The 260,208-nt window shown below is 46.0% G+C and overlaps 8 protein-coding genes across 24 annotated transcripts; 4 read left to right on the top strand and 4 right to left on the bottom strand.

Moving 5' to 3' along the window:
• Nucleotides 1–10,228: 10,228 nt before the first annotated feature.
• DNAJC14 (DnaJ heat shock protein family (Hsp40) member C14) lies at nt 10,229–20,709 on the bottom strand. The gene is made up of 7 exons (XM_083427489.1): nt 20,425–20,709; nt 18,637–20,137; nt 16,470–16,576; nt 14,203–14,322; nt 13,555–13,715; nt 12,994–13,090; nt 10,229–11,737 (listed from the first exon to the last, which is right to left on the bottom strand). The coding sequence occupies exons 2-7, from the start codon at nt 20,065–20,067 to the stop codon at nt 11,500–11,502; spliced, it is 2,154 nt and encodes a 717-aa protein (XP_083283615.1). The 5' UTR covers nt 20,068–20,137; nt 20,425–20,709; the 3' UTR covers nt 10,229–11,499.
• A 9,800-nt stretch (nt 20,710–30,509) lies between these two features.
• Nucleotides 30,510–45,782, top strand: LOC310671586 (transmembrane protein 198-like). Its single transcript, XM_083427890.1, has 5 exons — nt 30,510–30,736; nt 37,085–37,322; nt 40,335–40,913; nt 42,995–43,143; nt 44,203–45,782. Exons 2-5 carry the CDS (start codon nt 37,142–37,144, stop codon nt 44,347–44,349), a joined length of 1,056 nt encoding a protein of 351 aa, XP_083284016.1. The 5' UTR covers nt 30,510–30,736; nt 37,085–37,141; the 3' UTR covers nt 44,350–45,782.
• Nucleotides 45,783–47,705: 1,923 nt separating this feature from the next.
• MMP19 (matrix metallopeptidase 19) lies at nt 47,706–67,267 on the bottom strand. Its single transcript, XM_083427721.1, has 9 exons — nt 66,900–67,267; nt 63,623–63,711; nt 62,962–63,092; nt 57,750–57,965; nt 56,142–56,387; nt 53,741–53,869; nt 51,065–51,229; nt 50,044–50,171; nt 47,706–48,714 (listed from the first exon to the last, which is right to left on the bottom strand). The coding sequence occupies exons 1-9, from the start codon at nt 67,185–67,187 to the stop codon at nt 48,487–48,489; spliced, it is 1,620 nt and encodes a 539-aa protein (XP_083283847.1). The 5' UTR covers nt 67,188–67,267; the 3' UTR covers nt 47,706–48,486.
• A 25,617-nt stretch (nt 67,268–92,884) lies between these two features.
• Nucleotides 92,885–101,187, bottom strand: PYM1 (PYM homolog 1, exon junction complex associated factor). Of its 3 annotated transcripts, none has more exons than XM_083428025.1 (4): nt 101,132–101,187; nt 100,267–100,330; nt 95,558–95,651; nt 92,885–93,858 (listed from the first exon to the last, which is right to left on the bottom strand). In XM_083428025.1, the coding sequence occupies exons 2-4, from the start codon at nt 100,304–100,306 to the stop codon at nt 93,345–93,347; spliced, it is 648 nt and encodes a 215-aa protein (XP_083284151.1). In that variant the 5' UTR covers nt 100,307–100,330; nt 101,132–101,187; the 3' UTR covers nt 92,885–93,344. The 3 variants fall into 3 exon arrangements, with proteins under 3 accessions (XP_083284151.1, XP_083284150.1, XP_083284152.1); XM_083428024.1 differs by lacking the exons at nt 100,267–100,330; nt 101,132–101,187 and adding exons at nt 96,825–96,935; nt 97,942–98,064; XM_083428026.1 differs by lacking the exons at nt 100,267–100,330; nt 101,132–101,187 and adding an exon at nt 97,942–98,064.
• DGKA (diacylglycerol kinase alpha) lies at nt 100,100–176,056 on the top strand. Of its 5 annotated transcripts, XM_083427454.1 has the most exons (28): nt 100,100–100,236; nt 102,395–102,462; nt 107,508–107,659; nt 133,121–133,234; nt 140,082–140,170; nt 154,490–154,585; nt 155,297–155,373; nt 157,302–157,443; nt 157,935–158,015; nt 158,283–158,332; nt 159,388–159,462; nt 160,246–160,365; nt 161,127–161,244; nt 162,275–162,363; nt 163,104–163,223; nt 164,244–164,342; nt 165,389–165,481; nt 166,866–166,939; nt 167,786–167,860; nt 168,132–168,217; nt 168,439–168,528; nt 169,469–169,629; nt 170,021–170,085; nt 170,688–170,778; nt 171,951–172,149; nt 173,207–173,327; nt 174,606–174,666; nt 175,380–176,056. In XM_083427454.1, the coding sequence occupies exons 4-28, from the start codon at nt 133,224–133,226 to the stop codon at nt 175,476–175,478; spliced, it is 2,382 nt and encodes a 793-aa protein (XP_083283580.1). In that variant the 5' UTR covers nt 100,100–100,236; nt 102,395–102,462; nt 107,508–107,659; nt 133,121–133,223; the 3' UTR covers nt 175,479–176,056. The 5 variants fall into 5 exon arrangements, with proteins under 5 accessions (XP_083283580.1, XP_083283578.1, XP_083283579.1 ...); XM_083427452.1 differs by lacking the exons at nt 107,508–107,659; nt 133,121–133,234; XM_083427453.1 differs by lacking the exons at nt 100,100–100,236; nt 102,395–102,462; nt 133,121–133,234 and having other exon boundaries at nt 107,628–107,659.
• A 1,558-nt stretch (nt 176,057–177,614) lies between these two features.
• PMEL (premelanosome protein) lies at nt 177,615–202,336 on the bottom strand. 2 transcript variants are annotated; one of them, XM_083427475.1, is made up of 14 exons: nt 202,283–202,306; nt 199,868–200,032; nt 198,426–198,555; nt 189,810–189,944; nt 189,521–189,667; nt 188,405–188,545; nt 187,430–187,591; nt 185,680–186,102; nt 182,728–183,162; nt 181,874–182,035; nt 180,734–180,827; nt 179,787–179,989; nt 179,347–179,437; nt 177,615–177,962 (listed from the first exon to the last, which is right to left on the bottom strand). In XM_083427475.1, exons 3-14 carry the CDS (start codon nt 198,490–198,492, stop codon nt 177,803–177,805), a joined length of 2,220 nt encoding a protein of 739 aa, XP_083283601.1. In that variant the 5' UTR covers nt 198,493–198,555; nt 199,868–200,032; nt 202,283–202,306; the 3' UTR covers nt 177,615–177,802. The 2 variants fall into 2 exon arrangements, with proteins under 2 accessions (XP_083283601.1, XP_083283600.1); XM_083427474.1 differs by lacking the exon at nt 199,868–200,032 and having other exon boundaries at nt 202,266–202,336.
• An 81-nt stretch (nt 202,337–202,417) lies between these two features.
• CDK2 (cyclin dependent kinase 2) lies at nt 202,418–224,767 on the top strand. Of its 2 annotated transcripts, XR_014508077.1 has the most exons (8): nt 202,429–202,876; nt 208,190–208,267; nt 209,712–209,835; nt 212,988–213,158; nt 216,351–216,452; nt 220,755–220,958; nt 222,185–223,258; nt 223,307–224,767. XR_014508077.1 is itself a non-coding variant. In XM_083427978.1 (7 exons), the coding sequence occupies exons 1-7, from the start codon at nt 202,761–202,763 to the stop codon at nt 222,287–222,289; spliced, it is 900 nt and encodes a 299-aa protein (XP_083284104.1). In that variant the 5' UTR covers nt 202,418–202,760; the 3' UTR covers nt 222,290–224,767. The 2 variants fall into 2 exon arrangements, 1 of the variants encoding a protein (XP_083284104.1); XM_083427978.1 differs by having other exon boundaries at nt 202,418–202,876; nt 222,185–224,767.
• A 1,668-nt stretch (nt 224,768–226,435) lies between these two features.
• On the top strand, nt 226,436–254,706 carry RAB5B (RAB5B, member RAS oncogene family). 9 transcript variants are annotated; one of them, XM_083428062.1, is made up of 7 exons: nt 226,447–226,546; nt 236,525–236,639; nt 242,976–243,274; nt 246,011–246,162; nt 247,914–248,036; nt 249,094–249,187; nt 251,542–254,706. In XM_083428062.1, exons 3-7 carry the CDS (start codon nt 243,112–243,114, stop codon nt 251,655–251,657), a joined length of 648 nt encoding a protein of 215 aa, XP_083284188.1. In that variant the 5' UTR covers nt 226,447–226,546; nt 236,525–236,639; nt 242,976–243,111; the 3' UTR covers nt 251,658–254,706. The 9 variants fall into 9 exon arrangements, with proteins under 9 accessions (XP_083284186.1, XP_083284194.1, XP_083284187.1 ...); XM_083428065.1 differs by having other exon boundaries at nt 226,451–226,546; nt 242,979–243,274; XM_083428064.1 differs by having other exon boundaries at nt 226,543–226,658.
• The last annotated feature ends 5,502 nt before the right edge of the window (nt 254,707–260,208 follow it).

The raw sequence follows: 260,208 nt of genomic DNA, 5'->3' as shown, positions 1-260,208 counted from the left end.
GGAATATTTTATGATATCTTTTGATAAGGGGAAGAAAAAACTTAAAATGGTTTGATGGGAAGCTGCTGCCCTATAGATATTTCCTTGTGTTACAAATAATATGTAGGCACAGTGGTACCTCTGGTTAAGAACTTAATTCGTTCTGGAGGTCCGTTCCCAACCTGAAACTGTTCTTAACCTGAGGTACCACTTTCGCTAATGGGGCCTCCCGCTGCCGCCGCATGATTTCTGTTCTCATCCTGAGGTAAAGTTCTCAACCTGAGGTACTACTTCCTAGTTAGCGGAGTCTGTAACCTGAAGTGTTTGTAACCCAAGGTACCACTGTACACTGTTAGTAATGGAAAGAGTCTGGCCCATCACAAAGAACACAGCATAATATGCAACCAAGGGCTAGCTGATATACATGCTAAATTGGCCTAATCCTGAAAGGCATCTTAATAGATGAGCATCACATACACACAAGGAGGGAATGTGAGCTACGTGTCATGGAGAGGAGAGAACAAGCCTATAGTGATGACAGAGGGAAGGTTAACAGGACAGATAATCTGAATTAGTACGTACCCCAAAAGGCTAGCACCAGATTCCTGGCTGAAGCTCATTAAATGAAATGTTTACCAAAGGTAATAGATAGTAGTAGCCTGAATTGGTAGGGAGAATTCCAGAAGAAGAAAACAGCAGAGTATTGATTTGGGACCGGAGGGAATAGGAATTCCTTGATTGACTCACCTAGACAATGACAAGCCCTAAGGCTCCTGCCCCTGTGGCTTAACAATCCAGCTTTGAAGGGCAAAACTCCCAGGTTGAAAGCCAGAGGCACAAAACCGCCATTGCGGCACCAGTTTATAGGGATATTGGTCGAGTTTACAGTTCTGCAGTGATGGTGAGAAGCCAGGCTTCTGGGTCCTGACCTTGGTTATACCTCAAGCAACACTGTGGTCAGATATTTTTCTGGGTGTAAGAAAAGGAAAATCTGGATTGTGGGGTAACACCACAAAAAATACCTCAACTATTTTTAGATCACTCTGAAAAGTGAAGGGCATGGGGTTGTCGGACATAGAGCTCTTGGTATGGAGAGTAAAAAAGGTAAAGGGACCCCTGACCATTAGGTCCAGTCATGACCAACTCTGGGGTTGCGGCGCTTATCTCGCTTTATTGGCCAAGGGAGCCGGCGTACAGCTTCCGGGTCATGTGGCCAGCATGACTAAGCCGTTTCTGGCGAACCAGAGCAGTGCACGGAAACGCTGTTTACCTTCCCGCCGGAGTGGTACCTATTTATTTACTTGCACTTTGAGGTGCTTTTGAACTGCTAGGTTGGCAGGAGCAGGGACCGAGCAACGGGAGCTCACCCCGTCGCGGGGATTCGAACCACCAACCTTCTAATTGGCAAGCCCAAGGCTCAGTGGTTTAGACCACAGCGTCACCCGCGTCCCTGTGGTATGGAGAGTAGATTTAGATAAAAATAATGGGGCCAGGCATGCTCTCTGCATAGTGTTGCCCTGGATGGATCTGGGATCTGTAATGGGAACTGGGATTTCTGATTGCTTTCACGTATGAAGAGGGCGAGGGAGCAGCAGGGCAAAGAGAGATAGGAGAATGCAGCAAACACAGCTATTTCCCAAGGAGCTGGGGGTCAGTACCACAATAGGTAGAAGTCAATACGGATGCAGTGACTCTGGCATGGAAATAAATGATCAAAGACGGTCATAGAGCTGGTGAGAAGAAATATGGTTAAACACCCCAAAAATGCTTTGGTTTTTAAAAAAGACACACACATTCACACAAATGCATCAATTGAATAATGCCTGCCTACATGTTTGATAAGGGACGCGGGTGGCGCTGTGAGTTAAACCACAGAGCCTAGGACTTGCCGATCAGAAGGTTGGCGGTTCGAATCCCCGTGACGGGGTGAGCTCCCGTTGCTCGGTCCCTGCTCCTGCCAACCTAGCAGTTCGAAAGCACATCAAAGTGCAAGTAGATAAATAGGTACCGCTCCGGCGGGAAGGTAAACGGCGTTACCGTGTGCTGCTCTGGTTTGCCAGAAGCGGCTTAGTCATGCTGGCCACATGACCGGGAAGCTGTACGCCGGCTCCCTCGGCCAATAAAGCGAGATGAGCGCTGCAACCCCAGAGTTGGCCACGACTGGACCTAATGGCCAGGGGTCCCTTTACCTTTACCTTACATATTTGATAACCATTTATTGTCATTATCTAAGAGCGTTAAGGCATAAGCTCTCTAAGAAGTTCCATTTATTGTTTGACAGCATAACATGTTCATTTGCACCAATTCTTTTTTTAATGAATATTTATTGAATTTTATAACAAATAATACAAATCTCATTCATCATGTTATATACAATTATTCTCCCTCCCCTCCTCTGGACTTCCCTCAACTCCCCCTCTGCCGAGTTACTTGGTTTTATTTATTGTATCCTGCTTTTCCTACACAAAAATAAAATCCCTATCATTTCTCTAAAATATCTGTTACTCAAATGAAATTGTGATAACCATTTACCATCATTATCTGAGAGTGGTAAGGCATAAGCTCTGCAAGTAGTCACATTTATTGTTCGCCAACATCACGTTACCAATTCTAGTCTTCATTTTTTACAATTTTATTTTACCAGTTTACCTGGGAAACAAAACACGGTGAAAGGCCAACCGTGTACAGTAAGCCTGCAACTTGCACACATTTAACTTGCGCACATTCAGCTTTATGCACTTGGCAAAAAAGAAAAAAAAGTAGAAAAGGAAAAAAGACTTTTGCAATCCCCCCCCCCCCCGCCAGATTGCACCAAATGAGTTTTGACTATGCGCGATTTTGGCTTTAGGCTTGATCTCCGGAACGTAACCCCCATGTAAATTGTGGGCTTGCTGTACCGGACTCTATCCATTTCAGGATCTCCATGTGAAAAATCAATGTTACATTGGCCACATCAGGTATGAAGGCTAATTTGAATAAGCAATTCGTTTTTGCGTCTTAGCACTGCAATTTCCCATTCCCAGTGCCTTCAAGAATGACATTTCTCTGATTCACTTTTTATTCCAGAAATACATGGATTGCACCAACGATGAGGTGTTGGGGACAGATAGGAGGAATAGATATTGTCATTGTTCCTTGCTTGTGAACTGCCCTGTGGCATCTGACTGGCGACTGGTGGGAGACAAAATGCGAAACTATCATAACCGTTGGTCAGAGCCAGTATGGTCACCCTGCTATTCTTGTTTCTGTGCCAACCACAAGGGCTTCTGGGGAAACCCTTTGCAGCAGCAGTTCTAGAGAACTTCCTTTAACTCATAAGGCCTCCCTGCCCCACCCCCATCTTTTTTAAAAAAATATTATTTCTGCTTCATCTAACTTATTCTAGTTGAGCTGTAGTGCAGCTTTAGGACTGCCACTTTAAAGCTTCAACGGAAATCTTAATATAGCCCTAAAAGGATAAAAGGAAATGGTACTGGGGGGGGGGGGGAAGCATGATGTATAGGGGGGGGGGAGAGAATACTATAAAGAAAGATGTCCTGTGAGGTGTGTAGCCATTTGGTGCCACACCAGCAGACAGTGGCAACGGAATGGAGTAGCCTGATAAAAGGTCACGGCTAGCTGGAACCCTGAATCAGAGAACTTTGCACTGCAGCTTTTGGTTGCAGGTCCTGCTTGGATTTTATATTCTCTGCACATCCTAGGTCCATAGGATATGATATGCGTTAACTTGTTTACTGAATAAAGGTAAAGGTAAAGGGACCCCTGACCACGAGGTCCAGTCGTAACCGACTCTGGGGTTGCGGCGCTCATCTCACTTTATTGGCCGAGGGAGCCGGCGTACAGCTTCCGGGTCATGTGGCCAGCATGACTAAGCCGCTTCTGGCGAACCAGAACAGTGCACGGAAACGCCATTTACCTTCCCGCCAGAGTGGTACCTATTTATCTACTTGCACTTTGACATGCTTTCGAACTTCTAGGTTGGCAGGAGCAGGGACCGAGCAACGGGAGCTCACCCCGTCGTGGGGATTCAAACTGCTGACCTTCTGATCGGCAAGTCCTAGGCTCTGAGGTTTAACCCACAGCGCCACCCGCGTCGCTACTGGTATCTTTTACAAGTATGTCTCATATCTCCGTAAATCTGTCTGTCCAGTTTTCCTCCTAAGCCAATTTGTCAGCATGTGGGTGGGAAAAGTACCGTTGCTGGAAAGCAGGCGGGGAACGGAACCTGCAACATTTCACTCCCACCTACACAAATGCCTCTTCCTCTAAGGAATGACGCAAGGGGACAATCACCACTTTCTCCTGCGTTTTAGGAAGGCGCTCGGGTCTTTTGACGCCGGCAGCAATTGCCTTGATCCCAACCCCCTATCCCAACTCTGTTTGCATACCTACAAATCAAATATTTGCATGCCTGGTGTTATTTCACACTAAGGAAAGGGAAAGAAGACTATCATCTGCAGGTCTGGAAGCAAGGGTCTGGATCGTGCGTAAATCAAAGTGTTGGTGCTGACCTTTAAAGCCCTAAACGGCCTCAGTCCTGTATACCTGAAGGAGTGCCTCCACCCCCATCGTTCAGCTTGGACGCTGAGGTCCAGCACCGAGGACCGTCTGGCGGTTCCTTCATTGCAAGAAGCAAAGCTACAGGGAAGCAGACAGAGGGCCTTCTCGGTAGTGGCACCCGCCCTGTGGAACGCCCTCCCATCAGATGTCAAGGCAATAAGCAACTATCTGATGTTTAGAAGACATCCCTGTTTAGGGAAGTTTGTAACGTCTAATGCTGGATTGCGTTATTAATATTCGGTTGGGAGCCGCCCAGAGTGCCGGGGGAAACCCAGCCAGATGAGTGGGGTATAAATAAAAAAATACTATTATTATTATAAATGCAGATTGGAAGGTGAACAATAACTGGCGCATGTACTCTCTGCATGTTCTCTCTGTTGCGAAGGCTTTTTGCCAGCTGTATACAATATCCACCAAAAGAGGCCAGCTGTTAGCATGAGGAGGCTCGGGCCCACACTGGTTTGTGAACAGATCTGCCACTTCCACACTTCAGCTCTCACAGAAAGGGTGGTAGCTAAGGCTTCCTTGGGGCAGCCTTGGGCTGGGAGCTCTTACATTGCTTGCCTGCCCAGTGAAGTTTTAGCAACAGCCAAGGCCCTCCTACTGTATCCAACAGGCCAAATGGGTCATAGTAGTAGCAGGTATTTGGGAATATATGAGACACCGATAGGCAGCCTACTTACCTTAGAATGGTACTTACTTTGAACAAGGGGGTAAGGAGCCTAAAAACCTACTTGTAACACCTGCCTCCTAATCCCAGCAAGAGAGAAAATTAAAGGTATTCAGTGGTTCATGCTATACATTATACCAGGCTTCCTCAAACTCGGCCCTTCAGATGTTTTGAGACTACAATTCCCAACATCTCTGACCACTGGTCCTGCTAGCTAAGGATCATGGAAGTTGTAGGCCAAAAACATCTGGAGGGCCGAGTTTGAGGAAGCATGCATTATACAGTATACATTCAACCAGCCTACATACATGTAAGAAATAAGATTCCATTGGCATGTAATTTACAATATGATAAGCCTGAGCGGCAGGTCCCAGCATAATTATTGGAGCAACTCTATGGAGAAAGTAGGCCATAGAATCATAGATTGGAAGAGACCACAAGGGCCATCGAGTCCAACCCCCTGCCAAGCAGGAAACACCATCAGAGCACACCTGACATATGGTTGTCAAGCCTCTGCTTAAAGACCTCCAAAGAAGGAGACTCCACCACACTCCATGGCAGCAAATTCCACTGTCGAACAGCTCTTACTGTCAGGAAGTTCTTCCTAATGTTTAGCTGGAATCTTCTTTCTTGTAGTTTGGATCCATTGCTCCGTGTCCGCTTCTCTGGAGCAGCAGAAAACAACCTTTCTCCCTCCTCTATGTGACATCCTTTTATATATTTGAACATGGCTATCATATCACCCCTTAACCTCCTCTTCTCCAGGCTAAACATGCCCAGCTCCCTTAGCCGTTCCTCATAGGTCAGCTGGCTTTAAAAGTGCTAGCAGGAGTTGGGAGAGACCCTCATACAACTACAGCAACAGTCTATCTCCTCGTGCGCTGCAAAGAAATTTAAGCAACGAAAGTGGGTGAAGTGACAGAATTCAGCCCTGGTGGGTCAAATCCAGCTGCACCCTAGAATTAAGCAAGTGTTTCAATCGTGGCTTTATGTACTACATCCCCCAGAATGTCTTTGAACACGCTTGTTTCCATCACCATCTTTTCCAAATCTTTTGTGATTAAGAGCGAAACCGTTATTAGGAAGAACGGAAAGAACCTTCTTCTTAGCGAAGTATAAATATGCCATTTGATCTCTGCCTTGATGAAACTGGTAGGAACACTGATCTCTTCTTCTTCTGCTGGTTTCTGTCACTGCTCTTCAGCCTTGACTCTCAAGGTGTTACTGGACTAAAACTTCTATCCTCCCCAGTCAGTTTAGCCGGTTATAGGGGTGATGGAAGATGTAGTCCAGAGTTTCCCAAACTTGGGTCTCCAGCTGTTTTTGGACTATGACTCCCATCATCCCTAGCTAGCAGGACCAATGGTCAGGGATGATGGGAATTGTAGTCCAAAAACAGCTGGAGACCCAAGTTTGGGAAACCCTGATGTACAGTGGTACCTCGGGTTAAGTACTTAATTCGTTCCAGAGGTCCGTTCTTAACCTGAACCTGTTCTTAACCTGAAGCACCACTTTAGCTAATGGGGCCTCCCGCTGCCGGAGCGAGATTTATGTTCTCATCCTGAAGCAAAGTTCTTAACCTGAAGTACTATTTCTGGGTTAGCAGAGTCTGTAACCTGAAGCGTATGTAACCTGAAGCATATGTAACCCAAGGTACCACGGTAGTCCAACATCTGAGGACCCAAGGACTGATGAACACAGTTCTATATGCTGCCTGCACCCTGGCTTTGCTGGAACAGACAAAATCCACTTCTAATTATCTTCACCCAGTCTAATTTTTCCTCAGCACTTAGAGCTCAGCTGAATTTATTAAAAGAGAAGCTAAGAAATGTTCAAGTCTTTAGGGCAAATATCTAGAACCTGGTATCCTCCAGATACTTTGAACGACAGCTCCAATCAAACCTAGTCAGCACGGCCAACGGTCAAGGATGATGGGCAGTGTAGTCCATCCAGCAACACCTGGGGGGGGGGCACAGGTTCCCACTCCCCTGCTGAAAATCACAATCTAAAACTACCCGGTTGTATGCGTATGTCAATAATACATTGGCTGTCACTTATTGGGCCTGAAGCAAGAAAAAGGTGAAGTCCAGAAAACTTTATTTGCTCACCCCATACCACTGAATATAGGCTCATTCCAAACAATAAAAACCTTGAAGGAATATTTCTTGTTTCTTCCTGCACCACTCCGCTGTGACTATCAACTACTTTTAAATTTTTTTTAAGCGGAGTCTTGGTCTATCTCAAACCTCCCGTTAAGGGTGGCCAAATTCTGTGCGATTGCCATAAAACTTAGGGAACAAGCTGTGCTATCATAACGATTAAGGTTTTAAATGATAATTTTAGGTTATATGTTAGTGACATATATATTTTTAACTGTTGCTATATCTGTATTGTCCCTGTCATACCTAATTGCAAATTCAAATATATCCCTATCGTGTTTTATGACTTCCTTGATATTGTATGTGGGCTGGAACTGGTCTGTGACCGAAATAATAAAATTCAATTCTATCTCGAACCTGCTAATTATAATTTCACTGCACTTCTCAACCTATGTTTCTGGCTCTTGGTTGTCACCTCCACACCCACGATGGCAGACCTAAATAGAAACAAATAGCTCCACAGATGTGTCCACTGCAAAATGTTTCTGAAGTCTAATAGCACATGCACTTGCTGCAGAGCCAGTTCAGCGCATTACACACTCCGACAAGGTCCTTTTGAATGCAGGAAATTCTCCATTGATGCTGCCACATTGATGCCATTGGTCTGTTTTAGTTCTGCTTAGCTTCCATGTGTGTCTTGGTAAGTTTTGTTGGGGACTTCATAAAAGGGGGTCCGTGATGAGGCAAGATATTCTCTAAAACCTTTATACAAATAAAGGAGTCTCTTGCAGGACGTACCGTTTGATTCAGGGGACAGCTTTGAGATACCTTTGTGTAGTTTCGTTTTCCTATAATAGGTTTTAGAGCACCACCTTCTGGAGAATGTCAGTGGTTGCATGCTGCAACCACCTGTTTACAGAGCTACCAACTGACAAAACAAGAAGTGCTGAAATGCAGAATCTCAGTTCAATTTTCTCTTTCGAAAATCCAAAACAGGTTGGACTCAACCAAGAGAAAGCAACATCAAAAGCCAGCCACTAAGCTGATGCAATCAGCATCCAGAAACTGCATTTTTTTAAAGACTTACAATGTAAACCTATGCATCTCTGCCCAGAGGTTAAGTTCACTATCTCCAATTCAACTCACTTACAGGTAAGTACTATAGAACTGCAGCCTTAGTCTGCACTGGACTGGGTTGCTTCCAGTTTAAGATAATGTATGGCTTGTACAAAAAAAAGAAACCAAGCCAAGATGAAAAGATAATCCAAAAGGGAAAAAGATCAGGCAGGGAAATATTAGCTCAGGTGAGGCCTTGACAAACACACAAGTCCTGTTTTGGAGGCCTAGGATAGCAATTGAGTCCCTTTAGACCAAGGAAAAGAATAGCAGGAAGACAAGGCCACCCTGACATACGGGCCAAGCCTTCTCCAAAAAGTTGCAGAATGTGACCTGGTATTTTAGCATAAACAAACAGCTTGCATTAGAGATCATCCTGTTTTTTCTTCTCCCTTGGGCCTTGCAAGAATTCACCCCACGCATTTTCGTTTGAATGCCGTGAGTCCAGTCAAACAGAAACGAGGATGAAATGAGCAAAGGCTGCAGGTCAGTTGGCAGAGACATGTAGACGAGAGAGACTTGCAGAGAAGTGGCAAAGGTAATGAGACACAGCAATAGCAGGGTGTGGTGAAGATATTGGGCTTAACGTTAAAGCACATGCTAGCGCTAGCACTTTCTCTCCTTTGCTGGTAAGTCAACAGGCTGCTAAAAAGCTCTGTCGTGGGGAGTAAAATTAGCTGCCCATTCTATCAGCGAGATGCAATGATTCGGTTACAGAAATATTGTAAAATTAATGAATGTTAAAAGATTTTTGGAATGAAGTTATATGGCTTTAGTAGAAATGTTATAAGGATTTAAGTATAAATAGATTAATGGAATTTTAAAAGGTAAAATAAGGTTAGAATGTGCTAGGATAATTATAGGACAGATAACAAAGGAAGATGGAAAGGAATTGCTGAAACATTTGACAGAAGTGGAATACAAAAAGGGAGGTGTGAGGAGGTCGGTGAAATAGGTGAATGAAAGATATGATACTGAAATTGTTTGAGTGTTTTAAATTGTTTTTGTTTGGTTTTGTTAGTTTAATGTGTCTAGTGATATGTAGTGTTTTTATATTGTATTGTATTGTATTGTTCTTTTCTTTTCTTTTCTTTCTTTTTTCTGTTTTTATTTGGTTTTGTAGTGTGTAAATTGTTCAAAAAGCAATAAATATTATTTAAAAAAAAGAGAGATGCAATGATTCGGGGACTTTCTTGCACTTTTCCCTCAGGTGCTTGGAGCTCAACCCACAAGCCCTAAGGAGTAGGAGAGAATCACGGGATAACTGCTTCTCTACTACTTATCAAAGTAGTAGTGGATTTGCTGTACTCCTCCCCTGCAAGCAAGGACAAAAGGTAGCAAAATACCACTACTTAATCATTATTTAATGGAAGAGTGGGGTGTAACTCTCGCTCTCAGGTGTTACTCTTTTCAGCCTCCTTAATTTGGCCTACAGAACTGTACTGAAGTTATTATTATTCTTTATTAAATTTATATACCGCCCTTCACAAACTTTCTAACAATTCCTGGATTTACACGTAAGTCCTTAGACACATATTGCAATTAGTCCATCGGCAGTGTGTGTAACTGCGTATATGCCTCCTAAATTTTAATAAACTGGATCTAGAGCTTATAAGTACGGCTATTTGCACAGCTTCATCTGCCAGTTAATGTCATTAGTTTCCACCATAAGACAAATCCAGGGATAACATTAATCCTCTCCTTTAAATGATGGGGGGGAGGGGGAGCAAAGCAAGAAATTCCGAAAATGTGTAGCTGCATTGTGAAAGGAAAGGAAAAGGTAATAATGACTCTCCAAGGCCAAGACTCTCCAAGGCATTTATATTTATAGAAAGGGGAATACACATGGTATTAAATATATGTATGTACATACAAATCTGAACTTTTTTAAAAAAGTAACCTTCAATAAAACAAGTTATGGACAGTTAAGAGCAAACTGTCCATGCTAAATCTTGGGGGTTTAATCCACCAGTTTCTTAACTGATTTGATCACAGTCCTTGGACAGCAGAGGCAAACAGCTTGTATTTCCCAGGATCAGGGAAGAGCAAACCAAGCACTTTAGAAAGACAGGAACCTGGTTCTCTCCAAGAGTCACTTTGCATCCAAACCCAGATGTGACCATTTGCTTTATGGGGTGGTGCAGAACACCTCCTTTCAGTAGTCTTGCAACAGAACTGCGGAGCATTTTTTGACTCAACGTAGAAGCAAAAAGACCATTTGGTATAATCCTGAGTATCTGCATCATATTTGGGCAGCTCCTGGAAAAACTAAAGTCTATCTTCATCTTCTCCTAACTTTGGGGCCTAGATAAATCTTTTGCATGGTAAGCACTGAATTAATATTTTCTAGCAAGGATGTTTACCGGAGGAGGGGGGGCGATTCCCTTGACCCTCTTCTTGTATAGTTTGTAGGACACCCAGCATGGGGGTAAGAATTTAATTCCCAATCTTGCACAGCAATAAGATATATGCTTCTTTTCTACATGTTGCCTTAATATTACCATCAGCCAAGCCAAGTCTTTCCTGGGCAACTAGGGATCCTCTAAGGCTCACCTTTTCTCCAAGTCTCAGGTGACTTAGGAGGGGTCTGATAGTGTGACAATTGGAGTAAAGCAGAGGTTACAGTCCAAGCGTCCTTGTGGACCAAAAGTGAAGAATCAGCTAACGTTATTGGTGGTAGTCATACTCCTGCTGAAGGGGGAAACGCCGAACAATTACAGAAGCATCTCATTGAGAAAGTCACCTTAAAGGAGATCCCATGGCTCGAGGCAGGCTGCTCCATCCCCACACCTGTCCATGCCACATCTTCATGATGACACTTCCAGGAAGCCATCTGTTGGAGCTCTTTGGTATCACGGGATCAGTGTCGACAATTGCAGTGGAAAGACGAGGGTCTTTTTCCAGCTGGAAGTTACCGGGTTATGGATTAGTCCAGAGGAGCCTGAATCTTCTGGATTTTTGACACTAACCAGAACACACTTTTTCCCTTTTGAAACAGCCCTTTTGCTACCTGATGTAGAAAGCCTGGCATCCAAGCAGGCCTGGGAGATTTCACTCCCAACTCTCGTGGAGTCCTCAGCGCTGAAAAGGGCGCCGCACTTTCTTCCGCCGTTTCTGCTTCGAATCTCCTTTCTGGGAGGTACTGTCCACCTTGGATGGAGGGGCAGGAGGGGTTGGCACGCTCCCCGGGGACGGCGGTTGGGGCGTGCTGAAAAAGTTCCCATTCGGCATTTGTCCATGGTTCCCTTGGAAGATGCGGTTGAAGAAATCCTGCAGTTCTGCAGCTGAAGCAGGGCTGCCGTCTGAAGCAGCTCTTTCGAAGGGGATGGGGAGAGCAGAGGAAAGGGAAGAAGAAATGATACCATCAGATCCAGCACTGACTGCCACAGACCAAGATGCTCGGCTTAACAGTAAAAGCAGAAGGTGGAAGGTACGCTTTGGAGCTTTCAACTGTGTCAGAACCCTCTTCACCACATGCAAAAGGTGCCCAATTTCTATATGGATTCAATGGGACCAGTTTCAGCACAGGTTATGAGGACTCTAGGGTCAAGAATCTGGTCTCTGGGTATTAAATACTCTACACTCAAGTTGCTGTACTAAAGTGTATCAACCTATTGAAAAAGGCCAGAACTAGCACTGCTCATGCACAGGAGTTGGAGGCAAGTTATCTGGAACACTTTATGACTGTGACTAACCCATAAAGGTAAAGGGACCCCTGACCATTAGGTCCAGTCGTGACCGATTCTGGGGTTGCAGCGCTCATGTTGCTTTATTGGCCGAGGGAGCCGGTGTACAGCTTCTGGGTCATGTGGCCAGCATGACTAAGCCGCTTCTGGCGAACCAAAGCAGCGCACGGAAACGCCGTTTACCTTCCCGCCGCAGCTGTACCTATTTATCTACTTGCACTTTGACGTGCTTTCAAACTGCTAGGTTGGCAGGAGCAGGGACTTAGCAACGGGAGCTCACCCTATCGCGGGGATTCGAACCGCCGACCTTCTGATCGGCAAGTCCTAGGCTCTGTGGTTTAACCCACAGCGACACCCGCGTCCTGCGTGACTAACCCATAGAAGCTGGCAACTGCAATGAAAAATGTGTTCCAAATTTCCAATGAATGGGAGGGGGGCAGGGAAGTGGTCCTAGACTCACGAGCTGCAGACAGAAAGAAAACTGAACACCTGTTAGCTAAATACTTAGAACTAAGATGAGTTGTTCCCTACCTGTGCATACAGGCCATTTTAACACAACCACCACTGGCAAGCCATGTTGTGTACAGGACATCAGAACCCAGATCATCTCCATGGAGAAGAGCTCTGATTGTGCCCAGCACTCCCCCATGTATTTATATAGGAGCTGGACCACTTGTACCCTCTTGTATGTACGGAGCAGATCCACTCCCCACATTGTACTGAATGGGAATCCTCACTCACAGAATATAGTACACAGGTCTTTGGACGGGGTTCCCAGAGCCTGGTATCACTTTAAAAGTTAAGGAAGGACTCATCCGTGTGCAGGCTAGGGGACAGAACGTTTTTTAAGGGGAACGAATAAACAACATCATTCATCACTGACCTCTGCCGTCCTCCTGAGCCCCTTGATCCAAAAGATATGTGATATGGAACACGGTGTGTGTCTGGGGAGATTCCTACTCGCTGACAGCCAGCCCATTCTGCACATTAAAAAGGAAAGAAGCAAACTATGAAATGGTGAGAGGTATTTGCCTCTCAGAGAAAGCAGGAATGCCATTAGAATCCGAGCTCCTGCCTTTGAACAGTAACCGCAATCTCAGCGGCAGCAAGATTTATAATTCACAGGGCACCCCATCCAACTATTTAAAAATCCTTCTCAAGGGGTCCTTCTTTGGGGGGTCAAAGTTGTCACTGTGTTTTGAATGAGAGGTGTGTTTGCTTGCAATAAGCATGCTCGCTGCACAAAACGCAGAGCTGCCCAGATTTAACAAGGTTCAAAATCTACCACGCTGAACAGAATAGAAGGTGCCTATAAAGACCTTATCATCTATTCCATGAATGGCAAGTATACAATGGGAGGAAAGGGGAATATAGTTCTAAAACCCCATTTAACCACCTTCCTTTCACTTCCATTCCCACTTGTCCAGAAGTGTGGAGCCGTTACCTGTGATGTCGTAAACCTTTCCATCCATCATGGCAAAATAGGTGATCTTCAGCCCCAGCATACTGGATTCGGCCCAAAAGTCTCCCTCCTCGGCCGCATGAAGCTTGCTACATTCTGCACAGTAGCGAGCATTCAGTGGGTCACGATCCATCTCAAACCGCCTGCAGCAACAAAGAGTTTATCAGAGACCAGAGAGTACAGTTGTGTGTGCCTGATTTTCTAGAGTTTGGAACCTTTAACTCTCTCCTCTCCATCCAGTGTTTCTTCGTTTCAGAGAGGACTGACAGATTCTGCATCCAAAAATGGTTAGACGGATCAGTAGCCCTAAGAAGAGGGAATGGTAGCTAAGCCATGAATGAGAGCATCACCTCTCCAAGCTGTTGGAAACCTTCCCTGCTGTTTTTCTTATGCTTTAACTTCTCCAGCTACTGTCCACATTCCCAAGCTTTCCAATGGATGCTTAGAACCATTTTTCTTATCAAATAAAGATAGTATACAGTCCCTCTGCCACATGGCTTTGCTGAAGCAATGCCCAGCAAGAACTGAGATACTGCACACTCTGGAAAGCAGACATGCTCTCGCTATTATTGCACCCAGCCTGAAATAATGGTGGGACCATTAAGGAGATAACAGCAGCTGACCACTTACCTGTGTTTCCCCTGACACTTGTTACACATCATTGTATTCATGGCTTCTTTTAGGTCATCCTGAAGCTTAGAAAGGAACTCGTTCATTGATTTGGTCAGCTCTGTCTCTGCCATGCGCTTGCTTGAAAAGAGCAACAAGGGAAGTCAGAAGCCAATGGCGGGAGCATCAGTACAAGAAAGATACCTGGACAATGCCAGACTAAGGCTGTGATACTGAGCACTTTAAAGCAAAAGAACTTTCTTCTAGGTGACGACAGTTAGGACCAGGCAGTAAGAAATAAGTGCTATATGCTGAAGCAATATTAGCTCCCCCCTCCCAGCCACTTGTCTAACTTATATGCCACTCTGTCGCTGCATTTACACTGGTGACTTCAAAGCTAGGTACTCCTAAATATAACTGATGCAGATACATTCTGCTTCTCATATTGGGAAACCTTCCAGTGTTTTAAACAAGCAGGAACACTTTCATAAAATGTCAAAGCATTGTGGGATATACAGGGAACTTGAAAGGAGTTCACTATAGTGTGCTCAGTAAACAAAATGTTACCCAACGTATTCCCAGATACTCCCTGGCAGTTAGATCACACAGCAAACACATGATTGTTATTTCAGCCTTGCATTTGACACAACTCCGCCTAAGTCCAAATATGTGTGTATCCTTTGCTGTATCCAGTTTCTCATGAGGTGACAGAAATGGCTAGGAGTTTTATTTAAATCATGCTGCTATTCCTGAGAGTGTGTCTGCATCCTCCAACAGAACATACTCGACTCTGGAGGACTCTGTGCCAGACCAAGATGCAAGGACAATAATGTAAGTCAGGCTTACTCAACCTCAGTCCTCCAGATGTTTTTGGCCTACAACTCCCATGATCCCTAGCTAGCAGGACCAGTGGTCAGGGATGATGGGAATTGTAGTCTCAAAACATTTGGAGGGCCGAGGTTGAGGAAGCCTGATATAAATAGACCTGAGACCGTTCCTTGCTAGGTAGCAGGTAACTTCAGATCTTAACAGTTAAAAAAAACCCTTACTAATTAATCTACTCACATCTGAATGATTAGCCTGCTAAACAATTGATTACGTCTACATACAGGGAAAACAGTTGTAAAAAAAGCACACTTCATGTTTTGATGATGCACCTGTATATCACGGCATGCAACATTTTAGAGGCAGAATCCCCTTTCTGCCTCATATAGTGCAGAGGTGGAAAATGCCTCTTCTAAGACAGTGCCCACCATCCTCATTTTTTAGGAAGCCTTATTGTTGCTGCTGTTGTTACTTTTAAAAGATATCTTGCCCAATTAACTGGAAGTAACTTTTTTTTTTTTTTTTGCTGATTACACCTTCCATTTGGGTCAACTAAATGAAATCTAGACCTTCCACACCCTTCCCACTGGAGCTATGTTGCAAATCTAAATCTAAGCCTACTTACTAAGAAGCCAGTCTCACAAAACAGTAGCTCTTTCAAGCCAGCATGCTGAAGCCTGGTTTTTAGAGGGCCAAACTTTTCTACAAGAGCTGGGAGTCAAAGCAGTGCAGCAGCTGCTTGGCCTCAGTCAGTACCTCAAACTCCTCTGGGTCTTCTCCTCAGGAGGCCTTTAGGCCAAGAGCACACTCTGCACACTTATCTCCAGCACTCTTATCTAGTTACAGATAATGCCCTTGCACAATTGCCAGGTGGAGAGAAGTTCGATTTCTTCTTTCTACTAATTTGGATACATTAATTTACTACAATCCACAGAGGATGGGGGTGTCTAGTGATAATACACTTCTTTCAATTAGATAAAGGATAAGGTGCCATCACAGTATTGACCTTTACCTCTAAAGAGGGCAGAAGCAGAGGTCAACACAAGTAGCAGTTAGAGGTACAAGCTCATTTTCAAAACCATTTATCCCGAGCATCTGTATCCAGCTGTGAATACTTGTGCTCCTATGCATATCAATAGTGTGTTAGAGATGCACTTACTCCTAAACAACCCCATGATGGGCACCCAGGAGGGCTTGATGGGCTATTTGTAGGAGAGTTAATAATTTAAGAGAATCATACCCCACCTTTCCATTTTCTTTACAGGGCAGCATTTTGCATACATCTGGAACATTTAAATAACTCTAGGTTACAAGAGGAGGCCAATGACCAGGGCCTCATTTGCAATGGCTCTTCCTGCCCATTCAATATGGCCTTACTTTGAGAGCAGCACCCTCCCAGTCCACAGGTAATGGGGACTCTTGATTCCAAAACATTGTGGCCAAATGGATTTCAGTCCACTCACATTTCATATTCCTTCCTCCTCTCTGGATTGCTGACAATATCCCAGGCTGCCCGCAGTACCTTGAAGGCCTCTTCTGCTCGCGGATGCTTATTCTTGTCTGGGTGAACCTGTGCAACACCCCACCCCAAAAAACAACAGAAAGTCAGAAAAATGCCTATATTGTGGCATCAATAGAATTGTTTTTTCAGCACATGGGAAAAGCACATCATATACAAGAACACAGTAATCCATATATATATATATATATATATATGCTTTCGTAGATTTTCACGGGTACAGGAATGCAGGTTTTGGTGTCCTCGGGTGTCTTCCCGTGTAAAAGTTGGGGTGTCTAGGCGACGTTTCGACGAAGGAGGCTATACACCACACCTCCTCAACAGTATTTATAGGAACTCAAACACTGAGATCCTGCTCTGTTCCAGTAACAAGAAGCCGAAAGCACCAGCCTGAAGATGACGAGTGAGACCTCGTCGAAACGTCGCCTAGACACCCCAACTTTTACACGGGAAGACACCCGAGGACACCAAAACCTGCATATATATATATATATATATATATATATAATTTGTATTTTCCCAAAGTTTCAGTATATACATGCATATTCCACATATTTTTATCCATCTATTCCCTTTAGACTGCCCACCTCACCGTGGCTTCCTGTTTTTCCTTTTTATGCTGCATATCCTTAGCCAGGAAATTACCACCCATTATTGTTCTGTTTGTTAACCTAGTTTGTAATTACTGCTCCATAATAATAATAATAATAATAATAATAATAATTGTAATTTATTACTTATACCCCCCCCCCCCATTTGGCTGGGTTTTCCCAGCTACTCTGGGCGGCTTCCAACAGGATATTAAGAACACAATAAAACATCAAACATTAAAAACTTCCCTAAACAGGGCTGCCTTCAGATGTCTTCTGAAAGTCAGATAGTTGTTTATTTCCTTGACATCTGCTTATATGTCTATTCCTACATGCAGATTTATTTGGTTGTTGTCCCTCTTTAGATAATCTATACATAACTCCCATTCCTCCCTCAGCTGTGTTTCTCCCTGACCTCTAATTTTAGTTGTCATGCTGGCCAATTCTATATACTCTGCCAATTTCTTTATTCATTAACTCAGTAATTCTAATAGGCACCTTGTAATGTAGACCGGCATTATCATCCACATATCCCATACAGATCGACAGAATAAGAGTGGCAGAAACTTGAACCAGGACTTTCGATTAATACAGGCATGTTTTCTTAATACCGGCATGTTTTCTGTTCAAAAGCTCAGACTGGAGAGACATGCTTCCTCCACTGTAGCCATACCCAATCATAAGAAGGAATGAACGAGATACAACTGCTTTTGATTAAAACCAATCCTTGTCACAAATGAGGCCAGCCCCTGTGGTCAGTGAGACAGATTAGCAGTTCCCAGTGAACACAGGGCCTGAAGTCTGAGTCCACTCCATGTCTGCCCATGGCCCCACATCAACATTGCACTACTGCAGTTCAGTTGCCCTTTTAACTCATTTTGGGATGGGCGAAAGGAAGCAGATTTGCATCCTTAAAGCTTCAGGCTGGTAATTTTCCAGCCCTAGGAACTAGGCGAAAAGTTTACCACCTGAAGGCATTAAGTCAAGACAGGTTTAACCTGGCTTCCCAGCATACTGCTGTTTGATACCTGAAGCAGAAAAACTAGCAGAGTGATTACTCATCACAATGGCCTGGACAAGCAAGCTGCTGACAGTGATCATGCCAGCCTGATAAAAGAAAGGATTAGCAAAACTTTGTCCCTCCAAGTAGCACAGTAATCTTGAAGGCCCTAGAGTGTGCAGCAGAGCATGGCAGATGAGGCAAGAGGAAGCAAAAGGACTGCTAAACCTACAAGCGAGACACACTGTTGAACAAAACTGGTTGGATGATATCATCTGAACCTCCCCCTCCACACAAACCCACATTAAACTGCTAACTGTGCCAACCAGATGCAGAGAGGGCCCCTGCCTGCACCGCTGCACCTTGAAGAAAACCAGCAGTAGCTTTGCAAATCCACGTAGTGAACACAGCGGTGTTCGTGAATTGCAAGCACATGCCAGCCCAAGGCAGCAGAGAAATGTGATGGCACCTTTCTCAAGACACCCAATCGTCTTCCTCCAGCTCAAAAGGAATGTGCTCACCAGTACTGCCAAGTGCCGATAGGCTCTCTTCAGCTCAGCATCCGATGCAGTTGCCTCCAAGCGCAAGACCTGAAAAGGGTTAAGCTCTTCTTCGGGGGTATGTGCCATAGCCAGCAAGCGTGCCACCTCTTCACCAGGCTGGTATGGCTCAGATCCTCCAGGAGACCCGTTATAAGCAGTGTCCCCTGGCTGGCTGGTCCTTAATCCTTTGGGCATCCAAAGGAGGGTTTGCCACTTAAGCAGCAGGCCGGCTGCCCACTTGCAAGTCCTGCTTTCTTTAAAGAGGGCCCAAACTTGGGGCAGGTCAACGGCTGAGACAATCCAGGCTCCGTGACTGGTGTGGGCCAATCTACCCAAGACACTGAAGAGGGCTGATTTAGAGACCCGCCAGCAGAGTCTCAGGCTACCCAGGAGAAGCATGAGCACCAGAAAGAGTATAGCACATAGCATCTTAAGCAGGCGGTAAGCCACACTAAGCCACGAGCCCAGCCACCACGTCACTTTCCTGCAGCCCAGCCTTGCATGCTGGATCCAAGTCCGCATGCTGGTTCGGATGGTATCCAGATCATGAGCGCTTAAGGAACAGCACGAGTACAGGAGCTTCCCACCAGCTTCCACACCCTCACCACACCTGTGGGTGACCTGCACAATCAGGCTGATAAAGAGTTTGAAGCAGGAGACGCAGAAGGAAGCTAAGCCCTCCAGATGTTTGAGCAGTTGTACTTGGACGTCGTGGTGCCGCCCACCGTCACTCCTCTTCCTGGCCTGCCTGTGCTTTCCCCCAGATAGTGCAAAACGCCCTTCGCTCTTGGCTGCAGAATGGTGCTTTTGCTGCCGGGCCAACTTCCTTCCACCGGGAGCCCGAGGACAGTCTGGGACCTCCTCCTTGGCCTTGGATGTCGCATCATCTTCAACGTCTTCCTCCTGACCTTGTGGTAACTTGGACGGGCCTTTCTCCTTGGAGGCCGAACGCCAGTGCTGGCAAGTGAAACCACACAAGCCATTCCCCTTCTCTGAATAAGTTTCGGAGAGACTGGGAATATCTCCTTGACAATTACAAGAGCCAGCAAAGTGCAAGTTGCCGTTATCTTGATCGCTCCTTTTCTTCCAAGTGGTTTCAGTTCCTCTAGCACCCTCCTCCTCCTCCTCCTCCTCCTCGCCCCAAATTCCAGCTTCTCCAGCAGCCTGCTCACAAGCCTCTGCCGCTTCCAAAACCAGCCCCTCTTTGCCGGGGCAACCTTCGCCACTGCAGCCCTTTTGGGAGACCTGGCCGGCGGCTAGCAGGTCGCTTCCTGCATCAGCACCGCCTGAGACGGAGCTGCTCTCCTTCGCCATACAAGGGCTGCCAGTACCCGGAACAGTCCTGCCCAAATCAGGGCAAGCTGGCTTGCGTCCAGACAGGTCTCCAGTCTCACACCCAGCGTCCTCCATGGCGTTGGGCTTCCAGGGTTACTCTGGCCTCGACGAGTGGTTAAGTTACAGCCATCGTCGATCCCTCCGCCTGCAAAAAAGAATAATAATAGTAACAGGAGAGATTCAAAATCCAGGCGATACTTCTAAAAACCGCAGCACCAACCCGCCCCCCAACGCCCCCCACCCCAATAATGGTTAACAGGAAGCTAGATCCCTACCACCCACTTCTAGGACTAGGGTGGGGGCAGAGAAAAGTGGGGGCCGCTCCATGCTTGGGGGGCGCGGGAAAGGACTCAAAACGTGTCCCCCCCAAACGAAGGGGGGCAGGAGACACGAAAGAAAGCGGGGAGGGCGGAATGGGGGGGGGAAGCTTACCTGGTCCTGTTACCCTGGCAACGAGAGGGGGCGCTACTTCCCCCTCCTCCTGCCCCCTCACTCCCTCTCTCCGCGAGCCTCCACTTCCGCCCGCCTAGGTGTGACATCTCGTTCCCCGCCTTCTGCGTCCGGGTCAAGTGCGTGGGTGGGTGGGTAGGGGGGCGGGGCGCGCGGTAGCGTCATCGCCCGTCCCGGCCGCCGCGTTCGTTTTCTTAAAGGGCCCGAGCGCAAAATTCCGCTCAGCGCCGTCTTGCGGCAGCGCCTCCCTCCGACTCTTCCCTCCTGAGCCCGGATCAGAGTGGGGCGAGTTCGCCTGGCGCTTGTTGCCTCGGACCGATCACAGGGCGGGAGGTGCTTGGGCCGCCGGTCGGCTACCTGGCTTCTCTAATGGCAAAGGTGATTCAGCCTTATCCAGGACGCGCAAACTTCGTGCTCGTCGGATCGGCTCTATTTTATTTTCTAGGAGCCACCAGATCCCTGCCAGCCACGCCCAGATCCAGAAAAGATCCAGTTAAGAGTTAAAGAACAACTGTGCCTCTGAGCACATTATGAGTCTAGGAATTCGTTTCACGCGAAAAAGTCCACGCCTGGCTAGGTTTCTTCGCTCTACATGCCAAATTTAGGGGGGGGGGGTATTCTTCTTGTTGCTGTTTAAGCAGCTGGGTGTCAGAAACCATTCCCAATCTTTTAACAAGTCACCCCAGGCATCAACCAGTCGATCTAGCTTCTGCCCACCCCTAATTATTTTTTTTGTCTTGTTGGCATCCGTCTGCCTCGAGAGACACGCCTAGGCAGTGTGTATGGAGGTTCTGGGCTAGCCAGACTTTTTAAATATTTATATTTTACTAAGGTGACTTCAGTTAAAAGAAATAAAGTGATACAGGGGGAAGAAAAGAAGGAAGTGACAGGGAGAAAAACAACAGCAGCAAAGATGCGTATAAAATTTATATGCCAAAAAAAGCAATATACAATATTCCTGTACATTCTTGTATAAATTGGTATAGTGTTCTTGTCCTGGTGCTTATGTAAATGTTAATAGCCTACTACATTTTGTATACTCATTCCAAGTGTTATCATATTTTTTCCTTACAGAATCAGTGGCTGTAAGCAGTCCGTTCATAAATTGCCAGTGATGTTATATCATCAGCCCATTGACTGAAGGGTATCATATCTTTAATTTTCCAATTCCTCAATATCAATCTCTTGGCCGCCATTAGAACACGGAAAATCCATTTCCGTTGTCCCATTGATAATTTCCATACTGCGGGTATCTAGTTCAATAAAATATTCTCCGCTGAAATATTTAACTTTTTTCTTCACAGTCAGCCCTTTCTCCCAAAACTTGTTAAGTAAAGAACATTGTACAGTACAAACATGTGTTTCAGAGGGGCATTGTTCTGGGCTACCCAGATGACAAGACCCCTCTCCCCTTCTCAGCCTTGCTGATGTGGTCTGAAGGAAAGCGGAACCACCTTGAATTTATCTGCCATCTCCAATACAGTACAGCAAGAAATCAATAGTGCTTGCTTCTGAACAAGCTACATACACTGGATCTAGCTGCAAGTTTTATTTCAGTCTGGCCAGTGCTGAATCAGTTAAAAGTAGAGGTGACCAAGACTCAACTGTCAGAACCATGCAGTTAATCCTAGGAGGACAGTAGTGAGGGCAAAACACTGCAAAGAGTAGAGGCATTTTTTCGACAGAGAAACCTACAGATAATACTAAAGCAAGAATAGGTCACTGGGTCAGCATTTAAAGTACTGCTGAATGAGCTGACCTTGCTTGCCAAATACAGTGGTTCCATGACAAATGGATCGATGCGGAAAGAGTTCCCTGAGGGTAGAAGTTTGAATGCCACTGTGATCAATCAAAGCAAAGCATTTTTAAAATTAAGACCTGAAAAGCCTGAGGTATTGGATCAAAACCTGAGTTACTAAATCAATGTTCCCTGCAAGACATAGCTCCATTGTTAGCAAGATAATTTCATTTTGTGGATTGAAACAAGTGGGCTTCAGTCTGCAAAAGCTTGTGCTGCAATAAATCTGTTTGTCTTTAGGGTGCCGCAAGACTCCTTTTCGATTTCATGATAAGAAAGGCATTCACTGATAGTGATCAGAAGTTTAAAATGGAGCAGACAAAGTCCCTGAAGCAAAGCAATAGGAAGCATTGCAATGTTTTTTGCTTTTTTAGCACACCATTTGAAATACGATTTGAGTGGCACTGTGGTCTAAACCACTGAGCTCCTGTTGCTTGGTCCCAGCTCCTGCCAACCTAGCAGTTCGAAACCACGTCAAAGTGCAAGTAGATAAATAGGTACCACTCCAGCGGTAAGGTAAATGGTGTTTCCGTGCGCTGCTCTGGTTTTGTCAGAAGCAGCTTAGTCATGCTGGCCACATGACCCAGAAAGCTGTCTGCGGGCAAACACCGGCTCCCTCGGCCAGTAAAGCGAGATGAGCGCCGCAACCCCAGAGTCGTTCGCGACTGGACTTAACTGTCAGGGGTCCTTTATACATCTATAGCTACCCCCGTTTTCATGATTGGACTTTACAATGGATGAAGAAATGGAGACTCCCAAGATTAAAATAAAGAACTAGGCAGGGCAATTCTATAGCCTCAATACTAGAGTGGTACTTTTGCTAACTGAAGATCAGCACAACTTATAGTACAGCACAATCCTAACCATGTCTATTCAAGAAGTTCTCCTGAATTTAATAGGGCCAACTCTTAGGTAAATGGAGTTAGGATTGCAGTATGCTGTACTTGCCCAGCAGAAAAGTTGAGAAGGAAAACACTACAAAAAGCAGAGAATGGGAACATGCTTCCGCAGGCTTCCAAAACTCATGCAAAGGCCTGGGCTGCAAGAGTTCTCTCCTGACTATATACTGAGGTCATCTAACAAAGCCATGCAAAGATTGGTTATGGAACTCCCTTCCCCTGGATATGTGCCCAGAACCTGAATATCAACTGGAAGCACTTGAGAATATTTTCATTTGGGCTGGCTTTTACCCAAGCCTGAGTCCTAAAAGACCATGCAGTCTTCCGAGGGAAATCGGTGCTTCAGGAAAAACATTATCTCATTCAAAGCTGCAAATGCTAATAATGTACTATAAAGGGTTTTCAAATCAAGTTCCAGTTTTCACCAGCAGAGGACAATTCATCCCCTTTAAACTCCCTTCTCTCACAAGAGGCAACAGCTGGTAGATATGCATTGTTGCAAAGGAAATTGGCGTGGGCATGTCCTGGCTGGCATTGTGGCATCTGGGGAATGAGTTGGACCTTCGAAGCCAGGGCTATATCCTGTAACTTGAGGAAGCACAAACTCACTGAGAATGCAGATCCAGTGATTTGGGAGTCTGTGGGAGCAGCTTGGAAATTTGGCTGCCTTTGTAGAGCAAGGAACAATATTTTCCGCTCTTTTGGACACAAAATCTTCCCTACTACATTTCTGCTTGGGGTTTCATTAGATTCAGCCAGGTGTGTTTCCTCAATCCCCCAGACAACCCGCTTCCTTCCACGTGTTGGAGTTTCACAGCAGAATCTAGGACATAGCTGGACTGGAATAAGCTGTAGAATTGGGCCCCTACTGCAACTAAAATATCTAAGGATACTTGGACATAGCAGGTGGGTAGCATAAGACTACACTTCCCAAGAAGAAGGTACTGTACATGCAAAGTGTTTAACAGTATGCTCAGTATAGTAAAAAAGGTAAAAGTAAAGGACCCCTGGACAGTTAAGTCCAGTCAAAAGCGACTATCGGGCTGCAGCGCTCATCTTGCTTTCGGGCCAAGGAAGCCGGTGTTTGTCCACAGACAGCTTTGGACAGCATGACTAAACCACTTCTGGTGCAACGCAACACTGACAGAAAGCAGAGCACACGGAAACGCTGATTACCTTCCCCCCACAGTGGTACCTATTTATCTACTTGCATTGGCATGCTTTCAGACTGCTAGGTTGGCAGAAGCTGGGACAGAGCAATGGGAGCTCATCCCGTCGCAGGCATTTGAACCACTGACCTTCTGATTGGCAAGCCCAAGAGTCTCAGTGGTTTAGACCACAGTGCCACCCACATCCCTTAGTCAGCATAGTAAACACATGCAGTATAGTCATACACATGCCTATTCAGAAGCCCTATTCAGTTCAATTGGACTTCTAGTTAAGATTGTAAGATTGCAGCCTAAAACATTGCAAATCTTTTGATTTAACAGAGTAACCCTAGCTATGTCTACTCAGAAGTAAATCTGATTGAATTTAATGAGGCCTTCTCTCAGGTAAGTGGGATTAGGTTTGCAGCCTAAGCCTGAAATCAGAATGGCAGAGACGGCTGGTTGGAAAATTATTTTGGAGGAAGCGGACTTGCTTATGAAAACATAAGATGGATGAATTTCTGGCCAGTTACTGATTTGGGAATGGCAGTGAAATGTACCAAGAACTTGGGTTGCAGAAGGACATCTCAGGTTCGTAACTATCATAGAATCATAGAGTTGGAAGAGACCACAAGGGCCATCGAGTCCAACCCCCTGCCAAGCAGGAAACACCATCAGAGCACTCCTGACATATGGTTGTCAAGCCTCTGCTTAAAGACCTCCAAAGAAGGAGACTCCACCACACTCCTTGGCAGCAAATTCCTCTGTCAAACAGCTCTTACTGTCTATAAATGTGTACTTTCCACATTTTGGAAGAGGAACACACCACAAGTCCAGATTCTGAAGTAATGGTAAACCAGTCTTACTGTGCCTATGTGTATTTCTGCAAGGTGGCTGGAAAATCGGGAGGCGTGAAGAGGCAGTGAGTTTTTCTCTGAATACCTGCTTGCTCATTCACGCTAAACTATGGTTTGGCTTAGCACAGGGGTGTCAAACTCAAATTCATCGGGGGCCGCATCAGCAGTTTGATCACCCTCAAAGGGCCGGTTGTATCTGTAGGACTATGTGTCCACTCTTTATTATCATAAATTATTGTCACTGCATTCAATTATTGATAATAATAAACAGCATCATGAAGCAAAAATATTTCCTGTTTGAAAACAAATATATTTACATCACTAAATTCTGAGCACATTAATTCTACATGATATATTGTCAAATTATTATAATGGCCACAGATCTTCAAATTCTAAAAACAAAACTTTGATCCCATGCAAGAAAACAAGGTTAGGGCAACTTTAAAACAATTTTAATGTCCAGTCGTTAAAAATATAGCAAAACAGGAAGGGGATGCACAAAACTAATAATTAAAATGGGGGGAGGGAATGGAAAACCTTAGCATCATGGGTGTAGCCAAGGGGGGCAGAGGGGTAGCTGCCCGTCTCTAAATCAATAAAAATCATTCCCTCACTTTCCTCCGCCATGAATACGGAGAACTTCGTGGCCAGCGAGAGGCTCGTGACGCGGCCTACGTGCGGCAGGGGTCGCAGGGGCGCCGCGCGCATGAGCTCCGCTTGCGGGCCTTACTGGAGCAGATAAAAAGCTGGGCTCGTCATTTCTTTCCCCGCTGAGGGAAAGCGGGAGTGGGGGCGTTGCTTCGTCTCCAGAGGCTCCGCCCACCCGCCTGCCTGCTTTTCAGGCCGCGCATGTGCTGAAGAGGCGGCTTTCTTGTGTAAAAAAAAAAGAAGTGAAAATAAAAGGTGAAGGCTGGCGGCCGGCGGCGGCTACACGGGCCACATGACGAGGTCTGGCGGGCCGGATTTGGCCCGCGGGCCTTGTGTTTGACACCCGTGGCTTAGCACTACATGGGAACTGGGCCATTGAGAAACTAAGCCTTTGGGGGGAAACTAGAGGATGGCAAATCATGACCAGATCTCTCTTTACATTTTTTGTAAAAAGATGCCACAATTTGGTCTGTTGACAGCAGTGCTGGGGCTGGGGAGATTGAAGCTCGCAGCCTGTATTTCTGATGAAAAATGAACACACACAAACCAGATTTAGCGAATACTTCAACTGGGTCACACACACAGCCGCCAAGAAACAACTTGATCATCATCCAAGCCTGGCTCCCTTGTTTAATATGTCATGGCGGTCCATTTCCCCTTTGCAGATTTTGGATGGTGTGCAGAATCCCTTTTACATGTGGTTCCGAAGCTGAGCTACAGTTATGAAGACTTGTAAGAACCTAGAAGTAAGGAAGTTTCTACCAAAAAGTATAATGGTGATGGCTTTCTAACCAAGTGAAATGCTCAAGGCTATACATGAAGTTAGCAGCCAAGTCCCACCAAATGCCAGCCTTTGCCCAGATCCAACAGCCGTAGAATCCACATGCCTTTATAGACAGGGGGGGAAAGACAGCCCACGGTGATTGCTTCTAAACCCACTCCCCTGCCCTGACCCACTAAACCCCATTCTCTCTGATCTGCGGATTAAAAAGAAAAGAAAAAAGGTTATCCCTGCTCCTATTCTCCCTTCTTTGTGATGACTCAATAGACTCCTCTTTCTTCTCCCCCAGAGCGCTGGCAAGAACTCAAAGCCTTCTGGCTCCCAGCCTGCTCTCCATTCTAACCCACCAGCAGCAAACAGAACAGCAGCAGGGAGCTGGTCATGGGTGACCCAGCCACTGTGGGACAACCCCTCCTCCCAGGATCATGCGCCTAGTATTACGAGCACCGGGCCCTATGGGCCTTGGGTGCTGAGAGTTGCCTCCGACACAAAGCCCCCTCTGTTTGCTCCAGCCAGGGCCTGAGAGAATCCAGTGTGCCTCCGAGGAAGGCGGGGGCAGAGGGCACATTGTTTGGAGACTTGCAGGAGATCGCAACATTTGGACATTATTACCCATCTCCCAAGGTGGGGGGGGGGGAGCAATGCCCTGCAAGTGAAAAATCAGCACCGAGGAGGGCCCGATTCTGTCTGCGGTGAGAAACTTGGGGCACCTTAAAGATCAACACATTTATTACGTCCTCGAATCCGCAAGAAGCTCATGCCCTATGTTAATCTTTCAGATGCCGATCAGAAGATTCTTTGTCGGTTTTGCTGCAAAAGATTAATATGGCTGCTGTCCCTTGTGGAAATTAAAGGAATGAGGCCGCGGTGGTCTAGGGGAGACTCTGTAAGAGTCTGGAGCGTCTAAAGGGAATGAGGGACTAGTGGATCAGTGTGACTGGAAGCTAATAAGGAAAGCAGCAGAGATTAGTGATTGGAGGTGGTGTCATGGTACACAAAGTGGTTCAGATTCTACCTTTTATTGGGAGAAAGCTGTGCAACTCAGAAGCATCCTACTCTCACCAGAGCAATTCCATTCTGAAAGGCATCCTTTACTTTTTTGGGTTCTTTGCTCTAAGGCTTCCTCTTCCCTTTGCCTTCACCATGAGACCAACTTGGGAGACACTCTTGAAAAGTTTCCTGGGCATGGCTTTGAAAGGAGAACAGAGAAAACAGGAGACTGGTACAGGGGTGAATCAAATTTATATACTATGGGAGCTCTGGCTTGGAATAAATGAACTTTCCAAAGACCTGAATATATATTTTTTTACTCATTTATTTATTGCTTTGATGTTGGGATACTTCAAAGGCAACTCTCCAACCCAAGCTTCTGTTGGCTTCCGCCTATATTCTGTACAATACCAAGAATTGGACTGGATCCTAATGCTCAGCTCTACGAATTTCCCCAAAGAGCAAAAAGTCCCATGGACAGTTTGACTGGCTTAGTTTCCTTGGATATGAGCACTTTGGCGACTTCTGATGTCTTTGTATTCTTTGCTTTATTCACAAATATACAAGCATAGCCTGCTGGAAGCAAGACTCTCCAGAGGGTAACCATGTTAGTCTGTTGCAGCAAAAACAACCAAGAGTAGATTATTTGTTGTTTCTGGATGCAAACAGACTCCTACCAGCAGCAACCAAAATGCAGATAAGAGTCTCAGGTTCCCAGAGAGTTTGTTTTAGCTCCCCAAGGTGGCAACAGCTTAAACTCTTTGCTCTCAGCCAGAGTCAAAGGATGACACTGTCTCTAAACCAATGTCCTTGAACCGTAGGCTGTTGGACTACATCTGCCATCTCCCTTGACTGTTGGCTAAGCTGGCTCTGGATGATGGGGGCTGTAATCTGACAACATCGGGCAGCCTAAGGTTGAAGAACACTGGTCTAAGCTTTCCCCTTCTACTTGGTGCATAGTGTCACATTTCCAAAACATCTTGGGTATTGCATCCCAATGACTGGAGGGAGATTTCCAGCTATCAAGGAACATTACTGTTATTTTCCTAAAGCCTACGGCCACACACAGATTGCTTCAAAGCAGTCACCAAGACAGCCCCAACTCCTAACACCGGTTTGCAGTGCAAGGGGGTTCCTGCTTTGCCTTGGCAGGACTCAACTGCTGAGAAGTGGCATTGAGCCTGGCTCAACAAAGGATGAGAAAATCTTGCTGGCAGGTGACATGAGGCCACTGGCAGTATCTCAGAGGCTGCAGCAATATTACCAGTCTATCTCTCTCTCCTCCCTAGTCTTGGAAGGAATCAGAGAGGAGAGAACCAACCTCCCAAAAAGACATATGGACCAACAGTTTAGTATTCTTTCCTGGCCGGGTGGGTGAGCTTCTGATCACTGATGATCAGGGCAGGAAGAAGCCAAGCCTCCACTGCTCATTACATTCCTCCTGCAGTAACAAAGGGGCTGATGCTAATTCAAAATGTTCTGTTATTGGGACCATCTGCTCTTGTCCTCCCTAGTTGTCACTGTAGGAAAGGGCAATGCTGTACTGATAGCAGGATCTGGGGCATGGGAAAGGAGGTGGGGCTTACTTGAATTCAAATAGCAGAGCCAGCGAATAGGACCCTAGAATCAGCCCTTCAACCCCTCCCCCCCCGACCCCTGCCCCAATTTCCCACCTAGTTTCTGGCTAGCAGTGGCATCCAGCAGGTTAGAGTTTTCCCCCCATGCATTCTATGAAAAGTACTTTTTATTTTTCTTTGTGCTGCGCATCTGAAAACATTTGTGGAGGAGGAGGAGGGGGTCGTTTTCAAATCAAATGTTAACTTTGGCCCATGCTTTTTTTAAAAAACCACACAAAACATCTGTATGAGACCAGATGTGGAAAAACCAACGTTGCAGCTTTGGCATCGCAGGAGAAAAGGCCTCGGGACTCGATATGTTTGGGGGGTTCGTGAGCTAGCGCAGCCACATAGCTGGCCCATCTCCCAGCCAGGAAGCAGGCTGATTCTCTGCTGGGGGCTCCAGCCCTCTTGAGGAACAGCCCCCCCCCCCGGCTGTCCACTCCACACCCCAGCTCATCCTGCTCCAGTTGCTGGCTGGGCTTCAGACACCTGCTTGGCCAGCTGGCCGGCTAATAAGCCTGCAAGGAAAGTCTTCTGCTGCTTGACATGCCCACTGCCAGCATTCCTGGAGGAGCTAAGGCTAGCAAGCCTAGGACCCAGCAGCGGCAAAGCCTAGGCCTTGGGGCTGGAACACAGCAGCCGGCAGGTCTTCTGTGTCCTGGCTCAGTTAGAGCATGGTGCCCATCACGCCAAGGTTGCAGGTTCGATCCCCTGCATATTCCTGCATTGCAGGGGTTTGGATGAGATTGGTCCTCAGGGTCTCTTCCAACTCTGCAATTCTCCCACCTTTCGAAAGGGCCCAGGGGCGGGAAGGAGAGATTGCAAAACTCCCAACGTCCCCAAAAAGCCCAGCTTGGGGAGTGGGCGGGATGCAAAGAGAGAGGCTGCTGGAGGCCCCCAGGATTCCTCCCCCTCCCTGCCCTGCAACAGTTGGCCCTATAGAAGCCCCCACAAGGCCGCTCTCCCCGCGCACAGATAAGTCTAAATTGCTCCTTTCTCTGCAGGACAATCAAACCATTCTCTGCAACTGGAAGGAACCAACCCTCTCGCCCCCAAAAAGAGAGGGGGTGGGGGGAATAGACCATTCTTTCCCAGCCGCGGCTTTCCGCGGATTCAAGAGCCCCGTTTCCCTTTTCTCGCTCTTCCCGCTACCCCTCTTTTTTTTTTTTTTGCTAGAAACATGGAGAAGGAGGCGGCGGTTAGTTTCTCCTTTCTTTCTGGAGACCCCATTCTGTTCTCCCTCGGGTCGCCCAGCTTCTCCGCTGGCCCCGCCCAGCGCTTGATGAGGTCACTCTTCAGCTGTCGTGGGGGGGGGAGATTTTGCCCCGAGTTTTTTGAACTGGAGGAAAGGGGGGCTAAATCGGGGGTGGGGTCTGTGCGGGGGAGAGAGAAGAGGAGGAGGAGGAGATTTGATCTTTTATTTAGGCACCTCTTTTGCATGCTCTTTCAGTGCCCAACAGTTACTCTCCGGAGTGGGTGGAGCTGGTGGATGGGATGGTTCTTTTGCAAACCAGTCCCGTCTATATGCGGTGGTGGGAACCCTGCTCTGGACTGGTAAGTTATATCGACCAAGCGGCTTATGTACTTTTCTTTTCCGGTGATGTGGAATGGAAATCCGGACTCCCTTAATGCTCCGCGTTAAAGCTCCAAGGGTGGTTGTCTCGCGCGTCCGCCCAGCCCCTCCAAAGTCAATATAGTTTTTTTGTTTGTGTCTGTGCGTGCGCGCTTCAAAAATAATGTTTTTTGGGGAATGTTCTGCATCGTTTCAGAAGGTCTTTGCCAACTTGGAAAGTTGGCTGGAATTCAGATCAGGGTGACTGGAGGGAGGTGACTGATGTCTGGACAAGATTTAAGATGGGTAAAGGGGGGGGGGAGGCAGACCAGCAACAGTTCTCTCCTGCCAGTGTCCGGATTGTTTTGTGAGTCCTTCTGAGCTTCCGTAGAATGCATTCCTCAATTTAATATTTGGGAAGCTTTTACCACCGAGTTCAGAAAAGAAAAGAACGAGGGCCAAGCAGTGTGAGCCTCCTCCTACCACTGTCCGCTTTATTTTTTATTTTTATGACTCTCTCCAGCACTTCTTCAGCAATCCTCAGAACTTTGTTGCGAGCCCTAAATTTTAGGGATTGCTTGCTAAGGCTTCCACCCACCTCCCAGATTCCCAGCTGTGTCCTTTCTCCCCTCCCTCTGAGCTCAAGCAAGCTAATGGTATTCTAAACTGATTCTTGTTCTCTGATCCCAAAGGGAATATTTCCGTTAAACTCAGCACCGTTTTCCTGTCTGGGAGTCAAGCCATGGCTGGGGCGGTTTGGGGGGGGGGACGACATATGGGGAGGAGACAGCAGCACCTCTGTAGCCAATATTGTATATACACATGCAAATAGCCAGGATTTCGGGACCCACTGGTTCAGCTGCCGTCCTCAACGTGGCACACGTGCGTGAGTGGAATATTGCGTGTGAAAATGCTGTGCGTGTGTGTGTGTGTGTGTGATGGGAGCAAATATATTCAGGGAGTTTGACTAAGTTTTGATCTGAACCAGGGCTCAGCCCTGAAACTGGGGCAAGGTCATCATATTATACATACAGATGATAGTAAAGAAAAAATGCTTCTGCATATTTGCAGAGTGTTTTCCCCTTTAACTACCCTCCGCTCACCCAAATTAATGCCGCCTTCCCTCGCGTCCCCTTAAAGGAGAGATGGGCTATAGCTTTCAGCAGATGAGCTCTGACACCCTTTCTGACATACGTCCTGAAAGTTCAAAAACAAGGCTGCAGCCCTATATGTACTCTCCTGGAAATAACTCTTCTCTATAGATATCTCTAGCATTGTGCTGCTTCATGCCATTTTTTTTGCAGGGGAATTCTCACTTAATAACTGGCGCAAGAGTTTCATGCAATTTCCTATGTGAAGTTACTGTGTACCATGTATAACCAAACACCGTGCGTACCACCCCCCCTCTGTCAATCGTTGTTTCCCGATCCGCACAATTTGATAGGCGTCTGTTTATGATAATCACACCTGGCTCTCCCCATGTGGGTTTGGTGTTGTTTTTCTGCAACGAAATGCGTATGACTCAAAGGTACTGTCCTTTGAATTGCATTAAGTTCTCTGCTTTAGCCATCCTGTCACATTTAGGATGATTTTTAAAAAGTGGAATTTTAAAATCACTTCAATGCACATTAGTGACTGAGAATGCTGAAAGGAGTGGCGAGAATGATAGAATAATGGAATCAAGTGTAATCTTTGGTTGATTTGCAACCTACAATTAATTACTCATGGCTAGCTGAGTCTGCTTCATCACCTTGCGTAGGTGAGAGGCATTCTTTGTAAATACATCGCCTGCTTCTTATGTACCTGTGATCCCTTCCTCTCACGACTACCTTGTAATATTTCATTGCCCTGTTGTAAAAACTGGACTAGACTAAAGGCCCTTCAAGTGGAGTCTTACGTTCTTACAGGTTTTAGGTTTGTTGAATTTGTGTACAGTGGTACCTTGGGTTACAGACGCTTCAGGTTACAGACTCCGCTAACCCAGAAATAGTACCTCAGGTTAAGAACTTTGCTTCAGGATAAGAACAGAAATCATGCAGCAGCGGCGCAGAGGCAGCAGCAGGTGGCCCCATTAGCTAAAGTGGTGCTTCAGGTTAAGAACAGCTTCAGGTTAAGAACAGACCTCTGGAACGAATTAAGTACTTAACCTGAGGTACCACTGTATTGCTTTCCACAAAGTCCCCAAGTGATTTATGATAATAAAATGCACTAATAAAAACAGGGAAACGTATTGAAACATAACATGAAAACATCCAATCATTAGTGCTGCTGAGAAAACAACAATGTATTTGCTTGGAGCTAAAACAAAGACAAAGTTGGTGCGCGGTGGACCTCTTTGGAGAGAGCATTCTATAGATGGGGAGGCTACTGCAGAAAGACCACTCTCTCGTTCCCATCATCTGGACCTTCCTTGGAGGTGGCATACAGAGAAGGGCCTCAGATGACCATTCTGGGATCTGGGCAGGTTCTTATGAGGAAAGCTGAACCTTTATGTACAGGAGTCCTGAACCATATAAAGAAGGGGTCAACCAGATGCCTATTTGAAGCCCACAATCAGGGCAACAGCAATCTTCCCATTTGTGATTTTCAGCAACAAGCAAAGAGAATGAAAGTCCCTCTGGGTTGCTCAACCAGATGCCTATAGGAAGCCCAGGGGGCAACAGCAGTTTCTGGTTGCTATTCTCCTGGTACTCGGAAGCACCCTGCAGATGTTGCAGAGAGCAGTAGCCACTTACCCTCCATGAATTTGTCTCATTCTCATTTAGAGCTGCTCAAGCATCTTTCTTCAAGGTCCTGGGTACATCTGACTGAATTAGGGACAACATTTGAGGAGCATCACTGTGCAGCTCAGTGTCTGGCTGTCCTGTGCCCTCCACCCAAAGGTCTGCACCCAGGATAAATGTTCCACTTCTCATCTGCATTGACTTTGGGTGAAAGTGTCCCCCCCCCCACACCCCCAGCATTCCTGCTGGCCATCAGTCTCCTTGCCAGCTCTACTGGTTATTTTAGAGGCCACTCCATCAAAGTATTACAGAAAGGGAACAGTGCCTGGGTGTAGGCAAAGCCGCCAACTTTTAACTGTAGAACACAACACTCCACAGAAATCAGGAAATTTGTTGTCATGTTCTCAGGGAGACTGGGATGCTCTGAATGATGGGGCATTTCTTGGAGAAAGAGGGCACTTGGCAACCCTACTGACAGGGAAGTCTTGGGGCCTGTCTAGATTTCCTTGCCTTTCACCCAGGGCCTGTAGGGAAAATGATGGATACCTTCTCCCTTGAAGCTGGGAAAAGAGCCCAGAAGTTCTGGCACCTAGTTCTGTCTCTTGCTCCAATTCACTAGGCTTCCCCTTCCCCTTCAGAGCTGGGAATAGGACCTAGAAGCCATGGCTGGTGACCAAGTTTAATAGTTGTTGAATTTAGATGTAATTGTTGACTTCCACCTCTTTGTGTCTCTTGACAGCCCCCAAACTACCCCCTTTCATCTCTCCCTGGTGCAAGGGGAGGGGGTTAAAGGTTGTATGTGCAAGCTTTGGCTTGGATTGTATGTGACGGATGCCAGATTGGGGGAGAGAGGGGAGGAATAATCCGTTGCCAATTCCATCGGGGTGTTTTGGGGGGTGGGAATGGAGATTAGTTATGCTTTCCACCACTTGGGTCATGTGAACAGCTTAACCCTTGGGGAGCGGGAAAGGGGGATAGGAAATGAGGTGGGCAGGGCCTAGTGGACATAATAAGAAGAGCTTGCTGGATCAGGCCAGTGGCCCATCTAGTCCAGCATCCTGTTCTCACCATGGCCAGCCAGATGGCAGGATTTGAGCACAGGAGCCCTTGGCCCACGTGTGATTTCCATCAACTGGTATTCAGAGACACACAGTGGTACCTTGGGTTAAGTACTTAATTCGTTCCGGAGGTCCGTACTTAACCTGAAACTGTTCTTAACCTGAAGCACCACTTTAGCTAATGGGGCCTCCTGCTGCTGCCGCACCACCGGAGCACGATTTCTGTTCTCATCCTGAAGCAAAGTTCTTAACCCGAGGTACTATTTCTGGGTTAGCGGAGTCTGTAACCTGAAGCGTATGTAACCCGAGGTACCACTGTACTGCCTTTGACAGTGTAGTGAAACCCTCCTCAGAGCCAGCGTGGTGTAGTGGTTAAGAGTGGTAGTCTTGTAATCTGGGGAACCGGGTTCGCGTCTCCGCTCCTCCACATGCAGCTGCTGGGTGACCTTGGGCTAGTCACACTTCTCTGAAGTCTCTCAGCCCCAGCCACCTCACAGAGTGTTTGTTGTGGGGGAGGAAGGGAAAGGAGAATGTTAGCCTCCTTGAGACTCCTTAGGGTAGTGATAAAGCGAGATATCAAATCCAAACTCCTCCTCTTCTTCTTCAGCTTTTGCCAACTTTTCATTCTTAATCACTTTAAAGGCTGCTCTGCCATCTTGTTTATTTCAAGCACCAACAGAACAAGAGTTTGGACTTGATATCCTGCCTTTCACTCCCCTTAAGGAGTCTCAAAGCGTCTAACAATCAGCCTGGTTCCATCCCAGTACAAGTAGAGCCCATTCCTTTTGGCTTCCAGGACCTCACAACTACATTTCCCCGTGTCATTGGTGCCAGTTTGCCAAATGACCGCGGACAACATCCACAACCTTCACATCAGGCAGTAGGGCTGGGCGATATAATAATAATAATAATAATAATAATAATAATAATAATAATAATAAATAATAATAATTTTATTTATACCCCGCCCTCCCTGGCTCAGGGCAGCTAACACCAGTAAAATTACAGTAAAAACATAATACGGGGGGAAAACCAATTTAAAATACAGGTTAAAATGCAATTTAAAATGCAGCCTCATTTTAAAAGTAGCCCTTAGATCAAAACCATCAAAAGGGGAGGGAAACATAAGGGTCAGACTGAGTCCAAACCAAAGGCCAGGCGGAACAGCTCTGTCTTGCAGGCCATGCAGAAAGATGTCAAGTCCCGTAGGGCCCTAGTCTCTTGTGGCGGAGCGTTCCATCAAGTCGGGGCCAGTACTGAAAAGGCCCTGGCACTAGTTGAGACCAATCTAACCACCTTGCGACTTGGGACCTCCAAAATGTTGTCATTTGTGGACCTTAAGGTCCTCTGTGAGGCATACCAGGAGAGGCAGTCCTGTAGGTACGTGGGTCCTATATCATCCAGAACTGGTTTGATGTCCATATCACGATATCGGTTTCATAATTTTTGACCTGGTAATATGAATCATGATGTGTGTGTGCGTGCTAAAATCACAGTGTGGGAAAACCATGAAGTCAGCCAATGCCTCTTCATAGCTTCCTCCTTGTTTCATACATTGCGATATATCAGTATATTGCAATGTTCAGCTGGTGATATATCACGAAGCTGAAAACCAGATATTGCCCAGCCCTACCAGGCAAGCAATTTACTCTGCAGTCTGTATGCCCATCACACACCTGTTTATGTTCTTAATGACCACCAGGATCCCTCCACCCACTAAAGAAGTATGCTCAACACAAAAAAGCTCCTCTTTCTCTCTCTTTACCATAAGTAATCATATACGCTTAAATTTATGTCTCTGTCCCTTTACCTGTCTTCCCCCTAAACTGAGAAGCTTAAGTGTTGCTTCCCCCCTTGATTGCTTTGATTTCCTTTTTCTGACCTTTTCTAGCTCTAGGGAGGAGACACTGGGGGACTATTGATCAGTTTCACTCCTGGTTCAGAGCCAGTAACTTAGATTTATTCAATAAGCAAATATGTGGTTATATCCTTATGTGTAGTGGAATTACCCTGTTCTTGAGGTTTGGGCTGAGGAGTGCTGGGAGGGACAACAGAAATCTCTCTTCCTCCGCCTCCCAAAATAAATTTCTTTAGTGACAGAGGTGCAGTCACAAATGTAATATTATAATCCTAATTTGTATCTCTGAGGAATATTTCTACCTATACGTACTGGGCAGTTGGCATCTTTTTTTATTATGTTTTCTCACACATTTTAGCATCATTTTGATGCCCTAATGTGTGTTCCCTTGTTATGCTGTGCTCTTCTTTCTCTAATCGCATAACTGCCCCTAAACAAAAATACCTGGCGGGGTTTGTGGCTCCGTTTCAGCTGTGCCACCACAGCTCTTTCCCCCCACGCTCTCATCGGACATTCTTTGCACTACTATCCTCCTCCGGCCCCATCTCTCAATCTTCCCCCAGGCTTCCTAAAGGATTTAGATCTCTGATGGCCCCTGCTGTGTTCCTGTAGGAAGAGGAGTTGGTTGGTTATGGGTTTTTCTAAAATGCTCAAGTCAGGGGCATTTGGTATTCTTCAAGCTGAAGGTAAACCTCTCTCCCTCTCTTGCAGGCTGTCCCTCCCGCTTGGATGGCTCTTGAAAGCTGAGCTGCATCCCGGCTGACCAGCATGGACCCGACTCCGCTGCTTCCAGTTACTCCTGACCCCCGGGGCTTTAATGAGGGGGCAACAGAGCCCAGCGATCCTGCCTCCGATCCCTGCGCCCTCCTTTCCGAAAGGCACTATGAGGTGATTCCCTGTGTGATCTGTGGCCTCTGCTGCGTTTTTGGAGTTGTTTACTGCTGCTTTGGTGAGTAGAAAGGGGAAAGAGACAGTTCTGTCTCTGAGACCATCTCAAACTTCACTTCTCTTTCCTTTCTTCTCTGGTCCCAATGGGTTGTTTACATGCACCAGGGATAGTGGTTGGCGCCATGGCCGGATTTTAGGTTTATGAGGCCCTAAGCCAGGGGTCAGCAACCTTTTTCAGCTGTGGTCAGGTCCACCGTCCCTCAGACCATGTGGTGAGCCAGACTATATTTTCGGGGGGGGGGGGGGGCAGAATGAATGAATTCCTTTGCCCCACAAATAACCCAGAGATGCATTTTAAATAAAAGCACACATTCTACTTATGTAAAAACACGCTGATTCCCAGACCGTCCGTGGGCTGGATTGAGAAGGCGATTGGGCTGCATCCAGCCCATGGGCCTTAGGTTGCCTACCCCTGCCCTAAGCTACTGAAGGTAATGGGGCCCTTTCTATGTCCAGCTAGCCTTTGTCAACAACAAATTGTTGCTGTTTTGTGTGTTGAATATATGCTATATATGCCCATTACTTAATCATAGGAGACTACACAACACAAAACACTGTTGCTGCATGTACCGTATGTTTTATTTTATTCTGCCAAGAGAGCAGGAGAACTCTAGGATGTTTCATTGAACGTAATCGTGGTTTTAGGAAATATACCTGAAACACTGAAAAATTGTCGCATTTTCCCATTAAGTGAACTGAGTAATTAAGAATATAAGTCACAACTGGAGACAAAATATTTGGGGTCTTCCGATCTGGGGTAGGTTAGCCAACCTGAACTTTGCAAGGGAGATAGAGAGCAGAGTCTATTATTGTGGAAGGTTGGTGGCTTATAAGTGATGACTTATTTGGAACCTAACTCTGGAGGCTGAACAAAACCATGTATTAAGAGTCTTAAATGATCCTGTCACATGTACTGACTGACTTGGGCATTTTAGCCTTCAAAGAGTGAGGAATGACGGGGAGGGAGAGAAGAGGGTTATAATTTTTCAATGTCTTTTTCATTTTTTTAATGCTGGGGGAATCAGAGTTCTGTTTTCTTTAAAAAGTCCGAAATTCCACCTCTTCTTCCCTGCCACCCTGCAAAAAATCCAACAACCTCTCAGTCCATGTTTTGAATTACATGAAATAGCCAAGCTAATAAGAACTGTGTGTCCTCCATACTTGACCTATTTCAAAAAGCAACAAGTAACAAGTTGTCCTCCAGTAATTGTGATAACAGTGAGTCTGCGTCATAAAACTTTTATTTCTTGATGTTTACAGAAGGACTATTTCACTACATCCCCTCCCAAACAAGGTAGCTTTTCCTTCCATGTTTTCAGTCTTAAGAGATTCTAGCTTAATCATAATGAGAATTTAGATGTAGCCTTTTTTCAGTAGCCCCTGTCTCGGAATATCCTATTGACGAAATATAGCCTCCCCCTTTTTAAAGATTTCCTCTGCTAAACTTGGTGTGTGCAGAAGCCCCGTCTATGACATCTTCCTTTAAAAAATATTTTAAAATTAATACTTTTCAGGTTTATACATTTCACTGATTTTGCAATCATTTTGACATTTCAAAACTTGACTTCCTTCCCCCTCTTTCTGCAGTTCCTTAAATTTATTTTTAATATCTTCTGCATATCCAAATTACCGTAACTTAATTTGCTCACGTATTCATCTTCTTTAAATATATACTCTTATGAAACTGCAGGTTATTAGAATAATCCTGCCAATGCTTTTATCTGTTTATCTGTAAATATTCAACAAACCATTTCCATTCTTTTATAAAAAGTTTGTTATTGATTTCTTATTCTTCCGGTAAGTTTCGTCATTTCTGCATATTCCATAAGTTTTTGTATCCATTCTTCCTTTGCTGGGACTTCTGCTTCTTTCCATTTTGGGGCGAGTAACATTCTTGCTGCTGTAGTAGCGTACATGAATAAGTTTCTATACAGTTTAGGTAGTTTTGTCCCTATAATTCCCAAAAGAAAAGCACCTGGTTGTTGTTTTTAAGCAAACGTTATTTTAAACATGCTTTTCATTTCATTATATATCATTTCCCATTAAGCCTTAAACCAGGCATGTCCAAAGTCCGTTTCGGGGCCTTATCTGGCCCGCCGGCCCCTGTGGCAGTATACGTCCTGGGGTAAAATCCTTTAAAAAAGCACAACAACTTTGGGGTAAAATAACGGATGTTCACTTCATTAAATCTGGCCCTCTTTGAAAAATGTTTGGGCACCCCTCCCTTAACCTTACTACAGGACAACTGTGACTTCAAAGAAGAATGGTAACCTTTTACAGTCTATTTAAAAAGACAACAAAATGAACTGGACTCCTTGGCAGGTTTTGAATAAACATCCACAAATTAATTGGGTTAATATGATGGATAGATAATATAAGGATGTATACAATTTTATAAAATGCAGAAAACAATAGGAGATGAGAAATCAGAGAGAGGAGCTGAGGGAAGTCCTGGGGGGCAGGGAGGGAGGGTTTGTTGGTGAGGTGGGAGGGGAAAAACAGTGAAGATGATTTGTATTGTTGATTTATTATGGCCTCGGTCCAGTATACCTGAAGGAGCTTCTCCACCTCCATCGTTCTGCCCGGACACTGAGGTCCAGCACCAAGGGCCTTCTGGCAGTTCCCTTACTGAGAGAAGCCAAGTTACAGGGAACCAAGCAGAGGGCCTTCTCGGTAGCGGCACCATCCCACCAGATGTCAAAGAGAACAACAACTACCAAACTTTTAGACGACGTCTAAAGGCAGCCCTGTTTAGGGAAGCTTTTAATGTTTAAGAGGTTATTGTATTTTAGTGTTTTGTTGGAAGCCTCCCAGAGTGGCTGGGGGGACCCAGCCAGGTGGGCGGGGTATAAATAATAAATTATGTTGTTGTTGTTGTTGTTGTTGTTGTTATGTTGAATTTGTTAATAATTTTCTTAAAAAACAATCAACCTTACTACAGGACCACCACATATGATAAAAAGAACCTTCTTCCTCCCCCCCCTGCTAAACTTGGCCCTCTTTCTGTTGCCAGGCTACCGCTGTTTCAAAGCCATCATGTTCCTCTCTGGCCTGCTCTTCGGCTCGGCCGTCATCTTCCTGCTTTGCTACAAAGAGCGCATCTTGGACACGCAGCTGAGCCTGGAAGTCAGCGCGGGCATCGCCCTGGGCATCGGCGTCCTCTGCGGCTTAGTCACGATGCTGGTGCACTCGGTTGGCTTGTTCCTGACGGGGCTCCTCCTCGGCTTGCTCCTGGCGACGGCAGGACTGGTGGCCACGGAGCCTCTGTGCCAGCTGCCTAGCGCCTGGGTGCCCGCCGGCTCGCTGCTGGGATCAGCCCTGCTGGGTGCCGTCTTGGCCTTGCGCTGGCAGAAGGCCCTGACGGTGGTCTCCACGGCGGTGTTTGGGGGCGCCGTGCTGACCCTCTGCTTGGACTACGCTGTGGAGAACTTGGCGCTGGGCCACCACGTCTACGACCGCCTCCGCCTGGCTCCCCCTTCCCCGCTGTGCTGGTGTGGCTGGGCCGTGTGGCTGGCCACGTGGCCCATCCTGGCCTTGATGGGAATGCTGCTGCAGTGGAGAGTGACCGCAGAGGGCTTCTCTCACACAGATGGTGAGTGGATGGCTTTAGGACCATGCCGACGGAGGGGAGAAGGTCCAGTTGTTTAGTGGTACCTCTGGTTACATACTTAATTCGTTCCGGAGGTCCGTTCCTGTCACATGTACTGACTGACTTGGTCCGTTTTGGTGACTGTAACCTTGGGTTAAGGAGCCATTTGGCGCCTAGCTCATAGATCTGAGTTTCCAATGTTGGTGGTGGAGGGAAAGTTGATGGGCGGCAGAGTGCCAACAATCATAGAGAGACAGGGAGGTGTGCTGCACAGTTAATCACTTTTTCTTCTGTCGTTCCTTATCCCCAAAGGCCTCGTGCAAATCATTTCTCAGTCGTATGACGCGGAGTGTTGAGAGTGTCAAACAAGGACTAGGGAGATCCAGTTTAAATCCCCAGTTGGCCCAGAAAGCTCACTGGGTGATTTTGGACCAGGCACTTTCTCTTGGCCTGAGGACCATAATTATGGCAGTAAGATTGGAGTTGGGGAAGAGGACGAGAGCCAAGAACAGCCCTCTGAGCTACATGGATGAAGGCTCTGGTAAAAACGTAGTAAATTAATAAATACTACTACTACTAAATACAGTGGTACCTCTGGTTAAATACTTAATTCGTTCCAGAGGTCCGTTCTTAACCTGAAACTGTTCTTAACCTGCAAGCACAATTTTAGCTAATGGGGCCTCCTGCTGCTGCCGCGCCGCCGGAGCACAATTTCTGTTCTCATTCTGCAGCAAAGTTCTTAACCTGAAGCACTATTTCTGGGTTAGCGGAGTCTGTAACCTGAAGCGTATGTAACCTGAGGTACCACTGTAATAGCTAGATAGTGTTGGTGATGGTTAGGAGACACTATATCCATCATTACTTTGCTCAGACTAGAGGAATCTGACAGACTTGGAAAAAATTCAGAGTTCTCAAAATTCTGAAGAATGCAACATTATGTGGCATGATAACAACTGTGCAGAACTCTGTTTGCCTCCCAGCACGTAAAAGAGAGAGACTTGTTTGGGACAATTTTTTCCTCCTTCCTCCCCACCTCCACTTGCCTACATTTGATTCTCTGGTCAGGAAAGGAATTCCCCCATAGCTGAAGAGTGAGAGCGTTCATTTTCTTTCTTAGCATTGCCTCTCCTTTTAAAAAAAATTAAGATACAGTGGTGCCCCGCAAGACGAATGCCTCGCAAGACGGAAAACCCGCAAGACGAAAGGGTTTTCCGTTTGCAGAGGCGCTTCGCAAGACGAATTTCCCTATGGGCTTGCTTCGCAAGACGAAAATTGACGGAAATTTTTGAGGGTTTTTTTCGCTCCAAAACCCCTTTTTCTGAAGCGCTAAGCTGCTAAAAGCATTTTAGCAGCAAAACCGCTAATCCCTTAAGCCTTTAATAGGCGTTAATAGCCCTTAAACTGTCAATAGCGCTAATAGCCTGGTGGAACGCTCTCTCTCATGGGCTTGCTTCGCAAGACGAAAAAACCGCAAGACGAAAAGACTCGCGGAACGGATTCTTTTCGTCTTGCGAGGCACCACTGTATATAGATATATACACACACATACACACAGTCATGGGAAAAAGAAAGTGCATCCATCTTTGAATTCTGTGGTTTTACATATCAGGACATGGTGTAATATGTCATGTGTTGCTGTTCATCTGAGGTTGTATTTACCTAATTTTAAGACCTGCTAAGGAACAAATGATTGTCTTGATATGTAAAACCACAGAATTCAAAGAGGGTGTACAGTGGTACCTCGGGTTAAGAACTTAATTCGTTCTGGAGGTCCGTTCTTAACCTGAAACTGTTCTTAACCTGAAGCACCACTTTAGCTAATGGGGCCTCCCGCTGCCACTGCACGATTTCTGTTCTCATCCTGAAGCAAATTTCTTAACCCGAGGTACTATTTATGGGTTAGCGGAGTCTGTAACCTGAAGCGTATGTAACCCGAGGTGCCACTGTACTTTCCCCCATGACTGTATATATATAGAGAGAGAGAGTGAGAAAGAGAAATGCACATACGTATAAATTTGTATTTATAAACTAGCCTTCTTAGGAGTAGTCTCCCTCTGGTTTCTCATACCTCTTCTCTTGCCCAGTGGTCCTGAATCGGCGCCAGAAGCAGCTGCAGCTCTTACGGATCCGGCAGCGCGAAGCCAAGAAGAGGCAGAGCCAGCTTCCTCAGGATGGCTCGTACCGGCATAAGCCCAGCGCTGTCAAGCGCTGTGCAGGAGATGTGCTTGCACCGGTGAGTGGCTGAAAGAGTTCCTGTCACAAATGTTCACCGTCTTAACTCTTGGCCCCCGTTTGCAACATGCCGTGCCAAACCCACGACCCCAGCTGCGTCGTCACCTTCAGAATGCCCCTTTGGCCTTTTCCTGGCATCTTCTCAAACCTCTGGAACAGGCGTGGAGGAACTTTTTCGCCATCTAGCTGTTCCTCTATTCCCCAACAAGCATGGCTAATGGCCGCCAGGGATGATGGGAACTGAAAAGGTTCCCCTTTAAGGTGGTTCATAAAAAACTTTTTTTAAAAAATGCCTGCTCCAAAGGTCTTATCTCACTACACTAGGGATTATATAGCTATATCTGTAATTTCATGCATATCGGTTAATATCTTGACCCTGCTCCACAAAAATAGCTGTTTACTTGGCCATTTTCCTATGTCGTGAAGGCTGAAATTTCAATATTAACTGATATGCATGAAATTACAGATATAGCTACATAAGACCTTTGGAGCAGGCATTTTTTTAAAGAAGGTTTTTTTATGAACCGCCCTATGCCCCATGCCTACTCTGCAGCCAGCCAATGGGAGTGTGGACCATCACTCCTTTGCACACATCTCCTCTGTCCCTTCCACCCTTTACATTTATAACCGGTGGCATAGCGTGGGTTGCCAGGGCCCGGGGCTGCACGAGATGGGAGAGAGGGAAACACATGAACGGTCAACTGCCTAACCGCGTCTGTATCACCCAGGAGATCACAGCCACAGAGAAAAGAGATGTTCTGTTGTCTGGAGAGGTTGGTTCCTGGTTCGCATGGAGAAGCTGGTTTCAGTGGAGCCCAGCAACAGAAGCGCACAGCTGTACTGAGGCAGCACTTGGTGTCAACATTTTTCGCTCCTAATAATTTTGCAACCGCCCCTGTGGCCCTGCCCCACGCTACGCCACTGTTTATAGCTGAGCATAAGGCTGATTCTTTGTCAATGTGGATTGGCTCCTAATGGAGGTGTGTGGGGAGGGGTTAATATGTTGTTCCCCTTTCCCAGTTCACGCAGTGACATTCCATTCTTTTTCTCCACCCCAAAGAGTTATATTCAGAGCCTGCGCGACCGCCAGCAATTGGGAACTGGTACTTCGCTGAGCAACCTGAGTGCCAGCGCTCACACCGCTGTGGACCTGGATTACGACTCTGGCTCGACTGTTCCCCTCACCACGCCCCGTGGCTGCCTCTGAAGGGGATGGTTTCTACTTCCGCCTGTGCCTTAAGCAGGGACATAGCACAACTCTGCCCTCACTGGGGGGTCTGAATATTTTTGTCCCGTGCAGTCGCTTGACAGATATGCAAGCACCCTCGGCTAGCCTGCTATATATATATATTTTAAAATGTTCAGAAGCAGACAGTTTCCTTTCCCTTGAGGGGAACCTGAGGCCAACAATGTGACTGAATCAAAGTAGCAGGAAAGAAGGGATGTTTTTAAATAGAAAAACAACAACCACAACAGCACTGTTAATTTATTCCCAATTAAGTCAAGTGAAGGAAGGAAGCCATCTTCCTCTGCAGGGTATCTACCGCTACCTTCCAAGCTATGCTGCAATGAACTGGTTCCCTTTTAAGGTGGCTGTCCTTAACTTTGAAGCTAGTATAGTATCTGTCCTCTGCGGGCTCAGTTAAGCCATAGACATCCCCTCTTTTGGGGGATGAAGGGGTTTATTTGCCCTAGAGGTCTAGAACTAGCAACAGGGTACTTTGATTACCTTTTGGCTTAGATGAACAGCCCTATTTTACCTCGGGGATAAAATAGCTAGGGGGTAACTTGAAATCTTCGCACCACAGGTTGGTGAGGTAAATAGATCTGATCTATGGTGCTTTTCACAACATTTTGCTTTTTTTTGTATGTGGGTCAGATGGCAGAATCTTGTGAGTAGAGTCGCCATTCAATTATCCTTTCCTTAGGGCAGTTTGGCTTGCCGATACAACGTGCATAGGGAACGTTTTGGCCGTCCAAGTTATTTGAGCTACATCTCCCTTCATAGCAAACATGGTCAATGGCCTATCAAGGGAATAGAGGAGTTGTAGTTCAGAAACACTTGAAGGCCCAAAAGTTTACCACACCAGGGTTATATAAGAAGGAAAAATTGTGCTTTTCTCTCCCCAACGCCCATCAAACTCAAAAGTTACCTTCCCAAATCCTGTTCAGTCATTCATAAACCCTTGATTATGTTATGAGGGGGATAGCAGAGTTCGCAAATATGGCCCCACCTTCCCGCTCGAATGGATATAAGTGTGTAAGGGAAGAATTCCCCCAAAGGGCTCTAATTATCATCCAAAGTGCCTTTTCTCGTCTATACAGAGCCTTACCTGCACTGAAGTGGCTGTCGGTTTAACCTGACTGTGGTGCTTTTTGAAAACACTTAGAGAAGGATTAAAAACCATTCTTTTTAAAAAGAGAGAGAGAGAAAAAGCTTGAACTCTAAACTGTAGGCTAACCACCCAGGTTTCAATTCCTAAACTATTAATCTGAATTCAGTGAGTACACAGTGGGTTTGAATCCTGGTCAAGAGACCTGTTTTGTTATAGCAGATTGTTTCCTGTGGATATTTGTTGTTGTTACTGTTTTTATAACTTCTGCTTATAATACTTAACACTGATACATTTGTGCTATGCAGTCTGTCTCTATAATCACTTGGGTCACTCTATAAAGAGGTTGGAGTTGGGTGAAATGGGGGGGGGGAGAGAAAATGGGGTGCAGCAGGGGGTCAGAGCACAGATGTGTACACACATCAGATCCAGCGGAGTTTTGAAACTATAATTTTCCCATGGATTTCTAATCACATCTCTCTCTATCATTGACTGAACTGTAGAAATCACCTATTTTTACAGAGCAGCCTGTAAAACCATGGATCTGAGACATAAGGCCTTTTTTTAAAGGGCTCTCCCTCAAAATTACAAAAATTATTGATTGCCCCCTGTATGCAAAAGAAAGTTGGGGGGCTGGTTCTTACTCCGTTGACATCCACAGTCACACACTGCATTATTTTGACTCTCTTTCTGCCCGGGTCCAAACACAGCTGCTGGGCAGTTGTGTGCATCTGCTTGTAATATCATGCAATCTGCCTAGCAGAAATAAAAGGTTCTGGTGTTCTGATCACAAAAGTTAAAAAGCAGACAAGCCGTTACCAGCCTGAGACTTGGGCTGCATTAGAAATAATTTTGCTGTTGCCGAACTTTCTATTCTAATGCCCGATGATCTCATCGAAAGTTAGCTCTTTCCCCTTTCAGAAATGTTTGCCTCAGATGTATTAAACTTAGGTTTACTGCTTTGCTGTCACAATTTGAATACAGACTGGAACTTTATATATATATAATGGGAGCTCACCCCATCACGGGGATTCGAACCACCGACCTTCCGATCGGCAAGTCCTAGGCTCTGTGGTTTAACCCACAGCGCCACCTGCACCACAGCGCCCCCCGCACACAGCGATGACATTAGTGAGCATCTAATAAAGATAAGCAGGGACGCGGGTGGCGCTGTGGGTAAAAACCTCAGTGCCTAGGACTTGCTGATAGCAAGGTCAGTGGTTCGAATCCCCGCGGTGGGGTGAGCTCCCATCGTTCGGTCCCAGCTCCTGCCCACCTAGCAGTTCGAAAGCACCCCTAAGTGCAAGTAGATAAATAGGTACCGCTTTATAGCGGGAAGATAAACGGCATTTCTGTGTGCGCCGCTGGTGCTGGCTCGCCAGATGCTGCTTAGTCACGCTGGCCATGTGACCCGGAAGTGTCTCCAGACAGCGCTGGCTCCCGGCCTCTTGAGCGAGATGAGCGCGCAACCCTAGAGTCGGACACAACTGGCCCGTACGGGCAGGGGTACCTTTACCTTTAATAAAGATAAGCGCCAACACTGATACACATGCAGGAACTTTTACAGCAGAGATAGCAAATTTGTGTGCCACCCCCGCCCCAGCTCAATTGCCATACCAGCAGGCCCATGGTCAGGGATTAGGGGAGGTGGGGTTCAACAACATCTGGAGGGCTACAGGTTTCTCATCACTGCATTTGGTGGTGGGATAGAATATTGCTTAAAGCAGAGATTTTCAATGTTTTTGAGTCCATGGTTCCCTTGACGCAACTATATTCTTTCTGTCCCACCCCTGTGGGGCTCAGGAGCCCAGTTATATGCCACCCCTTGCCTGCAGAGCCGGCAGCCCCCCACCGCTTTTTGAACACCCTCTTTTGTGAAGTGTTCCCTCAGCCTCCTCTCCCTTCTCCTTGGGAGTCCTCTGAGCAGTTGCAGCTGCTGCCCCTGGTCTCTGAGCTGCCCCAAAGAGAAGTGCCTCCTCATGCTGCCCCACAGGGGCCTGGGAAGCACCCCCTGGCCAGCGCCAGAGGCACCATTCACCTGGGCCGTACAACCCTTTGGGAGGCAGAGATGTGAGACGACATCAGAGGAGGGAGGGAAGGAAAGAGGGACAGAGGCCAGTGTTGCCTGCGACACCCATGACTGTCATTCAAGGCACCCCAGGGTGCCACATCACACTGGTTGAAAACCACTGGCTTAAAGGATTCTGAATTCTTGAAGGAAAAGAGAGAGTGGGGGGAGGGGCACATATCCCTTTTATTGTGGGCTGAGTAAATATGGCATGAGTGCCATTCAAGCCCTGCAAACTGGAGTTGTCATTCATATTGCTAGATACACAAGATCACATGGAATACAGTCAGTAATAACCCTCTGGGTCTGCCACGGAAATCATGTGTGTGTGTGTGTGTGTGTTTGGCGCAAGGACCAGCCCTCTGCCCTTAATGGGTATGCCAGACCCTTTCCCTAAAAATGTCATCCTAATTATATTTTTATTTATTTTTACAAAAATGAACAGCTAGCTCTTCTACTGATTGAGATAAAAGTGAGCAGTCAGTACTCTGCCACCCAAACTTACAGGCCAGTTGGTGAGTAATGGTGCCCGTATCATACCCACCCCCTTCAAATCTTACAGAAACAGGGAAAACCCCGTCTTCAACTTTGAACTCTTCTACTGTCTTCTCACATTGAGGCAAGACACTTAGGCACACACCCCATGCCCCCCAACCAAGGCTCCCTGTGTCCTGAAGTGAGTTGGGTCCCTTCTGCCACCCATGCTGATGCCAAGGTAAATGGGGATGTTTATGATGTCCAGCACTGAAAAGATAAATGCACAGCAGGAGCAGTCATTAAGTTTTGCTCCAGCTCTCCCAAGCTTGGTTCTTTCCAGAAGAGTTGCTGTTCCGACACACCACCTCTAGGCGTCACTGTTGGGTCTGTTAACAATAGTTGTGTGCTGTCTAATTGGCACACCTGTGCCAGTCCTGGGAAGTGCGCCAGGGCATCGTTGCCAGCGTTAGCAGTTCATCCAGCGCTCGGCTGTGCTCAGTGGGTAGCCCCGGTCTACTCTCAGTTGGTCGTTGAGTCTCCAGTAGATGCCGCCCTTGAAAAAGTAGACTTTGCCGTTCTCCCAGGTGAACGCGGCGTCCAGGTGTGATGGCGCCCCTGAGAAAAGGCTGGAGATTTTCCTGGGGAGAGTGGAGAAGTGGCTTCCCAGTTCGTCCCATTGCCAGTAGCCCGTGCCCTAGGGGAAAAAGAGAGGAATGGTTGCACTTTCCCCAGTAATAATAGTAATAATAATTTTATTATTTGTACCCCACCCATCTGACTGGGCTGCTCCAGACCCTCTGGGTGGCTTCCAGCATATACAAAAACATAACAAAACACTAAACATTTAAAATGTCCCTATACAGGGCTGCTTTCAGATGACTTCTAAAGGTTGTTCCATTTCCTCTGGTGTTCCCCACAGAGATAAGAAACTAGGAGATCTATCTATCTATCTATCTATCTATCTATCTATCTATCTATCTAGGATCTATCTATCTATCTATCTATCTATCTAGGATCTATCTATCTATCTATCTATCTATCTAGGATCTATCTATCTATCTATCATCCGTCATCTATCTCCTAACTTTTCCATTTTGAGGTGAAAGTCACCACTGGACATGAAAAAGTGTACGTGAAACTGTTCCGAGCAAAAGGCTTTTTATCACTGTTTAAAAACGTGCTGCTGGAAAGGCAAACAAGAAAACCATTCAGCCAGAAAGCAGGCAGTGATCACCCTAACCTCCCATTGTCTTGGGAGCCATAAATAGATGTTATTGGCCATTTTGCCACCACTAGAACAGTGTGAGTCCCTCCTCCCTCTGTGGCCTTCTGCCTGCTCCTACGGAGAGTACTCAATCCATCTCCACACCCTTCTCTTATGTCTCTCATCACCTCAGAGCTAACATCCACCTGTCAAGGCTCATACTCAGAGAGCATCTGTTGTGCCCATTATGTCCCCTCAGAAATCTCCCACAATGCCTTGGGGCCTAGGGAATTCCTGCTTCTTTCTACCCCTCCCCAGTAAATGCCAGTGAATTGGGACACGAAAGGTGCCGCATGGATCAGAGGAAAGGAATATTTAAACAGCACAGAACGAACACTGTTGCGACTTAAATCATTCGGGATTAGGGTTGCGACCCTAATCATTCATTCGCCCAAATTTTCTATTATTTGTCCCCCTGCTCACATTCTGCTTCTAGGGAGCCCATTTGTTGAAATTATCCCTGCCTCAATACTAGCCAATAGTCGTCGGTCCCTTAGGTTTGTTTCACAACATTCATATACTGCTTTATTGCGATAAAACCTCTAAGCCATTTTCCCCCAAAAAACCCCAAACCCCACCAAAACCCTAAAATATGAAATTAACAACAGAAGACCATTAAAACCAGGCATTTAAACATATTCAAAAGATAATTAAAATTGACAGTAAGCAAAAAAGGAGAGATTAAAACACATGTCTGCGTTCTACATGCCTGGATAGCGTAAGGGATAATGTATTGCGATTGTTATTATTGCAGTTTACCTTAAAGATGAAGATCTTCTTGTTTTTAGGCCAGTAGAGGGCAGCATCTATCTTAGCTGGGATGCGGGTGAGGGGTTTGGGATAGCCAGGATCCAGCTTAAAACCCCGGTAACGCCACAGTTTAATACCTGTAGCCAGAGTGACATGGATTAATAAGGAGGCAATGCAGGGATAACACTGCAGCTGACTAACAGCTGGTAACACAATTGCAATCTGTGTCAGAGGCTTAAGCAGTTCTCAACCTGTGGGTCCCCAGATGTTGTTGGACTACAGCTCCCATCATCCCTGAGCTCTGGCCCTGCTAGCTAGGGGTGATGGGAGTTGTAGTTCAACATCTGGGGACCCATAGGTTGAGAAAGGCTGGTTGGCCCTTTGGGGCTTGTGGGAGAGAAAAAAGGGGAATAATAATAATAATAATAATAATAATAATAATAATAATAATAATTTATTTATACCCTGCCCATCTGGCTGGGTTCCCCCAGCCACTCTGGACGGCTCCCAACAGAATATTAAAAACGCGATTCAAACATCAAACATTAAAAACTTCCCTAAACAGGGATGCCTTCAGATGTCTTCTAAAAGTCAGATAGTTGTTTATTTCCTTGACATCAGATGTCTTCTAAAAGTCAGATAGTTGTTTATTTCTTTGACATCTGATGGGAGGGCGTTCCACAGGGCGGGTGCCACTACCGAGAAGGCCCTGTGCCTGGTTCCCTGTAGCTTTGCTTCTTGCAGGGAGGGAACCGCCAGAAGGCCCTCAGAGCTGGACCTCAGTGTCCAGGCAGAACAATGGGGGTGGAGACGCTCCTTCAGGTATACTGGGCCGAGGCTGTTTAGGATTTAAAGGTCACCACCAACACTTTTGAGTTGCACACAGCTGATCAAGACAAAGAAGAGCTGTATCTGCAGAGGTACACGGCCTTTGGCGTAATAATCATAGTCATAATCTCCCTCCAAAGGACCAGGTTTAGATCATTTAGGGAAGCGGGAAGATTATTTCTTAACTCTTGGACCCACAGACCTTTGAAGAAGTAGGTGCGCCCAGTTCGGGGGGAATATACAGCTGCATCCAGCCCCCCAGGCAGCCCCTTCCACAGCGCCGAGATCTTCATGGGTGGGTTGGTACCAAAGTCTGTCACCGTCCACACGTAATCGCCACGGAAAGCGTAAGTCTTGTCATAGGGCCCTAGGCAAGGTGAAGAAGTGATGGACCAAATGTTAAAAAGTGGGAATCTAGCATGCTAATCTTTTTAGTCCTGAAAGGGGTGTGTTTCTGCTTTGAGTCAGTTTTGCATGTGTTCATTCATAAATCCAGTGCTTTTTTTTCCTAGGGGGACGCATACCCCTAAACATTTTGTGAATCTAAGGGGAGAAGAAACTAAAAATGTAAAAAAATAAAGTAGTTTCTTCTCTAGCAAGGTGAATTGTCAGTTCTGTTGCTACCCCCAATGGTGGCCTCATTTTCTATCACGGTGTTTCCTGAGTCTCAGACGGAATGAGAGTACCCCTAAACATTTTTTTTAAAAGCATTGCATAAATCTATTCCCTCCCACTTGGGTTTAAAAAAACAGCTGCATGGAAATGTCTATCACAAAACACATATTTTGTCAATGTGTGCATTTCTAAATGTATCCTATCATAAAATACACACTTTAAATCTGTTTGGGAACCCTTTTTGAGCCAATATCATGAAAATCAGAAAAGTGTGAAATCCCAAGGGCAATTATATTCCAATCCACACATGAATCCTAGAGGTGAGGATCAGGTCTGTTCACATCAGAATTCACAGAAATCAAAGTCCTTGAGCATCCTTACTCCTGATTAACTGGAACGAAGACCTGGGTTCAAATCTCCACTCAGCCACAAGGGTTTGCAAGATGACAGGCAGCCGGTTGACAAGTCTCATGTGCCCCATGTTCGTAAATGGGAATATTAAGGATCTATCTCACAACGTTATTGCAACAGGCAAATGAGGGAAAGCATTAGAAGGTACGTACTCTAAAGGTTTTGTGTAAGAATTATTATTCTAGCAATGCATGAGGCCGCACTCTATAATGTCACATTCGGCATCATCTCCCTCACAGCACAACCTTTCTTGTACCTTAACACAGTGATGCCAGCTTCTTCTCAGAACCTTTTGAACTCTTTCCAACTCTGTTACACCCAACAGCTTCTGCTTGCCACTGTCACTAGCGCTATCTCATCATCAGTCCTCCCTACCAAAAAGGTCTACATTTATACAGTGGTACCTTGGTTTTGGGACGCAGGTGGCGCTGTGGGTTAAACCACAGAGCCTAGGGCTTGCCGATCAGAAGGTCGGTGGTTTGAATTCCTGCTACGGGGTGAGCTCCGGTTGCTTGGTCCCAGCTCCTGCCAATCTAGCAGTTCGAAAGCACGTCAAAGTGCAAGTAGATAAATAGGTACCGCTCTGACGGGAAGGTAAATGGCGTTTCCGTGTTCTGCTCTGGTTCGCCAGAAGTGGCTTAGTCATGCTGACCACATGACCCAGAAGCTGTACGCCGGCTCCCTCGGCCAGTAAAGCGAGATGAGCGCCGCAACCCCAGAGTCATTCACGACTGGACCTAAGTGGCAGGGGTCCCTTTACCTTTACTTGGTTTTAGAACAGCTTATTTTATGAACAACTTGGAAATAGAATGCTACAAACCCGGAAGTAGGTGTTCCAGTTTGTGAACCTTGCCTTGGAAGCGGAACATGTCCCACAACACAGAGGTGATATTTGGAGCTTTTGTTTTTGCTAATTTTTTGCGTTTTTGTTTGTGTGGCTTTTTCGCTTTTTTGACTGTGACTTGTTCTTCGCTTTATGGGACTGACTTGTGACTGTGGCTTGTGACTCCGTTTTTGTGACTTGTTTTTGTGACTGTGTGGAACCTGGTTCAGCTACTGATGGATTTTTTGACTGCAGAAATGGATAAAAGCACCCCCATCCAAACAATGACTATCATCAGTGCACATAAGGGGGGGGGGAATTAATTATAATTTTTATCACCTACAATGATAGTACAGTACATTGATTATTGCTTTCATTTTATTGATCAATGGTCTCATTAGATAGTAAAATTCATGTTAAATTGCTGTTTTGGGGGTTGTTTTTAAAAGTCTGGAACGGATAAATTAATCTGTTTTGCATTACTTTCTATGGGAAAGCACACCTTGGTTTTGGAATGCTTTGGTATTGGAACAGACTTCCGGAATGGATTAAGTTTGGGAACCAAGGTACCACTGTATAACGAAACAGCATATAGCCAGCTAGAAATGGATACCGGGGAGACATCCATTTATGTAAACCTGGGATGGGTGGAGTCAGTGGCGTAGCGTGGGTTGTCAGCACCCGGGGCAAGGCAAGTAATTTGCCCCCCCACCGCTGCACTGTCCCTCCCCCAGATAGTCCCTCGCTCTCTCTCCGCACCGCACCGCACCGCACGCCTGGCACCCTCCCCTCCACAGTGGGCGGCGACCCGGCGGCTCGGATTGGATTCGCACAGCCAGCACTGCGGTGAGAGAGAGTGAGTGAGCCAGATAGGGGCAGAGAGCTGCGAGTGCGAGTGCGCCCCCCCCCCAAATCTTGCGCCCGGTGCGGCCGGCCCCCCCTGCACCCCCCACGCTACGCCACTGGGTGGAGTATGTTCTGGAGGGGGGGTGTTTGGATTTAGGGGTTGGAGTGAGGAAGGGGCCTTACCTAGCATGATAGCATCCAGTCCATCTTTGCATGGGTTAGGGATTTTACTAGGCTTCTGTGAAACAGCCGGGACAGTACTGTGGGCAGGTGAGGTTACTGTCGTTGATGTCGTTGGGATGGTCTTCTTGCCTGCAGGTAAATATAAGGAAGGGAATTATTTTTGGGTGCCCAGCATCTCCACCAAAAAAAGAAAGAAAAAGAAAAGGGATGGGAAATAATTGTAAAAGTGTTGGAAATGGAAAGAGAAAGAAGGTTTCTTTTTATCCTATGAGGTGGTCTTGTGGCAGGGTTAAAGCTTACTGCGAAATGATATATAATGAATTGAAAAAGATGTTTAAAATAACATTTGTAAAAAAAAAGACAGAATCTTTCCTTTTGGGAACTACAGGGGCAGAACTACCCAAACTGTACAGAAATTTATTCACGTATGCGGCTACAGCGGCAAGAGTGTTATTTGCAAAAAAAATGGAAAGAAGAAGTTCTGACGAAAGAAGAAAGGAGACAAAAACTTATGGAATATGCAGAAATGGCGAAACTTACTGGAAAAACAGGAAATCAAGATAACAACTTTTTTTAAAAAATAAAAGAATGGAAACGGTTTATTGAATATTTACAAACAAACTTTAAACAGCTAAGGATATTGGCAGGATTATCGTAATAACCTGCAGTTTTATAAGAGTATACGTTTAAAGTAGATGAATAAATGATTAAGTTAATTTGGAATATACAGAGAGAGAGAGAGAGAAACTGAAGAAAGAGGGGGAAGGAAGTCAAGTTTCGAATGGTTAAAATGATTGTAAAATTATTAAAATGTATAAAATTGAGAAGTCATATATTTTAAAGGAAGGGAAATAATTGGGGTGAGAAAGAGGGTGGAATTCTTGGCCGGCTACTGATTCCTTGGCACTGGATTGACAAGTTGGCGTTTTGCCTCCTAACCCATCCAGAACCCACTTGAGGAAGAATCAGGAAGAAGTTCTGGTGTCACCTGGCAACTGTCCGCACCTCCCCTAGAGAGCAGTGGCCCGCCTCATGATTTGAAAACAGGCCCAAGCCTCTCATAATTAGGAACAGGCCTCCCTGTTGCTAGGGTATACAGAGCACGAAACAGAGCATGAAGGCAGCCGAGGGTGGGGTGGTGGGATGCAGAGAGAGGAAATGAGTGTTGGAATTGGGGCAGGGGGTGATCCAGAGGAAAGGCAGAACCATTTCTTTGAAGGTTTAGGATTATCACTTGATAGTTTGTCACGAGGACCAACCATACATATTTTCTACATGGACACCACACCTTTGGAAAAACAGCTGCCTCAAAGACAAACTTGCACTCATTGTGCATTAAAATGGGGTGGGGTTTGGGTGGAGGATAAGAATAATATGTCTATAGAGCATATCCTCCCCCGGCTTCACTTAAACATTTATTTTAAATGTAATTCATCATCATTTTAAAAATATGTCTACACTGCTATAAAACCTCACAGCACTTTACAAATTAAGGAATACAGTGGAACCTTGGTTCTTAAACAGCTTAGTTGATGAACAAATTGTGTGGTGTAGTGGTTAAGAGTGGTAGTCTCGTAATCTGGGGAATCGGGTTCGCGTCTCCGCTCCTCCACAAGCAGCTGCTGGGTGACCTTGGGCCAGTCACACTTCTTTGAAGTTTCTCAGCCCCACTCACCTCACAGAGTGTTTGTTGTGAGGGAGGAAGGGAAAGGAGAATGGTAGCCCCTTTGAGACTCCTTAAAGGGAGTGAAAGGCGGGATATCAAATCCAAACTCCTCCTCCTCTTCTTCTTCTTCTTCTTCTTCTTCTTCTTCTTCTTCTTCTTCCGAACACCGAAAACCCAGAAGTAAGTGTTCCGGTTTTTGAACGTTTTTCAAATGTCTTTCAAACGTTTTTTGAACGTCCAACGCTCCTGCAGCCAATTTGTTTTCAAAAGGTTTCGGGAGTCGAACGGACTTCCAGAACAGATTACTTTCAAGAACCAAGGTACAACTGTATTACAATACAGAGAACTGGGTTGTTTTAAAACAAAAAAAAGTATTATTTTCATGACTTTGATATACTTGGATTGCTTTTTAGCTGGACTCTGGGAGGCTCCCAATGACCCAAATGAGGCATAGGCAACTGGCAGGTGTAGAAGAGACAGGGAACACACATTATCTGCCCCCAAGGACTTCGCATCTTCCTCCAGCCTTGATTCCCAAGACCCTTCCCTGGCTTTATGGCACACCTCAGTCAAGTGCCTGAGGCCCGCAAGATGGAAAGACCTGAGGGCCAAATTAGGTGTCAGTTGTTTAAACCCAGATCTGCTCCCATCGCATTCAAAGCAAGGGGCCCAGGTTTGCAAAACGAAAGGGGAACATTGGTGGGCTGTGCTTTGTAACCCTCCCCCAGTCCGTACCATAAAGGGCCTGGATGCCTTCGATGTCGTCGCGGTGCAGCCGGAAGCGCAGGCGGTAACCGCTGTAGGCGGGAGCCATGAGGGCACCCGGTTGCCGGGAATGGCCCAGCCCCAGAGCATGGCCAATCTCATGGGCGGCAATGATGCGCAGGTTGACGCCGCGCGAGGTCCCTTCTGTCCAGTGCTCATCAGAGTCAAAGTGAACTGTGCCTAACTCAGGGATGTCAGCATGGGCCAGGACATGTCCTGAGGAAGATAAAGGGAGGTGGTTTGAGAGCTCTGTGAGAAGCACTCGAAACTAAGCTAAGCTAAGCTAAACTAAGCTAAACTAAAAGCTAAGCTAAGCTAAGCTAAGCTAAGCTAAACTAAACTAAACTAAACTAAACTAAACTAAACTAAACAACTAAGCTAAACTAAACTAAGCTAAGCTAAACCAAGCCAAACTAAGCTAAGCTAAACTAAGCTAAGCTAAAAAGGTAAAGGTAATGGACCCCTGACAGTTAGGTCCAGTCGCAGACGACTCTGGGGTTTCGGTGCTCATCTCGCTTTACAGGCCGAGGAAGCCGGCATTTGTCCGCAGACAGTTTTTCCGGGTCATGTGGCCAGCATGACCAAGCCACTTCTGGAGCAACAGAACACCGAAACCAGAGCAGCACACGGAAACGCTGTTTACCTTCCCGCCGAAGCGGTACCTATTTATCTACTTGCACTTTTTGGCACACTTTTGAACTGCTAGGTTGGCAGGAGCTGGGACCGAGAAACGGGAGCTCACTCTGTCGCGGGGATTTGAACCGCTGACCTTCCGACAAGCAAGCCCAAGAGGGTCAGTGGTTTAGACCACAGCGCCACCCGCATCCTAAACTAAGCTAAGCTAAGATAAACTAAGCTAAGATAAACTAAGCTAAGATCTATAATAATTATAATGTATGCAGATGTGTTGCACCCCGCCTGTGTAGCAAAGAGCTATACCAAATCTAGGGAAAGTGCCCTGTATGAACTATAAATGGGCACATGCTAATGGTCATATTGAGTGAGATGCAACAAGGATGAACCTTTGCTTCTTTTTCAATCCCACTGCAGCACAGAACAACAGAATCAGCTATTTAGGCCAATCCATTCTTCCCTGTGATTTAAGAAAGCGCCTCAGCTTTAAAGTAGGGCTGAGCGATATCTGGTTTTCAACATCGTGATATATCAGCAACGAAACATTGCGATGTACCGATATATATCATGATGTCTGAAAAAAGGATGGAGGCATTGGCCGGTTTCACGGTTTCCCCCACATCGTGATTTTTGCCGGTGCCTGCTCTCGTTCAAACCAGTTTGGGATGATGTATCGCTTTAAAGTCAACCCATTCTGGCCCAAGAGAGGGCCTTCTCCTGTGCCTCCTTCCCATCGCTCCACCTGACCACGAAGCACCTCCTGTTGATGCTTCCAGCTTCTGGTACCCCCTGACATCCCCTCAGTAGACGCTCCATTCAATCCCTGCAGCACAGCAGATCACACCTCCCTGTGGCACACCACTTCAAGATCCCTGCTCCTTGCCAGCCCTATTCTACGCCCCAAGTCACTCCCCAACCCCCCGAGAGCAAAGCTTGGGTCCATACCAGGCCCATCGAAGGGCCGTGAGCAGCCCCAAGTAGAAGTGCCGTGGAAGGAGAGGCGGATGTCAGCACGGCCGCTTCGCACCTCCTGGAAGGTGAGCCGGGTCACGTCACTCCAGTACTTGAAAGCTGTCTGGATGGCAGTGCGTGTGGCTGCGGCCCCCAAATCCTCACTGTGGCTGTAGATCCTGTAGGTCAAGTGCTTTTTGCGCCAGCGTCCTGCAGGGGGAGACCCAGAGCAAGAGGTGTCAGAAACTGGGGCTTTTATCCCAGGAAAGTCACAGCTTAGCCGGGGTTATGTGATAGGAATGTTGAGGTCTTAAGGTAAAGGTAAAGGGACCCCTGACCATTAGGTCCAGTCGTGGCCGACTCTGGGGTTGCAGCGCTCATCTCGCTTTATTGGCCGAGGGAGCCGGCGTACAGCTTCCGGGTCATGTGGCCAGCATGACTAAGCCGCTTTCTAGCGAACCAGAGCAGCACATGGAAACGCCGTTTACCTTCCCGCCGGAGCGGTTCCTATTTATCTATTTGCACTTTGACGTGCTTTCGAACTGCTAGGTTGGCAGGAGCAGGGACCGAGCAACGGGAGCTCACCCCGTCAGGGGGATTCAAACCGCCGACTTTCTGATCGGCAAGTCCTAGGCTCTGTGGTTTAACCCACAGCGCCACCCGCGTCCCATGTTGAGGTCTTAGATATATGTTAAATATTCATAAATGCACCAACCAAGCATTTACATAGATCAGCACAGGAAGTCTGACCTGGAAAATGGAAAAGCCTCCCCATTGTCTTTTCCTTCACAAATCCTGTCTTAAGGACACATTTAAGATATGAATAGGGTGTGAGCCTGTGACCTGGCTCAGGAACTAAGTATTTATCATTACAAAAGACTGGCCAGGCTTCCCAGGCAATGCAATCAAGTAAGTATTAACCGGTAACTTCCCAGACAGGAGGTAAACAATGCACGCAGACTTCTGCTGTAGACCGCCCATTCTGTGATGTAGGTATGATGTTTCTGGGGGGTGATCTTGAGCTCCAGGACGGGCAATTTAAAATGTCTACATAAGGGCATACAGTTAAAGCAATAGTTTTCCCAGTAGTGATGTATGGAAGTGAGGGCTGGACCATAAAGAAGGCTGATCGCCGAAGAATTGATGCTTTTGAATTATGGTGCTGGAGGAGACTCTTGAGAGTCCCATGGACTGCAAGAAGATCAAACCTATCCATTCTGAAGGAAATCAGCCCTGAGTGCTCACTGGAAGGACAGATCCTGAAGCTGAGACTCCAATACTTTGGCCACCTCACGAGAAGAGAAGACTCCCTGGAAATGACCCTGATGTTGGGAAAGATGGAGGGCACAAGGAGAAGGGGACGACAGAGGACGAGATGGTTGGACAGCGTTCTCAAAGCTGCTAACATGAGTTTGACCAAACTGCGGGAGGCAGTGGAAGACAGGAGTGCCTGGCGTGCTCTGGTCCATGGGGTCACGAAGAGTCGGACACGACTAAACGACTAAACTACAACAACATAAGGGCGGACACACCTGGGTTCTGGGTTCCTCCTCCTTTCCTGCGTGTGAGGGGAGCACCCTGTTGCAACAGATCAATAAAGATCAGGTTTACTAGCTGCTTTGCTTCTCAATATTCTCTGGTTGGCCTCTGTTATTCTCTCCTACCAATAGGGAACCTACGTAAGGACTCTGTATGGGCTCTTGGATACCCCATAAGGAAAAAGGGCAGATTTTTGTTTACAACAGTTACAGGAAGAAAGCATAGCAAACTCTTTACTTAACATGGAGCCCGGTTTTCAAAGCGTGAAAACCTTACAGCATCCAAGCAACAAGAGAGATGTAACAAGAGGCTTGGGTGGTTGAAGGCACTCCAAGGATTGCAGAAGTACCAAAAAAAATGTTTATGGGGAAAACGCTTGTGGTGGTCAAGCAGTTCAGTGAAGAAGAGAACATGCTCACTGGGCATGGACAGTTGGTGGGGAAAAGAGACAACGGGTGGAATGAAATGGAGTATCCTGAGAAAGGTCATGGCTTGCTGGTTGGCTGGCTGGACAAACAGGAACACTCCATGTTGCAACATTTTGTTGCAGTTCAATTTGTTCCAGACAGTTCTTTGACTAAGCCTGCATCCTTATGCAGACTTACTGGGGGGGAGGGGAGTCCAAGGAAATCAATGGGATTTACTTTTGAATATGATCTGGCTGCATGTCTTATTCATGATACTGCAGTCATTTCCAGACCCCCATTCTTGACTCAGAGCTGGTTCATATGCCCATTCTGCCTCCAGAGGCTCTTTTTTTTAATAAAAAAAATCACTGCTTGTGGCTAATGTGTCACCAACTTCAATGGATTTCAAAATTGTTTCCCAGCAAACTCTGTGCTGCTTCAGAAGCTAACTGAGGTTGTTTACTTGCCAACAAAGGTCCGTATAGTTAAAGCTATGGTTTTCCCAGTAGTGATGTATGGAAGTGAGAGCTGGACCATAAAGAAGGCTGGTCACCGAAGAATTGATGCTTTTGAATTATGGTGTTGGAGGAGACTCTTGAGAGTCCCATGGACTGCAAGAAGATCAAACCTATCCACTCTTAAGGAAATCAGCCCTGAGTGCTCACTGGAAGGACAGATCCTGAAACTGAGGCTCCAATACTTTGGCCACCTCATGAGAAGAGAAGACTCCCTGGAAAAGACCCTGATGTTGGGAAAGATTGAGGGCACAAGGAGAAGGGGACGACAGAGGACGGGATGCTTGGATAGTGTTCTTGAAGCTACCAGCATGAGTTTGACCAAACTGTGGGAGGAAGTGGAAGACAGGAGTGCCTGGCATGCTCTGGTCCAGGGGGTCACGAAGAGTTGGACACGACTAAACAACAACAGGCCTGCAAAGGCCAGGGGACTCTAGCAACACAAAATACCTCAGTTGATTCTTCTCTCACCAATCATGGACTTAGGAGACTCAGAGTGTCTTGGGGAGTTGGGCAGCGAAAGCCAACCCCTCATTTTTCTGCAGCCATTTTTTCAGCCATACATGATCACCACTACTGATCTTCTCTAGAAATGTGGATCTGCAGGAGACTTTGTCCTTGAAAGTTGGGTAATAGTGAGGCTGAACAGACCTGACTTTTGCCCTACATGTGTTTGTGCTGCAGAACATGCCTCTTCAATGTGCTGCAGTTTCTCAGCAGACAAGAATCCCATGATGATAGAAAAAGTTTGAAAACCACAGACTTCGGTTGTTTGCCAAGTGCTGAATCTGCGTTTTTACATGCCACCGTCATCAGTGTGGATGGAACAATGCATAAGACATTCCAACTTCTCTTAGTGGGGGCGGGTTAATTAGATAACCCACTTTCTACAAGCAGGAAGCTACAGAGCACGTCCTCAGCAAGCAGGACTTAATCCAAGCTTTGTCAAATCTTCCTTGACTCCACTTCTGGCTATGACACTGGCTGGCGCATAATATAGCAACAAGTGGCACATGGCTCAAGTGGTACCCAAGTTGGCCATAATGTCAGAAATCACAGTTTCAGCTGGTGGGTGGAGATTCAGGTCTGGGCCTAAGTGAGTTGGGTTCCAGTTCCTGTTTACCCAGAAACACTTTGGGAAAGTCTAGCCTCAGTTTCCCAACTGGAAAAAAATGGAAAATATATTTTGTGCTGTTTTAAAAAGTATTAGCTGCTTCCCCCCCTTCAAGAAAAGGAACACACCATGAGAAGAGCATCTTCATAAGTAGAAACAATAACAACAAACAAATCAAATTCAGCAGATTTTTTATAACAACCCAAAAATCAGCAACCCAAGTTAATTACCACCTATGAAGAAGTGGGAGGGGAGCTTTCCTTTGCTGCCAAAAACTTAGCAAAGACAAGGAGGTCATTCCAAAACTGTGGGGCCACCACTAAACAAACCTTATTCAAGGCATCTACAAATCTGCTTGCCAGCTCATCAGCTGCTTATGATATTAGCTACATGCTTGCTAGCTCATCACGGCTGTGTATGAACATTAAAAAGTACAAGAAGGCTCTGCTGATTTTTCAAATTATTTTTTAGCTTCTCCAAACGAGAAAAAATGACTTTGCCCAGGCCCTCTGGCAAGTGTGATGACTTGGGATAACAGCAGGGTTTTGCGTTGCAGTTTGTATAAGAGAAAAAACTACAAGAGGAGCATCTCTCACTTGCTTCTCCATACCTCCTGCACAGTTAAGAGAAAACCCTCTGTCTCTGGGCAAGGGCAGGGTTTGGCTCATAAATGAATACCATAATTCTATAGGCCTCCATTTAGAAGTTCCATAGATTTCAATGTGTTTCATTGCTCTACGTAGGGCTACCTTTGAAGGTGACCCAGAAACTGCAATTAATCCAGAATGCGGCAGCTAGACTGGTGACTGGGAGTGGCCGCCGGGACCACATAACACCGGTCCTGAGAGATCTGCATTGGCTCCCAGTATGTTTCCGAGCACAATTCAAAGTGTTGGTGCTGACCTTTAAAGCTCTAAACGGCCTCGGTCCTGTATACCTGAAGGAGCGTCTCCACCCCCATTGTTCAGCCCGGACACTGAGATCCAGCACCAAGGACCTTCTGGCGGTTCCCTCATTGCAAGAAGTGAGGTTACAGGGAACCAGACAGAGGGCCTTCTCGGTAGTGGCGCCCACCCTGTGAAACGCCCTCCCTTCAGATGTGAAGGAAATAAGCAGCTATCTTCTCTTTAAAAGACATCTGAAGGCAGCCCTGTTTAGGGAAGTTTTTAATATTTAATGCTGGATTGTTGTTAACACTTGATTGCAAGCCGCCCAGAGTGCCTGGGGAAACTCAGCCAGATGGGCGGGGTATAAATTTATTATTATTATTATTATTATTATTATTATTATTATTATTATTGCATGGCACTAGTCTGAGCACACAAAGCAGTTTGAAGGACTAACAAATCTACTTCCTAGAATTCTTGCGCAGATGAGCTCTGCAGAGCCTGAGAAGCACAGTGTCCATTCAACCCTCCACTGGAATAGTTCATTATAAGGACAGCATTATTATGACCTCTGATCCCAACATTTCAACCTGCAGAATTCTCTGTTTAAAGATCCACGCAGCAGGAAATGCCTTCGCACCAGCTTCCCTCAGCCCTATCCATCTCTCTGCTTCGGCCAGGAGGAGAGATCATTTGCCCAGCATCTTGCTCAGCCCCAAATTCAACAGTTTGAAGAATGCTCACCCAAGAGTAGATATTTGAGGGTCCTCTCGTTGAACGGGTCTTCTACGCCGCAGCGGGGCTGCCGCATCTGGGAGAGGGTCGCTGTATCCAGACGTCCGGTAGAACGTAGTCCGGATGCAAGCTGGAAAGCCCTAAGGGGGCAGAGGTTGGGGAAACAGGAAGGGAAGAAGTCAGCATTTAACTGTGGTTCTGACATGACGGGTGGTTTGTGCAACATGGTGAACCAAACTATGCCTCAGTGAGACTGTGCGAATGTGCAGGTGTCCAGAGAGGAATTCACAGCCACTTTGCTTGCCCCCAGTCACGCCGTGGGATCCCACGTATTCATATATTCTCACTAAAAGCAGGGAACTATAGGAACGGTAGCTTTGTGAGGGGGAACAGGGGTCTCCTAACAATTCTCAGCACCCTTAACAAACTACAGCTCCCATAATCCTTTGGGGGGTGAGGGAAGCCATGAAGGTTTAAAGTGGTTTCATGGTGCTTTAAATATATGGTGGGAATGTGGCTTAAGCCACGGTCTGGCCCTACCATGTTGTGGGAACCGGGTCGTTATGAGATGCTTCGCAGGGCAAATCGAAGCCTTTGTAATGGTTTCCCCTTGTTGTTTGGGTTGGGCTGTGTGTTTCTTGTTTCGTTTACCTCACGGCTCAAGTTTTACCTCACAGCATTTTCGATATCCTCTTCGGTCAAGGCATTCGAGAACTGCTCCAGTGGCTTCTCTAAGTATCCGAACTGCAGTAGGAAGTCCTGAAATGATGACACTTGTTAAAACCAACTCTCAACCCCAACTCATTGGCACAGTCTCTCAGAGAATGGGCAGAAGGCCCACAAGGGCGTTCTTGTAAAGAGACCAGCTTCTGTAGCAATGAGTGCTGCTGGGTGGGCAACAGACCACAGTTTGGACTGGCTTTCCCCATTTCTCTTGAAATACGCTCCCTGCCCTTCTTTTTACAGGGAAACCTACTAAGCAGAATGTGGTTGTGCTGGTCTGGAGCCAAGAGATGTGTACATGTTGTCCCTTATTCTCACTGAATAGCTAAATATGGGAACAAGGTATCCTCCTGATTTCCATCTCCATAGGCCCGATTCCACTCCTTTCTAGACATGTCGGGAAACTCAAACTACCACCATGCTTACTCAGCAAATAAGAGGCTGGCCACAGCCATCTCTGCCAGCAACCCTCCTCCATCGATAGAAATCTCAAATGTCCCTGTCTGGAACTGAAATTCTTCACGGCATCATTCCTTGCTTTTGCAATGAGGTGCACAGTACTTGTTTTTCTGCACTTTTCCTCAACTGGATCAATGGCAGGCATAAGCAAACTTGGCCCTCCAGATGTCTTGGGACTACAACTCCCATCATCCCTAGCTAACAGGACCAGTGGTCAGGGATGATGGGAGTTGTAGTCCCAAAAACATCTGGAGGGCCGAGTTTCCCTATGCCTGACCTATGGTCTGCCTGCTGCTACAACCAAACAGATTCCCCCACCCATATCCAACAGGGCAGGGGTCCTCAAACTTTTTCTGCTTGGTGGCGCATTTGGAAATCCAAGAAACTGTTGCAATCACCATTATTTCACAGAAGAAAAACTGGTGATGCTGAGGAACAATGGGCAAAACATTATACCCAAACTCCTCACTCTTCAAAAGGGTACCTTAGTCTTTCCACAAGCTCCACATACTTTCAGAAACCCCAGACTCTCCTATTACTTCTAAAGAGTTCATAATTGTTAAGGCTGTTCTCCCAGAACTTTCTGAGTCCATCTCAATTCCGTATATCAAACAGACAATTAAATTAAATCTCAACTCTGTTTTTGAATCAGACAATTAAATTCCCATGAATTTTGCATTGTGCCATATATATTTTTATTTTTTACAACTAATAGCAACTGGGATCAGGGAGGTGATTTAAACCAGTGGATCAGTATAGGGGCAAAGAGCTAGAACCTCTGTCCCCAAACCAAATCGAAATTCGAACACCAAGCAGAAGCTATTTGAAAAAGAAAATTACATGGGAAGTTCCAAGCACGGAACACCAGTGTAAGATGTAGCTTTGCCCTTCATTCTTGCAAAGCCTTTCTCCATCTCACACAAAGCAGATACATAGCTCAACAAATACTGCTTTACACAATAAATACTGCTTTACAAAGAAAGTCCAGTTTTCCTTTTTGGACCCCACATTCCCATTTGCTGTACTCTTCTTTCGCAGGGGTTCTGTATCCCATTTTAAGTAACATCCAGTGGGTTGAGAGCTGGTGGGGAAAACTAATCTGCTGCTTTTTTAAAAATCTGCTGGTGATTACCTCCCTGCCCCTGCCCCACTACTCATGCCAGACTGCTATTACTTTACTTGTTTGCTATGAACCAAAACTGCCCTTCTACATGCCACTTCAAGTCTTCTCCCTGTCAGCCAAAGCTGCAAGTTCTGCTCATGGCAAATGACTCAGTTAAATGACCGTTTTAACACAGCCAAGGCATCACCAAGGGCAAAAAGAAAGAAAGAAAAAAGGAAGCCTCCATGTTCAAAGCAGCAGCAGCACACTTTGGATAGGTCACAGAGAAAGCATCAAGTCTTCCTTCTAGCATTTCCCAAATATATCTCATTCTTTAACTTGCCCTTGGTTTAGAGAGACTTTTTTGGTGCCTAAAACAGCTGGGTAATCTTGCAAAGAGGGATGCGGGTGGTGCTATGGGTTAAACCACAGAGACTAGGACTTGCTGATCAGAAGGTTGGCAGTTTGAATCCCTGCGACGGGGTGAGCTCCCGTTGTTCGGTCCCGGCTCCTGCCAACCTAGCAGTTCAAAAGCACCTCAAAGTGCAAGTAGTTAAATAGGTACCACTTTGGCGGGAAGGCAAACGGCGTTCCCGTACGCCGCTCTGGTTCGCCAGAAGCGGCTTAGTCATGCTGGCCACATGACCCGGAAGCTGTACGCCGGCTCCCTCGGCCAATAAAGCGAGATGAGCGCCGCAACCCCAGAGCCGGTCACAACTGGACCTAATGGTCAGGGGTCCCTTTACCTTTTTTAATCTTGCAAAGGGAATGGATGTTTCAGGAATTAGGACACCTGGCTAGGAAAATCTACCATACGTCTCAGGAGAATAAGACAGATATATCTTGAGGTTCTTTGGAAGAGCGTAGGAATACAGGAAGCTGAGCCAGAACATTGGTCCATCTAGCTCACAACTGTCTGCACAGACTGTCAGGGATTCTTGGGGTTTTTAGGGAGGGAATATTCCCAGCTCTACAGGAGATGCCAGGGAATGAACCTAGAACCTTCTGCAAGCAAGGGAGATGTTCTTCCCATGAGCTACAGTCTTTTGCTAAGCAGAAGCAAACCCAAGGTTGGGGGAACAGTGGAGAATGCAAGCTGGGTTCAAGGAACAAGAGTAAAACTGTGAAGAAAAAGAAGAAGGAAAAGAGAAGTCAGCACTAGGATAGCCGAGAGACTCTGCTTTCCTACTCCACATCCCGCACAAACACACCACAAACAGCTCACAAAGGGTGGAAACTCCTTGCCAATCTTCTGCACAGCAGCCAAAGCGGTTTGATTCTGTTATGATTGCCCACCGCACCCACCCATAAATGTTCAGCTTGGTTCCTGCTGCTACAGGGAGGCCCAGGCAGCTGAGGGTTTCTTTTGGCCAGAGAAATCTTCCTCCAGGCCTCCTGTCCCTTTCTGGGGAAAGTTGGCACTAAACAAAGCTGTGCAAGATAAGCCAGGAGACACGGATAAGGCTGGAGGCATCTAGGAAAGTTTCAAGGTTCAATTGCCAGGACTGAAGGCCTGGAGAAAGTCGGGAAAGTCTGGGGTTGGGGCTGAGGAACAATCCTACCCTGCTTGTCCACATCCTCCCGTGTGACCCCCATCACTGCAAATGCACTGACTCCACTTCTCAGCCTACAGACTTAGAGGGGCCACCCAAGCCCTACATACCATGGCTTCTTTCTTCTCCGCTCGGTTGAGAGCAGCACCTTTGGAAGAGCAGATCAAAGCATAGACCTGGAACAGCAGCAGCAGCAACGGAAGCTGTGGCAGCCTCATGTCCAGTTTCTCCTTAGACCCTCGACAGCAACACAGAGCAACGCTTCCTTGCAGGAAACTCCACAGAGCTCTACAGAAACTGCTTTTGCTGGAAGGGAACCAAAGAGGCGCTGGAGCTCTTTCTCTCCACTTCCTCCCTCCGCGGCTCAAGCTTTGCTCTGCCCTCCCTGCTCCCTCCATCCATCCATATCTTCGCTCCCTGCTTTCTCAAGTTTATAAATCTCCTAACAGCAGGAGTGAGTCATTTCCAACTCAAACATGTTGCAACCGCAAAGCCTGGAGGAGCCCCCTCTGCGAAGATTAACTCTTCGCAGAGCAAACACTCCCTGCAAGCCCTCCTGTTGCAAGGGCTGCTAATAACCAGGCCTGTAGGGTGGCATTGGGGTCTCATTGCGATTCAGATAAAGGCCTGCAATCTAGAGACACAAGAAAAGTTGTGCACCCCACCCGCAAAAGTAAACAATGCAAAAGAGTGTCTCTGCAGCTGCAAGGGCCTGTGGTAGGGATGGATAAATCTGTGGTCATCCAGATGTGGGGCTACTGTTCCCATCTTCCCTGACCATTGGCTACGCTGGCTAGAGCTGACGGGAGTTTGTAACATCTGGAGGGCCCCCACTCCTGGCCCACTGCCATCTCTGCAGTTGAATTCAAAGAATTCCCTGCAGTTTGTACTCATAGATGCAGAAGTACCAGGAATGAAACCTGCATAACATTCTGTCAAGGCCTGGAGCTAAGGAAATCTCACTTGCTTCTTATTCCCCAGAAATGCTTTGGATAGGCCAGGCCTAGGCAAACTTGGCCCTCCAGATGTTTTGGACTACAACTCCCATCATCCCTGACCATTGGTCCTGTCAGCTAGGGATGATGGGAGTTGAAGTCCCAAAACATTTGGAGGGCCAAGTTTTCCTATGCGTGGGATAGGCTGGCGCCACCGTATGGACACAGGCCTCCCCAGCAGGGCATGTCATCTTAAGGGGGTGAAACTTAATTTTTTGCAGATTTATTCTGCAATGTGTTTTTGGGCGTGAGGAATTCCTATCTGCTATTATGTTTGTGATTTGGGACAACATCTAGCTTGGTAAATCTACACTCGGTGAAGAAGCACATAAACTGTTTTTGGAAAACCAAAGAATTGTAATTTTACCTTCTGAAAATGTCAAGTAATGTTTAATGATGATGATGATGATGATGGCATCCGTCTGTCTCAAGAGACAATGGAGTGCGCCTCCGGGGGTGAAATCAAACTGCTGTGCTAGCGGCACTGAAATGACCTCCCTGGGCGCAAGCCTGGGCAGTGTATATGGAGGTCCTGGGCTGCCCAGACAACTATATTCCCGCTCTTGGTCTCGCTGATGTGGTCCAAAGGAAAGAAGAGAACTACCGTATTTTTCGCTCTATAAGACGCACCAGACCACAAGACGCACCTAGTTTTTGGAGGAGGAAAACAAGAAAAAAAAATCTGAATCTCAGAAGCCAGAACAGCAAGAGGGATCGCTGCACAGTGAAAGCAGCAATCCCTCTTGCTGTTCTGGCTTCTGTGGTAGCTGCGCGGCCTGCATTCGCTCCATAAGACGCACACACATTTCCCCTTACTTTTTAGAAAGGGAAAAGCGAGTCTTACAGAGCAAAAAATACAGTACATTTGGCACCAGCACAGCTGCAGGAGCTGCCATACAAGTTCAATCATTTCAGGGACTCCAATCCGGATTTGTGTAGGGTTTACTCCTTCGCCTTTTCTTCTCCTACAAGGCAGCAGATGTCAAGGAGTCTTTCCTTCTCCTAGGTGGGCTACCTTCCCAAATTGACAAGCCCCATCTGCCCCTCACTTCCCTCTACGGCATGTGCAGAAACCGCCTTCTTGACCATTGGAGCCACTATTGGTCCCATTCACTTAATTCGAGGGAGCCTGTCTTCGCATGCAGGGGAAGCCTCTAACTCCCTGAGGGTTTGAGACCCATCGACTACCCTCACTCGGTTTAGCCGGCCAGTCGAAGCCATTCCTTGGGTGTGGCTGCTGTCACAGCCTGACAGCTTCTAGGAGCCACAGGTGAGGGCTGAGTCCAGGGTGGGGACCAAAGGTGCGCAAACTAGCCCAGAAGGAGCTCAATGTGTCCCCCACCAGAGATACTACCCCTCCCCTAACACCCCATATACCCCAAATAATAATACAGTATATCGATGATAATAATAATGTATAAAATAACTGCAAGCACTTGGCAATAGTTTTTAATGATTTCTATGCAATTTTACTCACGTTTTGCTTACCAGGCAAAATAAATTATATTAATTTAACCAAAACAACTTTTCAATTCCCAAGTCTTCTTTCAACTTTTTACCACCCCTCATTTTTTGGAATCTGAACATTGAAGGATTTAATATGCCCTATGCTTAACCAGGCCTCACCCCTATTGGGAATACAGTGGTACCTCGGGTTAAGAACTTAATTCGTTCTGGAGGTCTGTTCTTAACCTGAGGTACAACTTTAGCTAATGGAGCCTCCCGCTGCCGGCATGCCACCGGAGCACGATTTCTGTTCTCATCCTGAAGTAAAGTTCTTAACCCGAGGTACTATTTATGGGTTAGCAGAGTCTGTAACCTGAAGCGTTTGTAACCTGAGGTACCACTGTACCGGAACTCAGGCCGGGTGGCGGGGGGAATGACATAAATAATTGGGACAGGCAAGTCATGGAGCATGTACAGAGTGCATTTTCCCATATCGCTGAGTAATAACAGCCTTCCAAGCAAAAACCTATAACCGGAAGATTCCTAAATGCCGTTTGGTAAAGGAGTCCCTGTTGCAAACATGAGCCACAACCCGTTCTCTTGTCCTCTTTCCGTACTCAGGCAAGAACTACAGAATGCTATATAAGAAGAGATCTGGTGCGCTGCAGAAAGGTGAAATGCTTACCAAGCAAATGAAATGATTCATGCAGGGGAGATGACTCACAAAGCAGCGGCGCAGAATGACTCCTTCAAGGGAGCCAAGCCATATGGCAGCAGGACAGACAACAAGCTGCCCAGAGTCGTTGACCTATGTGGGTGAGTAAAGGGGTAGGGATCTCAGGTCAAAGGGCATATTTTGAAACAATCCTGAGTCCTCTGGCCACAAGGCTAGCCCAATACATTTTGCTGCCTGACACACACCAGCAAATGCCACTTTCCCCCACCTTCAAGTCAGGATACAGAGCCTAGACCAGCCTGGTTATTTGGGCTGCTGAGGCTGAACATCTCTCCCCTTCCCTAGCAATAAAGCTACAACACTAATAAATCAAATAACTAATCATTCTACCATCCTTTAATAATAATAATATTAATTTTTATTTATACCCCGCCCTCCCCAGCCAAAGCCAGGCTCAGGGCAGCTAACAAGCAATAATAAAAACAAGTTGAATGAATACAACTTAAAAACAAGATTAAAATATAACACTGAAATACTGAAACATTAAAATACTAAAATGCAGCCTCATCACAGGAGGAGAAAGGAAAAAGGGAAAAAAAAGAGGGGGGAGGGAATCAAATTGGCTCCAAGCCAAAGGCCTGGCGGAACAACTCTGTCTTACAGGCCCTGCGGAAAGAAATCGGATCCTGCAGGGCCCTGGTCTCATGAGGCAGGGCGTTTCATCGGGCCGGAGCCAGTGTTGAAAAGGCCCTGGTTCTGGCTGAAGCTAATCTAACTTCCTTAGGGCCCGGGACCTCTAGGATGTTGCTATTTATGGACCTTGAGGCTCTCCGTGGGGCATACCGGGAGAGGCGGTCCCGTAGGTACGAGGGTCTTAGGCCGTGACACCCTGAATCAGCTGCCTCGCCCTAATGGTAGGGCATGCTCCACAGCTCTGAAGAAATTAACCTCTGTTTGAAAGTACAACAGCTCACACTTTCTACAGATGTTGCTCTTGACACTTGCATCCCACACCCTGTTGTCCATTCAGCTGTAAAGAATTTCTGGGCGCAAGGTCCTTGTGTGGGGTAAATCAGAGTCAAATCTGGTGGTCGAGGTGGCAACATCACTGAATGAAAACTGGCGAAACGCCAGCACCAAACAAGCAGGCCAGTTGCTCTAAACTAAACAGGTTTCATTTGTTAAATGGTTTTAAAATTACGCTGAGCACATAGCTGTCAACCGTCCCTTATTTGGCGGGAAAGTCCCTTATCCCAGCACCGTGTCCCGCTGCTGTTGATGTCCCTTAAATTCCCCGGGTTTCAAAGGAAGCAGCTCCTCTCCCTCCCTCCCTGCCAGCCAGGGAGGAGGGAGGCTCCAACTGTGTTGCTTAGCTGCGTTGCTTGCCCAATAAGGAGCCTAAGAACGACTGGGGGGGTGGAGCTTGCAGGCCTTGTGCTGATCAAATCGGCCACATTGCCTGGGGACTCGCCTTTGCTCAGCGCTTCCTAGCAGAGAGGTGACGGTGGTTTTCCTTGCAGCATCCCCTTTGCCGGGTTGCTGCGCTGTGGGAGCCACCGCTTGAGGCTTTGTTTGGCTGCTGGCTGGGCTTTCTGCCTTTGGCTCGGAGGGGCTCAGAAGTTGAACCTACCTGTGTTCTGAAAATCCCTTATTTTGGCTGCTGATCCCTTATTTTCGAGGCTGCTGGTCCCCTATTTTCAAATCTGTAAGTTGACAGCTATGGTTGAGCATTAAAAACTGGTTACTGGTTACACTCCAGCAGAACCCAGCACCCCATTTTCCAAGCAGAGTTTTGCTCCTGTGTCCCCACAGAACATGTTTCTACTTCAGTCTCATGGCAAAAACAGACCATTCTCCCAGACTCCAATTAGAAAAAGTATAAGCTGGAAAAGAGCGACTGCAGAGGCTCTCGTTCCTTGTTCCCATCATTCACGCCAAGTATCTGCCGGCAGCCTTTTCGTTTTATCCTAACAAGATGTTGTTTTTGGCCTTGATATGAATTCCTCCTACACACACACAACAGGCACGTGAATCAACTACAAACACAGCAATTGACACAAACCAGCGTCAAGAGTGCACAGCACATTGTATAGTCTACACAGGCACTGTGACTTACCATGAATCAAAGGATTCCCCTTTTTGCACAAGAATCATGATTCAACCACTGCTGCGTCAAAAGTTTGTGAGATTTTACAGACCCTCCAAGTGTCCCTATTTTCCAGGGACAGTCCCAGATTTACAGAAGCCGTTTTAGTTTCTGATTTGATCCTGGGATGTCCCACTTTTCCTTAGGATCTCCCTATTTCCATCAGTTAAATGTTGGAGGGAATGGAGTTATGCGACCCCCTGAGCCAAGAAGATCAGTAACTACACAACCTTTAGAAGACATCTGAAGGCAGCCCTGTATAGGGAAGGATTTTTTAAAAATATATATTTAATGTTTTATTTTGGTTTATTAATAATAATAATAATAATAATAATAATAATAATAATAATAATAATAATAATGTATTATTTGTACCCTGCCCATCTGGCTGGGTTTCCCCAGCCACTCTGGGCGGCTTCCACAGAGACCAAAAATACATTAAAATGTCACACATTAAAAACTTCCCTGAACAGGTTGGAAGGGAAGAAGGCTGGAAGCCAGCCAGAGTGGCTGGGGCTATCCTTTCCTTACATGCAAAGCCAGCATCTGGAGTATATATCCCATCTGTCCAACGTAGAAGGCATCCCAGTCCCTTCTAACTCTACATTTCTATGATCTATTGTGCCAGTCTGCTTGAGTATTCAGCCAACTAACCCCACAAGGGAAATCCCTGCCCACCCTGACCTATAAAGTGTTGGCTTTTTGTAGTATAGTAACGCTGCAGAGAGCTTGCTGGGGAGACCATGCATTAAAAGGACTCAAAAATAACTTAAACAAGGCTTTAATTGCAAAAGCAAAAACTCCTTTTACACTAAATACATTAACAAACAAACATGACCCAACCACCAACCCATCCCCCAGGGTAATGTCAGAGCTAGGTGCTGCTCCTTATATACTACACCCAAATGCTGACACAGCTTAATCAATGCAACTCAGCAGCACCTGCTATGTTTCACAGCTGTAAAGCTGGATCTCGTTATTTTGCTCTGGCCCTTGCTCTGGCCCCTTAAAGATATACACATCGGGTGAAACAATGATGAACCTTTACATTTAAAGAAACAATTCAACATAAAGTCCTGCTCTCAGCACTCACTCCTTAGTCTGAGCAACTTGTCACTAGTGTGAAGAGAACACTGGAACTATCTTAAGCCCGCATGGAACTTAAAATGTCTGGCTTTCATTGTCCACTTGCTTCCAGTCCCATTGGTCCTTGCATAGGTCTAGAATGTGACAATTTTGCATCACCACACTGCTGGTCGACAATAATGCAGTAACCTTGGGGAAGCACCGCAGAACAACTAATGGAGTGGAATGATGTGATTATAAACCCACCATTAGTGCAAAATCTTTTTTTAAAAAAAATGAATAAGTTTTTTGGCTATTTTTAAGGAAATCTGCCAAAATCTAGACTTCTGACATTGGTTCCCATACATCCGGACATGTGATTTCCGCCCGGACACTGCTTCTGACTGCAGCATTCCGGCTATGCCCGGGAAATTCGGGACATATGGCAACCCTGCCACCCTACCATAACATGTTGCATAATACATCCACCTAAAAAATAAAAATAAACAGTCTGAATGCAATGTGAAAAACTCGGATTTCAACATTGTCAAGGGAATCGCTAGGACTTTCTGGAAGCAACTCAGAGTGCCAAAACAGTTACCCAACCAACATATCTCCCTCTCACATGGCAACTTTTCCCTTTTCTTGCGAGGATCCTATTCGGAATAAGGGAATTTCCCTTAAAAAAAGGGAAACATCGACAGCTATGGCATGGCATTTGCTTGCTTTTGTAGGGCCACATATTTTCCTTGTTTGCAAGCACTGAAAGAAGGCCTCAGGCTTCAGCAGGCATTACTAGCTCTGGCGATGACAGGGTGGAGTTGAGCAGAACATACATCAGTATTCCGCAGACATTGCCATCCCAACATCTCAAACAAATATAGTCGAAGGGGACTGCACTGAATTAACGTACAGTGGTGCCTCGCAAGATGAAATTAATTCATTCTGCGAGTTTTTTCGTTCTACGAGTTTTTTCGTCTTGCGAAGCACCAATGTGTATTGACGGTTTCCCATAGGAATGCATTGGCGGTTTTTAAAAAAAAGGTGCAAGACGTTTCGTCTTGTGAAGCAAGCCCATAGGGAAATCCGTCTTGCGAAGCAGCTCAGAAAACGAAAAACTCTTTCGTCTTGCGAGTTTTTCGTCTTCCGAGGCATTCGTCTTGCGGGGCACCACTGTATATTGAGATCCTCTGTCACAACATCACCTAATAGGACCCAGCATGTCCCTGGGCTATTATTCGTTCTCCTCTGCCAACAATCCAAGCAGGAACGTGTCATACAGAAAGACTAGATAAAGGGTGTGGAGGAGCCTTCAGGTCTTCTTGGCCTCCCAACTCCCATAGTTCCACCTAGTATGACCAGTGTTCAGGGACGATGGGAAGGGTAGTCCAACACTTATAATCTGGAAGGCCACTGGTTCCTCATTCCTCGACTGGATTGTCTTTTGATATGTGAAACTTCCTCAATCCCAATAGTCCTTCCCTAAGCCCTAGAGGCCTTTTTAGACAACGATATGGAGGGAGAAGCAAGATGGAATAAATGTCTCAACCAGTAGTCATTCAGCCAGAGGTCTAAATAGAATATATGTGTATAGAAGACTTTGTGCATAGGTTACATAGTGGTTAGCCTAATCCTTTTCAGGGTTCCCAGTCAAGCCGAGAGAGAAAGAGAGAGAGAGAGAGAATATGAATGAACAATGTGTACGTGTGTGGTCTGTACTCACACTAGAGATGGGAGAGAAAATATGAGAACTGGGAAGCAGCCATCCTTCAACATTCAAACTTGCACAAACTTTGTGGTGCAGTTCTCCAACCAACATTTAGAAAACCGATGAATAACTATAAATACATTCACAGAAATAACATAGAAATGTATTATATTAGGGGGAAATTGCTTGCTAAAATATGTACGTCAGTTTAGACGGCATACAAAAAATGTGTTTATTGACAGAAATTTAAACTAAAATGCTAATAAGTTTTCATTAGAGGTTTTTGTTTTTTGAAAATATCACATCGCTGCAGAAATGAGGAGAACTGGATTTAACGAGAAACTGAAAACATTAGAAACCAAGAGAACCAAAATCGGCAAATTCTTCCGTCCCTAATTCACACCTTTGCCTGCATAAAAAAGAAGTTAGGAGCCTGGACAGTGGGTAGAGCCTTGTTCCCCTACTCTACCCACATTTGGTTAACATTTGACAATTTAAGTGTTGTTCAAATAAATGCAGTGGCTGCTTATGTGCTCCCAAGCCGGGTTCAAGGTTCTTGAATGGATTTACAAAGATGGAGGGCACAAGGAGAAGGGGACGACAGAGGACAAGATGGTTGGACCGTGTTCTCAAAGCTGCCAGCATGAGTTTGACCAAACTGCAGAGGCAGTGGAAGACAGGAGTGCCTGGTGTGCTCTGGTCCATGGGGTCATGAAGAGTCAGACACGACTAAACGATTAAACAACAACAAAGAACAACTTTAATACCATACAGTGTTATGTTATCCTATCTGCTGGGTGCCTATCTCTAAGGGTGTGTCTCTCTAAGCTATCTCTAAGCTAATGTGGCACCCTCCAGAAATTTCAGACTACGCCTCCCATCATCGCTTGGCAAACGACACTGCAGGACACCATGTTGCCAACCCCTGCTCTATGGCTCCCCAAGTCTCTACAGAAACCTTCATTTACTAGGAAAATATTCCCCAACTCCGCAGATGCTAGGCTTTCTCCTGATAGGGTTAATCCAGAGTTTTTCAAACTTGATTCTCCAGCTGTTTTTGGACTACAATTCTCATCATCCCTGACCACCGGTCCTGCTAGCTAGGGATGATGGGAGTTGTAGTCCAAAACTGGTCCTGCTAGCTAGTGATGATGGGAGTTGTAGTCCAAAACTGGTCCTGCTAGCGAGGGATTATGGGAGTTGTAGTCCAAAACCAGTTTGGGAAACCCTGGTTTAATCCTTTCCGATTTTGCCTGAGAGATACCACTGTCTTTTGGGTACCCATTATGATGAAGGGAGGGTGAAACCGTAAGGTTGGTCAGTAGTACTTATCACTATCCTGAACTTGGCTGGAAGAAGGAAGATGACTCCAGTTTTACAGCCAAGAAGAAAATTAACAACACAAAAGACAAACGATTGACTCTGAACGACTTCCTTTGTGGGATCAAGCTGTTTTCCCAGAATGATTCAGCGGGTGATGGTGGCGGTAGTCCCACATGCATCTTGTGGGGTGAAACTGGTACAGGTGGCATAGCGATGAGGCAACTGTGCCAGGAAACGTGCGTGGCAAAATTATCCAGAAATACTCCTAGACAATGATCGCGGGGGAGGAAGGAAAGGGGGGGGGGACGTGAATCACAGATCTGACAAGGCAAAGAAAGTACAAAAAGTGCCAATTGAAGGAAGAGGGGGAAAGGGAGGACGTGCTATTTATATCTCAGAAACAGCCCGATTTGTCACTTGATAAATCACCCACTGCAATACCACTTCCAAGTGCATTCACGTCCCTTTTGCTCTATTTCTGCCAAGAGGCATCATCTGTTGTTGCTGTACGACAAAACTAATGACGTCCAGCGATTCCTGTAGCTTATAGTGATAGAACTGATGGATTGGAAGGAGGTCACGGGAAATCATTAACCCTAGACTACCTCTTACGATATGGGACGTGGGTGGCACTGTGGGTTAAACCACAGAGCCTAGGACTTGCTGATCAGAAGGTCAGTGGTTCGAATCCCTGCGACAGGGTGAGCTCCCATTGCTCAGTCCCTGCTCCTGCCAACCTAGCAGTTCGAAAGCACGTCAAAGTGCAAGTAGATAAATAGGTACCGCTCCAGCGGGAAGGTAAACGGCGTTTCCGTGCGCTGCTCTGGTTCACCAGAAGCTGCTTTGTCATGCTGGACACATGACCCAGAAGCTGTATGCTGGCTCCCTCGGCCAATAAAGCGAGATGAGCGCCGCAACCCCAGAATTGGTCATGACTGGACCTAATGGTCAGGGGTCCCTTTACCTCTTACGATGCCACTGTGTGAATCCAAATCAAAACATTTCTTTCTTTCTTTTTTTATCTGCTGCTTTTCCTAAGCATGGAACAAGTAGCATTTCAGGTAAATCTACCTTAGTGACATAGACTCGGAGTCGAGAGTGGATTTCATGCTCTTTATTGAGCTCATAGTGGTGAGGAGGAATGGAAGTTCCCCCAGAGTGTCTGCCTTATATACATTATTTACACACTGGGACCCATGTGATTGGCTAATTCCGGGATTCTCCTGTAGGCCAATCAGGTTGCGGATTCCCTTCCACCTGGAGCTGGATTGGGTGGCTCCTGTGGACCAATCAGACTGCTGTATTCTGGATCCTATTGTTCTAGGACCAATCAGACTGCTGCATTCTGAATCCTATTGTTCTAGGACCAGTCAGACTGCTGCCTTTTGGAACCTATTCAACTCAGTACATAACAAAGTTCTTGGCTTTCAACATCCTACCTAGAAACCTAAATTACTGCATGGTTTAGGCCCTTGGCCACATCAGTTGGGAGGGAAATCTCTGTCCATAGTATGCTTCTCTTCCCTGCTCCTGTATCTGTATTGTGTTTTGCACACTTCAGATTTAAAATACGTGCACCCAGCAAAGGATTCTGGGAACTGTAGTTCACCCCCCCCACCCGCCGCCCAGAGCTGCAATTCCTAGTATGCTTAACAAACTGCAAACTTCCCAGGATTCTTTGGGGGGAGGGAGAAAATGTGTTTTATGTGTGTATGGGATGCACATAGCCTAAAAGTAACACGGGTGACTGTATGTCTTCCTGCTTGCATTTGGTTGTGTTGGGCACAGAGAAGCAATTATTTTGTTTTGCGTTTCTCTGGTGTGTCTCTCTCCCTTGAGGACTTTAAATCAGTGGGGTAGAGAGTGGGGTAGCGGATGGGGCAGAGCACAGCAATGAAACTATTTCCAATCCGGAACTGTACTCAGTGACTTGCAAGGCTCCACATGAACTGCTAACAGCCAGTTGTTGTTGTTTTTGATTTTTTACCATTATCTCTGATTCTCAGTTACAATTCAAAAAAGCCTGGAAGCCAAGCCAGTCACACTGTGTACACAAATCAGTGCACAGTGATATTATCTATGCAAATGTATCCAGGCAAGCGCTGGTGGAGGGAATCATGGAAGATGGAGCTTGAGCCACTTTACGATCTGCAACTTTTTTGTTGCAGCCATTCAGCTCTAACATTTCAAACGACAAGTTTGAATTATTATTATTTTTAATTAAGTACCAAAAATAAGTACCAGGTCCGTATAGTACCAGGTCTGTATAGTAAAAGCTATTGTTTTCCCAGTAGTGATGTATGGAAGTGAGAGCTGGACCATAAAGAAGGCTGGTCACCAAAGAATTGATGCTTTTGAATTATGGTGTTGGAGGAGACTCTTGAGAGTCCCATGGACTGCAAGAAGATCAAACCTATCCATTGTGAAGGAAATCAGCCCTGAGTGCTCACTGGAAGGACAGATCCTAAAGCTAAGACTCCAATACTTTGGCCACCTCATGAGAAGAGAAGACTCCCTGGAAAAGACCCTGATGTTGGGAAAGATTGAGGGCACAAGGAGAAGGGGATGACAGAGGACGAGATGGTTGGACAGTGTTCTCGAAGCTACCAGCATGAGTTTGACCACACTGCAGGAGGCAGTGGAAGACAGGAGTGCCTGGCGTGCTCTGGTCCATGGAGTCACAAAGAGTAGGACACGACTAAACGACTAAACAACAACAAACCAAAAATAAATACACATAGATGCCACCCGCCCCCATGCCCCAGGGAAACGGGAGAGTGTGTAGGGAAAATAACAAATAGAAGCTAGGTACTTATTTTCTTTGAGAAAGTTGTCCTTATTTGTTTGCCCAAAGTCTGCAGGAAGGTTAGATTCCAGTAGGCAACACTGAGCAGTCATCCTGATTTGTTTGTGTATGTGTGTAGGGGAGGGGGCTATAAAACATTGTGTCAAATGTTATCTCACACTCTCCAATGAATTTCAACAGGGCTGATTGTGCGAGGGATTGGATAACAGGTCTGTTGCACAAGAGCAACAAATCAACTTTCCTTGTGCAACCAGTGTGTGATTGAATCCTGATAAAAACAGGGACATTCTGGAAGCAGCTCTTTACTCTCATTTGTTGCCGTTGGGCTTAAGAGTGAGCAAACTCCAACAATCAATGTAAATGAGTTCTGTATCTTGCCAAATGTCGTATTTTCTCAGAAGGTATTAAGCGCAAAGCGGGAACAGTTTGCGACAGCATGATTGGATTAGATACAATTGTCACGAAGGGTACTGGGGGGGGGAACAATTTACTATTCCGTGGAACTTAAATGAAGGAGTTTACATGCCAACGTTTTTGTTTCCTTGTGAATTCTGATTAGAAATAGACGGGTCCCAGTTTCTGCTCAGCCCCCAACTTCATACCCTGCAGACAGAGAGTTTCGATGCTCAAAGTTAGGCAAAGCTACATCTGAGGCACAGTTTGGACTATAAAGATTTCTTCTTGGAGTGATGATCGTTCTTTCTTCATTTTTGTAATAACATTTTGTAGATAGGAAATGAAAATAAACACCTTACGGTACAATTCTAAACATGTCAGTTCAATGGGGCTTACTCCCAGGTAACTGCACAAGTTACCGTATTTTTTGCTCTATAAGACTCACTTTTTCTCTCCTAAAAAGTAAGGGGAAATGTGTGTGCGAATGCAGGCTGTGCAGCTATCCCAGAAGCCAGAACAGCAAGAGGGATCACTGCTTTCACTGCGCAGCGATCCCTCTTGCTGTTCTGGCTTCTGAGATTCAGAATATTTTTTTTCTTGTTTTCCTCCTCCAAAAACTAGGTGCGTCTTGTGGTCTGGTGCGTCTTATAGAGCGAAAAATACGGTAATATTTTAACTTATATAAAATATGTATATATCGTGAAGCTGAGGCTCCAATACTTTGGCCACCTCATGAGAAAAGAAGACTGGAAAAGACCCTGATGTTGGGAAAGATGGAGGGCACAAGGAGAAGGGGACAGCAGAGGACGAGATGGTTGGACAGTGTTCTCGAAGCTACCAGCATGAGTTTGACCAAGCTGCGGGAGGCAGTGGAAGACAGGAGTGCCTGGCGTGCTCTGGTCCAGGGGGTCACGAAGAGTCGGGCACGACTAAACGACTAAACAACAACAAAATATATATGGGGGGGGGGATAGTCTTAAATCTTTTGAAAGGAGGATTTTTAAAAATAAAAAACCGTGGAATGAATTTCTAGTTAAAAGCAATAAATAAAAGACAACCTACATAAAGCCTGAGATCCTAGTTTTCACAATACACTAAGCCAGTCATCAGTGTTTCCTGTAGAAAGGCTTGCAGCCTCATCGCTCTTCCCTTTTCTTTTGCTTTTCTGCTGTTCTGCCACCCTCTTGTTGAGTTTAGCCAAGGTTTGGCTTAGCATGTCTTACAAACCAGGACTCATAGTTAAGCTCTCTCCTCACTAACCACAACCTATAACCATAGGTCTTAGTAGCTGGCCAGACAAGGGGAGCCTTCAAATGCCCGAAAGGCATGCTGCTGCTTTGGGGAAACTGCTGCTACATTTTTTTTTTTAAATGATGCTTGAGTGCTCATCTTCACTCAGACTGTATGTTTTAGTTGTAGTCAACTTAGTCCTACTCAGAGTAGACCACTGAAATTAATGAACCTAAGTTAGTCCAATTCTGGGCACCACGATTTAAGAAGGTTTGTTGACAAGCTGGAATATGTGCAGAGGAGGGCGATCAAGATGATAAAAGAGTCTGGTCTGGAAACCAGGCCTTATGAGGAATGGTTGAAGCAGCTGGGTATCTTTAGCCTGGAAAAGAGGAGGCTGAGAGGAGATATGATAGTCATCTTCAAATATCTCAAGGGCTGTCACATGCAAGATGGAGCAAGTTCATTTTCTCCTACTCTGGAGGGTAGGTAAAAGGTAAAGGTAAAGGGACCCCTGACCATTAGGTCCAGTCGTGGCCGACTCTGGGGTTAGGGCGCTCATCTCGCTCTATTGGCCGAGGGAGCCGGCGTACAGCTTCCGGGTCATGTGGCCAGCATGACTAAGCCGCTTCTGATGAACCAGAGCAGCACATGGAAACGCCGTTTACCTTCCCGCCGGAGCGGTACCTATTTATCTACTTGCACTTTGATGTACTTTTGAACTGTTAGGTTGGCAGGAGCAAGGACCGAGCGACCGGAGCTCACCCCGTCATGGGGATTCGAACCGCCGACCTTCCGATCGACAAGCCCTAGGCTCAGTGGTTTAACCCACAGTGCCACCTGTGTCCCCTGGAGGGTAGGACTCAAGCCAATGGCTTCTAGTCACAAGAAAGGAGATTCTGACTAAACATTAGGAAGAACTTTCTGATAGTAAGAGCTGTTTGACAGTGGAATGGTCTCCCTCGAGAGGTTATAGATTCTCCTTCCTTGGAAGTTTTTAAGCAACGGTTGGATGGCCATCTGTCATGGATGCTTTAGCTGAGATTCCTTCATTGCAGGGTGTTGAGTTAGATGACCCATGGGGTCCTTTCCAATGCTACGATTCTAGTCATGCCCATTAACTTCAGTGGGTCTATGCTGAATAGGACTAGTGTTTAATACCACCTTTTGTAAAAGCACAGTCTCTAGTACTCTTTTCTCATAAGTCAATTGCCCCTAGAACTTCCCATCCTTTGGGGAAGTGAACAGCAGACAGGGACTGGGGCTGTTTCTTCAAACATCTCAACAAACACTCAAAGGAAAGAGGCTTCACGCCCTCTGTGAACTTGTTCCATTGCTTAATCAGAAAGTTTTCCATCCCATTTATCTAATCTCATCTCCTTCTTCCTGCAGAAGGGAGTATTCCTGTCACTGTTGAGTTTCTACTTCTGGTTTAGTTTAGTTTTTCCTGGCTAGGTTCCTGTCCCTTTAACAGCTGGGGGATGGGGTGGGGTGTGGGGTCCTTCATAACTCAGTGTGCTTTGCATGCAGAAGGTTTCTGGTTCGATTAATGGCAGCTGAAAAAAAGACCAAGTAGGATGGGAAAGATCTCTCTGCCCCAAGATCCTAGAAAGCTACTGCCAGTCAAAGAAGTCCTATTTCCCCTCAACTAGCCGCCCTCCAGATGTATTAGAATACAGCTCCCATAATCCCTGACCATTAGCCTCATTGGCTGAGGCCCATGGGAACTGTAGTCCAGGTTGGGGAATTTTTATGACTGCAACTTGTTTTACACTGTGTATGCCATGGCCTGCCCTGGGACCTTAGAGTGAAGGGTAATATGGAAGATAAATAACACTGGACAACAGGAGAGGCAACTCTAGGGGGTGGAGGTGTTGTCAGCCCCCTCGATATTGTTGTAAATAAAATCTGCCCTTCTTCCCTTATGGGGTATCCAAGAGCCCGTATAGAGTCCTTACGTGGGTTCCCTATTGGTAAGAGAAAATAACAGAGGCCAACCAGAGAATATTGAGAAGCAAAGCAGCTAGTAAGCCTGATCTTTATTAAAGCTGTTGCAACAGGGTGCTTCCCTCACACGCAGGAGGGCAGAGGAGGACTCCGAACAAAGGTGTGCCTGCCCTTATATAGACATTTTAAATTCCCTGCCCTGGAGCTCAAGACCACCCCTCCATACATCACAGGTGGGGTGGAACCCAAGATCACCACCCCCCACAAACATCATACGTACATCACAGAAAAGGTGGTCTACAACAGAAATTTGAATGTTGTTGTTTTTCCTGTCTGCCAGGTTATCTGATAATGCCTTATCTGATTGCCTTTCCTGGTAGTCCGCCCATTCCTTTGAGATGGTGATTATCAGGTTCCCTTACCCTCTCCCTCCTTGCAGAGAAAACATTTGGTCAGTTTGGGAGTCAAAATGGTTTCAGGATGGTCTTCCTGTGCTGATGTATGTACGTGCTTGGTTGGTAAATTTATGAGCATCTATTATATAAATAAGACCTTAAATTTTATTATTACAATATTCCTTATGGTCAAAGGCCTGGAAACAATGCCTTATGAGGAACGGCTAAGGGAGCTGGGCATGTTTAGCCTGGAGAAGAGGAGGTTAAGGGGTGATATGATAGCCATGTTCAAATATATAAAAGGATGTCACACAGAGGAGGGAGAAAGGTTGTTTTCTGCTGCTCCAGAGAAGCGAACACAGAGCAATGGATCCAAACTACAAGAAAGAAGATTCCACCTAAAGATTAGGAAGAACTTCCTGACAGTAAGAGCTGTTCGACAGTGGAATTTGCTGCCAAGGAGTGTGGTGGAGTCTCCTTCTTTGGAGGTCTTTAAGCAGAGGCTTGACAACCATATGTCAGGAGTGCTCTGATGGTGTTTCCTGCTTGGCAGGAACTTGATGGACTCGATGGCCCTTGTGGTCTCTTCCAACTCTATGATTCTATGATTCCTTAGCAAGGGCTCAGGGCCCCCACTGTTGAGAGGACGGAGAAGGCCAAACCACCAAGCCGAACACGGCACAGCATCCCACTCCCACCATCACCAGCAAGGAACAGATACACAGCCTGCAAGTGATTAACTCAAGGTCATTTAGGAAACTTGTGTGGCACAGCAAACCCCACGTCCTCCTGAGCTAATACTTTGTTTCTATTTTCATCCTTCTTTCCCCACTAAGGAGGGAAAGGATGTGGGCGACTGAGCAACGGTATTTGCTAGAGCAGCAGATAGTTGCGGAATTCAAAAGCAGCTCCCTGGAGATATTATCAAAGAAGAAATGGCATTTTCACCATTACATTTACGGGATGGTGGTGGTGGGAGGGTTGACCCATTGAAACTACAGTGGTACCTTGGGTTACATACGCTTCAGGTTACAGACGCTTCAGGTTACAGACTCCGCTAACCCAGAAATAGTACCTCGGGTTAAGAACTTTGCTTCAGCATGAGAACAGAAATCGTGCTCTGGCGGCACGGCGGCAGCAGTACGCCCAAATAGCTAAAGTGGTGCTTCAGGTTAAGAATAGTTTCAGGTTAAGAACGGACCTCCAGAATTAAGTTCTTAACCTGAGGTACCACTGTAATGGAGTGAACTGATATATGGTCATTAACATTGGTGGGTCTACACTGAGTCAGTTAGTTGAATAGGTAAAGGTAAAGGACCCTGGAGGGTTAAGTCTAGTCAAAGCCGACTATGGGGTGTGGCACTCATCTCGCTTTTCAGGCCAAGGGAGCCAGCGTTTGTCCACAGAAAGCTTTCTGGGTCATGTGGCCAGCATGACTAAACCACTGCTGGTGCAACAGAACACAGTGGACAGAAACCAGAGCACACGGAAAGGCTGTTTACCTTCTTGCCACAATGGTATCTATTTATCTTGCACTGGTGTGCTTTTGAACTGCTAGGTTGGCAGGAGCTGGGACAGAGCAATGGGACCTAACCCTGTTGCGCGGATTTGAACCGTCAACCTTCTGATCAGCAAGCCCAAGAGGCTTAGTGGTTTAGACCACAGCACCACCCGCTCCCTGGGTTAGTTGAATACAACCCAGGATGGGTCAAGCTGCGAAGAAGAGTAGGGCTCCTGTTAAGTTATGCAGCAGAGAGAAGTTTAGCAGTTGTAGAAAACAACCTCCTTGCTGAAAAAGTAATCATGGGGGGGGGGGGAATGCAGAATAGAAAATGCATATATAGTGGTACCTCGGGTTAAGTACTTAATTCGTTCTGAAGGTCTGTTCTTAACCTGAAACTGTTCTTAACCTGAAGCACCACTTTAGCTAATTGGGCCTCCCGCTGCCGCCGCGCCACCGCTGCATGACTTCTGTTCTCATCCTGAGGTAAAGTTCTTAACCCGAGGTAATATTTCTGGGTTAGCGGAGTCTGTAACCTGAAGCGTATGTAACCTGAGGTACCACTGTAGTAGCAGAGGTTTGGGAAACGAAGGAAGGTTTTGTCTCATGTCTGCAGAAAGGAACTACGCCATCTCAAATAGTTGCCTCTTTTACTTATCACACACTTTTTAAAATACTGTGCTCTGATGCTTTGGCATTCCTGCTTTAGACAGATCAGAGCCGCTTTGTTTTTTGGCATGTGGATAGGTTAGTCATCATGACCGGTCACCATGGAAACATCCCCAAGGCATTCACTCCTCACCTCCCCGCCCCCTGCAATGAACTTTTTAATTAGTCACAAACTTTTATCCCTAACAAACACTGTTGCTAACACTTACACACAGACACATGGAAGCAAGGAACTGCAGATCGTTAACCTTTGTGAACCTACAGCTGGGCCTTCTCACATCTGGAATTCATTAAGTACGTCAAAAAGCATAGAGAAGAAGAATGGCATTGAGAACAAAAAGCAAAGGATGAATATGCTCTATAAGACACTGGAGAGGTGATGCTTAACCTCTTGAAGCTTGGCTTTCAAATCTGTGCAAAAGAACTTTGCAACTAAGCTTACCAGAGGTACTGGCCCACTAGCATATTTACCGGTTTGTCTGCTCCCACACCCCGTCAGTCATTTTTGGCACACTGATGGCCTAAAATACCAACTCCTATTTATTATTATTATTCACAAGCGACAAGAACCTGCCGTAACATGAGTGGCACATACCCATTTTCTGAGGACTGGAACCTATATAAGGAGCCCGCCTCTTTACCAGGGAGAGACGAAACCAGGACTTTTACCACCAGAGTAATAAAATTTTTGGCATTCATGCAAGCGATTAAGTCTATTTTCACCCCTGAATACAAAAAAAATACTTGTATTAGAAATAACATATTCATCTCACAGATGTGAAACAGGAATTGTTTGGAGACAGATCTACGACGCACATGCAAACTGGGTCCCTAAATATATTGTTATGAGTTGTGGGTGCCAGAGTTTGCAGCTTCCAGATTCCCCTAAATTCCTAGGTCTGGTGGGTGTTAGAATTTAATCAAAGCTTGGAGTGTTAAAATTGGCTGCCAGACAATGGATTTAGTGAAGTGTTAAAACACATGTCATAGCAGCTTCCCATACTCAGGAAATTGCTTGGGAGATGAGCCATTAATCAAAGACAAAGAGAAGGTAATGGGGCATCAGGAAAGCCAGAAAGAGGGGTCTTCCTGCCAGGAGGGAAATGGGAGGGGCTGCTCTCTCAGTTCCAAGTTGGTCTGAAGAGAGGAACAAAGTTTTAGAGCTGAGATCAGGATTGGGTTTTGGCAGCGATGCTACAGTCTGAAAAATGCAGCAAGCTGGAGAAAGGGTCAGAGTCACATTTTAGAGCAAGTTTGATTTATGTTTGAATCCAAGGCTGAGGCTATGCCAGAAACAATAACCTATTGGGGTGCCAACACTGTAACCCCCCCGTCATAAGCTCAGGTTGGATAGTAACATAAATAAACCATATTTAATAAAGACACTACAGTCTCTGCTGTGCCTGATTTCCACATGAACCCTAGGTAAACACCTGGAATCTCTCACTGCTCGGAGATCTGGATGGCATGTCACAATACGTTTGGGTGAATGATAGCTCCCAGACTGAATAAGCTGAAAACTTCTGTTCTAGGGTACAATCTCGGTTCATGTAGAACAATAGCGACGATCCAACATGGCTGACTCGTGTTCCACATGAAATGGGTGCACCCATTAAAGTGTCCCCCAGAATTATTGTCAATGCTCAGATGTTCCTATGGCAGACAAGGGATAAAACAGAATGGGCCTCTGCACATCACTGAAAATGTCTTTTTATTTTGCAGTAGCTCCTCGTGTATGACAACGGTTGTAACCCTCAAATTCTTCGCTTACCTCTCTCTGCTGTTACACTAGCAGTTACAAGGTTAAAAAAGATAATAAAATCTTGTGATTTGCTCTGTGCCTTAGGGGTGGGGCGAAGTATAAATCAAAATAAAAACCTGTTGCGACAAGAATGACAAGTTATGAAGAAACAGGGCATTAGAGAGCACAGCTGGTTATGTAGCTATCTGTAGCACAGATGTTTTGAGAGGAGAGACATATTATATTTATCACTCTGTAAGGGGGCAATCCAAGCGAAGGGCTAACATGTCTGAGAGGCAAGGGGGAGAGTCCATTCTTTTCATGGAAAAGATTTCAGGTTCAATCCTGGTATCGCTGCTTAAAAGAAATTGGGTGAAAGTGACAAACAAACAAACAAACAAAAGCACAGCTGCCCAAGACCCTGGAGAGCTGTTGACAATCAGAGTAGACAACATTGAGGTGTACAGACCAATGGTCTGACTCACTGTAAGACAGCTTAATGTGCACATACAGCTCCTCTCAGAAATCTTGATGCTTTTCTTATCTAGAGCCGGCCCTATCATTAGGCAGAGTAAGGTAGCTGCCTCAGGCAGTGGATAGTGGGGTGGGTGGGTGTGGAGTAGCAACAGAAGCTTTAAGATAAGATTCAACTGATAGTCTGGGTGACAACTCTATGTGGAAAGGGGGTTCCATCTTGTCTATCTCAGGCAGCAGAATATAATGAGCTGGCCTTTCTCCAAGCAGAATCATATTCGGAAGGGCTCAAAATCCCTTTCTGTCCAGCATTCCCAGCACCAGCTCCCTACAAACGAGCCCATGCAATCTAAGTTCAACATGCGCCTGTTATCCAAAATGTTTGTGTTTAATTTCAGCAATACACACAGGGGTTCTTCTTATCATGGGAAGTAAACAAGATGCGGTGTGAAGAAAATTTGGCAACATTCAAAAAGAACAGGGTGGGTTTCTTCCTCCTTCTCCTTCCTATCCGTTCTTCAAACAAGCAGCATTTCCTGTTTCAGAAATTAGAGGGGTAATAATGTAAATAAAAGTTAACCAATTATTTAAAAAAAGACAGAAGCAAAATCTAAAATAAAAGGCTACCCAGAGTTATTTAATATCAAAACCAAGGAGAAATAAATGATTATCATTTATGGATCACATGAGGCAGGCACCCTGTCCCTCCAAGCAGCTCAGAGCAACATACATAAGAAATATCTAATTTTATCCTAACAGTTCTGTGAATACTTATTGGCCCAAGGTTATCCAGCAAGCTTCATGACTCAACAGGAACTGAATCCAGGTTTGACATCCTCTAACCTCACAAAATTGCAACTGGCGATACACTGAGCACCCAACGTGACATAATATTAAATGCATATTTGCATTTAATGTGCAGGTGTCCCCCCCCCCCTGCAAATAGCATCAGCTGGGAGGCGGCAGTTCATAATTATAGGGGTAATAGCAGGCATGCAGGAGAATTTAAGGCACTTGTGTCTCTCTACAGGCCGTTCCGCTCTCCAGGTTGCAATATTCGCTGGCCTGACTCTGCATCCTCAAGTGCTTTTGCCAGGTTGGAATGTGTCCTTGAAGTGTAATAATCCTTCTTGCTTGCCTGGGGAGAGTATGGTGAGACAAGTGTGTATGTGCAGAACCGCTGGCTTATGCATGGGTGAAATGACGCCCGTTTTACTATTGGTTTCCTACTAGAATTACTACTGGCAAGGCCTTTGAATAATAAAAATTGAGCAGAAAGTTTAAAAACCCAGTGTCTTCCATGCTTGTTTATGACTATGTATTGGATCATCGCAACACGAAATGTACCGCAATGAACTATCCACAGATTTGTTGTTGTTGTTGTTGTTTAGTCGTTTAGTCGTGTCCCACTCTTCGTGACCCCCTGGACCAGAGCACGCCAGGCACTCCTGTCTTCCACTGCCTCCCGCAGTTTGGCCAAACTCATGCTGGTAGCTTCGCGAACACTATCCAACCATCTCGTCCTCTGTCGTCCCCTTCTCCTTGTGCCCTCAATCTTTCCCAACATCAGGGTCTTTTCTAGGGAGTCTTCTCTTCTCGTGAGGTGGCCAAAGTACTGGAGCCTCAGCTTCACGATCTGTCCTTCCAGTGAGCACTCAGGGCTGATTTCCTTAAGAATGGAGAGGTTTGATCTTCTTGCAGTCCATGGGACTCTCAAGAGTCTCCTCTAGCACCATAATTCAAAAGCATCAATTCTTCGGCGATCAGCCTTCTTTATGGTCCAGCTCCCCCTTCCATACATCACTACTGGGAAAACCATAGCTTTTCCTATACGGACCTTTGTTGGCAAGGTGATGTCTCTACTTTTTAGATGCTATCTATCCACAGATAGAAGTCAGCAAACTGTGAATGTATATGGATTCTATAAAAATGAGTTAGTCATTTGGGCAGGAATGAGCAGGTGAGAACTCTTAACAGAGCCTAAGCTATTGTTCATTCTGTGTGATGTACTGGGGAGAGATACAGTATTAAATTTCTTGCTTCTTCCTGGTGGGCAACTGTAAAGCCTCAGCTGTTATTCACACATGGGAGGAGAGAGTTAAGAGGGGTTTTGCATGCTGCTCAGCTTGGGCAGAAATGAATTTGCAGATCATTTATTGCTGTTTCTGAGAACCAGAGTGGAGCAGGAGCTAGACTGGGGCCAAGGAAACGCAGGTTCAAATCCCCAAAGCTGTGAAACTTAGGCCTGCTAATAAACCATCTCTCAGCTTAGCTTAGGGACGCGGGTGGCGCTGTGGGTTAAACCACAGAGCCTAGGACTTGCCAATCAGAAGGTCGGCGGTTCGAATCCCCGCGATGGGGTGAGCTCCCATTGCTCGGTCCCTGCTCCTGCCAACCTAGCAGTTCGAAAGCACGTCCAAGTGCAAGTAGATAAATAGGTACCACTCCAGCGGGAAGGTAAACGGCGTTTCGCTGCACTGCTCTCGTTCGCCAGAAGCGGCTTAGTCATGTTGCCACATGACCTGGAAACTGTACACCAGCTCCCTTGGCCACTAAAGCGAGATGAGCACCGCAACCCCAGAGTCGGCCACGACAGGACCTAATGGTCTGGGGTCCCTTTGCCTTTACCTTTACAGCTTAGCTGACCTTGCAAGGTTGTTGTTAAGTCAAACATCAGGGATGGGCAGAAGAATATAGATGCCACCCCAAGCTCTTTAGATGGAAAAGCAAGAGATAAAATGCAGTAATCTCAAAACAGAGGTTTCAGTAGAAATTAAAGCAAGGCAGGAGAGAGGATCACATGTCTGGAAGGGACAGGTGCCAGTGTGCCAGTTCTGTTTCATCTGATTCAGTGGGAGAACTCCCAGCCTACAGCACTTGATTCTACCAACCACTCTCTGCTGCCAGAAATGTGAACATCCGTTTTGGTTCAAGTAGGAGGAAAAAGAAAAGGCAGCTGACCGGCCTGACTGAGAAGCAAGGCAGGAGAAGCAGCGGCTGCATTCACTTTTCCATACTAATCTTTCCTTTGGCCATCCTTTATCCTGTCTGTTGTGGATCAAAAACTGCCCCCTCTTCTGAGTGCTTTTAAAGTGACAAGCACCATATTTGAACGAAGAGGCTGGCAAACATTAGCTATTTGGGCAGTAGCCTCCCAAGGGCAAGATTTCCGCCACAAGTGCACCACTTGGCAACTCAGCAGGCAGTTTCTTGCCACTTATGGCAGCTGTGCAAACCGAGAAAAACACACACAAGCGGGAGTCTTGTTTTTTCCACACTGGTGCAATTTCCGTTTTATTCTCAGCCATGATCTCAGTGACTGGCACTTGTAATGATCCTGAGGAATATGGAGCATGGAGTGCCCTGGAAGATTGGGTGGTGATGCTAATGGGTGGAAAATAATCAAGAGTCTGGGATGGGAACTAGGTCAGCTATACTCCCCAAATCCACCGCCAGCCAAACTGACCTAAAAAGACAGCTACAGAATCTGCCAACCAACACTGACATTTCAACCTCTCGGCTAAAAAAAAGGAGGGGTGGAGATCCTTTTCTACCTCCCCCTACTGTACGTAGGGAGGGGTTCGGGAAGAGCAAAATAGCTCAACACTCTAGTAATAGAACTATACACTATATTGGGATGTTGCACCACTAATAAGACCTTCTGGTGCCACCTGCTGGACAGTGACAACGAAGAGCAAGACATGGAATCCTATTTTCTCATTATCCAACCTCTTGTCTTTGAGCAGGGATGGCAAACCTCAAGCCAGGGGTAAAATGTGCCCTTCCAGGCCTCTCCCCAGACCAGGGGTAGGCAACCTAAGGCCCAGGGGCTGGATGCGGCCCAATCGCCTTCTCAATCCAGCCTGTGTTTTTACATGAGTAGAAAAAATGCATCTCTGGGTTATTTGTGGGGCATAGGAATTCATTCATTCCCCCCCCCCAAAAAATATATAGTCTGGCCCACCACGAGGTCTGAGGGATGGTGGACCGGCCCACGGCTGAAAAAGGTTGCTGCCCCCTGCCCCAGACCATACCCTGCCCCAGCCCTGCTTTGCAAATCTCCCTGGGCATTTTTGCATGTCTAGAATACATAATTGAATTCTGATGCTTCTTGCTTGGCTGCTTGAGAACATAAGAAGGGCAAATGTGCGTGGAAACGAAAGGAATATTTTCATCCAATGCTCTAAATCAGGCTTCCTCAACCTTGGCCCTGCAGATGTTTTGAGACTACAATTCCCATCATCCCTGACCACTGCTCCTGCTAGCTAGGGATCATGGGAGTTGTAGGCCAAAAACATCTGGAGGGCTGAGGTTGAGGTAGCCTGCTTTAAACACTCTTGCTTCTGAGCCTGCCGGCCACTGGCATGTGGCCTCCACAAGGCAATGCGGCCCTCCGACTGAAGGTTTCCCAGCCCTGCTTTTGTATGCTGGGAGAGAACATGATTAGCAGAGGAACAGTGTGCAGTGTTTTAGTGCGGGATAAGTCAGTACTACTAGCTTTTTGAGAGCTTCAGCTCATTGCTCATGAACAGAGATAAAGAGAGGCTGTACTAAGGCTGTCAGTCCAAAATGCAACATTAAACACAGCCGGGCAGAAAAGCAGGTCCATAACTCAAAGGGATCATGCTTTGACAAGTCCATTAATGTGTCTAATCCCCTTTTAAAAGCTTCTAAGCCTGTGGCCGTAAACACATCTTGTGGCAGCGAAGTCCATAAATCTACACATGGCATGGAATTCCTTTCCTGAATGTGTCCTTTCATCTACTGCCAATCGATATCATCGAATGATACTCGGCTCACGTTTTATGAGGAAGAAAAGGTCTCTAACCCATTTTCTCCACATTTGACCCTTCCTCATAGGGCAGGGATAGGGAACTGGTTGCCCTTCAGATGCTAATGGATCCCAAACTCCCATCAGCCCCAGCCAGCAAGTGATGGTCGGAAATGAGGGGAATTGTAGTCCAATTTATGGTGGGCCAGAAGTTTCAAAGCCTGGTAACAGGGGAAGTAGAGCAGCCTCCTCATGATTTCGGTTGTCCTTTTCCATACCTTTCCCAGGTCCACAATATCCTTCGGGAGATGTGGAAACTAGCGTCCCAAATGTGGTTACACCGTAGAGAGCACCCGTTGCTTTGTCCCAGCTCCTGCCAACCTAGCAGTTCAAAAGCATACCACTGCGAGTAGATAAATAGGTACCACTCTGGTAGGAAGATAAATGGCATTTCCTTGCGCTCCGGCACACGTCATGGTGTTCCTGCGCCAGAAGCGGTTTAGTCATGCTGGCCACATGACCTGGAAAAGCTGGACTTAACTGTCCAGGGGTCCTTTACCTTACACCATAGATTTTCATAAGTACATTACAATATTGGCAGCTTCATTTTCAACCCCTCACACTGAATTTACCCTTTTCACAATTGCCACCCGAAAGAGTAGTTTAACTGAGTTACCAGCTTAAAAAAGGGTATACAAGTATTGCTACCATGGAGAAGCTTTTTTAAAAAAACACAAAACAAAACAAGCTTTAGAACAAAAGGCTGCTTGGATTAAAAGGGAGGAAGAACATCCTAGACGCAGAGATCACTACTGCAATTTTTATTATTGCATCTCTTTTAAAAATGAGGAAGGAGAGAAAATGGGAGGTGGAGTGGCCACTACAGAGAACACAAAGGTGTTGAGTATTATACAGGGGCAGGGAGAAGGAAGATAGGGGACACTCCACCAACTCAGGTTCCTCTGAAAGCCACCCCCCTGTGCCATGACATTCCCAGCCACCCACCTCAACGGGGAGGAAGAGACTAGGAGGAAATTTAAGGAGGGTGGCAAATAGGTTTTAGAGTCCTCAGGTATCTAACACATCAATAGCTGGGAGAAATACTTTTAAAAATTCAGACAGCACCCAACATAAAATAAAATAAAAGGTACAAAGGAAGAGCCTGAAGACAGCTTCTTCTGGTCTCTGTGTTGCACAGTTCTCAGAATGTTCCCCTGGGGACGGTTTGTTCCTATGCACACTATGTCCGGTGGAAATTCCAACCCCTCACAAATCCAACTCCAGATCCTCGAGTTCCTCTTCCAAAGCTTTCCTTCGAGCCAGCTTGTCCAACTGCTCTTTGGTCGGTTGCTTGATCTCCCCAGAGTCAATCCGTGCCTGCAGCTCCTCCACCTGCCGCAATTTCTTTTTCACGTTTTTTATTTTCTTGTTCTTCTCCAAGTTGGCTGTGGCAGATGAGGAATCGCCGCTGCCTGCAGGGGGCCTTGTGCTACCATCCGGGACAGCCAGCTTAGCATCCCCACTGCTGCCTGGTGTCACTGACAAGGTAGTTTTCTCTAATGACTGGATCAGGTCATCTGTATCACGATCCCCTTTCTCCTGCTGTTGCTTTCTCTTCTCCTTGCGTTTTAGGTTCCTCTTGGCCGTCTTGGAGAGACCTATCTCACCACTTTCTGGTCCTTTTGAAGCTTGCCGGGCCACCGGGGTGTTGACCTCTGGATTCAGGCCCGGAGGCAGGTCTGGTTTGCTTTTGAAGAATTTCACATATTTATTCTCGTACCTGCATGGAACAAAAGAGATCAGAACGCTCTTCAATCAGTACTTGAAATCAAGGGGGGCGGGGAGAAGGGAGGAATCCTACCTTCAGTGCTTCTATAAGAAAGGAGAGCAGGGGGGAGCCCCTAAAAAATATAATAGAACTGTTCATTTGTAATTCCAGCTCGTTTCCATAAAAAAGCAGCAGATATTGCAGCATGAAGTGCTGGGGCAGGAGTGATGTTGTGTCTGTGCAGCTGCATGCAAGTGCCCTGAAGAATCCATGCCACCATGCACTCAGATGGACAGTGCATACTGCAGTCTAGGGTAATTGCTTCAGTAAACGCCCATCCCAAGTCTAAAGGGACATTTTTAGCTATGATGGTTTTTTGTTGGTGGTGGTGGGGAAGCCATAAACATTGACCGGTAGGGAAAGTGCAGCAGCAGCACCTACAAAAGGCAGGGTGGCAGGTACAGAATTTATTTTGCTGCCTGGTATAGATGGCTTCCTTTGGGGCACTTTTGTTCATACATCAATGGTGTCTCTAAAGCCAGAAAGACATGGGCGATAAAGCCACATTAATGTTATTTATGATACTAAATCTTCACATTTAGGCACCTGGTCCAAGGGCAGTGATGGGGAACCTGGGAGCCTCGTGATGTTGTAGAGCTACTAGTTCTGTTGTCCCTGACCATTGGATGGAACCAAATAAATAAACAAATACCTTAGAAATTCTGAGTGGCCAGGGAGTGCCTAGGGAGAATGTTGACAGCCATTCCCCATACTTGACAATATCGCAAATTGCTTTTGAAATTCCCCTCAATTTCAAAAGTGGTATGTTGTGTGGCAGAGTGAGATGTTGGAGAAACAAGCTTCTTTGGCGGCACAGAACTAATTTGGTGGCTCTTTGGATCTCACCCCACGTATTTTTTTAAATGGAGGGGGAGAGTATCTAAAGTCAAACACAAGTGCGTTTACCATTCCTGCTGCAATTCCTTCTTGCTGCACTTTCACACTGAGAACTACTGAGGCAGGAGTTTCTGTTTGGTTTGTGATGTCATAACTGCGGATATGCAAAATGTCTAAACAGAGCTGCATGTTGCTCTCATTTCCAATAACAGAGGCCAGTGGGGAGAAGATATTCCTTGAAAAACAAGTTTCAACAAGATTGTCCTTTGTTTCTTATTATAATAATTTATTATTTCTACCTCACCCATCTGGCTGGGTTTCCCCAGCCACTCTTTCAGATATTTAGGTTTATCATAATCATAATCTGAAGGTGAGATTGAAGGGAAGGTACCAAATGGTAAAAAGGGGGGAATGGAGAAAGGAGCATAGGTCTGTGCCATCTGGAAATTGGTGTGGGGGTCTGTCTGTTGTATGGCACATCTGATCTGTTTACATGCTCAACATGGCTTCTAACTACATTAACAGTATTTTATTAAATTTATATTAAATACATAAAAATAAAATAGTGTTAATGTATCAGGAGCTGTGTTTACATGTACATGTATAACAGATAGGATGTGACATACAATAGATGGGCCCCACACAAATTTCCAGATGGAACAGACCTTTATTTCCTTCTACATTATTTCCTTTGTACTGTTGGGAAGATTCCAAACAATGTACCCTTTGCTTGCACCAAATTAGGGCAATGCATTGTTTGGAGAAAGGAGAAAAGAAAGAAAGAGAGGATAGGAGATATGAGTGTTTAACTTACACGGGCACTTCTTCTTGGGGAACATAGCCTTCCTTCACCCTCCTCTGTTTCCTCCAGGTGCCATCTGGACGCTGTGTGGAAGCGATGTATTTCCCTAAAACATTCAAAAATATTTGTGAAAAGATACCCTATCTTTACATATCTCTATGTGATCATGTGGGCTTTTCAGTGTTCTGAAAAATCCTGTGAATGTTCATTTATTTTAAATATTCATAAGCCACATTTCTGGACCGTGTCCACCCAAGGCAGCAAACAATGAAGCTGTATCACACCATAATACTTCCTTTAAAAGAAGCAAAAGCAAAAGACAAGATATGCTTAAATTTGATATACACACACAAAGCTTTATTGCGGCCCATTAACCCAAAATACACAGTACCACAATAATCAATATCAACAGTTATTAAGGTGTAAAATCAGCCTTGCTAGCCAACAGAGCATCTTTAGCCTGTACATACTTATTTCTGATATTTACTGCCTCCGAGAGGAATTTTGCTACTATGGAAATTGGCTTTGGAAATGGTTTTATAGTTATCTAATATACTTACTAAATTACTATAAAACCATTTCCATTTAAAAGGCACATCAGTTTCAAACAAGTCAAGTTATTTGAACCATACTTTATTTAGCGGCTTTGCATGTTCCCATTAGGAAGTGGCTTGCAGGTAGAAATTAATGTGAAAACATCCCTAGAGCTCATCCCATCTGATTATCCCACATGTGGATTTCTTGCTGCAGAACATTTAACATTTCTATAACCCTTCACTTACAGGGCTACTGCAAGGATCACAGAGAATAAATCAGTTCAGTATTTTAAATCCCATATTGAAGATGAAATATGCAAGTACCCAGCATATGCTGACGCACAAATCATTTCATTCACTAGAAGTCATGGGGAAGAGTATTGGAACTACCATAATGCAATGTAGGAAAAAAGAAAGAAAGCACTGCACCACCATTATCTGTCAGAGGGTGCACAATGCACTGGTCACTTGAGCCTAGGCAGCATAACAGTTTGAGCATGACTAGGATATGAGAGGCTGGGTTAAAATCCTCACTCAACAACAAAGTTCTCTGGCTGACTTTAGGCCAGTCACTACCTCTCAGTCTCACAGAGGTCTTGCGAGAATAAAATAAAGGCAAGGACAACCACGGGGGCTGCTTTAGCTCTTTGGAGGAAAGGCAGGATATAAATGCAGTAAGCCAACAGAAATAAAACGAAGCCTTGCCACCACACATGTATTTGAGGAAACGGCTTCTTCTGTACCTTGATTTGTTAGAGGAGAAAGAGCAGCAGCAGCAGCAGCAGCTTTTTCCATCCCTGCTGAAATTTCATCTTCTGCACAACTATCCAAGTTTCCTACTTTGCATCTGGTCTCTTGGTATTGGGTGTGGGAGAAAAGAGGCCCGTAATCACTCGCAGTCTTAAAACCCTAGCAGCATTTGGCTTAACAGGGGATACCTGTGTGAGGAAAAGCTAAGATACGGGGTGGCAAGGAGGGAGTAGCTTCACTGAAAGCTATATGCATTGCTTCCACATAGTTCATAATGGGGAGGGAGGGTGGTGCCGGATTACCAAATGGGCATTTTTAGGGGCCCTGTGACAACAATCAAAATAACACTGATGCGATCTTGAAAGAATGCGTTTACAAAAACGTATTAGGAGATCATTTGCAAGGTTTCAACAGCCTAGAGGCCTCCGCAGGGTTTAATCCAGCACTGGAGGGAGTGACCAGGTAGAGTCACCATATGCAATGTCAGAACCATATAACTGTAGAGTTGGAAGGGTCATCTAGTCCAAACCCCTGCAGTGCTAGAATCTCTCGCCCAACGTGGGATTCGAACCCTAACCCTGATATTAAGGGTCTCATGATTTATACACCATCACTGTCCTCATATAAAGACGGACCGAGGGGTCAGAGTGGGAGCCGCAGGGAATGCTTAACCCCCATCGCTGTCCCTCAACAGCGCCGGTCCTAAGCGAAAGGCGGAGAGGAGAGGCCGCCTCCGCCCTCCGGCCAGAGGGATCTGAGGCGACTGAGGGGAGGTTCGGCTCTAACGGCCGCGGGGGCGTGGCCACCGCAGCAAAGGGGCGGGGCCACAACGGAAGGCAGCGCGGGATAAGCCGCAACCGGGGAGCGGGAAAGGCCTTCAGAGGGGGCGTGGTCGCGGAGCCGAATGGAAGGGGAGGGCGGGGCAAGGATGGAGAAGGGGAGGGGCGTCATGTCGGGGATAACCGAGGAGCGCGGCGGCCGGAGGGGGGTGGGGTGAGGCGAGGCAGCTGTCGGGGTTGGCGTGAGGCAGGGTGGTGGCGGTGGCGGGGAGGGGGACGCCGGCACCCGAGAGCCCCCCTCCCATCCTAGCCGCGGCTCCCCGCCACTCACCGGTTTCATCAGTAACATAGGGAGTCGCCATCTTGGAAACGCGACCAGCTTCCGGTCGCGTCGCCTCCGCCTCCGGATATGGCGTAATTGGGAGGAGAAGAGAGTGTGCGGGCGGGGAGGAGACGGGGGAAGAGAAAGCGGCTCTGCCGCCATTTTGTTCTTGAGGGAGCGCCTTCTCTTCGCTGAAGGGTTAACGGCGTCGTTGCTAGGGTTTCGGAAAGTTCAGGGGCTGGGGAGACATCGCCGACAAGCGTCATAAGCACGTTAGAATGCAAAACTCCACGTTTCTGAGGTGGAAAGCGGAGTCCTCAACTTTACCTCTAAGGCAGCGCTGCAGGTGCTGTTGGGACTCTCAGTGTTTCCCACTTCCCATTGGCCTCAGCCCAAGGATGGTGGGAGTTAGGAAGACATATGCTTCGCATGCGCCAGGTTCGGGGCTCAGTGGCACCCGAGTAGGGCTGGAGAAAAGCTGCGACCTGAAACTACAGAGAGTTGCTGCCAGCCCGTATTGGCAATACAGAATTACGTTAACTGGAGGAATGACTTGGAATAGAAGGAGGTTCCTACGTGGCCGCAAGTTCCCCAATCCTGGCCTAAGTGGCCCTTGCCTGGGTTCCTTACTCTGACAGGAACGGGCCTTCGGTGGAGGCCGGTCAAAAATGTCCAAATAAATGAGGGGCCTTCGCCCTTCCTCATCTTCCTCTGCCCATTTGTTAAACGTTTTAAATCTTTTCCGTGACTTCGAAAATCCATGTTTGTGGACATTTTAAGTACCCGAAGAGCAGGGAGAGCGTTGCCAAGTGCAGAACGATTCTCACTGTTACTCTGTGAAATGTTAAGTTGCAAAGTGCAGTAATAAATAAGGGAGATCATAACTGAAATCCTAGGCAATAAATATTATCTTCATGTGCAGTGGCACTTGCTTTAAAATAAGGATGGTTAAGACTGGACACCTTAGGAGAGTGGTGTCTTAAGCCCATGATTGTCTTCTGTGGAGTTTAAAAACTCATTCCTACATGTACCTGAGACTTCGAATCTGAACAGTGCAGGCCCTGCCATTAGGAAGAGTGAGGCAGCTGCCTCAGGTGGCATAGTGAGGGCCGGAGATAAAAAAGAATTGTGTGAACTGTGACACCTAAGCTAGCCTGCTGCCCTTACGTGTGGTGGTGGTCTGTCACCAGTGTTGATGTAGATTCGGCTGCCAGTCTGGGTGGCTTTTGTACATGAAACAGGAGGAATCATTGACTGCCTCAGGCACCACAATGTCATATCCTGGCTCTGAATTGTGTGACTCACGTTTTAGAACTATCCACAGCAACAGAACATTTTGAAAGGCAACAGACGTTTTTAAGAGTCTGGTTTTCAACTTGATAACGGTGTGCTTCCAAACTCAAGATTTAAAGGAAGATTTCTCAGTCAGGCTTGAAAAGCTTGCCTATGTACCTTAAAGTCTCTTGATTGGATTAAAACCCTAACGTTGTGTGATTATCTCCATGAGTGGAAATTAACTCTCTCTATAAAGACAAGCTTGCTCATTTAATTACAAACAATAGCACTGAATTAAGTTGAACATGTGGTGTAGTTAGGCTATTCCTCAGATGCAGGGCTGTGCATAGACTGTTGTGCAAAGTCCTCCTCACATGCCATGTAGTCAAACATTGAGTTTCTATTGAAACACAAATGCTTGCAGATAAACTACTGAAAAAGACATGCTGAAAGCATTGGGTATAAAAGAGTGGCGATAATGATTATGGAAGTGGTGCTGTCTGAAGAGAACCATAGGGATATAGGGGCTCCACAGAAAACAGCCCAATGCTTTGATCTACTATGCACTTTAAAGAATTGTATCCCACACTCTACATTAATGCCCACTGTTGAGGATATCCAGATTACAGGACACCTGCAGACAAAAGCCAAATATACTTTGAAAGGAACATCTGCAGGCAAGGAAGATAAATTTGTAGAAAATTCTTTCCTGGGATAGAATTTCTCACATGAACTGGTATATAATGGTATGGACAGCCTGCTCATGACATCTACAGAGTGAGGAAATTTGAAGTGATGTGACCTATACATAAAAATCAGGTTCAAAATTGACAACAGTGAATAAATGATGCAAAGTTACTAGACATGAACATGCAACCTCATTGAAAAATAAGCAGAACTTTGAGAAGAAGACTATAACGTTGGGATGGCTACAGCAATTCTGCCAGTTTCCAGGCCTGGTAAGGAAATTGTAAGATCTTCTCTTCCAGGGAGGAGTCAGCCAGAACAATAGTTTCTCAGAACCATATGGTAAGTACTATTGAACTCAATAGGACTTACCTTTCAGCAAACCTTCATGCAATTGCACTGTACTGTACATCTGTTTCTTATAACCCAGTTGTGACTGTTGAACATACAGGGGGAAGACAGTTTTGAATAGTTTAGGCAGTGCCTTTGTGCTCATCAACCACCCCTTTTATCTGTTTTATCACTTTCTGTAACAATGGCCATATTGAAGAGAAAGGGAAACCCTCTAGCCTGTTTTTAAAATGGCTGGCTGGCTGTGGTTCTTAGGATTTTGACATTGGGATAAAGATATCTATTCCTTTCTAAAATGAGAAGATATATATATTGTCTCAGAAGTCGGGACCACTTTGTTCAGAGAGGCTTCAAAGTGAGGACCAAGTTTAAGCACGTTTGCCAGTTTGCATAAGGGATGGAGGGGTTACCTCTCATACAAAAGAAACGTGCAGAGAGGAAGGCAACCCCTCCCCCGTCTCTTCCCTTCTCTCTTCTTGCTTGGTTCAGTTCTGGTTTCAGAACTGGGTGATAATAAAACTGCCTAAAGCAGTGGAGTGCCCAGAAGGAGGGTTGGGTTCACTCCCCTCCCCTCTTTTCTTCCCAACTCTATACTGCATATAACACCAATGTCTCACAAAAAATGTAACTGAAGAACCTGAAGAAAGAGACAATACATGTGCTTTTGAAAACAAGGGGAAATTATTTTTTTAAAAAAAGAAAAGGAGTGTATGGCTGCCCCCAGTATTTAAAGAGCCCCCACCCCTATTACATCATTAGAACCAGAACATAAACCTATGAAACTAGAAAAGAAAATATCTGTTTGGTTCAGATCCTAGGTACTGCACCCTCACTAAAGGAGACTGTATGGATGATTCACTAAATGATTGTAGGATGATGTGAGTACCTGAGCTTATGGCCTCAAATTCTCTTTATCTTATATGCTGCTTTATTACAAAAATGACAACTAGACGACTGATCCTAAACTGAATAGTTAGTTGCCCAACTGCCCCTTCTATAACCCACTGCTTTGAACTGACTCTCAACTGCCCCGCTTTCAAATTCCCTTTCAAATTCTCATCCAATCATCACTCACCACCAGAATTCAACAACCTCTCTTTCCCCCTCCCTCCTTAACATTCGCATAATAATTCTGTTACAATTACCTTAATAACCCTATTACATTCAATATTTTATACTCGCTGTTCCCTATAACCATACTGTTAGAAGCACTTGAGCTTCCCATTCCTGGTTCCTAGGAAATGGGGGTGAACAAACTGCAGGTTCTCTATCCCTGTTCTAAAAACCAGGTGTCTTCCCCCCAATGATCCTGGGAATTGTAGTTTGTTAGGGGTTCTGGGGATTGTAGGTCTGTGAGAAGGAAGCCACAATGGCACAAATCATTTCGGTGGAAGTCATGTACTTTAAAGGCGCATTGGATGCTCTTTAAAACATACCAGCATAGAATTGTAGAGTTGGAAGGGACCCCGAGGGTCATCTAGTCCAACCCCCTGCAATGCAGGAATCTCAACTAGATGATCCATGGCCGATGGTCATCCAAGCGCTGCTTAAAAACCTCCAAGTCACTGCTTCAGGCCCTAAGTGCCTCTGGAGCTGGAGAAAACAAGCTTGCTTCATGTGACAGCCCTTTAGACTTTAGTTATTGAAAGGGATGTATGGTGTGGATCTCATATCAGTGTTAGGGGAGAGAGAAATGTGTTGCTTACACTCTCATTTCTCCACACCATGCAGAATTGCAATGGTAACCAGAAGGCTGAAGTTTGGAGCCCAGCCAGGCCAGGGCTGGCTATGGGTAGGATCCTTGCATTGCTGGGGGTTGGACTAGATGACCCTTGGGATCCCTTCCAATCCTACCATGCTATGATTATATGAATCAGCTAAAGGGACAAAAAGATGCTTCTGAAACATTTGGGAATCATAGAAACACTCTCCCCACCAGTGACTTCCAGCAAGAGCTTGCATCTTCCTTAGAAGAGAGGCAGGCCAGAACAACGGGGGGAAGGCTAAGAGTTCATGTAGGTGGAAATGCCAATTGAATGCCCTATACTACAGGAATGCTTCCTTCCGGTGTCCCCCAACCTCATGTGCCAGACTGCTGCTAGCATGGCTGGGAGCCAGGTGCCTGCTGATTGCTCCATTTTCTTTGCAGGGAGGGAGCCTTTCCCCAACATATACTTCGTTCTGGCCAAATCCCTGGAGAGATGGGACGACCCTCAGGTACTGGGGCAGAGGGAACAAAGGGGTCCTTGTGAAACACGTTTGTGGATTTCCAGTCTGTGGTTTCCAGCAAGTACTTTTCAGAAGCATTGCTCCCTCCAACAGGGGAGGCTGAGCATCCCTGCTAGTTGCCATCACTGCTAGTTGCCTTTGAGATGCCTCTCCTCCATGCAATTGTCTAGCCCTCTTTGAAAGCCATCCCATCCAAGATGCTCTTGTGGAGCATCCAATTTTCTTATGCTTCTTTGCTCCTGCAGGGAGATGACTGTTGTGAGATCCTTTGGTTAACATCTATCTGGGCTGGAAAATATTAAAGAATCAGAGGACTGGTGAGCTTCCCTTGAAGCACAACTGATCGAAGGCAGGCAGATCTGTTAGCAACTTGATAAAGATGCTCAGACGACAAAGGATGCTATCATATTCCGCAGGCGTCTCAGAAAAAGCTCCCAAGCTGATGGAGAAGAGAGCAGTTAAGTCATGGGTAGGCAAACTAAGGCCCGGGGGCCAGATCCGGCCCAGTCGCCTTCTAAATCCGGCCCGCGGACAGTCCAGGAATCAGTGTGTTTTTGCATGAGTAGAACGTGTGCTTTTATTTAAAATGCATCTCTGGGTTATTTGTGGGGCATAGGAATTCGTTCATTCCCCCCCCCCAATATAGTCGAGCCCCCCACAAGGTCTGAGGGACAGTGGACCGGCCGTCTGCTGAAAAAGTTTGCTGACCCCTGAGTTAAGTGGTCAGTGGAGCTCCAATTTGCCGTTTCTGGATCCCACCACAGTCCTTCCAAGTTGCCAAAGAAATAAATGTCACAACAGTTTTTTCCTTGCACCTCCTCCCCATGATCGCTCCTGGGGTCTTCTCAGACATATGCTGTGTCTGAACCAGCAGATCCCGCCAAACCAAGTAATTGAGGGCCCAGTCAGAAAAGGGGTGTGCGCAGTCAGAAATAAGCAAAATAACTAAACAGGTACTAGAAGTCACCCCAGAACTGGCCCTACTGAACATCTTCCAAGGTAACAATGCCCACTCACACTATAAAGAGCTCATAACCCACCAACAGCATACGATTCAATATGGCTAACTTAACCCGACAACCCCCCTCACCCACGCACAAACAAATCCCACTGCAGCCGGCCAAAGATGATCAACCACACCCTAGGCTACCCCAACCTCTCTCACCACCAAGGAAACATAACAAGCAAATAGAAAGAGAACTTCCCCAAGTGACACTGACACAAAAACCCCAAGCATACACTAAATAAAAGAACTTAAGCTTTGCCACCCCAGTCCCTCACCCCCCCTATACTTTTAATGTGGGAAGTAGACTTCACACCACTGAGCACCTTTCTCAATCACTCCTCCTCAAACACAAGCTCCCAATGTTGCTTTTTATTGGCAGAAAAAAAAGAGGCAGGTGCACGGAAAAAGATGCAGGTCAGGTTTAGTTTTAGCATAAGGGATTCTGTTGTTGCAGAGAACTATACTAAATATCTTACGAAATCTTTTCCATTGGTGATGCCTATAACACTTGCACGATCACAATTTGTCCTATATTGAAACTCAGTTCTGGGACAGTTTTATATCCCTACAAAAGAATTCTTATTAAATCTTATTGAAGATGCTGGAACCCTTGCCCCGAGAGAGTATTAACTGTATACTCATTGTGCTATAAACTAAAAGCTGCTGGGGGAAAAGTTTGCAAAGGCCCCAGAGCAGCATGATGATGTTTTTGTCCTGGGCTATAACCTAAACTGTCAGATGAAACCCAGCTGTTAGGAGCAGAAAGATCATGGACTGGAAACAATGTTGGCAGCTTTATTTTGCAGCCATCTTGTGTACTGTTTTCCTGTCCTGACCCTTATAAGTCACATTTGTTGGAAGAGCAGCATATGCAGGACGTACAATGCTGTGAGTTCTTTTTGGCATGGCTCCCCAGTGACTCTGGCAGCAGCTTCTTACTCAGAGGCAGTTGCCAGTATCCTGGCTGAAGTAGTGAGTGGCTGGTTTTGCCATGATGGTTTGAAGATACAGTGGTACCTTGGTTTGCATATTTCTTGGTTTGCCTATGTTTTGGATTACAAACACGTCAAATCTGGAAGTGCATGTTCTGGTTTGCAACCATTTTTGGATTACAACCCATTTTTTTGGATTACGGACAAATTCTTTTTGGAGGCCCAATTGTTGAAAGTGCGCCTTGGGTTACAACCTGTTTTGGTTTACAAACAGACCTCCAGAACAGATTATAGTTGTAAACCAAGGTACCACTGTACTAGGAACATTTGAAAGGCTAATCCAGCACTGGTTTCTCTAAAGTAGATAATAAGCTTCTGTTCTGCCTACCAAGGAATCCTGAGCAGCTCAAGAACTTCTATACCTGCAAAAATGGACCATTGCAAAATAATTTCCTATCTATTTTGAAATCTGGAATAATGTGGCATCACAAGCCAATTTTTAAAAATTCAGTTTAATAACCTTATGAGCATTCACACTGATGAAATACCTAATTATAGGAGAGCTGAAACTTGATCTTGGGATGCTGAGGTTTGTGGGGTAGACTGAGGTAGGTTTCACCCTTTGAATCTGGCTGAGCCTCTTTTCCAGTTTTATTTTGAGCAGTGCTAGAGACCACAGGAGAAGGGGAACTATTTCAAAATGATTCACTGTTCTTTCCTCACTATCTGAGTGATGATGCATGTTCCACATCTTAGACATTATGTAAGAGTTGGTAGGGTGGCTAGTATCCTGATTGATTCCTTGCCATCGTTGCCACCTACCGTGTTTCATTGCCATGTTTTACTCTTGCTTATGTGAGTCAATATTAAGTGCGCAGACCTGTAAAGTAGCACTTTGCAGAGAGAAAGCTGCTATAGTAGTGATAAGCTCTAACAGCTAGATATTTATGTAGTAGGTGTTTCAACTTGGTTAACAATGAGAGCAGCTGCACGGGTGAATATTCTTGTATTGAAGCAGATAGCAGTCCCACCCTGCTCAGTGCCATGAAGGCAATAATGTGTTTCAAATATATTGTCCAGTAGGTGTCAGTCTGGCTCGCTAGCAGCTGGATTCAGGAGAGAGGGTCTGGTTTATTTCTCCCATCTAGTTGTGTGGCCAGAGAAAGCAATGTCTTGACAGTGCTGTATTAATGGTCATGGGTGCCCTGTGCAAAGCCTTAATCTGGGGCCCACATCCCTCTCGCCCATCCATCACATACATGCCCTTGGCTTGTACTCATACTCACTCCCTTTGCCTCTCCTTGTTATCCTACTCTCTGTTGTAGCACGTGGGGGGTCATTCTGCAGCTGATGGTAGGTAATCTACCCCCCCCCCTTTAAAATTCTAGGAGCTCAGAACAGCTACCAGGTTCTGAGCTGGGAGGGAAATGAAAGGGAGCAAGAATCTTAGAACTGTAGAATTGGAAGAGACCACAAGAGTCATCTAGTCCATCCCCCTGCAATGCAGGAATATTTGCCCCAGCCTAGGACTCAAACCCATGACCCTGAGATTAAGAAAGGAACATATTTCAAGGAGAACGGGGATGGAGAATCCATAGATATCCAGGTGTTGCTGAACTCTGCTTATCATCAGAGAGCAACAGGTTTTCTATCCCCTTTTTCAGATAGCTACATTGTAGCAAGGGCTTAGCTGATTTGCTGATGGCTAATTCATCACAGATTTGACCCCAATGGCAGCAAATCCTCCAAATTTAATAATACCACTGTTACATTAATGACTGGTGCCTATACCTATAGTCCAGGTATATGTCACACCTATCCTAAAATGCTGCAAACATGCTATAGTCTAGAATCTCTAGCAATCCTAGCACAGCCAACTTCGCCAACACCTGTCCTCCCTGCTGTTCTTTAATTTCTACCTTTGGCATACCCATAGCAAACACACATCATGGCAAGTATACCACAGACACACAGGTACCACAGATTTATGATCACTTTCCCAAGTGTTTCTTTTGTGAAATGGTTCATTTCGCCACAGATATCTTTAATTTTTCCTGTATCTGATAGTTACCTTTATCTTCATTTGTGCTTTTCCCAGGAACTAGTTTAAGTAAATCTCTCAGTATTTTCCCAAGGGTTTTGAGAATAACTCATTCTAGCTAGATAAAACACTTCTTTGTTTAGTTCCTTTGGAGTTGGGACCTTGAGCTAAAGTAAGGAGAGCAGAAGGGGGAAGATGTTGTGAGTCTTAAGTTTTGACAACTTGGCAAGGAGTTAAAAAGGACTCTTGACACACTAGCAGCACAATCCTTACCATATGTAATCAGATGCAAGTCTTGTTGAATTTAACAATGGGGCAGTGTAAATTGGACCTTCTCTTTTCCATCTTACGGCCATCTGGAGGGGCAGTCTAGTGCTATAGCACAACAAAAGCAGGACAGGCACACACACTGAACATTTGTGAAATGAAAAAGTTACAGGTTTTCAACAGGAAGCTATAGGACATGTCCTGATTGGAAACAAACCAGTGTGTTTGCCCTGAAACTTTTGCAACCGCAAACAGTGTTGAAGGCATGATCATATATAATCGTCTTGATACCATCATGAGAACAAGTCATCATGAATGCACAATAAAAATAGCTCCTTCATAGGCATTGCCAGAGGAAATTAAGCACTACCACACACACATGCTAACAACATTAGGGACTTTTGTTATACTGCATTGTTTCATTATTGCTAATTAGCAATATTTGCTTGATGGTATTAGTTCAATTAGCTTTCTGGTCATACCATGTTTTCAAGAGTTAATAGGGTTTGGCAACGTTAGTTATATAGTTGGCAACGTTAGTAATATAAAACAGAAGTACTCAAAATTAATCAGGCAGCTGTTTATATTCCTAAAAGACATTTGAGCACATGTATGCATTCTCAAGTTTGTTCTAAATAGACATTAGCTTTAATGCTCTCCAGCTAGTCTTGTTCCAAAACTCCACTGCTTATTACAGAAGACTAGCAGTGAAAGTTGAGCAATGCAGACTTCTTTATAGTTCATGTTTTACTCATTTCATTTTTGAAGCAAAGTTACTTTCCTGAAGGGCAGGCTTCCCTTCTAGTATCACAGGAAGGACAGAAACATGATTGAAATGTCTTTCATTTCAATGTTTGTCCATCACCTTTCTGCACACCTACCATGGAGGAAAGCTGAACTTTTTTGGATGGTGGAGTGAAGAATGTTCTTCCCAGTTAGGTAGGTCACTTTAGTTATCTGTAAGCTTCAGTCTTCTTCACCTATAAAGTGGGATCAGTGATTTGTGGGCCACGTGTATATGCTCAGGATTATTACTGTTTTCATTTGCGACATGTTAGAAGATGTGGGGATACCAATCAAGGCAAGCATATTTTGGTATTTTGCAGTCCTTGTGCTCCTGGTAGAGGTGGGTAGTATTTGCTCAGAAAAGGTGGAGGCTGCATGCATGTGTAACACGAAGCCAAGCAGTGGTTCGTTTGAACAATAGAGTGAAAGAAGTGCATTCTGGTGAACGCAGCTCAAATACTCCAGCTTTGTTCCTCCCTTAGTCAAGTGGAGAAACAAACCACAGAGTTCACATTACACCCAGGCCAGTGCTGTTTGTTTGGAAGGGGAAAAAATATATCATCACTGTTTGGACATAACACTGTTTTACATGCCACCCCAATCTCTGTGCGTTGTGAGATTCTTGGGGTTCCAGGCACTTAACCAGTGTTTGTGTTTCTTGCGGGAATGAGGCATAGCAGAGACTTTGATGTCTTTATGATAATATGGTTTATTTACACATATATACAACCTGAGCCTGCGATGGAGGAGCTCACAGCATTAACACCCCAATAGGGTCTTGTTTCTCCCACATCTTTGGATTCAAACAGACATCAGGTATTGCTCTCTGACTCTCCAGCTTGCTGCTTTACAACTCTCAGCTCTAAAATTCAGGCTTTGTCCTCCTAACTATCCTTGAGTTGAGGGAGGAGCCCCACCCATTTGTTCTCTAGCACAGAGCCCCTTGCCTTTGTTCTCTTAATGGCCCATCACCCAGACGGTCACCTCAACACAGGAAGCTAGCCTGGCTTATATTTTAACACTTGCTGGATCCAGGAATTAGAAGGATCTCACATATAGCCTACTCCCTCCCTCCCCACTTCCCAAATTCATAACAATACCAAGCCAGCCGCTCTGTGGTTTGTTTCCTCACTGATGAAGAGAGGCATTTTTGCTCAGACACCTCATGCATATTATAGTTAAAAGAAGCCACGCAGCCTGGTTTAGGATTATGTGTGAATGCAGACAGCGAGGTTGCTAATGAAAGTCTCCTCCACTTGCCGCTTCAGCAAAAATGCTGCCTTATAGCCAGCCAGAAAGTGGCTAGCCTTGGCAGAAAGAGAAAACTAGGACAGATGGATCTCTCTTCCTAGTAATAGTGTTAGCAGCTTTAAAAACGTCTGCAGTGCCTCCTAATCTTGTACAGATCATCATCACAGGTGCACATCTGTAGGGTTGTGTTTTCAAACACAATTCTTTCCTCTCCTCTGTTGTTTCATGGTTTTTGCTTCTCTCGCTTTTACTGAGACGTGGGTGATGTGGTCCTTGTGAGAAGAACTACAGGCTTGGAACTGTGTATGTAGGAGAGCTGTGACTCATCCTCTGCAAGGATTAGATTTGCTTCTTTGGTACCAGCCCGTTCTGAACTATGTCTCTAACTTCCTCTGTGTGTTGCCACCTGCTTTCAAGAGCACTGCAATTGAATGGGCCAATCAGCTCACACAGAGCATCAAACATCTCTTGTACAGTTGCACAGCAAGCCTATTTCGGCAACTAGGTTATTACACAGAAGAGTGAACATTTTCAAAAGGCACACGGAAAATCTTCTTGTCCCCTCCTGGTTTTCGCTTTAAATCATATGTTACCTAGGGACAGTTCGTCATCATGTTTTGTGAACATGGAAAATGTGTGTAGAAAATACTATGTAGACTGCATACAGATCGTCAGGTGTGATCTCTTATTATGAGTTCATTTTGCTTTGTATGTGTATACTAGGAAGCCATATTTGGCTGTGGCTTCCCATTATGTGCATACACAGAAAAATCCATGCATTAATAGCTACATGTTGGTTTGTATGCTCTTTCTTATGAAAGAGTGCTTGTTGGGGGGTGCGGAGGTAGAGTGTATGAAGTGACTAATTTAAAAGCTTTATACACATAAATAACCAAATAGTGCTATTTCTGTGTAGTCAGATTCCTTTATAATTAGAGCAGTGTGTATTCTGCATCTATTTACCTCAACAATATCCAGTTCTGCAGCAAAGAAAGTTAAGTTATCCTATCTGAATATATTATGCAAATAAGTGCCATTCAGTTTCTGCAAAAAAAAATTGTCCTCTTCCACAGTTCAGTTGTCTTGAACATGACAAATCCCATTGAATAAGACTGTGTATGCACTCCCTTTTGCTCTACATCCAGTGTTCTCTCACAGCTGGTTCTGGAAGCAGTGTACACATGACATTAGCCACAGTCCATAACTAGCCTGTATCTATCCTGTCATTTCTTACAAAATGCTGTGTTTTGATTTGTTTTTCCCCAAACCAGCTTCGATCCAAATTGAGAGGAAGAGTGACTTAGCTGCCTTTTTAAGCCAGTAATGTGTGCATAGCGTAAGACTGCTAATCCTTTGTTATGCATCGTGAAACTTTGGAAATTGGGCATGCTAGACATCCAAATAGAATAATAAAATTTGTGTGTGCTTAGTTCTCCTGCTCTGCATTGAATCCTAGGGTTGGAAAAGAATAAGTGCAACCCTTCGTCTCAAACAGTCCCAGCTGACTTAAGCAAATGTTCTACACTGCACACGACAGGGAAGATGAAATGCTCAATCTGACCTTGAGGCACAATGAGATGGCATAAAATATGGGGAAGGGATAGAAACCATGGCAGGAGAAGGAAATGGGCACCAGGAGACAGGGAACATATACGTACTTGGGTGATCAACTGAGATCTGGGGTGTTTGGTTCTGCTCTTTCTTTATCTGGGCTCTCTGAAGACAGATCAATATGTTTCAGCATCTCTTTTCAAAATTTCCATTAAGTCTCTCAAGTTATTGTCCTATTTTCCAATCCACATTTTTTAACTTGTTCAGCATGGATCTCTAAGCATCGCTATCTGGTCTCCAAATCTTTGGCTGACATTTATTTTTTTATTTATTTTTTGCGATTGTTTCTGTGTGGTACCTAAGATAACATCTGGGGGAAAATAAATTTTCTGCAGCTACTTCTTTATATGTCCATACTATGTTGCCTTCCACTTCTAGATCCAAACACCAGTGAAACTGCGTCATAGTGCTTTGCTATGAATTTAACTCCTGCCCCCATAAGGTAACCCAAATAGTGCAATAAGAATAAGCTCTGCAAGCTGCTTCGTTTTCTCAGTAAGTCCTTTCCACAGCATTACTGAAAATGTGCTGCAAAACTCTGATTAGGCATGACCCCCTTGCAAATGTGAAAGAAAGTACAGCATATCCTACCCACATGTAAAAGAGATGCATACTTGCTCCTGGGCGAGAGCTGTGCCATTGACCACCTCCTTTTTTAGATTTAACTAAATGTGCACCTTATACGGGCATCCAGCAGCAAAAGAGGGCATGGCCTTGACTGAAACAACAATTCCCTAAAGGTGAACAAACAGGAAAGGCACTGCAGTAGGAAAATAGTTAGGCTTCTGTTCAATGCAGTCCCCACTCCAAAATGGCTAGGTGTGTGTTTCATCAGCTAAATGTGGTCAGAAGAAGCCCACAGCTTCCAAATAATTACCGGTACTTTGTATTTTAAAAGCCTGTCACTTCCATCCATTTTGTGTACGGGGTGAGTTTGTTCCGTGTCATGAAGTGAGTCACAAAACAATTATATTTTTCCCCACATTTTTTTTTATTAAAACTTTTCATAATACATTAAAATTATATGTAGAACAAATGAAGTCAGAAATATCAAGTACCCAGCACGGCAATGCACTGATGGGCAAATCTGTACTTTTTGCTCTTCTGTAATGTGGTTTTCAAAGACACGGCTCTCTCAGAACATAATGGTGGGAACTCCATTCTTTTGTGATTCTGCCAGAATTACTATTGTTCGATAAAAGTTGAGAGTGTTTCAGCTATATCTTTGTTATGGTGGTTAACTGACAGGGACATCCCCCGCACTCCTATTACTCAGTTCTAGATGTTTTTATCATGAAGGGCCATGTGCAATGGGAAGGGAGTAGTAGATTCTTCTCTGAAACATCCTTCAAGGGTTTTAATGTCTACATCTTGGTCATAGCTTTGCCATTGGAGGGGAAGGAGCCAGGAGAAGGAGGCAGCTCAGCATCCTTCAGATTCTATCCACTCCAATTACTGCTTGCATGATAAACCTGACAGTCAGAATGCATGAAGTGGAAGGTAAAAGTGGGGGTGTGTGCAGTGCCCCCTTCTTACTTTCCCCCTTCCCAACTGATAGGAATTGTGAGACATTGGCAGCCAGCTGCAGGCCATCTGGGTCGCTCTACGGGAAATAACTTCTCTGTTTTGTACTAAACCTTACAAACGCCTTCCAGACATCCAGTTTACTGAGCAGTCATTGTGTTTGGGCTCACGATGCTACTGGGGTGGTTATATGTGATCACATTTTCAACGCTATTTGCACCTGCCAAAGTTTTAGGGCAGTCTCACTGCTTCGTTTCCAAACAATGCATATCCTATCGCTTCCTGCTGAAACCCTGTGATTTTTCATACCACAAATGGTTTGTGTATGTGTTTGTCCTACTATAGTTTGAGAGTGCCCTTCCAGATGGCAATAATGCAGGATTATGAAAGCATCTCAGGACATATAATAAAGTGGATGGTCCAGTATAAATCCACCATGAATGCACTGTTAATGCGTCAATGACATATTGCAGAATGCACCTGCAAAAGACAAACAAACCCATCAGTCTGGAGGGGCCCTGACCTCATTAGTGATCAGTGATGGAAAGTCTAGGTTCCCATATGCACTAGAAAACTAAGACTGATAACTGAAATATCTGAAATACATATTCAGATCCTAAAAATTAGATGCTGAAAAGATAATATATTTCTGAAATATGGTTCCAGTCCTATTTATGATTTCTCCTCTGTGAGGAAATTGGATTGTAAACTCATTGGTGAGGGAGGGGGAGAGAAAAACCCTTCTACATAAATATAAAAGTAGTAACAGCTTCACTTCTACCCTCCATTCCATTCCTGTTGTCTCCCTCTTACCACTCCTTTTTGGCCCACTGGAATGGATTTTGTGTACCTACTGCAAGTAGGTATTGAAGATTTTCTCATGGCTGTGTATTTGATCCTTCCTCTTGCCAAAGCAGCTCCTCCGCAGAAGTCTGACAACTGCCAGGATCTCAGAATTAATTAGCTTTTGCAATGATAGACCATCAAGATCATATCATCAGGGTTGCGTTGATTCATCTGAATTGTTCATACATTACAATTATATTTTTGCAAGTGGAATAATATCTGTAATTTTCTGATCTGCCCCCGCACCCAGTTTCCATGGTATCTGAGAGCCTCCAATCTGTTACCAATTGCTACACAGAGTGATCACCTCTCCTCAGTCCAGCTTGCCACAGTGAAATGTGCAGATTGAAACCAGGCTCTCACTGAATACTAAAATTGTGATCATAAACCAGGGGTCACCAACCTAAGGCTCATGGGCCGGAAGCTGCCTGCGGAGGTTGTTTGATTGGCCCATGAGCCGCCCCTGAACTGAGCTGCCCACTCACGCGCTGCGCTAAAGCAGTGCAGCATGGTGCGGAGTCTCACTTCCACGGTGCCGAAAATTGCAGGGGGGGGGGGACGATCTGGCCCAGGCAAGATAAATCTTGCTGACCCGTCATAAACTGGAGCAATATTTTCTTATGGAGCGCTGTGAATATGTTTTCTTGTTCTCTTGAGGAATCATATGAGTGTCACCTATAAGAAAGGGCAAAAAACTGAGCCAGAATGGAGAGAAGCTATACCGTAGTGTGTAAGCCAGATCAGAATCAATCAAAGCTGATAAATAGACAAAGAGGATCAATACTGTTTCACTGAGCTTCTAGGCGCAGCCTTTTACAGGATCAGTTCTCTTGTGGGGGGAGAGAGCAATGGAGACTTGTGTTCTTTTACAGATATGGTGAACACTCAAACTGAATTTTAGTCTTTAAAGCACCATCATCTCTCCCCCCCCCCCTGTTAAAAAACCCCCCACCAAAAAATAGCGTGACCTTGGAGCAATTTCCTCCAGGTTCCAGTTGAGAGCAGCTGTGGGAAATATCTGTTGTCTTCAAGCAAAACCTGGTTGGCCACTGTGGGAAGCAGAACGCTGGCTGAGGTGGCCTGTTGTGTGATTCAGCAGGACTCCTCTTATGAAATCTCCCTGGCTTGCTCTTAGTACCCAGCTGCAAAAACCTCTTTTCTCTTGTCACTGACTACATTCAGCTTGTCCAAACTAGTTGGTTCCACCCTCAATCAGTTGGGCAACCTGTGTTCAGCACCCAGTAACCATCAGCCATCAAGGATATGTACACACAACAGTAGTTTTGATTAATAGATTTGATTAATCACGTGTGCATGTTTTTCACATTGTTCGCATCTGTTGACCCAGTCGTTCTTTGTCCTGACGAGACACTCCTCAGTGGGCTGCTGGCTCTCTACCAGGCAAGGCTTTGATATACAAGTACGTTTTCATTTTTTAAACTACGGCATAAATCTGGTAACACCTCCCCCCAAAAAAGTATGTTTTAATATTGGCTGTTTTGCCCACTGTGAAATATGCTTGATATTTGGCTTCAGTGAAAGTTGTTTATCATTGTGCTAATCTACAGACAATTATCTATATGGCAGATGTGCACAGGTAAACAAATATATCTCTTGTGCAAACCCACCATGGACCTCAAGTTTCTGGAACTTCTAGAGGGTGGGGAAGTAGTAATTGAGGTGAGGGGACAACAGCATGAATACATCCCATCAAGTACCACCCACTTGTATAGTTGGGAAAGATCAAAATAGACAGGGAGACAAAAGGGCGCAAGAGCACACATAAAAAAAGGCTGCTGTGACCCACATGACAATAATGCCTTGTTGCATACACAGCTCAAAAGCAATTTAGCAAGTGGCTTTAGCTAGCAAACGACCCCAAAGCCTTATGAGGAGATTATGTTGCATATCTGAAGAGGATGCTTACGAGAATACTAAGCTCAGTGTCAATGCAGTACCATGGTAATTAAGGCTTGAGGGGGTTCTACCCTTTGAAACACTTTTTCACATGTCGGTTACAGCACTTGTGTTGTAGAGGTCTTGTAGCCACGGAGCAAATATGCCATTTTACTTGACTTAACTGCAGAGCAGCCCCAAACATCCTGCATCTTTGGTGTGGGTAGAACCAGCCTTAGATCCCTAAACAAGATAGCAACATCACATTTCATCTTCTTTGTTCATGTGCTATTTTTGCCAAAAGGCTTTGGTTTCTGCAGATCTGCTTGTACCAAGGCACTTAGGGGCTGAGATGGGAGGAGAGTTCTGGTTTTTTTTACCAGGATAGTATTTGGCAATAAGCAAACAAAGCGGCATTTTGCTCCCTATTTACATGTCATAATGAGGAGACAGGTTATGCAATCATATGTGTGAAGGACATTGAGTACTCGGTTCTATTATTTCACTCTTTCGTTGTGTTCTTACATCACTACTACACATGGCTATGAGATGCTTTAGAGCAGGGCTACTTAACATGGTACCATGTAGATGTTATTGCATTACAACTACTGTCATCCTTTACTGTTGGCCATTCTGGCTGGGGCTGATGGGAATTGGAGTTTTGGTTGCCCAGAGTTTTTAATGTATGCTAATTTTGTTGTTTTATTGTTACTGGCTTTATTGCTCCTCACTATTGATTTTACTGCTTCTGTTTTATTTTTGTTGTTCATTAGTGCTCTTGAGATGTTGTTGGACTAAAACTCCCATAATCCCTGACAGTTGGCCATGCTGGCTAGGACTGATGAGAGCCGGAGTCCAACAACATCTGGAGGGAACCACATTGGCTGCCCCTGGATTACTCTGTGGGTGTCAGAGTGTGCTGGTCAGTAATCACACAGATCAAAGTTGGTGTTAACTCTTTATTAGCAAAACATGATCTCCACCAACCTGGCAGAGTGTCAGCAGCGCATTCTCAGTAGGTCCCCCACCTGCACATAGCCATCTAAGTCCCTTCCTCCCCCGGGCTTTTGCCAAGCCTTTGGAGACTGAGACTGCATGCAGCCTGTTGCTGCTCTGCATATTTCAGCCCTCTTCTGGTTCTGGGAGATCAAGGGGAAGGGGAGCTTGTTGCAGCAGGAGGGGGAGATGGTGATCAACCTCCTTGTTTTGGGAGCCAGTCATAGGATCATAGAATTGGAAGGGACCCTGAGGATCATCTAGTCCAACCCCTGCAATGCAGGAATACGCAGATGTCCCATACAGGGATCGAACCTGCAACCTTGGCATTATCAGCACCACACTCTAACCAACTGAGCCACATCTGTGACTCTTCACCAGCCCAACTCATCTCTGCCTCTTGACTTCCTTCCTTCCTCCCCACTCACCTGCTTCATCTTCTGCCTCTGATTCTGGACTTCTGTCTGCCAGACTCTCTCAGCTCACTAAGCCCTATTACCCATTCAGCTTCCAATACCACCTCTTCCCAGTCTTCCCCTTCTTCCTCTGACCACTCACTTTCTGGGGCTGCATCAATGAGAAAATGTTGCTGCCTTTTTTACCAGACAGAATTGCTGAACAGCCTTCCTAGCCAGCAATTCTGTATAATATCAGCAATGCTAGTATCATACTCACGAATGCTAGTAGAGTAGCTCCATTAGAGACAAATATATGGTCACTTAAGCTTTCACAACTTCTGCTTCATGCATAGGTCCTAATCTATAAAGTTTTATGTCGCAGTAAATGTGCTAAACTTGAAAGTGCTATGATACCTGTTTCTGTCATGGAGGGAAGACCAAAGATGTGCACATTATTCTGGCAATGCATCATCGGAAGAGCTTGTTGATTGTATCCAATATTTTATCTTCTTGGTGGGGAGATTTCCAGCCCAGTGTTATACATAGCTTAACTGTAATAAGGTTCCTGTATAGGAAGCTGGGGTAACTTGGTTCCAAGTGGTTAAGTAGCACAGTCCTTAGTGGTCTCATGTGATCTGGCATGAAGTCATTAGGATGTTTGGACAAACATGGTACACCCTTCATGTGTTAGGGGGGCAGTGGAGTCAGGCACAGATTATGTGAGCATGAGAAGGTGGCCCTACATGCATACCATTGTACATTCATAGAGCTCCATGTGAGTCCGAGGAACCTGGGCTAATCAGGGTCTTCCTTTGAATTGGAATTTATACATCAGTATGCATGTAGGGCCGCTTCTCATGGGCTGCGTACATATTACTGACTGAAAATGCTGCTCAGTTGTTCTTTTTCTGAAGTCACACTGAAGATAGCTTCAGGGGGTAATGTATTGAAATGCAGTATTTCATAAGAAACTGCAGGATAGATAAAGGATAGAAATGAATTGTGGCTAATGCCGTGTGTTTGCTGCTTCCCAAACCGATGGTGGAATGCAATGGATGCAGAATACACAGGAGTGTGTGCACAAGCGCATTCTCCAAACGCATGGCCAGTGCGTGCAGAGACGGAAGGGGCTAGCTCCTACAGCCCTTTGTGCCTTAGTTTAACATGTGAGATGGTTTGTTTGAATGCTCCTATTTCTGACAAAGGTCAACAGCTAATCTCCAGAACTTCTGTGCTGCCTGGGGGTCATAGCCACCAAAGATGGAAGTAGATACGCCTTGCCCTTCCAGAAACCACCAGCAAATAACTTTGAAACATGTTTGGCACATGTCCTCGGATAAAAGACAGGAAGCATCTCTTCTATGTCTCAATCTTCTCTCTGTTGCAATGATTGCAAAACCTCTCATCCTTGTATTTGGAGTTTCCTTCCTTCCTTCCTTCCTTCCTTCCTTCCTTCCTTCCTTCCTTCCTTCCTTCCTTATCAGGCCCATGGATTGTAATTAGGCTCACTTTATCACCACAACAACCCTGCAAGGTACAGTAGCCTGGGAGGTTGTGAATTGCCTAAGGTCACCCAAGAAGGTGCACAGCTTAACAGGTACTTTCCTCCCAGAACCAAACTCAACATTATTTTTGTTGCACCTGGTGTTTTCACTGCTGAGCTGGCAAGCGAAGCATCTTTTTCATTGTGTTGTTTGGCCTTCCTAGGAGCAGGTGGGGCTTTTGGGGGTTGGTGGGCAGGGGGGACCATAACATGGTGACTTTTCCCTGAAATATGGGGCTGGAAGGACTAATTAGCTAATGATTGTAATTTGAGCTACAAATGTGACTGCCAAATGGGCTGGGAGTGTGCACATTTGCAACTCTGTATAAACCGCAGCACCAAACACCTCCCGCCCACGCACATTTAACTGGCAGAGAAAAACATCTGCAACCTCGAAAAGGGGAAATTCCAGATGCAGCATTTGTGACGTAGTGAGGGGGGGGGTGTTCCTCTCTGTCAACCAGGCATCCCCTGTTCCGGATTTGACGTTTGCAAATCCTGCACCCCCAGGAATAGTAAGAGAAGTAAAATCACCTGCCTTAGAGGAATCCTCTCTGGGGCGGGGGGGGGGGGGATGTGGGCTCCACAGCATGTTCACGCCTCACCACTTTCCGTTACAAACCGAGCTGTCACCCGTTCCATGAAATCAATCTGTGGTCTCTTGAGACATAAGCAGGATTACACAAGAAGCGCTCAAAATATATATTTAACTACAATACTTTAGTGGATTACAGAACCAAGCTGAAATGAACTAAAACATCAGATCATCTCTCTGGCTCTGTGTTGGAAATGCATGCTTTGGCCTGTAAGGTGCAGTGCAAATGTCATGCCAGCTCTCAGTTAACCATGCTTAGGAGCCTGGCAACAATGGGAGAAACTGGAATTGTGTGTGTTCTCTCCCCAGGCTTGAATACCTGTGCCTGCTCACACTGTTCCTAAACATGTCTGTACAACTGCAAAATCAAGCTGTGAACTGCATATGATTTGCTCTAAACTGGGAGCATATAGCTATAGTTTGAAATCAGACCTGCAGGTTGTGAAGGGGAAGAAGGCTGAGGATCCATCAGGAGACAGTTGGCTGTTATTTTATTTGTTAGAGATGCCCCCATCACTTGGCAGCTGACAATTATAACAATTAAATTGTTAGCAGAATAAGACTATATCCTTAATCTAGGATGCATGAGCCTCCATGGTCAATCCACCTACTTTTATAAAGAACAGTGTATGGCCCGGATCGTTTTGGTCTCTCTCTCTCTCTCTCTCTGTGTGTGTGTGTGTGTGTGTGTGAGAGAGAGAGAGAGAGAGAGAGAGAGCTCCAGAAGGGTAGGAATAGAGTTGCCACGTTGTCTGGGAATGTAGCTGTTACCTGGAGTCCTAGGCCTCCCAGCTGGTAGCCTGAGCAGTGTACCATCTGGCTGAGATTTTAAGATTAAACCTGGAAAAACCTTTGCTACAGTCAGTGGTAAGCATGCATATCCCCACCCCTTGCAAATTTGCATATATTTGTTGGTGTGTTTTGCTGTCCCCCACCCCATGGCTGTTACCTACCTTGAGCTTAGTAAGATGTGGTATATGGGTCAAAAATGCAGCAAACAAAACATAAATATGTCATTGGGAACATACACTCTTTGTTTCAGAAAATAGTCCCAGCTCAACATTCACATAGACCACACCCACCCACCCAGATGGATGGATTGATTCATGTGCACAGCATTTCTAGAATGACAGGCAGGCACACTGAGTCAAGACTAGTGCACATACATATATCAACACCCACGCGTTCCTACACAGAGCAGTTGTAGATGCTGACTCTCCTATCCTGCCGTGCAGTTTTATTAACAGATTGAATTCAGAGACGAGCTGATCACATGCTAAACAGAAACCTAAGACTATAGAACATGCATATAAAGTACTAGATGGGTGCACATGCAAAACACAACACATACACCAGGAAAAAATGGGAAATGTGGCACTGCTGACGTTTTTCATGTTCACGTGTATAAATACACTTAAAGGGACAGTCAACAGAACTGCCACCTCAAACGTATTTTCCATTCATATGTGTCAATGTGTATTTAAATAAACTGCAAATATAGAAGTGCACACATAGCTTTGACAATTAGCCAAGAGGCATTTTTTTTTTTTTAAAAAAAAGATCTGTTTGCCATTTCAGCACTAATCAAGTGGGAACCCTAAAAGAGATGTGCAAACACCTAACAGAGTTCAGACAAACATGACCTTTTGTGGCCAATACATTCCCTCCACCCACCTCAGCTTGCAGGCCTGGGAACTCCATTCACCTATTCCTCACCTGCCCTTGTGTGTATATGTTTTCCTGCTCCATAGCAGCAGGCAGATGCTGGTAGTCAAGCAGCCCTGCCCTGGCTCTGGGCTTAGATTTCTGCCAAGAAGGAAAACCCTGTTGAGGAAATAAACAAATAACAGTGATGGGTGTAACATCTGCCTCAGCCAAGGAGTGAGCAGGGCATGTGGAATGCATTTGTTTAGCCCTTTGTGGGCCAGATTTTCAAAAGCACCCAACTCCAGTTTCAGTATTGCAGTAAGGGCCAAAGAGTTCCCTACCAGTTCCTTTCTTGTGTCCTATAAACAAATTGCTAAAACTGCTGTTGGGCCTCCTCTGCACGCCCAAGCAATGGGCATATTGCACAATGCCTACAAATCTACAGGGACGCACACAGACACAGACATGAAGTGTACCACTGAATAGTATGCAAGATGGAGGTCTGTGTGTGCAAAGCTAGAGAAACAGTGCTCTTCTTGCAACCAACGAGATGTAACAAATGGAAAGGAAGAAAACCTTGTGTGGAAAAGTGCAGCCTGTAGTTGCAACAAACCACTTGCATAACCAAGCACATAAAAAAGAACCTCCAAGGCCACAATCTAAACGCATTCAGAGTCACATTGGTAAGTGGGCTGCCCACAGGCACAAGGGTGGTGTGGATTAGCCCTAATTTTTAAAACACAGTGACTGCTGGACATGCTGGCAATCTGGCTTTGCGGCAAACCAACCCACATAACTCATCACTGTGCATTAATTAAAAATGGGTTGATTTAAGCAGCAGCAAAGCAGCTCAGTTGGAAACTAGTCCCCAAATGTGTTCCATCAGTCGTCTTAACACACTGGCAAATTCAATGCACTCAAAGGAAAGAGGATGAACCAGAAAATAGTGGGAAGGCAAGGTTTTTTTTAAAAAGCAGCAACAACAACAAACTTTTTAACTGTGCAGGGGTGGACTTTGGTAATATTTTGTAGTATGGCGCCCTGTGTGAGGCCAAAAATTTGATGCCCTCTTTTCATTTATGGGTCTTCTCAATTTTGCACCCTCTTGACTTGGCACTCTGTTTGGGGGTACTGCTTGTACAGGCCTATATCCAGCGCTGAACTGTGCTGCTCTGCATAGAAAAGGATTCTCTCTAAACCACATAATACTAATACACAGGTGGAACCTGTAACAAAATGTTGCAGTGTGGACTGTTCCTGTTCAGGGTGTTATTGGGGTTGTTGTTTTTATTTTGTCATATAATATATATAGTGTGTGTGTGTTGTGTGTGTGTGTGTGGTGTGTGTGTGTGTGTGTGTGTGTGTGTGTGTGTGTGTATTTTACCTGGAGGTCTCAGGGCAGTTCACAGAAAAGATAAACATAAAAACCAGTGGTTTTTATGTTTATCTTTTCTGTGAACTGCCCTGAGACCTCCAGATGGTAAAGGGCAGTATATTCATCATCATCATCATCAACTATACTTTTTCCAGGATATTCCAATCCATCACATACCTTTTTCTTTTTTTGTCCTACCCCAACACTCTGTGACCACTGTCCATATTCAGTCACCATTTAGCTGTCTCTCTGTGTGTCTGTTGTCCTCTGGGTTCCCTCGTGCCTCTAAAGATTTTTCTGCTTCTGCCAACCTTCAGGTATACCTGAACAATCTGTTTCCCATTAGCTCCTTCATAGCTCCATAGCTGTCATAGCTCAACTTCCAGTTTGATCCTAGTATATCATAATTCAGGATACAGTTTGATAAAGCTGGAATGGCTCTAGGGCAGTTTTGATTATAAAGCTGTCTGCTGGATCTTATTGCTCTGATCACAATTCACGGGTTTCTGTTGAAATGTTGAGTATCTTCTTTTGAGCACATTCTTAGCTCTTCTGAAGTGACTGAGCTCATATGTCCCATGTGGGCTTAGTGTGCATCTTAGGATATACCCAAAATCAAGTTTTTGACAGAAGGAGACCCCAAAGATAGAAGTTTGAAAACCTTTAAGGGAACTAGGATGAATGTTTTCATACTTTTTTTTAAAGCCTTCCTCAGGAATTGTGCATGTAACCACTTATCTCCTCACCCATTGTTCTTGCTTTCTCCATGAAAATATCATATAAGTAATCAGTAGACAAGGGACGTGGGTGACGCTGTGGGTAAAACCTCAGCGCCTAGGACTTGCTGATCGTATGGTCGGCGGTTCGAATCCCCGCAGCGGGGTGCGCTCCCGTCGTTCGGTCCCAGCGCCTGCCAACCTAGCAGTTCGAAAGCACCCCTGGGTGCAAGTAGATAAATAGGGACCGCTTACCAGCGGGAAGGTAAACGGCGTTCCGTGTGCTGCGCTGGCTCGCCAGATGCAGCTTGTCACGCTGGCCATGCTGGCCACGTGACCCGGAAGTGTCTGTGGACAGCGCTGGCTCCCGGCCTATAGAGTGAGATGAGCGCACAACCCTAGAGTCTGGCAGGACTGGCCCGTACGGGCAGAGGTACCTTTACCTTTACCTTTAATCAGTAGACATGTTTGAGAGAGAAATGCAAAACAGCAATGCAAACTAGCAGCGGGGAGGCCTAGAGGAAACGGGGGAGAGAGACAGAGAGATTCTTATAGGCTTTGTGGAGAAGATAGGGGGGCTCTTTTCCATCCTGGTCCTAATTTCTGACCCCGGGTCCCAGCGCCTCGTTGGATGGCCAGCTCTCTACTGAGGAAGCAGCTCGTATCGTTTTTCTTTTCTTTTTGCCCGCCATTCTTCCTCCTCCTTTCACCCGCCCCTCCCCTCCACCCGGTGTTGTGCGCTTTAATGTATACAATGAAGGAAAGAAGAAGTCGAAAGAGAACTGCCTTGCGCTGATGTCAGGAGTAGGGCTGGCTCAGAGGAGGGTGTGATTGAGTTTGCTTGAGCTTCAGTCAGCCCTCTGTATTTTGTGCTGCCAACTTCCAGTGTGCTGCTGAGCCGGTCTGCAAAGCAAGGTACAGAAACCCTTCGCTTTCTTTTATTTGTCTTCTGTAGCGACGCTTTGTTGCCGGAGATGTGTGTGCGTTTTGCGCGCTAAGCGCGGCGCGGCGCGCGCTCAGGATAAAGGAATCCGGCAGGATTGTTTGGGGTATGGGTTGTAGAAGTTTCGGGAGATGAGATGTGCAGAGAGGCAGTTTTCAGGGCCAGCGTGGATGTGAACTGTCTGCTTTTTCGCAAGTGGACTGGACGGAAGCAGTAGGCTTTAAAACCACGAGAGCCCGAGTTGCTTTGCTTGTCTGCGACCAGAGACAGCATTTGGGGTGGGGAAATGTGTGCAAATCGTGCGGGGGGGGGGGGATCCTCACAGCCGTTGCAAACCCCACCACCACCACCAGCAGCCTTCCAGTTCGACCCGATTTCGTTGTCATTATTTTTGTCTGTCTGCAAGAGCGCGACAGAGCGCTGCAATCTGGGAAGGGGCAAAAATAGGTTTCTTTAAAATATGTATGACTCCAAGGCGCGTCCCGGGGAAGCAGGCGGACGGCTTTCTTATTTTAGCAGCAACGAGGGGAGAGACTGAGAGAGAACTTTGTGTGCTTTCGGAGGGGAGGTGGGGCGACGGGGTTGGGGTGTGGGGGGAGAAGAGAAAAATGAATAGTACAACTTCAATGTCTGTGGTGATTCACCTCCCTGCCATGCAGCAATGTGGCACGTCGCTGCACCAAGAAACAATGCCAGCCGCAAAGTTTTCTTTTGTATTTATTTCCCCACCCCCATCCCACAAGAGGAAGGAAACCCATTTTGGTCTAGCCTGCTGGAGGGAGGGGGGCGCTGAGAGGGGGGGGGGAGACCGTACTTAGTACCACTTTAAACTTAAATGTTCTGCTGCCGCTGCTATCGGTTACCTCGTTCATTGAAGGCTCTCTGGTTTTATCTGACCCTGGGGAAGGCTTGCTTGGCCTCATTTCCTGTGAATAAGAGGGCGTTGATTCTTCTGATTTGCCACGGATAACTTGACATTGCATGCCTCAGTTTCGTGCCATGAGCCCTGTAAAGCGATCCCGGATTGTCATCCTGAAATGTGCCTCCTTCGCTTTCCACATAGCTTTCTTTATCTCTGCAATGCAGGAGACAGTTTGCCCCTCATTAACGGTGAGATGCCGTCTAGATGTTTTGGCAGCTTTGCTGAAGGAGGAGAGAGAAAGGAATTGGCACGTTTGGATTAAAAGCACTTGATGAATATCTCTCGAGCTTCTATTCTGGTGAAGTCCCTTCCTGCAGCTTTTGTTGCCTACTACAGTAGGGTTCGAGGATACAAAGAGTCTCCTATTTTTCTAGCAAGTAGGATTTATTTGAAAGTCAGCACTCCCAAGGTCTCCACTAGTAGGTCTTTCCTGGGCTGTTTCCTGTGAGAATGCTTTAAATAAAGATGCTGGAAACGACCGTTGTATGTTCCCCTGAGCTACAGTAGACAGTAGCTGGAAGTGGGAAGGCAGAAAAAGGTCCTCTTTTCCTTCCACTCTGCAGTATTAATCTGAAATCTTAGGCACAGTGCTGCACACCAAGCTCAGAAGCTGCTCACACAAATGAAATTCCCTGTGGCAAAATGCACCTAGAACAATGGGAGTTTGGAACACTGCTTATGATTTCTGAAATCCATAACAAAAAAGGAACTTCATAAAGTTCCTTTTAGATAATTTGATACATTAGATAATTTGTTGGATGTAGCATTAAAGCAGATGGTGCAGGGTTTCACAGTGGACAGAGAGTTCTGAGGTACCCCATGGGCCTGTTTAGGTTTGGATCAGCCATCTCTTTCCTCCTTCTGGCTGGAAGATGGAGCTTATGGGAAAAACGGGTTTATGAGGGCAGGATGTGGTGGCAATGTGGCAAAGCCAAACAGGCTGTTATGTTACAGGCTAGGCCTGTGGATAAGTGCAATGTTACTATTTTTATTGTTATTAGCAAAGTTCAGTTTAACTTTGTGCTTTTGTTGGAAGGCAAGAGGCCAAGGTTCAAATTCTCGCTTAGAGAATTGTGTGCTTAATGTCCTTAGGCAATTCACTGTTTCGTCAAACAATCTACCTCAGTGATTTGGATAAAATTGCAAAACACTGAAAAGTGCCTTAAAATGGTAGGTAACAATTCAACAGGTGTCCACTGTTAGAAACAGCTTTGAAAAATCTGATCCTTTATCTTTTGTGTAAACCAGTTAGTTGATTCTTGATCCTGTTTGTGTGTAAGACCCTGAGCAAAGGGCATTTTTCCTCCAGCAAACAAATTTAGGCCTTCCAAATTAACTAAATTATAATCTACAAAGACTTCTTGAAAGAGCCTCTCTCCCTCTCAAACTTTCTCCCAGGGGACACTTTCTTCAAAACTTTTCATCCCGACAGTTTTAAAATCAGAATAGTGATTTCCGATAAATCTCTTGTGATGTTATGAGTTTGTGTCCTGCGATCTCGGAGAATTGCCAGTTGTTTTTTTTGCTAGAAAGTGTATAGGAGCTTTGAAAGTGTATAGGAATCTCAAGTGTTTCAAATGCATCTTCTGATTCTGCCAACACAGGCATTGGACATTTGGTCAATGCATAACTTATTTTCTAAATTTTAATGCTGAATGGTTTCTGTAAAGATCTGGATTTTTTTTTGGAGAAAAATAGCAGAACTGTACTTTTTAGGCTCTGGATTAATTATCAGAAAAAGCTGAAATTCCTTGGGTATCTTCCAGTTATTGAGGTTAGGTTGAACAGGAGGAAGATGGGCAAGTGATGACTCAAAGTGACAACAAAAAAATCCTCTTATTTTATTGTTTGTGCTGCTCAGAAATTCCTCTCTTGTGCTAGCCAAGTACTTGATATTTCAGCTATTAACACATCAGTGTTATGCCAAGAATAATATCTAGTTTGGTATAGAATGTTACAGCAGTGTTGCTCCGGGAAATACAAAGTACTCAAAGTGAGAAAGGTGATATTTTTTTATTGAACTAACATCTGGTGGTTAACTGTGCAATGCATGTCTTTTGAAGAGCCTGTCTTACTGAGTTCAGTGGGACGTATTCCAAGGTTAAGTGTTCATAGGATTGCGGCCTACAAGTTGGCTCTTTCATATTAAGCTTGTCACATCCACAATTTCCCGGGTCTGGGAAAGCTAGTTTTTCTGTGTCCTGTCCTGTTGACATTGTCCCATTTAAGGACATTGACAAACTAGAGTTTGTCTGCAAGAGGGGGATCTGGATTTTGCGGGACTGGAAACCTATGGGGATTAGTTGAAAGAGGTGAGAAAATTTAGCTTGGAGAAGTTACATTATATGGTAGATGGGCAAAGTGTGACTAAGGCTTTAAAAGTTCATTTTCCTTAAATTTAACATTTCCTCCTTCCAAGTTCAGCCTTTTTTATAGGTTCATGAGAAGCACAGGTAAATTGCCCCTTGAATAGCCTCAGCTCTCTTAATTGCTCCAGTGTCAGTTTCTGTTCCCAAAGGGGAGTGGAGAGGCTTTAATTGTTGGCATTTCCTCATTATTTTGTTTTTTTCATAGTTATTTGTAAGCATTCTCATAAGAAAAAATGAGAGGCAATCAGTAATTAAGGTTCTGCTTAATAGAGACAGAAAGGAAGACTTAATAGGCTATTGATCATTGATTTCCCACCTCTTCATGTCAGGAAGCAATAAAACTGGCTGACCTTATAAGGGAGAACATGTTAATGATTGTGGCTTATTTGTGAGGAAACATCTTAGGACAGTGGTTTCCAATTAGGGGTCCAGGGACTCCTGGGGGTCCACAGAACGCACCCAGGGGGTCTGCAGCCCAATCCTTTGCCTCCCCCCACCACTAATTTTTTGTCATTTTTTCATGGTAATACAGTGGTACCTCAGGTTAAGTACTTAATTCGTTCCGGAGGTCCATTCTTAACCTGAAACAGTTCTTAACCTGAAGCACCACTTTAGCTAATGGGGCCTCCCACTGCTGCTACGCCGCCGGAGCACGATTTCTGTTCTCATCCTGAAGCAAAGTTCTTAACCCGAGGTACTATTTCTGGGTTAGTGGAGTCTGTAACCTGAAGCGTATGTAACCCGAGGTACCACTGTATCACAAATTTTATGGCCTGTTTTAGCCCTGTGCAATTTTTCAATATATTGGCCAAAATTGGTTTTGAAATCGCACTACGATAACGATTTTGACCTGGCAATATGCAGCAATATATTGCCCCTCACGCAAATGAGAGCAGGGCAGCCAATTTCAAGGCACCACCGATATCTCACGATTATCTCAACCGATAACGCTGCTGATCTGAGCTCCCTTCTTCATGTAGAGGAAGACCAAGGCAGCCGATAACACTGCAGTCTTTCGTCATGCTGGCTGCCACCGCTGGCTGCCCCACTGATGGTGGCTTAATGTGCCCTCCCCATCCCCATCCCCTCCCACTCAAATCATGTGGTGGAGGTGACTCCGCTTCCTCTTCTTCCCCCACCCTCCCGATCTCAGCTTCTCCTTCCCTCATCCCCACACATGATCTCCAATTTCAGACATCATGATATATCGGAATATCGTAATGTTCAGCTGCTGATTTACCACAATGTTAAAAAACAGATATTGCTGAGCCCTAGTTTGTTTTTTAGTATACCTAAATTTCTTTCCTTACTAGGGGCTACCCCACATCTTGTTCAAAAAATTGCTTTGCGGAGGTAACTACCATAGAGTTATCAAAATTTTCAAAAGTAGGGGGTCTGTGGCTTGGCTTTTTAAAAAATAGGGGGTCCTCAGTCATTAGCTAATTGGGAACCACTGCCCTAGGAGGATCTTAGCCATGGGGAAAGGGCATTGCTTAATATTACTATGCTAGATTTTGCAGTTGCATGGAACTTCCATTTCTAATCCCAATCCCAGCTGTTTATGGTAAAGCAGTGTCTCAGCAGCAGCAAAGGGCTGTAGTGCAGAAGGAACAATTGCCTCATTTACAGTAGTTCAGTCTTGATGACATGAACCTTGCAGCATTGTTGGAATCAGGCTGGGCTTGGCAGGCTTTAATGCATGAAGGAGGAGGAAGAAACAAGAGGAGGGGGCTGGATGGTAGGAACCTGGGTTAGAGCAGGGAGGATTCTCCCCTTCCCCGCCCCCATCCCCCAACATCAGTCACTTTGGAAGGGGGAGCCGAGATGCCAACTCTCCCTTCTGATCTTCCTTCAGAGCAGAGAGCCTCAGTGCGTGTGTGGGGAAAGGCTTTGATCAGCTGTGGAGGAAGCCTGAACAGGATGTGGCAGTGGCTGAACGGGAGGGTGCAGCCTTATCACCTAGAACCAGGTGCTGCCTTTGCACATGGCAGCAGACCCACCTGCCCCCACAATCTTTGCATTCCTGTAAGGCGAGTGAGTGTGCCGCTGCCCGTCTTTAAATGCTTGGCAAGAAGAGCAGGAAAACTTGTTGGGATATTTTTGCTGCTTCTGTCTAGTTCTGAACTTCTTGTCCTGCTCTTGAACTCTGCAATTGTGACACTTGAGCACAGTGTATACTGCTGAGCCTGTCCTGTTACTTGCCTTCCTTATTTAAAGGTGAGAACCCCTGTCTGTGTGCGTTGGGCATATGTGTGCTAAGCTGCTGATCTTCAACCAGGGCCGGCCCACCCTGGTGAGGCAACAGCCTCAGGCAGCAGGATCCACAGGGGTAGCAGATCCAGCCTCCAAGCAATGCACTGCCCACTTCTCCTACTACTGCAGTGTCAGTGACAGTTGCAGCATGCTCCTTGGATGTTGGATCTGTCCCTCCTTAGCAGCCCCCCCCCTCAATGTTGCCTGTACAGGAGCCTCTTGGGGAATAGGAGGCACTGTCTCCTCCCAGCCCTGGGGAAGAAATGGCAGTGGCTGCCTTCTGGGGGCTGCTGGAGTCTGCACCCACCTGGTGTGATTCAGAGCAGTTTCACTTTCCCCTTCATTGATTTCCAATTCAGTTGTCAGGTAAGGTTGATTGGATTCCCCACTTTGTTCCCAGTGTAGATCTTTATTCCCAGGTAGTTCCTGGTGTAGATCTTCACTCACCCCTTCTTCCCTTAGGGAGGGGTGTGTGCCATTTTGTGGCTTGCCTCAGGTGTCAAAATGCCTTGGGACAGCCCTGTCTTCAACTAGCGGCTCAGAACTCACAACTGCAAAGTCACCCAAAGTGGATCGCAATAGCAGCACCACCATTACCATACAGCTATATGGTAAAATTTAAAAAAAATTAAAAAGTGAGTTTCCAAATGTATATATAGACTAAGCTCTTGGGTTTGAAAAGTTTGAAGACCGTCATGCCAAATTACAGCTGGTGGGCCCTGTGCACATAAGTTGCAATATTTGTAGAAGCCATTAATTCTAAAATGTAAACAGTTGGAATTAGTTGCTGGAGTTTTTGTTATGTATTTGAGGTTGGAAATCATTATATTAGAAACTTAATGAACTTCTTTTTACTGTGTATAAGCAGTATTACAAAAAAAATATAGCAAATAGAATAAGAATATTATGCCAATATACTGTGAACAGCAGTCACTGCAACAACATAGTTTAAAAATCTGAGATTCTTGAGAGTCTGACTAGAACCTGGAAGATGCTCAAGTGCCATTCTACATAACTCATTCTTGCCCCAGACTTCAAGGACTTCCTATATCTTACTTGTCATCTCTGTGGTTCAGATAAACCTCCCTGATTGGTTTAGGGTGAAGCAGTTCATCTTCTATTTTGATAAGACAATTGGCTCTTCCAGGAAAATGGCCCGAGCCATTACAGGTGGGAGCAATGTGTTGGTGTACCTGGGCAACTGTCTTCCCCCACTTGACAAAGATGCTGGGAGAACTGTGTGACAAAGATGCTGGGAGAACTGTGCATAGATCAACTCTGGCAGGTTGCTAGCTCAATAGGAAAGGGAAGTGGTGTTGGAGTTAGGGGTGTTTAAAGTTCTCCCCTCCCTAGATTTTCCTGATTTGAAATTGCCCTCCAGGATTTATTTGTCATGCAAGGGAAAATATAGAAACATTATCAAGATACCTGCATGCTTGCCCTCGTCGTAGTTTCAGGGGATCAATATATTGAGCAAACAGCATGGTGAAATGATTTAACAGTTCTGCATTCTAGCTGCTTTTCCAATCCAATTTGCAGGTGGGGATGCACATGACTGCTGGAACTTTTTTTTTTTTTTTAATGAAAAACCATGGGTGAGTTAATTGTATCTTTCTCAGCACCTTGCCTAGTGCAGCCCCATAGTGCTGAGAGTGTCTGTATATTCCTTTTGTTCAAGAGCCTAGTTACAGTGCACACAAATCTGCATATGCCAAAGTACACATTTACTCAAGAGATCAGGGGCCCGTTGTTGGGCAAATATCACAGGACTTTATAACCTCCCAATGGAGTTATTTTTAATTTAGGAAAATAAACGTACTTCCTGTTCAGAAATTAACTAGGAAAAATAAACCTGGCACTAATCCATAGGTGGCAATGATCCTCAGGCATATGGGGGGGGGGGTAAGCATTTTTCATGCCCTAGATCTCACCACATTAGTATAGAATCTGCTATCTATTGTGCTAAGGGATTTTTCACCCTATGTATTTGCAATGAAAGGAGGTAGTGGGTAGTGATAAAGGGTGATTTAAAGAAAACCACCCTAACATTTGATTTAGATTATGGATTGCTCCTGTGTGGCATCTTGAGCATTTTAGCATGTAGGCTAATGTAATGAAATGCTAACTATATGCCATTTCTTTTGAAAAGCCTTCATGATGGAGGAAAGCTTTGAAATGTATGCCTGATTGTCCCTTCTCTCCATTCCTAATTTATATGCCTTGCCTTGCTAAAACCTTGCTATAAAATTCCACCCCAGAGGAGCTGCCAGAGCCTCTTGTAGCAGAAATGGCCATTTGGTGCTTTCAAATTCCATGTTTTTTAACAGCCTGACTCATGAAAGCTGATAAAGTTATGTAGAACTAAGAAAATACATAGAAATATGCAGACTTCTATTTTCTGAAAACGAGTGACCCAGTTTTGGAGCAGAATCACCCTACGTCATTGCCCTAGGAGTGACTGTTTCTCATAGGCACATCTAGCCTGAAGGCCTGCTTTTATACCCTATCAGTATACTGTCTTAGGTGTTGTCAGCAGTCACCGTTTTCTCAATATGTGAGCAAACGTCTGCTCTGCCTTTGAAATTGTGCAAAGTCCACACAGGCACTGTGCACAGGAAAGAGGTGTGTTTGCTTTTGAATTACGGTTGATCCTTGAGGCATGCTTACACCCTGGGTAACGGATGCCATGTAGCTGAAGTGAGGTTTCTAATGGAAGCCATCATTGCCTGGCTGATGTTTGCAACCTGTCAGCCCTGGGATCTGACTGCTCCCAGCCCAGATACAATCCCTGGTTTTGGGTAGGATTCAGCCACATCCCGACAAATTGAGGATGCACGATTATTGTTGGCTGTGAAGTCTTGCACAGCAAACCCATTTCCCAAGGAGACTGGAGTTTTTGAGGGAAAGGAAGTGATGGAAAAATGCTTTGGAAAGTGTGCAAACAAATCAGAACGAATCTTAAATAAACAAGTCATCTGGAAGTGATCTCAGAGTAGTTTGTGCAGATTCATCCTGCTTTATTTAATATCAATATTCCCCATTGTGCGACACCTGGCTTTTGAGTGTATGTAAGAGGCAGGGAGAGGGAGCGAAATGGTGGAGACGGCTGCTGCATGACCTTCTTTCAGGGAATGCAAAACTGGCTGAAAATCCACAGGTGGGACAAGCAACAAGAACAACTGGAGACGAGCAAGGCAGTAACCTGGACACCTCTTAGATGGGGGGTGGAACAACACACCAGAGGCTGCAGTGATGCTTTTCCCTTTCCAAAGTTCAGGGGGGAGGGGATAAATCACTATGTGGGCTTTGAGAATTCTCCTCTGAAAATAGTCCTCCACAGATTTCTCTTCAAACACTATTTCCTTGTAGAAATGTTAGGGGAGAAGTGCAGTTTGCCCCTTGCTGTCCTCCTGCTCCCATGTAGCACTTGTTGTCCCTGATGAACAAGCCAGTGGCAAACATCACCACTTGGACCTTTCTTTCCTCCACCTGCCTATGGCAGCTGTGTTGTTCTAACTAAACAAATAGTGAACTTGGCCAGCTGAGTGCCTCTGGTTTGGAAGTGAAACAGGGCCACCCAAAATCAAAAGTACATAGATACACAGAAGGATGTAAATCTGTACAGGACTTGTGAGCTTCCAGGATATTTGGAATATTGAGGCAGAGTGGAGGTTGGGTGGAAGCAGTAAAATGGACTACTGGATGGGATCCAGGAGGATTTAAAAGCAACAACAGCAACCCTCCCCTCCTTGCACTATATTTGGATGAAAAGGAGGTGAGGGGAAAGGACATATTTTGCTATTCACACTCCTGAACCAACCACCAAAACTCATCGCCCATTCCATTCACCACAATGGGCACTTCCAGACTATTGCTATTTCTTGGTGGGATTCAGTCATAAACCAACATTCAGGTTGCACAACAGTCTCACTCCCCCCCCCCCCATCCGAAAACTGGACTTCTTGTGATAGGGAAAGGGACAGAGATCCCACTTGCTTCATGCAACATTGTCTAACCTCCCAGTAAACTAGTCAGAATGAATGCTCATTGAAGAGCCCATGTTGTCAAACTTCATGCAAACCAATAGGGATGAATGTTCTGTTAAGCAGGATATAGCCATGAAATGCTCAGATTTGAAGTTGGCAGCAGCCCTAAACCAGAATCCTCTCCTACTCCCTTTGCCCACCACCCCACCTCACCGAGGCCTGAACAGTGCTACTAGACTTCTCTTTCAGGCTGTCTCTTATGGGGGTGCATTGCGACATTTAGCTGTGTGTCCCATTTGTCTGTCTAGCCACACAGCCATATGCAGGCCTGTACAGGAAGGGGCACCTGGTGTTGTTTCCTTGTTTCAAATTGCAGCGGGGCTGCCCTGAGTGTGTGGTATGGTGAGGAAAGAGGCGCTGTGCTAGTAACAAACAGCTGTGGGAGAAGGAAAGGAGGTGGTTGAGCAGAAAAAGATGTGGGGTCAGTTTAGCACAGCCTCTGCAACATTAAGCTTGAGATTGATCTGTGTTTTCCCGAAAGGGGCTGCTGATAGTAGTGTATGCGCACATCCCGCTATTCACTGCTGCTGACAATAAGCAGGTTATCATACTGCTTTTTTTTAAAAAAAAATCTGTTTGCCCAGAGATGACAAAGGAGCAAGAGGAATGTGTGCATTCTTTGGGAAGCAGTGCCTCCCTTAGACCACTCACAAGTCTCTTTTAAAAAAATTGTCTGTCTCCAGGTTCTATTTATTTTATTGCAACTTCACTGGCAGTGCTAAGGCCGCAATGTGGGGGTTAGGCAAAAAAAGTGAACAACAGAACAGGCGATGAAGGGCTTCACAGATGCAAAATAGGTAAGCATCAATCTGATTTTAACCCACGTTTCTTGACCCGTTGGGGGAGTTTTCAAACTCAGAGGATTAGATAGCCATTTCAGGCGCATGTTGCTGCTCACAACACACCACCATACCCCTTTAAGGAATGGCTTGTGCTGCTAACTCAGGACTGAGCGGATGCTGGGTGGCAGCCTGACAAAGGGAAGGCAGTGAAAAGAGCTCCTTTTCTTCCTAAATTTTCTTCCTTTTCTACGTGCTTGGATTGCCAACCACAGGGCCTGTCATGTGTCTCTGTGAGAGTGAAGGCACACGAAAGGATCCCACTTGATTATAAACAGGTTTGGGAGGGAAAGTTTCTGGTCTGCAATGGTGAGGACAGTAACTGTGCTGCCTTGAAAGAGCTAGCAGGGAGCATGATTCAGTGGAAAACAAGGCAACGGTAATGGGAACAAATAATCCTACATTCATATTTCACCTTTCTTGCCACTTCAAAGCCAGAAGCAAAATCTAAGAGAGCCTTCCTTGTCTCTTTTCTTTACAGCAGGGGCAGGAAACCTCATACCTGCTACAGACCACACCCTCTCACAGGCCCTGCTACACGTCCCAAATATTGTTGTTTGCATGGAATGTGTCCTTGAATAATGCCCCCTGCTTGCCTAGAGCAGGGGTCAGCAAACTTTTTCAGCAGTGGGCCTTCAGACCTTGTGGGGGGGCTGAACTATATTGGGGGGGGGGAATGAATGAATTCCTATGCCCCACAAATAACTCAGAGATGCATTTTAAATAAAAGCACTCATTCTACTCATGTAAAAACACCAGGCAGGCCCCACAAATAAGGCCCCACAAATAACCCAGAGATGCATTTTAAATAAAAGCACACATTCTGCTCATGTAAAAACACCAGGCAGGCCCCACAAATAAGGCCCCACAAATAACCCAGAGATGCATTTTAAATAACATTCTACTCATGTAAAATCACCAGGCAGGCCCAACAAATAACCCAGAGATGCATTTAAAATAAAAGGACACATTCTACTCATGTAAAAATACACTGATTCCCGGACTGTGCACGGGCCAGATTTAGAAGGCGATTGGGCCAGATCCAGACGCCGGGCCTTAGTTTAACTACCTATGGCCTAGAGGGAGGATAGTGTCAGTGTAGAAACTAGCCTGCTGTACGATGATGAAATTGAGATTATTTGCTCCACCCACTTTAACCCACCCACATTTGTCTCTGGCCCTTTGCATCACTGGTATGTGGCCCTGTGAAAGTGGCCCCTGAACTGAAAAAGGTTATTTAACTCTGCTTTACAGATATCTCCTGTGCCCATTCCTTGCTTCTCACCTGCCTGTCATGATTGGACAGGAGAGGAGCGACTGTTATTAGGTCAGTCAGTTGTAAACACGCACACTTAACAATTTTGGTTCTACACATCAAATGTAGACCTAAGGCCCACAAATGATGTCATGCAAGATAATCCACAGTCACACTTATCTGTAATGTAAGCATTGCACATTATAGTTGAAATCAAGGGGGCTGGCTGAGCATCGATGCTCAAACTAACTGTGGAGTCACAAGCCAGTTATTTTACTCTAAGAACAAAGGAGATGAATGCTTAGCATTGCCCCTGCCATGCTAGTTGTTTTATTTGTTTCTTATCGCTTCTTAATGCACGTCTTCTCATATTCCCTGGAAGTAGGTACATGGTGGTGCCGTGTAACCATGCATCAAATTGTTTTGAAATGACACATGAGGGTGTTGTTAAAAATGTGCGTGGGCAGAAGTACTGCATATTGGATTTGGCACTATTATTTGGGAGCTGAGTGAATAATTTATTAAGTATATTCTTGCCCACCTTTCTCTTTTAAAGAAAGCCATAAATCCTTGAGTGGGGGGTCAAAACCAATTAACAAATTTCAATCACAAAAATGATCTCGAAATAAAATTAAGAGCAGTGCATTTAAAAGTACATTGCATCAGCATCCTAAGTGCCTTCTGAAAAAGAAAAGGCTTTTGCTGTTCTTTGGAAAGCAGTAAAAGATTTTGCTTCGCAGGCACCCTGAGGGACAGAGTTCTGCATTGTGACATCAACAGCAGGCAAAGTCCTGTTGGTTGGAACTGCCAGCCTAATCATCAACAGTGTTGGCACGCAGAGCTGGGCTTCCCTAGGTGATCTAAGTGCAGGGCTATTGTTGGCAGTCAGTATCTTTGGGCACTTGCCAAAGCCCACACCTTAGTAGGAGGCTTACTGCCAATTCCTAGAGCCTTGTGGGCCTCCACCTCCTCCCTTTCTGTGTTGCAGCCTCTTCACCTGCCCTCTCTAAGAAAGGAGAATGAACAGTAACCTGTATGGGCTTTGGTTTGGTTCTCCCTCTGGAAGGTGGCTTGGGCTGGGGCCAGAGAGAAAGGGAAGCAAATGGGCAGCAACAGTGGTGGAGGAGACATGATAGATACAATTGGGGAGGGAGCTGATTGAGAGCATCCTACACAAGTTCCCCTACCCACACTGGCGGAGGAAGGGGGATGCGGTGGGTGCGGCTTGCCCCGGGTGTCATTCCTGAGGGGGGGTAACATCGCCACGCTGACCCCTTGGGATGCTCGCTGTGAGTGGCGCCCTTCTAGAATGCTAGCCCCGCCCCCGCAGGCAGCTAGCCCCGCCCTCTGGGTGCCATAGCAGCTAGCTCCGCCTCTTCCTACCCACACACCTGGAACTGGCATTATCTAACAGTGTGAGGAGGTTTCTCTGCAAAGATGCACGACGGGAAAAAATTCACAGAACATTTAACGGAAAATTTGTCGGTGCTTTATTCACTTGTGGAAAATTCTCAGTTTCGTAAGTTCACTGTTACAGCAAAAGGATGCCAACGCAATTTTAGGCAAGCCTGGCAGTTTTCAAAGATTTCAGCTTTGTTTGTTGAATACTAATGAAAAGCACCCAGCTTTGATGGAATGTTCTAAGAAATGAACAAAAGAAAAATCAGCAGTCAAAATCAATGCAGTTTTGAAAGGATCAGTTTGCCATCTTGAGTAAAAATGGTGTTCAGTTGTATCCAAACATAGACAAAAAACCTGTTCGTTGATCTCAGGAACCATCATGCAAAATTTTGTTATGATATATCAAGTAGTGTTCAAATTAATAGAGAATGGACAAAGAGACAACTTTTCAAAAGATATAGCAGACAAGTAAAATGTCATGCTAAATAAGATAATTCTCTAGGGTATCAGAAAATTACTCTGTGCAAACTGAACATTTTCTAATCAAATTACAAATAGTGGTGTCTGTTTTCTGGGGGAGATAATCCAATTCAGAACTTTCCAGAAAACCCACATCGCTGTTTGTATGAGAGTAAACATGCTCCTGTAACTAGGCAGATCTGAAGTAATTTAGGGCTTTAAAGATCAGTACCAACACCTTGAAACACTCTGAAACAAACAGATCAGCCCAGTAGTGCAGTTAGGTAATTATTTGCTTTCTAAAATAGATTTTTTTCACTAGTTTTTATAGTAACATTAACAGTACAAAATACAGTAATACAACACAGCTCAGCCATACAATTCATATCGATATCAATTATATATATCATTAGTCCAATCATGTAGAACATGGGTAGGCAAACTAAGGCCCGGGGGCTGGATCTGTAACATAACAGCCTGTTTGGCTTTGCCACATTGCCACCACATCCTGCCCTCATAAACCCGTTTTTCTCAATAAGCTCCATCTTCCAGCCAGAAGGAGGAAAGAGATGGCGGATCCAAACCTAAACAGGCCCCTGGGGTACCTCAGAACTCTCCGTCCACTGTGAAACTCTGCACCATCTGCTTGAATGCTACATCCAACAAATTATCTAATGTTCATAAAGTTCCTTTTTTGTTATGGGTTTCAGAAATCATAAGCAGTGTTCCAAACTCCCATTGTTCTAGGTGCATTTTGCCACAGGGAATTTCATTTGTGTGAGCAGCTTCTGAGCTTGGTGTGCAGCACTGTGCCTAAGATTTCAGATTAATACTGCAGAGTGGAAGGAAAAGAGGACCTTTTTCTGCCTTCCCACTTCCAGCTACTCTCTGAAGACTGGAGAAGAGACCCTCTTAAGAATATTAGGGGGGTGGGCAGGGGAAGGATACTAGACCATGTGAAAAATGAACTTAAGATTTTAGCTGCAGTTTCAGCTTTCTAAATCCAGCCTGTGGACGGTCCAGGAATCAGCATGTTTTTACATGAGTAGAATGTGTCCTTTTATTTAAAATGCATCTCCGGGTTATTTGTAGGGGATAGGAATTCATTCATTCCTCCCCCCCACACACACAATATAGTCTGGCCCCCCCACAAGGTCTGAGGGACAGTCGACCGGCCGCCTGCTGAAAATGTTTGCTGACCGCTGATGTAGAAGAACAGAAATAAAGTGCTGATTGTGAAATAAACAAGTTACGCATAGGTTCATGCTATATTCGAAATTGTCAGTGCTATTTTCTGGGAGTACTCAGAAGTATGCAGTTCTGGCACCTCCCCTCTGAATGTTCAAAGTATGACATTTTCTGTAACAACTTTATTGTGAATACTGGCACCTTTTTTCCCCCCTACAAAAAAATAAAGCATTGGATATGGTATACAATTTACTGCAGGAAATTCCTCTATAATGTTCCGTGTGAAAGGCTGGACTGCAGTTAACATTCTCCCTGGTGGTATATATGAAATACAGCTAGACCAGCGTTCATGGAATAGCATTTTCATTTTTTCTACAGTTAGGTAATTCTAGACTTAATGGTCTTTTACACAGCCTTTTCAGAAGGTAGCGTTTATTACTTCACTTTCAAATGTGGTAAGCCAGCCTTCCTCATTTGTCCCCCCACATCCCCATTCTGCAGAGCAGGGACCTGGCAGGGACCTGCCAAGTACTTCCCTGTCAGCTCAGCACAGTGCTGGATTTATGTATAAGCTAAACAAGCTATAGCTTAGGGCCCCACTCTCTTGGGGGCCCCCAAAAAAATTAAAGGAAAAAAACCACTGGATGTACATTTCCAAAATATAAGATAAAAAACAAATAAAATAAAGCATGCAGCAACAGTGCCAAATGGCTTTAGATACCTATTAGGTCATGGGTAGGCAAACTAAGGCCCAGGGGCCAGATCCAGCCCAATCGCTTTCTAAATCTGGCCCGCGGACGGCCTGGGAATCAGCATTTTTTACATGAGTAGAACATGAGTAGAATGAGTAGAATGTGTGTTCTCGAAGCTACCTTGTTCCCCTACTCTACCCACATTTGGTTAACATTTGACAATTTAAGTATTGTTCAAATAAATGCAGTGGCTGCTTATGTGCTACCAAGCCGGGTTCAAGGTTCTTGAATGGATTTACAAAGATGGAGGGCACAAGGAGAAGGGGACGACAGAGGATGAGATGGTTGGACCATGTTCTCGAAGCTACCAGCATGAGTTTGACCAAACTGCGGGAGGCAGTGGAAGACAGGAGTGCCTGGCGTGCTCTGGTCCATGGGGTCACGAAGAGTAGGACACGACTAAATGACTAAACAACAACAGAATGTGTGCTTTTATTTAAAATGCATCTCTGGGTTATTTGTGGGGCATAGGAATTCGTTCATTCCCCCCCCCCCAAAAAAAAAAACAGTCCGGCCCGCACAAGGTCTGAGGGACAGTGAACTAGCCCCCTGCTGACAAAGTTTGCTGACCCCTGTATTAGATCCATAAATTACCATATAACATATATTCAACACAAAAAACAGCGACAATTTGTTGTTGACAAAGGACAGCTGGACATATAAAGGGCCCCATTACCTTCAGTAGCTTTGGGCCTCATCAAACCTAAATCTGACCCTGGCTCAGCAGCACCCCTGGATAAGCCAGGAAGGTCTTGTATTGGAATAATCATTTCACACACTTCTTTCCACTGCTATAGTTGCTCTCTTGATTCCTTCCCGCTCTCGCAGTTACGCTTTTCTAATAATGCTTGCAACGGTTTCCAATTACAAAAGTAAGTCTGAGCGTGGCAAACAAACACTAGCGATGCATCCTCAGGGGGCAGCCCACGTAATTCAACTTGCAGAAACACGGGGGTGGGGGGTGAGCAGCGTGCGATGAAAGGATCAAAGAAAAAGATGCAGTTGCAAGATAAATAAAGTGTGAGAGAGAGACTTGCTTCCGTTGACTGAACTGCAGGCAACTGGGTCTTACCCCGAACAGGTGGTTTATTGTACCTCCTGTCAGATGCAGCAGCTGCATAAGCCACAGATGGAAATATAACATCTTCAGAGTTATTAGGTGTGATTCTGGTTTAATCTAGGTTCATGGGATCCTTGAAGGCGGAAAAACATTGAAGTCCCCTTGAATCCGCAAAGTGGCAGATCGGTGCAAGCCCTAGGTGCTTGTTCTGCAAGAAATCTGGTTTCTAGGTGATGGAGAGGAAGGAGTGGGTGAAAGAACTCTTGCAAATGGTGCAAGCGGGGAGCAGGAACAGCCCCTCAGGCTGAGGATCCCGACATCTGAACACTAAATCGCACCTCTCACCAATGGAAGAGCACAGAGAGTTGCAACCTAATGTTTTCCGTTTGGGGGGCGTTGAAAGTAGACACAAAAGGAAAATCACACTAACTTACTATAGAACCAGCCTTCTCCAATATGGGGCCCTCCAGATGTGTTGGACTACAATTCTCATTGGCCCCAGGCAGCATGGCTGTACTGATGGTACCCCAAAACATGGCTGGTGAAGACTGAGCTTATGCTAGTGGCATAGTTTAGAGTTCAGTCTACTAAACTTCAGCATGTTTGTAAGAATTCAATAGGACTTCTGAGTAGACATGGCTAGGATTGTGCTTTTGATTACCTTCCTACCTCTCACTTTCACACCAACAGGTTGGACCCAGAAGGCTCACCTGCCTTTTTCCACGAGGAGCCACACCGAAAGATCCTAGGTGCCTGGGGATTCCATTTTTCAGAAGCAGGTTAGAAGGACTTTTTCTTCCCACTGTTAACTTGATTCACATGTAGTGTTAGAAACTCATATATATAAGCTAGGCGCCAGATGACTCCTTAAATCAAGGTTACAATCGCCAGAACGGAATGTCTAGCTGCCATTTTTGGGTAAGATGGCTTTAAAGTCTTTATTTTTCAAGTGTTGGGCTGACTGATTGATTCTCAGTTAAACACCTGGCTAGTTCAGATGACAACCTTGAGCTAGGTTAAGAACTTTAAGAACTTAAAAGAAGAAAAGTCACTTGATCCAGGGGCAGTCCACATATATATAGGCCTCTTCCGACCTCTTTTTCTTAATGGGGACTGCTCCTTCTCAGGCTGCACAAAAAAAACATTTTGGTTCCTGCAAATCCATTCCAATTGTGCAGATAAAATATAACCGGTAGAATTCTACAGCATGCAGTATTAGTGTGTGAAATTAGTCCAGATCCAATGATCCCCAGGCATGCACCTCCAGATGGTGGAGATGTCAGTCACTAGCCTAACACCCAGGCATCTTCACTTGGTCGCAAGTGGTTGATAGCCAGGTGCAAAATGTGCTTGGTGCCTGGCTAATATTGAACACTGTTCACATGTACAAGAGTTTTAACACTAATGGTATCATGAACATGAATGCATACCCATATGAGCAATGTTGAGGGAAGATGAAAGGAGCCCGAAAGGGCCAATTGACAGACATTGACAGGGAGCGAAGATTCCAGTGAGTCTATGTGGCGAAGCTGCAGCGTTTCATAGCAGAAGACACAAGGCTTAATTACTGAGATGGATGGGGATAATAGCTGGTGGGGACAGCTATGGGATTCCTACTTACAATTCAACAAACCCAGGATCAGGCACAATAGGACAGGTTGCTTGGCTAGGATCTCAGAAAATAAGATTGCTTAAAAAAATATGACTTAGAGCCCGCCCAGTGTACATTTCTCCTAGATTGTAATGCTCAGAACACCACCACAATGGGTTAAGTCTCTTCTTTCCTTCTAAATACTAAATAAGGGTTAAACTCAGCATACCCTCCAGATGCTTAGAGGGGAATCTAGGCAAAAGAAGAAGAAGAAAAAGCTGCCTTATAAATCTTTAGAAATGTGAGGCCTCAAGTCTGAGCAAATAAGCACACTTTTCCTTGTTTTCCTAGGTGTTTATGGGGCTGGGATAGAGAGGGAAAGCAAAACACTCACCTCACGGTTTAGTTACAGCGACAAAGTCTGTTGGTATCCCATTCAGCAGCCTGGGAAGGCTGGGCTTGAAACCAGATAGCAAGACACTGTGGCCAAATATGTTTCTTGGAGATGGTTGTAGCTAGAGAGTAACCCATCATGAGCAGAAATGGGAAATCCTAGCTTCCTCACGGTCCTTTTATTTTACTACTTTGCTGATTGCTTCCGACTTCAAAGGGTGTGTGCACTTAAATGGCCTTTTATATTTGTTGTGTTCCCATCTCAGTATTTACCGTATTTTTGGCACCATAACTCTCACTTTTTTCCTCCTAGAAAGTAAGGGGAAATGTCTGTGCGTGTTATGGAGGGAATGCCTATGGGTGGCATGCCTACTTATTTTCCTGCTCTAAAAACTACGTGCGTGTTATGGTCGGGTGCATGTTATGGAGCGAAAAATACGGTAATTGCATCTCTGTTGTGTGTCTAGAAATTGAAGGAAGGATGTGTTCATATGCAGATTTTCCGTTTCAGGTGTTTAGGTTGTCTGTGGTCCTTTTTCTGTTTTTGAGTAAGTTTGGTGCCATTTGTGGTTGTTGTCTATTGAAGAAAAAAAAGCAAGTAATTAATTATTAGTATTTAATTATTAGTGTGCTTGGTGCTGCACAAATTGACAAGAGTTTCTGTCCCTAAGGAACTTATAGTCTAAAATTTGACCTAAAGGTAAGCAAGAGTGGAAGTGGAGGCAGGGGAACATAATAAAGAAATATATGTATATGAGTTACACCCTTGCTGTAGGTGGGCTGTGCGGCCTTCCAGGTGTTGCTGGACTCCAGATCCCATCAGCCCTAACCAGCATGGCCAATGGTCAGTGATGATGGGAGCTGTAGTTAAAAATACATCATGAGGGGCAAATGTTCCACACCCATGCTCTAGAGCATGGGGTCCAGGAGGCTGTGCCAAAGGCTTACTAGGCTGGGTTTTGAGGAGGGGTGTCAAGTAAAGTAGGAAGAGTGTTCTAGGAAGCAGCTCCAGGCATACAAGCCGCCAAGGAAGAAAATGTGAAGGTTTTTTGGTTGGTTGGTTGGTTTGAAGGACCAGGAGACTTTCACATTGTGGTGGGTGGTGGAGCTTCAGGAACCAAGTTCATGAGCAGGGAATGCAATTTTTACTCTCTCTTCTTAAAGGTTTCCTGAAATCTTAGTTTAAGCTACATGTGGGCCTTTGGGTCAAGTGAAAAATATTACACACACACACACACACACACACACACACACACAGATGCCGCTGGTGCTCTTAAGGTCTTCTCCTGCTGCCCATAAAGCCTCCTAAGGTGGTGAAGCTGGCTACCTTTTTCTCCTTTGAAAAGCACATGGAACCGAAGGAGGAAGTTAGAAGACTGACTCTCTTTCCCACTTCCTCTTTCATCTCTATGCACTTCCCAAAGCTCAGATTAATTCTACTGGAGGTGGCCAGGGTGGGTGCCAAGATTAAGGGGGAGGTTGTCAGCATTTAAAGACTCCTCTGGAGGCATTGGGCTCTACTAGCCTGTTGTACCAGTGGAAGCCAGTGCAAGGATTCCCGCTAGCACAATGCGAATTTTCACCTGTTCACTCCTGCTTCCACCCTGCACAATCCCCAAATCTGCTCTGGAGGGATGGGGGAACACCCAGACCAGATTTTGGGTAGTGCTGAAGGAAGGAGGAGGTTCCCTTGCACAAGGAAAACCTTTCCACTGATGCAACCTTTGCCATAGCACTAGGCTGAACACAACCCATCCAGCATGAATCATTTGCGTTGCTTTTTGTGTTATGCTTCGTCCTCATGAAGACATTCACTTGAGTGCTTTATTCATGCTTTAAAAAGAATTTTAAAAAGAATTGGCTAGGTTGCCACTACTTGAAGTAAGCATCACTTAGAGCTCAATCAGACTTTGGTGCCACATTTCTAGGTTTGCGCTTTAAAGCTCTCCCTGCAAAAACTTGCTCTTTACCTCTGAATCAGAGTAAATGGCATCTGCAGAAAACTTGATTTGCAATTAGTTCTGATTCTGCATTAAGGAGTGGGTTTTCTTGGGGAAAGTGATGGGGCATGGTGCTTAAAAGCATGGATGTGTGCCTAGAAAGTACAGGGCAAAAGCTAAGTGTGGATGAGCCCTTAGCTGCGGATGGAAAAAAGTGTTATATAAGAGCCTAGGAGAACCCCAAGCCCTAGCTGCTTTATACATTTAAAGCAGTACTCATACCACTTTAAACAGTCATGGAATCCTGGGAACTGTAATCCCCCCCCCCCCTAATTTTAATTGTTTTTCATGTTAATGTAAGAACAACATGTAAGTACAGTAACTTGTCCAGTGGTAGGTACATTCTTATTAAGTTTCATATGCAGTACACAAGGAATACAGTGGTACCTTGGAAGTCAAACAGAATCCGTTCCGGAAGTCTGTTTGACTTCCAAAACAGTTCGGAAACCAAGGCGTGGCTTCACGATTACAGCCAATCGGAAGCCATGGAAGTCACGACGGACGTTCGGGTTCCAAAGAACGTTTGCAAATCAGAACAATCACTTCTGGGTTTGCGGCGTTTGGGACCCAAAACGTTTGTCTTGCAAGTTGTTTGAGATCCAAGGTACAACTGTATGTTTATTTATGCATTATCAAGTATCCTCTCCATAGCGTTTCTTGTGTTGGGGCTATAATAAAGGTATCTTTTGTCTCATTTATAAAGGAAAAGAAAGGAAGCCAAATCTCACCAAAAGTGTCTGTCCTTTCAGTGCCTTTAATTACCCTCCTATGCCGAGTAAAGCATTCCAATAGCCACGTCCCAAATATTATTTAACCAGATTTCAATGGGGATTTGGGAACTGTAGTTTATTACAGGTGCTGGTTGTTTGTGCCATATATGATAATGTTTCCAGTGTGTTCTAGATGCCCCTGTTCCATAAAGTACCTAATATGTATATTGCATATGCGGTGGTCTTGAGTCAGAGAAGTGTTTTCTTTTGCTCTAGGCTCTAGAGATGTAAAAAGTATGCTGTTGTCACTCCCTTCAGCCATATAATTTTAAACATAGTTCCCAACTCCACCCAGCTTACAGACAGACTAGTAGTGCATTCTTGGTCTTATTTTTGGCAGACAAGGTTGTGTTGGTGGTCCATGGCTCACTGTGTCTTGGCAGGGCTGTGGTACGACTGCCTCCATTTGGTGCTGTGTGAGGCATATTCCCCGGAAAGAGTCATCTCACCTCTCTTAGCTACCATCATCATCAGTTAACGTCCATTGCCCTTTGAACAGACAGCATGCTATGACTTTCTAGTTGAGATTGCCCAGAGCTGGAAACTAGGTATATCCAGGGGTTCCCTCCCCAGCAATTTGAGGTCATTGGTGGGGGAGAGCTGGGACGGTGATCTCTGGCTCCTCTCCCTCCAGCATCTGGTTTGCATTGTGTACGCCTGGCCCCTGGAGCCAAGGGCATCTGCCATAAAGCTAAAATTAGCACAGGATGTTGATCTAGTTAGCTGGATTTGGTAACTCCAAGCTCCTGGGCTGGCTCCAGAGATGAGTCAGTTCTCCTCCTCAACCCTGCTGCTCAGACCTCTGTGCACATTTGATCAGATGCTGGTCCTGCGCAGCAAGGCTCTTTGGGACCACTTTTCTTTGCTCTGGTTTCTGCATCGGTTGGTAGTGCTAAAGGAAAGTCTTGCTTCTTCCCCACATCTCAGGGGTTTCCAAACTGTGGTCCATGAATCACTAGTTGTCTGTGAGCTTCATTCAGGTGGTATGTTGATTTTTGGCTGAAGATGGGAAGTGATACATGTATTCCATGAAATAGCCATAGGTATTTTTCATTTCATTTTCACCTTTTTTTCCTTCTATGGGATTGTATTACAGTTTGAGATGGAATCTAGCACAGCATCTAGCACAGCACATTACAATTGCTACAATAGGTAGTGAAATCGTTAAGTGGCCCTTTAGGGCTCTTAGCAATTGTCAAGTGGTCCATCAAGGAAGAAATTTTGGGAAACACTGCTCCATCTTTCTTGCTGCTCTGTTTCACTTTGTCTGAGGAACAGCCTCTTTTCAGCATTTAGGGCTGTGCAGCAGAATAAGTCTCTTTTTGTCTCTGTTGCACTTGTCAGCACATGTCTCTCCGGCTATTGGCAAAGCCACGGTGTCGGGCAAGGTTTTTTCAAGTCTTGCACAGTTGAGTTGGGTGTGGGTGGGTGTCCTTGCCTAGTGAATCATTTCAATGTGTCCACTCATCATTGCCTCCCATTCTGAAATAGTGGAGGAATAGCAAGAGCAGGCAGACCTAGAGCACCGGATATTTGAGTTGGTAGGATTATACCTACAGGCTCAAATGTTCATAGCATTATAAAAACCAATATCCTTATTTGTAGGACCTTCCACCCCCCTCTGTACTTCTTTTTTCAAACCATTGGTCCATGTTCTCTCTTACACATCTGCTCCAACCCCCTATGCTGTTTAGTGTGGCCATTAAGGGAGCTGAGATCTAGGACTTAAGTAGCTGGGAATCTGATTTCACAGATCCATATTGCAAAATCCAGGATACTTAATTTGAGTCATTTTAAAATTACTGACCATTATGCACTCCGTGTAAATTGCATTTGGGGGTTGAGTCCATCTGAACAATGATATCCATGTCTCTGAGAGATGGAATGCACTAACGTGGTTGCTGCTGAGTTGATTCCATAGAATGAAGGGGAAAGTAGCAATATATGATGGAAATATAATCAACTAGGGGCATGTCTTATGAAAACTCCTTGGTATGAATGAGAACTCAGGAACCACAATAATGCTTGATTATCTTTTATTGCATAAGCTATAGTTGCTTATAAGTTGAAAGCTTTTGAACCCAAAGTAATCCCCCCCACCCATTTTTCTCTAATGTGGACTTGCATATCTATTGAGAAGATGCCAGATTTCTGTGCTTAATATCAGATAAGCTAGTGGGCCTTGTAGTTTTAAAACACCTTGCTTCAGGGAGCACCCTTGCTAGCCAAAGCTGGATGTAGGAAGCAGAGGAAGTTGGAAGGGTTTTAAAAACAGCAGTGTAACTTCAGCTGAAGCAGCTTGAACCAGCATCCACCTACTGCCATGATCACCTGAAAGGTGCCAAATACATCTTTAGGCTTTGATCTGCTGTCCAGTTAAGTTTCATAATGGAGAAGGGCAGTTTAATTGCAAAATGGAAAAGGGGGTTAAAAACTATGTGGTAGTACAGTGAGGATAAATTTATCTTTTAATTTACAGGAGTGAGCAGCTGGAACTAAAACTGCCTCCACAGGAAAAAGGAGGGAGAGAAAGACCTAACAGCAGCAGGAAAAAAAAGTATATTGAGTTTGTCATTATTCCAAGTAGCAAGTTATGATTTACAGCCTTGACAGATAAATTACTTACTTACTTAAAATTAAAAAGTAGCAAATGCTGAGTGTTCATTTTCGAAATTCAGACTTCACACAAACACACACACACACACACAAACTCTTAAGAAAAAAAATGCATAGTAAGGGAGAGGCCTGTTGACTACGATAGAACTGGAAAAGCAAATCTATAATTTGAACTTGCTTCACTAAAAGACGTGCCAGAGAGGGAAAGGATCCTTCACTGCTTTGCTGGGTACAGCTTCACAAGCCATATTGGGTTGTTTGGCTGTTCTGGATGAAGTTGCACTCCCTTTGATGGATCAGTTGTGCATTTGGGGAGTGCTCCTGGAACCATCTCTGTCACTAAAAACTCCAAGTGACCTCTGTGGCAAAGAGCACCTATGACCAGCTTTGGTTGGTATTACAGCTTGCTCTTTCCTGGATAAGGTAGCTTGGCCACTGCTGGTCATGCGTTGGTATCCGCACGCCTAGGTTTCTGTAATGTGCTATATCTGTGGCTGTCCTAGCAGCCAGCACAGAAACTGCAGCTAAGTGCAGGATCCAGCAGCTGTAGTGCTAAATGGGGCACCCAGGTATGTACATACTTCACTTGTGCTGAAGGAACTGCACTGGCTGCCTAGTGGCTACCGGACAACACTCAAAAGTGTTGTTGCGGACATATAGAAAATTCTGAACAAGTTGGCTCCAGGATGCTTGGCAGACTGCTTTCCCCTATATAATCCTAGTCAATCCCTACAGTCATACAATCATAGCTTCAGAGGAGGTCCTTTCAAACTCTGCTTACAGCACTGCCAGTTCTCAAGGCTAGGTGCTTTTTCCTTCACCCGCTGCAGCTCCAGAACTCCTGCGCCTTCTTCCTAGCTCATCTCTGTGCATGCATGAAATAATCATTCATTCCTGGGCTGGGCTGATTTGCTGGCCGCACGGAAGAGAGCATCGCACTGGGAGCATGGAGTGTTCATGGGATTATTTATTGGCTGTTGGAGTGGCTTCATAGCTTAGCACTTGCGGAGACTGAAGGAGATTCTGGGGCCTTCCTTAAAGAGACAGATTTCCAAGCTTATTATCTCGGTGGATCCTCCTGACCTTAAAAAGTATGAAATTCTGGCTGAGGCTCCAGCTGACTAACTCTCCTCCCAGAATGCACTTGGGGCATCCTGTGTATGGCAGTATTGTTTTAGCAGCGGGAACCATGTTACTTTCCAGCAGCCAAACTGTTATTCAGCGGCTACAATAACCTTGGCAGATGTTGTTGTGGTTGCCGCGGAAACGTTTCCTTTTTGTCATAGCCCACGTGAAATTTATTGTTTTATTTAGGTCCTGACAAGCAGGTTGCAGTAGGGAAGGCCAGAGTGTCACCTCGTGAGGAGGGGACGTGTACTCAGAGCAGCCCAACCTCTTGTGTCTCCCACAAGCACTGGCTGTGGCCAGCTTTATGCTGTCTAGTAGTGTACCGGCCCCGTCCTCGCTCTCCTCAGAAAATACGAAATTCCTGACTAAACCATCCATTAATTCTGCAACCACAAATCCTCAGTATTTGAATGGCAAAGCCATGCCTATATTCACATGCTTTATTTAGCTGGCAGACCTTACGTACACAGTTGTATAATTTTATGGTTTGAATTTTTCCGTTTTATGTTCTGCTTTATTTCCTTTTTTGTCAGAGACGGGAGAGAATTGGCAGAAAGCTGTAGGACACACAGGAACAGTTAAGAGCTGGGAAGAAGCAATAGGCTGAGCGGGAAAAGGGAGCTTGTGGGCCTGTCTCCCCAAGTCATCTTTCCTCATCCCCCTCTCCTCCTAGTGTAAATCAGTCTTTCAAAGTGTGCCCAGAGCTGTTACAGTAACTCTTGGTATATGTCGGTGTTGCTGTTGCAAGTGCCTCCAGGATAAACTACCTAGGCTGTGGCAAAAAACACACACAGCCATCCCAGACTCATAAAAAACCCAGAGCACTTTTTAAAGCAGAACTGTCTTTCAAGGCCTTCCGCCCTGCACAAGGCAGGGCAGCTGTGGCTGAACAAGGGCAGTCCCAGAGTCGGTGTCTCACAGCAGTCTAAATGGCTGGGGCAGTCCAGAGTCTCAACAGAGGGGCAACATTAGAGGAAAGGTCCAGTGACTAAACTAGGTGGCAGGGCGGCAAAAGTCAGGGAATCCTAGAATCGTAGAATTGGAAGAGACCCTGAGGGTCATCTGGTTCAACCTCCTGCAATGCAGGAATCTCAGCTAGATCATATGTGACAGATCTAACCTCTTTTTTAAAAGGAAGGAGAGTCCGCCACCTCTCATGGGAGTCTGCCAGAAAGTTTTTCCTGATCTCCTTTCAAAAGCATTGGTTCGGGTCCCACCCTCCAGAGCGGATGAAAACCCAAGCTTCCTCCATTCTGGTACAGAGATGTTGTTCGTGCAACCATATGTTACTGGGGCAAAGATGTTGTGCCTGAACAGAAGGCTTTTAAACTCGAACCTTCACATTGCTTGCAGGTTTGGTCTACTCTTGAGGAGTGGCTTACTCACCGGTATTTATTTACTCTCAAAAAGCCTTTGTTCCTCAGATGGGCACTTTGGCATTTGGCGGTCAACTGAGCCTGCCCCTTTAGGGCTCAATGGCAGTTTGGCATCTGCCTGATTCCAAGATAGGACTACCTTTGCCACGGGAAGGAGGTTAGATCGCCATTTTTCCTGAGGACCCGGGACCCTCCTAGTCTCCCTCACAGTCCCTTCTCACAGAGTATTTTACTCTGGGGAGCCCCAAAGAGAATTCCACTAGCAGGGGCACCTTTGAGACCGTGATCCCCGTTACTGGCATTTGACATGAGAAATTTGAGCTGCATATCCGCCATATACAGTTCCCCTATAAGGGGAAAGGTGAGGATGTTAGAAAGTTCATTTTTCTTAGACCCGTGTCTTGTCAAGTCGCATCACCTTCTACCTGTATTCTTTGGCACTAGAGGGAGCTAGTTGCTTCCTTTGGACTGAGATTTTTGGCCCACCCATCTCAAAGTTGGCAGTGCCATGGCACAAGTAATGGGGGAAATTGCTCCTGGTGCCCTCATGTAGCAAGGATGAGGAACCTAGGACCCAATGCTTCCCTCCAGGACTTTCTATCTGGCCCTCAGAATTATCCCCAGGCCACACCCCTCTCTGGCGAGCTGCACATATCCTAAGTGCTTCCAGCTGACCAGAATGTGTCCTTTCTCTCTGATAATGCCTTTTGCTTACCCGGATGGGGGATAGAGAGGTGAGTGTGGAGAAACTAACCTCCAGTACAAAGGTAGACATCTATATTTGTTGCTCTGCCTACTTTTTGCCCAGTGCTTTAGCTGGGAAAAGTTCATCTGCCATCTCCCTGTCCTGCAGAAAGGACTATCTGTTCACATGGCTTTAGCGGTCATTTACTGAAGCAAGGCATGATGACAGTATGTTTCTGTTCTCCAAGTGATAAGTGTATCATTTCCTAAAAACTATCCCTGCAAAGGAGGCAGGGGGGCCAACTGGAATAAAACATTTTGGGGGCCCAGGTGAGCCCCACCCGGCATAACTGATTGACACGGTGCACGCACACCATCTGAATGGGAGTGCCCATCAACTTTGGAGGCGGGCCTCCAGCCCCCTCAAACATTTTATTGCAAGGGCCGAAGCCCCTATGGACCCTAGGAGTTGGCTCCTATGAAAGAAGGTGTGGGGTGGGAAAATCAACGCAAGTCACTCTCAGTTTCTTGGGCCTGCACAGATTTCGCCCTGATTTGGTCTCTTCTGAGCTGGCTGCTGAATCTGTCTGTCTAAACCTTTTTTTTACACAAATACTCCATGCCTTTCAGTGCTCTTTCCTACAAGACAAGTTCAGCTTTCAAAAAGCTGCCCTCAGTGCCCCACATTATTTGGGAAGTGCAAGAGACTGTGAAGGGCTGTTTCTGTGTGTTTATTGCCTATATAGACCACCTTTTCTCCCAAGGAGCTCATGGCTCTCCTCCTCCCCATTTCATCCTCACAGCACCCCTGTGTGGTAGGTTAAGCTGAGAGATGGTGATTGGACCCAGGTCACCTAGAGAGCTTCATGGCTGAGTGGGGATCCGAACCCTGGTCTCCCAGGTCATAGTCCAACACTCTAAAAATTACACCACACTGGCAGTGCTAGGGCTGGCAGGCACAGAATGAGAAGGAGTTCTTGTGTCTTTAAATAAGTTGAGTATGTGGGAGAAACTGCAAGTGCTAGCAATGACTTTCTCCATCCCACCCTCTTCACCTGTGATTCCAGCATACCCTCAAATTTCTCGGGAGTCGCATACCATACCCCCATATCCTCCATCATTTCTCCAATGAAAATAGGGATGTCCTAAGAAAAGTGGAGGGACGCGGGTGGTGCTGTGGGTTAAACCACAGAGCCTAGGACTTGCCAGTCAGAAGGTTGGCGGTTCGAATCCCCGCGACGGAGTGAGCTCCCGTTGCTCGGTCCCTGCTCCTGCCAACCTAGCAGTACAAAAGCACCTCAAAGTGCAAGTAGATAAATAGGTACCGCTCCGGCGGGAAGGTAAACAACGTTTCCGTGCGCTGGCTCTGGTTCGCCAGAAGCGGCTTAGTCATGCTGGCCACATGACCCAGAAGCTGTACGCCAGCTCCCTCGGCCAATAAAGCAAGGTGAGCGCTGCAACCCCAGAGTCGGTCACAACTGGACATAGTGGAGAATAGGGACACTTGGAGGGTCTGTTCCAGGGCCCTGTCCTGTTCTCCCTGTGCTGCTGATGAATATCATGAAAACTAGCATCAGGAGAGAAGGGGTTTGAGGCAGTGAAGGAGCAAACCTGGGGATCAGAGAAAGATCTGGAAAAACTGTGTCTGAGAAATGCAGCCAAAGAGGGAAGGGTGGAGAGGAGGGAAAGTGGGGATTTGCGAGGGCCTTAAAAAATGGCTCTTAAGAGTCAGAGTGGGCCCTTCCTGTCCTTAATCCCTTAACAGTGGTAATTGCAATTAGCCCTATTAGCACTAATGGGTCTGAGTACAGGGCTTTTCTCTCCATGCCCAGCAGAGAGAGTGGAGTGCTCTTGAGCATTGCAAAGTAAGGCAGAGGGATCTGCCTGAGCATGAATTAATGATTCTCATGGGAGGTTCCTGCCTGCAGGGTGGTAAATAGCAGATGGACCAAGTGCGGGAATGAAACTGGAAAAAATCTTGACAGCAGAAAGTGTTGGCTCTTGGTTTAAGGAAGAAGAGAGGGGCTTGGATTGCAAGAGAGGGAAACTGAGGCATAGGAAGGAGTATTGATGCAACAGGTTAGCAAACATAAATATCTGCATTGCAACTAGCAGTGCTCACTCTAGATCAGGTATAAAGCACCTTCCTTTGTTAAGTCTTCTGTTCCAGGCACAACATTTTTCCACCACTAATGTCCCGTTGCTGGAACACCTTTGCACTAGTTAAATACAGAGTCTAAAATTATTCATTGCTTGTTCTGCTCTATGCTTGTAGGTTAGGTAAGTATTATTATCCTCATACTGCAGACCAGATATTTGAATCGAAGGATTTCCTGGTTCACAGCCTCATTGCTACTAGAAAGTCTAGAGTTTGGTACTTGGGATATATTTTCCCTTGAAGCCTTTGGCAAAAACCTATTATTAGCAAAAACAATTTTGTACACCAAAAACCTTGCTGTAACTAAGCCTAAGTATGTATATCTGAAATAATTGAAACAAAATAAAAATAATCCTTCCAGTAGCACCTTAGAGACCAACTAAATTTGTTATTGTTATGAGCTTTTGTGTGCATGCACCCTTCTTCAGACCTAAAGAAGTGTGCATGCACACGAAAGCTCATACCAATAACAAACTTAGTTGGTCTCTAGGTGGAAGGATTTTTTTTATTTTGTTCGACTACGGCAGACCATCATGGCTGCCTACCTGTAACTTGAAATAATTGTTTAGTCTTTCCCTGTTTCTGTTCTACTTCAGTGTCTCCCTTGTGTTGATACATAGATTTTAAGTCCCTTAGGGCTAGGTGCTGTTCCCTTGCAGTTTGTAAAGTGTTGTGTGCATGAAAGGTGTCTTCTTGTTGTTGCTGTTTACAAACTGGCTACATTTGAATGAATTTGCTTAAGTTACATAGTGAACCCAGCTTGGGCAATTTTAGAATATCTCTGACTATTGGGCGCTGCATCTACTCCTCTCTCCCTTTCTTTGAACTACGTAGCAGAAGTTGCCCATGTATTTAAAATCCAGAAATAATCCAGAAAACTATATAACATTAATTAAATGTGTGCACCTAGATGAACTTGGGTAAATGCACACCAGAGAGAGCTTTTGCTTGGTTCTGCACCACCCTTCTCCTAAAGTGTGTGGCAGATTCTGAAAGAACTTCAAAATGGCTTGTTTGGCTCATGAAAGAAAGATTTGAGAAGGGTTACAATGACGGGAAAGCATAAGAATCATACATAGCTTAGGCAAGGCTAAATCGTCGTTAAAGCTTTTAAGTAATCTCAGGGGTCTCCACTAAAACTCAGTTTTTATTTTTGCACAACTCATTGATCTGGTGAACTCACTGCCATGGGATTTGGTGAAGGCCTGCAGCATAAATGGGCTTTTTTTTAAAAAAAGGGTTCTAACTATATTTAATGAAGGCTAAAGGTATCAGGGAAGGTAGCTTTCTGCTCAGGTCCTCTTTAAACACGAAGTTGCTGGAAGCTGTGATTGATGAACTGGAACATAATTATTGAGCATCTCTCCTGAAGCATCCCAAATAGGCTACTGTTGGCGACGACAAGCTGCGGGGCTTAGATGGATTGTTACTCCGATCCACTAAGGCTGGACCTTAATTGATACTTTCCGAGTGTTGCTTTCAGCTTCCCAAACTCCCCTTGATGAAGTGAGCCTCCGCAGTGTGCCAGCCTGGCTGGCTCCCTTCAGATCCCCCACCCTTGCACTTGCTTGCCAGGATCGCATCCCTGTGAAATGTGTGGAGCTCCCAGCAATAACGCACGAAACCTTGGCACGGTGACTCTTCTCCTTTAAATATTAATGGGGCTGGCACCATCTGCGGCAAAAGGGTATAAATTTGCCTAACTGTTTCTCTCCACACTGCCTTCTTGTTTGGATGGTCTTGCTACCACCAGCATCCCACCATTGCCTCGCCTCTGGGCAGCTCTGGTGGAGTCCTCCTCCCCTCCTTCTCCCCCCCGTCTCCCCTCCCTGTGGGTCTGTGGCTATGGGCTTGCTCTGGGGTAAGAGGTGCAGCAAGTGCCCCGCCAACTGCTCCCCTACTTCAGGTAACGGGGGACTGTCCCTTTAAGAGGCTGCATCATGCAAGCATGTCAGGATTTAAAAGGGCTGCTGTGCAAGGTGTTTATGCACTTGGGCTGTAGACCGCCCTCCTCATCCACTTCTCTGCTCCAGCCAGGATCCCAACTGAATCGGGAGCAGACTGTGCTGCTCCTCTAGGGGTTAAACCTGCCGGTGGTACTTCTCCCTTCCTCCCTCCCTCCCTCTCTCAGAGGCTGTGCAGCTGGAATCTCGCCTGCTCTGTGGCTGGGTGTGCTGTGGCGAAATTCCCAGTCGCTGCTCTGGAAACCAATTGTGCCAGAGAAGAATGTGCCGGCTCAGCTAATCAGCCAGGAGAGTGTGAGAGGAAGAAGAAGAAGAAGGAGAGAGAGAGAGAGAGAGAGAGAGAGGACCTGTGCCCAAAATATCGGTCTCTACCGCTCTGCCTAACAAGATCTCCTTGACTCTCCCCTGTTCTTTGCAGGCGTAAAGTGGAGCAAGGACAGCAGCATGTCCGACAGCAAGGAATGGGCCACGCTCAGCCCAGAGGAGTTCACCCAGCTGCAGAAGTACATCGACTGTGAGTCTTTTCCCTTTTCCCATCTATCTCTCTGGGCTGGCCCCACTGGGCTGGGACCTATTGGGGAATGACTGTGACAACAGGAAAGGTTGAAAGGGACTCCCCATCCTAAAGCATCAAGGAGTCATGTGGGACATGGACATGCCAAAATCTGGGTTTGCTTTGATGGAGCTGGGGTGGTGGCAGGGGGGAGAGAAGGGGGGAAGGTGGAAGGAACCGTCTCTCTATGCCAATCTGGAGGGGGCTGAGTGTAACTGAAAGGTCTGTTCACTCTGTAGCTGTCCCCGTAATATCATCTTGGAATGTCAGAGTCAGAAATCCTGATTTGGCGGCTACAGAAAAATCTCAGAGAAAACAGTATGGCTTGTGAGAGTTTAGCTGGGGGGACGGCTTGCAGCTTGTGGGAGTACCTTGGCTTGAAAAGAGCAAGGTAGTTTTAGATCCGCATTGAAATTATTGGCCTACCCACCCACCCCAAACAGTGCTGGGCAAACGTGGAAGTTGAATGCCAAAATTCCTAATGCCCTGGGTTCACAAGCGTTGAAAGCCAGGAGATATTTGGGCCAGAACTGCTGCCTTTTTGCAGCCCACTGGTAACCCACGTTCCTTTCCAATGCAGGGCAGAGTCCTACAACCCCTGGGCACGGCATGTATCATGTTTCCTACACTGTATAATTTCCCTCTGTTCAATCTGTTTTCTTTGCCCTACAGACAGCAGCAAGAAGGTGCAGGACGTGCTGCAGGAATTTTATGGAGACGGTAAATTGTCTGAGCACCTTCAAGGAGATGTGAGTACACTCTTCTTCCCCTGCACCCGTTAATCTCTTGCCTTGCAAAATTTGTACATTTTTTTTTTGGGGGGGGGGGGAGGGAATCACTCATTCCAAGAAAAGAATTTACCCCCAAAGTTCATGTAGGCAGGGTGACCTTGCAAAGCAGTATGCCATCCCTTTGAACCTCTCTTGTCCCAGCTGAGGCATACCGGGGGGTTGGCAAAACCAGCCCCCACCAGGATGCAGACACAGGAGGGGCGCAAAATTCACCTATCTATGGAGTATAGGATGCATATGTGTGTGGCAATACCACTGTCGTAGCGAGATCAAACATGGGAGAATCTTCGTCCTTTTCACACCATGACACAAAGTCAATTTTTTTCCGGGAGGTGGGACGATAGAGCTCCTTGCTAGGGATGCTAATTTTTAACCTGTTCTTACAGATAGGATGTTGATCCTAAAGTTCCATAGAGATTCACTGTCCTGTCATTTAAGACCACTAGATCTAATCCTGCCATCTGGATTAGCAGAGAGCAAATATTTGCTACTTTGTATACAATAACCTTTTAGGTACTTGTGCTATCATGATGTCCCGCATCTTTGGACTAAACTTAGCTCATTCCTTCAGCCTTTCCTCATAGGACTTGTTTTCCATACAGTTGACCACCTTTGCTACCCTTATCTGAACTTGCTCCAATTTGTCTACATTCTTCTTAGAAAAGAATTGGACACAGTACTCCAAGCAAAACAAAAAATGAAAACAAATTCCTTCTTGTGACTTGGAAACAACGGTTCTGTCAATGCAGCCCAGAGTCACATTAGCCTATTTTGCAGCTGCCTCACGTCGCTGCCTCATGTCCAGCTCATGTCTGACTATAAACTCAAGATCTCTTTCGCATGTACTGCTGTTGAGGCACCCCTCACCCTGTACTTGTAGTTTGTTCCCTATTTGCATTCCTATTTACATTTGCATTTAGTTTGTTTCCTGTTTGCATTTGTTCCTGTTTAATTTGTCAGTGTCATCCCAGTTTTCTCTTCTCTCAAGGTCCCTTTGAATTTTATTTGTATCTTCTGAGATGTTAACTGTCCCTTTCAGTTTTGTATCATCCTCATAATTGATAAAGAGTCCCTCCACTGTGTCGCTGATGAAAAATGTTGAAGCGTGTCAGGCTTGGATTCCTGCTGCATCCCACTTGTGGTATCCCTCCAGTTTGGTGAGGAACCATGGATGAGCATGGTTTTCCAAACAGTTGTGGATCCACCTGGCAGTATTACCACCTAACTCACATTTAACCAGTTTGCTCACCAAAATATAAGGAGGGACTTTGTCAAATGCTTTACCGAAATCAAGATTCATTCCATCCACAGCATTTACACAATCTGCTGAGTCTCTACTTCTGCCTTCCTTCCAAGGCTCCCCTGTGGATTATCATGAACCTGCCCTATGCATCGCAAGTCTTCCCTGTTGCTTGACCATTGTCTCTTACTCGGCCTATGTGATGACTTCTCCCCTTCCTGTGTCTGCTAATCCAATAACTGCCATGCAGTGGAGCGAATGGAGAGGAGATTATTTTATTTTATTTTTATAATGTTTATTAAATTTTCTGTTTTACAATTTCACATACTCATTTTACATCCTTAAAACATCAATGACTTCTCTTCTTTCCATGGTTCATTTTACATGTCTTAAATCCCTGCATATTTTACAAAAACTGCCCCAATCAGTTTCCCATTATAGAGATTATTTATTCACTCCCGTTAAATCAGGGACAAAACAATTGAGGTTCTCCATTCTCCCTTACCATGCAAGACCACTAACGTAGCACTGACATTGCTCAGATCAGTACTCTGTTCACTTTCTATTACAACTGATAGGATGGGTTTCCTCACATTCCTCCTCTTTTTCTTCTGTCGCTTTGTTCTTCTGCTGATGCCGTTGCCAGACGATAGACTTTGAGGGCTTCAAGCTCTTCCTGAAAACCTACTTGGAAGCAGAGGAGATCTCAGATGAACTTTGCAGCCATCTCTTCATGTCTTTCCAGACTACGGCAGGACAGGCCACAGGAGAGCCAGGAGTGCAACCAAGTAAGGAGACTTCCAGCAGAAAGGCTGCTATATTGTCTTGCTTTTATTCAGGGGGTGCGTGGGATCTGCACATCCTCTGGTGGTGGTGAAAAGATGCTTAAAAAGTAGGGACAGATGCTCTGCTGAGCATCTTTTTTGGGTGGAGGTTTGACTTAGCATCTGATTTATTTATATCCTGTCTTTTAGGACAAATGTCCTCTCAAGGTGGCATACACAAATCATAACACTTACTTGAAAACTGTTTTGTTTTTTTTAAATATTAAACTCCTTAGAGTGAGCCCCAAAAGAACAATAAACAGAGATATACAGCAGGTGATGACAACGAATGAAATGTAGCCTGAAATAAAAATGTCTTGAGAGTTGTTTTTTAATACAGTACATAAATGTGAATGCAGTGCAATATCTAGCAGCCCCTAGGGTGGAGAATTATTGACAGATCTCTTGCCCCTAAAGCCTTTCCTCTCTCTCCATCCCCCCTCCTTGCTTTGCAGCCAGTGGCTTTGTTTGCGTCAATGATGTCTCTTGTTACTTCTCTCTGCTGGAAGGTGGAAGGCCAGAAGACAAGCTGGAATGTGAGTAACTGAGAAAGGATCAAGAGAAGGATGAGGCAGCTGAGGACCCCAGTTCTTAGCCTCAGATATTGGGGTGGGTGGGTTTGGGGTAAACAAACACTGGTGAAAATCTGTCCCTGGCAGTTCTTGAGGGGGGGAAAGGCTTGGTGAAGGGTTGGGAGGAAATGGGGTCTTTATGGAAGGTGTCTGAACCAGAAGGGAGATGGCAGAGAGTTTTTTCCTTTGATCTTGAAGCTTCTAGTTCTGATCTTATTTCTCCTCCCACAGTCACCTTCAAGCTCTATGACAAAGATGGGAATGGCCTGCTCGACAGCTCAGTGAGTAGCATGAGATCTTCAGGAGCTAACTTTGGGCCTGTTGGCATTGGATATCCTCTCCCCATTTATTTCCTCTTTTCCCCCATTCAGGCATTACAGGCTACACACCCAGCCACACGCATCTCCACCCACAAAAATTTGTGCTTTTTGTAGCTGGGATGACCCAAGCTATTTCAGTGGCACCCTGACATGAGCCCCAACTGACTTCTACAGGGAAGTTCTCTCGCACAAGCTTTGTTTTAGTGAAGCTTGCTCAGGAGAACATCCTGGTACATTGTTCCCTGTTGTTCTGTCTCTCACACTCCTGCCTTTGATGGTGCCCAAAATATGTTGCCTTCCTTCCCTCATTTGTGGGAGCTCATTTCCCCCTTATAGCTTATCTCTGGTTTGCACTTATGTGGACTTTTCCCACCACGCTCCCAGGAGGTCTGTATCTTGTTGCCTTGGCACAGAAACATTGCTGTTTGTTTTCCAGCATTCCACCTTTTCTGCTTTCTGTGGGAGACCTCCACATTACCACCAAGTTTGCAGCCTAGAGGGGCCCCATCCTGGCTATGATTCCAGCCCTTCTGGGCTTCTGCTATTTCATGGATGCCATATTTGGAAGAGGAAATTTGGGAGCAAAAGGGAGCAAATCTTTTTTCATATTTTCTTTGAAGTGCAGTGTGGTGGATGTGCCCTCCTGGCCCAATCCAACTAATGTCAGAGACCAGAGCCACACCATATGCACTTTTATGATTTGCTGTACAAGGTTGCCACTTTTTTTCCTGGCAGGACTCCTATGCCTTTAACAGCTGCATGATAGGAAGAAAATCAGCAAGTCAAGTTTGCTGCATCTCCTACTAGAACAAAGATAGCCATCCTATTTTGAGCAAGCTGAGATACGATGCTATCTTTGGCTTCTCCCAATCTGTGATACCTCTTATCAACTGGTGTTTCTTGACTCCTGACTTTATTTCTCTAAATGCGCCCCAGTTTCTAACGTGCCTGGCCTTTTTTTATGTAAGCACCTTCCTTCACCTTTAATGCAGGCCTTAAACTATGTTCTTATGTAGGAGGTGGACCGCATAATCACACAGATGATGCGTGTGGCTGAATATCTGGACTGGGACGTCACTGAGCTTAAGCCAGTAAGTGCAGAATACCCATACCTGATTTTCACTAGGCATATTTCTCTTCCATCACACACAACCCACACATACTCACCTATGCTGGGAAGTGCTGGCTCTTGCAGTGTTTCCCAAACATGGGTCTCCAGCAATTTTTTTGGACTATAATTCCCACCATCCCTGACCACTGGTCTTGCTAGCTGGGGATGATGGGAGTTGTAGTCCAAAAACAACTGGAGACCCAGGTTTGGGAAACACTGTGAATTTTGCTGTCTCTTAGAATCTAAGGTTAATGGAGCACACAAGGAAGTTGGATAAGGTGTTGTCTTCAGCACAACACCAGCAAGGGGATGGAGCTCAGGCTGTGCAGTTATGGAGTAGTGTATTTAGTTGGAAGAGAAGACTCTGACAGTTAAATGAGCCAGGGCAGGCTAATGGGGTTCATATATAAAATCTAGATGGGAGTGTCCTCATAGAGTGACCTCTCCTTTCTGCTGGCTGGTTGTTGCTTTTTTGCAGGGGACAGTGTGGTGAAGAATACAAGCTCTTGTTTCCCCGCCCCCCTTCTCTCCAAATAATCTTTGCAGTTACAAAGCTTTTGGGGTTTAAGAAAGGAGGATGGATGCTGGGGGTGGATGTAAATTGCCATATGCTGCAAATAACATTGGATTCTTGGATGCACATTTTGGGAAGAATTGCTTTGTCTGCTAGATGTGCCTCATAAAAAATGAGCTGGGGACCAAGGCGTGGTGCGCATGTCGACCCTCCCATGCCCTCTTCTTCTCCCATCTCTAATCGGCACAGATCCTGCAGGAGATGATGCGAGAGATTGACTACGACGGCAGTGGCACAGTGTCTCTATCCGAGTGGCTCCGTGGCGGCGCCACCACCGTCCCCCTCCTGGTGCTACTTGGACTGGAGGCTGTAAGTGCACAGAGGGGCAAGGGAGAAGGATGGGGAAGGGAGATGGGGGCTGAGATAATAAGACAGGCAGACACACCTCTGCCCATCTGAGCCAGACTAAGGTGCTGTGGTCTGGGACAGGGGGGCATTCTGTGATCTCCTGTACAGGAAGCAGGAATGGTTTCTAACCACATGTTAATATTACCTGGGGCTTCTTTGGAAACGAGCTTCAAGCTGCCTCCCTGTTTGATGGATAAGCCACAAGCTGGCTTTATTAAAACTGGAGCAAAAGCAAAACTGCTTTTCCACTGTGTGGATTTGAAGTGGTTGCTGCACTGTTGGATTCCAACTCCCATCAGCCTCCAGCTAGCATGGCCAGTGTTTAAGGGGGGATCAGAGTTGCAGTCCAGCAACCCCTGACACACCACAGAATAGCCACCCCTGCTCCATGTGGTGCTTTTCTCCATCATGGGGGCTTCTTGGAGGAGAGTCCTCCCTTCCTAAAATATTGATTAAAAATGGATATTTTTACTCTTGTATTAGTTCATTCCAAGGGGCCAAAGTTATAGGTCCATACATGCACATTTTGAAGGTCATATTATCCCTCCCACCCCAAAAATATGCCAACCTTTGTCCAAAATTCTGACCCGCCTAGAACCCATTCCCTCCCACACCTCCCGTGAGCCCTGACATCTCTCTTCCCTTCCCATTCACAAAACAATCACACGCAACAACAAAAACCAACTTCTGCCCTCACTGCCTACTTTCCTTCGTTGCTGCAGACCATGAAGGATGATGGGCAGCACCTCTGGCGCCTGAAGCACTTCAACCGGCCCGTTTACTGCAACGTGTGTGAGACGCTTCTGCTGGGGCTGCGCAAGCAGGGGCTGCGCTGCACTTGTGAGTGGCTCCCTTTGTCTTTGGGGTGAAGGTGGTCATCTCCTCCTTTCATCCAGTATGGGCTTCTCTAGTTTGTGCCCACCCCTGCTGTGGAATGAGTGCCCTGCGAATGTTGCGTTTGTGAACAGGGGGACCTGGGGGTGGAGAACAGGAGGAGGGAGAGTCCTCCAAATGCTGCCATATTTGAGGCATCTTCAGGAAGAACTAACAAAAAAATGAGCTTCCAGCAGTGTGGCCTGTACCACTGAGCAGAGGGCGGAGGGGTGTTTTAATTTTCCCTATTGGGTGAAACTGACTAGATCAGAAATTTCTTGTGGCCTCTGGAGACGCAACAGGATTGCCCTTGAAAGCCATGCGCACCAGCACCTTTGCTCTGGAAGCCCCTGCAATTCCGTTCTTCTCCCAACATCTTTGCAGGCACTTCCTCTCCTATTAAAACAACAGCAGCAGCAATCCAACAACTTTTCTAGAAGCTTGCCTTTTAAAATAAAATAAAGCTGGGATTTCCATGAGCTGCCCAATAGTTGCTTGCTGCTTTTAAAAATCTGCAAGCTCCTTTAAAGCATGGTTTGCAATGTGGCATGTACATGGGGTGAGGGGGTTTACTATTAAATGAGCGTTTCTCATAACTAATTTTGTCACAAACATTATGCAGCAGGGGCGAATAATGCATTGCCCTTGGAGAGATTTGCATGATGCCCAGGCATGGAGCGCTGCAGTTTCGGTAGTCATTAAACGCGACATCCGTTCAACAATTGGTTGTGCTCTGTGTGAAACAAAAACTTATTGGATCCCTTAGCCTCTCATGCTCTCCTCTTGGAGAGGTGTTCTCGGTGGCTCTGTGCTTGCAGGATGCTGATCGAAGGGTCAGGAAGCAGGGAGAGTGGAAGGAAATGAGAGGCCTGAATCTGGGCGGCATTAGCTGGTGATGGGGTGGGGATTTCATGGGGCAGTCTGTAACTGGCGTTGCATATTCAGTCCCTAGTTGCTCGCATGTCAACAAATCCATCCTTCTTCCTTTTACCCACAGTTTGCAAGTACACAGTGCATGAGCGCTGTGCCCGCAAAGCCCCACTGAGCTGTATCAGCACCTATGCCAAGAGCCGTCGTGACACCAGTGTGAGTACAGTGGGCAAAGGAGGGGAGGGCATTGCATCCATAAAGCAGTCTTCGGCTCATCTGACTGCATTATTACCTAGGGTTTCTTTCAGTCTTCCCCTGTCTCTGCTTTCTCTCCTCCCCTGCCAGCCGTGTATTCTCAGCCTCCCTCCTTTCTGTCATGATCTCCTGTCCAAGCAAGGGAACAGATTGTCTCCTTCTATACTTCCCTCCACTGACTCTCATGCCTTCCCTTTAGGAACTCTCAGGATCCATTTTTTCTAAGGATTTGTGGGGTTCTCCCCCACTCTTCTTCTCCTGGATGTGGAATTGTCTTCTCCTGTCCCCAGACCACATCTCTAGGAATTATTTCTTCCCTTCAGATCTCTTAATTCATTCATGACCTCCACATCTCCTTGGCAGCGTCACCGCACCTCACAGTTCCAAAATCATTAGCCAAGTAAAGAGCGAATGCCCAGCTAATTATAAACACCGTAGTTCTTTGCTCCTGCCCAGTTTAATTACATCAGTCCTCTTAACCATCAGGAAATAGCATGCAAGAGCAGGGAGAGGATGTCCTGGACAAAGGACTCTAGAGCTCTGGCTCCCATTCTCCCCTTCCTGTTCCAATCTTTTTAGATCTATCTTCTCTCCAGGGAGTCAGGGCTAGAACTTGAGAGCTGTGGGTTCTGGTTCTGCTGATCTAGCCGGTGGTCCCTGTCCCTCCACTTTCATGCGCCCATCGCTCTTTCCACTTGCAGGCACAAGCCCACATCTGGGTAAGAGGCGGCTGTGACGGCAGCAAGTGCGACCGGTGTCAGAAGAAGATCAAGAGTTTTCAGAGCCTGACGGGAATGCACTGTGCCTGGTGCCATCAAAAGGCGAGTTCATACCCCCCAATTTTCCCTGACTGGAGGCATAGGTGCCATAAGTCAGGAACGGCTCTTCATTAAGGACCTGCTTCTCAGTTATCTGTCTGCTTGCATTTCAAACTCCAGCTTTCCCTTCCCTCATTTGGGAGATCATGATGCATCTCCATATTCACTGTGGAGAGCCCTCTCAGCACTCATTACTTCGTTAGTTGCGGTGCAGGGTGGTGGGAGAAGCAGCAGCAGCCGGGATGCAACCAATGGTCCCATCCCACGCGCCAGAATGGCTGTGAGAAGCGAGACTGTGTCTGATCACAGAGTGGCCCCTTCCAGGTGTTCCTGTTACCTTGTAGGAAGGAGTCCTCCATTGCAGTCCGGCTTGCCGAGCATCGGAACACGGGAAGCTGCCATGTATTGAGTCAGACCATTTGTCAGTTTTAACTCAGTGTTGCCTAAACACACTTAGGCAGTGGCTCTGCAGGGCTTTTGGCAAGGGGCATTCCCAGCCCTACCTAGAGAGGCTGTGGGGATTGAACCTGCAGGTGCTCTACAACTAAGCTAAGACTGTTCCCTGCATAAGCACAGCAAGATCTGCAAAGGGCAGCAGAGGATTGGTGGAGTAGAGGACTTGTGGGGAGGAGGAGCATTTCTCGAGGGAGCCTGTGAAAAGGTGGGAGGTGAAAGCAACAACGGAGGTGGAGGACTGTCCTGTGGCCTAATAAAGCCTGACTGGTTTATGCCTTCCTGGCATAGCATGCCATGTTATATGTATAGATATTCTGCTAAGTGATTTTTGTGTGTGTGTTATATGTAGGCAGAACTCTCATTTCATCAGTTAAAAGCGATCATCATTTTTGTCTTGCTTCATGGTTCAGAGAGCAAAATCACAAATGCTGTTCTTGAACTGGTGTTCTAGGTAAAAGGAAGAGATTGCATTCGAGGCTTTTGCATTTTGCAGGTCGGAACTCAGAATAAACTTTTGTGTGTGTGTGTGTGTGTGTGTGTGTGTGTGTGTAAAATCTCTCTCTCTAGATCCATGACGAGTGCATGTCTCTCATGCCTTCAGCTTGTGATTGCGGGGTCCTCAGAGATCATATCCTGCCACCTTCAGCAATCTACCCTGTTGTGCTGGTGAGTGGCTTATTGAAACACATGGATTATACACAAAATGTTTGCACATGTGTACACACACACCCCCACAACACCTATGCACAGAATAATAGAGTTGGAATCACAGCTGTCAAGGTGGACACAAATGACAGGAAAGAGGGTTCTCTTCTGAAGCCCATTGATGCAGCCTGCTCACTATTGTTTTTAAAAGATTTGGAGGCAGTGCGAGGGAGCAGTCACTGCCCATAATGTATGTTGTTTCTTGTGTCCTACCATAGTATCTGATCAAGCAGTTTCATAAGTTCTCATTCTGCTTCCAGCTAAAGCACTAAAGCACACCCTTAGAAATCATTGCGGCTGCAATAGATTGTGTTTATATCTGGGTGCAAGTCCTATTGTTGAGAATGCCCATTCTGCATACAGCATTTCTTCTTCAGCCCCTAAGCACTGAAGTAATTTTGGAACTATTTTTTTTAAGGTTTTTAAATATGTATATTTCTATGTATGCTTAGTATGTGAAAGGGTACCCAATCACATGGGCGGAGTACAAATAAATAACAACAACAATAATAGTAATAAGTAGTGGTAGTATTACGTAAAGGTGTGGGATTCAGAGAAAACATTAACTCTGCCCCTCTGCAATGCTCTGTGTATTTAGGATGATTTTTAAGGTTTGCCTCAGGAGTGAAATTGACTAGACCAAAAGCTGCTGTTGATATGGTCCAGTTTAAGACAAGATGGCATAATTTCAGCACTGAAGTAAAGTGCATCTCACCACATTTCTGGCACATGCATAAAATCCTCAGAATCTGCTTTTGCTCTGGAGATAGTACAGGAGAATGCACACAGGGAGCACATTAAGTAGGTGTTGAAGGAAGAGGAGGAGTAAGCTGCAGGTCTTAGAAATGTACCCATCCTCTTGGTGCTTGCTTGCTTGCTTGCTTGCTTGTTTGTGCTGAGCCTTCCTCCAGCATTTGACCCCAATGGTTTTCATCCCAGCAACAGCCTTAGAGCTGCTGTTGTGGTGCTACTTCCCCTGCTGATTCTTGCCCCTTTCTGTGTCCCAGGAGCGACAGAACAGCCAGAAGAATGGAGTCTGTGGGACCCCTTCAGAAGAGCCAGCTCAGCCCTTCACCACCCCTGAGGGACAGGCACTGCGGGTGAGCCTGGGGAAACTGGAAGGAGGGTGTTGCCAGGTCCCCACTTACTGTTGATACCCTGTTGGCGCTGAGGTCCTGTGCTAGTCTGAGCAATGCCTTCCGTATTCATGTTACTTACAAATAACCCAGGAAGTTGGCAGGAGAGGGAGGTTAGTTAATACTTAAAACACCCCTTGCCCTCGAGCTGAAGCAGATTGAAGTCCCTCTCATGCTGTTTGTGCCATGTGTGAAATTTGGTAATACCAGTGAGTACCTTGCTAGAACCTATCCACAAAATATTTGAGTACAGCAAATCCTCTCTTATTTGTCTATAATCATCATTAATCTGGGTTAGCGGAGTTTGTAACCTGAAGCGCCTGTAACCCGAGGTACCACTGTACTGAATATACGGTCCGGTCAGTGCAGGGTTTTAGGGGTTTTTTTTTAACACAGCTTAAGCTCAAACTGCTTTTGAACCATGCATGGAGGTCACCCACTCAAATCCTCAGCAGCTGCTGTTTGCTGAAGCAAAAGACTTGCTGGGTCAGAGGGCTCAATTGCATTGTAACCCTAAACTAGGTCTGACTGCTGTGGCTTTCCTCCAGGGACTCTGGGTATGATTGCTTAGTGCAGGGTGCTGCAGAATAATTGCGAACGATCCCTAGACCCTTCAGGATTATAAAACACAAAAAACAAAACCACCCCAATATATTAGGGGATAGGAAGAACAACTATGACAGTTTAAGCTGGTTTGAAATTGCCATGTGTGTACAGGCCCACGGTGAACCCAAGAGCTGTATGTATGGCTCTCCATAGACCTCTCTGGAAACCACGCTCATAGCAAAGGGAAGAGGTGGGTGGTTAGGGGTGATTTCAACTGTAAAGCTAAAGGACCCCTGACAGTTAAGTCCAGTTGTGACCTACTCTGGGGTTGCGGCACTCATCTCATTTTACTGGCCAAGGGAGCCGACGTTTGTCCGCAGATAGTTTTTCCGGGTCATGTGGCCAGCATGACTAAGCCACTTCTGGCAAAACCAGAGCATCACATGGAAACACCGTTTACCTTCCCACTGGAGCGGTACCTATTTATCTACTTGCACTGGTGTGCTTTCGAACTGCTAGGTTGGCAGGAGCTGGGACCGAGCAATGGGAGATCACCCCGTCATGGGGATTTGAACTGCTGACCTTCTGAGCGGCAAGCCCTAGGCTCAGTGGTTTAGACCACAGCGCCACCCTCATCCCATCAATTTCAGCTGTACCCAGCCACATCTACATGCCTGTTTCTCAATCCCTTCCTGTGCTGCTGAACCTACAGTGCTGTTTGCTTGTTAGCAGGAGTGGAAAAGCGAATTTGATCATTGGCCAAGCTGCTCTCCAAAAACCCTTTCCATCCGTCTTTCCGCAGATCATCCCGGTGCCTGACACTCACCCCTTGCTTGTCTTTGTCAATCCCAAGAGTGGTGGGAAGCAGGGAGAGAGGTGAGAGGGGAATGGGGTCTGAAGCATAAAGGTGGTGGGGCAGGGGAGGTTAGAATCATAGAACTGTAGAGCTGGAATGGGATTCCAAGGACCATCAAATCCAACCCCCTGCAATACAGGAATCCGCAGCCATCCCTGGGTGGACTCGAACCACCAACCTTGTGATTAAGAGCCAGATGCACTGACACATTGTACCACATCATTCTTTTTTCTAGGATGTGTGTCTTACGGTCCATATCAGTTTTGCTTTTGGGTGGTTAGATGCAGTTTATTTTTTATGAGTTTTTTGTATGAGGTTCTATAGACAATCCCAGCAGAATATACCGTATTTTTCGCTCTATAAGACGCACCTAGTTTTTGGAGGAGGAAAACAAGAAAAAAAATATTCTGAATCTCAGAAGCCAGAACAGCAAGAGGGATCACTGCGCAGTGAAAGCAGTGATCTCTCTTGCTGTTCTGGTTTCTGGGATAGCTGTGCAGTCTGCATTTGCTCCATAAGACGCACACACATTTCCCCTTACTTTTTAGGAGGGAAAAAGTGAGTCTTATAGAGCAAAAAATATGGTATCTCTTACAACATGGAAACTCCCCCACCCACTTCTAATTGCCAGAAAAACTCTGGGTAATCACTTATACAATTCGCATTTTGCAAGGCTGCCAGGAGCTTCTTAAAATTGCTTGGGGCTCCAGATCTGGTCAGTGGGACACTAGCTGACCATCCCTTAATCTACGAGACCCCATCATTTGCAAACATGTCCCACAAACTTGATTTCTCCCGCAAAGCATATTATGAACTTGACCAAGGTGGTTTCTGAATGGCTGTCTTTCCTCCCATCTTATTGGCAGGGTACTGCGGAAATTTCAGTACCTCCTCAATCCACGGCAGGTCTACAATTTATTGAAGGGGGGGCCCGGACCTGGGTGAGTTGCTGTGACCTTCAGTGCATGTCAATTGTGTCTTCCTGTTGTGACAGTAGATGCCCATGTTTCACATCTCTTGAAGGATAAAGCAGGTTGCTGGTGGGAAATGGTGTGTGTGTGTGTGTGTGTGTGTGTGTGTGTGTGTGTGTGAGTGAACGAGCACAGCTGGAGGAATTTTGTGCTCTGTCTATAGGTGGCTTGTGATCAGGACTGAGAGGCAGCTATGGAACCTGTGGCTAAAACTTAATTGTATGCACCTTTTTTGTTCCAGGCTGAACTTCTTCCGGGATGTGCCAGATTTCCGTATCCTGGTTTGCGGTGGTGACGGCACAGTCGGATGGATCTTGGATGCCATTGGTAGGTCTTTGAGACACTTTAAAGGTTTTCCTTTTCCACAGTCTGGTATGGATAAAGAGCCAATCCAAAACCTCCGTTTTTGTGTCAACACAATAACTGCTAGTTGCTTTAAAAGGGCCAATGATGTACCCATCATCCTAACACCTGGGGTTGTCTGCTAGCGTCGCTAATGTTGCCACTCCATGTTATAAAGAAAAGATCGGTTTTCATTCTCTTTTTAGACAAAGCCAACCTACCAAGTCGGCCTCCTGTGGCTGTGTTGCCCCTGGGAACTGGCAATGATCTGGCCCGCTGCCTTCGCTGGGGAGGAGGTGAGTAACACCAGTTGGTCTCCATCGCATGCTGCTAATCACCTGGAATCAGACCAGGTGACCCACTAGAGACTATACTGTTTCCTTGTCCCAGCTAAGACCATTTAGCCATGTAGGTTTCTCCCACAGCCCTGAATTTGACCAGTGGGTCCATTAATAACAGCAAGGAAGGTGCCCTGATGTCAGGCAGGTTAGCTGAACAAGTGAGTGTACAGAGTCCCCTGATATTTCTCCTGGGGTTTTAGACCCTGGGTATGAATCTTGTGCTGTCCAATTTCTCTTACGTTCCCTTTCTTTCTTTCTTTCTTTCTTTCTCCCTCTCCCCCTCCCCCTCTCTCTTTGTCTCTTTCAAAAGCAAAACCTCCGCCTCTGCAGTTTTGTGTTGAAAACATTCAGTACATAGCTGATATAGCAATAACTCATAAACAGTAATGTGATAGCGTATAGTTCTTCCCCTGGGGCTAGGACAACCTGGGTTCAGATTCCTGCCCAGCCACAAAGTCATTTGCGTTGTCTACCTCACATGGTTGTTGTGAGGATCACCCCATGTACCTTACCCTGAACTCCAGCATATGACTGGAAAGCTAAGCACAGCAGCATGTATAAAATAAAGCTGCATTTTATAAAAAGCCTCTGACAGATCTTGGCTCCATAACAAAAGTGCTTTCTGTTGTGGCTTAATCTTTCCCTTAAATAGTAGCAACCCAAACATTCTAGCATGGGAATTAGTCCTAGTACTGGAGAAAGGAAAGCACTGGAAAAGCAGCTTGAGGTTGCCTGGTTTCGTGCTCCTCTCCTCTTGATTTGATTACTAGACTAAGACTGTCTGGCCAAGGTGGGGGAGTGGAGCTTATTACCAGAGTTCACACTTACAACATTTTAAAAATCACAAGCCTACTCCCTTCCCTCCTCAGTCTCTAATGCATAAATTTCTGCCCAGGTTATGACGGCGAGAACCTAGTGAAGATCCTTAAAGACATTGAGGCAAGCAGCATCCTGCAGATGGATCGCTGGTCAGTCCAGGTGACGCCCGACAACCCTGATGAGAAAGGGGACCCCGTCCCCTACGAGATCATCAACAACTATTTCTCCATTGGGGTAGTAAGTATGAAAGGGGCAAGTGAAAATACCAAGGAGCGGCACTGAAGGACAGCCCTCCTCTTCAAGCCTGTGGAGGGTGCATATTCTCTCTCTACTACGGGAGGTTTTGCGGTCCTCTGAGCTGTTGCTATACTGGTGCCACTGAAGTCAGTGGCAGGAGACTGTAGAGAAGGGGGCAGGAGGTTTCAAGCAAGAGATAGCAGAAAGTTGAGAAGGACTGGAAGCAGGGGATGGAGAGGGGACTCTGGGGAGCTGAGAGGTGGCAGCCGGTGGGAGGGTCCTTTGGAAGAAGCTGTGTGGGACATCTCCTCCCATCACATTGTTCCCTCTCCACCTCCATGACACCCCCTCTTATTTCTGACTCTGTCTTTCTCACCCACCCTTTCTCCAGGATGCCTCCATTGCCCACCGATTCCATGTCATGAGGGAGAAATACCCGGAGAAATTTAACAGCAGGTTAGCGCAGTACGGTTGGGGAGCACCTTACCTTGGGCGCTGTATCTACCCAGAATCCTCTGCTCCAGAATCATGGCTGTCTTCCCCTGTGTAGCCAGTCCGATCTGGCACTTGAGTCTCCTTATTCATGCATAGGAACCTCTGCCTGTGGGGAGGAAGGGGCTTTTTGGTCCCTGGTCTCCTTGGCACACTGTCGGTGCTTTTCCGTCTCTCCCTGGGAAGCATCTGTGGGTGGTATGGGGCTGCCATGGGGCCGAGAAAGCAGTTGGTTCTAAGGAGAAGGTGGTTTGGGCCATGGAGTAGTTGGGTAGTAAAAGAGGATGCTCTTCAGAGGGGGCAGTCTAGGCTGGCAACATTGGTGGCCTTTGGTAACATGGTGCCCTGAGCAAGGCCAAAATTTGGCAGCCCCAAATGGATCTTCTCAGTTACGGATCTTCTCAGTTTTGCTCCCATGCGGTGGAACCGCCTACACCGCCCTAAATCTGATGCTGCTGGCAAGTCCTGCAGGTGGATGTGTTTGGCTGAGGCCTTCCTGGGAGAAACTGAACCCAGCCACATGCTTTTCGTTTCTTTGTTTCGCACCCCCTTTTCCCCTGAACCAGGATGAAGAACAAGCTCTGGTATTTTGAGTTTGCTACATCGGAGACCATCTTTGCCACATGCAAAAAGCTCAAGGAGTGCCTGTCTGTCGAGGTGAGGGTCCCCCTTGTGGCGCTCAAGTCGAACAGCTGTGCTGCAACTGTGAAAGATGAGGCTTGCCTTTTCTGTCCTTTGCAATGATCTCTGCTGCAGATTACTGGTGAATCAGAGCAAACGTCAGTCCGCAAAAAAACAACGATCGACGTTTGTTATGATTCGGCAGTAAGCCACAAGTTTTCCCAGGTAAACCTCTCAGACTTGTGTCTAGAAATCATGGAACAAAGGGGAGTGTGGATGAACCCTAAGGTTAAGTCAGACTCCAAGAGATACTTGGTATTCTTGTGAACACCAGGACTTAGGAACAACCTTGTCTCTGAGCATGGGTGCACTCGTCATTGAGTTGCCAGAAGCAGCTTGGGACCTGCTACACATTTGACATTAGGACTTCTGCATTGGACGAGGGGGACTGCCAATCAGGCTTGAGCTGCAGCACTTTTCATTTTAAAAATAAGCACCACCACTTCTCCCTCTGTCACCTTTCCATGGGCCTTTCAAGAATTCGTCTTGATTTGCTCACTTAGAGGTTATGCACTGCTTACCGAGCATTTGTTCTGATTTGTTTGATTGGTCATGATCCCACACTTTTTGGTGCATTTGCCAGCCATGTTTTGGTGTATTTTCTAATAACAAAAAGTCCTTTTTAAAAAAAGAAAGGCGTTTTGCTGCACCAGATCACTTTAATTCCTTTTCATTGTGCAAACCTCAATTTATGATATGTGACTGAATTTTCTCTATTGAATTCATTTTATTTTATAGGGGTTGTGTCATATGATTTATGATTCATGTTTTCAGTTTTTTTCAGTTGGTTTTACCAACTGCTTTGATATTTCTATGATATTTTTATAAAAAATAAAATGAAGAATAGATATAAATAAATATATTTATAAATACCTATACAAGTTTCTCTAGGTGATAAATTAGTTATTGGATTATGATATTTATAATATTGGTATTTGTAGCTGTGTCCCCCCCCCTCTCTCTCTCTCACACACACATATATATATGAGAAATTATATGAATGTATATGCATTTGTTATGATTTTGCAGTTGCTGCATCCTTTGCATCAAATAATAAAGAACACACACACACACTAGATCTATATCTATATCTATTTCTATGAGTGATGCTAACTCTCCCCCCCCCCCATTCCTTTCCCCACCCCAAGTGCTGTGGGCAGCCTATTGACCTCAGCGGAGCACTTTCTGGAGTAGCAGTCCTCAACATTCCCAGCATGCACGGTGGCTCCAACCTCTGGGGTGAGACCAAAAGACCTTTGGGGGAGGCGGCGGCACGAAGCACAGCAGGGGGTGCCGCACAGCCCCAGGTCATCAGTGATGCTGAAACTCTGAAGAACTGTGTACAAGGTGAGCTGAGGAAGAAGGGCAGCAGCTGGGCTCAGGTGGGTTGGGCTACTTTAGGCAGCAGCGGATGTGGAAAGTGAGAGCAGATGTGAATTGTTGTGACCGTGAACGAGGAATGGAGTGATGCTCCACAGGTGGCAGGCAGGCTTGTAATATTGTGGACACTCCTGAGAACATTGCACAGGGAGGGTTTGGCTAGGGAAAGCAGTTGTAAGTCCAGCTCCGAGGGCCTTCTGGCGGGCCCCCCCCCCCCCCCCGGAAGAAGCGAAGTTACAGGGAACCAGGCAGAAGGCCTTCTTGGTAGTGGCACCCACCCTGTGGAATGCCCTCCCACCAGATGTCAAGGAAGCAAAGAAACACACAACTTTTAAAAGACAACTGAAGGCTGCCCTGTTTCGGGAAGTAGTAGTAGTAGTAGAAGTAATAATAATAAATTTATTATTTATGCCCTGCCCATCTGGCCGGGCCTCCCCAGCCACCCTGGGCAGCTCCCAACAGAATAGTAAAAACACAATAAATCATCAAACATTAAAAAACTTCCTTAAACTGGGTTGCCTTCAGATGTCTTCTAAAAGTCAGGTAGTTGTTTATTTCCTTGACATCCACAGAGTGGGTGCCACTACCAAGAAGGCCCTCTGCCTGGTTCCTTGTAACTTCACTTCTTGCAGGGAGGGAACCACCAGAAGGTCCTCGGAGCTGGACCTCAGTGTCTGGGCTGAATGATGGGGATGGAGACCCTCCTTCAGGTATACTGGACCGAGGCCATTTGGGGCTTTAAAGATCAGCACCAACACTTTGAATTGTGCTTGGAAACGTACTGGGAGTCAATGTAGGTCTTTCAGGACTGGTGTTATGTGGTCTCGGTGGCCACTCCATATTTAATGTTTGATGTCTTAGCTTTTTATATGCGCTGGAAGCTGCCCAAAGTGGCTGGGTGAAACCCAGCCAGAAGGGCGGGGTATAAATAATAAAGTTGTTGTTGTTGTTGTCATAAGTAGATATGGGCAAAACTTCCACTATTCTCCTCTTCTCCTCCTCCCCCTTGCTATTTCTCACCTAGACCTAAGTGACCGGCGGATGGAGGTGGTGGGCCTGGAAGGCGTCTTAGAGATGGGGCAGATTTACACGGGACTAAAGAGCGCTGGCAAACGCCTGGCCAAGTGCTCCGAGATCACACTGCGGTGAGTTAGGCGGTTGGTCTGCAACGGGGCTTCTCCTCCTCCTCTTGCAGTTGCCATTGTGACCCTCACATGTCCTAAGGGAAAGAAAGATGCCAGGTTGCTGGGCAACTTCCTTCCGCCCTTACCAAAGGGTACCAGATACATGGTCATTGGCAGAGTGAGCGATAACGAGCAAAAGGGGTGTCCACGGCTTAATTAGTGCCAGGATTCAGCCCAAGGACTTGGCTCCGGAGCATGTGAAGTAACGATGGTGGCCCTTTTGTGCGCAGAATGAAATTCTATCAGCAATTATTTAAGCCCTTCACTCGAGATGCATTCCTAGGCTGAGCCTGCAGCACTATACAAGCAACTCCTGCTTTAGGTGCGACCAAGCACAGGTGAACAGCGCTGAACCTGGATGTCATAAAGACATCACTAAAAGGGCAGAATGGGGACGAGGCAGAGCCCTTGGTTTTTCCAGCGGGTCTCTGATTTCATGCAAGCGCACCGTGACCTAGAACTCAACCCCCACGTGAATGGCAGGTTGCCTGTAGTGTTTCATAGGGTATGGTATAGTGTGAGGGTGATCTTAGGCAAACCACTGTCTCTCAACCTCAGCCCCACATCTGCAATATGGTCATAATAGTACTGGACCACCTTACAGGGCTGTGATAACGATTACTTCAATAATGCATGTGAAGGGCTTTGAACGGAAATGAACTGTTTTATTCCTTCTTATTCCTGACGCCCGGGCCGAGTGTTGTTGCTTATGCTGCCAAAATGGCATCACACACACACACACACACACACTGGAGGGAGAGAGCTGTTAAGATTTGCAGAAGTATGCAAAATATTTAGGGGGGAAACCTGAGCATGCTTGGTGGGAGAAATCATAAAACTGAGAGGGTGGCGGAATAGAGTGGAGTGAATTTTGAAAGAGGGCATCACTGATTGATTAAATCAGTGAACAGGAACACTGGGCAGCTCAGTTGGTTAGAGCATGGTGCCCATAATGCCAAGGTTGCTGGTTCGATTCCTGTATGGGACAGCTGCATATTCCTGCATTGCTGGGGGTTGGACTGGATGATCCTCAGGGGTCCCTTCCAACTCGAGTTTATAACAGGACAGGACTGCCTACTGCAACATATTGTTGCAAAGCCCACTTGTAAATTCTTAGTAGTATAGGCTGGCTGAAGCAGAAAATCCATTAAGAGAAGCAGCCACTCGCCTGCAGAAGTCTGTGTCTCATGTTTCCATGTTAGCATCTGCTCACCATTCCCTCTCTGTGTGCTTTTGCAGAACCTTCAAGCATCTCCCCATGCAGATTGATGGAGAGCCCTGGATGCAAGCCCCATGCACGGTAAGCACCTAGTACAGGGCTGGGGAACTGGATTCCCCACCCCCATGGACCACATTTGTCCAGTGGAAGAGGCTGTTCACCTGTCAGTCACCTGATGCAAGCATGATGTTAGGAGAAGCATTTCCCTTTGCCGTCTGATTGAAGTCAAGCTGCGCTGCTAAGATGGATGCCTCTAGCCAGTCCCACTGGGGGTTACAGTCAGCACAGATCAGCTCATTGGCTCTGATTGCAACCCTTGCTTTTGGCAGGGATCAGCTGCACTCAGGAGTTCCAATCGCAATGGCACCAAATTTTACAAGCCCCACTCACCAAGGACTATTTGCGAGCACCCTTTAAGGCTACCAATCGTTCCTTTACCTGCCCATGCCTGACATCACAGGTGGGCATGCTTTGGGGGAAACAGCTTTGTGGGTCGAATCAGGACCCCTTTCTGAAGCTGCCCAGTCAGGAAGCTGCTTCTCACCTCACCGATGCAGATCGCGCCAGCGTAAGGCAAATCCCAAAGCTGCTGTACATTAGTTCCTGAGATGCGGAGCCTGTTGGGTTATGGGACCTGAGATGCTCTGTACTTCTTTCACTGATATGGATGCTATGTTTTGCTGAGTCGAAAAAGGGACGCAGCCATTGCTTTGCTCTACCATTGCAGGGGCACTATGGCATGTTAATAGAGTCCTTCTTAAGTGTTGCCACACCCTGTTTTCCTGTGTTTCCAGATCAAAATAATCCACAAGAACCAAGCCCCAATGCTCATCGCTCCACCTCCCCGATCCTCCAGCTTTTTCGGCTTAAAGAAGGGACCACAGGAGCCCTAAAAGAAAAAGCCCTTCTGGGTCTATCAGAAACCACGGTGATGCAGCTGGAGGCCTGTTGTCGGGATGCCCAATGCTCTTGCACCATGGGGGGAAGTCCTGCTCTCTATCACCACTACCAAACACAAACAATTGAATAAGGTTTCTTGCTGCCTGGTACGTGGCAAAGCGGGTGGGCAGCTGCAGCCACAGCGCCTTTGCTTCTGCCACACAGATCGACGTTGCCAATTCCCTGGACCGGGGTGGGAGAGCCATTGCAATACCCCTGCCATCGGGTGTCGTCCCTTGTGGGCTGCCTGCCTGTGCCGGTGCCCTTACCCCAAATTGTGTGGGTGCCAAATCCTCCTTCACTGACCACTCAAAAGGCCCTGTAAATTGTCTGCTCTTGCCCTTCCGGTTCTGTTCCTTGTAGGTTGTTACCCCTTGCACTCGAGGCTACTACTGAAAGACTGTGGCGGCACTGGCTCGCCTTTCCCGCTCCTCCCCTCCGTCCCCCTTTTATTTATTGCAACTCCATTCCAAGTCCTCCACTTAGCGTTCTCAGAAGTGCCTCAGTGTAGTAATAAAGAGTTGGGCTTGGATGGTGGTGGTTGTCCTGTTGTTGTAGCTGGTTTCTTTGGTTACGGGCAGACATGAAAGCCTGGGACATCGTGGAGCCACCGAATTTAAAATGGTTCTGTGTTGGCTATTTCCCAAAAGATGAGATGTGCCGTGGCTTACTTTTGAGGTTTGGGAAAGTGGGGGTGTGGAGTATGTGTGTTTGCGCACATGTGAAAGTACCCGAAAGCGATGTTACTGCTTCTGTGGTACCAGCCCGGATCATGCAATGGTAGCTTTTAAAAACCTGTTGGGAAGAAAGGACGGAAAACTGGGCTCTGTTAGGAATGTGGCTCTTAGAAGACCTGCTGCTCCTTCTCTCTCGCTTGTTAGGAAGACCTGCTGCTCCTCCTCTGTCTCCTAAGAGTCAGTGGAGTGGTGAAATTAACTAGATGGCATTTGCTAGCACTTCTCGAACACACTAGCCTGTTGTTGGGTTTTTCTTTTTCTTTGTTAAATGGATAGAAGAGGACCAGTATGGATGTGCAGCCGTTCTTTCACATAACAGGAACAAGCAGCCCTGCCTCTTCTGTCAGCCAGGAAGCCCCACAGCACACTCTGCAGAACGATTCCCCCATAAATCTGAGATCCCATCGCCCTTCTTTGTCTTGGGCCTCATCCTGGCATTGCTCTGCCACATGCTTTCACCTTAGTCTGTGCTGCAGATCTTCCTATCTTGCTGATTCCACAGCAGCCTGTTCTCACTCTCTTATCTCCTTCAGGGCAGAAACCTCTCTTTGGGAGAGCTGTACTTTATAAAACCTGTTCCTCGAGAGCCAGGCCTTCCTACTCTCCAGCTTCTCTAACTGCCCTGACAAGCTGCTGCTGCTGTTGCTTCCTTCCCATTGCTCTAGTGTACCCTGTGGCCACCAGTGACAGCTATGGTATGCTCACCAGGTACATGACATGTACAGCATCATGCAAGGGAATGTGGCTAACTAGGAGCCCATCTATGCAGAGGGACCATATCACTTCAGGCAGTAAATGAGGTGTTGTTTTTGCAGCCTCTCCTTACTTAAAAGGCTTGCAGCATATACAAAACTGGCACACAGTGAAGAAAGCTATTTTAAATCTTCTTTGATACATTAGTTTGCTGTGTAGATACAGGGAAAGGTGAGAGAGCGAGAGAGAGAGCACGATATCTGGTTTTCAACATTGCAATATGCTGGTATATCACAGTGTCTGAAATAAGGGTATGACTTCATGGGTTTTTCCCCACATTGTGTTTTTTGCACAGCACACACACATACCACGACTCACAATATATATTGCCAGGTTAAAAATTATGTAACTAATATCACAATATGGACTTGAAACCAGTTTTGGATGATATATCACCCAGCCCTATACCTCATTCAACTTAGCGTGCAAGAGTGGCTTCACAGCCGGCATATTGGTAGACATTAGGGGCAGCTGGTGCTTGGGGCAGGTGCTGGAGGGGCAGATCAGAATGTGGAGAAGGTCTAAGAAAGTAAGCGATTTAGCACCTCTGCAGGGTCTTGTGTCTTCCCTCCCACCCAGGCAGGCACTGAGATGGCACCATCAAGGAGTCTGAGTGTTTACTTAGCGGGTAATTTTTAAAAAAGAACAAGAATGCTGGGCGGGGTCAGTTTAGGGTGGAAGAACCGCAGAGGAGGACACTATCTCCTTTCGCAGGGCTGGCTCCACGAGGCATCTGGTTCAGTAGTTAGCAAGGCTTCAGTTGGCTTTCTCGGCCTTCGTCTCCATCTTTAGATCACGTTGCCACTCAGCAGTGGGCTGCTTTCCCCACTGGCCCCCTGCCCAAAAGCCTGTCGTAGGAAGAGGCGTACAGTGGTACGGTCAGGTAACCAGCTGCTGGGAGAGGTGCTGGCTGATGTTGCAGCACGGAGGGGTGTGTATTTCATATGCCTGTAGTGGAAGAAAACGGTGACAGTAAAATATTTAGTGAGCCACAGTTTTCTAGCTGGGTTCGTTCAGTGTTTCGAACAGAAATAATAAGGCTTTTAAGGCTTCTTCGTTCAGCAAAGCAGGTGGATTTTGGCCACGTGGGCTTGATCTACATGCCATCCTTGTCTCTGCTGAGAAGACTTTGGGCAATGGAGAGCTCCATGCTACTGAGTTGGCCATTCAAAGTGGTTAGTTTGAGGTTGGGATAGATTTGCCAAGGATGGAGGAGATGGAAGACAAAGTACTGCGGGGAGCAATGACAGGTGAACTGTGGTAGAAATAGTTTGTGTGCAGAGGAAAGAAGAAAACGGACTTAGTTGAAGCCTTGGAGAGTAGACTGACTATCTGCCCACAAGCTTTGAATGCAATGAACGTTCACTTTGGGGAGCTTTCCCATTCCACTGGCATGCTTTGCTATTTGCTAGAGCCGAATGGTTTACAAGTTCTACAACCAACAGGGCTACTTTGGCTGGGTTTGGTCAGCTTGCCTCACCTTTGCACTGTAGTTTCCCCAAATATGAGGTGGAAGAAGTTGTGTTAAAGAGGCATCTTGCCTGGAAAAGCTCATGTGTTGCATGGAGGCTCTGGCACTTCCAGTTAGAGGAGCAGGAATGGGCCATGTTGGGCTCCAGCTCCTATCAGCCTCCATCAAGCACGGCCAGTGGTCAAAGGTGACTGGAGTCATAGTCCAGCAACAATCCGGAACGTCACAGATCTCCCACCCCTGAGTCAAAAGCACAAGAAGCAGGGCTGGGGAAATATTCTGCCTGCAATCTTGAAGGGCTACTGGCCATCACTGTTGGCCTAGATTGGACTACAATTCCCATCATCCCTGATAGTTAGGGATGATGGGAGTTGTAGCCCCAAAACAGCTGGAGACCCAAGTTTGGGAAATTCTGGCCTAGGTGGACTTGTGGGCTAGTTCAATATAAGTCAGCTGTAAATGTTTGAGAGACCAGCCACCTCCCTGTGTTAGGTCCCACCCAAATGCCATAAGGCAGACACAGCCAATATAGTGGCTTCAATATGTAGTTGGACTACAACTCCCATTGCCCCTGACTAGCTGAGGATGCTGGGTGGAGTGCAAGAACATCTGAAGGGCACCACCTTGGCTAACCCCCTGCAGGAAGGATTGGATTGCTCTTAGGGGGCCGCCAGATTTACAGGCCTCTGGATCCTTCCCAGCTAGAGAGATGTGGTTATTAGGGCAGGCCTTGGCAAAAGGCCTCCGTTCTCGGCGGAGAGGCTTTAACCAGCCCGACAACATTCCACTCGCTTCTGGACCGACACACTTTCTTGTTCCTCAACTGACTATAGGCTCCCATGCGGCTCAACAAAGGCTCACCTGTAGGTATAGGCAACAGCCCCTAAGGCAGCAGCGACCAGCACCACTCCAACAACTAGTGCAATTTGGGCTGAGCCTGAAGTTCTTGCGGCTGGAGAAGATAAGAGAAATTAATGTCTGCCCATTCAGCGAGAGAAAGAGAGGAGCGCACCATCTTTCCTTGGGGGACATGGATCAACCCTCAGGCTAGTCTCAGAAGGCATCTCTGTAGCTGCTCTGATAATGCATGCCATCAAAGAGCACGAAACACAGGGAGGCCACCCTCCTCCCCCTGGCCCATCCTTGCCTTTCCAGGGTGCTGAGAGCAAGGATAGGCACACCATCGCTGATACTACAGGGAGAAACTGATGGGAGAGTTGTCTTCCTCTGCAAACCCCCCAAGAAGTCCTAAGCGTCAGGAGCAGAGGGAGCTCTTTGCCTCCTTGAGGTTTGGTCCTTACCCTGGATGCTGACTTGGGTGCTGGCCACAGCCAGGCTGTTGGCATCAGCCAGGGAGATGTTGACGCAGTAGGTGCCAGACTGGTTGAAGGCCTGGCGCAGAACCAGCTGGCAGTCGGGGCTGGGCTGGGCCGGGATGCACACAGTCTCCTGGGCTGTCAAGCAATCGGGGTCCGAGATGGTTGTGCAGACTTGCTCAGGGAGGCTGCAAACAGGACAAGGCTATTTCGTTCAGGTGTTGGGAGCCAGTCCTCTCTCCCTCCCATGACCACAGCATTCTCTGGGTCAGTGCTCTCCCTTTCTAGTTTTGATTCAGCTTCACTGTGGCTACCCTCCCTCTCCCAGCTTCCCAAGGGACTGTCAAGTGTGTTCCAACAAGTCACACACACGAACAGCACACATGCATGCTGCTCAGAGCCCCTTTGGCCCTGTTCCTAACTTCCTTTCATTCTCCTCTAGTCCAGGGCTCCCTCCCAATGCCATTTCAATTGCGCGTTCACAGTGATGCATGCATGTGATGGTGTTGACATGCTCCTGCTTTAAACACTACATGCTGCTTTGCTTCCAAGTGGTCCATGCCCCTTAACATCCTGCAGAGATGCTATAACACTTCATACCACAAATGCTCTGGCATTTTCCTTACGATTTTCCTGTGCCACAGCATGGGACCGTCCCTCCAGGTAGCACTTTACAACTTCACTGGGGAAGCATCACCAAACAACAAATAAAGTGAAATGGTCTGTGGGGCAGTCCGGTATAAATCCACCGTTCATGCACTATTATTGCATCAATGACATTTTGCAGAATAACTGCCCCCCCCAAAAAAAAACACCTATCTTGAAACAGCCCAACTCTACTAGCCCAGTGCTTCAGCCCATCATTTTTCAGCGGGAAAATGGAAGACCTTGGAGCCAGACCAAAAGAGGCCACTCCTACTTATGCAACCTACCTTCCTTGGCACGTCACTGTGAGATCTACCGTGTTCTCAGCAACGGCTGACACCAATGGCACCACCTCCACAATTTCAACACCTTCAATGCCCTCTGCAATAAAGGAGAACAAGGATGTGCCTCTTTCTTGTTCTCCCTCTCGCCCGCCTTTCATTCCCTAGTTCTGACTGGGGTCCACCCCCAACTCTGCTTGCAGAGAATCAACACTGGAAGCAAGGGAAGTTTTGGAGATCTTTTGAAGGTGAGTTGAAAACTTGGGACGCCCAAAAGGAGAGGCACCAAACTCAGCTGCACAGGGGAGATGGATCTGCCTACCAGCAGAGTTGGGTACATTTTGAGATTATTAGTTTTTAGAACCAGAATGGAAATTATTCACACCCAGCCTCACATCTTTGTTCTTGCATCTAGTCACAAAAATTGCCACTTGGATCAGCCTCCATCCTCTTCTGGTGAGCTCAATGCTCTGTCACACTCCTTTGGCGGCTGTGAGCCTGAAGGTTTTGGTACTTGCAAATTGGTCTCAATTTGGAAACTAGAAGCCTCTTCATTTAAATTAGGGGTGAGTAATCCCAAGTATTTTTGGAATCACAGCTCCCATCTGCAGGGTCAATGGCCGCAGATTATGAGAGCTGTAGTTCAACAATATCTGGAAGGGTAAAGGTAAAGGGACCCCTGACCATTAGGTCCAGTCGTGGCCGACTCTGGGGTTGCAGCGCTCATCTTGCTTTATTGGCCGAGGGAGGCGGTGTACAGCTTCCGGGTCATGTGGCCAGCATGACTAAGCCGCTTCTGGCAAACCAGAGCAGCGCATGGAAACGCCATTTACCTTCCCGGCAGAGCAGTACCTATTTATCTACTTGCACTTTGATGTGCTTTCGAACTGCTAGGTTGGCAGGAGCAGGGACCGAGCAACGGGAGCTCACCCCGTTGCAGGGATTTGAACCGCTGACCTTCTGATCGGCAAGTCCTAGGCTCTGTCATTCCTGTTTTAGGCTCCACTGAGCACCATCTCCTTCCCTTAATATTGCCCAACGTGAGCAACAGAGTTTAGTGGTCATCCTTGCGCACATCTTTCTCTCTCTCTCTCTCTCTCTCACACACACACACACACACACACACACACTGTCCCCAGGACTCACGGACAATGTCCAGGTTAGTTTCAAAGGTTCCATAGCGGTAGAGGAGGCAGCCAGCAGGTGCCTGGCGTTTCACCAAGACCTGGACCACTTCAGTCACCACCGTTCCAGCGTCTGGGACGACAGACACAGTCAGGTCGATGGTTGCTGCATCTTCAGCGGCATCTGTTGGGGGAACAAGGCCAAAGGAACAATAATGCCTCCTTTCCTTCCCCCACTTTCTTCTCCCACCCCACAAAGCCTCGTGCTGCATGCGTCTCAAAAGCAGAGATCGCAGGAGGATAATAGCCGCAGGCAGTGGCTGAGCAAGCTGTGTTAAAAGACACAAAGTGGTTCTTCCTCTCTGTTGAGAGGATCTGAGAAGGCTGCAAGGAAGTTTGTAGGTTGTGCTGGGTAGGACGGACGAGCGGGTTCAAGGAGGACAATCTGCAAGGGAAGCTGGGCGCAGGATGAGCAACAGGAACACAAGAGCTGATTAAAATGGCAGGTGAGGCGTCCATGGGGAAGGAGTGCCACCCTCTCGAATGCTCGGTCCGAAATCACAACTCTGCAAAGAGCTGAATAAGTTGGGGGAAGTTTTGCAGGTGCTCCAATGTATCCACATCTTCAACAGAAAGGCTGGACTTGACCATCACGCACCTTCATGCAAATGACCTCAAATTGCTGCCTTCGCTGCCCATCTCCCATCCCTGAGCCCCAATTGGGATTCCCTCTGCCTTCAGCAAGGTCAACACGGCAAGCTATCCTCAGGTGGAAGGAAAGGGTAAAGAGCCATGGTGAATAAGCATGGCTGGGTGTTTCGGGACCCCATGCTGAATCTCAAGCAAGGCAAGGAATCTCCTACCAGCTAGACCTACCTGCCGCTGATGGCGAGAGCGGGGTGTCGGCCACGCTAGGGAGTGTTGTCGATGCCCCAGGAAGCTCGGCTGTAGATGCCGCTGGAGACAAAACCGCGGGTGCCAGAGTGCCCAGGTCACCTTCAGGCGCCGCTGCGGAGGGAGAATCGGGCGCCACAGTGCCTGGCAGAGATGCAGCCGCCGCGGTGGACACAGATGCAGAAGCCATGGTGGCTGGGAGGGATGCTGCCGCTGCCGTGGCAACAGTTGCAGGGTCCGCAATGTCTGTAGCATCTTCAGCTGGGGCGACGGAGGCATCGTTCACAGGCTCCACGGATGCTACGGCTAAATCTGCCCCTTCGGGCACAGCACTGACTACTGTGGCAGTGCCTGCAGTAGCTGCAGTGGCCACAGAACTAGTCTCGGGTTGCTGCTGAGTCGTCCCGGAGGCTGGGGCTGCACATGAGTAGAGAATGAGACGTAATACAGAAAATGTTCTAAGCATGCAATTTTGCAAGAGTGTAGGCCAGAGGTCAGCAAGCTTTTTCAGCCGTGGGCCGGTCCACCGTCCCTCAGACCATGTAGGGGGCCGGACTATATTTTGAAGGGGATGAAAATGAACAAATTCCTATGCCCCACAAATAAAATGCATTTTAAATAAAAGCACACCTTCTCAAGTAAAAACACCAGGCAGGCCCCACAAATAACCCAGAGATCCATTTTAAATAAAAGGATACATTCTACTCAAGTAAAAACACACCGATTCCTGGCTGGATTGAGAAGGTGATTGGGCCGCATCCAGCCCACGGGCCTTAGGTTGCCTACCCCTGGTGTAAACAAACTGCTTTCAGTTGCTGGTTCAAACAAAGACCACATGGATCGGCCACAGGTTTAACAACACTTTTATGCAGCCATCTAAGTGAGGCCATGGGATAGCTCAGAAAATATGCCAGATCAAGGAATTGTAAACCTTGCTGCTCTCTTGTGCAAAGAACATCCCTTTAGCCTTGGTCTACGCTGGCCATTGATGGACAGGCCAGCTGTTCTGAGCATCTGGGATGTGAGTAACACCCATCTGTCAGGTTGAGGTCCAGGGCTGGTTTTGTCTGGGAGCTTTTGCATGCCTGGGGCAAAAGCGGAAGCAGTTTCTGGTGTTCAAGAGGCGGAATAAATACACTGGGTCTATCTTGAAGCACCCCGACTCCTGCTGTGGAATGGCATACTCTTCCTATATTGTGAACTATTTAGATCTGGCTTCCTCAACCTCGGCTCTCCAGATGTTTTGAGACTACAATTCCCACCATCCCTGACCACTGGTCCTGCTAGCTAGGGATCATGGGAGTTGTAGGCCAAAAACATCTGGAGGGCCGAGGTTGAGGAAGCCTGATTTAGATATTACCACCCTAGAATTAGTCGAAGTGAAAGGCAAGTAATCCTAAGTGTGAAAGTCGTGGACTCAGCACGACAGTGATGTAGGTGGAAGATCTGCCTTCATTCTCAAGACAGGAATACGCAATGTCCTCGTGAGGATTTGCCGGGCAGGACTGGGGAATCTGTGTCCTTCAGAGGTTGTTGGAATCCAAAGCTTCGGCAATCATGGCCAATTGTCATGGGTGATGGGATACGTAGTCCAACAAGATTTGGAGAGCCAGAGGTAAACCTCCCCTCCTTCAGGGCAAATCTAGGCATTGACTACTAAGCCTACTGAGCATCACTGTCCCCCAACGTGAACTGAGAATGAATCCCAGAAGATCAATACAGTGGTACCTCGGGTTACATGCGCTTCAGGTTACAGACTCCGCTAACCCAGAAATAGTACCTCGGGTTAAGAACTTTGCTTCGGGATGAGAACAGAAATCGGACGGTGGCAGTGGTAGGCCCCATTAGCTAAAGTGGTCTTCAGGTTAAGAACAGTTTCAGGTTAAGAAAGGACCTCCAGAACGAATCAAGTTCTTAACCCGAGGTACCACTGTAATGATGGACAGCTCGTCTCTTTCAGGGACAGCTGTCCATCATTACTGACCCTCTGGTAACCTTCAGAGGCCCCTACATTCCTCAGGACACAAGGTGAAAGCCTCTGTGTTACACAGCCTCTGAATACACTGCCGTGCCCCTCTAGTTCTTGAAGAGAACTAGTCATTCCCACCCACACAAAAACTGCAGATTTTTGAAAGCAAAATAAATCACACCAGGCACTCAAAAGATACATATCCAGATTAGTTTTTGAGATGCACAGTTGCTCTCAGCGCAGAGTCTGAGTTGGTTTATTTGTACGCAAGTGGAGCTCACCTGCGTTGCTTACTAGACGGGTTACAAGACCATATAACACCAGTCCTGAAAGACCTACATCGGCTCCCAGTACGTTTCCAAGCACAATTCAAAGTGTTGGTGCTGACCTTTAAAGCCTTAAATGTCCTCGGCTCAGTATACCTGAAGGGGTGTCTCCACCCCCATTGTTCAGCCCAGACATGGAGGTCCAGCTCTGAGGGCCTTCTGGTGGTTCCCTCACTGCGAGAAGTGAGGTTACAGGGAACCAGGCAGAGGGCCTTCTCGGTAGTGGCACCTGCCCTGTGGAACGCTCTCCCTTCAGATGTTGAGGAAATAAACAACTATCTGACTTTTCGTCTGAAGACTGCCCTGTTTAGGGAAGTTTTTAATGTTTTATCGTGTTTTTAATATTCTGTTGGGAGCCGCCCAGGATGGCTGGGGAGGCCCAGCCAGATGGGCAGGGTATAAGTAATAAATTATTATTGTTATACAATGGTACCTTGGGTTAAGTACTTAATTCGTTCCGGAGGTCCATTCTTAACCTGAAACTGTTCTTAACCTGAAGCACCACTTTAGCTAATGGGGCCTTAACCTGAGGTAATATTTCTGGGTTAGCGGAGTCTGTAACCTAAAGCGTATGTAACCTGAAACGTATGTAACCCTAGTTACCACTGTAGTTAGTAAAGGAGAAGCACCAGTACTTACCTGAGGTTGGGACACCCGCGGATCCTGACCCGGTTATGCTGCTGACGGTGGGCAAGGCCGCGGTGCCTTGGGCTGTGGTGCCACTCGGCACCGTGGTACCGCTCGGGTCTGCCGTGGGGGCGACGGACGGCTCCTCTGTGGTGCTGCTTCCGCAATCGGCCAAGGGGATGGCGGCCTGGAGGATGACGCGAGGGCTGAAGGTGCCGGCGGCAAGGTAGGTGTGGGTGACCATGGCGGCCCGGGATATCAGAGTCCCGCTCTGGTCGCCGAAATCCCAGGAGTAGGAGATGTCGGCGTCGCGCAGGTATTGGCTGGGGTCGTGGAGGCGCACGCCAAATGCAATGGCCCGGTTGCGCACAAAGCGCCCATCAGTCCCGTCGACATCCAGCACTTGTGCGATGTCCACGTTGAACGGGATCTGGTCTGGGAAGCAGAGCAGAGAGTCAGCTATGGGCATGGAAGTAAGGCAAGAGAGGGGAGTGAATGGAGAACTAACACCGTCCGTCCGTCCCCCCCCCCCCCGAATCACACTTGGTCTGCTCCGTGCTTGCTTAACCAGCCTCTCCTGATGGTTCTCAGTGGCTCCTGAGCTATCAACCTGCCCTACAGCCAGTGTTTCCATGACAAGAGCAACTCAGCCCTCCTAGTTTTTGTGATGCACCCGTTAGCTACTGTTTTAGACGGGTTTGTAGGGAGGTAAGATTTGCCAATTATTTCTTTATTGATTTTCCGCAACTTTTAACAAATTGCCACCAAATTAATACAAATTTAATACCGATTTAAAAGCTGATTCCCCAGGCCCCACCCCTGAGATTTCTTCTTTTTCCTCCCTCTCTTGCTGCTCCAAGTATCTTACCCACCTTTCATTTCAAAATTCACTACAGTGGTACCTTGGGTTAAGTACTTATTTCGTTCTGGAGGTCCGTTCTTAACCTGAAGCACCACTTTAGCTAATGGGACCTCCTGCTGCCGCCACGCCACCGGAGCACCATTTCTGTTCTCATCCTGAAGCAAAGTTCTTAACCCGAGGTACAGTGGTGCCTCGCAAGACGAAATTAATTCGTTCTGCGAGTTTTTTCATCTTGTGAATTTTTCGTCATGCGAAGCACGGTTTCCCATAGGAATGCATTGACGGTTTTAAGAAAAAGGCGCAAGACGTTTTCATCTTGCGAAGCAAGCCCATAGGGAAATTTGTCTTGCGAAGCAACTAAAAAAACCAAAAACTCTTTCGTCTTGTGAGGCATTCGTCTTGCGAGGCATTCGTCTTGCGAGGCATTCGTCTTGCGAGGCATTCGTCTTGTGAGGTACCACTGTACTATTTCTGGGTTAGCGGAGTCTGTAACCTGAAGCGTATGTAACCTGAGGCATATGTAACCTGAGGTACCACTATAATCTGTTCTCCCCACACATGAACTGTACAAGTTCCAATTTCTGCTATGATTCTTTGTACCTTGTTATAACCTATCCACAAAATATTCGAGTACAGCAAATCCTCTCTTACATGTCTATAATCATCATTAATCCATTTTAAATCCATTTCCCTTTGATACCTCTGGGGCCACGCTCTACCTGAAACAAAACACAGATCTATCTCCTTTCCCGTTATCTCTCCTGCAGGGAGGTAAGATTTGATGGAGTCCAGGGGCTAAGCTTGTGAACTGCATTAAGGTCCCCTTACTTTCCTGCTGCCTCCATGATTCAAACACTGCTTCCCCACCCACAGCAAAAGAGCCCACTCGCCCAGACCTACCAGTGATGCTGAACTCTGATGAGGTGCTACCGATAGGGATGAATTTCTCACGTCCCCGGTAGTGGTAGACTTCCACTTCCATGGTGTAGGAGCCCAGGGGTACATCAGCTGTCTCAACAGTCAGCAGAGACGAGGGGCCGTCTACCACCTGCCAATACCGCCCTGCAACCAACAATACACAGGCTAGTGATATACTAGCAAAGTCACACACAAAAATGTCACCAAAGGCAACCACTCCACAATAAGGAGTATAAACAAGAAAACCAATAAATTGCAGAAGTAGTCTTTTTCCTTTATGGTCACTCATGTAGTTGGTAGAAGCAACATCGACTCGCGAGTCAACACTGTTCCGGTGCAATTAGCGTTTCTCCTCACCCAGGGGCTTAATCAATGAAGTCTAAGCAGTATACAATCAGAAAAGTGGGGGAATCTGTCTATATACGCAAATCTCCCAAGGGAAGAACAGAAAGAGGCTCTCCAGCCTTCTGTTTGTTAGCCTTCCTATAGGCAGGGCGATTATAATGGGCAAAGGGGTGCAGGGTGCGACGACCCCACAAGGGAGGCGGCTGCAATGAGGACATTTGTCCTGGTGCAGTTTGAAATGCAGCGATGCTGAACCCTGCAGTATTTTAAGTTCTGATGACCCAGACAGTCACATATCGAAAGACTCTCCAACTTGCACTGAAAGAGAGGCCATAGCTCAGCAGGTCTCCTAACAACTCTCCGCACCCTTAACAAACTACACTTCCCAGAATCCTTTGCGGGGAAGCTGTTTAAAGTGGTATTATCATGCTTTAAAGCTATAGCACAGATGGGGCCCAATGGACAGAGTGGACAATGGTGAGAGGTGATGGAAGTTGCAATTCCAGCAACGTCTGTAGGGCACCATGTTGGCTATCCCTGCGCTAAGAGATGGCCCCGGGACTTGCGTGTGTGAGGAAGCCGTCCCTTATCAGCCAGGAAGCAGACGCTTACCCCATGCCTGCCAGACGTAGACGAACTTGCCACGCTTGCGGCGGTCACTCTGGGAGAAGGGCTGTCCGTCAGGGAAGAAGCAGTCCGAGTTGTCAGTCTCCTGATTGGGGAAAACAGGTTCTCCTTGCGTCACACGGGTACCTGCAAGGCAAGGATAGGAAACGTAAGTGCCAAGACTTTGGGGCCCTGGGTGCAGGAGCACCCACAAAATTCCCCACGAAGGGGCTGGGCACCCACAAATTTTGGTGCCAGGGCCATGCACACTGCCTTGGCCCAGTATACCTGAAGGAGCGTCTCCACCCCCATCGCTAAGCCTGGACACTGAGGTCCAGCGCCGAGGGCCTTCTGGCGGTTCCCTCCCTGTGAGAAGTGAGGTGACGGAACCAGGTGGAGGGCCTTCTCGGTAGTGGCACCCGCCCTGTGGAATGCCCTCCCATCAGATGTTGAAGAAATAAACAACTACAGTGGTACCTCGGGTTACATACTGTTCAGGTTATATACGCTTCAGGTTATAGATTCTGCTAACCCAGAAATAGTACCTCGGGTTAAGAACTTTGCTTAAAGATGATAACAGAAATCGTGCTCCAGCGGTGCAGCAGCAGCAGGAGGCCCCATTAGCTGAAGTGGTGCTTCAGGTTAAGAACAGTTTCAGGTTAAGAACGGACCTCCGGAACGAATTAAGTACTTAACCCAAGGTACCACTGTATCTGACTTTTAGAAGATATCTGAAGGCAGCCCTGTTTAGGGAAGTTTTTAATGTTTGATGTTTTATCGTGTTTTTAATGTTCTGTTGGGAGCCGCCCAGAGTGGCTGGGTAGAGATATATACCGTATTTTTCGCTCCATAACACGCACCCGACCATAACACGCACGTCGTTTTTAGAGGAGGAAAATCAGTAGGCATGCCACCGGTAGGCATTCCCTCCATAACACGCAGACATTTCCCCTTACTTTCTAGGAGGAAAAAAGTGAGTGTTATGGTGCAAAAAATACGGTATATATAATGGCACACACAGGCCCAGGCACCCACCGTTGTGGGGCCAAGCCAGCACTCCAGATAGGAAAGATGAGAGGGAGGAAGAGAGGCATTGGTGCCTCTGCAGGGACTTCAGCTCACCATTTACGGTGCAGTTCTGGGTCCACACGATGCTTCCATCTGGTAGAACCGTCTGGTTGCCAGGGAAGCGCAGGGCAATGCTGAACGTGGCTTTGGCACCTGTTATAGTTGGGGCATCGTTGCTGATGTCAAACGTCACATCGCCTCCTGGATGGGGGGAGGGAAAAGAAAGGGGTCAACGTCCCTCAGAACTCTTGGGGTTGAGGCCCAGAAGTCGTCTCAACCTGTAGGGTTCCTTTCTCATGGGTAACTGGAAGGCCTATGTCCTCGGTTCAGAGTTAGTCCTCACCTCTCCAGCAGTTCCTCTGCCTGGCGTCTCCCTGCCTCCACTGTGGGTAAAGTCTGGAGTTCCAAGTCTTGTAGGAAGAGTGTTTCTGGCTCCAGTTTTGTCCCCACCTGTTGCTCCTGTTCCTGACCCCAGCCCCTAAAAGAAAGAGAAGAGCAGGGAGGTCAAGCTGTTTTCTGGCGCGTGGTCTCCAACACCTCGCTTATGAAAAGGGGCGCTCTTGAGAAGCGTGCAAAGGGTTGGAGTTGCAAAATTTACATTCCGTAACAACTCAGTTAAAGCTTAAATGTTTGCAGAGGGATGCACACCAGCAGCAGCATGGTAATTGCCGACTACAGAATCATAGCACGGGTGAATAAAATGGCAATGTCACAAAGCTTCAACGTATGCAGGATGAGAGCACTGATCAATCACAGCGGTGATCGCAATGGTTTTCACTGGGCTCCGCAGACGCCCTTCTTATTATACATTCATTTGTGCTCTTGATTGTGGCACTTAGGTGGTTTATACATGAGCCCACCTTCAATACTGTTTGCTAGTTACAGGTAGGTAGCCGTGTTGGTCTGCCGTAGTCGAAACAAAATAAAAAAAATCCTTCCAGTAGCACCTTAGGTAAAGGTAAAGGGATACAGCTTCCGGGTCATGTGGCCAGCATGACTAAGCCGCTTCTGGCGAACCAGAGCAGCGCACGGAAACGCCGTCTATCTTCCCACTGGAGTGGTACCTATTTATCTACTTGCACTTTGACATGCTTTCGAACTGCTAGGTTGGCAGGAGCAGGGACCGAGCAACGGGAGCTCACCCCATTGCGGGGATTCGAACCGCCGACCTTCTGATCGGCAAGCCCTAGGCTCTGTGGTTTAACCCACAGCGCCACCCGCGTCCCTAGAGACCAACTAAGTTTGTTATTAGTATGAGCTTTTGTGTGCATGCACACAAAAGCTCATACCAATAACAAACTTAGTTGGTCTCTAAGGTGCTACTGAAAGGATTTTTTTTTTAAATTGTTTTGAATACTGTTTGCGTCTGCAAAGGATTTGGGGGCAGATATACAACTTCATTTCCATTTAGTGCATGTCTTGTATTTTCCTGCTGAATGCCTGTAATAGTTCATACTGCAAATGTTCCGAATTTAATGTTTGTCCTGCTTTTGTCGTGCTATGGTGCAAGAGTGCCCCCCCTCCGGATGGCAATTATGTAATAACATGGGGGGGGGGACCCCCAGTACCCACTGCTTCAGGCAGCTGTCTGCTTAATGGTAGAGCCAGCCCCGGTTACCAGCTGAAGATTATTAAAGTCCAGAGTACAACATTACCTAACAACACCCCCAATTCATTGTTCCAAGCCAGGATTTTAGAGCACATGAAGAATTGCGGCCCAGTCAATCCCAGGTCTTTGACTGCACTGAGGGATGAGTGGGTCTGACTGGATTAATCGCTGAGACCCACAGCATTAAAGCTCACCAGTCTGTGCTCACCAGTCTGAAAATCTTCCGGCTTGGAGGTCTTCTCTTTCCAAGCATCCCAGTATAACAGAAAGGTAGAAAGTCCTCTAAAGGGCTGCTGGCAGCTGTCCTCCTCTCCAGCATCTTATGGCAGATGCTCAAGAGCATTATTATTATTATTATTATTAAAAATTATAAACCACCCTATACCCACAGGTCTCATGGCGGTTAACAGGATAAAATCACAATCACAAATACTTAATCAAAACAAAAACAATCCAATTAACCTCCCTCCCTCCAAACATTTTAAAAGGGCATTGGATGTCAATATTTAAACATCCTTAAAATATCAAAGACTCCCCTTCTTCTCTTTCCATGATTCATTTTGCATATCATAAATCCCTGCATAGTTTGCATAAACTAAACCATTCAGTATTCCATTATTACATCCATCAAAACTTATTTACACTGTTGAATTTGTCTTAATGCCGCCAACGTTTTCAAGTATACACAGTTTCCCCTCCATATATTCAATAAACATTTTCCAGTCCTCTCTAAATGTATGTTCTTCTTGTTCTCTTATTCTTTGTTGTTGTTTAGTCGTGTCCGACTCTTCGTGACCCCATGGACCAGAGCACGCCAGGCACTCCTGTCTTCCACTGCCTCCCGCAGTTTGGTCAAACTCATGCTGGTAGCTTCGAGAACACTGTCCAACCATCTCGTCCTCTGTCGTCCCCTTCTCCTTGTGCCCTCCATCTTTCCCAGCATCAGGGTCTTTTCCAGGGAGGCCTTCTCTTCTCATGAGGTGGCCAAAATACTGGAGCCTCAGCTTCAGGACCTGTCCTTCTAGTGAGCACTCAGGGCTGATTTCCTTAAGAATGGATCGGTTTGATCTTCTTGCAGTCCATGGGATTCTCAAGAGTCTCCTCCAACACCATAATTCAAAGACATCAATTCTATGGCGATCAGCCTTCTTTATGGTCCAGCTCTCACTTCCATAGCATTAACTATACGGACCTTTGTTGGCAAGGTGATGTCTCTGCTTTTCTAGCATTCTCTTATTATAGTATGTCATTCTGATATATGTTGAGTCCGCAAGCTGCGCATATTCCATCAGCATTTCAAGCACACTCACAAAACGTCTTTCCGCATGGGCACTGCAAGTTGCAATGGAATTGCTAGCAGGTGCAAAAGGCAACTGCATTTCCCTCAAGGTAAAATGTTAAAGACTGAGCAGTTCCCTCCACTATGGAAGCTTGGCTGGGGGTGGGGTGGGGGACAGGAAGAGAAGTTTGCATTCTTCACAACCACTAATGGCTGCATGTTCTTTCCACCATAGAGCAATCATGTGGAAAAGTCCTCAGACACCCTCTTTGCAAATGTCGGCTGCTCTTCCCCTGCCCCCCAGGGGATCCTCATCAGATACACAGATGCTCCCTAACCTCTCATTACTTCTCGGTCGTCTTTCAGTGACTTAAAATCTAAGTCTTAAACGGTGAGCTTCCACAACACTTCCATAATCTGCACAGCACATAGCAATTCCACAGAATTTTAAAAATTGGGTGATCATGCTGGATACCCCTTACTGTTTCAGTGCACTTAATTTATGTGCGCATCTGGGATTCGCTGTATGGCATTCACACTCCCCTCTGAATGTGGGAATTAGAGGGAATATTGGCGACAACATAATACTACAGCTTCATAGAAAAGGGAATTGTGCTGGCTAATTGATACACAGGTGATCCTTAAGGCCAAATAAATTGGCTAAGGTGTATAAAGATTGTGTCAGGCAAGTGTTGGAAATGTAAACATACTGAAGGGTCTTTTTCCCCCATTTGAGATGGACATTTGCAAAAGCTAAGGGGGTTGCGAAATGATACGTAACGAAATGAAGAAAATGATAAAATTGGCTCCCCCCCCCAAAAAAAAACCCCTGAAGCTTTCCTTTTAGGGATAATAGGAACGGTTGTCCAAAAGAAGACAATTAAATTACAGTGGTGCCTCAGGTTAAGTACTTAATTCGTTCCGGAGGTCCGTACTTAACCTGAAACTGTTCTTAACCTGAATCACCTCTTTAGCTAATGGGGCCTCCCGCTGCCGGAGCAAGATTCATGTTCTCATCCTGAAGCAAAGTTCTTACCCTGAAGCACTATTTCTGGGTTAGCGGAGTCTGTGACCTGAAGTGTATGTAACCTGAAGCGTATGTAACCTGAGGTACCACTGTACATTCTGCCAGGCCCTGGGAGCAAACGACAACCTCCCCACATTATGCAAGCAACCCACTCTTTGCCAGCTTTCTTTTATGTGTGAGCTTCCGGCTGGAGGTTGCCGATCCAGACTCTCGTAGCCTGTGCCTTGTCGACCCATCGTTCAGCTACAGAGCCCTGCCCTCAGCTGAGAGTCACATGAAAGAGCTTGGGCACAGCCTGCCAGGCCCCATGTGATGGGAGCCCCACGGCATTGTGAGGGCTGAGCCATCACATGCTGCCTGCACCGCGGCAGAGGAGTAAAGTCCTGGGCTCCTTGCCATGAAAAGAAATGGAGGGGGAGAGAGGCTGCAAAGGGCGGCGAGCCGGAAGGAGAATTCACTCCTTGAAACACAACTGGATGCAGATGCGATCAGAGAGGAGGGTGCGCCTGGCATCTCATGCACATGACTTCCCTGAGGATCATGGGAACTGTAGTTTACCTCTCGGAGAGCTACAATTCCCAGCGCCGTTAACAAATGATGGTTCCCAGGATCTTAAGTTAGAAAATAGTGCTCAGATTCCGGATGGTCTTGGGTTTTAAGTTACACAGCCTGCTCTCTTCCCTTGTTGAAACTTTCGTTTCCAGTCTTCAGATGGAGAGAAGGAACTGGGGAGAAAAACTTGCTGCCAAAAAAGGGACCCCTGATCATTAGGTCCAGTCGTGACCAAGTCTGGGGTTGCGGCGCTCATCTCGCTTTATTGACCAAGGGAGCCGGGGTACAGCTTCCAGGTCATGTGGCCAGCATGACTAAGCCGCTTCTGGCGAACCAGAGCAGCACACGGAAATGCAGTTTACCTTCCCGCTTGAGCAGTACCTATTTATCTACTTGCACTTTGACGTGCTTTTGAACTGCTAGGTTGGCAGGAGCAGGGACCGAGCAACGGGAGCTCACCCCGTCACGGGGATTCGAACTGCCGACCTTCTGATCGGCAAGTCCTAGGCTCTGTGGTTTAACCCACAGCACCACCCGCATCCCTTGCTGCCAAAAAAACCCTCATTCAAATAAAGCCTAGAAATATTTCAAGCTGTCCAATGAGTAGATCAGCCTCCCGGGCCATCTAGGCTCCATGCTAACCACACTGGTTGGCAGCTGCTTCCCCGAGCTTCATGCAAGAGTCTTCCCCGGTCCTACCTGAAGATGTTGGGGCATGAACCTTTTGCATGGGATGAACTCTCTCTCCTCCTCGTTGGAGCCACATCCAGTGAATGCCAGGCCACCCTGATTCTGGGCTTAGCCTTATGATCTAAGGACCCTTGTACCTATGGGACCGTCTCTCCCGGTATGCCCCATGGAGGACCTTAAGGTCCATAAATAGCAACAGCCTAGAGGTACCGGGCCCTAAGGAAGTTAGATTAGCCTCAACCAGAGCCAGGGCCTTTTCAACTCTGGCTCCGGCCTGGTGGAACGCTCTGCCTCATGAGACCAGGGCCCTGCAGGATCTGATTTCTTTCCGCAGGGCCTGTAAGACAGAGTTGTTCCGCCTGGCCTTTGGCTTGGAATCAACTTGATCCCCTCCCCCTCTTTCCTTTTTCCTTTCTCCTTCTGTGATGGAACTCCTATTTGGGGACTTCCCTGGCTTTTTTCTGGCCCACGTAGGACCAGTCTGGATAGTTGGCCTTGGTGAAGATTTGACGTTTTCATCCCCCCAAAGTTTTTGATTTGAGTTTCTGTTGAAATGAGGCTGCATTTTAATGTTGTATTTTAATCTTGTTTTTAAGTTGTATCTTAATCAATTGTTTTATATCTGGAGTTATGGGCTTGGCTGGGGAGGGCAGAGTATAAATATAATAATAATAATAATAATAATAATAATAATAATAATAATAATAATTTGTCCATCTATTCCTTCACCCAGTTGTCAGTGGTTAGGGCAGCCCCTGACATTTTACAATGCTGTATTATTTCCAACTCTGCCAGTGTGTAACAATAAAGACATCTCTCCTTCATAGCTGGAGGCTGGGGTATAACAATTAAGGCCAATTTGGGCATTTCCAACTACTTTTCTTCTGAGACTTCCCACAAAGCATTCTGGAGCAAACTATCTATCCCCTACAACATCAGCTCTCACTTTAGAAAGCGATACAGGAGATAAAGCCTGGGCAGACCAAAATGGTGTTAGGGACCACTGTGGGGAGAGGGAGACTTAATCCACAGGATTGTGTCTGTTCGTACTCTCTGTTTCCTCTAGTTTGCTATAAGCAAAAAAACCAGCAAGGACAGGTGCAACAGCCTAGGATTAGCATGACCTAAGCGGTTGCACTGGTGCACAATCTGGATTCTGTGGCTCAACTGCGCATCATGCGCACAGCCTGCGCATAACTGATCTGATGCGGATGGCACGGTCGCACTAAACTGACCAGAGATTGTGATTTTGCACCGGCGCAACGCACTGTGTTGCAAAAATGTATGTGTGCGCGCGCGAGAGAGAGAGGGAGAGAGAACAACCTTTGAGATCTTTAATCTGGCCAAAGAATGTACGGCCATGCCCAGTGGCTGGGAGTTTCAAGCCGGCCGAATTTCACCTACAAAGTCTTCTCCCTCCTTAATGCAATTACACCAGCTCCTAATGCGATCTGACTTCCAGGGCAGAGAGTCTCCATCGTTAAGTCTTCTCTGCATATCGAGCACAAATGCACATTCCACATCCCAGACAGCCAGCAGCACCACAAGAGGATTAGAGGGGCGCGGGGTGGGTCTGGACCTCCCCGGCACAAATCCAGATCACCACGAGGTTTGGCTTTGTGGCTGTGTGTGTGTGTGCATATTCCTGCCTCTGCCGTAACCCATTAAGTCAATGAATACAATTAATGCCATTTCATAAGGCAGAGTGTTATCACTATTGTTTCTCTCCACACACTGGGATGGGTGGGGGCCAAAACAGCCCCCCAGAGAAGGGCTAATCCTCACGTGCCACCCGATTATGCCAGAAATGAGCCAACATTCAAAACTAGAGCCACACAAATTCAAAAGGCTTTTCTTTTTCAGGTCTGCATTCTTTTCTCCCATGGTAATTCTCCCTGAGAATTAATTCTGTATTCCAGGTTAGAGGGGCCTGCTAGAGCCCAGATTTGGATCACACACGCTCTGTAAATCTATCTATCTATCTATCTATCATCTATCTATATTAGTGATGTATGGAAGTGAGAGCTGGACCATAAAGAAGGCTGATCACTGAAGAATTGATGCTTGTGAATTATGGTGCTGGAGGAGACTCTTGAGAGTCCCATGGACTGCAAGAAGATCAAACCTATCCATTCTGAAGGAAATCAGCCCTGGAAGGACAGATCCTGAAGCTGAGGCTCCAATACTTTGGCCACCTCATGAGAAGAGAAGACTCCCTGGAAAAGACCCTGATGTTGGGAAAGATGGAGGGCACAAGGAGAAGGGGACAACAGAGGACGAGATGGTTGGACAGTGTTCTTGAAGCTACCAGCATGAGTTTGGCCAAACTGCGGGAGGCAGTGGAAGACAGGAGTGCCTGGCGTGCTCTGGTCCATGGGGTCACGAAGAGTCGGACACGACTAAACGACTAAACAACATATATATATATTCATGCAGCTGCTACCTATATGAAAGTTGTTGCATCTAGTTTGGCTTGCAGCTCCAGAAAGTTGTCTTGATCTTGGAGGTAAAATTACAGTAGTTGTTCCTAGGCAGACCCATGGCACACATTTATAGCACATCCAATACACATGACTTCCCCGCCCCAAGGGATCCTTGGAACTGTAGTTCCACCCGCACAGAACTACAATTCCCAGCACCCTTTGCACATGACTGTTCCCAGGGTTCTTTGCAGGGACGCCATGTGCTTTAAAGGGGTGTTGAATACGCTTTAAATGTGGGGTGCCCAGAATAAATAGATGGTTTATTTCAAAGGGCGAGAGGTTCAGTCGCTCAGCTAAACACCTGGCCTTTCAATAAACATTTGTAAGCTCTGAAATTGTTTATGCCAAAGGACCCGCAGCTCTGACTCAGTGGAAAGCGGCTTTCGAACAGGCTTCTCTCAGAGACTTCCCAATCTGAGAATTCCAATTAAAAAACCTGCAAAAGGCTTGCGTTCCTTCAGAGAACCTTGCACAGAAGTAAAATAATGGAGACACACACGAATGCATTGGCATTTATGGCGTTACAAAGCAGATCTGAGTCCCCCTTGCGCTGTTTGTGTCACATTGATTGCTGCAAGAAGGAATTTGGCATGTAGGCTTTTATTTTGTGCTCGGAGCCGATTTAAAACCAAGCTTACTTAAGCCTCACAAATGCCCTTTGCTGGGGATCTTTTGCCTAATTTTTCTCCCAGTCTTATTGCAGGGCAGTGGGAACCAAAATACGTGCTTGCACAAAAAATCAATGCAGATGCAAAAGAATAATGATTTGAGGAGCAGGGAAAAGCAGTTGCGACATGACAGCAAATAGAACACAAAGGAAAACGAATAAGGTATCGAGAGGTGCATAATTCGCGTGCTGCAACGTACAACCAAGTTTCACGCTCCTTTGATCCTTACGCTGTATAGTTTCCTTTGCATATTCTCTCCTATGCTGCTTACGTGTGTTATGATATTATAAACGTTAATCACTCGGCAGGCAGGTTGGGCTACAAAGACGAATCCATCAATTAACAGCTTAGAGACAAGTGGCTGCTCTGCTTCTTGTGCTTGTACAGGATGAAAATAAGAAATGTAGCCTTGTAATAACAGTGTGGGAGCAGGCACTGTACTCTACGCAGATGTGCTCATGGGACACATACCTGGGCTAGAGTTAGGACTCTTCAGTTTCCGGGTCCAATATTTAACCAGACGGATTCTGCAAAATCAATCCCAGCACTCAATAACCCCTCCATGTGGTAGAGGTCAGTCTAACTGATGAAACAGCCAGTAAAATAAATGGTTATCATTCGCCGTATAAGGAAAAACTGGACTGTACTTACTGCTTTGAGCCATAGCTACGGCCAGAAGGGCCCCAATCGCAACCCACAGGTACCAGGTCCGTGGCATCTTAGCTCTTCGAGTTCTTTGTAGCCTCCTGAGCTTCTAGAGGCAAAGGAGTGGAGTAGAGAGCTGGGGGCATATAAGAAAGGGAGCTCATTTGCATACACCCTCCCTTCTTCTGGGCGCGAAGGGCATCACTTTCTCTCCTCGCCTGCCCCCCTCCCCTTTCTAATAGCGGGGAGCCATGGGATGTGTGTGACCTAAGTCACAAGTTTGCAGGGTGAACACAATGGGCCCCCCTGATGAGATTCCTTTGCTGGAAGTTCATGGGAGGGGGTGGGCAAGGCTGAAACACTAGGGCTCCTTCAGGAGGGGGCGAGGGATGGGAGTATAATGAGAGAGAGAAGACAAGAGAGAGTGAAATTGCCAGTTATGCAACTTCATTAAAGGGTACCGGGGGTGAGATTACAGGGCGCCTTCAGCTGCCTGGTGAACCCATTCGCCTCTGGCTCCTTTTGCACCCAGCTCAAGAATAAGTGAAATGTTTGGTGGGCTCAGAAGGCCCAGAGCATGGGTAGGCAAACTAAGGCATGGGGGCCGGATCCGACCCAATCGCCCTCTCAATCCTGCCAGCAGACTGTCCGGGAATCAGTGTGCTTTTACATGAGTAGAATGTGTCCTTTTATTTAAAATGCATCTCTGGGTTATTTGTGAGGCATAGGAATTTGTTCATTCCCCCACCCCCCCAAAATATAGTCTGGCCCCCCACAAGGTCTGAGGGACAGTGGACTGGCCCCCTGGTGAAAATGTTTGCTGACCGCTGGCCCAGAGAAAGAGGACTCCTATTCGGAATAATGGAATCTCCCTTAAAAAAAGGGAAACGTTGACAGCTATGGTGTGGGTGGGTGGGTGGGTGTATGAAAAACTTGGTGAAAAACTTATTGGTGAAAAACATCTATTTGTAGTTTTAATGATAATAATAACAATAATAAAAACAGGCTGCTCAAGATGGCAAAAAAACAAACAAACAAACAAACAAGCCATAGTAACAGGATAGCGAGGTGAACTGGACAGAAGCTTGGCTCTGCTTCCTGCTGAGAACAGAAAGCTTGCAAGGGTGTTCGAACCAGTTGCACATTCTCTGTCTAACCTACCTCTCAGGGTTTTTGTGAAAACAAAATGGGACAACTGCCGCCAATTGACAGTGCTTGGAATTCTTTGGTGGAAGGGCAGGGTACCAATTTACTATGCAATTCTGTCATAGGAAAGACTTGGTATCTGAATTTGCTTGCTTTTCTCATCCCTCACTATTCTCTTTTCCTTTTGTATAGTTTCTATTAGATTGTGAGCCTGTGGGACTGGACTGTCCTAAATGCTAATCTGCACAGCACATTTTTTGCGCTGTGTAAGTGATAAAATAACAAGAAGCAAACGAACTCACCCATTTCACAGTGGCTGCATATTTCCCTTTAATTTGTGGAATGCAATCTGCTCCTACTGACATTTTTTTAATTGATAAGAATTTCCCTTAGGATTTGAGAATGTTCCTGCTGCCAGGGGTCCTCATGACATAGCTGTGTACCATTCTAACTTCTTTAATTTGATCCTGCACCATTAAAATAAATAAATAGCATGTTTAATTTCTCTCTCTCTCCCATGTTTCATGCGGAACTTCTGAACTGCAACTCACTGAGAAGTATACTTCTGTTCATATGGGTCTGAATAGCGGCAATGGTTTCCTGTGTTAATTTACTGAGCAAAGCTAAAATGTTTTTTATTGCCAATTACTGCATTGCAAAAGGTCGCTGTGCTTATTCTGCACATGCATATTGTGTACTGCTTGTGGTTCATTGCCCATCAACTTGAACTTTTATGCTTTTTCTCCTTTTACACTAACATATACTCCCAATCAACTGTAGTCTGCAGTTCATGCATCCAAGGAACAATCAGATTAATAAATACTATAAAATCAATACTTCAATAAAGGTATTAATTTTAAAGGTGCCACAACAGTCTTTCGATACAGACACAAAGACTATCACACATCTTGACCTGATAAAGGGGGTTGCAGGCTTGGCTTTATGAAAGCGTATGCCATTACAGCCTAATCCAACTCGTTTGCTGGATGGCAATAACTTCCAGATAAATAGGCGTAAGAATGCAGTGTCATTCTTTAAGGTGCCAAACAGCTCTATTATCGTTTTTTGCAAGACTCTTATAGTTAGTGCTGTTTTTCTAGAAAAAGAGGTGCTGAACTCACCACGAATGCTTCCCTTGTTGCCAGTGTACAGTGCCACCTCGGTTTACGAACAGTCCTGTTTACAAACTACAGTGGTACCTCGGGATGCGAACGGGATCTGTTCCGAAGCCCCGTTTGCATCCTGAATGGAACGTAAGACACAATGGCGCGTCTCGCTGCTTCCGCGCATGCGCGTGACATCATTTTGAGCGTCTGCACATGCGCGAGTGGCGAAGCCCGGAAGTAACATGCTCCGTTACTTCTGGGTTGCCACGGAGCGCAACCCGAAAGTGCTCAACCTGAAGCGCATTCAACCTGAGGTATGACTGTATTTGGTTTACAAACTCCGCAAAACTGGAAGTAGTGTTCTGGTTTGTGAACTTTACCTCGGTCTACGAACGGAAGCCGAACGGTGGAAGGGCACCGGAGGTGGGAGGCCTCATTAGGGAAAGCGCGCCTCGGTTTAAGAACGGATTTGGTTTAAGAACGGACTTCCGGAACGGATTAAGTTCGGAAACAGAGGTACCACTGTAATGGCAATGGCACCCACCTGAGATGTGCCGGAAATGAGTTCTGGAGAGTTCCGGCTGGGGAAAAAGCCCCACATATAGTTTTAGAGTGCACAGTTAAAGTATGGAATTCAATCCCAACCGAAGGCTGTGATGGCACCAGCCTGGATAGCTTCAAAAGGGGATGAGAACACTTCATGGAGAATAAGACAATAAATTGCTACTTGGCATGATACCTGCACGCTGCCTCTTGTATGTGGGAGTCTGTAATACTTCTGAATATAATAAATAATAATAATAATAATAATAATAATATCAGTTGCTGGAGACCATGGCTCTCCTGTCCTGCTTGCAGTTTTCCCACAGACATCTAATGTATCCACTGTCAGAACAAGATATTGGACTAGACAGCCACTGGCCTGATCCAGGAAACGATCCTTATTTTGGGGGGGGGGGGTGACAACAACGCTGGGATTTCACTATGTAAATAGCTCCCCCTCCGTATAGACAAGTGGAAGCTTAAACGCACTCTGCAGCGCATGTTTACTCAGAAATCCCTTTGTGAAGGTTCCGAAGCGTTCAAAGGATTCTTCCTGCCCCCTCCCCTTTCGAAATGGTTTCAAAATCCAAAGGCAGCGTCTAGCAGATTCGGAATGAAATGTCTCCGCAAGTGCTCAGGAAAAAAATCTGCCAAAATCTTTCTACAATTTCTGCTTTTAGTTAAGTATTTGTTATTTACTGCCTACACCCCTTAGCGGCCATGGGCAGTGCTGCCATAAGAGGAAGCCGAAATGCTTAACTTTTAATAATTTAATAATAAATACTTTTAATATTTTAATGTTGTATTTTAATCTTGCTTTTAAGTTGTATTCATTCAACTTGTTTTTATTATTGCTTGTTAGCCGCCCTGAGCCCGGCCTTGGCTGGGGAGGGCGGGGTATAAATAAAAATTATTATTATTATTATTATTATTATTATTATTATTATTATTATTATTAACGGCGGGAAAAGAAACAAAAAACAGGCTTTAAGCTGCATCTCTGTGTTGACAGCCACACAGACGTTAGCAGGATTCCCCCCAGAACCCACACCTTTTAGGATACTGCGCCTTTCCGTCTCTTTCTCGAAACTACTACTAGCCCTTTTAGGAAAAACTCCCGCCAACCCAGACACCCGCGTGTTCCGCCGAGGGCGCCAGAGCCAATCTGAGGAGAGGATGGGCGTGGCGAATGGAACGCGGGAAGCAGACTGGGAGGCGGAGGAGCAGCCGTGGAATGGGAAGCGCTCGCATTGTTGCCAAGTTGCTCGGCTTCGCGCGCGGGAAAGAGAACACAAGAGCGCGACCAACCGCCGGGGAAAAAAGATACACAACGTTCCATTTTGCGCGGCGTCGAACGCGCGGGGAGGTTGCAGCCTTCTCCAACTGCGCGGCCGCTGATCAGGGAAGCGCCCCGCCTGGATCTCGCTAACTACTTGTCCCTTCCTTCCTTCCTTCCTTCTTTCTTTCCTTCCTTCCTGCCTGCCCCGATCTCTCTGCGCTCTACGGAGAGGCAAGCTGGGATCCACCCCAGCCAAACCCTCCTCCCATGGAGAACTTCCAGAAGGTGGAGAAGATCGGCGAGGGCACCTACGGCGTGGTCTACAAAGCGAAGAACAAAGTCACCGGGGAGGTGGTGGCGCTTAAGAAAATCCGCCTGGACACGTGAGTGCAAATAATTCCTCGCCCGACACCCCCACTCCAATAATAATAATAATAATAATAATAATAATAATAAATACAAAACACAATTTCTAAGAAAGAAACTCTGGGTGGCCTGGCAGCAAAAAAAACCCAACCCCTTTGCTGCTGCTTGAAGGCGCTGGAAAGAATCTGCAGACGAATCTGCTCCTCTCTTTGCATGAGGAGGAGGAGGAGCCGGGGTTTTCTCTTTTGAATGGGTGGGTGACGAGCAAGGGGATTTGGGAAGAAGTTCGCGGCCCTCCCTTCTTCCTGCAACTTCGCGGACGGAGAACAGAACTTCCCTTGTGCGCCGATTCGGTATATATTTAGGGCCGACCTACTACGCGAGGCGGAGCGGGAGAGAGCCGTTCTCCTCCCCTCCCGCTCTCTTGGCCTCACTTTCGGGGGGGGGGGGCTCGTAGTACCTACTCCTCTGTTGAGGGGGGGTTGCCCTCAAGTCGTGGTTTTGCTTGGCTGCAATGCCCAGTTACTCCGGTTCAGGGTGCTGGACTTATTTTGAGTACACAATTTTCCCTCCCTCCCTCTCTCTCTCAAGTTTCATATGAAACTTCTGAATTGCAACTTATTGAAAAGTACGGTTCTTTTCATACGGATCTGAATGACCCCTTGCGGCGTTAATTTACTGAGGGATGCTAAAATGTTTGTTACGGCCAGTTACTGCATTGCAAAAGGCCACCGGGCTTATTTTGCACACATTTTAAGATCTAATCGAATTGTTGGGATGGAACCCTCCTTAGGCGTAGCCAAGGGGGAAGGCAGCTGCCCCCCCCCATAATCCTCCAAAATTATTGAAAAGCTTTAAAAATACAGTACCAAATTAACTGAGCTCCGGCCTCCCCAGCAGAAGCCTGCCCCCAGTAATTGTGCCCTGTTGGGTGGGATTTTTGTTAACCTATGATCAACACTTTTTGGGTGATCTCCCCCCAAAAAGCTCAACAACTTTTTGCTCCCCCCCAAAGAAAAATCCTGGCTGGCTATGCTGGTGGGATTCTCAGGGTGATTTATACACACCATAAATTTAAAGAATATTCAACGCATATCTGATTTCCCTAAAGAACAGTCGGAACTGTAGTTTCCCCTCCACTGGCATGCAGTTTCCAGCACCTTTAGCAAACTATAGTTCTCATGATTCTTTGGGAAACGTCATGCACCTTAAATGTATAGTGTGTGTCTTCTTGACAGGGAAGGGAGCCCCTCATTTTGTATCTAGATTTCTTTCCTAGTGGCGCTGGGCCCTCATCTTGATTGTGCTGCTTTCGAAATGGGCAGTCCAGGAGGATCTGGGCTGGAAGAGAACCCTGAATTTCCCCTGAATGCTGTTTGCTGGGAGTCGCAAGCGCAGTGGGAAGGTTGTACTCAGGTCTTGCTTACAGGCTTCCCATAGGCCACTGTGAGGACAAAATGTAGGGTTAGATGGGTCTTTGACCCGATCAAGAAGGACTTTTCTCCTGTTCTCATACTCTTAATCAGTGGTTGGGATTAATTCTTCCAGGCTGGAGAGGAGAGTGTCTCTGAGCATGGGCAAAGTGATGTATTTTCTGTGACCACAGCCTATCCTCATTAATGTTAGAAATTCAGATGTGTAAGCTAGGTGCTAAATGGCTCCTTAAACCAGGGTTGCAGTTGCCAACACAGAATGCCTAGTTGCCATTTCCGGGGCCAGGCGGCTCGAAAGTCATATTTTTCAGTATAGGAGTTTTCGGTTCCTGAAATTCATTCTGATTGTGCAGATGAAATATAACAGAATTCTACAGGGTGTGTTGCCAGTGTGGGAAAACCGTCAAGATCCAAGGATCCCCCAGGCACGCACCTCCAGATGGTGGAGATGTTGGGCGTCATCCTGACACCCAGGCATCTTCACATGGTTTCAAGTGGCTGATAGCCAGGTGCAAAATGCTCTTGGCACCAGGCAAATTTTGAACACTAATCCTCCTATATCTTAAGGCAGGCAATAGGTTCTAGGTTCAGGATGTGCTGCTGGCAAAATATGACTATACATGAGTGGCAAAACCTACTCCCTTCCCCACTATTGTGGGTTTAATGTAAACTGAGCAGTCCTGCTAAAGGTAAAGGGACCCTTGAGCATTAGGTCCAGTTGTGGCCGACTCTGGTGTTGCGGCGCTCATCTCGCTTTATTGGCCGAGGGAGCCGGCATACAGCTTCCGGGTCATGTGGCCAGCATGACTAAGCTGCTTCTGGCGAACTAGAGCAGCGCACAGAAATGCCGTTTACCTTCCCGCCGGAGCGGTACCTGTTTATCTACTTGCACTTTGACGTGCTTTCGAACTGCTAGGTTGGCAGGAGCTGGGACCGAGCAATGGGAGCTCACCCCGTCATGGGGATTCGAACCGCCGACCTTCTGATCGGCAAGTCTTAGACTCTGATCAGCAAGTCCTAGCACTCTTGCTACTCTGTGTTTATACAATACCCAATGTACTGGATTGGAATGAATTACCCTAGATCTACAATCCTATAGCCACCCTTGAGCTATTTCTGTTGAACTCAATGGGACATCCTCTCGAGTAGTCACGTTTAGGATTGTGCTGTAGGGGCACCTTTTTATATTATCGTTACTTGGGGGTTTAAAACATAGTGAATGTTGACTGTGATACATTTATATCCCAACCTTACTCTGAAGAAGCCCCACGTTGACATACTTGTTTCTTCTTCCTAATTAATTCTCACAACAACTTTTCAGAAGATTAGGCTTGTCGCCCAGTGAACTTAGCTGAATTCATGCTCGGGATTTTCCCAGCCCTTGCCCAACAGCCTACTGACTGTTTAATAATGCTAAGGCCATCAGGTGGGGGGGGGGGGAACAAGCCCTAAGTTGTTCTTGGCCTGAAGTTCCTGGAATCAATGGCAAACTGATGTAAATAGCTATGTGGACAACTAACTGCAATGGTTAATTTTAAAAAATGAGTGCAGGCTTCCCATGTGCCTAGCATTGACTGTGGTTTGACATTTTTAGAGGCACATTGTGTTATGCCTGATGTTCACCTTGCATTCACGGTAGGCTTAGACACTGAGCCATGGGTCTGGCTGAGTTGCTATGGAGCTCGTTTTGGCCCCTATGAAATTCACCCGGCAAAGCTAACAGCAAACCATAGTTTAAAGAAATACTTCATACTGGTACACACAACTCAAATGTCCCCTGTTTTGCACGTCGCTTCCTAGAGCACAGAAGCAAGCCGAGGAAGGAAGCAGCCGGCTTTTAGCGTTGTGTGAATCAGTGTGTACGCGCACTGTGTTTCTTCCAAATAAGCCGTGGCTAGGAGCCAGGGTTTGTTCTTGGTCTCTTGCTTAGGGTTTGTTTCCCTGCTCTAGAAAGGGAGAAGGCCAGTCCCTATGGCTTATGAGCAGCATTGCAGCCAAGCATGATCCCTGGCAGTTGAATTGTTGATCCCGAAAGAGGTTGACCTAACGAAATAGATCAACTTGACTTGCGCTGCGTTCCTTTCCCTTTGGTATAGTAGGCCAGAAGCAATGATTATTTTATTGGCGTTGCTAATAGATTAATTAGATGCATTAATTGCATATTTGAAAATGTGCTGCTTGAGCTGTGCCTTTGGAAAGAGTTTCCCAGTGCTTGAGGGCACTGTTAACAGCATAATGAGCATATATTTTTTTATTTTAGACATTGATGGGAATACTGTAATTACTTGGTAAACTGAGGCTGTGTGCCATAGACAGAACACTGTGCATATTATTATCCCCCACCCCTGTCCCTACTTTTAAGGTATCTCTCTCCCCAAAGAGAACATGGGATGTGTGCAGTTGCTGCCTTTTTTTCAGCATTCTGATCTCATATTAATAATAATTTATTATTTATACCCCGCCCATCTGGCTGAGTTTCCCCAGCCACTCTGGGCGGCTTCCAATCGAGTGTTAAAAACAATACAGCATTAAATATTAAAAACTTCCCTAAACAGGGCTGCCTTCAGATGTCTTCTAAAAGTCTGGTAGTTGTTGTTCTCTTTGACATCTGGTGGGAGGGCGTTCCACAGGGCGGGCGCCACTACCGAGAAGGCCCTCTGCCTGGTTCCCTGTAACCTCACTTCTCGCAATGAGGGAACCGCCAGAAGGCCCTCGGCACTGGGCCTCAGTGTCTGGGCTGAACGATGGGGGTGGAGACGCTCCTTCAGGTATACAGGACCGAGGCCGTTTAGGGCTTTAAAGGTCAGCACCCTTTCCAAACCCCTGCCTCATGGTTTTCAGGGACAGGAAAATGCTGTTTGAGCATAGCATTCTCTTGGCTGTCCATTTGGTCCTAGCAGTGGTCTGCATTGGTAACTTACGTGCAAATTACCTGCAGTTCGTGGCATGCCCACCTGCCATGCACATGTGAAATCAGGTGCTGGGCAGGTGGAAATGCAGCTGCCAGTTCAGAATTGGGAGCCTTAAAGCACACTCCTGATTGTCCATCAGCAAGGGAGGCTGGCTGTCACTGCCAGTTATCTGAGTGGTGGTGAGGGCAAACCAAGCGAGATTGTCTGTGCTATGGGGTTCCCCATACAACACTGGGTGGAGGTTGAAACCTGTGCCTGTTTAGCCTGCTGGCAATATTCAGAGTTCTGTACCCCTGTTCTAACATGGTGGCAGTTTGCCTGTCCTGCTTTTAACTTATTTAGGGCAATCCCCCCCCCCCTTCAAACTCTTCTATACTACAATCGTACCTTGAAAGTCGAACAGAATCTGTTCCGGAAGTCCGTTCGACTTCCAGAATGTTCAAAAACCAAATCGCAGCTTCTGGTTGGCTGCAGGAAGTTCCTGCAGCCAATCAGAAGCCTTGGGCGTTCAGGTCCCAAAAATAGTTCGCAAGCAGAACAGTCATTTCCAGGTTTGCAACATCCAGGAGCCAAAGTGTTCGGGAACTAAGCTGTTTGAAAACCAAGGTGCGACTGTATTTGGCAAACCGAGTTAGTCTGGGTACGTAGCACCACCATCAAAAACAGTTCAGCCCGTGGCATCGCTGCACATTCTAGGAACTGGATTTATATGATTTAAGGTTAATCAGCTAGGCTAGATACAGGGGAAGGCCCAGTGCAATGTTGTTTGGGCTTCCGTGTGCAAACTGATTAGACCATGTGCCTTTGCTGAATAAACGTCCACAGTGGAAAATCCTTTCTCCCACAAGTGCCCAGTTTTGGTGCCCAGTTTGCCACATTGAGGGAGCATCTTATTATGTCGGATCAGTGGGTCATGGACACGGCTACTTCCGCTCTGCAGCACCCTCTCTGCCCTTCTCACCTTGTTTCCCCTCTTTGTTCGCAGGGAGACTGAAGGCGTTCCGAGTACAGCCATCCGGGAGATTTCCCTGCTAAAGGAGCTGAACCACCCCAACATTGTCAAGTAAGTATGTGGAAGGAAGTTGGCTGAGATCTGTGCTTTGGGAAGGAGTGAGTAGAATGTCTTCCGTTCCAGTCAATTTATTAAGGGTACAACCCCCCCTGGACGCGGGTGGCGCTGTGGGTTAAACCACAGAGCCTAGGACTTGCTGATCAGAAGGTTGGTGGTTCAAATCCCCGCAACGGGGTGAGCTCCCGTTGCTCGGTTCCTGCTCCTGCCAACCTAGCAGTTCGAAAGCATGTCAAAGTGCAAGTAGGTAAATAGGTACCACTCCGGCAAGAAGGTAAACGGCATTTCCGTGCGCTGCTCTGGTTCGCCAGAAGCGGCTTAGTCATGCTGGCCACATGACCCGGAAGCTGTACGCCGGCTCCCTCGGCCAATAAAGCGAGATGAGCGCCACAACCCCAGAGTCGGCCACGACTGGACCTAATGGTCAGGGGTCCCTTTACCTTACAACACTCCTTGGAGGTGCCATCCTAACTGCCCATTCTATCCAGGATCTGGTAGCAACTATCAGAGGATGCTTCAAAGAAGATTACATAATAGTCAAACTGCACAGAGCTACCACTCCCCAGTGTTTCTGTTTCTATAAATCTTTGAGGCGCGCAGCCTGGGAGTCATTCTGGACTCACAGCTGTCCATGGAGGCACAGGTCAGTTCTATGTCCAGGGCAGCTGTCTGCCAGCTCCATCTGGTACGCAGGCCGAGACCCCACCTGCCCGCAGACTGTCTTGCCAGAGTGGTGCATGCCCAGGTTATCTCCCGCTTGGACTACTGCAATGCGTTCCACGTGGGGCTAACTTTGAAGGTGACCCGGAAATTGCAACTAATCCAGAGTGCGGCAGCTAGATTGGTGACGGAGTGGCCGCCGAGACCACATAACACTGGTCCTGAAAGATCTCCATTGGCTCCCAGGACGTTTCCGAGCCCAATTCAAAGTGTTGGTGCTGACTTTTAAAGCCCTAAACGACCTCGGCCCTGAAGGAACGTCTCCACCCCCCATCGTTCAGTCCAGACACTGAGGTCCAGCTCCGAGGGCCTTCTGGCGGTTCCCTCCCTGCAAGAAATGAGGTTACAGGGAACCAGGCAGAGGGCCATCTCAGTAGTGGCACCCTTCCTGTGGAATGCCCTCCCACCAGATGTCAAGGAAATAAACAACTATCTGACTTTTAGAAGACATCTGAAGGCAGCCTTGTTTAGGGAAGTTTTTAATGTTAGATTGTGTTTTTAATATTCTGCTGGGAGCTGCCCAGCGTGGCTGGGAAAACCCAGCCAGATGGGCGGAGTATAACTAATAAATTATTATTATTATTATTATTATTATTATTATTATTATTATTATTATTATTAAGGTTTATGGGTGTTGCATTATTCCTGGCCAAAAAAATGCCTTCTCATTACTGCTTCCTTATCAGATTCCTTATTTCTTCCTTCCCCGACTCTCCAGGTTGCTGGATGTGATCCACACTGAGAACAAGCTCTACCTGGTCTTTGAGTTCCTACACCAGGACCTCAAGAAGTTCATGGATTCTTCGTCCGCCATCAGTGGCGTAGAGTTGCCCCTTACCAAGGTGACTAGGAGGAGGGCAGGGCTGCTGGGCTATGAAAAACGTAGGCACACACACGGTGAATACACTGGCGACGTTGGTTTTCGCTAATGCCCAGATTAGTACAGAAGCGCCGATGTTGTGCTTCTGCACTCGCAGGTTCGCCCTGTTCCTTTTTTGAGGGCGGCTTTGTGTCTGCAGTGGAATGTCTGCACAAGTAATAATAATAATATTATAATAATTTATTATTTGTACCCCGCCCATCTGGCTGGGTTTCCCCAGCCACCCTGGGCGGCTTCTAACAAAGATGAAAAATACACTAGAATGTCACATATTAAAAACTTCCCTGAACAGGGCTGAATTCAGATGTCTTCTGAATGTCAGGTAGTTGTTTATCGCTTTGACATCTGATGGGAGGGCGTTCCACAGGGCGGGCGCCACTACCAAGAAGGCCCTCTGCCTGGTTCCCTGCCCTCTGCCAGCGTTGAAGTGAATGAGGAAACTCCCAGCATGTTCAGGGAGTCCTGTATGTGCATGCATAGAAGGAATGCACCAGTGTGGAGAAAGGCTAGATCTTGGATCTCTCTAGAGTTGGGTAACATCTTCATATAAAGGTAAAGGGACCCCTGACCATTAGGTCCAGTCGTGACTGAATCTGGGGTTGCGGCACTCATCTCGCTTTATTGGCTGAGGGAGCCGGCGTACAGCTTCCGGGTCATGTGGCCAGCATGACAAAGCCACTTCTGGTGAAACCAGAGCAGTGCACGGAAACACCATTTACCTTCCCACCGGAGCAGTACCTATTTATCTACTTGCACTTTGACGTGCTTTTGAACTGCTAGGTTGGCAGGAGCAGGGACTGAGCAACGGGAGCTCACCGTGTCGCGGGGATTCGAACCACCGACCTTGTGATTGGCAAGTCCTAGACTCTGTGGTTTAACCCACAGCGCCACCCGCGTCCCTAACATCTTCATATAGAAATGGGTAAAATAAAGGTGAAGGAACCCTGGATGGTTAAGTCCAGCCAAAGGCGGCTATGGGGTTGCAGGGCTCATCTCGCTTTCAGGCCGAGGGAGCCTGTGTTTGTCCGCACACAGCTTTCTGGGTCATGTGGGCAGCATAACTAAGCCGCTTCTGGTGCAAAGGGACACCGTGACAGAAACCAGAGCGCACGGAAACGCCATTTACCTTCCCATTGCAGCAGTACCTATTTATCTACTTGCACTTTTTGGCGTGCTTTCGAACTGCTAGGTTGATAACAGCTGGGACAGAGCAATGGGAGCAGAGGGCCTTCTCGGTAGTGGCGCCCACCCTGTGGAACACCCTCCCTTCAGATGTGAAGGAAATAAGCAGCTATCCTATCTTTAAAAGACATCTGAAGGCAGCCCTGTTTAGGGAAGTTTTTAATATTTAATGCTGTATTGTTTTTAACACTTGATTGGAAGCCGCCCAGAGTGGCTGGGGAAACTTTATAAATAATAAATGAGGAGGAGGAGGATGGGGATTCAAACCGCCGACCTTCTGATCGGCAAGCCCCAGAGGCTCAGTGGTTTTAGAGCACAGCGCCACCTGTGATAGACATGGGTACAGATTGTATGGTTTAATGTTGTTTTCACACTTTATCCTTCGGTGATGTGTTTTTAAAATGACAAAAAAACTCCCAACTTGGTTTATAATAAAAGAAGGGCTGTGGCACGCAATCTGCCCACGGGGGTGGGGGCAGGACTTTGTGTCCCCCCCCCCCCCCCCGGTTTGTCCTTGGTTTGCGTAGAGCAGAGGTCAGCAACTTTTTCAGCAGGGGAGGGGGCCGGTCCACTGTCCCTCAGACCTTGTGGTGAGCCGTACTATGTTTTGAAAAGAGAAAAGAAAAAAGAACGAATTCCTATTCCCCACAAATAACCCAGAGATGCATTTTAAATAAAAGGACACATTCTACTCCTGTAAAAACACACTGATTCCCGGACTGTCCGCAGGCTGGATTTAGAAGGCGATTGGGCCGGATCTGGCCCCCGCGCCTTAGTTTGCCTACCCATAGTGTATACTCTACATACTTCAGCAAGCAGGGATTCTGTGGAGGAGCAATTTGCTCTTCTCCATCCATTCACGGTAATCGCAAACGCACTAGGATCCATGTGAGCCCCAAGGCCAGCTGGGAAGGGAAATGTTCTGTTGGGTCTTATAGCAGTCCTTTCTCCTGGGCTGAACTGGGCTGTAAATCCTTAGCCGCCAGGTCTGAGACAAAAAGTGGCAGTAAGGATCACCTGTGTTGCGAACAGAAAAACCTGGCAACCTAAAAGTACAGTGGTACCTCAGGTTAAGAACTTAATTTGTTCCAGAGGTCCGTGCTTAACCTGAAACTGTTCTTAAACTGAAGCACCATTTTAGCTAATGGGGCCTCCTGCTGCCACCGCGCCGCCGGAGCATGATTTCTGTTCTCATCCTGAAGCAAAGTTCTTAACCTGAAGCACTATTTCTGGGTTAGCGGAGTCTGTAACCTGAAGCGTATGTAACCTGAAGCACCACTCTCAGGCTGATAATTTGATTGCAACACTTCATACAGCTACAAAATTGTATCTTCATTCAGTGTCAGGTGGCCTACAATATATACAAGGTAACACCAACTAATGTGACTTAAGCAAATTTCCCAGAGTAGGGGATTTTTTGGGTGGTGTGTCAAACGGAGAATAATTCAAGCTTGAGGCAACACGCCTTCCAAAATAAGTATTAAGTCCCCAACCACAGCACAGATGCGCCTGGTTATATACACGACTTACCCATATATTTAGCGGTGAATAGGCTGAAAGACGTCGGTGCTCCAGTGGCAAATTTAACACAGACAAATCCAATCCCTTTTCCCTACTTTCTAGGCGTGGCCAGTTCAGGTGACTCAGCAGCAGAGATGTCCCCTCCCGTCATTAAAATTCATTTCCAAAATGCCGAGATCAAATGAATGTTAATGACGGGAGAGGATTTAGGTCATCTCTGCTTGAGCTGTTGACTCAGCTTAAGTGGCGACACCTCTTGGGTTCAAGTAGCAGGAAGGAACTTTGGATGGGTTCCCAGCATTTTAAGCTCTCAGCTGCTGGTGCTGAGGCCAGTTCTCCTGACAGCGAGCTTTCCGTTGGCTCTGTAGGGCTGTTCTCCGTCTCTCATCCTTTCTGTCTCTCTTCCCCTAGAGCTACCTGTTCCAGTTGCTACAGGGACTTGCCTTCTGCCACTCTCACCGCGTGCTCCACCGCGACCTGAAGCCGCAAAACCTCCTCATCAACGCAGAGGGAGCCATAAAACTGGCCGACTTTGGGCTTGCTCGGGCGTTTGGCGTGCCCGTGCGAACCTACACGCACGAAGTGAGTGTGTGTGTCGCTCACTTGTTTCTGATCAATTTTCTCCCCCCCCCCTCCCCAAATATTGGGGAAAATAATTGTCTTGGTGCTGCAAGTGTGTAATGGCACAAATTGGCTTCCCAGAGATTTCCCCCCAAATTGATGGTCCAGGAAGCTCCATATCACTAGTTAGTATTACATGGGGCTGAACCTATGGTGGATAAAATTCAATGATTTAATAATAATAATAATCAAAAAATAAATTTTAAAAAAATTTAAATGGGATTTTTAAATTTAAATTGGGTTATAAAAAAAAAGTTTAATCACGCCAGTTAACAAACATGGAAACAGATGCTATAATGTTACTGTTTTAGTTAAATAAATTGTTTAAATTGTTATTAAGGAAATGATTGTTTTTCTCCTTCCAATAAGGTACAGCAAAAGAGTTGTCCAAATATAAACAGTGAACTTCACTCTCACAATAACTTCATAATTATCGATCTATGTAATTCTAATAGTATAACCAAATCAGTAATTTTTGATATAACTGTAAAAACTACTCTGAAAATTTATTATTCCAAAAATTAAACCACCTTCTGGTTGTAAATATTAAGATTATACCAGTAAAAATGAGTCTTTCTGTAAAAAATATATGATTTAAATCAAGTCTTATTGACTCGTGATTTAAATCAAATGCATCCTGGTTGCACCTGAAGACAGTTTGGAAGCTTGATTTGTTTGAAAATGCAGTTTCCAACCTCAAACTGGTGCCAGTAGGTTTGGTCGCATAAACCCTCTTCGCTGGCCATCAATTTGCATCCACACTCAATTCAAAAGGCTTTTCAGCTCTAAAGCTTTAAATGCCTTGGAGCCGGGATACTCTAAGAACCGTCTTTTCCAGTAAGAAATTGCCCTGATCGTTCAAGTCCACATCGCAGGCCCCATTGTGTGTTTTAACATTGGCATATGTGTCAGTTTGTGGGTGCAGGGCAGAGGACCTTCTCTGAGTCTTTGGCCCATGTTTTCTTACAGGCACTGAAATTGGTTTACATGGCTTTCTTAATGATGTGATATTAGTACTGTGCTGCTGCTCCCTGTTTACTGACTGTTGGGTTTTCTGTGTCTGCCCTGTTTCTCGTATTTTAAAGTATATTTATAGATTTTTCAAATTGTGGCCAGATGTTTCTGTTGTACTTTTAGATGGAAAAGTGGATGCTGTTGTTTGATGATTTATTTATGCGCAGCTTTTCTACCGGTGGGCATATTAAAGCAGATATATATGCAGTTGGAGTGGATGGAAATGCCATAAATCAGTCATCAATAAAGAAGTCAGCAAGCAAAGCAATACTAAACATTGAAATCCCCAGGAGAGACAAAAGAAAGCTGCCTCAAGCTGCAGGATTCTCACCAACCAATAATAATAATAATAATAATAATAATAATAATAATAATAATAAATGTACCACTACATAAATACGGTAAAATAGGTCTTCAATAAGCAATGGGCATTTCTTGGGCATGGCATTAGAAAAGCTGTCATTGAGATGCAGCCTGCAAAATGTAAAATGATGCTGTGACTTTCTTATGAGCATAAATCCGTAAAAAACCAAAGCAATGCGGATATTAATAGTGCTTTAGTTTAACTACTATGATCTAAGGATACATGGTTGCCCTGAATTCCCTATTTAGTTGGTACCTGCTTTGTGCGAGAGAGACGGTTGGTCTGGGGATTTTGATTCCCCCTAGCTGTAATAATAATCATTATTTTAATAATGTTATTATTCATACCCTGCCTATCTGGCTTGGTTTCCGCAGCCACTCTGGGCTTCTGTGAGCAACATGGGAATTTGCACTACAGCACATCAGACCATTAGTTTTATCTTCTTTGGTATAGGCTACACAGACTGGCAGTGGACTGTTAAGATTCTAGTTAGGGGTCATTCTCAGCCCTGCTTGGAGATGTCAAGGATTAAATCTGGGATATTTTGTCTGCACAGCTTGTGCTCTGCCACTGAGCTACAGTGGTACCTCGGGTTAAGAACTTAATTCATTCTGGAGGTCCGTTCTTAACCTGAAACTGTTCTTAACCTGAGGTACCACTTTAGCTAGGGGGGCCTCCCGCCGCCAACGTGTGATTTCTGTTCTCATCCTGAAGCAAAGTTCTTAAGCTGAGGTACTGTTTCTGGGTTAGTGGAGTCGGTAACCTGAAGCGTCTGTAACCTGAGGTACCACTGTACTGCCCTTGCCCGCAAAAAAATTCTCTTCAGATTATCTTTTAAATAAAATTTGGATAATTAGGGCCTTCTCGGTAGTGGCAGCCACCCTGTGGAACATCCTCCCATCAGATGTAAAGGAGATGAATAACTATAGAACCTTCAGAAGACTTCTGAAGGCAGCCCTGTATAGGGAAGTCTTTTAATGGATAATAATAAAAAATAATATGTAACAAAAATAATACTTAAATTTGTATACTGCCCTATCCCCACAGGTCTCAGGGCAGTTACAATGTAAAATCACAATATAAAATGCAAAATACATAATGTAAACATAAACAACTCAGTAAACACCCCCAACCCAAACCAGCTTGCTCCATCCTCCATATGACAACCCTTTAGATATTTGAAGATGGCTATTATCTCGATGTCTCCTCTTTCCCAGGCTAAACTTACCCAGCTCCTTCAACCATTATTATGTTTGTATATCTGTTGAAAGCCGCCCAGAGTGGCTGGGGCAACCCAGTCGGATGGGCGGGGTAGAAATAAAATTATTATTAATAATACTTTGTTATTTGCAGTGAGCAACAATATAGGTTGGGGAAAGGGCTACTCTTTTGAAAATAATTCCTGAGTCTTTTAAAGTCAAAACATCACGTATAGCTGATTTTCTAATAACTGAAAGCCTCATAGTTGCTGTTTGTTGGACCCTGTGTTTTCTTCGTCAGAAAAAACCTTGGTAGAGGGAATGTTTATCCAAGCCTCTTGATTATCCGGTTGTTTTAGGTGTGCACATTCAGGGTAACCCTCTGTATGAAGGAGTTGCTGGCGTGTGCCCCTGTTTTGAATGCTAATCTTACCTTCCTTCACAGGGACTGGAGTTGCACCTGTAATAAACTGGGACTCCTTCCTGCCAATGCCTTGTAATTTAATTGCACGTATGTATAAAAAGGGGGAAACAACAACACTGAATTGTTTATGGGTGTTTTGTGCTTTACACTAGGTGGTGACCCTCTGGTACCGAGCTCCAGAAATTCTCCTTGGCTGCAAATACTACTCAACAGCTGTGGACATATGGAGTCTGGGTTGCATCTTCGCAGAGATGGTTTGTACCTTTTTTTCCGGGAGTGAAGCAGGGTGGGCGTGGTGAATGTGGCATCGGCTGGAACAGCTGATCAAAATGAACCCAGCGGTGCTAAGGTTGGAAGGGGCAGTCAGGGAATCTTGAATACAGACCAGGGTCTGAAAGCCCGAAGCAAGTTCTCTTGGGGAGGCAGAGGCAGAAGATGTGAAGCCACACTGTCCTGGAAAGAAGGAGGTACCTCTGGTTACGTACTTAATTCGTTCTGGAGGTCTGTTCTTAACCTGAAGCACCACTTTAGCTAATGGGGCCTCCCGCTGCTGCGGCGCTGCCACTGGAGCACATTTTCTGTTCTCATCCTGAAGCAAAGTTCCTAACCCGAGGTACTATTTCTGGGTTAGCGGAGTCTGTAACCTGAAGCGTATGTAACCTGAAGCGTATGTAACCCGAGGTATCACTGTAATAGATGCAAAAAGTATTGGAGAATTGATGATGCCCTGCCCCACTATGTGGGCTGCATCTCTTGACCTTAAATTGCTCAGGGATGCTACAAGTAGAGACTGTAAATAAACTGGGCCAGAAAAGTTCTGGAATAACCAAAAGTTCCCAGTGTTCATGGGCAAATAGTTTCATAGGGTTGGGAGGGATAATTCATCTCGCTTCTGTATTGGAATCCCAAGTATCAGCAGGCAGCAAAATGTCATCGAGTTCAGCACATCCACCATGCCCTCTAAAAGCTACAATGCTTAGTTCAAAATGTGTTTACAAGTGCAGGGGGTTATGGCGTCTGAAGCCCAAGATAAGTCAGGGGTACCCTGTTGCTAGCTCCCACCAGCCCTGACTTCTACCACCCTTGCTGGCACTGGTGAGAATTGGGAGTCCAACAATATATTTCGGGGTGGGATCAATTCTCTGCCTCCTCCTCTAGAGCAACGTTTGTCAAAGAGGAGAGCTAATGATTTGGTTCCAGTATAAGGCAGCTTTGTCGTCCCGTTCTCCAGATCTGAACAGTGCGTTCTGGAACTGCAGGAAAAGATTACGGTCATACCTCGGGTTACAGACGCTTCAGGTTGCGTTTTGTCGGGTTCCGGATCGCCGAAACCCGGAAGTACCGGAACGGGTTACTTCCGGGTTTCGGCAGTCGCACATGCGCAGACATGCCAAATCGCAACCCGTGCATGCACAGACGCACCGCTGTGGGTTGCGAACGTGCATCCTGCACGGATCACGTTCGCAACCTGAGTGTCCACTGTATTCTACTTCCATCCCCTGGATCAGTGTACTTCTTGTCCCAGTACAGTGGTACCTCGGGTTACATACGCTTCAGGTTACATACGCTTCAGGTTACAGACTCCAGTAACCCAGAAATAGTATCTTGGTTTAAGAACTTTGCTTCAGGATGAGAACAGAAATCGTGCTCCGGCAGCACAGCGGCAGCAGGAGGCCCCATTAGCTAAAGTGGTGCTTCAGGTTAAGAACAGTTTCAGGTTAAGAACAAACCTCCGGAACGAATTAAGTACTTAACCCGAGGTACTACTGTACAACTGCCCGAGCCCAATAATTTCAAATGCTGCTGATGGATGCATATTTACCACCTACCCCCCACTCCCCACCCAGATGCTTAAACACTGCAAGGATTTCTGCCTTCCACATAATCAGTTGCATCCATGGAACTCTAGTTTCTTCAAAAGTCTTGGGCCCAGCCCCGTTTTAATGCTGTCGGTGTGACATCAGCTTGGGTGCTCACATAAGTGAGCTCTCACGTGTTCCTTTCTGGAGCAGGGCTAGAGCCTGATCAAATGCTTCCCACTTCCTTGCCTTTTGCCTTGTGAAGAGCTGCTGACGGGATCAGTTGACTTGGCAGCACCTTGTGGGGCAAGCAACCGCTAACATCATCCCCTTTCCCTGGGGCAGAAACCGCCAGAGAACTGGCAGCCGGGAACAGAAGGGGATCTGTTGTGGATTCAACTTTTGAGGATGGCAGCACCGCTCTAGGCGGCGAAGCTTCCCTTTCCTGTGGGGTGGTGGTGGCTGAGCATTTGTACTCCGGAGATGAGTGCAGAACTGTGTTGCACGCAGCTCATGCCGAGGGCTGTGCGTCATGGAGGGAGGGACTTGTGGAACGATTCCCATGGGAGCTTTCTAGGTCAGATATTTTTCCTCGGTCTTAGGTGGTCTGGATCGCCTGGCAATCTTGGTCTGAGCATCTTACAAGGCTGTTAGCCCTTGTAAGTAGTACCAGGATCAAAAATGCATTTTAGTTTACTAGCTGCTTTTCCGTCCGGTAAATGAGGCTTACATAACAATACGTAAATAATGCAACAAAGAAAAATAGCTGTGTACAAGTGGCAGCACTAAAAAAGCCAAATGGTGATGTATTGTTTGTTAAAAAATGTTCACTGTTTTTTCTTTCTGTAACTATAAAACTTTTAATAAATATTTTTTTTTTAAAAAAAAAAGCCAAATGGAACCTAAAAGCGGCAGGTCAGAATTTGAAGGCGAAAAGCAGATCAAAGCAGTTATATAAAAAAGGTTACAGCTTAAAATATCGCTTGTTTAATAAACCTGTTACTTGAGTTTCATGTAAAGAAATACGCTGTGAAAAAATGTGATAAGCATACAGTCAATTGATAGATATGATTAGAACTCTGCAGGCTATCCGAAAAGATCAATGTAGCAGCAGCATAATCGAATGTTCAGGAAATAAGAAATTAAATAATTTGAGAATGGGCTTTTGCCACAGCCTGTCAAACTATTTATGTGACTGGCAGCGGCTCTCTGGGTGTTGGAGGGAAACAAGGTCTTTCCCGTCATCTTCTCCCCGAGCCTTTTAACTGGGAGGTGCAGAGAATCGAGTCCAGGATCTTCTATACTCAAAGCACTGAGCTATGTTGTTATTCCTGCAGTGGAGTTAGGCAGAGAGGTGCCAGGTGGCCCTTCCTGGGCAGGGCGTTTCAGAGATTAGTGGTCATCCCAAAGGAAGCTGTACAGTGGTGCCCCGCAAGACGAATGCCTCGCAAGACGGAAAACCCGCAAGATGAAAGGGTTTTCCGTTTTCAGAGGTGCTTCGCAGGACGAATTTCTCTATGGGCTTGCTTCGCAAGACGAAAATGTCTTGCGATTCTTGAGGGGTTTTTTCGCTCCCCAACCCCTTTTTCTAAAGCGCTAAGCTGCTAATAGCCTTTTAGCAGCTAATCCCTTAAGCCTTTAATAGCCGTTAATAGCCCTTAAACTGCTAATAGCGCTAATCCGCTAATGGGCTTGCTTCGCAAGAGAAAAAACCGCAAGACGAAGAGACTCGCAGAACGGATTCTTTTCGTCTTGCGAGGCACCACTGTACTTGGTGCATTACTTTTATTTCACCTTAATAACTGAGGATCCACGTAAGGCTGCTGATCTCAGAAAGTGGGAAGTATACGTGGGAGAAGAGACAGGGCCCAGGCATTTTAATAGAGAAACAGCAGTCTGCATTAGCTGCAGCTTCTGATACATTCTGATGAGTAGCTCAACACAGAACACATCACAGTAGTCCAGCAGAGAATCTGGTTAGACACAGATCTGCTCTATTTTTGTGGCCTTGAACAAGCGACAGCCCAAGTGGTTTTTTTCTTTCATTCTCTGCACTCTTCCTGTGCTTGTAGGGGAGGCTAAGCACAATTGAGAAAACCTCCCTGCCTATAAATGAATAAAGGATTGTAGATTTCCTGCTACTGCTGCTTCACCTTCGGAGTTAACTTATTACAGCAACCTCCAGTAGAGGTTCTCATAATAGCAATAGCATAATAGCAATAATAATAATTTATTATTTACAGTCTATGCTGCCCACTCTGGGCAGCTTCCAGCAAATTAAAATACAAAATGACATCAAACATTCAAAACTTTCCCTGAATAGGGCTGCCTTCAGATGTCTTCTGAAAGTCAGATAGTTGTTTATTTCCTTGACGTCCGATGGGAGGGCGTTCCACAGGGCAGGGGCCACTACCGAGAAATGCTCAAGAGTGATTTACATAAAACAGGTGGGGAATGTTGGATCCCATCAGCCCCAGCCAGTGTAGTCACTGGCCAGAAATGTTGGGAACTGTAGTCCAGGAAGATCTGCAGGGTGACAGGTCCTCCCACCGTAAAAGGTAAAGGTCTGGCCCCATAGCTTCATGGGTGAGTTGGGATTTGAACTCGCTTCTCTCCAGTCCTGATTACTACACCCTGCTGAGTCCCTGGAGCACAATAGTTTTATGCCAGCCATGAGAGGAAGGAGGCGTGGCTGGCTGAAGGAAGGAAGGTGTTTCATGGCACTGGGATTCTGAACTGTCTTCCTCCTGCCAACAGATAACCCACAGAGCCCTCTTCCCTGGGGACTCGGAAATCGACCAGCTCTTCCGCATCTTCCGCACCCTCGGCACGCCGGACGAGACTGTGTGGCCAGGTGTCACCTCTATGCCCGACTACAAATCCAGCTTTCCCAAGTGGGCCCGGCAGGACTTCAGTAAGGTTGTGCCGCCTCTGGATGAGGAGGGCAGGAAACTCCTAGCGGTGAGTTAGCAAGGCAGCGCGGACAGAGTCTCAACAGCTTTAGGGGGGGAAAAGGCGTTGAGCATTAGCAAATATCCAGACCACTGAGATGAGAGCATTTGCTCTGTGCATGTCTTCAGCCCCCCCCCCCCCCCCAGTCATGGATCATTTCCTGGAGTAAAGTCCGATAAGTGGAATTCTGGCTTTTTAGAAAGATTTGCATATGCATTCCCATGCAAGTGTCTATATCTCGCAGAGCTTAAGCCCAGTAATCCTTAGGAAGTGGCATATGCCTGTCATTGCCTTCAGAATTATGCATTGACAGTCCTGGCTTTCGATCTGCTTTTATTTTATTTTTTACCTATAAAATCAGATTTCCACACCAAAAGAAATATAGCAGATCAATGTCCAGTGAAGACTGAATTTTTCCACGAAGACATTGGCTTCTGCCTGTTCTCTCCGCTTGTCGCCATATTTGCGAGCTTGCTTGTTCCTAAACTGTTTCAGATTTTGGTTATCCATTATCTCCTGGGTGGTGTGCTCGTTATCTTCTGATTTTGGCAAATAATCAAGAAATTTTAGCAGTCGAGGTGTATTCATTTCCTATTCTCAATTAGGGCAACATCTTTAACATCTCCAAATAACAAAATGTAAGGGTGCATGGGTAAAGTGTAGCCCGTTATTTCTTCGTTTTCCAGTATTCTCCCATCATTTTCTGAATTTAGGACACATCCAGAATATATTCCACATCCCACTGCTTTCACCTTTACACTTCACACTCTGTTGTATATACTGTATCTGATTAAAATGTAGCAGTGTTAGGTACCGACGGAAGAAAAACTGCCTTTATACTTAACCTCTGTCTATTTCTGGACCTCCTTACCTATAACATCCTAGCAGGGGCTGATGGGAAATGTAGTCCAAGAACATCTGGAGGGAACCAGGTTCCAGCTGAGGCTGCTGGGAATTGCAGTCCAAGAACATCTGGAGGGAACCAGGTTCCTCACCCCTGCTTTCTGACATTTTGCTCTTATTGCTGCAAACTCCTCCTTGCTATATTTCACCACCTCCCTGTTCTCAGTCCTGTTTTTGTTTTGAGTTCAGTCTCTGCTTTTGCTCCTGGGGTAACATCAGTGCCCCACTACAGAGGCTGTATCATGTTGTCTCCTGTGAAGGACCGAGGAGAGTTGGCTGCCCGTTCTTGGGCATCCTGCGTGCCGCTAACTCTTTGCTTCTTTCCCCTTTAGCAAATGCTGCATTACGACCCCAACAAGAGGATCTCGGCCAAGACCGCGCTCAACCACCCCTTCTTCCGGGATGTCACAAAAGCCGTGCCGCACCTCCGCCTGTGAGAGGAGAGTGGTGCCAACAAACCTGCCCTCTGGCAAACTCAGCAGCCCGTCCCGTCTTGGATTGCGCCAGGTGCCTGCACTTAGAAAAGACTTTTCTCAACTTCACCCTGAATGGAAAACTGGAGGTCCAGCCCACACCTTTGGGGTTGTTTTATATTTACTCCTGGGTTTATTTTAAAGTACTAGCTGAGTGTGAAGGGTGTCTCCAGACTGACCTTCCATGAGAAGAGAGGCAGAAGCCCCCAGAGCCAGCCACCGCAGGAAGTCTAATTGCTCAGGAGGCTACAGTGTCATTCCTTTTTTAAAAAAACAACCCCAGGATTTCTGTCTCTCTTCCCTTGGTAACTTTTACAAAGCGTCTTCTGTACTGTTGTGACTCACTCAATTCCAGCTTCCTCTGCAAAGGTCAGTTGTGCATTTGCTTGAGCGGTCCTTGCTTCCAGCAGCCAGAGATGGCGTCTTTCTGATTTGGATCATAGGTATTGGTTGGTGCTTGCATGATAAAGTCCTCCTGGTGCCGGCAGAGGTGCTCACCATTTCCTTTCAGATGGGATCCTCCATGAGGACTATGCACTTAACTATCCACTTTTCACAAGCAGGAAGATTTCCTTTTGTTAAGGAGCTGGGCAATGCCTGCAGTATGCGAGCCTGATATTCCTCATTGCACCAGTGATAGCAGTCAAAAGTCTGGTAGCCTTTTCCTGATGGACCGTGGTTTGTGATGCTTGCTGGTTGAAGCCCACAAGAAGCCCTTGGAAAAAGAAGTTGGACTGTCAAACCTCATAAGAACACCTTTCTAACCAGCCACATGACCACTGTCTGTATGTTCATTGGGGGCAATGGGCATTATCCTATCCACTTTCCAATATCTTACTGCCTTGTCTCCTGTACATGCCTTTCTGGTTTGTGGCATTGAGTTACAGGCCTTTCCATCTGTGTGGGTGGGTGGCCGATTTAATGATTGAGAAGGTAGGAAATATTGCAGAAGCTTTGCCCTTCTGTACTTATCTGCAACAGGACTTTCAGTTCATTGCTCTTTGGGCTCAAACTTATTTTTGGTAAACTAGCAAATCCCTCAGCTGGGATGGAACTGCCAAGTAGCTTTGTCTTCAAGCAGTGTGTTGTGTGAAAACAGATTGATAACAAAAATTGTGCGCGAGTGCTTGTTAATTTTTTGAAGTTCAGGTGTGAGAATATTAAAGGGATAAAATTGCAGTTATTTCTCCTCTCCCCTCTTGTATTTTAGCCAAAATAATGCAACTCCTACCTTCAGTTAGGAAATTATTAGTTGTGAACTGCACTGTTCCAAGCTGCAAATGTCAACACTGCTATCTTGGTGCTACTATGCCTTGAAGGCACTCAGACCTCTCAGGTTATTTCAGTGAAATGCAAGGAATAGATGTGATTTGAGGTGCAGACAAACATTTAATCTATGGGCGGAAATCTAAACTTTCAATCCTGATTAGTTTCTTATAAATTACATGTGATGAACTAGAATTCTAAGCTTTTAGAACTAGTGTAATTGGTAGAGATCACTCAGTCGCCTGGATTGAGCTAGTTATAAAAGCTTGTCTGCAGAAAGCAAGATTCACTAAATATGAACTATGAAACCCAAAAGGCAGCCTGCTCAGTGCACTGGTGCTGCAATAACTTGAATCATCTAAACAAAGTCTCTTTGCCTTCTCTATAGTAAACTTTAAAGGTGTTTTTCTAGTTGTTTTGGCAAATCCCACTTACCAATGAATAGTGTGATGGGTCCAAAATGTGAGACTTCTGTAAAGCAAGGGATCATTTCTTATTTCTGTAAGGTTTTCATTCCTTTTTTGTAACTTAAGAGGTATGTTGGAAGTAACATTGCCTATTCTTCAAATTCAGTGAATATTGAAGGAGGGGAGTTACCCCTTCATCATAAGCCATAATCTAGTCTTCATTCATGGATGAAGTGTCTGGTGTTTTGGGTCTAGATGAAGGCTTACTTTTAACTATTCTTAGATATATTCTCTCTATGAACAACTATTCTGTATAAAGACAACATACTAACCTAGCAGACGTGAATGGGTCTTCATTGAGAAAGTGTGGCATTTCGGTTCCATTAAGCTGAAAATGTGCTAGCTGTGGATAACTTTAAAATGCCAGCAATACACCATCCAAAAAATGTCAAGGTAGAAAGGGTTTTATTCCCCTCCCCGTAGCACTATGCATATGCAATATTTAGAAGTGAGACTTTTTTCTTCTCTCTTCCACCTTCCCTTCATCTTTCGGACTAGAAGATGTTTATATATTTATAAGGCTGTTGTTGTTTTTAAAAAAGAGTTCTGGTTTTGTATAGAACTTGTTAGTCTAAGCACCTTGTAATTAAACTTTTTTAAGGAAAAAAATATTTTTGTCCTTTTCTTGGTAGCTCTTTGCAAGACAGATGTTTCTAAAATATTGTGGCACGAGTACATTTAACTCATTAAAATATCTGTAATTTTTATACATGCGACTATCCTCTTGAAGAATTTTTTTCTATTTTGTCGTTGGTCTCATGTGAGCTGGGGATTCTTGCCTAAGCCCAATGGGGCAAAAAATGTCTAGACTGTTTATCTGCCCTGCACTCCACTGCAGGATCTAGTACAGTGGTACCTCGGGATACAGATGTTTCAGGTTGCAGACTCCGCTAACCCAGAAATAGTACCTTGGGTTAAGAACTTTGCTTCTGGATGAGAACAGAAATCATGCGGTGGCGGGAAGCCCCATTAGCTAAAGTGGTACGTCAGATTAAGAACAGTTTCAGGTTAAGAACAGACCTCCAGAACAAATTAAGTTCTTTTTTTTTTTCTTTGGTGGCCCATACGGGGAACGAATCAAGTTCTTAACCTGAGGTAGCACTGTATATTGTGCTGGTGTTGCAAAGTTACATTGTGGTTCATCCAGAACATGAGCAGACACACAAAGAAATTGTGTCTTTCTGCAACCAGTGTTTGTGTGTGTGATACTTCCGTGAAATCCCAACAGGTGATTTGCTTTTGCCTCAACCAGCAGCTTGGGGATTAAAAGAACTACTTCTTTGGCGATCACACGTAGCCGAGTAATATTGTCTTCCATGAACACAGTTTTAACAATGAGTCCGTAAGTGACTTTGGAGGCCAATTCTGGATCCATGTGTCCTTCCACAGTGGGGACATAGGTTTCTGGGTGGTAGTTGATCACAGTGAGGGTTTGCCAAGCGTGCCTTCCTCTTAGCACGTTTTCCCCTTTCATCCTGAGTTTGAGTGTCTTCAAACCCCATGACACCTTTGGTAAAGGCTGTTCTCCATCTGGAGCGCTCGCAGGCCAGTGTTTCCCAATTGTCAGTGTTTATACTACATTTTTAAAAGATCTGACTTGTCTTTAAACCTCTTTTGTTGACCACCAGCATTACACTTTCCATTTTTTAGTTGGGAATAGAGTAGTTGCTTTGGAAGACGAAATAAAGGAAATAGAGGGAGTAGGGCCACGTGGTCCCTGAGAATTCTGGGCACCCTTGAGGGTCATCTAGTCCAACCCGCTCCAACCCGAGGAAGTCCCTTAGAAGTAGCTGTCATTGAGCCCAGTGGGACTTGCTCCCTACTAGGCGCCTCCAGAGGTCAAGGGTCACAACGCTCCCAGGTGCCCCCGCTCCCCCTCAGACTGCCGCTCAAAGGGCAGCTCGCTTCTCACTGGCTGGCGCCGATAGCGTAATCGCTGGTTGGGCCAAAAAAGTTGAGGCCACGCCCGCCAACGCGCTTGTCAATCAATCCTCCGCTTCTCGCCGAGGACGTCTGGCCCTCGGATTGGACGCTGCCTACTGAAGCCCCGGGTTATAACTGGTTGGAGATGCCAGAGCGCTCCTCCCCGCCAGGTCACCTTATTTGTTGTTTATGAAACCTCCTGAATCGGAGGCCTTCCTACTGGCTCGCTCCCTCATCAGTTAGAGAGATACCCCGCCCCTCCTCTAGGCCAGCTGCTTTTCCATTGGCCATCCCGCCTCCTCTAACGCCATTGGCGGAGGAGCTTACTGCCCATCCTTCCCTTCGCCGGGTCGCGATTCGTCAGCCGGGGCCTGGGTGCGGTTTTGCGCGGCGCGATTGGTCGGGAGGGCGTGACCGGTCCCCAGGTGCCCGGCGCTGATTGGCTCGGATCGCAGACTAAGCCCTGCCTTCCGGCGCAGAGGTGGGTTCGGTTGAGCTAGTTTGTTTGTGTGCGAGGCAGACGGGGGCCGAGAAGAGGGGGGGCCCCGAGTCGGAGCCGCCTCAGGTACCCACAGGAGGGCGGGGGGCGAGAGGCTCGGGCCTTGACGGTTGTCCGGGTTACCTGAGCGAGTGTCCTCGCCGAGTGGAGCGTGGTTGCCGGGGGTTCCCTCGGAGAGGTGGTTGCCTGGCTACCCCCGGGGGGTGGGGTGGGGAGAAGTCGGGCCCTTCGGGTGGGAAGGGGTGGCGAAGTGCCTGGGCCTGCGCTGAGGGAACGGGGAAGAGGCCGAGTGGAGGATCCCGGGCGTGGGGGGGGGGCGGAGGGGGGCTTGGTCGAGGGGGGGCAGGGCTGCCCTCTCCCTCCCCCCCTCCTTTGGCCACGAAGGGTGGGCGACCCGTCCCGCTGAGTCTGCGAAGGCATGGAGGACCCACATGAGATGGGGGGTGGAGGCGGAAGGGCCTTGGCACCCTGGGCAGTCGGATGGCGAGGCGCGCTTGCTTCACTCTGGGGGCTGGCGACAGGGTGAGGGTCTCCAGAGGCCATCAGGGGGTGTATGTGTGGGGAGGGGGGGAGAGGAACATCTTGTCCCCCAATAATGTGCTTTTCATGTGTCTTCTTTATTATTGAATGTAGGTGGTGTTATAGGGATTCTCAAGCATGGAATAAATGTTGGTGGCTAGCCATGGCTGAGGTATTTAGACAGGCTCCTTTTTGAAACGTGGAAGCAAAGGTGGTTGCTCGGGTGAAAAGTGTAGGCTTTGCAATGCCAAAGGTCCAGGGTTCAGTCCCTGCCCTCTCCGAGTAACCCCTGGGAGCCACCGCTAGTCATTGTCGAGGCAGATGGTCCAGTGGTGTGACTCTGTGTAAATCGGCTTCTTGATTCCCTGTGTGGCGGAGCAGAGCCTAGATGGGCCCGGCCTGTGGTAGGAAGTCAAGGGGGCACTGGCTGATACTTGGGGTGCATTTAATAGCCTTTGTGTGTATTGCTGTGTCTTCTGTAAATTCGATACTGTGGCTACCCTTGCATTGAAAGTATTGGCAGGGCTTACTTTGCAAGTCTTTATTTTGATGGCGATAGTTTAAGAAACATTGGCCGCTGCAACATAGGCTGCACGCTTCCATGGTCTCTCACTTTTATTCTTGAAATCTCGAGCTGGTTACACTGCTGTGGGGTGCCCATATCAAAGTCTCCAAGCCTGTTTCTTGTATTATGAAGGTGGTACTTTTGTAGCACCACTACCTTGTGAAATTGCAGCTGCCCTAGTTTTTGCTAGTTGTCATGTGACCTGAGTACAGTTGCTTGACCTGTTGAAGCTGCTATCCTTAGTCCATCATGTTTTGTCAGTGCTGGAGCATTTCTGCCTTCCCATAGTACCTCGTTTCCTTTTTTTTCCCCCTTGGGCTCCTTAATCCAGAATTTCTTTCTTCGGTGTAGTCACCTGGGAGAGGCAAAGTTATTTGATTATTGTTGCTTTTCAAAGCAAAGCCAACTATTGTGTGATTAGCATCCACAGGGAGTCTTTGATTCTGTTTAAATTCAGGGTTCTAGTTAGGCATGTGTGATGCTTCTACTAATCCTTGTAATTATCCCCTGGATATTCAGGAGATGGGCACATTAGGGATTCATAGATATTTCTCTACTGTAAGGGGTTTATAATTGCTTCTTACAGCTTGACTTTATTAAAAATGTATTGGGGTAGGCAAACTGCCCAGAGAACAGAATGAAATAAAAATAGGTTCCTTGTTGATGCAGTATGAAAAGTAGAGAGCGCTAGTTGGAAGTACGCTAATGTGTCCTCAACCCATAAGGCTTAATGGGGGTCTTTTATATGGTGGAAATTTGCAGGTGTTTAAGCTGAAATTGTAAAAACAAAGTCATGTGCTCAGCACCTTTAGATAAAGTGATTGACTACTTTCACATGTGACATTATATACTGATTATTTAAGAACTAGCACCCATGGCATGTTTTCCATAGGATTCTTTGATATTATTAATAGTATTTCGATGTTGTTGATCTCAGATTGCTAGTGTTGTTATTAGTGCTATGTTTCGTCCCTGCTTCCCTGGTTTTTGTCTTAGCAGTAATTTAGATTTGCTTCCAATGTGTGAATATAGGTAGAGTACTTATATTATTTCCATGTTTTGTAATGGCCATTGTGCTGCAGACAAATAAAATTGATCACATCACATGTGTGGAATCTGATATTGGATCATTTGTAGGGCTGTAAAGAAAAGGAAGGATGTGAATCATGAAAGTTAGATTGCAGTGAGTTATGAGGTCATCCGGTGTGGGCTTGTCCTAGAGTTTCTTCTTCAGTCTGCAGTATGTCAAGTGATAAGCCTTCTATTGTTTACTGATGGGACAGTTTCTACTGAATCTCTGAAAGAAGTTATCTCTTCCTACTTTTTTTCTTGATCAGTGTAACACAACTTTGCGTGTTAGAAGGCAACTTAGTAACATTAAAATATGTTCACAACGGGGTCACCGTATATGTTCAATGACTTTGGAGTTGGCATCGGTTAAGTATCATACCTGGTTTGAGAGATCTTTTTCAAGAGAGCAATACTTCTGTACTTGTAGCACTATACCCCAAATGAGTAAGACTTGATTACTGATTATAATCAAAAACAAAGAGTGGTTCATAACAGTAGTCTAATGGGAATAAGCTTCCAAAATCTTGATGAAAATTATCAAAATTACTTGTAGTAACAAATTGCTATTTTTATTGGAAGTTGCATATTGTAGCGATTCACACGCCTATTGGCTTTTGCCAGTACTATGGGTTCGATCTAACATTAATCATACTTTGACTGGACCTGTTGAAACGGACATGAGTAACTTAAGTCCATTAATTTCAATGTGTATGCTCTTAGCAAAACGAAGTTGGATACAACCCTGTGTATCTTAACAACTTTAACCATTCTAACTGCACCCTTTCCCTCCACTACAAGTGTTATGAGAAGAACATATTTGGATGCTTATGCTGCGTATTTGCACTCACTTTCTCAACAGGGAAGTTGCACCCCTGAATGTTCAGTTTCTTTTTTGCAAATTAGCATTAGCATCTGCCCTGCTTTTGCTTACTACCATCCATAACTGTACACTGCTACAAAAAGTAACTTCTGGGCTTCTTTTCTGGTGGATATAGCAGTTCAAGGAATGTTTCCATCATCTGTTTTCTAGAAAATCCCCCAACACTGGTTTGACATTGTGACTTAACAACTTGCCACACATCTCCTTCCCACTATATAAAAGGGTTGTGAACTCCTGTGGTCTTAAACATGGAATAGTTTGGAGACCAGAAAGTATATGAGAAAACTAGAAGGATTTCCCTTTTCATCTTGGAAAAATACCTGCTCTCCTAAGTGCATTGATTAGCTTGGTAAGTTGAGTGTAACATAGATTTGTGTTCTGCTTTGAACTCATTTGGTGGAAGAGTGGTATATAAGCAAAAATAGCAAATAAACACTGAAGGCAAAAAGGAATCTCAAGAGCTGTTGTTTAAAGCAAAAATACCGAGACAAGGTATGTGTTAATCAAGGAACAAGGGGAGTGTTGGCTTCATTTCCTACTTCGGAGCTTTCTAGGAGTGTTTGGCTGTCTGAATTTTGGAACAGAATGCAGGTTGACCTTTGATCCAATTGCACAGTTTTTGTGACCACTATATTTGCTAATATAGGCATGTGTAGTTTCTCTGGCTGTTTGACACATATTAAACAGCTATGCCTTTAATCTCTCTGAAAAATGCAAATGGACATTAGGTTTTCATTAGTAACAAATGGAGAGCTCCCTGAAACTCCCAACTAAATGTTTTGAAGCATCTAGTTCTTCCTAGATCCTGGTGAAGAAAAATCATTTATGTTGTTCCATTCTTGTGTTCTCATCTGCCATTTATTTGGGAGTTTGGAACATTACAAAAAAAATGCTGGGGTATTCCAACTCTTTTCTAAACTATGGTTAAACCTGGCCACAAAATGGGCCATCCAAAAACGAAGGATATAGCATTGCTTCCAAAATATTCTCAGGCCATGACTTTGAGCTTCATGTGGAGGGAGTTCCAAAAATATAGAGTAGTTTTCTGTTTTGTGTCCTTGACATTGATTCAGTCATGGAACACACATCATACTGTTAACAGGTGTTATCCTTTGATTAAGATTGCAGTGGGACATAGGGAAAGAGATCTGAAAGATATGTAGGGCCTAAGTACAGTGGTACTTCGGGTTACATACGCTTCAGGTTACATACGCTTCAGGTTACAGACTCCGCTAACCCAGAAATAGTACCTCGGGTTAAGAACTTTGCTTCAGGATGAGAGCAGAAATTGTGCAGCGGTGGTGCGGCAGCAGCAGGAGGCCCCATTAGCTAAAGTGGTGCTTCAGGTTAAGAACAGACCTCTGGAACGAATTAAGTACTTAACCCGAAGTACCACTGTACTTTGAATTGTAGCTGAAAGAAGTCATTGCAAGCTGTGGAGCAAAATGTGTTCACCGCTGTCCACACCTCTCAAAAGATGAGATGCTCCATTTTACCCTCGCTTGCAAACTTCATAGGCAACTCTGTATAGAACCTATTACAAAAGATTAGCCTTTTATTACAAAGGTCTGGAAAATTTATTGCTAGGGCAAATTGGGAAGGCATTGTTGCCATTGACTTCCAAAGGTGCTCCTTGAAGACGTTTTTATACTGACAGGCCTTTATGCTTTCTTGATTAGTCATTTTAATGACTATTTTCTATTGCTTCTATGGTGTGTCATGTTGTATATATTGACTCTGCCTTGATATCTTATGAGTTGAAGGTATATAAGTATATTTTTTTCCTAAATAACTAAATAAGGGAGATCATTGCTTATATCAATGGGTTGTACATTGAAGGCAATTTGAAAAGGAGGCCCAGGTTTGCTTTCACTTTGATACCTGCCTACCATTAACTTTTCTGAACTTTGCTAGTTTTCTGAAGAGAGAAAATACTAATGCAGCATACTTCTAGACTTGAAAATTTACTGTACTCAAGTAGAGTAAGTTGCATAAGAAAAATCCTAAGTATTTTAAAGCTTTTTTGGAGAGTCTTGTTATGTTGGGTCCCTTAGCATAAGGATATCACGTATATTATTCCAAATCTGAATCTAAGGGGTATATTGCTAAAATGGTAGGCAATAACCTCTCTGTTTTAAGTACTTGTGCCACAGTCTAGCTAAGTAAACTAACAGAGAGGACCAAACTCTTGGCCATGAGAATCTGGGCTGGATATTTTATTTCTCAACTGCCTGCTGCCTCCTGTTCCCTGACCCTGATGCAATATCCCTGGCAAACTTCAGCTTCCCGTTTTGCTCTGCCAGTATTTAGAGACTTTCCTTTCATCCTAGAACAATGGGATGGGGTAAACATGTAATCTCACCTCTTCCAGGCTTGCCCTTGAATTGGTACAGGCAGATTCGATGCAAATAGAGCCATTTGCAACTATTGTGCTAAGTGTGTGCACTCAGACCCAGGAGTAAAGGTTTTCCTTCAGACCAAAGTCCCTCAGTTGTTGATATTTGCTTGTTTCAAGCCCCGGGAGCACCAGACATTTGGAAAGCTGCAGGAAATACTAGTAAGCAGAAATTAGTTGCAGTAGCAACTGATGAATTCAGCAAATCTTCACAGATAAAAGTTAGCAGCAAGGCAGCAGTACCACATGTCATTTATAGTGGCAAGCCTTCATGGGTGGCATTTCTGCCAGACTAAAGTTCTGTGTGGAAAATCCAAATTCTGTTGCATGAACTTTGTCTGTGTCACCTTTGCAAATATGGACTCACTGACAGGGACTAGATTGTAGAATAGAGAGTGTAGTTGGGAGAGGGATCTGGTCTCTGAGTTTTTAGTTGTAACTTCCCACAAGTTGTATGGGCTAGAGAATTAACATTATTAATTTTTTAATAGAAAAGTAGAATAAAAATCAGAACCCTAAGAGTCTTGGGAATCTTTCAGAGCTTCCAAACTCTAAACCTTTTTGTACATTCACGCTGGTGGAGACTTCTGGCTTCCTTTGTATCTTGTCTACTCATTATTTGGTATGTGGCCATCCTAGTAGCTAAGCACTTGATCACACCATACTGACTAACTTCAACTATTACATGTTTATCCTTCCATATGAACAAGAACATCAACTGGTGGCCTAGGGGGCATCAGAGGTTGGTGGCTCTAACAGAGCGTTATTTGCACTGGTCGTGTAGGTACTTAATGCATCATCCTTCATTACACACCATGCTGCATACAACTATTATCTCATTTGGCTGTTAATACAGATTAAAGTTGTAGTCCAAAGAGAGAGATTGTAAGATGTGCTCAGAACTACTAGAAGCTCTTCCTATCCCTCTGTGGCTTCTCTGGGTGCCTTAGTGGGAATTACAGAGAAAGAGCCAAGTGGAGACCATTCTGGTCATTCTGAGGACCCTTGCAAAAAGTATCAGCGAACCAGACTTGGCTCTCAACAAGGAGGGGAACACAATTATAATAAATTATTATTGCATCACTTACTCCATTTGGTCAATCAGCGCTACTTAGATGTTCGCACCTGTCCTGCACCAATAAATGTTTAAGGTAGTTCAGATTTCTGTTTCCTCACCCTCTAAGCATTTTTGTTTCCATTATGTGCTTAATTCCATCTATCCCTAACTGTTCCTGGTAATATTAAGGGACTAACAGAAAAGTCTTTGTATATAGAGATGACCCTCATGGTCTCTTCCAACTGTACAATTATATGATTTTATCTGTTGAGTGGAGAAATGGGCTGTTTTTGTCCAAGGAGTTGTTTGCCCAGAGATTGCTTAATAAATAATATGCAGCTCATAGGGGAACTTCACTGGAGCAAGAGCAACTATTCTCAACTCTTTTGCAACCCTAAATTAATCGGAAGGAAATGGCAGGCTGAATGTGCAGGCAGCAGTGAGACTTTGGATGCATTACAGAGAAACTTGGATAGACTCTATGAACTCGAGTGTTGTCACCCACGCAGTGCCCAAACCTTGGTTCTGAAATGAGTTGATGATGAAATATCTTCCAGTGTAGGGAAAAAGTGTTCAGATTGGCTTGGCAGATGTCTACACATATTGTCCTAACTTAATAGCTCTCCTCTATGAAAGTTTCATATATTTGGGATAAGATCATATAAAATAGGGGTAACCTTATCTGAGCATATAAAACAATTGTGCTGAAAACTCTTTGGGCAATTGTTGTAACACTGGTATTTCCTGCAGCTAACATGGACATCATATCAATCTTTAGTTGCGTACATAAATCTGGGAAACACCAGTTCTATGCCAACTTCTTAGGGCAAAAAATTGCTCAGGGAGGCTTAAAAGCACAAGAAAATGCAACTGCAATAAGAAACCTGATGGTCCACGCATCCTGAATAGTTGTTTTTAGCACTGGATTTCAAGGAAAATACCAGAAACGATGATCAGAAGAATCTTGAGAAACACTGAACCAAGCTAATATTTGTGTTGATCAGCTTGCCAGTTAAGCACTCACAGAGGACATGTAGCGGGTCAAGTTGCTGACAGATTCCATTACTAAAGCTACATTGATAGAGCTAGACTAATAAGTGCTTCATTGGGGCTACCCTAAGAAAATTGCTTTCCTCCACCACAAGCCTGCTCTGTTTCTATACTTGACATGCTGGAGGCAAAGCCAGCTCTTGTATATCTACCAAAGAAACCAGTCCGGCTGGTGGGGTGCTCTGTGCTGCTGCCTCCAAGCACTGTGTTTCTGGCCTGCAGTTTTTTTTATTAGCCCCCTAAGAGGAGCTGGCAAAGAATAGGTGGTGATTTTGTTTGCAGGCTAGTAACCTTTGGGGGCTAACTTGCAAGGCTGCTTTATATGGCTTCTGCGGCATAGGTTTGCATAGGCTAGTGTCATAGGTTAGATGTGGTTTTTCAGTCTCTATCACTGAAACGCTCCCCCTGGAGTCTGGAAAGGTTTAATTCTAGATGTTGTTTTTATTCAGAATTTCTAATGAAATCAGAGAGTTGGTATGCATGATCCTTCACTTAGGGCTCTCAGAATCGCCAAAACGATTAACCTAACTGTGGACTTTGACTCTAGACTGGGTGATACAGTGGTACCTCAAGTTACAAACGCCTCAGGTTACAAACGCTTCAGGTTACAAACTCTGCTAACCTGGAAGAGTTTACCTCGAGTTGAGAACTTTGCCCCAGGATGAGAACGGAAATCGTGTGCCGGCGGCGCAGCAGCAACAAGAGGCCCCATTAGCGAAAGCACGCCTCTAGTTAAGAACAGTTTCAGGTTAAGAACGGACCTCTGGAATGAATTAAGTTCGTAAGTAGAGGTACCACTGTATATCGATATATCACCAGGACTGGTACGAGGGGCAGACCACGATGACATATTCACTCACTGGTGAACCCGCTGCTGCTCCCGAGTCCCTCTTCCTCCAGTGCCCAGCATGCTGAGGGAAAAACAAGCCACCGGCGCTGGAGGCAGAGGGACTCAAGCAGCAGCGGTTTCACCACTGATATACCGCTGAGTGAAACTGCCATTGTGGTCTTGGCTGAGGAGCATGCCGCTGCCCTTGCCTCAGCCAAGCAGTTTTAGGGAGCCCCCATCTCTCTACCAGCTTGCACAAGCCAGTGGTAGGGGGGAGGCTCTGTTAAAGTGCTGAGAGAGCACAAACCCCACTCCTGCTTGCACGCGAGTAGGAGCAGGAGCTGGCCTCCTCAGCTGAGGAGCGCAAAGCCCCTACTTCCCAGCTGAGAGATCCCCGACCCCTCTCCTGCTTGCACACGAGTAGGAGTGGGATGCGGCTGCTCAGCTGGGGAGCGCAAAGCCTCTGCTTCCCAGCTGAGAGAGCCCCTCTTCCACTTGCACGGGAGCAGAAGCTGGATCGGGCCTGCTCAGCTGGGGAGGTGCATGCTCCATCGCACTTTTCCATTGAGGGGTACTTGCATGCAAGCAGGCTTCGTGCTCTTCAGCTGAGCAGCCCTGATCCCACTCCTGCTCACGGGGACATTGGGCATCGCTTAGTTGGCGCAGGTGCCTTTCCGCCCCAGAGCTGAGCAGCAGGCTGGGGCCAGCTGCAGTGTCCCCAGCTCTCCAGATGTTGTACTTAAAGTGCCTCATCTCCCACCGTGAGAGCTGAGGCAGTTTCTCCCAGCACCTCGCCAGCTGGGGCCAGTGCAGCTTGTTTCAACATTGTGGTTTATTGCCAAACCGCCATGTTTTGCTGGCGATACATCGCGATACTGAAAACCCAACACCGCCCAGCCCTATTTGACTCCCTGTCACATTATTCTAAAACTGAAAGACTGTGCACACTTGTAGGAGAGTAAGGACCATTCAGTGCCGGGGTGTGTGTGTGTGTGTGTGTGTGTGCTTTTGAGAGAACTTGGGCGGTTCAAGCTGTAAAACACATTGAGCATCTTTGCTTAGCTAAAATAGAGTCTTACCAAAGTCTCTGATTCTACAAAGTTCTGATTCTACCATTGCATTTCATAGGACAAACTAAATGATCTTCAAATGCAGCAGGGAGAAATCTCCAGTCTGCAGACCTAACTAGACCCAGCAGGGGTCCTAATTAGGCCTCTGAGGTTATTTTCCCCATGTCATACCCACCTGATGTTGAGCATGTAAAGATGCAGTGGCAGAGGCACAACTGAGGGCCTTAAAATGCACTTCCAGTGGGTCATTGGCATGTGGGGCTTGTTTCCAGTGTCTTTTAAACTTGGTGCCAAATGTAAGCCCTGCTGGAATTGGTTCCAGTTGGTGCTACCAAGCAAAGCCAATCCCTCACAAAAAGCGGGAGTTGAATTCAGCGCTGGTTAGCAATGACTTCAAGCTCCACTGGGATCTTGATCTCAACGTGTGCTGTAAAGGAAAAACAGATCACAGTGATGTCTGAGGTTGTCAGAATGTCCCACCAGGTACAAGAGAGCTTCAAAATTTGGCCTTCTAAATTTAAACTGCTCCTTTGGTAGACTCAAAGGAAGGAGAGAAATATGCATGATTCTTTTTCATTCACTCTTACTTTTATTCATTTTCTATGTAGCTTTTCACAGTTCAGGGCGGCAGTTTGAAATTGGAAACACTTGCTCCAGACTGACCTAGGACTTCAGAGAGATCAAGCCTTCCCCTTTGATTTTAAGCCTGTTTGATTAGCAAAGGTAACATTATTGGACCCACCCTTAAATGCTTTTTTAAGAGTGACTTTCTAGTTTCCTATGTCTCCACACCTTTAGAATTTGGATGATTAGCAGCACAAACAAACTTCAAAGCCTATGTGAGCCTCATGTTAACAGTTTCATTCTTCTACTTGCCAGAGCAGGCAGGTGCAATCTGGCTTGGAGTCCATGCCTAGTACTTTTGTGGATAGCTGTTCACAGAAGTGTGTGAAACCAACTTCTAAAATGCCCCTTATTCCAGGCTGTATGGTACCATCCTGAATGCAGGTACCATTACTTGTAAATTTGGATAACCTATGGTGGAAGCTAAGATGTACCGATTTTTCTTTCTCTTCTTTGATTCTGATATTACACTGAATAAAGTCGGTTGTAACAATGTTGGGCAAGCCTAGCATGATCACATAGGAGTGACTGTAGTGAACTAGTGGCGTATTTGTGTCCCACCTGTCCTCCCAAACTTATGGCCATATACCTAAAATTTAGTTATGCATACTTGTTTTTGAATGTTGCTGATTTTATTTGTATGTTTTGGATTTTTATACACTATTTAGGGTTTTGGATTAAGCGTTTTATAAATTCTACTAAACAAACAAGGGACAACTGGCTTTATGTATTGCTTGTGAGCTTCTAGCCATGGTTAGTGTTGGAGACAGATCACACTGGCAGTCTAAGTCCGTCATCCTAACACAGCTCATGTTCTTCCATCTTTCCCTTACCACAATCCTGTGGGTGATGAAGATGAGATTATGACTTGCTAAGGCAGTCTGTTGAACTTCATGAGCTGGACGGAGCGCTTGGATTCTCTCTCACCCACCCCAGTCTATCTACTACATTCTGACAAGGCTATACACCATATTTTCCGCTCCATAAGATGCACTTTTTTCCTCTTAAAACCTAAGGGGAAATGTCTGTGCGTCTTATGGAGCGAATGTGTGGTCCCTGGGGCTGGGGGGGGGGAGCCTGGGCTTCCTTCAACAGCCCCACAAGCTCGGGGAGCAGCGGAAAGGCTTTCCCCACTGCCAGCCCCACAAGCTCGGGGAGCAGCGGAAAGGCTTTCCCCACCGCCAGCCCCACAAGCTCGGGGAGCAGCCTTCCCGCTGCTCCCCGACCCACTGTTTGGGGCTGGCAGTGGCTTTCCCCAACAAGCAGGCCGGGGAGCAGCAGAAAGCCTTGTGGGGCTGGCAGTGGGGGGAAGCCGCACTTCCTCCACTGCCAGCCCCGGGGAGCAGCGGGAAGGCTGCATGCAGCCTTTCCGCTGCTCCCCGACCTGCTCATTGGGTCGAGCAGCTCTGGGGTAGCCTGTGAAGCCTCTACAGGGCAGCGGGGAGTCTTCATCCTGCTGCCCTGGGGAGGCTTCGCACAGCTAACCCAGGCTTTGGCGGGAGGTGGGGGAAGGGATAGAGTGAGGCTCTCTCACTTCCCCCACCTCCCCCAAAAGCCCCCCAAAACTGCATTTTTTTTTCTTGAATCCCCCCCCAAAAAAAGTAGGTGCGCCTTATGGAGCGAAAAATACAGTACTTGCAGGTCCTTGCCAATCATTTTCAACTACCGATATCTTAAATATGCTTCCATTCTACCATGGTGTCAAGCATTATCTACCTTAGCAGTGAAGCTAGTTGGCGCTCCTTGTTAATAGGAAAAGGAGACAATAATGCCTTGCTAGACACTGTGTTAAAACTCCTTCAGTGCAGAAAGGAAGCTCTAGAAAGTTTCCTTTGACAGGTTTGGAGAAAGATGACTTTGTTCTGATGCATGTTTATTGAACTACATAAAGGACCTTACGGGTTTTGTGAACGAAGTAACAATATACTTGATAGTAAAACTTCTTGGGACAACTGAACTTCCCTAGATGACATTGCTAACCCAGTAATTTAACCCGCCAGCAAATGCATATTTGGCTTTCAGAAACTTTCTCTTTCCACAAATGGCTTGTTCATAAACGCACTTCTGGTCTGCTCCTTACTTCTGACTGGAATGTGCCTGCCTACAACTTTAGGCTACGCCGAAAATACTTGTTTTGCCAGTTTTCTATTCAGTGCTCAGTGCTTTCTCCCCTGTTACACATGCCGTCTCCTTAATCAGGTCACCTCTAAAGTTGCTTGATTAAACTGCTTAGGAGAGTGCCCTTCAAACACAAGGTATGAAGAAAACTACTTCCCAAAAGCACTCTTACTATGTAGGGAAGATCTCCTGATGTCAACCTATTATTTATCTTCTAAGGTTCTCTTGAACACTTTAATTGTTACTAGAATGCATGCCAGTTCCTAAATCAGCTGCTGCAAAATATTTACAAGCAACAGTGTAAATTAAGATTAAAGCATTCCGCATATATGAAGGAAAGCATTTGGAAGTCCACAAAATGGATTTGTAGGCTAGTTTGGTCTTTTTTAGTGTCTCTTTCTTTGGCAGTGTCTTTTAACAAGCTTGCTGAAAAATATTTCTAGTGATAGCATTTTATCACTTGATCAGTTTTGGGGCAGGGGATTGTAGAGTTGTAGGTACCTTTTTGTTTTAGGCAGAAACAAAAGTTTTTAAAACTCATTACCTTACAACATAAAGTATTCCGCTTTGGTTGATCACGTAACATAGAAGTGCTCCAGGTGCCCTGAAGTAAGGAGCCAAACACCCACTTCACCCTCTCTGGCCTTGTAAGCAGAAAAATACTTCAATGTACAGAAAACACACTACAAGGGTTTCCAATATGGTTATGCCTTTGCTGTGTATTACTGGGATTTATCCTGCAAACGAAAATGGGTTATTTTGGTGGGGGGTGTAAAAATCATCTCAGGGAGTAGTGCCCCCTTAAAATGCCTTTTACTGTGAAATCATGAAGCCTTGCTGGAAATAAATCACCAAAAGAGGAAGAGATTGTGCTGCAGATTGTCTCAAGTGGTAGTGCCCATAGAATCATAGGATATTGACAAGCTGGAAGGTGTGCAGAGGTGGGCAACCAAGAGGATCAAGGGTCTGAAAACCAAGCTTTATGATTGCTGAAACAATAATTTTGCCCTGTTTGGAGCAAAACATCAAGTGCAAAAGAGGTTTCTATTTAGCTGGACTCTTATTTGCACGAAGGAACCTAATATTGCTGACAAGCTCAAGAAATAGTACTGCGAGGCTGTTCTCAACAGTTTGCAATATACTAAACTTAGGTCAACGGCTTGGTTTAAAGCTTTAGTTGCACCCTCCTTAATTTTAATCTTCATTTGTATATCGGTGCCGTACAATCCTTTGGGTAGGAAACGACTCAGACCGTAACCTGCATGTGTTTATCATGCAAAAACTGCTGGACACGCTTGGCAACAGGTAGTGTTCTCTCCATGATCTCTCATTATAAAGGGGCATTTGGTCAAATGTTTTAGGCAGCACCTTGTCCTGGACTTTTTCTGCCGTTTCTTCATCAGCATGATAAAATTTGTTTGTTTGTTTATTTATTTATTATTATTTTATTAAAACTAATTAAATTAAATTAAATTGTAACAATGTTTCCCCATTTCCAATATACAAAGTTTATATCTGCTGTGCGACCCACAGTTTTCACAGTAAGGAAATTGCATAGAAGAGTGATCAGCATTTTGATGATGATATTAGGGTTCAGGGAGCTTTGCATACCCAAAAGATAGATCCCTGCCCTTAGGAGCTTGCAATCTAAACAGAGATGGTGGGTGGGTGAGCAGAGTCAACAGGAGATGCAAGAGACAAAGGGATGCCAAATGCCAAATGGTTTGTTCACTGCTGTTGCCACATCCTCCATTTTGGCTCAGCGACTCCAGCTCAAGGAAACATAATCGCCAATACGAACACCAGTGTTTACATGCACCGTACTTCCTCAAGCTCTCAGAAGTTCCAGGGGGAGCACATATCTGAGTTTGGCTTCCTTTTATAGGAAACGGCTTGTGCTGTTGCTTTTTGAAGTTTTTGAGATTCCTTTACAAATATGCAAAGTGAAGCAGAGGAAGCGACTATGATTCTAATACGATCTAGTTGAAATTCCTGCATTGCAGGGGGGTTGGGCTAGATGAACCTCGGGGGTCCCTTCCAACTCTGCGGTTCTCTGGCCGCATCTTGGAAAATACATGTGGGCAGAGAAGGATCTCTGCATAAAACAGTGCAGCGTGTCACTTAAGCAAGGGAGCAGCTGTGCCAACTGCTTCTTTAGAAGTGCACAGAGCTCTCTTCCCAGGGAGCCTGGGCAGGATGTCTGCAAGGTCATTGCTCAACTCCACTCTCTCACTCTCACTCTCACAAGAGAGTTCTTGGAAAAGGAAAGAAGCGTTTTCCTATGTTCAGCAGATTCAGCAAAACTAAATCTAAATACATACTATTTGCTTTGAAAGTCTGTGCTGCTGGCTTTAACTGTGTTCCACATTTGATCTGGGTGCATAGTGCAGAGGGACCTCTCTGGATAATTTGTCTTAACCATTTTGCAGCCTTGGATTGTGTGAATAACAATTGATTTTATTTTTTGACTCGCGGAACACCTAGGTGAATCCTGGACGACGTTTCTAGCCAGGTTTTGGATTTTGCTTTATTTAAAGTTGCTGAGTTTGAAGTTGAGTTGAGATCCTGACTCGTTCAGATGGAATGGGAAGCTTTGGTTAGTTAGGTATTTGCCGCTTTTAATTGCTGCTCCTTGCGGAGGAGATGTTTGCCATAAGCAAGAGGCTCATGCATAATTAGCTTAATAAGATAATGAATGCAGACCTTGGGTGGCCCAGAATTCTGCTTTTAAGAAAGAGGAAGCAAAACTTGATGTTTAGAAAACTTTAGGAAATCTTTCAGCCTTTCCCTGAAGATGCTGCAGTTCCTGGGTTGTTATTTTTTTAAGCGGGGGTTAGTAATGCAGTGGTGATTGAAGATTCCTGAGAATTAACTTGCTGCCTTCAGCTTTTACATTCTTGCTCAAAACTGGCTTAAATAAAAACGTCAACCCACACAAGAAGCTTGTCAGAGGTGGCTAGCCTTGAGAGAAGCTTGTGTGTGAGAGAGGCTTTTTTGCATGGGTTGTGATTACAATTGTTACCTGTCAGAAGCTTAATGTTTTATTGGAGTTCATTTTTAAGGGTGGGTGGCTGGGATTTTGCTTCCAGTTACATCTCCATGTTGAAATAAAGGATTCTGTGAGCTTTTATGAGCTTGCTTTTTAAAAAAATCCAAAATACTACCCAAATCTAAGGTGGTAAACAAACATGGAGATAGACTGTACCGTCTGCTTTGCTACTAGCAAATGTCTGTGTGGTGTCACACATTTTTACTTCTAACTTACCAATCGATCTGTTTCAGAAAATGTATGCTGGGGGACAGGGCCATTTGTGCACTGGGAAGCAAATGAAACACACCTTCCCGCTTTGAGACAAAAGATGCTCGGGTTCAAGGCTTGGTAACTGCCTTGTCGCCTAGGAATTTGAAATCTTCACCCTGGTGTCTTTTGTGATGTTTATCTATCCCCCCAATAGTGAATCATCTGTAAAGCAGGCCTGTGGTGTGAAGAAAAACTTCATTGAAGAAAAGCGTTGAGCTGATGAGTACTTGTGAACCTCAGACAGCTGCATGTGCACCTCACTGACAGCTTGGTCCAAACTCATGATGTAATTGAGATGTTAAGCACTGTTGTAATATACCGTTCTGGGCCGGGTCAGGGGTGTTGTCCCTGTAGCCCTGGCTCTTCTTGGTGCCATGTGATGTGAAGAAAAATCCAGTTCAGAAACTGCTTGCGACGTCTTGAAGAATGTGAGCAGGAAAGACATCCGCAGTAGTTGCTGACTCATGGATCACAGCGTTTCACTGCACATGGGAGTTCTTTCCCCTCCAAGGCTAATTCGGGAGGGATTGTTTGCTCTAGGAGATTTATTTTTTTTTAAATAAAATAACAGCTTGTCTCCTCTGGTTTGTTCTTGGTGTTTTGACATTACAATCACCAAATGCTGTGTTTAGCTACAATGCAGATAACCAGGAATCTGACTCTTTCCCTGCTGAATAGAGTGTGTCTGTGGCTTGTCTGGTCAGGTGTCAGGTTACTGTGCTGATTCTGGGCTAAATATTGTTGGATATCCATCCTGACATCTGGTTTGAAAGCCCATGCTTATCTTACACATCCCCCTTGAATGACAGGGCTGCCCCCCCCCATTTCACAAATTGAGGAACCAAATATGTTTTTGTTGTTAATTGCTCAGGTTTTGACTGAAGCTAGTTTTACTGCTCGATTCAACTTAATACCTTTCACTTGTCTTTATTGCGCCTACATCCCAAGCCTTCAGTGTTTTTCACCTGTCCAGCACAGCACATCAATCTGTTTTTTTCTTTTTTTCTTTTCCCCAGAAGGAGTTGCTCACAGCTGTTGGACGAAGTTGTCAACCTGTTCCAGGCCAAAAGCTCCTATACTCCCAAAGTCTGATCGGTGGCTGGTAGTTTTTTTGCATTGGCTGGAGCACAGGCTGCTCTTAGAATCCAGGCCATGACCAGCAGAGGAGCTGCCAGGCCGAATGGTCAGTCGCAAGCCAGCAAGATCTGTCAGTTCAAGCTAGTACTCCTGGGCGAATCGGCAGTAGGCAAGTCCAGCCTGGTGCTGCGTTTTGTCAAGGGACAGTTCCACGAATACCAGGAGAGCACCATAGGTGGTGAGTTTTTTTTGGGGGGGGATCTCTTCTTGGGAGGATAATCGATAGCCTAAATTTTAGGAAAGCACCTTTGGATTCCAGCATAACAAACTCTACCTGGGCAAAGTCATCCACTTTCAAATGGGGTGCACTTCCCGACACCTTCATCCTGAAGCGTAGCCGCTTACTGTGCTTGTTTACCCTTTCAGTAGCCCTCTGGAAGTCTGCAGGTGGTAAGGGTGATAGTCTAACCCCACCAGCTGAATCTGCTGTTTGAAAGGCTGTTAGAGTCATGGTTTGGTTGCTCTTTTGGGTGGAAGTCTTAAACAAGCAAGTAGGCATCAGTAAATCATAATATGGGACGCGGGTGGCACTGTGGGTTAAACCACAGAGCCTAGGACTTGCCGATCAGAAGGTCGGCAGTTCGAATCCCTGTGACGGGGTGAGCTCCCGTTGCTCGGTCCCTGCTCCTGCCAACCTAGCAGCTAGAAAGCACGTCAAAGTGCAAGTAGATAAATAGGTACCACTCCGGCGGGAAGGTAAACGGTGTTTCCGTGCGCTGCTCTGGTTCGCCAGAAGCGGCTAAGTCATGCTGGCCACATGACCCGGAAGCTGTATGCTGGCTCCCTCGGCCAGTAAAGTGAGATGAGCGCCACAACCCCAGAGTCAGCCATGACTGGACCTAATGGTCAGGGGTCCCTTTACCTTTAAATCATAATACACTAGTGCAATGGTTGCTTTAAAAAAAAACAAACGCACCCATATTGTTAAAATACAGTGACCCCTCCCAATAGTTACAGTTAAAACAGTATATACTTAATAATAGTGGGGGAGGGGAGGGAGGGACCTGTTTCAGCCTGAGGACCAAATTGGAACTTACCCATCCTTCTGGGTACTACGTTTCAGTGATTGTTGGGACAAAAGTGGGCAAGGCCAAACACACACACACACACACACACACAAAAAGAGGGGGAAAATGCAAGGATTTCTATCCCCTCCCCACATTGTCAAAAACACAAGTGCCAGGTACACAGTGCACTTTCCCTCTTTTACACACACACATACTTCCAGGCACATATACATACACTCTGATGCGATGGGCAGGAAGACACATGCATTTCTAGCCCTCTCCAGCGCTGGGGTGGAGGTGACTGGAAAGATCCTTTTGTGCTCTTTAGGGAGACTCTCTAAAGAGAAGACAGAGGGATTTTATCTCTTTGTCTTAGCCTTGTGAGGCACAAAATACCTCTTCTGTTATTTGCTCTCAGAGAGGGCTTATCTCTGATTTTAGGGCTTTGGTACTTAGGTTAGAGGTGAAAAATCCCTTTACTATCCTGTGTCAGACATCATGTGATGTCAGGTGATTGGCAGGTGGGCATGGTTTGCCCAAATGGCCTTGTGGGCCTAATTAGGCCCATGGGCCCACAGTTCCCCGCTGTTGAGTTAATACACTGTTTAATTCCAGTTACCTTCCATTTTAGAGTACTCATAATCTTGCTTTATCCATAAAATATTGTATGCGGTCACTGGAGAGAGAGAGAGAGAACACTGTGTTTCTTTTTTTAAAAAGTTTTCTTTTCTAGATTTGGTTTGCTAAATGTACTGCAGAAAACTAAATGATCACAGAAGTACTTCTATAAACCTCACAGCCCCTTTAAAATCCCTTACCTGTATTTGTGCAGTGCAGTGGACTCACAACTTGCGCGTGTTTAACTTGCTTGATTTCAACTTTACACATTTGAGAGCTCACAGTTGAAATCACACAGATTAAACGCACAAAAGGCAAACCGCTTAAAAGCAGGGTTTTCTCAGTGTAGAAAGAGCTTTTAATCTCTCAGACTTGCTAATGGGGCTCTCTGGTGAGATCTCACAGGAACTCAAGACAGCCCTGCCAGACAGCTGGTAAGCAAGGTGGAGCGCTTAAAAGCTCTCTGCCTTGCGTGTGGGGTAAGACCTGTTTTGTGCGCCAGCTCTGGAAGCTAAGATTGCTCATGAGAGGGCAGTAGCAAGAGAGTGGGTTGACTATATGTGTTTTTGCATATGGGCACCATCCCCAGAATGTAACCCCCATGCAAAAGATGCAAGACCACTGTAAAACAACACCAGTATTCTTTTGCTTTATGTAGTGGTGCACATGGACTGCATTTTCCCTTAAATTCCTCCATAATGCTTCCTTAAGATTTTTGCTGAGTCCTTTTAAGGTCTTACCACCAGCAGCCACCCTAAATACCATCATTGTTTGGCTACTTTCTGCGAGACAGGGATATTTGGGGGTTGAGGGGCAATTGCGCATCAACTCAACACTAAGTAGGGGACAAGGTGGGAAGATGCTATATTCTCTCTCTCTCTCTCTCTCTCTGTGTGTGTGTGTGTGTGTGTGTGTGTGTAAGGTAACATTCAGACATTAGGTTATTCCATCATTCATAATGGTACAGTCCTTTGAACTTGCACCATATGTTTTTTTCTACATGTCTAGGCCTAACCCACAATATTTACAGGAGAAAAATTTTCATATTATTTGCGTTCATGCTTATTTCCGTACAAGCTGCTCCCTGCAGCCTTGGAGACTTCTTAACAGATTGTTAGAGGTCAGAATATTATCAGGTTAATATCACTTTTTGATTGGTCTCCCCATGGGTGATTCAGCTGGTTCACAATAGTAAAAATTCATTCACTGTAATTATGATATATAAAGTTAAACGATTGCATCTATTTTGCCGGGTTCCTAAGCCAACTCTTCACCTTCTCATTTCGCAGCTGCTTTCCTCACACAGTCTGTCTGCCTAGATGACACAACGGTAAAGTTTGAGATCTGGGACACAGCTGGTCAGGAAAGATATCACAGTTTGGCCCCTATGTATTACCGAGGGGCTCAAGCTGCCATTGTGGTGTATGACATAACCAACCAGGTAAGCATGCACTGTTTGCTATCTTTTGGGGAGAAAGGGCAGTATCAAGGTTAAACCAACAGTGTGGAGACCTCATACAATTACAGCGGAAGTGTCTATCAGCTGATGATGCCTCAGTTCCTTTGAGCATCCTTTCCCATTTCAGATGAAGCTTGTTGGAAACAAGGGCTATCTAAAGACTTATACACAGTCAGTTATTGGTTAGAAACTTCAGGTGATTGCTGCCATGCAAGACCCACTGTCTGACCAAAGCATTGCCTTGTTCACAAGCTAAACAAGCTTCCCGACTAGTGGCTGATTTGTTATTTTTTGAAAAGTTAAAACCACAGATTTGCATTTGCTCTGGAGTAAGCAACATAATTTCCTTGATGCCTTGAATAAATATGATCAACACCTCATAGAGATCAGGGCAGTTCGGGGGTTTTTTAAGGCAAATAATTTTAGATAGGTATAATTTACGCTCTGATACCTAGATAGGAATTTACACTCTGGAAAAACCTACTTAGGAAGTCCTACTGAGATGAGTGGAAATTACATTCAAGTTGCTATGTTTAGGATTGCAGCCTAAGTGTGATGTTGCAGGAATTAAGAACCATGGTGCCTTTGCAGCATGTCTTCCTGGGGCCCCCCTGCCCCTTCCAGAGCAATTAGCTTTGACCTACCCCTCCCTTTTCAGAATTTTCTTTTACTCAGCACCCCCCTGGAGATCTACCTTATTTAAGCGAACAAACAGAAAGACACTGACAAATGTGTGTTCTTTTGTTTATCTATGTTTCTACTTATGTCCTACAACATAGCAGAGAATGCTGTTGTTGCGAAAAAGACACCTTGAAGCTTGAAATTATAAAATTATTAAAACCCATGGGATGGACTGCGGAGTGAAGCCTGTCGGCTCAATCCAATCTGCCCCAGGGACAGGGACAGTGCTGCAGCCCATCTACCATTGGCCAAATAGGCAGGCAAGCTGCAATCCATTTCCAGGCTTTGGGTGAAGCCGAAAAGGGTTCACCCAAGCCCAGGAAAACCCCTCTGATCCAGGGAGGCATTGTGACCATCCCATAATGGCGCCCAACCTGGCATTAAATATCATTACACAACAGTTGAAACATGTATGAATGAATTTTCAAAATTTTCTTCTTTATGCTTCCACTGCCCCCTTCTTTTTATTCAACGCCCCGAATTTCACCCGAGGCTAGTATTGCCCCCCTGGATTGTTCCAGCACCCCCTATGGGAAACACTTATCTGTGTGGAGCCACTGGGAGCTGTCATCAGGAGATGTGGAGCAAAGTCTCATCAATAGGCAGATGACACCCAGCTCCATCTCTGTTCTATCTGTATTGGGAAAAGCAGTTGTGGTGTCAGATCAGTGCTTGGAGGTGGTGATGGGCTGGAGGTGATGTACCTCTTTATCCAGGCCTTTGCCACCTGAGATGTATAATTTTAGGATCCACCCTATTTTTGTGGTTGTAAGTTGTTTGTAATGTTGGATTTTCAATTCTTGTAACCCGCCTTGGGGCCTTATGATGAGTGGTGGGGTAAGAAACTAAAATAATAGCAATCATAGTAGATGTTTGGTCTGATTATGACCTCAAGAACCTGCATGTCCACCAATAGACTGTTGCAGTGACAGTTGGAATAAGCCTTTTGTTTCAACGTACTGCAGGTTCACATTGGGTGAGTTGGTTGAAGATAGGAATCCTGGTCCCTTCTGACTGCACACCTGACATTTTGGCCTCTCCTTTTCTGATAGGAAACGTTTGCACGAGCGAAAACATGGGTGAAAGAACTCCAGCGGCAAGCTAGCCCAAACATTGTCATAGCCTTAGCAGGAAATAAGGCGGATCTTGCCAATAAGCGCATGGTAGAGTATGAAGTAAGTAGAGCTTCTCAAACCCCTCAGATGTCTATTGTACTCATTCTTACTTCAAGACAGAAGGAATGGTCCATAGTTTGCCAGCCCGGGAGAGGGCATTCTCTGTGGCAGCCCCTCGGCTGTGGACTTCCCACCCCTAAGAGGTGCATCTGACACATTATTGCATAGTTTTCATCACATGCTGAAGACTTCTTTATCCTTGCCTTTGACACCTGAGATACAGAGTTTTAGGGCCTGGCCTATTTTTTAAAATCATTTTTTGGTTTTTAATTGATTTTAATATTGTATTTTTAAATGGCTGTAACTCAACCTGGGAGCTAGTGATGAAGAGTGGGTAAGAAATCAAATTACCGTATTTTTTGCTCTATAAGACTCACTTTTTCCCTCCTAAAAAGTAAGGGGAAATGTGTGTGCGACTTATGTAGCGAATGCCGGCTGCGCAGCTATCCCAGAAGCCAGAACAGCAAGAGGGATTGTTGCTTTCACTGCGCAGCGATCCCTCTTGCTGTTCTGGCTTCTGAGATTCAGAATATTTTTTTTCTTGTTTTCCTCCTGCAAAAACTAGGTGCGTCTTTTGGTCTGGTGCGTCTTATAGAGCGAAAAATACTGTAGTAATAATAATAATACAGCGGTACCTCGGTTTTTTAGTGTCTTGGAAGCCAAATGTTTCGGTTTTCGAAAACCTCGACTTGCTTCCATTTTCGAACGTGCCTTGGAAGCCAAAAGGCTTCCACTGAGGTTTTTTCAATTTTCTCCATTGAAATTGAAGGCTGCCCTTTGCACCTCGGTTTTCGATCATTTCGGAAGTTGAACGGTCTTCCAGAACAGATTACGTTCGAAAACCGAGGTTCCCCTGTATCAGGAGGAATATGCTTCCCTCTCCCTCCAAACTTCCCAACCTGATTTGTCACTCCTTCAAGATAGTCCAGCCTTTAGGTACTTTATTGTATTGTAAACAAAAAAAAAACCTGAGCAAGCCTGTCTGCCCAGATTGATCTGGGCAATCTAGAATATGCAGTCTTGTTCTAAAAGTAAGACCTACATTTGTTCTTTGCAGGAGGCCCAGGCTTATGCAGATGACAACAGTCTATTGTTTATGGAGACATCAGCCAAGACAGCAATGAATGTTAACGATCTCTTCCTGGCGATAGGTAACCCAAAGACACTACGTTGCATTGTTTATCGGGGCACTGTCTCTCTAAAGATTCATGTGGCTTCACTTTAAGTTGTACACTGAGTTCCGCAGCCTCCTGCTGCCTAGGGTTACTGCCCAGCAGCCAATGGTTGGAGCAGGTATTGGGCTAGACCCTCCCACCCTGTTGTAGCAGATGCAAATGCCAGCTAAAGAGAATGAAAGATGTCTTGCAAATATTCCGTCAGGTCTCAACTTGCAGAACAGCTAGAGACTTTTGGGCTTTCCTTAACATGCTTCTTTTCAGACATCATTATACCATTTCCAGCCTTCATATATTGGACCTTTGTGGGAATGGCCCCCAGGTACTGAGGCCCACCTGAGGCATTCTGTATTGACAGGGTGGAAGTTCTGCAGGTCTGCTTGCAGATGGAAAGGGCTGCAGGCCCTTAAATACAGGTTTAAGGGAGTATGCTGCTTCCTTCTCTCTGTGTCTCTCTCTTCCATCTCCCCTTTTTCTTGGTGAGTTTTCTGCCATGCTGCTACCTCCCAGCACGAGCCTGGTCCTCCATACATCAAATTTTGGCAAATGCTGAAATAAATAACCTGGTTACACGCATTTTCAGGAACAGGGCTAAGAGTGCTGCTACTGATGGGTATCAAGCTGTGCTTGTTCTGTTTTCCATTCTTTCCTATTACTGTTAATCCACGGCATTCTTAAGAATGAAAACATGACCAGCATAAAGGCCACAAGTACTGTACTTTCTGGCCATCGCAGAGCAATCTCATGATAGGCAATATATTTATTTTCAAAGAGGGGTTCACTGTGATGCGTCATTGGGATATTTTACAAAGAAATCAAAGTCTTGAAATGGGTGAAGATTACTTTCCAGGGACTTCCACGGATGCAGGAAGCCCTGCCTATTTACACTGACGCAGGTAAAGGTAAAGGGACCCTTGACCATTAGGTCCAGTCGTGGCCGACTCTGGGGTTGCAGTGCTCATCTCGCTTTATTGGCCGAGGGAGCCGGCGTACAGCTTCCGGGTCATGTGGCCAGCATGACTAAGCCGCTTCTGGCAAACCAGAGCAGCGCACGGAAACACCGTTTACCTTCCCGTCGGAGCAGTACCTATTTATCTACTTGCACTTTGAAGTGCTTTCGAACTTTTAGGTTGGCAGGAGCAGGGACCGAGCAATGGGAGCTCACCCTGTTGCACCCTGTTGCACCCTGATTCGAACCGCCAACCTTCTGATCGGCAAGCCCTAGGCTCTGTGGTTTAACCCACAGCGCCACCCACACCCCCTTAATGACACTAGTAGGGGTCCTCATACTGAACATTATACTTGGTAGCACTTTGCATCTCTGAACGCTTTAGCCTTTTCTTCCCATAGGTCCTGCCTTTCCATTTCCTTTACATTATTTTGCTGGCCATTTATGAAGTGCTGTAGCCAAACCATTGAGGAATAGGAGCCGCATAGCTGTGCTTTGCCATATGGCTGCAGGCATGTTTTGTGGTCTATTGCACTCCCTCCCCCCCCACAATTTTTTTATCACCTGCAGTCATTGGTTGGACTGCCAGACAGAGTATTTCAGGAAACTCAGAACTTTTCCCTTGATTCCTCAGTGTGTGTTTTGCAGGATGAGTTGGCTCTACCTGCATATTCTTCTTTAAACATTAGTTGCAACACATAGCCCTGCCCTGGATTAGGAGAGTGGCCTAAAACTGCTGGCTATAACCAGTGGCAATGCTACATGTTTTTAGCCTGCACTTCAGGCTTACAATTGCATCTCATCTGCTTTGGGTAAATGATCATGTATGAGCAGCTAATCCAAACGGCAAATCCAAATTCAGACTCTTGGAGGCGGCAGAGGCGGCGGGGAGTGAAGGAAATACCTCCATAGCCCCCCCCCACACACACACACTGCTCCACTGGGGGGGGTGTTCCTAGAACAAACCAGCCTCTTTATAAATTCCAGTTTAGCAGGAATGTGAAATATTTCTGCGGAACTCTATGGTTCATTGAAACTGTCGCTGTTCAAATCTACCTTGCTTTCAGTCTAACACATATTTGTAGTTACCTTGGTGGAACTATAATGGAGATTTGTCAGCCACTGTTAAGGAAACCTAACATTAACGGTACGAAAGCTGAGCAATACGAGAACTGCAGACAGCTTGTTGCGCTTGCCATTTGGAGCATTAAAAGTGAGTGAGTTGGGAAGGCTTTAGGAGATAGAGGAGTTCCAGATTTCTGCATAGCCGAAATGTCCTTGTTCCAAACTTTGCTCCTGTTGTTTAATCCCAAAGGGGGACGAACCCAGGAAGTTGTCAGTTCCCCCTCACCTAACACGTATCGTTTTTTTCTCCTTCTAGCTAAGAAGCTGCCAAAGAGCGAGCCCCAGAGCACAGGGGGCGCCGTGGGTCGGAATCGAGGGGTGGACCTTCACGAGCAGTCCCAGCAGAACAAGAGCCAGTGTTGCAGCAACTAAGCGGTGGCATTAAAGCAGCCGGCGAGAGATAAGATATAACCTCCATTTCCGCCCCACCACACCACACCTCACCTCCAATAACAGCATCGGCGCACTTGGAAGCCGCCCTCCCTCCCTTCTCCCGAGAGCTCCGTTTAACTGCACTTCTAATGCTTCAGAAACCACCACCAGACGTCTGTTACCACCACCCCCCACGAGGAAAGTGGAGATAGACCGACCGGGGACTTAACTTCCAAAAACAAACTCTTTCTTCACTTTGTATTATAGGTGCAAATAGCTACCTAATTACTCTGATTCCCCTGCTCTGTTTTCTCCAGATAACATTTCCTCTCTACCCCGCCCCTCCCTCCCCACCGCTGTCTTTGCTCTGTGTTCTTGGTCCTGTAACATCCACCCTCTCTTTACCTCCCACCTCCCTTTATTTTGTTTAATGCTATGTGGGGTGGGGTGGGGAGGGTCACAACCGAGGGAGATCTTAATTCTTGTAGATTCATTTTTAAGAGCGAGGTTGAACGGGCTCCCTCAAGAAAATGCATTTTTGAGGGGGTCCTCCCAGAGTTGTTTTTTAATTTCCTTTTTTTCCCGGTTTTCAGAAAAGCTGCAGTGTCCTTCATTTATCTTTTTTTCCAGGGCAGCCTTTTGTGGCTGGGTCGGAGAGGAAGATTGTATCTGAACTTTCGCTCGTGTCTTGCTTGCTATGACCTGAATGTGGCCCTTGGTGTCAGTGACATAAATCTGAGAATCATGCGTGTACAAGTGTAGAATATCGGAATTTGTTTCCTCAGACCCTCAGATAGCCCTTGATTTTGATGCCTTAGAAGTTTTGGCGGCCGGGATAGTGTAGTGGCGGGAGAGGAGTGACCTGCAGAAGACCAGCTTTCCAAGTCAAAAAGGCGGATTGTATCTCCTCCTGTTGTGTTAATGTTCAGGTTGCTGTTTGCAGGTTGTGCTTCAGTTACCAAGAGTCCCATTAAGAGAGATTCTGTTCTCTGCTCAAAATGGGTGTGGCCTGCTGTCTGAAAGAAGAATGTGCAAGGGAAGTCAAGCTCCCTTTGTTCAGCTGGGATACAGTAGAGGAGCCTGCTGAAGTTTCCTTTTGAGAGCTTCTTCCTGCACCTGTATGCGCAGCCTTGCACGTTGCGCAGAACTTTTGTTCTAAAGTTGCCAAAAGGAGAAAGGCCATTGGGTCCTTGGGAGAAGGCTGGGGCTGCGGGTGCAGGCAAGTCAGAAACAGGACAACATGCTAGATGGGAGGAGAGCTGCTAGTAGGAGGACCAGTACTGTAGTTTCTAAACCCTTTTTCCTGCCAGGGAGCGCCCAGCTTGCCTTTTGGCTTTTTCCTATACCCTTGCCGAACCCCCTGTGTACAAACCCAGTCTTGCCCTAGGAAGCTGTCGAGAAGTGGCAGTCTAGAGCGGTAGAGCGGCCCCTTCTGTCTTCAACCCCTCTCAGAGCCCAAGGGCTGTTTAAACTTGATAAGTGTTTGTGCCCTGTTTGTGTTCAGTTTTCTCTGTAAATAGTACAGCACAAATTTGTATAAATTAAAGGGGGGGCGGGTGGTTGCGGGATTTTTACTTCCCTGCTATTAGCTGAACAAAGTAATAGCTTTTTAAATTTAGCTGTAGATAGTGCTGACCTGTAAAGGCGACGCATGCTACCATCTCTCACCCACATTTTGCTCTCTGAAGAGCTAGCAGCAGCCCAGCATCTCGGTTAGAAATGGCTCCTCTTCCGACAATGGCCTTCACCAGGGTAAATAGCACCTTCCCGCCTCCATCCCTCCTGGCATTTTTTTCTTGAAGCCTCAAGCATGAGCACAGCTTCTAAAATGTAAGAGTTCCGCAGTGCTGTCCACATCTTGGCAGCGAATCAGCTGGCTACCCACAGAAGCATCTCTTGGGTGTTGGCTCCCCCATGCAGACTTCTCACATATGGTTGAATGTTACTGTGGGAGAGTTTGGAACGGATGATGTTTAAGCACACACACACACCTGCACACCCTTTCCCATTATTTCCCCCGGCATGGTTTGAAGCACTCTCATTTTCCACATGCTTGCACCCGTGGCTTGATACAGGTTTGCATTTACTTGCCTCTTCCCATTCACCAGTGCAACTTAAATGGCTGATGTTCACCCAAGCAAGATGTGTGCATTTAGGGCTTTGCTCTTAGCCATAAGTTGAAACGGTTAAATCCTGTACCGCTGACAGCATGTGGCGTTATTCTGCTGCCTTTGAAATGGCCTTCTACCGGTGGCTGTATTTGAGCTGGGAGCAACTAAGGAAGGAGCTGGACAAATCTGTCTACACGAGGCTTTGAGCGAGAAAACTCAAAATCTAAGTTAACTGGAAGCAGTGTGTGCTGTGACTTGGCCCATCCAATTGGCACGAGTGCAGAGTTGCCCCACGCCGCAATTGTGCATGGAATTTCTGGCGTCAGTGTTGATAAAGACTTTGGGAGTGCCGTAGCACTTCCCCAGTATTTATTTTGTGCTCTCAAACTTCACTTGTGTCTCAAGAGCGGAGCTGTGTGTGAGGGAGGACCCTGAAATGGAGCCTTGCTCCTTCAGCTGCATTCACTGTTAAAACCTACTTCATGGAAGAGTTCCATCTTTTTGTTATGCACATGTAATGTGATGTTCGTGGCCCTCCAGAAGGACCTAGGAGCAGGAACAAGCGTGCCCTTTCCCATTCCAACAAAGCTAAGGTGCTGTTTTGCTCTCGGCTCATGGCAAAGCAAAAATAGATTCTGCATTTAAATACCAAAAAAAATAAATAAATCCCTAATGCTTTCATCTTGCTCACAAATTTTGGTTACTGCTTCCTGGCTAGTTCCTAGACCAAGTAAGGACACTGCAGCTTTTTGCTATTAAAAACCACACCCTTTCTCTTCTGCTTACTCTACTCTTCTGAACAGTTTGGTTTTTCTTTATTTTTTTTCTTTTGAGAAAGCTCTTACATTGCATTTAAAATAACAATCATGGTAACAGAATTTCAACTGCTGATTTACCAATGTATTTAATGTAAGTAAACAAAAAAAAAAATCAGTGTATTAGATGAACTTTCTCCTTTATTTCGATTTGAGATAAGTGACTTGGATGGTTCTGAATACAAGCTTGAGATGACTCTTGCCCATCAAAGCAGGGACATCCCAGTCATAGAGGCTGATTAGAGGGCCACTTTGGTTCAAGAGGTGACCCCCCAAATATTAGGCAACACTTTGATTTTGTGTTTCTTTTGTTAAGCTCCACTGAGACAGCAAGAGCTATAAATTCTTAAGTCACTTAATTAACACGAATTAGTTAACCCTTAAAACCTTGAGGCAACCCTTTACTTTCTGTTGAAACTGGCAACAGAATCAGCATGGTTCTATAGTATAGCTAGGCAAACTGAATATAGAAAGTTTTTTGAAAAACAGAAACAAAAACTTAACATGTTAGTAGCAGCAGACCTGATCTGGTAGCAATGTAGGGAGTTTACTTCAGCAAACCTGGAATTCCTCAATAACAAATTCTCTTACAGTTTGGACAACAGTGTAATCTTTACGACCAGATAGACCCATGTTTACTAAGCAGTCCTCATCTCAATAGGATTTTACTTCCAAATAAGTTTTCCTAGGATTGCAGCCATAATCTGATATCTACGGCTTTCTTCTGGAAATGTGATTCACCCTGCAGGATGGGCATGGGAAAATTCCATACACCTAGGTATACTGTGGAAATTTCCACCCTAGGGACCACCCACCTGGAAAAAACCCTGACATGATCAGTGTTAATGGAGTTTGCTTAATGGCAGTCAAAGCTCCCAATGAAGTCTAATGCAATGTACATGGGGGGGGGATGTAAATGAGACACTTGAAAATACTGGCAGAGGCAGCAGGCAGCAAAAGAATGTGCTTAAGAACTGGTGATAGTTGTCCACTTGTTCCTGGTAAGGAGCTCAAGCGTATTTTCAGAGGATGCGGTGAAGAGAGGCTAAATGAAATTGTCAATTTCCAAATCGCGAGGAGCCATAACCCCACACGTGCATTTGGGGTGGGAGATGCCAAGCTTTCTAACGTTAGAACAGGAAGGCCACTAGGGGAAAAGTTCACAATCCCTTAGCATACACACCCCAACCTATAGAACTTGGACCATGCTCAGTAACCACCTTCTATTTCCAGGGCAAATGGTGGTCGTGTCCCGGCTGAAAGCGCTCGATACTTTGCACTATTTTGATTTGCTCTTTGGCACTTAAAAGTTTCAAAACGCTACCTTCTATGACAAGGGTATCCGCTAGCTAATGTACAACACCCAGGTAAAGGTAAAGGGACCCCTGAGAATTAGGTCCAGTCGTGGCCGACTCTGGGGTTGCGGCACTCATCTTACTTTGTTGGCTGAGGGAGCCGGCGTACAGCTTCCGGGTCATGTGGCCAGCATGACTAAGCCGCTTCTGGCGAACCAGAGCAGCGCACGGAAACGCCGTTTACCTTCCCTATTTATCTATCTATCTACTTGCACTATTTATCTACTTGCACTTTGACGTGCTTTTGAACTGCTAGGTTGGCAGGAGCAGGGACCGAGCAACAAGAGCTCACCCCATTGCGGGGATTCGAACCGCCGACCTTCTGATCGGCAAGTCCTAGGCTGTGTGGTTTAACCCACAGTGCCACCCGCTTCCCGTACGACACCCAGGCAAACATCTTAATATTTCTGGTTAACTTACTGGATCACTAGCTTACCATGAGCTGCATTCTGCATATGCTGGAATACTTTAGGAAGAACTTCCTGACAGTAAGAGCTGTTCGACAGTGGAATTTGCTGCCAAGGAGTGTGGTGGAGTCTCCTTCTTTGGAGGTCTTTAAGCAGAGGCTTGACAACCATATGTCAGGAGTGCTCTGATGGTGTTTCCTGCTTGGCAGGGGGTTGGACTCGATGGCCCTTGTGGTCTCTTCCAACTCTATGATTCTATGACTTGGCAGCTGTGAAACAAAAATTGCTCTGTAACTGATGGCTTCATACCTAGGCTACATTCTCTTAAAATCCTTCCACTCAAGAGGACATTTCTTCCATGTGGCTAGCAGACATGTTCAAATCAGAGTAATAGTAGCAGGGTTTACCCCAGGCATAGGCAAACACAGCCCTCCAGATGTTTTGGGACTATAATTCCCATCATCCCTGACCACTGGTCCTGTTAGCTAGGGATCATGGGAGTTGTAGTCCCAAAAACATATGGAGAGCTGAGTTTGCCTATGCCTGGTTTACCCTAACAGAGTGAGGGAGCAAGTGAAAATCAGCAGAAGCCCGTTGGTAAATCCAGGTTGGCTTCCTTTATTCCTTGTCAACAATTGATATCTGTGGTTGTATTTTCACAAGGTGCCCACTAGATGGCGCTGCTGTATAAACTGCCAGTTTCCTGGAAAAGTTCATGTAATAGGGGTTGGTACCAGAAGTGATTGAAAGAAACCTTGCTTTTCCTCTCCCTCTTCTCGATCAGACCAGAAGATTGATTGTTTCCATATTTAACAAATAAACCCAAAGGACATGTTTAATATAACGGGGGCCGAAAACCAAACTAGAATAACAAGAGTCCAGTGTTTGGCCTAAATGGATGTGACTGAAGAATCAGAGTTGCCAAGCTTATCCAGTCTTCCTCCTCAATTCCTTTTGGTAGCAACATGACTGTCCGTCATAAATTATTTTAATATTAACGTACCTTGTTGCCAGTTCAGCAGGGCAAGTCAAAGCAGGCACAGGAAAACAGAGACAAAATCTGTCCAAGTTGAACCAGACAAGAGAGCTCTTTAGACTGCTAGAACTGATTCTACACTCGAGATCAATTACCGTATTTTTCGCTCTATAAGACGCACCAGACCACAAGACGCACCTAGTTTTTGGAGAAGGAAAACAAGAAAAAAAATATTCTGAATCTCAGAAGCCAGAACAGCAAGAGGGATCGCTGCGCAGTGAAAGCAGCAATCCCTCTTGCTGTTCTGGCTTCTGGGATAGCTGTGCAGCCTGCATTCACTCCATAAGACGCACACACATTCCCCCTTTTTAGGAGGGAAAAAGTGAGTCTTATAGAGCAAAAAATACGGTAATTTGTATGTAGAGCAGAGTCCTACGAAAATCCCCCAGAATTCAGCAGGATGCAAGGGAGTAATTATATATAGAATTGCAACCCAAGTACTAGCTGTTTTGGAGAAGGAGACCTTTTTGTATGAAGAGGCCTGAGGGTTAAGTCTCCCTTCTAGGAATCGCTCCCAATTGAGAGCCATTATTCATCTAAACACCTAACTAAAGCATCTTTGAAAATTTGGAAGCTAGTAGCGAGGTAACAATTGTTTCAGTTTAGTCTGGCATAGTATCAAGAGATGCAGGTCACCATGTATTATGCAGCCAGTTTAAAATCCGATAATATAGGCATGCCAGTGTTGTCGTTATTAAAATGCTTCTCAAATGCCATTCATGCCTGGGGGAGGAGGGTTCACAATTCCAATAAAAGCCACACAAGAAAATGCATCGCAATCTATAATAGGCCAGCCTCTTAACCAGCAAGTGCCTGAGTGCACAGAGATATGGGTCTTCAGAAAACAAAGCACATCAAAATTGGTGCTTGTCTCAGTTCAGATGGGAGATAGTTCTATAAACAGTAACACTAAAAAACAAAAAAGGCTTCAACAGGTTGTTTCAAGATGGTACCTCAGTGGGCTGGGATCTCATTCAAAGATCTTTATAGTTCTCTCGTTCTCTTGACCAGGTTTGAAAGAAGGATAGAGATCTTTTTAATATATATATATATATAATTTTTATTAACAGGCCAATCAAATCACATTTCCAAATCACATTAGTTCCAAATTATACAGCCAGATTTTTAAATTTTTGTTGGGGGTACCCATACTTCAAGCTCCGAATAGGGGTCCAAACATCACTTATATTGCTGCTTTAATTAGACAGTTCTATCCAGTTCTGTCCAGATAGTCTCTTTATTACTTTCCTCATCTTCTTGTTGTTATTATCATATATTCCTTTCTTTGCGATCTCTGATAATAGAGATCTTTGCCATCTTGACCAGTGCATTTCAGCCTACATTAGCACAAAATCTCTCTACAAAAGTAAGGTTGCGTAGGACAAAATGGTGGTTTTTTATTCACTTTTGTACTCAAGTTCCCCAAGTTTGAAGTGATAAACGTATATTGATTCTTATTTTTTACAGTCAATATATTTTTAAGCTAATTAGATTTAAAAAGCAACATTAGCAATTACACACACACAAACACACAGGTGTGTGCAAGTGCTGCCTAATTCTGTAAATGGCTGAATAATTTATAGTTCTGTTTCCCCTTTAAATCTTACATGCACTGCATTTTACTGATTGCCCACAGTCACTGGTGTATCTCAGTTCTTCAACATCTATGAAGTTTGTATGCAAATGTTGGCGCTCAGTCTAACACGTCAGCTGCGATGAATTGAGCAGCAATTCTGACACCTGCCAACTGACATATCAGCACAGGCGCACTGAATATAATAGTGTTTGCTGTGTAGAAGACTTGTGCTTTATCCTCATAACAAAATCCCATTTTCAAAATAGTCCTTAAGCGTCCTTCTGCTTAGTCTGCTATATACGGTTCTTCTGCCCGGAGTCAGCACCCATGTTTTAACACCGTTTAAAACGCAGCCTTCTTACATAGCACCTTTTGTTGTCTCTCTTCTAATTATACTATTTGCATTGAAAGGAGACTTAAGAAAGGGCAGTTTGCACCACTGAACTTGTGTGGGTGATCTTGTACATGGGGGGTGGGGTGGGGGGTGGAATGCAGTTGACTTGGGGAAAATCTCTTCCTTTTTTAGCCTTTCTGCCACAGCCTGTGCCTCAACAACTGGAGCCATCTCTACCATTGGGCAGAGTGAGGCACCTGCCTCAAAGGGGCAGATGCTGGCTACAGTGGTACCTCGGGTTACAGACGCTTCAGGTTACATACACTTCAGATTACAGACTTCTCTAACCCAGAAATAGTACCTCGGGTTAAGAACTTTGCTTCAGGATGAGAACAGAAATCGTGCTCTGGCGGCACAGCGGCAGCAGGAGGCCCCATTAGGTAAAGTGGTGCTTCAGGTTAAGAACAGTTTCAGGTTAAGAACGGACCTCCGGAACAAATTAAGTACTTAACCTGAGGTAAAGGGACCCCTAATCATTAGGTCCAGTCATGACCGATTCTGGGGTTGCGGCACTCATCTCGCTTTATTGGCCGAGGGAGCCGGCATACAGCTTCCGGGTCATGTGGCCAGCATGACTAAGCCACTTCTGGCGAACCAGAGCAGCACACGGAAACGCTGTTTACCTTCCCACCGGAGCAATACCTATTTATCTACTTGCACTTTGGTGTGCTTTTGAACTGCTAGGTTGGCAGGAGCAGGGACCGAGCAATGGGAGCTCACCCCATCGTGGGGATTCGAACCGCCAACCTTCTGATCGGCAAGTCCTAGGCTCTGTGGTTTAAGCCACAACGCCACCCGCATCCCTTAACCCGAGGTACCACTGTACTGATGTTTTGTAGAACAGCTGCTGTGTGTCA

Source organism: Podarcis tiliguerta, assembly GCF_965153285.1.
Source record: "Podarcis tiliguerta genome assembly, chromosome: 2".
NCBI lineage: Eukaryota > Metazoa > Chordata > Lepidosauria > Squamata > Lacertidae > Podarcis > Podarcis tiliguerta.
Note: the sequence above shows the minus strand (reverse complement) of the source record. Positions and strands in the feature narration are given on the sequence as shown.

Bases quoted from the DNA above. Each gene is read 5' to 3' on its own strand.
- DGKA (XM_083427452.1), top strand. The intron at 167,861-168,131 runs GTGAGTTGCTGT...TTTTTGTTCCAG, and splicing joins AAGGGGGGGCCCGGACCTGG to GCTGAACTTCTTCCGGGATG. The intron at 173,328-174,605 runs GTGAGTTAGGCG...GTGCTTTTGCAG, and splicing joins TGCTCCGAGATCACACTGCG to AACCTTCAAGCATCTCCCCA.
- CDK2 (XM_083427978.1), top strand. From the start codon at position 202,761: ATGGAGAACTTCCAGAAGGTGGAGAAGATCGGCGAGGGCACCTACGGC. The intron at 202,877-208,189 runs GTGAGTGCAAAT...CTTTGTTCGCAG, and splicing joins AAGAAAATCCGCCTGGACAC to GGAGACTGAAGGCGTTCCGA. The intron at 209,836-212,987 runs GTGACTAGGAGG...CTCTTCCCCTAG, and splicing joins TAGAGTTGCCCCTTACCAAG to AGCTACCTGTTCCAGTTGCT.
- RAB5B (XM_083428060.1), top strand. From the start codon at position 243,112: ATGACCAGCAGAGGAGCTGCCAGGCCGAATGGTCAGTCGCAAGCCAGC. The intron at 243,275-246,010 runs GTGAGTTTTTTT...CTCATTTCGCAG, and splicing joins CCAGGAGAGCACCATAGGTG to CTGCTTTCCTCACACAGTCT. The intron at 246,163-247,913 runs GTAAGCATGCAC...CTTTTCTGATAG, and splicing joins TGTATGACATAACCAACCAG to GAAACGTTTGCACGAGCGAA.
- PMEL (XM_083427474.1), bottom strand. From the start codon at position 198,492: ATGCCACGGACCTGGTACCTGTGGGTTGCGATTGGGGCCCTTCTGGCC. The intron at 189,668-189,809 runs GTGAGGACTAAC...CCCCCCATCCAG, and splicing joins GCAGAGGAACTGCTGGAGAG to GAGGCGATGTGACGTTTGAC. The intron at 179,990-180,733 runs GTAGGTTGCATA...TCCTGTTTGCAG, and splicing joins ACAGTGACGTGCCAAGGAAG to CCTCCCTGAGCAAGTCTGCA.
- DNAJC14 (XM_083427489.1), bottom strand. From the start codon at position 20,067: ATGGAGGACGCTGGGTGTGAGACTGGAGACCTGTCTGGACGCAAGCCA. The intron at 13,716-14,202 runs GTAAGTGGTCAG...TTGTTGCTGCAG, and splicing joins AAGTGTCAGGGGAAACACAG to GCGGTTTGAGATGGATCGTG. The intron at 11,738-12,993 runs GTCAGTGATGAA...CCCCTTCGAAAG, and splicing joins GGCTCAGGAGGACGGCAGAG to AGCTGCTTCAGACGGCAGCC.
- LOC310671586 (XM_083427890.1), top strand. From the start codon at position 37,142: ATGGACCCGACTCCGCTGCTTCCAGTTACTCCTGACCCCCGGGGCTTT. The intron at 37,323-40,334 runs GTGAGTAGAAAG...TTCTGTTGCCAG, and splicing joins AGTTGTTTACTGCTGCTTTG to GCTACCGCTGTTTCAAAGCC. The intron at 43,144-44,202 runs GTGAGTGGCTGA...TCCACCCCAAAG, and splicing joins CAGGAGATGTGCTTGCACCG to AGTTATATTCAGAGCCTGCG.
- MMP19 (XM_083427721.1), bottom strand. From the start codon at position 67,187: ATGGAGGGAGCAGGGAGGGCAGAGCAAAGCTTGAGCCGCGGAGGGAGG. The intron at 63,093-63,622 runs GTAAAACTTGAG...CTGCCCCCTTAG, and splicing joins GATATCGAAAATGCTGTGAG to GGCTTTCCAGCTTGCATCCG. The intron at 48,715-50,043 runs GTAAACTGCAAT...TTTTTCCCCTAG, and splicing joins AGAAGATCTTCATCTTTAAG to GGCACGGGCTACTGGCAATG.
- PYM1 (XM_083428024.1), bottom strand. From the start codon at position 97,972: ATGGCGACTCCCTATGTTACTGATGAAACCG. The intron at 96,936-97,941 runs GTGAGTGGCGGG...CCCAATACCAAG, and splicing joins CTATGTTACTGATGAAACCG to AGACCAGATGCAAAGTAGGA. The intron at 95,652-96,824 runs GTACAGAAGAAG...TGAATGTTTTAG, and splicing joins TTCTCCTCTAACAAATCAAG to GGAAATACATCGCTTCCACA.